At 29.0% G+C, this 232131-nt stretch overlaps 4 protein-coding genes and 1 long non-coding RNA gene across 8 annotated transcripts; 3 read left to right on the plus strand and 2 right to left on the minus strand.

The window, feature by feature from the left end:
- The first annotated feature begins 18617 nt into the window (after positions 1 to 18617).
- On the plus strand, positions 18618 to 81606 carry LOC136988995 (NGFI-A-binding protein 1-like). Of its 3 annotated transcripts, none has more exons than XM_067287013.1 (11): positions 18618 to 18771; positions 28322 to 28423; positions 30730 to 30867; positions 32629 to 32867; positions 37066 to 37233; positions 43620 to 43739; positions 44018 to 44151; positions 46390 to 46501; positions 66630 to 66835; positions 67001 to 67074; positions 75769 to 81606. In XM_067287013.1, exons 2-11 carry the CDS (start codon positions 28327 to 28329, stop codon positions 76413 to 76415), a joined length of 1935 nt encoding a protein of 644 aa, XP_067143114.1. In that variant the 5' UTR covers positions 18618 to 18771; positions 28322 to 28326; the 3' UTR covers positions 76416 to 81606. The 3 variants fall into 3 exon arrangements, with proteins under 3 accessions (XP_067143114.1, XP_067143115.1, XP_067143113.1); XM_067287012.1 differs by lacking the exon at positions 18618 to 18771 and adding an exon at positions 19764 to 20819; XM_067287014.1 differs by lacking the exons at positions 18618 to 18771; positions 37066 to 37233 and adding an exon at positions 19761 to 20819.
- Positions 67765 to 70315, plus strand: LOC136989009 (uncharacterized). Its single transcript, XR_010882844.1, has 3 exons — positions 67765 to 68170; positions 68460 to 68711; positions 69810 to 70315. It is a non-coding gene; the product is annotated as an uncharacterized lncRNA (long non-coding RNA).
- Positions 81607 to 89381: 7775 nt separating the features above from the next.
- LOC136988989 (general transcription factor II-I repeat domain-containing protein 2A-like) lies at positions 89382 to 89864 on the minus strand. Its single transcript, XM_067287007.1, has one exon. The coding sequence runs from the start codon at positions 89862 to 89864 to the stop codon at positions 89382 to 89384; it is 483 nt and encodes a 160-aa protein (XP_067143108.1).
- Positions 89865 to 98995: 9131 nt separating this feature from the next.
- On the plus strand, positions 98996 to 192806 carry LOC136989033 (collagen alpha-1(II) chain-like). 2 transcript variants are annotated; one of them, XM_067287078.1, is made up of 49 exons: positions 98996 to 99198; positions 126493 to 126687; positions 130065 to 130102; positions 131177 to 131242; positions 131434 to 131478; positions 132795 to 132863; positions 133966 to 134061; positions 134170 to 134214; positions 136843 to 136896; positions 137469 to 137522; positions 139698 to 139751; positions 143321 to 143374; positions 143487 to 143540; positions 145816 to 145860; positions 148990 to 149043; positions 149988 to 150032; positions 150781 to 150834; positions 151353 to 151451; positions 151561 to 151605; positions 151685 to 151783; positions 153323 to 153430; positions 154231 to 154284; positions 156864 to 156971; positions 157086 to 157130; positions 160146 to 160199; positions 160308 to 160352; positions 160443 to 160496; positions 160931 to 161092; positions 163777 to 163974; positions 164061 to 164114; positions 167744 to 167905; positions 167986 to 168093; positions 168633 to 168686; positions 170011 to 170064; positions 170685 to 170738; positions 171013 to 171066; positions 171314 to 171367; positions 171615 to 171722; positions 172030 to 172137; positions 173485 to 173592; positions 176022 to 176129; positions 177663 to 177878; positions 177950 to 178003; positions 180897 to 181112; positions 183217 to 183418; positions 183570 to 183673; positions 185801 to 185872; positions 191814 to 192035; positions 192118 to 192806. In XM_067287078.1, the coding sequence occupies exons 1-49, from the start codon at positions 99111 to 99113 to the stop codon at positions 192262 to 192264; spliced, it is 4440 nt and encodes a 1479-aa protein (XP_067143179.1). In that variant the 5' UTR covers positions 98996 to 99110; the 3' UTR covers positions 192265 to 192806. The 2 variants fall into 2 exon arrangements, with proteins under 2 accessions (XP_067143179.1, XP_067143180.1); XM_067287079.1 differs by lacking the exons at positions 98996 to 99198; positions 126493 to 126687; positions 130065 to 130102; ... (5 more) ...; positions 136843 to 136896; positions 137469 to 137522 and having other exon boundaries at positions 139698 to 139755.
- A 2729-nt stretch (positions 192807 to 195535) lies between these two features.
- LOC136988990 (kinesin-like protein KIF28) lies at positions 195536 to 220395 on the minus strand. The gene is made up of 26 exons (XM_067287008.1): positions 220357 to 220395; positions 214617 to 214623; positions 214344 to 214558; positions 214138 to 214270; positions 213971 to 214050; positions 213769 to 213883; positions 213580 to 213691; positions 212702 to 212809; positions 212472 to 212605; positions 212324 to 212394; positions 212186 to 212246; positions 211015 to 211176; positions 210119 to 210249; positions 209877 to 210043; positions 209631 to 209765; positions 209412 to 209566; positions 208542 to 208690; positions 208332 to 208466; positions 207909 to 207992; positions 207182 to 207244; positions 204853 to 204999; positions 204499 to 204624; positions 204247 to 204417; positions 201742 to 201822; positions 197771 to 197903; positions 195536 to 195696 (listed from the first exon to the last, which is right to left on the minus strand). Exons 1-26 carry the CDS (start codon positions 220393 to 220395, stop codon positions 195611 to 195613), a joined length of 3000 nt encoding a protein of 999 aa, XP_067143109.1. The 3' UTR covers positions 195536 to 195610.
- Between the last annotated feature and the right edge of the window lie 11736 nt (positions 220396 to 232131).

The raw sequence follows: 232131 nt of genomic DNA on the forward strand, positions 1-232131 counted from the left end.
GTTGAGAGCCGCCATCTTGCCGGCTCGATAGCGTAAGAAAATATTTAATATCTGATCTCACACCCCCGATTTTCTTTCGCTACATTATCAGACAAATTCGCACTAATTAGTATTTGTTATTAACAACGTTTAAGTTTGAAATACCAGCTTTTGTCAGTAAAATTGCACTCAACTCGAATATATACCTGTACATATATAATAAATAAGCTGTAATTTTAAGGAATTGTTTAAAAATCCTATTTTATAAAAAGGTAACAGATGAAGTTTATTGCATTTTCTATTATATTTTATTCGCGAAATCAAAGGCAATATTCAATAATTGACGAATTTGTTCCAATCCCGATTTAGATCAAAGGAAAAACATCTCGAGTGATTATCATTTCTTTCTGGCTGAGTGAAGAAGAAAAGCGATTTTACTTGACAAATAGTCTTTTATTCGCTTGACTAAACGGTATTCCGTTATTTAGAATAATAGGTGATAAATAACCGGCAGTCAGAAATGTTTACAATGTTATTAAACTATTATAAAAACGTCAAATTTCTACAAGACGTCTAGTTAATGACTTTGACGTCAATACGAGAAATTTTAAATATGCCTAGAAGCATATGAAATATAAACAAATATTTTAAGTCTAGTGAGAATAAGGTTTTTAGTTTTTTTCTTATTGATATTAGTTGTAATTTTAAATCACTCACCCAACTATTTTCATCCGGAAAGAATAGGAAAGAAATAGATGAAAAAGAAAAAGAAAAAAAAACGAGAAAAAAATGAAAATTCGGAGAGGGGTTCTGCTCTGTAGACAATGATTTACGTCAAGGGAACGACATCTGACTGAACTTGGCAACGTCCTGCATAGAAATGATTTATAAATACAGAGATATATAAAAAAATGTTGGGAAATGAAGAAATTCCTTCAGTTGAATGAGTTCAAACTGAGGATGGATAAATTTCTACGTAATCGATAAAATTCAACCATCAATCATCACTTTTCTTTCAGTTTTCTGTGTTGAGAACGATCAACTATCTATGCATGGATGAGTGTTCATTTCGAAAGATTGTGGTTTGGACGTTTGATTCCATTCGAAGAGTGAATTATACTTTACCGGCGGACAGTTTTCTGCTTTACTAATTAATTTCAAAGCAGCAAAAAGTTAAGCGTTTCCTTTATCGATGCTTTAATTATGGTTTAAAAACATCGGATTGTATATTAAAAACTATTTTAATATTAAAATTAACAAGAGTAAAGGGATCAGCAAAATATAGCATGAGCAATTTAACAGAAGTAGCACGACTAATAAAACTAACATAACTTGCGCGGCCACTTTAAAGGCACTATATAAACATTATACACAAAATTAGCAGAAGAACCAACGAAACTTATACTAAATTAAGTTAGAAATTATAAAATTTTGAAGGAAAAAGTCGGCCATTGCGATTCCAAGAGTTAAATCAAAGGTGATGGCGTAAATTTAATAACAGTGGGAATGCCTTTTTAATCATTTAGGAATTTAAAATTTCTTGCGTTCGAACGGATAACGAGAGAAAATTAATCCAATTGTTATTTTTAAATAACAATTTATGTAAGTTAATTAAAGCAAAGCAAACATGAAAGAAATGCAATTAGTTCTAGTAAAACTAAGTTTAAAAATAAAGCCGGCAAGATCATCCTTTACTTCCAGTACAACTTTAAGCTGGAGAATGTTGAATTATATATTCGCAGAGAGAAAGATCATATTTTATAGCCGAACACGTGACTACCGATGAAATTTTTTCCTTCGCTATGAAAGTCCCCTCTTTTCTATCTTTGCCTAATATTTACAGGCGCAAGACGGGGACGTAATCAGATCACGGGATGGTCTAGCTCATTAGAGCGACATACTGATATTTTGGGGTCCGTTAATGCTTTACATTTTATGATGAAAGTAGACGTTTGGTTTGCTTTAAAAAAAGGAAAGCCGCCGTGTGCCGGGATAACTATTTATCTATGACTATACTTAATTCTCTTTCATAAATTATGATAAAGAAAGTAGTTTATTTTCTTCTCGAAAAACTTTTGCTTCCCCATAATACGTAGGCTAATGAAAAGACGAGGCAAGTGTTTAGGGGCATCTATAAAATATCAACATTTGCATGTCTAAAATAACGAATTTTTCAAATTTACAAAAGCTCATTTGAAGTTTTTATTTTAAAAACAAATTATGGCAACAAAATTCGAATCCAAAAATTAAGTTCGTGTTTAAGATAGTAAATTCATTTCAAAACATTACGTGCTAAATGCACAGTTCATTTTTGTAGATTGAGCGGGAGTTGGTCCATTTCCTGGTCCACCTGCTGATTTTCATTTGTTCCGACCATTCCCTCATTTCTTCCACGCACATTAACTTCCTGATAGAATGCATTTAATACTGTGCTAGACTTCGACTGACACGCTGCAAGACCCTACAGTCGACACGCCTTTACAAACCCGGATGCAACAGTTACGTGAATGGTGAATTATAAAATAAGAATTTGATGAGTTATTTAGGGGGAGGAGAAAAAACAAAAAGGAATTATTCGGGAAAAGTTACGGCAAAGAAAAAATTACGATAGAGTTAAGAGTACGAAACAGCATCCTCATTCCAAGTACTGTACATCATTGAGAGCATCAGACCATTAAGGATTGTTCTCCTTCTCCAGCTTCTCTCTCTCCCTCGTGCGTGATAAGCACTCGTGGCGTGACAAGTAAATACACAGTTTTGGAAGCAACAAGTGATTCCAATGACGGATAAAGCCAACTCCAACAAACTTCTTTGTGTCGGTAAACAAATAAAACACATTTAAAAATCAAGAAAGTAATCAAATTTCCCAAGTTAGAAATTGCTATATTTTCCATTAAGCGCAACATACCGAGCTTCCCCCTTTATTAACTCGTCTCATTAAATTATGATCAACGAAGAGGATGCGTGATATGGGCCTATAATTAATATTCAAGCGTTTAGTTCAGGATATAATAAAACTGCTCCAGTGATTCTGAAATTGCCCTTAGGCCAGCTGCCAGTAGCCCCACAAGTAAACGAATAATACTCTCTTTAGCAACCCAGAGATCACGATGACCTTTACTCTCTCTTATTCAATCCATTCTTGTAACCTGTAGGGGATTACAAACACCGAGGTTATTTATATACGTCATCTCGTAGACACACGAAAATAAAAAAAGTCCGAGAAGGCGATTGCCCCTTTGCAGGTGTGGGGTCAATTCACAGAGGAAGTGCCGCGAGTGATATTTATCTCGACGCGCGGGTGGGTTTGTAACATCCCAGGCGTACGAAAACGTTAAAGAAAACCGTGGGAGAGAATCATGACACGAAGCTCCCCCGACCGGTGTCGTCGACACGGAAAAACGACCGCCCGTCCCATGGTTACGATCTGCCCTTGGACGTCCATCTCGTTCGAGACGATCGAGGTTAGAAGCTCGAGACCGGTCAGACTAGGTTGTTTTGAGGAAATTGAATGAAGAAATGAGGAAACCAGTCATTTCTCGGCTCCAAACAAAAGAATACTTCCTTAAGTATTGTAGCGTAGTGTGCGTCCTGACTGCTTATCTTCCCAAGGGTGCGGGAGCAGCCTGAAAGGGTGGTGCTAGGGTCGTTCACCTTATGACGTGTCCCGCCGACTCCGCGCGATTCAAAATGATTTAATTGATTTTCGCTCAAAACTGCACTCTTTGAAAAACGTATATTCGCGCTATAAAATCACTAAGGTTAAGTCTCAATTAATAATCGTATATTTTCTGACCCTTCTGTTGTCTCCTTTTAATGCTCATCTATTTTACTAGCAGCACTGATGAATTTTTAACAACGCGTCATGTTGGGAGAGATGGATCGGATTGATCTCCATGCCAAAACCAGCTCACGGTTCCTTTTTTTCCCACCAGGATCTTCAAATTAATTCAATAACGTTCTTAAATCAAACCTGAGCTGAAATATCAGATGTAATTATAAAAGTAACCAGTAGAAGAAGTTTAAAAGGAGACGAATAAAAAGATTTCCAAAAGTTTAAAGATAAATGCAAGAAAGTCTAATAAAAGTGATTTTTTTTAATATAAAATGCACAAAATTCTAGTCGGGAAGACATTTTTGTGCTTAATTTTTTACAGCTTAAAATAAATCCGGATTTGTCTTACGACCGAATAAAAATGTCGACGATTTTTTCATCAGTCGGAACGAAAAGAAAGCTTTAAAATATTATAAAATCACGAAATATTCAGAAAATTTAAGTAGAATATTAAAACTTAAAAGACGATTTGTAAGCAGAAAAACAAATTATAAACTGTAATAAATGATAAATTTTGTAATAAATTAAAAAAAAAAAATAAATGTTTAACATCACTTAAAAGTGATGCTTCTGTCTTATCATCATTGTTTATTATTTTCTTCCAAGTTGTATTTTCTTATTTTTAATCACTTTATGGTAAAAAAAATGTTAAAAAAGAAAAAAGCCAGCCTATTACTAGAAAGTAACTAAGCACACTTTGAAAGAAAAACAATTAGCAATAACGAAAAAAGATACAGGCATTGACCATTACGGTCTTCACATACATATATATTTAATGCATGCAACAATTTATAAAAATGAGAAAGTTGATTACTCTAGTATAATTATCGTGCAATAATATTTCTTAGATGATTAAATTAAGAAGTAAATAGGAGAGTATAAAAAGTTCTTAGCAAGAAGGAGACAAAAAAGAATTATGATGGTCATTATCCTCGTACTCCACTTCCGGATAGATTTTTATTTACGAATTTCACACGACATCTCGACTGGGAACTAAGACGAACTGTTTCTTCCCCTGGGCACAAGGAGTTGAAAGACCACAGTTAGAAAGAAACCTCCTTTTTTTTTAATTCTCTCCTTCTCTCAGTTACCGAGCGAAGAAGAGAGAAAGACAACATGCTGGCCTCATTTTGAAGACCTCATAGCTCGGAGACGTGACTGAAATAATAACAGATAGAGCTAAGTGCAACACTACAGGTGATGAGATGATGGGGTGTAGGTGTGTCAGTTGAAAGTCCGTAGAATCCCAGCCCCGGGTTGACGCACTTGTTTCTTTCACATGAGCAGGAATCTATTGTCAGAAATGCAGCTCCACAAAGAAGCCTTTTATGTTATTTTTTGCTTATATTTCTTTTTTTTGGATGATTCTGACCAATTCGCTGTTGTATAAGATCGTATTATTTTTCAAAAAATACAAAAAACAAAAAATTAAAATAATCGATATAATTTCATTCTCTGAGTTATTTCTATCATTAAACAAAAGTAATACAACCCATAAAAGTTAAATTTCGCTTTTATATTTTAGTAAAAAAATAAAATTTAACATTAGAGTATAAATATCATTAGGATTTTATTATAACGTGATAATTTTGTTGTATTAAAAATGAAAAGAGTCTCAAATTTAAATTTTTTTGCTTGATTATTTAGTTATTTCAACAAAGTGAAAATATATAAAGAATAGCGACAATAGTCTTATTGTCATTACGTAGCCAATCATTTTCTTCTAAATTGCAGTTCATAGCCCACTTTGAATAGTTTACTTGAAGGCGTAGAATAGTTTAGAATGACTCGCTAGCCCAAACACTAATTTTAAACTGTTACATTCGAAGTACGGCTAAGAATAGCCGGCCGCATACGCAGTTACCTCAATTTCTTTGGCTTCCTCCTATACTGGCCGATCATCATTAAAAATATTTCATATATATATAATATTCGCCGATTACGTCGCTATTTTTCGGTCAGCGGGTCGTTTTGACGTTGACGAATTAACCTTTGGCCTTTTCGTGCTCGCCTTCGTCCAAAAAAGAACTCAATTACTGTGAGAAATTCAACTTTTTATGCCGTGCTAATTATACAAATATAAGTATAAATATACTCTCCTGTTTTAATACTACCGAAATAGGCCTATCCTCTTGGGAACTTCCATAAAAAACATGTATATATATATATATATTACTTCCTCGTTTCAAACGTAATATTCCGTCATTTGAAAAATTTTTTACTCGCAAAAATACATCTATTTATACATTTAATGGTTTTGTCAGAGATAAGACAAGTGTTTTGAAGGTCTTTTGTTTTTGAGATGTGTTCGCATTTTAGTCTCGCGTGCGTTACAAGGTCGCACACGTAACCCATTCCTCCTCCCGTTTGTGAAAACTGAAACGAATGAATTGAAGGACCCGTCCGGACATCTGCTTCCATCAAATAAAAGTTTGATACAGTAAAAAAAAATTCCGCCTTTCTTCAAATTTCTATCAACTAAGAATATTTTTTTCCGCACTGAAAATTATTAAAATTAAAAGTTTTATTGCAAAAAGTACAGAATTATTTTTCTTTTAAATTATAGTTAATAAGTTTAGAATCCATATAAAAATATTTAAAATTTATTTTTTATGCCCATTCAAATAATGCTATTATTAGAAATTTAATGTAGTTTTTTTCTTTTAATTAAGTTTTTATTAACACTAGGAAAATAGGTTGCGGTGATCGGATAGAAATCTAATTTGTGAAAAAATAAAAATACTTATCAGAAGAGGCTTTATTTAAACAAACTACCCATTTAACATCATATTAGCTAATGACCAATTTTTAGCTTTAAATATCTTTAACTTGCAATAGTAAAATTCGGAAAATTGCTTCATAAACTTTATTGTATATTATTACAACAATTCTGTGAAACTACTCTCTTTTTAAAAACAATCAACATCTTAAGAGCGCAGCGCATTCACCCAACGTTTCTACAATTGATACTTTTTTCGACGGCATTTCTTCTTTAGCACCTGAATGACGTCATTACCGAATGTCTGTTTCGTTCCCACTAATTATGCCATATTAGCATAAGTCACTTTTCATTAAAATTGTTTTTTTTTAGTTAAGTAGAAACTTCTCAGATCAAGCTGTCACTATGTAGGCTATGCCCTCCCAAAAATAAACTTGCTCCTATTATTATAATAATGATTACACTAATATAATTCTGGTATTGTGTAAACAGGAAAATAAAGTGATATAAATGAAAAAATCGCTGGTTGTAACCGGATAATAATGCATTCGAAAATTAGAAACGTCAGCTATAATTCTAAAAATCTCTGTAAAAGTTCACTTTAAGCCATTAATTCGTATAATCTCGGAATTTTTATCCATTTCTATTTGTTGCCATTAAAAAAAAGTCATTAAAACCTATTAACGTAAAGAACGTATGCAGTTTTGGGCTCTTCCACAAGATTTAGAAAGTCTGTACGGATTTACTTCGTCTATATTGACTCGATATTAGTTACTAATAATTGAGGAGATAATTAATCTAGTCATGGGTGGAGACATAATGGCACAAAGTGTCGTACATCACATTGCGGGCAGTCTCTGTCGACCGCATGTGGACTTGCCTAGGGTTTAGATTCTGAAAACATCAATAATATTCATCGACTGCGTATTTTAAGCCAGTCGTCAGTTCTTTAAACAGAGAATCACGTTATACAATCGAAAATACCAGCGCAGACTTTCACGAAGAAGGATTCCAATATTTACATATGAAGTTAGCATCTACTGGAATAACTCTATTAACTGATTATTTGTAGCTATGGCTTGTATTCGTGCGTTCCGAACAAATTCGTGCTGAGCAATTCAAACGTTTTTTAGGCCGGCCCGGCACGCAGTCAGACTTGTCAGTGACAGATATTGCACAGCTTTTTTTTGCTCTTCTATCCTTTTTCGAGACAGTTCATGTGATTAGGTTCATTTTTTCCCTTTGACAGAGGGTACTTAACGGAGTCCTTGCGTGTCTATCAGCCATGAGTTACTCACAACATTCGACCGATTTCTGTCATGTAAATCCTGCGTAGACCTGTTTATTTATTGCATTTTTTCATTAAAAATATATTCTCGTTCTTAGTCCAGTCCATATTTTGTTAATTCCCGAAAGACCAGGGAAAAAAAATTAGTTATTATAACAGGGTATGAATATTTTTTAAAGTCGGGTAACTCGAGAATACATCTGTTATCTTACGATTAAATTCAATTGAATCCTTGAAGTCAAGGACGTCGAATTTTAAGACTTACTACAATCGACTATTGTCGGATTAATAGGCCTATCTTATTTCTTACCATATCTTTGATGTAAAATACTTTTATTTAGTCTCGAAAGAAGGTCCTTTGAATAAACTTTTTAAAAATAGATGCGACCAAGACCGAATCTACTTTTGGATAAGCGCATCCAAAAAACTCAGGGTCCCTGGGTGCTAAATTTTAACAGAATTTACATAGGTAACGCCATGAAAAGATCACATTTCTTACGCGTGTAAAAAAATCTAATTAAAATATAAATTGTTTTAATATATATATACATACATACATATGCACAATACATATTTAAATAATACGTCGAAAATTATATAAGTTATTCATAAAGCTGACTAGCGACAATTATCCAACGAAAAATATTCATGATTATCGTTTTAGTAAATCATGCTTATATTGTATTAAAGTCCCTCCGGGTATCTTTTTTATATCATATTCTTTGCACATTGCTAAAATACTTTCAAGAAAAATTCATTCAAACACATAATATTAAAAACTGTAGTTTGGTAGACGATTCACGTCGCAGCTAATCTTTTCCAGATCAGGCGTACATCCGAACCTGTTATAATACTCAATTTATAAAGACTTAAAGCGACAGTTAAATACCAGGATACGTGAAAGGAAAGTCATCTGTTGCAAAATGACAGTCGATATTTACTATCACCTTTGAACTCTTATCAGAAATTAGAAGTAATTTCGAATAAGTTAGTATTTCGAGATTTCTGTCGATAGGTAAAAAATACTAATAGAAATTTATTTTTTAATTTTATCAATTACTTAAGTTACATTAATGTAACACTAATCACTAAAAAATTTTTAAAAAATTACATAAAATGTTATTTTTAAAAAATGGCGTCGGTTAACGTTCTTCATCGATATCATTTTTAATCTAGAAAAGTACAGCAATCTTGCTTCTACGTTAAACCAAATAAACTTTTTCTTTTCTTTTTTGTTAAGGTTATATTTAGGATTTCTACTTCTACATGACATAAATTCGGATATAAGTAAAGATCAACTTCATTTCAGCAAAAATAAGGAATAAGCGACTAGTAAAATATTTACATTACAAGAAAAAAAGCTGATTAATGTTAATTAAAACTCTATTTATTACGAGACGAATTACAATGAAAGAGACTGATTACGAATAATTCGAATGGGACCCAAATACTAATTATCTGGAGGCTATCAAATGATGGAAAACATCGAACGTGGCTGATAATGGGCAGGAAGAAAACCCACTCTTTCCACCGATGTAACCCTTTTGAGCTGGAATCCCTTGGGCAACCCTGGCGTGAGACAATGGGTTCTATCATGATAAAAACTGATATAAAACAGGGATTTCTAACGAAGAATAACCGCATACGATCCATAAATTTTAACTGTTTGTAATAGGAATAGGTGGATTCAACCCTTTGGTATAGATGATTCTCCTCCACGTTGGTTCGGATGAATGGATTAATTGCTATACACGTATAAAAAAAAAGGCTTCGTTAGCCACAGAATTTGATTGTCCCACATCCATCATCCATTAATGAGTTCGTAATAGGAAATAAAGGCCCCATGTACAGTACCAAACACTTAACCATTATAATTTTTATCAAATATTAATGCAGACATGATAAATGAAAGACAAAACAGCAGTTGCAGTAATTTTAGGATCTTAATGCATCTTCACAGACCAGTTAATTAAGTTATAACAGGATATAAGCCTATAATTACGTACTTATCTAAGTATTGGATTTTTAATTTGCTATTTCAATATTTAGCGCTTTTTAAGTTTGAGATTGTAATTAGGTCTACTACTTAAAAGTTTAATAATAGATTAATTATTCTTGAAATTTAGTCTCATATATAAACATTAAATTTAAATATGATAAACATATTTAGATTCATATCTCGGAATTATCAAAATCACTATTAAACTGAAATAACTAAAACAAAAAAATAAATATAATTTTAAGCATTTCTATCCTTTTTATTTTGTAATTATATAGATATATAATTTATTACTATTATATAAGATACATCTAGCTCTATATAAATATGTAATGAAGAATTACAAATAATACATACAAAAAATGTAATTACTTTAAAACTTTAACTGAAAAAATAGGTTATTGAATTAATAAAAAAATGATAATTCATATATTATAAGTAAAATAGTTTTAAATAAGGAATAATTCATTATAATAATAAAAACTACAAGCACAAATAAAAATAATTCATTTTAAAATTATAAATTGTATTAAGACCTGTATGAGTTTTCATAAAGATAGAATAATTTGTTAAATAAAAAATTTATAATTAATATTATAGAAAAAATTATGTATTTCATTAAAGATGTATATAAAAGAATTAAAGACTAATATGCTTAATATTTATAGATGTAACTGTAAATTAAATTTTATTTTCGACACACAACTAGAATATTGTATAAAAAATAATGTAAATTAAAGCATAACAAATTTTACAGACTATTTAATTATATTCAATATAATTTTTTTTAATCCAAATGTAACTTGCATTCGTAACCAGTAGTGTAACTAGAACCGATATTAGGAGGGAGACCGAATTAGAACGTGCAAACCTACATTTACCCCTGGATGTAGCCACTAGCGCTGTGGATGATAAATAAACTCAGATATTGTATGTACAGTATAGTACATACAAGTGTGTTTATCACATTTAAATCTTTTTCTTGTACTTATTTTACTTTTTACTTAATTTATTTACAAAGGTAAGGTGGCCCACCGCCTCTGGATCATTCACTGGTTACGCTAGTGTCGTGACAAAAAACTTTTAAAGATACGTTTCCGAATAATATATATAAAAACTTGTAATGATAACATAATTTTATTTATTTTTAAGAAGAAAAAGTCGAAAATAAACAATTTAGGACAAATTGTGAAAATTATCTTATTACAATAAACTAGTATGAAATGTGGAGTGATAAAATACTATTAAAATAAAGAGAATCACATTGTACTGTACATAAAACAATGTCCAAGTCTTTGGAAGAGGAATGCATCCTCTGCCTTCTTGATTAGTAGATAACTAAATGCTTCTATGAATAAGAAAGATTTCGTTTGATTGATTTATCATATTATATTGTGGATAAGCATATATGAACCTTTTTGGCCAATAAAAATGTAAATTTTATTTGTTAATGTCTTAAAAATAATAGTTATTCATATCCACACTTAACCTATTTTAAATGAAAAAATTTCACAACAAATTTCAGTAAAAGTTTAAAAAAATAAAAGAAAATAAGTTTGAAAATTTGTAACAAAAACTAGAATTTAATTTAAACAAAAAGAAAGTTATAAAATATTTCAAAATTAATTTATAATCAACATAAGTAGGACGTAAGAAAAAAAAAATCTACGTAAAACGTTATAGAGAGTTAATTATAATTTTTATCGTTTATTTTAACACTTCTCGTTTTCAATTACATTAAAATCCATTACTTTGTTACAAGTCAATTGAATTTTAATTTATCATGCTAAATATAGTTAAAAATTTAGAAAATATTATAAAATTTGTTCTACATATAGGTGTAGGTTTAATAAGTCTTATGCAAATTATTGAAAAATAGTGATGGTAAATTACATATACAGATGCATATATGGTATTAGGAATATGTTACCAACTAAATTTTCATTCATTCTATTCAGTGATAGATTAAGACCTTCCGGGGTCCCTGGGCACAGAAGTTTGGGACTCACATACATAATTTTACATCATAAATTCATGCTTACTTGTATCAATAGCTACGAATTATCTATAAACTACGATACACAATTGTAACGGTAAAATTACCTTATTTTTTGGACTCCCCGAGACCCAGGGTCCTAGACGTGTGCCTCACGTGCCCAGTGAGCAATCTGGCACTGATGATAATAGACGAATAGTAAGACTACAATTTAATAATATATTTCAATAATCGTTACAATAAAAAAAATATTATTCTAGTTAAATAGATATTAGCTATACTAATAAAGTGATACTTACTTTTTTAGATGCAATTAATCCAAATTTTAACTGATTGAAGAAACTCGAAGTTAGAAAGCATTGAAGCCATACACAAAAGCGGTAATGTTCAATCCAACGATCTTTTAAGAAATAATGTGATTGAAAAGAAGGCAATAAATAGTTTGCAGAATCACAGATCAGTTACATACCTTTACTGTCAAGAACATTGATTCCAATTCAATATTAGAAACTCATTCCTTATTGGAGTACTTCGCAAAATTGGAAACTAAGAATGCAATTTGTAAAGTATCTGTTATTTCTTTTCATTGATATTTTCATTACAAGATCAGCCTGTCTTAATGGCTATATAAAATATTAGAAAAAAATAAAACATATATAGGTCTATGTATTATTTTAAAATCGGGTAGATTACACAGCTATCTAAATAATTTCAAAAGTACCTGTCCATTGCATTATTACTTATAATGTCTGGTTTTATATAAATATTCCTACATAGTGTTTTAATAAAAAAATTGAATATATTTATAAAATTCTTAGTTGAAATATAGGCGTGTATTAAATGAAATATATGTCTAATATTTTTCATGTCTAGTATTAAGACTTAAAAATAGTCGTGAGGGAATACTACGATTATTGCAACTTCCTTGACTATTTGATTAATTAGAAAAATTCATAATTTACGCTATGAAACTAAAGACTCTTTCTAACAATAAGAGACTAAACTAAATCAAACCAAATAACAGCGCTCGGATTTATAAATGGGTTCGCTGGGTGCAAAATTCGGGGGCGTAGAATTTTGGAATTAATGCCTTATTTTCTTTTTATTACAGTACGTATTTATAACAGATTAGTAACTAAATAACTAAACATTTCATTGAAATCAACGAATTACTTTTTCAAATACGTTGAAAAAGTAATTCGTTATAATAAAGTAATATAAGGCGATGTCCGATGTACTGTACAGTATACGGAACTTAAGAAGAAAAACCAAAGCCTACTGGAATCATCCTAAATTTGCCAGTTACTGTTTATTATTCTACAATTCTGTGATATCTTTAATTACAGTAAAACATTATAACAGCTTTATATTCATTATTATGCCATATTATTCTTATAGAATAGCATTATTAAACCTATCTATTAATATAATATTAAAAGTAAGTAGAACTAACGTATAATCTAAATAAATTTCTTACAACTATAAAGTTCACAGTATACAAAATGTGGGTTAACTAATTGTGTAATTACAAATATAACAGATTTTATACATAATATCTTAAATTTTTCTTTTTTATAATGAAAATTATAATCCTTTGAAGAAGCTAATATAAAAAAAGTACACAAAGTTTAATAATAAAAATTGTGGGACTCAAAACTCTAATTATATTTATTTTATATATAATTAACTAAAAGCCATTTCTCGTATTAAAAAAAAGATTTGTCAGTATTTTTTTACAGAAGATTAAGTTAAAATATCCAAAAATCTTGTCTAAATATTTGCATTATGTTCTTTCTGTTTCGAAATCTTTTATTTAATATTTGATATGTTTGCTTAGGTAAAAATTCTACTAATTACAAGATAATGTAACATATTTTCTTAAAAAGTTCCTATTGCTCCTTGAAAATTCCTTCTTTATATTTTAAAATATATATATCAAAAATGAACCTCAGAAACGACGACGGTTATAAAATTTAAATAAGATTAAAAAAAATCAATTTGCTTAGGAAAAAAAAGGGAATACTTTACGGACATTTAAAGACTTTTTCTATTGTTTAAACTATAAATATTTTATTAGAAAATATCATAATAAGCTATCAAATAGCTTGCTGTTTCAATATAAGATTTATTCATAACGTAGTTTCTTAATAAATCATGGGAATAATTTTAAATTTAAGTAGACAATTTATTCCAATCGTCTATTTTGTCGGTGGCTAAAAAAAGAGTGTGAAAACAAGATAAAAACTAAACTGTATGATTTTATAAAAGTAGAGAGTACAAAAGAATCGAACATTATACGCTAATTTATATGCAAATAATTCAAATTATGATAAATAAATAAAAAAGGCTAATTAATTTAATTTTATGTTCAAATTTTTTATATAAAATTTGTCTAATTTTTCAAATTATAAATCAACAATATTGCATTCTTTACAATATGTTTTAAAAAGTAGTACAAAGATTTCAAAAGTTATAAAAAAATCTGGTAAATAAACCTTTCCCCCTTTTTTGATTAAATACAATAATTCAAAACTAAGCTCAATGTTTGTTCTTAATTATAAAATCATCATCTTAGAAAATTGAATAAAGAGTATACAGTTTTATTTCATCCAATAAAACTTTATCTGAATAAATTACAATAATCTTATATCATGAATTTAACTTAGTTATTTTTCTTGATTTGAAATTTGCAAATGAAATGCTTCAACAATTAAAAAAAAATTAGAAAAATATACAAATTATAACAATTTAATATTTGTTTATTTATTTTAATTTGCATTTATTTATCAACTCTTTATAGTTCAATAAATATATATATATATTTTATTTTCCATTAGCTAATCTACTATGTAATTTCGTTCTATTGAAAGTAAATTTACAGGTCAGTTTTTAAAATAAAAAATAATATATTTAAAAATAAAAATAAATAATAATTATTTGCACTTTTATTAAATAAAATGATTTATTTTAATTAAATCATTTTCTAATCTATTATACAAAACATTATTATATTTATATTTATATATTTATATTTACTTATATAAATGAATAAAAACTAAAAAAGAAAAAAAAATATAAATTAAAATAAAATATAATTTATTTAGAGGTTTATTATATTTTTAAGTTATAAGAGAAAGTTTTCAAAGCTTTTAATGCAGTGTATTACGCCTTGAGCTAATACAAACTGGACAACCTACTCTAAAAAATGGTCACTGGTCTAAGTAAAAATGATTAGTAATGATGTAAGTAAAGAAATCTATCCTGTCTCTAATTTACTTTTAGAAATAAATAGAAATGTAGGTTTATAAATGTTACGTAAGCTTATATACAGTACATAAACAATTTATTACTTTTGATATTTCAAAAAACATATTAAAAGATTAATTAATATTATTCGTTTATATATAAAAAAGATTGCATTAGGCTCTTCGCTACTGTACTTTTGTCATTATTTTTTATATTTATTATTAACGTGTAATTCTAATTTCTAGGTGAAAAACTTTCGAAAAGGTTTACCATAACATTACATAGATTTTTATTTTTGTTCACAAGTTATAAATATAAATGAAATATAAAATTTATTTATAAATTATAAAGATAAGGTGAGATAGTTATGATAAGATGTTACTCTTTACTAATTTGTTCTGAACATTGATTCTATGATATTAAATAGGCTGATATATAGGAAATAGGAAGAGAGAAATGATTGCATAATAATAATCATAATAAATCAAGTAGCCTCAGCAATATAACTCACATTTTAAAGGGCATCACAATTTCTTAAGAAGCCTTATTGAAATAAATTAATTTATCTCTTTAAGATGGACATGTTTTAAGAAATTGGACATTGGTTTCCTTGTAGTAACAAATTTCTTCCTACCCTTTTTAGATAGTATTTAGTAATGGGTACGCCTCTTTCTTGTAAAAAATGAAGGTTTTTCAGTGTCAGCAACGTTTCTTTTACTTATTTTAAAATTCATCATACATTCGGTGACATAAAAACTAATAATTTATGTATTTAGTCTGATATATAAATAGTAAAAGAAACAGCATGAGGTGATGGTTGTAGAGGTATCGCCGTTAATTATTCTTTTATAAAATAAAATAGGGTCTATAAAATTTATTAAATGTAATATAGCAGTAAATAAGTAGTTTCAGACTATGTTTAGAACTTATTAATTGTGACGAAATAAAATTTAGGACCTATGTAAATAACAAACGGAAAACTGCAAACCTATGTTTCCTTGTTAAAGAGTTAATGCCGAAATAATTCATAACTTAAGATTATTTATTTAAATATATTTTTAAAAATTCTAGATGAATAAAACAGAATTAAAATGACAATTTAAAATATAGCGGCAGTAAATAAATAACTATAAACATTTAAAATTACTGTTAATAAGGAAAATGTGCGTTATCACTTATAAACAGACAAAAAAAAATATTAAAATCTATATTTTAAATTTAGACTTTTAATAGAAGAATCTCCAAGGTATATTTAAGTTTATTACAAACGATTTTTCGATACAACCGAAACGATTTACTGTCGATTACACAAGATAAAAAGTGAAATAGTTCCACACGTATTTGGAAGCAACTTCCATCGACATTTATACAACAAAATTGATTTATTTTCCCATCTAAATCCTCTGAATCTAATGATAAATATATTCAACAGTCGATAATTTTAATTCGGAATGGAGGATCAGTTGTTAATTCGATAATCATGCCAAATGTTAAAATATAATAATTTAATAAAATCTAATTATAGAAACTAATGTAATATAAATCATTCAGCTTCATGGATTACGTTATCCTATTATAATATAGTTTGTTAACAATACTCTTTAGGGAGATTATAAAGTATATAATCGAACAAAATTTAAATTCGTTAAGGGTTATCGATACTCTTCACACAAAAATAATCGAATATTTTTTTCTTTTTCTTCCTTTTTTTTGCATTTCTCGACGTTTCAAGATCCAAAAATTTAAAAATTTTGGGGGTAAATTTTTTACCGATCGCCATACTTTCCTTCTGTTATATAAAACCCCGAGAAAGTAAAAATTATGCATTTGTCTTCGACAAATGAAATCACAATTTGTTAACGAAATAACCAATCTGCGGAATTCAATTTCGTTTTAAAATAATAGAAAATATTTTGAAAATTCTTAGAAATTCTCAGTTTTCAATTATAAGAAATTAGAGAATTTTTCTAAAAAAAAAGAAAAGAAATCGACTATTAAGTTGTTGTAATAAGCTATTTCCCATTCCTTACATTAAATAATATCGGATGGTTGTTTTCACACAATACAAGCCGTCAAAATAATTTTGACACTCGAAGTTACTGGGATTCGTATGACAGACAAGTAATCTTGAAACCTCGATTCGCATTACGTCTGACCAACAGCCAGACTAGTCTGTTACCCATCTTTATAAACATCCTGATTTACTGTTTATCGTTTCCAAATTAATAGATCCGTCAACTAATGGAAAATTTCGGTTGGACGTGATTATTTTTTCCCCTTTTAAAATATTAAATATAACTGGGGTAATGAGTGGGGGCAATCAAGAAAGGTTATTCGATGCCGAATTATTTCTAAGAAAAATAATTGTTTTTTTTTTTTTTAGCTTAATTCTGAGTATTGGATTTAATAATTTATGTAAAGAAGCGACTGTTTTATTGTTTAAAAACATCTCATTGCAGGTGTAGAGAACGTTGTAGGGAGGAAATGTAACGATACGCATCTGGTATCTGTCCGACGCACACCTGCAAAACGGTCGCTAAAATCGTGGACATTTTTTTGTTTTTTGTTTTGTTACTTCGGGGTTGCTCTCTGGTCGAAGTAGACATTTGCGTTCTCCAGCGGCAAAAACAAACGGAGAGACTGCGTCGACGACGGCGTTGCCATAGAAACGCCAGTCGAGACCGAAGGGTTTAAAAGGAGTTTGTTTTTCCTCCGTCAAAAGCAGCCATTTCCTAGAATCCTCTTTTAAAACCAGCCAAAAATACGAGGGGAAAAATTGAAAAAGGAAATTATTACCGGTTCTTAATTCTCTTTTAATAATTTACGGGGTCTGTGTTTGTATCAGGCGGGTTAAAATCCCCGAGCAGTCGCTTTTTTTATGTGGGTTGACTAGTCGCCGTCGCACTGTCTGGCTGCAGTGAAAGGGTTGATACGAGCAGAAAGGGTTAAGACAGCGGTGGGAACAGTCAAGATGAAAAGAGAAAAAAGAGAAGAGAAAAAAAGGGGTGAGCGGGAGGGGAGATCCGGTTCTAGCTGTGCAGAGGGCGACGAGTTGGCCGAGTGGTAAGTTCGGTAATTAAGGAGAAACGAACGCCTATCGTAAGAATGAGAACTCTCACGAACATAAAAAACTTAAACGATTGAAGTCCAGACGTAGGGAAAAAAACAAGATGCACTTGGCCTCGGTCATCCTGTTTGAATCGAAATAATTTCTGCTACCGGCCAGGCCTGTTTGCATTTTTTTGCCGCCGCTCATCGCATTCGGCGGGCCAAATTCCCCTCAAATCCTTCCAACCATCCTAATAATTCAGCAGGATAGAGTCTGTCGAGCAGCGCCAGCCGGCAAAATGGAATTTTTTGTCGAACGGCGAGTTTTTTTGTTAGTTCAGTCAGCCGCAGTGCGCCTTGGCCGCTACCCCTGACGACGCAGCCGCTCATCCCCCACTGGTCCATTCCCCTCCCTCCTCCGGGGCGCGTTACGTCATCGGTTTCGCTGCCTCTACCCACGAGTACCACCCAGCACGTGGGGTGAGGCAGCCAATCAGGGGCTGGGAGACGAACCGTCGCTTGCCACTTATATGGGTAGTGGCACGACAACAATCAGTACCCCCCACCCTTTCGTCTCCCTAGCCTGGGGACGGGTTGTCCGGAGAAACCTCAGATATCCCCGCCGTAGACAGCCGTATGTTGGTTCTTCAGCGATCGTAAGGTAGGCTATCCAACATTACTCTATGTCTGTAATGTCGTCCTTATTCCTAGTCTTATTCATCCGGGCTTTTTCTTCACGTGCTTTTTCTCCGACGACGACGATGGCGTCAAAGGGTTGCCGAGCCACTACGAAAGGCTGTGACATGGTAGTGGCTCTACGCGCCGGCAATTAGTTCCACGGCCGACTCGTGGCCAATCTGTCTTGCGTTCCAAAACACCGGACCCAGGTCAGGTGATTTTGACCCCGAAATAACGCGTTGATACGGATAGAATAGCCAGCAAACGATGGCATTCGTTGTCGCTTCACCTTTCTCCAAGTATGGGTAGTGGAGTGGACTAGAAGAGGAAGTAATCGATTCCGCTTCTCGAAATCGATAGCGATAGCACCGAGATTCCTTCAAATTACACTTTCTTATTAGTTAGAAGAGGGACGATTAATCTATGTATACTTTAGTCATTGTTAACACATCATTGCGGTAAAAAAAGTTTTTTACGTCTGCCATGATTCTTACTTCACACCGCATTATTTACGAATGTAATTAGACTAACATCGGTACGATCTCGATGGAACCGCTCGCAAAATGAAAAAAACTCCACATTTATTTTAGAAAATCCCTACTCTACCCTACCCAACCCACCTATAATATTTTTTCGCATTTTCTAGTCGGCGAAATCCGTGAATTCGATACATTTACTATTAACTTATACGTGCTTTTTATAACTGTACTTAACCGTAGCACTTAAGTCGAAATTTCTATTTTTAAAAATAAAAACCAAGAACGTATTTATTTAATATATTATATTTTTATTATTAGTTATATAAGATGTTTGTGACGAGCGAAACTAAAAATGTTGGCTCTACCTATCGGTTTGGCCATATTTGAATTTTTTTTTGTTTTTTGGTCCATAAATATTTATATTAATTGCTAACAGATGGCGCCATGATAACACGGATCTCGAAAGGACTTTTTTATTTCCGGGAAATGTTCAATTTGTACACATTTCGTTAAATACAAAACTAAATCACCGTCTCTGTCCGTAGAAAGATTAGTGATCGCTCTTTATAAATTTAAATTGTGACACGTGACGTATAGGGGGATCGTATAGTTCTGTCAGCGGCTAAACAAAAGCAATGTACTCGTGGCGGAAAAAGGAGAAGGAAATCAGCAAGCCATCCACGTGTCGTGGGGTGGATTTCGGACGACAGACGTGGGATAATTAGAATCCACTAACGACGAGAAGTTTCGAGCCGTGGTACGAGAGACTTCCTGTCCCCGTTTCTTTGGCTGGCCGACTCTTCTTTGTAGATAAAACCACCTGTCGACCCATCCCCGGTTCCGGCCACACCGTAACGACTAGTACGAATCAATTTTAGCCCTTAACATCGAAAGTACCCTGCAATATCACTCTCCTGCAACTAGAAGAGAAGAAAAAGGCTGCCACCCGTCCCGTACCGATCACCATCTTTCGAATGTATCCTGGTAGTATTTTTTTTTACCTGACACAACTTGCAGACGTCGATGTTTGGTGAACTGCGAAGTAGGGGTGAGGAGAGGGGTATAAACAAGGCCACCCAGTGACGTGAACGTTCCGTCCACGCATGTACATCCGCCGCTCTCCGGCACCTGTGACTGACTGATTCAACAACGGCTGGCTGTGCGGACCATCCCTCTCCCCGGATATCTCTCGCGAACTGTGATATCCCGCTGTGTCCTACGGACGAACCACACCGGGGTAATGGTGGGCCAGTACTGCACGGATACAGACGCGGTGACGTGTCGGAGTCTGCATTCTCGAACCATCTATGTGCACCCGGTGTTGTTAACACTAACACCGTCCAACTGGTGCAGTATGCCGGAGCCTTTACGGTACGGTCGGGGATAGTTGATCGTTCCCTCGTCCGTCCGACATCGTGCGTTATGGATCAGCAAGTTCGTGATTTTCTGACCCACTGTTCGGCTGCAGATACTCCTACTCCTTCTGGACACCCCCAACCGTCGACCAGCTGTCTCGGCAACCGAATCCTGTCCAGGAATGCCAATGGCACAAGTAAGTAACACCTGAGACGTTTGCTATCTCGTCAAATCGCACCCCCGTTCCTTTTTTTCTTCCTGCGTATTTCCCATTATAAAGACGAGTTATCAATCTTCTGTTAACCCTTGCTAATCGCGTCGTATCGCCAATTGCCACTTTCGGTACTGTTAGCCTTGACTTCTACGTCTGTTTATTTAGTTGTTTATACTAGTATTATAAATGTGCTGTCGGCGCTTCCCTCGAAACACTCCCAAACTAATCGCAACTTTACGCTTTAAACACCTCTACCAATTGATATCTATACTATTAAATTTAATGAAATTAACCGGGCTTATGTAAATTTTCAATTGTTCTTCTTCTATTCAATTTATTAAATTTATAGTAGATTAAGTTATTTCCAGATTAAAGCCAGACTTGTGTATAATAGAAACAACCTCGTCTCTATTCCCAATTAATCCTAAACATAGAATAAAAAAAAAAAAAGAAATTAAGAAAGGGAAACTTTTTCTAAACTTTTATGAAGGTTTCTATCGAAAGCCAACACCTGTAACATTAACATAATTGCATTTTCTGTAAGTCGTCCTAAAAAATAAACCAATTTATTAACCGACACGGAACAGAGAGCAAAAAAAATTCTCTCTTTCATGCACTGACATTACTATTTCTCGACTTTATAAAAAAGTGACCACTCGATTTATTGGATAGTTTATTGAGCTGTGTGACTGTGTCCCATAAACCTGTAAGAAACATACAGGCAATGTTCTTTTATAGCCAGTACATGATTAAATAGTTTTTTCTTACTTAAAGTTTTTATGAGAGAAAAATTTTTAAACTCAATTCTGCCAACTCTTTTGACCCACTTACTGATGTGACAGTACCGAGTTGGTCGTAGAAAAATTAATCATAAAAATATAGCCGATCTTTATCAAGAGATAAGAAAATTGTTTAACGGAACCGTTCGTGTGATGCATTATTATAATTTTTACAAAAATCCTAACAACTTTCTCTTCTACAGAAGAAATTAGATTGATAGTGTCTCCCAGGCAGCTATTTTGCATACAGAGAGACTCAGAATTGCCTTTTCTTTCTCGTGTTATTAGTTAAAGACAAATGATACTATAACACTTCCGATCACACACACTGATTTTTAAAGAAAACATTACTAGTAACCATCCAGTATGAAGAGTACACTAACCAATTAATATTAAATATAATCAGATTTTTAAGGATAGGAAAGAGAAAACGTTTCTTTTTTTTAAAAAAAGGATGTATACCCTCATTCTTTGCCCATTGGAAGAGTCATAATTGAATACACATATAGATCTTAATGGAGTGTTAGATGTCATTAGTGTTCCAATTACAAAATGTGAATACGGGAAGAGCAGCGACTGGCCTCAGCAATTGTTTAGTTATGTCAACAGTGCACCGCACAATTACAGACGTCAATAGAGACGAAGTTAATGACATTTACTCTGTCTACAGCTTATAAGATACCGCTACAGTCTATGTTAAATAGGGACAATACTGTTTTGGCATTTTTTTCGTCAAGTATTATTGGAATTCGAGTTTTTTAAATCGTTTTAAAAAATTTATAATAAAAGATCAAATTCTGAAGTTTGTCTCCCTCCCCCTCTATCTAATCAATATTATTAAACACTTATCATTTTACTTCTAAGTTTCAGTGTGACACCAATATACGATTATCGTGTCTTAATTCGGTTAATCGCTAGAGTTATTTAAAAAAAATTTAATTCATTATTTTAGTAGTAATTGTCTTTTAATGTTATTGAACGACGATTAGGCTAGCTGATTTAACGACTATAATCATGCGGTTTTTGCATAATATATATATATATATATATATATATATATTATCAATTCGAAGCTAATTTTTTTAAAAAAGATTTGTTTATTTATTTTATAATCTTTTATTATTCCGAAATAACTTGCTGGATATTTAAAGACTTCACGCAATTTTGAGCTGTCGAACTCTCTCATGTGTAACATTTCCATAAAAATGTATACAGAAAAAAGTTCTGTATAATTTTATTTTAGCAGTATTATGACGTCACTATACAAATTTACTTTCTTGATATTTTTTTTATAACAAAATAAACTTTTAACGCTTTATAATTCTGTGGATTTTAACTTTTACCAGACTTGTAAAGTTTCAGTTTTAGGACTAGTCGAGAATATTTTCTTAAATAATCCCGAATTAAAAGTCTATTTTGATTTATGTTTCGTCGTTCGGAATAAGGATAGATAATGCAAAATAGAATTTACGAAAATATATTGCCGTTTAAAAATAATCAAGTAATTCAAATCAATAAGGAAATCCAAACTCAGCCAAGGTACTTTAAAAAAAGTTTTTTTGGCTCGAACGAGGTATGTTTTTGAAAAGGGGGATAAAAACGAGGAAAGTATTAAAACGCAATAAAGAATTTAATGAAGAAAAGTACTATTTCAGGTTGTTCTCTTGTAGATATTGGGGTTTTTTTTTATACCCGTTTCTCATTAACTACCTTAGTTTGAATATGTTTGTTTTTCGAGGTGGATGTCACGGGTTCGGTTAAAATTGAGTAGGGGGTTTTTTGGACAAATAATTACTCTAAATAAGCGTAGTAACATCCATAATTAAAATACCGTCCCCCGTCTCGGTGATTTGAAAACAGCATCCCGCTGTTTGAAAACATTTCCAAAATGAAAAGTAGTTGATTATTAAAGCATAACTTATGCATATATTTATGTGCGACTATTATCGTTCTCTACATAATGAAAATATTCTGGTTTCTTTGTAAAGAATCTCTGCGTGAGAAATGCCACAGTGTGTAATTTTCTTAAGAGGCAATCATTAGTCTAACATCTTCACATCTGACTTGATGACAGACATTGACTTCTAGACGACAACCATAGAATTAACTTAAAAACCGCCACGCTGGCTTCCTATAACTTCCTCGCGATAATTTCCAAGTAGAGAGGGAAAAAATCAATTTGCAGCCTTCCATTAATCATTATTTTATGTATAATTAAAAATTTATTTAAAGTACAGTTACTTAAAGTCAAGGTTTACAATGCCAAGCGAATGCGGAACTGCGTAACAGAAAACGACGTTTCGTCTGTCGTGCAATGTTATTTTGCTGCTAGAATTTTGATTTCCTGTACTTAAAACTCACATATATTCATGCAATAATCAGGCATTAAACGACGCCAGAAAAATCCACGCCCAAAAATATACCAACCGAAAATTGACGTCAACATGACTGGCGTTAAATGACAAAAGTTGTGTTCCACCAGACATGAAAAAAGGGAAAGAAGTTTGCCAGCTTTACATGTACGTGGTAAAAAGAAAAAGATAGCTTTTATACTTGGAATGTATTTGGTCACGTGATCCCTGGCCTTCGGGCGAAGGGTCACGTGACAGCAGGTTGTGTCGGTTTAATTGACTCTGAGGTTCGTATGTCTACGAGGAAATACACTAACGATAAGTAAATGCGGTTGATTATTTCCGAAGGGTGATAGATGGGAAATTTCTGACGTATTAATTATTTTGTTTTTAAATAATGAATGTTAATACCAATTCGAATTGTAGTATTATTGCGGGCTTTTTTTTCAAGCGTCAAATTTTACTAAGAATTTAATTTTCTTTTTTAACAAGTCGGAGCTTTAGAAATAGGGGACGGAGCAATTGTTCTGTTCTCGAATGCAATGTCTCATTTAAAGTTCTACGTATTGATCGTACCGAAGACAAGTCGGACGCCTCGTACTCACCTCGCGAAGTCTCTAAGTCTCTTCCTACTGATGAGAATTAATGAAGTGAAAGCGAGAGCAACAGATTGATCGCATTGGTTTAAAGTACTTTTTCTCTATCGAAATTCGCCACGGTTGTTAAAACCGCATTTAGACGTTAGTGATTTCATTTGATTATTAACATTCTCTCGTTAAAAAATATATTTTTGTTTTGGCCAATCGCTCACTGACGGGGGGAAAAGTAATAAAATAAATATGAACCTACAGACTGGTGACGTCAACAACCCAGACATACAGGATAAAAATCAATACAGTAGATTTGTCTGCTTACGCTGTTTAGTCTTTTCCAGTAGAAAAGACAAGAAAAATGATAGGATTACGAAATAAAATTGTGTTATTTTCGTAATGGTGGTAATTAAAGAAGTACATGCCAAGCCACCGTTTGGGCATTGACGGGTGGCACTTTTATCTATTTTATCACAGAATAGTAGCAATTATGAATTACCAAACAATACGCAATTGAGACTCTTTTATAAGAGGTCTTAAGCATCCGTTGTATATGTTTATGTCTTTGATTAGACGGAAATTAGACAGGCAAAAGATAGATTAAACTGTTAAATAGAACTCGAGCAGTAAGAATAACTCTTTTATCATTCTCTCCTGATTACTAACTCCCGCATTTGCTCTACTTTCCATATTTTACTGTTGGACGACGATTGAGTAAACGTCGATAACTTATCAAAATCAATCATTTTTTTCAGGGATAATTTTTTTTAAATTTTAATGTATAATATATATAGAAAAATATATCAAATAGTAATAGTCTTGGTTATTTTAAATGTAATTTTAGTATATACGCCAACAATAATTATTAGTCTAGTAGTAAAATAAGGTTATAGATTTTTTTATTAGATTTTATTATTTCTTTGAACGTCCAAGTGTCTATCCGTCTCTGGGTAAGTAGACACGTGACGCATTAAGAAAAAAGGAACGAAGAACATTTTATTCCCAAACCTGATTTATTATACTAAATTATTCATTATTAACATTGTCACTTTCAAGTATTTGTGGGTGAAAGCGATTTGTGAATGGAAAAATAGGTTTTCGTCGTTACTACCTGTGCACGTTCAACAGTCTACCTTGGTCGGTTCCTCCCATACGTTGCAGAAGGTGGGTGTCGTAGATGGACGGATGAGAAAAAATCGCGTGTTGTTCTCCCCCAGCTCCCCCCTTCCCGACCGACACAATTCTACTCACACTGCATGTACGCTGTATTTTTAGCTGTCATTGGGCTGGGATCAAGCAGTTGAGATCCGGGGCTCTCGAAGCTGTATTTCTACTTCCGATAAATCCTGTAAACTTTTTATGTGCTCATTATATACACATACAGGTTGTTATCTCGATAAGAGACATTTCAAACGAGGAATGGTAATGATTTACTTCGATACGATCCCTCATTAAATTAGTTTGTATTTCTGTTAACGCTTTCGGTAATTAATAATACGTATAAAATTATATACAAGTAATATTAATATACTTGATTTAAAATGCGATTAAACGTTAGAGACTGTAGTCAGAAAAATATACGTTTCGAACTAGTCCCTTATAAGTCAAAGAAAGATTAACAGATGGCTACATATTCATAAAAGGTCAAATGAATAAAAGAGTTTAAAAAATACTAAGGAGACTCTGTTTAAAAAAAGTCAAATAAAATAAAAATAAGGATGAAGAAAGTCGCTCGGAGTTAATAACTCATTTATTAGCTAAATTGTTAGTAGGAGTAAAGAAAAGAATATAATCCTAAAATTTGGTTAATGAAAGTTTTGGATAATTTACACTTTAATGAATCTTCGCAGCCAAGAAAATTTTATTATTTAAATAGCAATTTCTACTAGAAACAAGGAACAATTTTTTTATGCCGAGAAAAAACTTTACATTATTTTATTTCCGTTTGTTATATTAACCTATTATCGATATTAATAAGTCAATAAACATTTAAAATCTTTTATAAAACGAATTTATTTCAAAAAGTAACGTTAATAGATTTAATTATAGTCACAGTACAGTCATAGCTAGAAATTAATAAATTAATCACATTTTTATTTTTATGAGTTTGAAGTAAATAACTATTTTAATTCGGTTCTGTGAATATTAATGCCATAACATATATATGTGATTTCGTACGGAGAAAATTAATTGTAAACTAAATTAAAGGATAAATGTGTTTAGTAAACACAGACAGAGACCTAATCGATAAACAAACATATTGATCCTTATAGTTTATCGCAGGAGAATGATAAACAGTAATATGGGACTACTAACTATTCATAATCTTTTCAAAAGACATGTCCGAGTCATTAAGTGTAGATCATTATCTATCATTAAAAGATTTTGCATTTTTAAAGCGCACTATACGCCGATACGGAGTCAGGCCATGTTCTGTTGAATAAATCAAGTTGGCTCGAGTACTTTAAAAGTAACCACTTAACAGAAACCGAAAGAAAGTAGCTTTTGCTAGCAGCTTTTGGAGAGTTTCGTTATATAGGAATAAAACTTTAATTAGAATGAAGTGTTTAGAAAATTATGATTACCATAACTTCCACGTCATTATAATTGACTATCAGTCAAGATATCTGGCTATGGCATTATTAATATACGAATTGAGTGACACTTTATTGCTAGTGTATTTATTAGTCGCGATGTCAACTCGTACGTATCTTCGATCTGTCAATTTTTCTCGGACGGGGGGTTGTTCGTTCGTCTGCACTCTCATCGGGTGACATTCTTTTCGGTGCGCCACGCTGTTCGGTTATCACTTATTTATTAAATTAACTTCCCTGTTGAAATTATCGTCTTCGTTATTAAAACTTAATTTTCGCAGGATTTCTTTTTAATAGTCGGAGAAAGTAGTGATGCTGTAAATTCTGGATTTCACTAACTACTTTGTTAAAATTTTACGTCTTCGTATATATGAAATGTTGGTAAATTGTAGAAATAATAAATAAATATATTAATAATCTATAGACTATGATCTCTTTCTTTATTATAAATTCAAAATAAATTATCTTCAATAACATTTTTTGATAATTTATCGAGTAGCGTAACTGATAAGCGTTGTGATCCTCCTGGATTTTCAAAAAATCTGACATAAAGTTGTGTAGTGTGTTTATAATTAGTATTTTTTTTCTAATTTATTATTTCCTTTTCGCGAGTTTTAATGTATTGAGATATCCGGAATTTCTCATAATCACAATAAAATTAACAGATTTATCAGATAATATCCATATGTAAAATATATGATTTAAGATAGTTGAAAATCTATTCTTTATACATAAAGTACTTAGCTTAAAATCGTCAAAAACGTTTTTTGGCAAAAAGAAAAAGAAAAAAAAAAAAAAACACGGCGGCACCAGGAATCGATGAATGGTTACGAAATTTTTGTTATGTATATAGTCTGTATTGGGAATGAGTGGGCGAAGCCCGTGGGGCCAGCATGCGAAGTTAGCGGGGGTGGCGAACTCCCATATTCTACTATAATGTAATTAGCAAAATAGTAGGTATTTTTATTTAAATCTTGATTGGAAAATAAAACTGTATTCGAATAGTAGAATTCAAATAAAACTGTGTTCGAATAGTAGAATTCAAATAAAACTTACGTTTTATTTGAATTCTACTATTCGAATTATAATTTTAAGTTCGAAGTTTAAATTTTGTTTTGTTATATATGCTATTTAAATAGTTTAATTTATATATATGTATTTTTTTAACAGTAGCCATGACATCTCAGCCTACCAACGAATCCGAGTTGCAACTTTATAGAGTACTTCAGAGAGCGAATCTTCTTTCCTATTATGATACTTTTATCTGTCAAGGTAAGTCAATGAAAATTTTTAAGGTGCAAATTAATCACTTATCGAAGCGTCGTGCTTTTTTTTTACAAGCTGTTTTTACCTGGAAGCCTTGTTTCGCCGCCCATTGCGACAGCTGATGTTTTCTATTTATCGGGTCTCTTTCGTCTCTCAGGCAGAAAGCCACTAATCTAATCTTTAAATTAGCGCTCTATTACTCCGTTCTTCAGTGGAAGCAATGTCGGCTCATTCTCTTCATTTAATCATTGCCCCGACTGCCATGCTGCACATCCTACAAACAATGGAAAACGTGATGAATAAGATACCCCCTTACCTAATATGCGAGTGTGGTAAACTATTTCGCACTTTAAGTGCTTCTCCTGTTATTTTGGAAGGGAATTTTTTTGTTATTTTTTTAAGATAAAATTTTCTTAAATTTGTTTAAAGAAAAAAACTAATCGTGAAGGTAAAAAAGGAAGCCAAAATGGCCAATATTTCGCCGAAGTTTCTCGAGTCAGGTTAATTATGAATGATGTATACCGAGATTAAGACAGTCATTTATTAAGCTCTGGCAGAGGTATAGTTCTCCTTTGATGAACTTGGAATCCTGATGAACATTGGCGTTAATTAACCGCCATAGTAATTATTGAATTTAAAAGGAAGAAGAATATGAGCCATTGGTGTTTGAAAAAGTGACGAAAGAAGATAAAGGTTTTTAGTCTATCCACTAAAAACTGTCGTCTTCGATAGTCAAACTCGCGTTATTAATTTTCCCATCGACTCACGAGTTTCAAGGAACAGTTGACCTCATCAACATTTTTTTCCCCCTCGTAACAATCTCAATCGCTATTCTCACTTTTTCTTAAGTTCTTAGGTGATTGTTTGCCAGGTTTCCTATAGATCTTACAAAGTAGCCTCCCTTGGTTCTTTTGTATTTTAAACTACTCATTTCTTGCTAACAACTAATTGACCCTGTCATAAAAAAAAAATTGAAAAAAAGTGTAAAGTACGATAAATCAACATTCCACATGAAATATATTTACTAAATATTTATGCCGTTTCCATAAATGAACGAGTTCTTTCTCTAATCTATCGAGAATTTTAACGTAGAACCTGAGTTCTACGTTAAAATACGTTTTTATACCATTTTTTTTCTTATGGGAATATTACAGAAATTCTTATTAAAAGTTTAATATTTAATAGTTAACTGAGAAAAATTATTAGATTGTAATTATATTAATTAATTTTATAAGTAATTTTAATTATAAATTATAATAGTTAAATAGCATTTGGTTAAGATTTATTAACAAATTCAGTATAAAATTTCAAATTGTTTTACACCATATTTTAAGATTTTTAAAACAAACAACGTCTGTCTTTACTTAAGAATTCATTGCGTAGGGTTTTAAAATTATTTAAAATTATATTTTATTAGATAATGGAAGTAATAAAATGTCTGAATAGAGTCATCCAGAAGCTTATCTAAAAATCTACAAAACTTTGGAAACCTCTAAAACGGCGATTTTGAAAACAAAGCTTTAGCTACTACAGGGATAATTAATTATCTTTGTAGTGTGTTAGCTATTGTTTAAACCGTCCGCATTTTCAGTGTTACTGTTTAGTGACTGGTATTTTTGCTCTAGAATAAAATTTTCACATTTTGAAATTATTTAAAGGATAATTTTTCTAATTATTATTTATGTAAAATAAAGCTGTTTAAATTAAATAAGTGTTTATAAACGATCACAGGAAAACGGTTGTTGGTCTCGTAACCAGCAAAGCGTTCAATACTCACTAAACTCTTGAGCCGAGGTAAAATTATGATGTCGGTGTAATAGGTTTTCCGTCGTCTCTGAATTATCGGGCATTACTGATAGTGCTACATAATTCAATAGACAGTTATATTAAAGAGCTGTAAGTAGCGATAACTTTAACCTGTTGTATCTACACTATTTTCTTTTTGGTCTATGGATTACCGCAAGAATAGAATTCACTCCGTCATTTTGTTTCGAAATTATTTACAAGTTTACTTTTATTTCCATCAATGAAAGAATTTCATATTATTCCCAATCAATTTATATCAGCACGCTACTGTCTAGACGCTTTAGTCTTTTTTTACTTTTATAACAGATGCAATAATTCGTCCTAATCGTTATTGTACGCAGCTGCTAGACAACTGGTTTAAAAGCAAATGATATAAGCTATTTGTGATTTCACAATATAAACAAGTAGAATTGTCTGATATTAATTATGCAATTAAATTTAACTGTATATTTATTTATTTGCTACAAATCTCATTTTTTTTACACAAAAAATTAAATAAATAAAAGGTGGTGACGATGTTCAGCAACTTTGTGAAGCTGGGGAAGAGGAATTTCTGGAAATCATGGCACTTGTCGGAATGGCCAGTAAACCTCTGCACGTTCGTCGGTTGCAGAAAGCCTTACAGGAATGGGTCAATAACCCAGGTAGGTAGCTTAATTTTTTAAGAGGAATTTAACAAACAAAAGTGTTTCTTTGATTGTGTTTTTTTGTTCCTACGCGAATATAAACAGACTACTCGAGTTATTTTTCACTGTCTGCGTTGTTATCATATAGAGAAATTTCATCTTCCAACAAACTGGTGATTGAGGAGATTAATTTACGTTCCGTACATTGGACGTCTGGTGTTCCGTCCTATCAAAACACAGTCGTTGTTAAGTGAGGACAAAGTTAAGTGAGTTCATTTGCAACAGTAAATAATGACACGAAACAACAAAAGGAAAAATATTTGCATCACTAGCAAATTCTTCGGCTATAGGAATATTTTTGCACGTAACTCCTCTACAAATGTCACAATTACTAATACTAATATTGATTGTTATTTCTAACATTAATAAATCTTTAGATTTGTACTGAAAGGTTCCAAAGTATTTATTCATTTTTTGCTTTGAAAAATATAATCCTAGCGACCTACTTTGTAATTCTATACTTAGTAAATTTACACCTTTAGTCGGTCTATCATTTGTGATAATTAATTACTGAAATCATAATCGATTTAGCAACTCAAATGAGGTCCAGATGTGCTGTTGTTTTTTCTAATTCTAACTGCTTAATTCATATATTTGTTACTGCCAATAAAAATAAATTTATTTTAATCATAAACATATTTAGTCGATGATAGATTGAAACTGAAGGGAGAAAGTGAAGGAAAACGAATTAAAGAAAGCATTGTCAAAAGTAAATAGCTCAAAAGTTGAGCCATCGAAGTTTTAGGTGATCGAAGAAATTTATGTTCGATAGTGTATTCGAGTGGTATATTATTCATATTACAGTTGATAAAGTGGAGAAGGCGGTTTATCTTTTGAAAAATACAACGAATATAATTAGTTTATTATCAATTCTTTTTTTTTCAATTCAGACTTGCCTACTTATTACAAGTTAAAGAATTATTTAATGACGAAAATGTCGTAAATGAAAGCTTATATTTCTTATTTATAAGAGATAGGAACGTGAGTTGCAAAGAAAAAAGTCAAGTGGTTTTTGTCGATGATTCTAATAACACTCCCAACACACAGTTAGATAATTGGCTATCTTTACTATGAAATTAAACAGTGGATATTTTAGTAAATAGCTAAAAGTCACGTTCCTTTAGCCGGAAAGATATTGAAGGAGAAATTATATGATTGCCTGTCAGTGTTCTATGATTGATACTAAGACGGAACGGGCGAATTCCTGATAGGAGCAGATGATCGAGACAGAAGATCTGAGACTACTTAACTCTGTAAAAAAGCAAAATTCGAAAACACACCGTGTCTTGTTTTTCAATTCTCTTCACACGAGACTTGATTGATTGCAATCTATTTGTTCCCAGCTCTCACTTTGGAGAATCACCAGCGAGTCAGTCAACAGAAAATTTAATTCAGATTATAGTTTTTGTCTTCCTTAATTTTTACCGTTCTTTTTCTTACAATATGCCAACTTGTCAGTAGATCTAATTGCTTACAGAAATAGAAAAAGTTAGATGAAACTTTTTGTATATTTTCTGCGCAGTTATAGAAAGATGATGAATTTCATTTTAAATTTTTGTTAGTTACGTTATTTATTAATTTAAAAATTTAAATTAATCCTACTACTTTATTCATTTATATCCATGCAATTTTAATGCCTTTATTTTGTACATTTTTCAATATAACACTACGATATCATTATTCTGTTTTATTCCAACGTTTACGTTCCTTTATCTGTAGCAATGTTTCAAACGCCGCTGGTCCCAGCCGTACCTCCAACACATCCGAACTATCCCGTTAACCATATGTCCAGCAGGCCCAGTTCGGTGACCCAATCTCCTTTATCCATGAGGCCAAGTCCACCCATGCCTATGGTATCCAACAATAGCCAATCATCTCCATCGCCCGGTTCTAAAGATGTGCCATCCCCATCTCAAATTCATCAACAACGCGAACACCAACTTCCCCACTTACAACAGGTGAGTAGTTTTTGACAATGATGACGTTTCAGTATTGTCGTTTTTTTTTTTAAAAAAAAAACCTTCTAGGAAAATGTTAATTAGGAAGAAAGGTATTTTACAACATCGAACATCAATCTTAGCTACTCTGTTATTAATTGCCTCTTAACTCAGACACCTTACTGTAACAAATTGTCTCTGATAGACAGAGTAGCTGTTTCATTTTCTTTCATTCAGCTGTACTGAATCGATTCTATGCCAATGTGTTTTGTTAAATGGTTTTGAGTAGAAACAAGCTGTTAGAAAGCATCTAATCTATTTATATATATGTATATATTTTAGAATTAGATAATAAAAATGATCTTTGTGTAGGGTAGTTTGATAGTTTTTTGTTATAGAGAAAGTCATTAAAAATAGTTAGTTGTCCGAATCCTTGACATCTCTTCCTGTCAGCACTCAGCACGCGACTGAGATTCTCGCTTGAGCAATAGAACGCGTCGACCCGTGGTCAAGTAGCTGATGGTTGAAGTCCAATGTAGGCCTATCAGACAGCAGGCAGACAGCTCAGAAAAAGTAAATAAACAAACAAAAAATATTCTAGACAATAGCGTTGTATGAGTTGTGATATGTGAAAGCTTTTAAATTGACAGAACAAGTGACGAGCAGACAATGAGCACGTTACATTTTGGATATTCATCTGTTGTACGGATGGATTAGTTCGTTAGTTTATCACTTGACGAATATGGGGTCTACAGCTATAGAATGAATGCGGGTCTATAGATAGAGACAAAAATATTTAAATAAGAGCGTAGCGTATAAAAGGCTACATTCGGGTTTTAATTTGATTGCAATATGATAAACGAATGCGCTGAATTTCAAAATAAATGACGATCGAGTGAAAGGATGCGAGCCAAAAACCTAAACACTTTCTTAGATTAGATTATCTGATTTTCATTGTCTCTGTGAAGAGTTATGTGTGGCTATGATTGGATTTTTGTGATGGTAAGGACTCGAAAGGATCCTTTGCGTGATCTTCTTTGTAACGTGAAATGAGAGGTGTGAGTTATTCAATGCAATAATTATTAATGTGTACAGGGTGCGGCCTTGCAGGAAGAAAATTTCAGAAGACGGAACAATAGTAGTTTTTCAGAGAATGATTAGGATGAGTTCTTTTTATGGCTGATCGAAACCACATTACTACTCACTCATCTCCACCTGAAATGGTTACATCGCTGTAATTAGCATATTTAAGCATGCTAATGAGATGTGCCATATGGGCTAGGCTCACGACTTTTATAAAAGTCTTACCCTATAATTTTGCCTTTTCACGTGATTTATCGTTCAATTTTGATTCGTCCAAGATCAAACTCCATCTAGTGATCATTATCGATACTATTGTTTCGCATCATACTTTTTTCTTTCGAAAATCTTATTACATAGTGGAAAAATGAGAGAAAATTAGTTTGAATAACGTATCTTGTCGGTAAGCTTTACATTATTATTAGCCTAAGTCAATGATTTTATATTATTTATAATAGATATACCAGTTTACAGTCTGTCGCTTACTTTTCATATTCTCGAGTTTGCGCAGAATTTATAGGCTAACGCATGGTTTGTATAACACAGCATAATTTTCAGCAATTAAAGATATACACAAAACCAGTAGACTAACTTAATTATCTCCATTTCGATATGAAAATATTTTTAGTATCTTCTTTAAGCATTAGAAGATTTGACCAAAAAAAAAAAAAAAAGGAAGGAAAAAGGGAATTTCATAAGAGCAAAATATTCCATATCATAGAATTAAAAACTGCCATTTCTTCAATTCTTAACTTTCTCTCGGGATGCGAGATTATATATAAATGGATTGCTTTTATTTTTATAATTCCTTTTGGGAATTTTTTCACTCGCCAAAATATTCGCAAAAATAAAAGTGCATTAAAGAAAAATTTTAAATGGTATTGAAGCTACAGTAAATAAACGTAATTATGGTCTTTACAGTCTGTATATTTATTTACAGGCCTATCAATAATTATAAGTAGAGTAGCCTTCTACAGTATATTTATCATTGAAATGGAATAAACTCATTTTTTATCGTAAACTTTTTAATGGTTATGTGTAGTAATATTTTGAATTTTTACAAATATAGTTATACAGTATATTGTATTCTATATTTTTATATTCGTTTATGCATTATAAACTTCCCAGCATATGAAATATACCTATTTATTAATAGGTTCTGTAATTAATTGTATGAATCGAAAATGTTAAGAATGTATTTTTTTTCATATAACAAGGATAAAATATAAAATAGTGCATTTATTTTCTCATAAAATAAAATGGTTTAAATGCTTTATTGACAGTTGAAAATATTAAACTTGATTTAAAAAGCATAATAAGCAATAATTCGAATAATATAATAAATTTTAATTTTGTAAAGTTTTCAACACATTTTTATATATAATTAAAATAGTTTTTTTATGAACTGTATTAAATCCTTATCTGTAATTATGTTGGGTCACTTTATCACGTTCTTATCAATCTTGAAGGTTGTTAGAGATTCGGGAGTGTTCTTTGGACTTTCATGTTTAATTGGACATCTCCTTACTGAAACGTAATCATATTAAAATAATAATTAAGCAGTTACGATAAATAATATAGGCAACGTTTCGTTAGTTGTTTCGAAGAATAATGGATCCTTAGTTGTTTCGTTAAAACAACTAAGGATCCATTATTCTTCTGGCTTTTAGCTCAAGCTTGCTTTTTTTAAAATCTTAATATCTTGTATGGAAATTATTATAATAATAGACGACCCTTTCTGCGATCATTTAGTAGTGATTTTTGATGACGAAAGATTGCAAATGATCAGTATTTGCTATGTTTGAAAGTAAAAATATAGATTCGAAAAAGGTTGAAAGCCGGAAAATTTTGTCAGCAACATCTCATTATGCAGATATAAGAGAAGATTGTTTAGTTTTTTTCATTAGAAAAAACAAAACAATAGCTAAATTTCTTTCTTATTTCTGAAGCTCAACATATACCTGTCCGTGCAACCGTGCTTTTAATGTCAATTTGATAACACGCTTAATATTAAAATATATTATATATTGATAGTGATTACTAAGTCTATCCCGTAGTTATTCATCGAAGCACATGACAGAAGACAGAAAATAGATAATTTGCGAGATTATTTACAATAAAATCATTCCGTTATAGCTCCTCTGTACTTGTAATAATCACGAAACTCATAGATTTGATCAATTTCTTATGAGATGGCTATTTGACTTTAATACCAATGACAGTTATGCCACGTGAAATTGGATTTGTATTGCTTACCTGTTCCGTTCACAAACGAATCTTCCTAGAACATCACTCATAGATGCATAACAGGTAAATTCCTGGTAAATAAACCATAGTTAGGTCAGTGACATCCGTGCAGGTTTTGTTGCATCGAGACGATCAATCGGTACGTAGGGCCTGTAACTGGTAAATCTTAAATTGAATCTTTTAATATGTCTATGCGGCACATATATTGAAAATACGCAAATAAATAATTTTTAACAGGGTCTGGAAAACAATCGGTTTTTGATTCGATCTCAATTGACCGAATCACTTAATCCAAGGCCGTCTAACTGACTCGCATCCGACCCACGAAAGAATTTTTGTGACTCGCAAACATCTTTTAACAAATTATTCAAAGTATTTCATATTTATTAGTGAACTTATGGCTCAATAAATTCGATCACAATTCTGGCCGGCTAAAACTTTAGAGAAATAAAGTTGATTCGCACTAATATACAAGTTGGACAGTCCTGATTAATCAATACTTTAAAAAGTATAATAATAATAATAATAATAACTTTTAATGAGAACTAATTTAAGTGTTAAGTAATTTCTTAAGTTAATAAAATAGTGAAAATTTAATATAAAATATTTTTATATAATAACAATTGGGCATTAATACACGAAGGGTCATTCTACCTGATGCTCTTTAATCTGGAGCCAGTCACAACTTTTTATTTCTTTTTTTTTTCCTAAGTTGAAAATACTCTTATGAACCATTTCCAGCATTCTTAATAATCATAGAGAACTCGCAACACGCCCGAAGAGCTAATGACCCTTTGTGCAACTAATCTATAAACATAGAAATAGATGTTTAGGTCATCAACACTGGGTCAAGAAATCAGCAGTAAGTGAGATTTTTTCTTTTTATTCAAAGGGCGGAGGAGAGTATGGTCAGCCGAGTTCCCCCCTTTCCCTCACACCGGTTCTTGTAGAAAGTCAGATCCAACGACTGTCAGAGGCAGCTGAATTCCTGGTGCAGAGTTTGCCATCGTTCGAACCAAAGCCTCAAAATAACAAGAAGAAGATTTGTAAAGACTTAGAGGTAGGCGCATGCTTTCAAGAAAACAGAAAATGTTTTTTGTTAAAATTTTTTTTCCTTCGAATATTGTGAGACGGGGGAACAAGGCATGTTGTACCCTGTTCATTTATTCAGTAAAATAAACAGGTATGTAATATTTCTTGGGCTATTATCCTATTCGAAGTGGCAATAGCAGCAAGTTAAACGGTAAGTCCGTTAATAATAAAAGAGTAATGGCTTAAATAAGGAATTGTGATGAAGGTAGAATGAGATATGCGCGTTAATATCTATCATCAGACTTCACTTAAATATATTTTTATAAATTATAGACAAATATATAAGTCTAGGAGGCGCCATGTCTTATTATCTAATTACTTTATTTGTGAATTGAGTCGGAAATTTTCTGAAAATAATTAAGAGTAGAATATTCATTACAGAATTTGATTTCTATTCATTGTGATGAATTTTTACTCGCACTCAACGTACTCTACGTGGTTCATGATCTCGTTTTGTTAACTGAATTTATTATTAATTCGATATTCTTAACAACGTTAATTATAAAATGAAATCTTTTAGGTGTAAATTTATTTAATTGGAAAATTCTTTCAACCTCAAATTTTCTTTAAAATAGATTATATAAATAAACTTTACAAGGATTTCTTAAAAGCGTAATTAAGTCTCACAGGTTACTTTAGTACTCAATTTAATTGTCCACAAAAATAAAATAAGCTTATCTAATAGACTATAGGAAACAGTATTCCCTCGTTAAACCATTTCTATTCAATTTTGCATCATTGTTGTGAGTACCAACCAATACAACATCATTAAACGAGTCTCGTTACATTAGTTAATTTGTCGTATTATTCCAAACATACTTTTTTTGCTGGATAGAAAACGATCAAAAACAATTTTCCACATATGATTTACGATAGTCTGGAAGCTGGATAAACTGAAAACCGATCTGGCAGCAAAATAATCGATATCAGAAAGTTGCCAAAATAAAATGAAATACATCCACCCACCCACACACACACACACACACATATATTTTCTATATTATATTATACGTATATTATATATTATAGTTTTACTATTAGTCGTTTATTTATATAGATAATACAGGAATATACAATAAATTTAAATTATTGTATTAAATTATTCAAATGTATGAATTAGTTATAGAATGATTATTACAATTAAAATTTTAAAAAAATTTCTGTTTTATATATCGTTAAATGGCAATAGTTTATACCAGCAAAACATTAATTTGAGAAAAGAGGTTTTTGACAATAGCAATTTACTACATGCGGGTTTCTAATTTTTTCCCCGTTTTTATTTTTAACGAGAGACAAATCTTTCGTGTTTCGAAACAAACTCTTTTTACTGTTTCATTTCCTGGTATTGTATTGATTGATAATGAATTTTTATTTTATTCAAATGGAATATTTTATGTTTATTTCAATTTAAAAAAATATATTTAACCGGTTGAAAGTCGAATTAACCGGTTTGCCGTAAATTTTGATTATTAAAGAGAAATGGAATAATTTATTTGTTTATCTTATTAAAGAATTGCCTAGCATAACTTTAAATATGCAAATTTACCAGTTTTTAATATTATTTTGCGTCTCGTTTACAAATTTTTTTTTTTTTTTTCAAATTTTGATATTCGATTAATTGTTTTTATTTGTTTTTGATATTCGATTAATTGTTTTTATTTGTTTTTGATATTCGATTTGTATTATTTAACTGATATTATTTAAGCAAATGATAAATATCGAACGGAGTTGTATTTATATGCATTTACTTTTATGAACGAATCCGAAGTTTTTGTTCCTAAATCGATGCGAGGCACGTGAAGCGAACACAGCCGATTTCCGTTCGTAATTTGTGTCGGAAAAGGTCCACCAACGGTTTTGACGGGTCAAGGAAACTTTAGAAGAGTCGTGACTTTTCTACGGAATGACGTCAGTCACAGGGAGCCGAAAGGTAAAGTCGACTCCCAGGAAGGAAACATTAACGCTTGGCACAAGAGGGCGTTGTCGTACTTCGGTCCACCTGGGACAGAAGATAGAAGCTCTGGCCTCTTGCCAACTTCTATCCCCCGGTATGGAGTGGAGACGATGGACTTTGGCTACTTTCGACAGACGTATTGGACGAACAGTCTTCAACTGACCTACTTTCTTTTCCTTCAGTAGTTTTTCTTTCCATACTCGATTGTTGAACCGTATGGATTTTTTGAGTGCGATAAATAAAAACGACAATAGCGACTTATCCTATTTTTAACGGTACTTCGAATTACGTTTAATAATAATACGAATTTAATATCGATAGATAAATCTTATTTCTGACGCTCTCCAATGGATCAATATTTCTCGTGTTCTTTTTTTATGCGCCCTTTCCGGTTAAAGCGTTAAATTCGGCAATTGTCCGAAACGAACTTGTGGTAAAATTTTGTTGGAAAACATTAAATAACATAAAAAAGATTTAGTACTAATGGTAGAGAAGTATAACCACTCCCAAGCCAAATTAAATAGTGCGGAGGAAAGATGGATTTGAAACGAAGAGCAGGTCACGCAGCCAGCCAGCGATGGATCGATCTTCAGTCCCGGTTACCAAAGGGTTGACGACGTCTGTAGAGCTCACACACGCACATATGACAAAAAACTTCCTACTCTCTCCCCGGGTAGAAACTCTGCGCAGTGGCGCCCGAACTTCCTTGTATTGTGCGCACATCTGCCTACTTGTCTTGCGAGCTGTTTGTGACATGAAGAATTACACCGAATCGAATAGGATATTCTCAGTAAAACAGTTCCATTCTTTGAAATGTCACTATGCGTTGTTTACATAGTTGTGACGGGAGAGTGGCTCGAAGTACCACTCTCCTCTCTTATGACCTTCTATTTTAATCACGAAAATTTTTTGCTACTTTATCGGGTTATATTTAGAAGTACAGGCATATTTCTTAGATTTTGACAACACAAGACTCGTTGTGGCTTCTCTCCGAGAAGCCAGTAACCTTACAGACAAACTAATCTCAGTTTATCTTACCAAAATTCGAAAACGAAATTCGTAAGAGTAAAATAATGTGTTTTTCTTTTTGCTTTTACTTTCCCCCCTCTATAAAGATTGCGGTGTTGTATTTACATTGAGTTGGCGAGGTCTCGCAGTACACCGGTTAGCTTCCAATCATTTCGGACGAATGTTTTCTAACTAAATCGCCCATCATTTCAACTCGTCCAGACAGTCATTACTGCTGTTGCGAAAGTTTTCTTCTGCAACTCACGTTTGCGTGCCAATATAAGAAAGAAAGAAGACTTTTGAAGCGGAACAGGAAATAAGATCCTCCTTGTGTATCGGCTGTTTTTCACCAAGACGTCATTTCTTCAGACACACAGACGCTGATCGAAACCTCTTCGTAGTTTTTTCCCCTTCTTTTCTTACCAGATCTGCTGCTGGGCGGTTGCTTATCAGCCGGAATTTTGCATGGACTTCAGCTGCGCCGCATCGGAATGGTGTACATAAAAACTATTTCTTTTGTAATAAATGGCAGGAGCCGTCATTTGCATATCGATTCACATTACACAAAACGCGGGGTTGTATGACGATGCAGAGGACGGCTCATCCTCGGGGAACGATCACATTGTGTCGAGTGTGGGGGAGCGAACGAGGTCCACTTTATGACGGTTCTGCCGAAGGGAATGTCGAACGAGGGAAACAGTTTTTTTCTTCTTACCCCTTCTATTACTTTTCTCTTTTCGTTCGTTGATAGCTGCGAGGCGTAAGATTTAACTTACCTCTCTCTGCTTGGAAATGCTTTTAACTGTTGGTTGGCATAGATGGGGTGGCCGCTTCCAAGTAAAATGCCGATTAAAGAAAAGCAGAAAATTCTTTTGTAACGTAGTAAATTTTTGGAAAGATGAATCTAGAATAAAAAAACGAGGTCGATATTATTTTCAACGCTGTACATTACGCTATAATACCCTGAAGTAAAATTAGTTTACTCTAGATTTGAATCTGATAAAGATAAGAAAGCCAACCATTTCGTCTGACTTTAGCGTGCTTGACAATGATCGTGCACTGCATGCTTACGATAAATGCCAGATATTAAAATACAATAATCTGACAGTAGAGACATACTGCAGTAATGTGCTCAAAGGTATCTTGGATGCATTAAAAACATAATTTAGTAAATTCAGAATTTTTGTGGAAAATTCAAGTAATAGATAAGACAATTTTATTAATTTTTTGACGATGTTCTCGATCAATTTGCGATTTTTTTTTATTAGTTTACCGGACTGTAAGCATTACTATTTCGAATTTAGTTTGTGTGATTAGGGAGAAAGGAAAACGTATAAATACAGAAACAAACTGAGCTAGTAAGAAGTGCTGGTACCACAAAATTGCAGAGCTCCATAGCGGGTGGTGATAGATTTACGAATCTATTGTACCGACTTTAGAAACGTAATCAAGTTAAAAGAGGCCGAGAGTGAATGATGGTACGAAGTTAGGTCCATTTTCTGTAAGAACTGGATGGATGAAAGTTTAGCAGACGGATGCAGAAACGGATTCATCATCATCATCAGTAAAAGTGATAAAAGTTTGGATCGTGCTTGCTCGTGATTTTTTTCTTTTTTTTTACGTTTTACTCCTCTTTTCCTTTCTATCGCAATGAATGGCGGAAACACCAGTTTGCATACATTTGCATACTAACTACCAATCTAGTGTCAGTTTTGATTTTCTATGCAAGACCAGCGCTGAAATAAGGTGGAGAGAATTGGATAGAACCAAGTGTAGTAAGGGCGTGGCCTTATGGATCTATCAATCTAAATCAGAAAGAAAAGATGTATTCAAAATTCTCTGTTGTTAGTGGAAGCCAAGGGGGAATAAAGATATCGAAACGAATCTTCTTTTCTCGATCAATTATTCAAACTTTTAAGCTTGAATTTATAATTCTGTATAAAATATAATGCGTCGCACCCATATTACTTCAAATTTGGTTTATTTTCATGCCGTTTAGTTGGTACGAAGGCGTCAGTCTCTGGATACTCATTGAAATGGAAGATAGCACGTAACTTTGATATTCTTTTTATGCACATAGAGCAATTTTTACTTAAACAATTAATAATATAACGATTTCATTTTTGGTCGACAAAATACCAATTTTTTTCTTTTTTTAACCAATTAAAACTAAATTTATCTTTATGAAATTAATTCTTTTGTTGAACAAATACTTATAATTTTTATTAAGTAAAATGATACACATAACAAGATAAAAGTCTTTTTTAATTCCTGAAAAAATTTATAAAAATAATTAAATAGGTTTTGAAAATGTAATTTAAAACTATTCTAACAAAATAACTTATTTAATAAACTTTTTGTTATATATAAAGGTATAAAATACATTACAAAAATAAAACAAGCTATATTGAATTTCCTGCAAAATAAAGTTTAAAAAAAGAGAAATACTTTAATTAATTAATTAACCAATATGTCATTAAATATAAAAATTTTGGGCGCATTTATAAAGAAATATAATTGAAAAGCAAATAAAATAATTTGTGGGGATATAAAAACCGTAATAGATGATTATGCTTATATTCATTACAGTTGAATAAAGCTAATTTATCGCTTTTTGAATATTCATAAGAGCTATATTTATTTCGAGAATTTAAGTGAGCACGATAAATTATATTGATTTGAACAAATTAGCCAAAATGAGAAATAGGATCAATTAGCGTTAGTTATTCATTATTAATTGGTTTATACTTAATTAAATAGCAACTATCAGGTGCGGAACCCGATTTGCCAATAGCTGTACTTATAGTAGATCTGCCAGATTGACTGTACTTGACCCCTATAATCGTCTTTTACGTATCTACAGTCATCTTACAATCATTTGTCAAACATAATCGGCGTTTTGAAAAATATTTTTATCGTAATAGAAAGATAGAAATACATTAACTCGACTGGCCTTTATTATATTTGTATTAATTTCTTATTTATTTATGTTATTTATATTATCTCGACTGTTATTTATAGAAGATATATCTACTTTATTTAAATGAATCTGGATGCTGATAGTTTTCTTTTCTAATAGTTGAGAGCGCAGCTTGTGAAAATCCCAGGTTCGAACTGCCTACACTCCGTCTTTATTAATGTCTCTCGGCTCTTTTTATAGAATCTGAATGCGTTTCCATGCCATTTTCTTCAGAAAACAGAAGAAAGCAAAACTTTTTAGAAAATTAACTTCTTACTTCAAAATATTTTTTTAACTAATATATATTTTTTTTTTTATATATAACTCGGTGGAAATCTATTTTCTTTTAAAGTTTTATTGGAAAGTTTTTCGGATGCAAAAACTTAAGAAGGAAAATTTTTTGTTGAAGATGATAACGTTTTATTGATTGCAGTATGTGATGAACATGGCAGACGATGACCCGAGAAGAATGGACGAAATTAGAAAATATGCTGCGATATATGGTCGTTTCGATTGTAAAAGAAAACCGGAAAAACCACTAACGTTACATGAGGTATTTTTTATTTTTTTTATTTTAATCTTTTAAAAGCCTAAGGAGAAAGTACATATACTGTATAAATAAATTCATTAATTTGCCACCAGAGGGTGTTATGCATGCTGTTTTTGCCATGTGCTTTCAGTGTTATTTTATTTTATTATTAATCTGCGCGTAAATAATGAGAAAACTTAATCTATTTGTAATTTTCATTATAAAATGTTTCATAATTTAATAGATGAATCGCTGGAAAATGATAATACATCCTATGTTAACTGTGTTTTTTTACTCGATAGGTATCTGTAAACGAAGCAGCTGCACAAATTTGTAAACACATTCCAGCATTGCTTACAAGAAGGGACGAATTATTTCCGTTAGCCAGGCAGGTTGTACGAGACAGTGGTTATCAATATTCTAAAGGACATTCTAGGTATATCTCATTTCCTAACGGTACTAAGGGTCAATATGTGTTACATGTTTTCTTTTTATATTATCTTCCTTATCAATGTTTATAATTTGTCATTCCACTTTTGAAACTTTAATCGAACACTTGTGTAAATAAATTTCACTTAATGATAACTGATCTTATTTGACAACAAATTACCAAACTTGACCTGGTGTTTCTAAAAAAAACAGTTTGGAATTTTATTATTATTATTATCATCGTCATCTATCATTTAGGTTCTGTAATGTTTGGAAAAGTCCTATTACACAAATAAGTTACAAAAAGAATCAGTGGCACAGCCAACAGGACACAAGGAAGCAATGCATCTCCTGCTACTAATATCCAATTTTTTGAACAATTGAAATTTGTTTATATGTGAGTGTAAAAAAGTAAAATAATGCCAATCATTGCATAAATATAAATTTAAACATTAGAACCTGTAGTTTTTGCATATTCAATAACAATGAAATATGTTTTACCCCTTTCACATTCATATGAAACTAATCACTCAAATCTGTGTATGTGATTTGTTTAGTGGTTTTATGTGATTATTATTTATATAATAGATTTACTTGCTATAAATCAATCATATACAATGTCATAACAACACTAATTTGCATATTTTTGTATTGCAGTTTTATTTAAACAATGTTCGATCTACTAAATTTTTTTAGTTGCACTCCTTGCAAAATTTTTGGCTGTGCTACTGAAAGGAATAGTGCTTCTTTGAATATTATATAAGAGACAATTTAATATTTTAAAATAATATAAGATTCAGATGAATCAAACAAAACATTTAAAAAAATATTTTGCTTAATTCATCTGAATCTTGTAATATTTTGTGATAAACTCTAATAAAATTTATTTTGAGATGAAACTGAAATCTTATATTAAATTTTAACATATTGTAAAATAATATTAAAAAAATAATAAATATTTTACATTGTACATTTTTTTGAAGCCTTTATAACTTAATGTAAATGAAATAGATTGTTAATTTTAGTGTTTGTGAAAGTTTACTTATAATAAAAAAATCATGTACAAAGAACATATCTAACTGATCTTCCACAATCATCAGCTATACAGTTGAATGGCTACTAACATCTGTTGATGTTTTCATAAATATCATAAATATAATTCTGCATTTGTTGATTTGATCTAAAAATTAACAAATTTATCACAAGCTTAAAAAGAAATCTGTATTAGTGGTAATGATAATACAAAATGCTCTTTTAATTTGGGAATTATTTCAGTCTTCTTAAGTAATTAAGTGTTTAACAAATAGTAAACAAAAATGTATAATGAATGAACAGTTCCTAGAAGTGGATCTTATTTGTAAATCAAATACTATCTGTATATTTGTATGCCTGAAATTTTATATATTTACATAAATATAGAATATAAGGTACAGAATTCATTAAGTATGTGCATAGTGTGTATATACATATGCATTCATGTATATATGTATGTATAATGTGTATATATCTATATATCTAAATTAATAGAGCCCTATAGCTGAAAGCAAAGACCATATGAACTGTATAGCCAAACTAATACTACATCTGCTTGGTAAGCAAAAATTGTGGATTAAAGACATGCTCTACATTGACCTATTCATTCAGAATTTTTCAAATTAATCCTAATTTTTAATCTTAGTACAAGACAATGGCATTACAGCCTACAGCCAGTCTAAGTCAGATTTTGTTTAAATTAGCTTAAAATGTATAAAAATCATTTGATGATTTAGATTTATGATATATTTACATGTTAAGAAATTATTTAATAATATTTATGATTGATTAAAAGTTAGAACAATAAGTCAAATTGTGATTATAGAGAATTTGTTGTTAAATTTTTCAAGTAACTTGAAACAAATAGTTCTCTACAAAAAGCTATTAGAGCAAAATAGAAAAGCCAAATTACATGTTGATTGTTAATCCTTTTAATGAGGAAATGTCACATTCTAATTAGATCTTTTGATTGTTTAATTAATGTGAAAAATTAACAAATTTGAAAATCAGATTAAACTAAATTTCATCAATTTTTTTACAATTACTTGTTAACATAATATTAATATAAATCTACAAGTATAACATTGTTACTCTTATAATACAGAAAATTCAGGATTAAAAGAAATTTGAATTTTGGTTTTATAAAATAGGCAAAAAGTAATATATTTAATATTCGGACATATAATTTAATGAAATGTTATTTTAATTTTAGATCTCAATGTTATACCAAAACTTGTGATGAAGAGCTATGCAAAAGAGCCCGTTTAGATCCAAATCTGGCACATGATAAGTCACATGTGGAAGAAGTTAAAAAAAGAAGACAGGTAACCTTCAATGAACAGTTAATACTAAAATATATAGTATATAAAATAAAGTATTTAGATTTTGTCATGTTATTAATGTTTATGTTGACTATTAAAAAGTATCTATTATATAAAAGCTATAATTATAGTCATTATTATATTATATAGTAATGATAATGATGACCACTATTATCAGTTTGTATCAAATTAAAATTATTTCTAGAATTTTATGCATCTATTTATTCAAAAGAAAAATCCATTAAAAACATCTAAATTTGATATTAATGTTTTGATTCTAATGATAATAAATATGCAAAAAATTTTATCTTTTTAGAAAGTAATTATATAACAACAATATCTATTTTGACATATGGTATTTAATTTTATTTCCTTTTATCATCAATTAAATTTCATCATTTCAAATTTAAAATTATAGTTTTTTTTTTTTTCAGTTCTAGAAACAGAATCTATTGTTTTTATCTTGAAAATGCTAAATTCAATAATTAAATGTAATATTTGAAAGATGGATATAATAAATTTATAAAGTTGCCATTTTTTGTGAATTAAACTTATTGAAAAGGATAAATTGTGAAATAAAAGAAATTTTTAATTATGGTTCAATATAATATATATAAAGTCATTTTAAGTAAAATTTTTCAACTAATTTATATTTTATAGTATAAAAGTTTACTAAATTTTGAAACTGCATTGATTCTTGCTTTAATGGAAGGAATCAAGGAATCTTTTTGGCCAAGTTTTTAACTATTCTCAGCTTACAATTACTTAATCAACAGATTACAATGATGTATTTAAATAAGATTTTTAATTTCATACATTCTACTTCATTCTAATCTGTTGATTGAATGATTGTAAGGTGGGGATAGTCAAATAAATACTTGTCAAAAAGATGTTATTACTTCTTGAACTGAACACATACTTTGGCTTATTTAGTAATTGTTTAATTTTATAAAGTATATAAGTTTTTCATCTATACAATTATAATATTAATATTAAAGTTATATTTTCATTATTCATTACTATATGAAATTTTTTATTCATTGCTAGATAATAGGTATCAATTGTATTCTCAAATATATTTAGCAAATGAATGACTTGAAAATAAAAATATTTATGATTTATAGTACGGTACATGCCTTTTTCTGATTTTTATTACTTTTATTTTATTTTGGCATTGGCTTGGATTTTGGCAAACTTTACAACCATTTATCCTTCTATTTTGTTTATTATTATTGAGCTGCAATATGAAAAAATTGTAGACCTATAAATTCCCACTGTTGTCCATATGTCTGTCCTTCCTTAATTAATCTCGAAAACTGAGTTAGATAGATGAAAGTCAAGACTAGATATGGAAAGTTTAGAGGCAAGAAGTCCTGATTAACTATATGTGAACTTCTGATGTAAAGGAACTGGAAGTCCTGTTATTTTAATTCAAAAATTTTCCCTGAAAGGAGTTAGATAGATAACTGGCATGACTCTATTGCTAGCAGGAAAGTATGATGTACAGGAGCAAGACACTACTAATTTGAGGTGGCAAGCATATATTTTAAATTAAATTAATTAAAAATATGATTAAAAATTACAGCCTGGCATTGTGACAATGTCACAATAAATAATTGCTTATTATTATTAATTTTCAGTAATTTTTTTCTGTTTTACCCCCCTCTAATATATTTAATCTATTTAATAGTTTTGCTTTTTGTTTATTATATCTATATTTTTAATTTTTCAATTTATTTTTTCATGTTATAAAATTTTTCTTTTGTATATTTGTTTTACTAAATACAATACTTTTTATATTAAGTATAATATAAATTTCATAAAATTTTAAAATAAAAATAAAGATTTATAGAAAAACGATCTATTTTATAAAATACAGGAAATCCTTATTAGTTTGAACTCAGATAGTTTGAAATTCCATTAGTTTGTAACTGTATTATTTGTTCCAGCCAGGGATATAGAGATTTACATGTTAAGGAATTTGATTAGTTTGAAATAGGGCTACTTCAAAATTTGAAGTGAAAATTCTGTTTGAATTGTGATAAGCTTATGTTAACTTGTTTGTTTAGATCAAAATGCCTCCATACTATAAGAATGATAGACCAAGAAAAAACTAATTTGCTCAATATGGCTTTGCTTTTACAGTAACATATTTTTGGGTGTGACCTTAACCATGAACTACCTTTTATTCTCTTATCTCATAAAATATGGCTGGGTTTTGAGATTGCAAGATTGGGCACAAGTAGCAGATTGAGATATTTGTAGGGCTCTGGGCTATACATTTGGGCAACTTACTACTTTTTGGGCCACTTTAAAAATAATTAGGCTACATTTCGAGGAATTCTGCTTTACTTTTTATAAAACTTATCTGGAAACCTGTAAGGTTCTCACCAGACATGTGCAGTTTATCTCCAGTTTATTTATATCAATATTATTAATTATTTATTAATGAAAATAGTATTTTGTATATGTATTCAGATTTCATTTGCTTAATAAATTGCACCAATTACATGGCATTTGGTATATTTTACAGAAATGTGTAAATCTTGGATAATTTGACACACAATAATTCAAAATCATAATTATTTTGTCCCTTGAATTTCGAACTAACAAGGATTTCCTGTTTATATATATATATTTATTTATTTATTTATTTATTTAATTTTTCATTGAAAAATATTTATTGCTATTCCCAAACCTAAAAATTGATGTATAATTTTATGTAATCAATGAAAAATATTTGATTTTTTTAAAAGTTATTTATATTAAAAAAATCTTAACTTTAGTTTTATTAAATAATATAGTTATATTTGTATCTTTTGAATATATAACTTTTTATTTCTGTATATTCTATTATTATATAGAAAGAAATTTTAACATATTTGATTATAAAATATTTTGTTTAGTAATTGGAAATTTGAATTATATGATGAACTATTTATAACTTAATAATTTAGCTTAATAACTTAATTATAATTTATTATCAAACAGTTATTTATTATTCCAACAGGATGATAGTTAAATTATATATGAGACTTTATGTTAGAAACTGTTAACTGTTTTATATGTATCCAATGTACTTATTAATGTTATCATATTTAGCAATTCTTTCTGTTTATTTACTCGTTTTTAAAAAATAAATTTTATATTACATTATACAATGAAACTTTAAATCATATAATTATCAGATATTTTGTATAAATTACCTGCTGCCAAATTACTTAGTAATTATTTAGCCTTAATAACCTGATAAAGAATCCATATGTTCATTTGATATTTTGTATAAATTACAATCATTACTAATGTAAGTTATTATTATTTCAACGTTTTATTAAAATTGTAAATAACTAAACTTTTACTGAAATTTTTTCTAAATATTTTCCAAATGCATATTTTATATTGAAAATAAGGTGCAGTAGAGCCTACATATTTTAATCATTTTAGAACTTTCCTGTACTGATAATAATTGGCCAACAACATGAAGCTAGGTAAATAAATAAGAATAATTCTGGTTTTATTGAGTCTGACATTAAAAGGAAATATTAAAACAATTAAAAAATACATAACTTGAAGATTTATTAATTATAGTTATTCTTAATTAATAGAAGTTTATCTTACATTGTTTACCCACTGCTTTTTTTGTATTACCATTTTTTTTTTTTTTTTTGTCAAACTGGATTATGGAGTTGTAACACATGAAATGTGCCAGCTCGAAGACCTGTTTGTGATGTGTTGATGTTCTGCATTTGGCTAATTGGAGATCACTCAGAGTGCAGAAGCATGGTTGTAACTTTATCAAGGGATGTTATATCCCTTGATAAAGTTACAACCATGCTTCTGCACGATGGATATTACCGTTTTTAACAAAGGCTAGCATATAATTGAAGTATTGTAATATCAGTGATTTAAGCTATTGTACTGCAAGTAAATAATGATTAAAATAATAAATGCTTGACATTTAAAGCATTGATAACAATTGAAAATTGTTAGCCCTTTGTTGATTAAGAAAACAGCTTAAAAATTTCAGTGTTTACCTGAAAATAATGATAACTATAATGCTGATAAACAAAGTCATACAAAGTGATTTTAAAGCCCATGCATTAATTTGAAGGGGTAGTAGAAGTGGAAAAATTAACTGTTTTTGTCAGACAACATAGGATCAGGATTATGTTGTTACCCAGTAGGCAATGTTAAAGATAGGAGTGCTGTGCTGCACACAATACATTGCCCACTGGAAGAGGTTACCTTGGCTGATGGCCTGGACAGTCCAACACATTTTGTATGCAATGTTTGTGAGAGTTTCTGGATATCTTTTCCCACTAGAGTTCAGCAAAGCTCAGCTACTTGGAAATAATGAACTGAGTTAAGGTCATGAAGGAGAGTTGTAAGCTGAACTGTGAATTTAGACCAGAAGTGGGGTGTAGTGCAGCAAAGCCCATTTTTGAAATGAATCTGTAATAATAATGGATACACAGTATGTTGGATATTTTTTATATATCTGTTATTAAGATGAGAGCATTCAAATAAAATTACTTGAGCATTAAGCAAAGGAACTGTAAATAATTTTTTTATTAAAAGTAATAAAGGGTAATGTTTTAAATTGATATAAATAACAACAATCATTTCTAGCAAAACAAGTCCTAACAGTAGAGTCCTAATAATTCAAAGTGAATGGGACTGAGACTATCTCAAATTACAAAAACTTGGAATATACAGAACAATAGAAAAATTGGAAGAGATGAAAAAATCACTACATATGTAAATTCAAAAACTGTACAATAAATCAGATGTAAATATTAAAATACATCCGATTAATATTAATCCAATTAAATGTACTTTAACATGTTGATTGCTCAATGTATTATTATTATTTTTTATCCCCATAGGTCAATACTCTCAAACAAAAAAAGAAAGGAAATAAAATGACATAGATGTTCAAAAACTTATGATCAACTATTATAATGTAGGGTCATACTGCAAAGTTAGTATATGTATGTGCCATTGACCACTGGCTTGTAATACAGCCAGTGATCAATGGCATACATACATATTACCTCATTGGGTTAATCTTATTTTACTTCCGTGTTGTGTGATCCAATGGTGGTCACATCTTTTTTCATTTCATAGTAATTATGTTATTTTTTATTTTCATATAAAATTTGTTTAGAAAAAAAAATAAATATACACATTGTAAATATGAGTAAGAGTTGTGTAAACAATCTGGAGCTGTTGCATCTATGGTAAAATCTTTTATTGATCTAAAGGAAATCCAAATGCTTTAATGGGAAGTTAATTCAACAATTTTTCTCTATTTTTAATAAAAAAAAGTTCATCTTTATTATTCTTTCCTTCATTCAAATCAAAAGATAACCTAAAATTTTTTGATGTTGGTAAAAATCAATGTTTCTGAGGTACCATGTATCTATCAATACAACATATACTATTTTGCTGATGAAAAAAATTGTAATTTAAACTAAATAGTAGTGTGTGAAGCATACAGCAGTACACATGGTAAATTATGAAAAGTTGAGAGCGACACACTGGGATGCCACATGGAACTCAATGTGTTAATGTGATAAATAAATAAATCACTGAAAATCACCAAAAAGACTCTTTTACCTTTTGAACTGAGGTTGAAGCAAGTTTTTATATTTTTTATTTTTATGTACAGTATATATTGAGTTTATTCATTTTGACATTGGATGGTATGGAAGCATTATACAGTGGTGACACTGTGTTATAGCAGTATCAGAAGCAAAAGCAGCAATTGAAATAAAATGTCACAGACTGCAAAACATAAGTTGAATAAATCGGCCATGAGCTGAGCTGGACTGGGCTGACCATCAAAATTCTGTGTTGTAGCTTAGCTCAACTAATTTGGTAGAACTCTATTCTCCACAGATGGATTGGCAATAGTGAACCTATTGCTTAGCTCACCAGCCTGAACTTCTTGTGGGACACTTGGATACATAGTGTGAATGATGAGGAGAACCTGAGAAACAGAATTTTGGATGCAGTGAAGAAAATTTGTGATATTCCTGGAATTTTTGAGAGTTTGACAGTCAAGGTTTTCCACTGAGCTCTGTTTATAGGTCAACAGTGGTCACTTTGAGACTTTCCTGTAACTTTGCACAGGATTGGTAGGCAATAACTGTAATTAGCAGGGTGATGTGTTGTGTATGGCATAATGTCCTAACTTTAAAGTCTCTGACTGGAATAACAGTATGCACTGGCCTTACCTAATGGAACATCCTCAGAAGGAGTTAGAAAATGTTTGTGCAGAGATCACTTTTGGTTTTCTACAGACCAGTAATTGGTTCTGTGTTCATTATTACATATTTTCCAGTGTGCTGTATTGTAATGAATTGTTTTCAGGTAATGTTGAGGATCTTAAAGTTTTCATAGCTTATCTATTTGGAACATTTAATATGAATTTAAGAAATAAGGATATATAATAATTTACATATTATTCTTTGTGATATTCAGAAAAATTAATATTTATTAGTGAATCAAATAGTAATATGAAATATTTCATATATCTTTTTATTATTTTCAATACAAGGAATTTAGTATTGTTGTTATTTGTTTCACTAATATTAAAGTAGATCAAAAAATATTTTATTGTAAATTCAATAAAAAAAATTAACTTTGTTCTCAGAAAAGATCATGAAAAGTAATAATTAAATAATTGTCCTAATCTCATTGCACAAATTAGATATTGGCAGATTTTAAAATTCTATGTTATTATTATTGGAAGATTTGTTATTATGCTGTTCTATCATAATTCAAATAAAATTAAAGAAAGTTTTTTCATTTCTTTTATAACTAACATACAGTTAATATGGTGACTGAAGTCTGAGTCATACAATTAATAATGTACAAAATAAATTATAATGAACACAGCTAAATGTTGTTGTAAATGAAAGACTAATAGTTTAAATTGATATTACATTCAGATTTAATTAAAAATATTATCTGCTTCTGTGGATGTTTTATTTGAAGCTTGTGCCAAAATTTTGGTTTTTTTTGATGTTACCTTGTGTACATAAAGTAATAAAGTATTAACTATGATTGAAATTCAGTCAATCCCAAGTATAAAATAAAAATAATAGTTATAACATAAGTGACCTAATAGTTAATGATTCAGTTTTGCGTTTACTCTTTGTCTTGTATTGATGGTCTTAAGCAATGATCTAACATGAAATTCAATTTTATTTTTATATCAGATAAAAATATGTAATAATTTTCAAATTTAAATTTTAAAATTTATAATGTTAAAAATTCAAGTTCCAGTTCTTTCTAGGAATAAGTAAGAGTCTTTTGTATTTCTCATTGTTTATTTTTTCTATCATGCTATTAAAAATGTACAAAATACTGAAGATTTATTACATTTAGAATTTCATAAATGTAAAGAAATTTGTAGAAAAACTATGTCATTTTATCAGGAAAAATAGGTGTGGTTACTTTTGTCTTTTCACTCAAGGTCTTGCATTTGACCATTTCTCCATAATAAACTTTGCTTGCTACCTATCCCTTGAAGATCTTTACTCACATTATTCTCTCTTCCTCACTTTTACTTGATCTAAAAAGACTTTTAAGGATATTGTGTGATATTATTATTGTGTTTTATTTTATTTTTATTCTTACTATTTGTTTTTTACTTTATTTTTATTTTATTACTATTGCAATTGTGTTAATCCTTTATTTTACAAACTTGATGAGTTTACATTTTAAAAACTATTGCTTTTACACTGAGATTATTAAATTAGATGAAAGATCTGGTTCTATTTTTAAAAACTGTTTGCACATTTGAATTTCTGATTCGGAATGTTTTGGATGTGATGATGGGAAGAATAAGTTTCAAAAAATGTTTTATCTAATAAAGAAGCATTAACTCCTATAATCTTTATAGTATATGTTGATCTCTTGATGTTATATGGAGTCAGCATACTCTGAAACTTGTCGTTTTATATAATTATTTTATGTAATTTTATCATACCTTTTATTTTTTATATATTTTCAATTTATCATTTTTCTATTCTATTCTTTTATTTTATCATAATTTATTGTTACTTTAAATTTTTAGTGGGTTCTATTATAATTGTCATAAATGAGGGTTTTCTTGTCTTATGGCATTTTCTTTATTAGTGATGCCTTAAACATATAAAAACTGGATATAATTCTAAACACTACGTGAAAATACACCTTGTGAATCCAGAAAACTATTTTTAATAACTTTAAAAAAAACCTTTTATTGTGTAAATAAATGGATAATGGAAATTAAAATCTTATAAAAATTATTCCTATTATTTATTTCTTAATAATATACAAATAATGACATAAAAAACTAGCTTTAACTGTAATTTTAATTTCTGACCAAAACTAGCAAAAGTTTGTGGAAAAATTTGTGACTTTTTCACATTTTATGTTCTATCAGAAGTGACTTTTTCACAAATTGTATGATTTTGGGATCATCTTCATATTGATGATTTGAACAAATTTAATATGCTTTTGCTGGCTATAAAAGTCAAGAGAGAGAATTGACATACAGTAGAGCATCGTTTATCCAAATCAATTGGAGACTGGGATTGTTCGGATAACCGATTATGTACGAAAAAATATATTAACCTATCCCATGTTGAAATTTTTCTCTGTTGCGTGTCATTACGCATTGAATTTTTGTCGATGTTAAGCCTAACGTAAATTTAAAAAAATAATAATTGTGGTTATTGTATCGTTAAAAATTATTTCTTTATTTTGTACAAACAAAATAAATATATTGAAGAATATAAAAACATGAAAATTATACTTTAGAAGTAAATCTAGTATCAAAAACGTTTGATTCAGCATGATACAGTCTGACTGGAACGCTTTCAGTTAACCGACATTTCGGTTGATCGGCTTTCAGATAAACGACGCTCTACTGTATAGATTTTGAATGTAACTCATTTGATTGCCTCCAACAATCAACCATCAATAATTTGTTTAAACAATTCTGAATATTCAATAATCTGTTTTGTCAAGAAATTATTTGCTACTTATAAGCAAATTTAATAATAATGTAATGCCAGTGTAATTTGATTATGATTGCCACTTGGTTAGCATTGGGCTGACTTGACTGGCAATTTTAAATCAAGGCTGGTGGTTGGCAAAACAGTTTAAAATGTAAACAAAATTATATTTTAATTGAAAAAATTATTATACAAAATTATTTTTAATATTCAGTAAGTTTACTTATAATGATGAAATGACTTTCTCATTATAATTATGAAAGTTTTTGTTATGATTCACAGATGATGCTGTAATACATTAAATTTTCAAATGCAATTTGTGCTGATTCTAAGTAAAAGTACTTGTTTATGCTAAATCAACTGCTGTTTTGAGTTTTAAAAATTTATTTTTCAAGATGAATCAGTCTGGCATTTGCCTGATTCTTTTCCTTAAAAGAAAAGTCCACACAATTGTACATTTAGGAAAACCTGTTTCAAATGAATGAATTCAAAAATTGATTAACTTGTGATGATGATACTTGTACAGCTCATTGCATCATTTGCTGAACATTGTTTAGTGTTAAATATGATGGATTTAAAGCACTTATAAGGCATGCCAATTGCAATAAGCACAAAAAAAGAAATCTTTTCTTATCTACCTTTCCCCCTATCCTGGTCATCAGATCAGCCAGTGAAGCCAGTTTCCAAATGTGGCAACTTTAATTTTAATTAAAATAAAAATCCATTAAAAATTCTATCTGCTAAGCAGTAAGTTTACATTTATCTTCAAATTAGATATTGCATAAGAAATTTCAAAATAAAACACTAATATTGTATTTTGAAATAATCAAAACACAATATATTGTTGAACCATGATAACATGAGATTATATAAATCCTTATTCACCAGTGACTAGCTAAAATTAATTTTTAAATGATTCTACATCTATTATACTCTTTAGCTTTTTTTCTACCAGACTTTCATCTTTATCAAAAATTGAAAATAAAACTGAAAGGAAACAATTTTAATCCATTGAGATAAATCTAAAAACTGCAAATTGAATTAATTAGCATTATAAGAAACATTCAACAATTAGAAAAAGAAAAGCAATAATATGTAATTATAAACAAGAATTACTTTAAAACAACATCTCACTCAATACACCAGCAAAGACATCATATTATTTATTTGTGGGGATGTAACAATATTTTTATCACTTCAGTAGCATGTACGGCAAAAATTAGTTTCCAATTTTTAAATAATTTGGAATTTAAAATAATTTTAAACACGTTATTCGAATTCCAGTTTCAAATTTTATACTGGTCAATAGCCTGACAAAGACCAAGTTTTTGGTCAAAAACGTTAGTTTTTATCTAAAGCTGTTTGTACTGGGATATAAAAAAGGTTTTTAGTGTGTTGAAGAATTACTTTATATACACACTCCATGCCAGGATGTATGTAACAACAGACAGAACCAACTTCCAGTGTGTATAATATAAAAAATAAACACTGCACAAATGTTTTTCTCTGTTTTATATAACAGCCAGGAGAGTAACTTTAAAAAATATTTTGAATCAATTGGCTAGTTTATAAACTTAGTATGATAGGTGGCTATGTAATGTTAATTAATTTAGTTTATTCATTAATTTTTAATTTCTATATAAAATATAGTTTCTATGAAAGATTTTGATTTTGGAAGCATTAGTATATTCTTTTTGAATCTGTTTATATTTTTAAAAGTCTGTAATGCATATTATTGATAGATGGATTATATTGTTGTTCTGTATGGCCTGAAAAATTCTACATATTTACATTTCATAAACATTTATTTTATCACAACAATTTTTTTACCTGTTATTGGAATTATAAATCTAAGGAAAGTATTCATTGATTTTCATTGATATTATTGTCAATGAAGATTATATTATTATTTTAATTATCAAAACTTTGTATTAATTTCAAATTTATTTTTTTTGGATTTATGGCATTATTATGGTAAATTGTAGTAATATTTCTTTTTCAGTTATTTCTAAAACTTATTAATTGTACAGTCATAGATAAAATTTAATCAAAATGTTTGTGAATCGAATAACAAAAAAAGAAATATTAATGAACACTTATTCAACAATATTTTGTACAAGGTAATTCTTGTTTACAATTACATATTGCTCTTCCTTTTCTAATTGTTGAATGTTTCTTATAATGCTAATTAATTCAATTTGCAGTTTTTAGATTTATCTCAATGGATTAAAATTGTTTCCTTTCGGTTTTATTTTCAGTTTTTGATAAAGATGAAAATCTGGTAGAAAAAAGCTAAAGAGTATAATAGATGTAGAATCATATAAAGATTAATTTTAGCTAGTCACTGGTGAATAAGGATTTATATAATCTCATGTTACCATGATTCAACAATATATTGTGTTTTGCTTAGCCAAATAGAATTTTTAATGGGATTTTATTATTTCCATCAAAATACATTGACATTACATTATTATTTAATTTGCTTATGAGTAGCAAATAGTTTCTTGACAAAACAGATTATTAAATATTCAGAATTGTTTAAACAAATTATTGATGGTTGATTGTTGGAGACAATCAAATAAGTTATATTCAAAATCTGTATGTTAATTGTCTCTCTTGACTTTTGTTAGCCACTAAAAGCATATTAAATTTGTTCAAATCTATGCAAATGCATCTCATTTCAATCATCTCAGTATGAAGATGACCCCAAAATCATATAATTTGTGAAAAAGTCACTTCTAATAGAACATAAAATGTGCCAAAGTCACAAATTTTCCTATAAACTTTTGCAAGAGTTTTTGGTCAGAAATTTCAACAGAGAAATTTGTAACATTGTTAGTTTAATAAAAAAATGGAAAATACAGATTCTAAAAATTGTTTAATATATGTGCCATCATAAATTTCATTAAAGGATAAAGTTGTATAGATAATTTTTGGACACCCTGTATGCATAGTTTTTTACATATGATGAACCTTTTCAGATTTGTAATGGACAGTACACTTAATAGTAGTATGTAAGTAATAATTTAAAATTAGATAATTAGGTAGATAGGTGAACTTCAAGTCTTGAAGCCTATTTATTTTTAATTTACATATGAAAAATTTCATAATTTATTATTTTATTGAATCCTATGATTTAATAAATGAATGTAGAAACAAAAATATAGTAGGACCCTGCCACATGCAATTTCAGGTTTACACTATCGACAATCTGAAAAAAATTAGCAAGGATTCTTGTAAAACTTTCCTTGCACTCAAACAGGAAATTAAGAACAAGAAAAAATTATTTACCTATGTTTTGGCAACACAACCAAAAAGTATGGGTCACAGTAATTCTTTTTCAGAATGATTCCATCAATGCTTCATTCTAGAGGTAAAAATGTTTAAAAAAAGAAAGGCTATCATTCAGAGTCCTTTTAATTATTGTTAGTGCACCTGGTGATACAGAACCTATTGCTTTTGAGGATGAAAATGTCCAGGTCTTATTCTTACTGTCAAATACAATGTCACTGCCTTCAGCTGTTAGATCAGGGCAGGGCAACAGTCATTGTATCAAGGCTAAATGTACAGTATAGTACAGTCATACCTTTGTTTTGATCAGATTCACTCATATGTTGACACAGACCCTAATGTTCAGTTAATGCTATGCTGGACGTCCTTCGCTGTTGCAGATGTAATAATCTTCATCAAGGCTGTAATGACTGAACTAAAGCCCAACCAAAACAGTTAATGCTTGCTAGAAAACCTTATGGAGTTGCATTTCAAATGATTTAAATGGTTCCCTAGCATTGATGGTGACATCAGAAAACTTGTAGAATCAGTGAGACAACTTCATGGAGATGACTTGGAACATATGCTGCTTGTAGAAGTGAAAATTTACACAGAAGAGCATCATGATGAATTTATACCTGAAGAGTTAGAAGAATTTATCAAGTTATTGATAAAAGAAGAAAAAAATAGAAGAAAGTAATCTATATCCACAAGTTTGGACATTAAAGAAATGTACTGAAGTGTTCAGAATGTCACAGCAGTTGAAAGATATGTTAATGGATTATAATCCTCAGATGGAATAAGTCATTAAAGCTATCACTGCAATATTTGAAGATAAGCAGCCTCTCTAGCAAATCTTTGACAAATTGAAGAAAAAAGAAAACAGACTACCAATTACAAGGTTCTTCAAAAGGTTAGCAAAATCATTAACTTTAGGGGATCTTCCATACCCACTACTCCTGATGTCTAGCCATTGCCCTCATCTCTTGTGAAATCATCATCTTCAAGATGGTCATCCAATGAGCCTGGTTTATATGAAGCTATAATTAAATTGTCAGTTTTAAAGAAATTATAGTCATAATTTCTTCTTTTAAAATGGGTTTAAAAATTATAGTTTTCATATTGACTATAAACATTGGAAATTTTGTTTTAATTTAGAATTTAAAATACTTAATGATAAACCATAGCTTTCTTTGGAAAAGGATATAAATTTATATATAGGACTAGGCATACACCTGTACCATAACAAAACAGGCATTGAAAAATGAAAGTAAAGGACAAATTTGCCCTTTCCTGTTTTAATAAAGGATCAGAACAGTTTAGCTAAAATATAGGATTGTCTTTTGAAATAAAGGATATCTGGCCCACTGCATAAATTTAAAAATATGTAATACAGTATTCAATGAAAAATAGAAATGGTAATATGAGAATTTTTATGTAAAATTGTCTGTAGCAAATTTGTTTATTGCCAATTAAATGCAATATTTGATAGATTAGTTTTAGTATTTTCTAGTTTAGTCAAAATGGCCATGCCAATTTCACGACTACTGGTACTGTATGTAATTACATATTAAACAAAATTTGTTTTTCACATCAAATTTAATAAAGATTTGAATTTAATGGTATTAATACTAGATTACTAATTACTTTATAGATGTGTTAGAAAAAACAGTTAATATACCTAATTACCTAAGATTGCATTTATAGTTTTCTTAAGCACATTGTTCATTGTGTTGACCTAGTTACATTGATTGATTTAGAGAGCATCAAATGACATATTGACATGTGAAATACTCCATTTTATACTGCAGCAAGATGATCTGCATTTACAAGTTTCAAATAATAAACAGAACTTCATTATAGAAAAAATTTATTTAAAAAAATTTTTAAACATTTATGTGATTTGTAATTGCTAATTGAAAGCACTATCTTTTCAGGCTATTTTGTTGAACCATAGTGCCATTTATTTATCTGACGATGACTTTTGAAACTAATTTTTTACATAAAGTTTTCCTTAATTAGATTTGCAGTCTTAACAATTATATAAATACAATTTTATAAAAGTAATTTTTCTAGAAATTCCAGAATAGATAAATTTTAATTACACAATATTAAATATATTTTATGTGATGAATGAAATAAAAATATATCTTAAGTTTTTTTAAAAGTTTTTTTTAAAGTTTTTTCTGATTTATACTAAATGTATTTAGTTCTTTTATAATAAATATTACATAAGTAGTAGTGTAATTGAATCATATCAACAATTCAAATTGATATAAGTGTGCTATACGTATTAAATAATATTACTAGTTTTTGGAAGTTAATATTAATTAAATAGATAGTTATTAAAATTGATTTTTAATTTTGCTTTATGTTTTTTTTTTAAATTTCATAACAGTTTTATTTATAAAATAATTTATTTAACTTTTAAATGTAATCAAATTTAAAATTAAATACTTTAGTTTTAATTATAATTTTTTATTTTTGTATGTTTCATATAAATTACTTCGATTTATAATAAGATTTAATGTTTGGGTTGCTAATATATATGTTAATTAAATTATATTATAAAATTACCTATTTTATTTAGTATTTGATTTAGTATTTGTATAAAACATAGAGGAAGTTTCCTGAAAAATATTTATAGATAAAAACTCAGTAGCTTTAATCCATAAACATTTTCATAGATAGATATGTCTTTGGTTATTACATTATGAACAAACTTGCTTTGTAAAACATTAATTTGAAACACTTGATTTTTATAATTAGTTATGTCAGTAACACAATTAAAATTATTCAATATGGTATTAACATATTTACAAGTAGACTATAATAAAAATACAATATTTACTCACTAATCTGAATCTGTGCTAATCCAAACTTCTCTTAATTTAAATCAGTCTTGTTCATTTTTCTGCTAAATGTTTTAGCAAAAAAAAAAAGAAATCAAGGATTATTTTTAAAAAATATAAATAATTTGTAAAATTTATATGTATCAATCATTTTAAATATACATACCAAGTACAGTATAAAAAAATTTTAAAAATGAATGTAACAAATTAAGTGTAGTGTCAAACAACATGAATCATGTTTAGTAATGAGGTTCATACATGAGTTTGAGAGTTTAAAAGTCACATGACTTGATAATAAGGATATTGTTTGAAAAGCAAAATAAGTCATCTAGTAATTCAGAAGAGTTCAAATATCAAATGAACAACCAGATTCCTTTATTGAGCTATTAATTACTGACTTGTAAGCAATTTGGCAGGAGGCAGACTGCCAGGCTGCCATCTCTTGTTAAATGTAATACAGTAAGATCCTGCTTAATGCTGCCTCGATTAATGCTGATTTGATATAACGTGGTTTGCTCGAAACCTAAAAAAGCTCAAAATTTATGCCGATTCAAATTATCATAGCATTTTGTTGATTCGTTTATATTACGCTTATTCGTGAACACGAACCAATCAGAAAAAATTGCAATTCATCATAGCCTAAATCTATGTTGGCGCAATATTTGAAAAATATAACATCATGGATGTCATAAGCAATATCAACTTTGCTTGGCAAGAATTAACTGATAAATGCATGAAAGAAGTGTGGAAGAAGTTATGGCTGAAGGTATCCAAGAATTCTCAACGAGAAGAGTCTATTGCTGTATCATTAGGTTGACCAAGTTGTCAACCTAATCGATACAGCAGGACTAGGATATGTAGACAAGCAGGATATTGAGGAGTTACTGCAGGTTTCTGGTGAGAGCCTTACCAACGATGACCTACAAGAACTGGCAGAACAAGGAATTCATATCAAACTGGAAAATAGTGATTCTGAAAACGAAGAACCCAGAGAATTTCTCTACAGATTTCCTTAGTAAAAATTTAGTAACGATCACCGAAATCATTGATCAAATTGTAGCGAATGATCCAGATTTTAAAAGGAGTGCAAAAGCAAAATGAGGCATTTTGGATGCAATCTTCTGATACTGACATTTGCTTAAGGAAAAACGCAACAAATGAAACTACATGACTTTATCGCAAATAATAAGAATTTCAGAAGAACCAGGACTTTCATCACAAAAAAATGAACTTTATATTTCCGTGTGCATATATTTGTGTTATTTAACATATACCATTATGCAAATTAATATAATTTAAAATTAAAGTAAAATCTGTTTGACTTAACTTTTGTTGCAATAAATGTATAAGTTTGGAGACCAAGAACTAAAAGTACAGAAGGTGAGTTTGCTATGCCAACACTTTTGGCTACGCATTCGATTTTCTGTCATGAGGTTGACTCAAATGGAACGGGAAATCCAGGCTGTAGCAGGCTTCGTCAGCATCATATAAAACATTCCATTGGGTTTGTCGGGTCTGTGTTAAAATGACCTCATTTAACACTGATTAGTGCTTTGTAGTCTAGGAATGCATCCCCCACATTAAGTAGGGTCTTATTGTAATTATAAATTAATTGTAGAATATTCTGGAAGAAAAGATCTGCCTGGAATTTGGCAGGAGACAGGGCATCTGCCACCTGTCAAATTGCTTAATAATTATTTAGCCTTAATAGTCTGATAACAGAATATGGTTGTTTATTTGATATTTAAGGTAATTATTGGATTAATTGTGTTTATTTAACTGAAGGGTTCTCTATTTAGTATATATGAGAATGACATGTTCACAAATATTCATTGCTGTTTTATGAATGTTACACCATTTTATGAGGACACTATATCAAGTTTTGATTGTATTTGTCTGTAGTTCTTCAGGACTTTCCTTTCTTTATATATAATCCTACTAATTCAAACAACTTTAGATAATAATTAGTTCAAGTTTGCAAGCATGTACTGTAATTACATAAATAGTTAGATATAATTTTTAAAATTAAACAATTTATAATTGTAGATTATAATCAATTTCACATTTATGATCAAATTGACTCTCCAGTTAATTTATAAAATGTTATGTTGTTAATGGTATTTAGTAATAAAATTTATATATTAAAAAATACAAAACTAATTTTAGAAATGGAAGGACCTAACAAAATACAAATAAATATCATTATAAATGTTAATTGACTCAAAAGAAATATTTCCATAAAAAATAATTTGTAAGTTGTCATGTTATTTTGGAAAGGTTGGCATCTTAGCAAAAGGAGGTTTTTTAACAGATTAGACTGACTCAGACTTCTGAAAATAATCTGTTTGTGTAAGATATTGTTATAAATATTAAATGTAAAATAAAAATTTTATAGTAAATTTTACAATTAAAAATGTTTCAGTTTATTTTACTGCTTAAACATTTTTTTTTTTTTAAATTTCAAAGAAATTTATTTTGACTTACATCAAAATATGCTGTCATAAATATAAATTGAATATATAATTTCAGATTTATCTTGTAAAATTTGCAGTTATTAATTTAAAATATTTTACATCATTTACAATTGAAAATATATGGTATAGATTTAAAAATAATTCATAAATTTTTAAATTATAATTTAAGAAATTTTGAGTGAAAAAATATACTAGATAGAATTATTACATTCTGTTTGGATTCTAAAGATGGGACCAGTTGCTTGAAAAACATTTAAACCACATTATAAAAGTGAACTCCCTTAATATTGCCTAACATCCATACGTACAGAAAAAACCCCGAATTTTTTGCATTTCTTGATGTTTCAAGGTCCCCTGAGTCCAAAAATGTAAAAATCTGGAAAGTCATTTTTTGACAGATTGCCATACTTTTCATTTGTTATATATAACAGAGCCAGGAAAGTAATATTGTTCAGCTGAATGTAATGATTTGGGGAGTAATACACAAAATGCACATATCTCAGTGTTGTTTTTACCTGTTTACTCCGGTGTGTTGCCCAAATTTGTATTGCACCATTCTATCAAATTTTTGTACTTGTCTTGATAAAGTTTGAATAATGACATCTTAAATGTGAGTAATCATCTCAGTTATAAGAATCCACATAATTGATGGAAAAAGAAAGTGTGAAGCATTGAAATAAAGCAAGAAATATGGTAATGATGCTTGGAAAGATTATACAATTTTGAGTGATCTGATCCTAGCTCTGTTTTTCCATAAGCCTTATTTTTATTAAACAAAATTCTGTAAAACAGTGATTTTTAGGAATCATATAACATGTTATAGGAGAAATAACTAAACTATATAAATTATTTAAAAAAAATATTGAACTTTCTTCGTGCTTTTTCCAATGTTTATATGGAATTAGCATTTAAGAATATATAAGAAACTATATATTAAAGATGGGAATCAGCATTCCCATCTTTAATCTGTCTTCTCCATTTCTCTCTATCCAGGGTGTTCTCTCTTCTACATCCTCTCTTTTCCAAATCCTCTGCCATCTTGTCTCTCCATTTCAGTTTCAGTCTTCTCTGCATTCTCCTCCCCATCACTTTCAACTTTCCAATCCTCTTTCCAACATAATCAAAAAAAAAAAAAAATATTGAACTGAAATAATATATTATTATGGGTGAGTTTGCACTTTGTGAAATTTTAAAATGAGAATTACACATTATTTCCATTAAACTTTTGCATTTTTTAAACAACATTTATGACAGTGAATAGCTTGGAAACAAAATTTAGGTGTATATTTTATTAATTTTAAAGTAATAATAAACAAAAAAGATAGAAAATTATGATCTATATGTTAAATTTATATTTAAAATATGTGTATAACTTATGTCCTTTGGTCATGTGTAGGCTTCTAAATGTTTCATTGTGGTCCACTGCCTGATTTTTGGTAAAAATGTTTTTGTTAGTAGACCTACCCAAACATTCATAAGTACATTATTTAATTAAATCTATATAATATATTTGAGTTTAAAGCTGTTTAAAAACAATTTAATCTAGGATAGCTTATGGGAACATTTGAGTTATGATGAATCCTAGATCCAAAATAAGATACATAATAAAATTTAAAATGGAATTTTGAATGAGCAATTATTTATTGTGACATCATCATAATGCTGGGTTGCAATTTTTAATCATATTTTTAATTAATTAAATTTAAAATATATGCTTGCCACCTCAATTTAGTAGTGTCTTGCCCCTGTACATCATACTTTTCCTGCTAGCAATAGTTGTGCTGGTCATTTATCTACTGAATGGAGCTAACTCCATTCAGTGGAAAATTTTTGAATTGAAATAACAGGACTTCCAGTTTACATCAGAAGTTTGTATATAGTTAATTGGGGCCTCTTGCCCCTAAACTTTACATATCTTGTCTCATCTTTTATCTATCTAACTCCTTTCTCAAGATTAAGGAAGGACAAATAGACAGATGGACAACAGTGCAAATTTATAGGTCTACAATTTTTTCAAATTGCAGCCCAGTAATGAAATTATCATCATCTTATTATCTAATTTATTCCTTAACAAGCAGTTAATAATTTTGTAAATGGTTAAAAAGTTCTTAAGTCTCATTTTTATAAAGAGTTCATGTGTGATATATAAATTTTTGAAAACATTTTAGTGAAAAATAAAATATAGCTGATAAACTGCACATGTTTATTATGATTGAGATTATATATAATCTCATCTATTCATTTATTTAAATAAATGAAATAAAAGGTTTAATTTAATATGATATTATTATTTATTCAGAAAATAAGATTTTGTTGTTATTTAATTGTGAGTTTATTGATCTTTGTATAAGATATTCTATTTTTCTTTTAAAATGTTTTAAAATTCATATTAACTATGTTATATTGGTGTTACATTTGTTATTTATTGCAATATATAAATGTGTAATTAAATCTATATAATATATTTGAGTTTAAAGGAAAGATTTTGTTCTGTTTAATTAACTGCATAATTTTTTGTTTTTAGGAGCGAATAGAAGCTATTGGAGAACAACTAAAGTCCTTGGGAACACAGCAGGAAGAATTAAAGACATGTTTACAACAGGCTAGAGAAGTACAGAATTTTAATGCAGTTAATCAGATTCAAACACAATTGGAACAAGTAGCAACTCAACAAATGCAATTAATCAGTGAACAAAGTGAAATTAATAAACAGTTGAGAAGAATAGATAGGTTAGAAAATTGTTACTCTAAAACAACTTGTAAAAAAGTTTGATGATTATAAATATTTCACTTATATTTTTAATACATAGTATATACCATGTATATATACAGTATATATATAAATAACTGAAATATTATTTTTAAATCAACACTTATTTTAAATTAATATTTTAGGTATTTCTTGGGAAAAAATTATAATGTTCGTTCGTCTTGTTCAGAAGCTGAAAAAATTGATACTGATGATACAGGTTAGTTTAATTTTATTATATTTTGGAAATTAAACTTTAATTTTGAATCTCCAATTTAAATTTGAAAACCATTCATAGCAATGATTGTTTAAATAATAATAATAAATAAGTTTTATTTAAATAAAATAAATATATGTATTTTACTCTTATTTTCATCCTTTATATTTAAAAATTAAATGATATAAAATATGCATGTTGGATATTACTTTTTACTTTTTTGAATGAATATTAGTGATTACTTAATTTAATGCTATTGTTTTTATTTTGGATTATTGTTTTTACACGTCAACTTCTCAGTTAGGTCATAAATTATTGGTAGCTGTTAATAAGTTTGAACAAATATAAAAATATGTTTATATAAAATGATAACTTAATAGAATCTGAGAAGACAGTTTGTTACTTTTTTAAATACATTGTTGTATAAAACATTAAAAAGATAATTAATGCATAACGTCAATTTAAATCAAGAAATTTATTATATAACTTTCTACAGAATATATTCATATAAATAAACATATGGAATATTTTCTACAAAATATGATGTTTTTATCAATTAAATATAATATGCTGTAATATTTATACTCTATTTTTGTGAAGAGAATAATAGAATAAAAATAAATCAACCTTTCTCAACCTTTTTTTCTTTATATACCCTTTTTTATGAAAATTGAAAATTTCATAAATCTCCTAAATGTCCATAAATTGAAAATAGTTAAAGAATGTCGTGAAATGGTGGTTCTTGGACCAAATTAATAATTAAAAATCAAGAAGCAAACTTTCATTCCTTTAATTTTTAATTATTAATTTGAAATTTAAACTAAAGCTTATTTAATGTATTTATTTTATTAATATAGAAATAAAGTTAGTCAATAGAAAAAAATTAATTTAAAGTACTGTATTTTCATGTGTAAAATCCACACTAGCATATAACCCACAAGGATGTATACCCCACAGAAAATTCTAGAACAGAAATAAAGCCTTTGCATATTCTTCTCCACTAACTTCCTTGTGCTTTTGGGAGCAGCTATTACTCTATAGGTACAAGTTCGTGATTGCAATTTAAAATTTGTGTATAACCTATTGGTATATACCAGGGGTGGCCAACAAGTCGATCGCCAAGCTAATTTTGGTCGATCGCTAGCGATGTCTTGACTTAATGTATTATATTTGTAACCGAACGCAACTGTGTGCATGCAGTTATGACTCGACTCACAAGCAGTGAGTGCACTTCATACTGAAACAGTGTATAAACATAGTATGTATTTCACACTTCCCCCTCCCCACTTAGACTATGCCTATGACAACAAGTCGATCGCGACACATTTTTATGATAAAAAGTAGATCTTATGTGCACAAAAGTTGGCCACCCCTGGTATATACCATAGGTTACAATGGTATATCTTTTAATCCTTTAATCATAGATAACTTGAAGGTTATATGCATGAAAATATAGTAACTGAACTTTAAAAATATATAAACTTAGGATCACCAAGCATCCTCTTTATCTCAAATACATCCTTTTTTTTAATGTAAAACTTTCATCTTGGTTAATTCTTATAGATATATAAAAAGATAAAAATGAAACTTGTAAAGATTGAATATTTACATTATATTACTTTTTCCAAAACTTTCTTTGGGTGTCCTTTTTTTATGATCTGGTTATGGTAACCCTAATAAAATATTGTAAAATTAAAGGTAGCAGCTTTGTGGACTTGGGTCTAGAGAATTTTGAATCACCTAGGTATAAATTTATTTTAAATTGAAAACATGTTGATTTCAAATTACATTTGACAGCCATTATAAATATTTTTTCATTTACACCTTCAACACGTGCTGTTGAGAAACATTGATGTATACTGTATTTACTCGCATTCGCATATAAGACAGGGTTTTTATTCATTTTTCACTGTTTCAAAAACCTAGGTTGTCCTAAACGTGTGAGTGAATGATTCTTTTCATTTTTGTATAATTTTTGCAAACTGTGTATTCACATTTTTTATTGGATTCTCACTTCTGGTGTTCAGACAAAAGTATTTTATCTGGGTAGTTTGAATCGTTCATGTTTATTGTCAGGAGTAAAAATGAATAGCAATAGAAAAAGCAAAGCTTTTGAATTGAATTCCAAAATTACATAGGAGTCCAATGTAAGTTTTAATTCATTCCCACATGAAAATAGATGATTATTTGGAAATCAGAATTTGAAGAAACTTGTAAGTGTAATCAACGAAGAGTGAATTCCACTGTTAAGAATTGGAAAAAAGGTTTCCGATTGTCCAGCTTTATGTGAACAAATTATGTTGATTTTACAAGATTTTTCCTTAAAGTTTAAAATGACAGTAATTTTTGTGGGACAATGTGTGCATTTATGAGCATTTGATAATATTTTATTTGTGATGAAACGAAATAAAATTAGAATTGTATTAATAAATCTAAGTTTCTCAATTTTGATCTTTAAAGTCACACCTCGTCCTATATTTGAGATTGTCTTATATTTGAGTAAATACAGTATTTAATAATAATAAGCTTTTGTACCTGGTTCAAATCATGGTTATAGACATTAGAGATATTGACACACATTCTGAATTATAATTTTAAAAAATAGTCAGATCTTGATGTAATGTCATTATTTATTTGCTTCTGAAATTGGCACTAAATTGAGTGTGTCATTAAACTAAAAACCCTTAAATAATAAGAATAAAGATAATAATGAGTCTACATACAAGTTCAAGTTTGAGAATTTTAAAGTTAAGTGATTTGATGATTTGAACATATTAGTTTTGCATTGAAAATGATACAGTATTTAGTAATTCATAAATATTGAAAGATTTTCTATTTAATATTTATAAAGTAGTGGTGAAATATCTGGGGAAGATCGGTTCAAAATATTCATTAACACCCTTGTAAAATGCTAATATTCATTAGAATTTTACAAGGATGTTACTATGTAGGAAGACACTATCATGGTTTGACTATTATATAGATATCTTTTTATTATTTGCTTTAAAAGTTATATTGTTCCCTTATGCTGAGCAATATGTTATATATAAAATACCTATTTTATTATAACACTGTATAGATGATGTAAATATAAAATAATACCAGTATATATTTTACATATATGCAATGTATTGAGAAAATATTTTATAAATATCTCTGAAAATAATATCTTGAGAAAATATAAGAAAAATTTAAGTAATTATTATTGAAAAAAGCATATTTAGTTAAGTGAGATCACTGGATATACTGTTTTGCTTATAATTCATGTTTAAAGCAAAAATCACACATTTAATATTTGATTAATTTCAATAAATACACATCAATTTACTGCAGGAAATCACTTTTACAAATTCTGTATCAATCAATTTAATACAAGGGTTATTTTTTTCAACCTCCACCAACCCAGAATGAAAAAACAAGAATGAAGAACAAAACCATTTTATTTGTAAAAGGTAGTTACAGTCTTCACCTATTTTTCCACATAATTGCCTTGTCAATTCAGACAGACATCATATCGTGACATCAGCTTTTGTATACCCATGTTGAAGAATGTTGCTGCCAGGCCATTCAGCCAACCTTTAACACTGTCAGTCAGCAGTATACAGTGTGGACCTTGAAATTTGAGGAAACTCCTCACTGAGCTCAGAAGTTGTGAATCGAAACCTTTCTCTCACCAATTGATCCACTTTGTCCGCCAAATCGTCAGTCATCACACACTTTCTCTCTTGACCACCCTCATCATGAACGTTGTCACATCCTTGTTTGAATTTCCTGCACCATTTACACACATGTCCATAGCTCATGAGGTTCTCACCTTACACATTATACATCCTTCAATGAATTTCACCTCCATTCAGCTCTTCGGCCTGTAGATATCGAATTACTACTTGTACTTCACAGTTGGCGGGAGACCAGATTAGCGGCATGATGTTTACATGTTTACTGCAGAATAGCAAATGTCTAAAATAGCTTGGCACAATGCTAAATGGTGAGGGAATATACTACTCACTAGGTGTGCACCCTGTCCCTGTCTCACATGCTTCCATTTTTTTTTTCATGCATTATTGGAGGTTGAAAAAAAAAACCCTTGTAAATTACTTTGTTTCATCCATAAATTTTTATTTATGTTTTCTGCCTACATTTTTATAGATACATCTTGTCATTTATATTGTCATTGATTTTTATTATTGAGGTAATACCTCAATAATTAAAATTAGTTTATAGATGGAACATTCCTATATTAATAAAGGTTTTAAAAATATTCAGTTAATAAAGTATATTCTATTTTCTAAATAGATTTAATAAAATATTTTATAAAATAAAAGTTAAATTTAATAAAATATAATTCCATTTTATTGTATTGTTGTTGAAAAGATTTTATTATTTCTGCTTGAATATATTTTTATTAAAACACAATATTGGTTCAAAAATTTAAAACAACAAAAAATAATTGTTGTTATTAAGGTTTTTTCAAAAGAAGAATAAATAATAAATTATTTACAATAAAAATTACAATTTGAGATACTTGCTATTAGAATTTACAAATTTTTATAAAACTCTTCTCTGTCCTCAAAATTACTCTTTTTACTATTTTGTAATAATTAATAATATAAAAAGTTTTATTAATAAAATCTCATAACAGATGGTGCCACATAAATTTTAAATTTGTTTGCCAGGAAGTTATGCAACTCATTGCTTGATTTCAAAAAATTTCTCACAATAGTATCAAATTTTCTATTATAAGTCATGATATCGATTGATAAGTCATGATTGCTTAATAACTTATATTTAAGACAATTTCAAGAAAAGAAAACCTAGAAAATCTAATTTTGAAAATATAGACTATAGCTATCTTGTTAGTATTTTTGTTAATTTTGTTTATATTCTTCTTAGTATTTTTGCTTATACTTTTCTAAGATTCTTTCTCTATCTTCATTTAATTCTAGGGGAAAAAAATAGAATATGTAGACACTTGCATTAGATTCTTTAGGTTATTGAATAATTTAAGATTTTAGCATATCTATTTCTATTTTACAAGATATATAAAAATATTAAACTTAAGTAAAAATGGAAAATTTGCAATAAATCAATAATTTGTTTAATTTATAAGCAACTGTTAAATTTTGATATGTTTTATTATATTTGTATGGCTTCAAAATGATGAAACACAGTAAACCCTCATTATTTCGAAACTCAAGGGACCAAAACAAATGACTTCGAAGTATCCAAACTTTTTTCAAATTGATCATTTTATTTCAGAATTTAAAAAAAAAAAAAGATATTATCTTATATAATTTTACCCATTTGGTTACAAATGCATTAATATTACAAGTTATTAATTAGAAATTTAAGCTATTTTGGAAAAACTGTCAGTCAGTGTGTACTTAATGAAAACAAAACTACATTAAAAGGAAGACCTGAAAATAATGTACAAAAGAAGCTTAATTGCTTCAATAAAAACTACCCACAAATTTCTTCTAGAGGACCAATGGCTAATTCTATGAAGGATTAACTGTATTGAATTTGAGATAACAAAAATCATGTGACTAATGAAAACAAGCCTTATCAACGGCTAAAGCTAGGAGTACACATTCTATCGGGCATATGCAGACATGTATTTAATCGACTTTGGAATTATTGGAACAATAGATTTTGTTGAAAAATGTCCAAAATAATTAAATGCCAAACAGATTTCTTCCTTAAAAATAAAAAATAAAAAATTTTCTCTTCATTGGTAATGCTTTACAATGTTCAAATGACTTTGAACAGATGTGCAATAAATTAATAATGTAAATAATTGGTAAAACCAAATGCAAAAATGTCACTTTGGCATGGAAACTTTCCTTTAAGTATGTAACATGATGAGAGATTTTGAATTAAATGATACTTTTATGGTCACTGGACCAGATAATGACTTTGAATTTCATTTGTACTGTACATGTATTTCAAATGATCTGAACTAAAATGTATGCAAAATTCTATTTTTTTGGCTGGGGACTAGACTTGTCTTCAAATTAAGTGATACTTTGAATTATCCGATATTAAAATAACGAGGTTTTACTGTATGATTAAAATATAAAATTCTGTAAAGTAAACAGCTATATTATATGACTTCCATATAAAAAAATGATTATGGTAATAAGTTAGTAATAACATAAAATTGATATACACTAATATTATTTTGAATTACATTGTAGAGATATGATAGTTGCTATTTAATTTATATATTTTTAAATTTATTCTATGATTATTATTCTTTGTAAATATTTATTATTTCATCATTTATTATATTTTGTTTTGATATTACTGGCTTATAAGTTTACATTTTAGTAATTAATCCAATAAATTTTATTTATGTGCAATTTATCAGAACTTTTTCAATGTAATTAAATATTTTTTTACTACATTTTTATAAATTTTTTTCTGAAAAGACTATTTTATAGATAATTTGTAATGGAAGCAACTTAGGTATAGAATTTTATTTGATGTATGCTTTGTTGATTCGAAATACTAGTTATCTATGTAATAGATATACAGTTCCATATATATCAATAGGGAAAAAATATGTAAACTATTGTAGCAGTGATTGGCTTGATTGCATTGGCAATGATTATTATTATTAAATACAAATTTATATCAAAAAACTTAACATAAAAAGTAAAAATTTAAAAGCATTGTTGATTTTAAAAATATCAAGATCAAATTTTTAATATTAACTTAATAGAAAATGCTGAGGATCTTTGGTCAGAAGGGAAAAAGTTAAAACCAATGCAGCAGAAGAATTATTTGGAAACTTTGTGAACTGCAATATTATTAATAAAAATGCAGATAATGCAAAATGGATTAATAACTTCAACACTTTATAACTCCAGTAAGAAGTTCTTTACTGCTAATGCTTTCAATCATATTGAATGATTTTCCTCAGGCTACAACATATGATAAAATAGAATATTACAAAATACGAAAAGAGCATCTAATGAATACATCAAAAGAGTAACACATTTAAAAATACAAATGTATCAAACAAAGAATATAATAAACATTAAAATGGTACACTGCAACTTTTAAATGCATTTGAAGAATAGAAACTTACATTAAATAAAAAACTAATATAAGTACATGGCCGGCGTTATTCATATTTAATAAATATAAAAAATATAAATACGACTTTACAAAGATAAAACTTTGCATTTTGTCTTTCCTTTTCGCCTTTGTAAAGTTGTATTTATATTTTTTATATTTATTAAATAGAAACTTACATTTTTTAAAAATAAAGTAAAACTGAAATACAGATTTTAAATAAAAAAATCCAGCAATGAGTTGTGTAACTTTCCTGGATGTTAAAAAATATAACTTTTACAGAATATAATGTTTTTAATTATAATAAATAAAATTGTGTATGGTGTGTGGTGCCATCTGTTATGAGACTTTGTTATAAAAATCTTTTTATATTATTAATTCTTATAAAATGGCAAAAAGCTTAATTTTGTGGATAGAGATGTGTTTTACTGTATAAAAAATTGTAAATGCCAATGATGAATAAAATCTTCATTAAGTCAGGCTCCTCTTGAGATATGGTACATGACCCACCTCTACCTCCCACCTTCTTGATCTTTAACTACCAAACTTTAATAGCATCAATGCCCCTATATACAAGTTATATAGTTTGGGAATCAGTTTTTGACTTTTTTGGATTCAGAGGTGTCAAAACATCATGATTCCAAAAACCTGGAAGGTCAAATATGACATGATTACAATAGTATATTATAACAGCTGGAATTGTTGCATTAAAATGATCTGGAAAGTAACAAAAAAGTAAAAATTTGAGATGATTACAATACTTTCCCTTGTGATGATATAACAGCCAGGAAAGTAAAATGAAATAACAAAAAACAGCATGAGTGAATAAGGATCCAGAAAATATCATGCAAAATATCATTTCCAATTTGGTCAGAGGACCTCAAAGGGTGATTTCCAAGCATTAGAAATACAATTAGAATTCCTTTAATTAACACATTTATCTTTCCTAATAGACTTATAAATTTCTAAAAGCTCGAATCCCTTAAGTCAACATATCAGACACCAGTTCTGCTATCTTTCAATCCACTTGCAGGTCAGGAATGGAAGTAAAAGCTTTCAACATGGAAATGGGCATTGTCATTTTGATGGTCAAGTCATGTTCCTTTGATCTTGCATGTAGAGAACAAGACATGACACCAATGTACCCCAAACTAATCTCAAACCACTGATCCTCAAGGCAACTTTAAATTGGCAATATTTTACATGCCAATTCAAGTTAATCATCTCTTAAGTAATGATCATTTTTATAATTTATAAACTGTTTCTAAAATTGACAAATTATTTATAAAATAATAATAAATGTGATATATAATGTCATCAGATTGATAAAAAAGTTTATCATAATGTATATTCATGTCATTTTTGTAGTTAACAGAATAAAAACTCAAATCTAAATAAAATTGATAATTATACTCTTGTCGGTTTATGGTTTCAGAATATTTGTATTGAGAATTTTCTTTCTTTAGGCATTGTACTGAAAGATTTAAATGTTCAAAAAATAATAATTTATATATGTATTTATAATTATATATATATAATATAGACACACTAAATATTTTAAAATTATTATATATGACTCTTATTGTTTGTTTTAATAAGCTATTTATATATTTTCAGATTCACAATTTTCAATCTATAGTAATGCATCGTCTCCTACTTTAAGTCATGATGCTCATGATTCTCCTTCTAGAGATTCTAATCAGTCATCACAGGCTTCTGATATGTACAATACAATGAAAATGGTGTCAGGTAAGAAAGCCAATTCACAGATTACAAAGCAGTTAGTACAAGAAACTTTAATGGATGAAGGCCTTCGTGTAGTAAAAGAGCTGGCCAGTCAGATTAGAGAAGATACTGAAATACCCATCTCCATATCTAAACCAGAAGGTCGCCCTCGTGGTCGTCCACCGAGATTAGAACGGGATTATCTTGTTTCTACAGCAGGAGCAACTGGTGGAGTACCAATAACTTCTCTATCAACAGCTATTAGTCTAACATCTAGTACCAGTCCATTGGCATCTGCTCAAAATGGCCATTGTCTCATTACCATGAATGGTCCTTCAGATAATTACAGTGCCTCACGCCCGAATGGTATGATGTTAAATAACAGTGGCCTTCATAACAGCAATGATGCAAATGATAAAACTGATAGTTCGGAGATTGGGAAATCACCAGAAAACAGTTTAAATGCATTGCTTGCTCTTTCACAAAAAGGTGTAAAACAGGAACCACCTTCTCCAAATAGTACTGGAAAAATGGAATGATAAAAATTTATCAAACAATTGACTTGTGAATAAAAATGTGCTGTGGTGCTGTTATATTTAATACTGCTCATATAGTCAGCTGTTCTCATTTTTGACCACAAATTTAACATGTGTACAGACTATTTTCATGTGCCTATGCCAATTTTCACTTGGCATGTGCAACCAAACATTGCTGAACTAGATTGGTTATTCCAGAATCACAACTGTCCTTATTTTGAATTTTTGTGAAATACACATGAGGTATTATGTCAAACATAATCCCTCAACACTCATTGCATTGTGGTAAGTGTGCAATAATGGAGTTTGGTACAGCTCCTTCAGACTTGTGGTGAAACCACACCAATTGGCCTTGCCAAGTGTTTGAAACATAGTCATAATGCATTGAAATGGAATTGTCTGTGATTTGTCATCATTTCGGCTGTGATTTACTGTGATGGTTGTTACAACTACACAGTGGCCAGTAATGCAAAGATTGTAGTACTCTAAGAGAGTCATGCTTGTTCAGCACGTTCAGAATGTGCATTGTAAACAAAAGCTTAATGTAATCTTCATATGTGATCACTTCACATTGGGTAGTTCATCATCATCATATTTTAGAATAACTGGATGTCAAATGCAATGAACTGCTTTCTGTACAGTGGTTGATTGCCTCTTTCATCCAGTGTTCTTTTTCTAGCAGATAATGCTAGATTTTGTGGTGCTGTCCTAGAAAGGATGTAGTTTTAAGGTGATTTTTAGGAAAGCAATATTAATGGATTTTTGGTGTGTAAAGAACGTAAAATGAATGGTGTTCACATACATGATATTAAAAATGGTATTAATTACAATAATACAGAGTAAATTTTAAGAACATGAAGAATGAACTGTGGTATTTTGCATAAATGCTAATCAACTGCTAGTGTTTTTAGCAGTAGATGCAACTTTCATAAATGTTGCCAAATATTTTTCACATTTCAGAAAGGAATATAAAATAATGTTTTAGAATCAGGCAGATTTGATTAGGATATTGAGTGCAACAACTTCCAGCACACAGTGAAGCATTGTGTATGATTAATCTAATTTACCAATGCTATGATTGATGCAGAATTTATTATAAAATTTATATATGTAAAAATTGGAAATGCAGATATGGTTAAATGCTGAGTATTGATGACTGTGATGGATGTGGAGATGCCAGATATGTCAAAATGTATACCACAGTTAATCTGTTGGTTACTGAGAACAATCTGGTCAAACTCCAGATTATAGTGAAAATTTTAGCTCTTTGTGATTGGACCTTTTGTGATATATTGTTCTAATAGTGTATTGCCAGAGAAGGAGAACTTCAAATTGTGATGTGATGCAGTAGATAGTTAGGTACATACCTTCTGGACTGCCTTTTTTTGGTATTTTCTTGTCAATGTCAAAATATTGAAACAGTCTAGTATGTAAACAATTTATTTGGAAATACCATTGTAAATTTCATTTTGTAGACATGTAAAAAAACAAAAGTGCAAATCTAATATAAAAAGTATGCTAAAAATCAAAATGCCCAGCATATTTGCTGATGTTAATTTCAGCAGTGTTTGGCATAAATTAAAAATAAGGCATGTACAATTTATTTTTCCTAGGCCTCTCTGAATATGTATCAGATATATCTAATCTTAGTGTTAAAATTGGAGCTTGAAAGTGAAGTACAAATATTGATAAAGTACCCTCAATATAGTTTAATTTTTTGACCTGTGCTGGGAACAGGTTACTTTAATAATTCTGTAGAATTCATTTAAACATCTTTTTAAAGTTTGTTTTAATAGAAAAATAGTATAGATGCAGCACAAGATATAACAGAAAATAGTTACAGTTTCTTTTAAGGAAATATTAAAACATGCAGATTGAGAGGAAATGACCAAAGATTTTGTTTGCTATGATAGTTATACAGTATTGTCTTTTGATTAGTGTGAAATATTTTGATAGCAATGATTGTTAATTATTTTTTAATATTGTACAATATAAACTTTCAACAGTTTAAGGGGGCATAATATATGAGGCAAATCTTGTCTAAGGGTTATATTTATCATAATAAACTGCTTAATGTATTCTCTGCTGCTGACTGAACAGAAAAATCTATTAACTGAAATTCGGTTTTAAAGAATCTCATCTCTAATTGGAGAATATATTATATGTTAAATAATATATATAAACAAAGTATTTTCAAGATTAATCAATATTAAACTGCCAAAATAAAGTTGTTCTGATATATATTTATTTACTCATAGGAAGTAAAATAGTTTTGTACTTTTATGTATATTTAATTTGTTTTGTTTTATGTTTGCTATATTTTTTTTTAAAGTTTTTCATTTATGAATGTTATAAGATATCAAAACAATGAGTTTAATGCTAAAATTTTGAATTCTTAAATAATTTATGCTTTAAATGCAAAATTCTTTCTTTAAAATTTTAAATATTTGAAATATATATATATACACACATTTTTTTCAGTCAAAAATTCAAGTTACTTTAAATCATTTTTTGTATTAAGAAATTTATAAATTGAAAGTTTAAGTTTTCTGTGAATATAACAGAATACATTACATTTAGATTTACAGATACATAGGAATAGTATAAAATTTTAGATAAACAGTTAATTAATTTATACAAACCAGTTCAGGATTCAGTTCTTACTATTTTTATTAAACCATGATATAGTTTTTTTTTACAATACGATACACAAAATTAGGAATATTTACCACTGTTTGTGTTATTGTCTACCTTCAAGATTTAAAATCAATATAAAATGTTAATTTTTTAAATGTTGTTTGTTGAAAAAAATCTTCAGCATTCAGCTAATACTTTTATGCATTATAATCTGTTATTTATAAATGCACTTAACAAATATTTATATTTCTTTAAATATGCTTGAAAGTTATTATTTTCAGACATTATGCTTATTAATATTTATAAGTTTTTCCTTTAAATTTACTAGTATTATAGTAGTTCATCTGTTGTACTCAGCAGCAGAGTGTTCTGTTTATGCCTTTTGCCCTAGAATAAAGTTGTAGTTGTTCTTTGTTTAGTATATTTGTTTTTATGTTTGTGCATCAAATCAAGGATCAAGCCCAATTCTATACAAATAATAGTGGGCTTTATCATATTGTGATGTTTTTAAGACCAACCAAGCAGTCCTGAGGCCTTCCAGTTCTTGCCAAAATGACCATATTTGAATCTGTTGGTGCTGGTTGTTAGAATTAAAAAAAAAAAAGAAAAAAAAGAAAAAATAATTGTCATACCCAAAACAGCAGTAGTAAAATTTCTTAAATAGTAATAATTCTGTGTTTTTGCTGGTGTGAAATGTGTATAGCATCACAGTGAAATGTTTGAATTTTGCATATAGAAGAAAAATAGGTGATAGCAAGGAGAGGGAAAAAGACAGGAAGTAAATTATTCAAAATCAATATCTCATTTAATACCGTTATTACTTAAATGATCATTTTAAATTAAATTGTGCACAAAAATTTATTTAAATTGAAAATAATTGTCTTTTTCCCTCCATCTTATCTTGGATTACATTGTGATGTCAAAAGCAAATATAGGTTAGGAATAAATTAGAAAATTAGATTTCAATTATTTGATGTTGACACAAGAAAACTGTCAAAGATTGATAGATGTCTTAAATAGTGTGTATTCTCTCCCTTATGATTATGTACCTAGTCATATTCTTTCAACTGCATGTTATTTATCCGTCCTTAGAAGTTCTCTTTGCCTTTTGAAATTTATTCATGTGATATCATCTCGTGGCGAGATTTGATTTTTAGTAAGAGAATCACAGCAAAAAATTGCACCTGTGGTATTTCTGAAAGCAATGATTGTTCTTTCTTGTGTGCAATGGTGTAAAGGAAATTAGTGCTGGTAATTTGTGTACTTAGTTTTTATAGTTCCTGAATGTAGCGGTCTTGTTGGGTGTTTTTTGTGAAAAAATACCTTATGTACATTATTTAAAAATATGCCCATTGAATGTTATAAAACCACATTTACTGTAACAAGGCCAGTTTAGGTTGTTATTCTGAATTGATTAATTTTCCCTCATGCTACTTGTTATTATGGAAAAAAAATTGGGAAAAATCTTTCTACAGGTAATGCAAATGCTTAAAGGATTATTTCCAATTGTGAAATTGCAATGCTATTGGAATAACTGGACAAGTTTTAATGCAGATAGAATGTCTCATTATTTTAATTTAATGCCATTTAAATTAATGGCTGTGACCTGAGCACCCGAAGGGATCTGTATGTTTCTTTCCCAAGTGATAATAAACATTCCATAAATTGTTGGCCCAAGTATTCATGCGAATAAAAAAAAAAAAGAGGAATACAGTAAAGTCCAAAACTATAAACTTAGTTATACGTAAAGAAAAACATAAATACATGTTATGTATAATATATATATATATTTCCATTTGCATTTACTTCAATAAACAAAATTTCAATTCAAAATTGAATTATTTTCAGTTTTCCATTATGTAATGATATGCCAAATTTATTATTAAATAAATTTCTGTGATAATTTAATTCAATTGATTCATACATAGTAAGTTTAATTGGATATTTTACACAAAAAATTATGAATTATAATTTGTACATTTTATAAATTGGATTGTTATTTATGTCAGATGACAGTGTTTGACTTTTATCATTATCTTTTATTTGTAAAAAATGCTATATTTATATTATTATCATCTATATTTATCTATATTTCACTGAATTTACTGTGCCATGTTTCCGAATATTAAAATTCATAATTATAGATTTGAAAATAATTTGTGATCATAATAGAGAAATTAAATAATGTCTCACATAATTCAAAAATGTATGCATATAAAATATTTTTAATCAGATAAATGTTTGAAAAAATATATTATGGACAAGGTATCTTTTATGCTAAGATTTTTAAATATAAACTGCCAATTCTTGCACCATGTCTTCTGTGTAGAATATGAAACTGTGAAATTGTTAGAAAATAAATACACAATCAGGTATTAAGTGATAGTGTGAAATGATCTATATGCAAGCATGCATAGTTACATTAAATGAGAATGATAACTTAAGTCAAACACTGGATCAAATAATATGCTAGGCTACAAAATTTCTAATATGTGAATTGCTAAATATTGTATATTTCATAGATGGATTACAGTTAAAAAGAAAAAAAATACAAGTAGATATGTTTCATAAATTTTATAAGTCTCATAACATGACACAAACAGTCAATTAATTTATGAAAACATTTTTATAATATATGAGATGTAACTTTATCATAGAGCATTATTTTTGTAGATAATGAAAAATTCTATGTAAACTGAACATTGTTATTTTCAAAATCACATACTAGTAGTAATTTACTTGTTAATGTTAAATGAATGCAATTATTTAGGTAAAATTAAGATAATCTTAACAAATTAAAATTTGTTACATTAAAAAAATAATAATAATAATGCTTTTATATTAAACAAAAATATGCTCTATGGTAAATTTTTTACAATCTAAATGAAATTTTAGATAGTCATATTTATCTGAAATTTAAAATTTATAGCATTTGAATTCAAGTATTGTCATAAAAGTACTGAAATTTTAATACTTTATTTATGATTGAAAGTTTTTAAATTTAATTCCTTACTTTTTACATGACTTTTTACAAAAGTTAAATAATTTTTCAGTCAACAATTTTAAAAGAATAAATTGTCTTTTTTATTTATTGCGTCCTTTTGTTTACAAATTTACGAAAAAGAAATTTTAAAATGTATTATTGTGCAAAACAATAAGTTTTTAAAGAAATGTTTCATATATTTACGTTAAAATCTAATTAGATTACGTTGAATATTTTGGAATAGCCAATTTTTTTTGTTTATTATTTAATAATAATCGTTATATCACGAAAATGATATCTAAAGGGAATTTTTCAATTGCTCTGAAGTGAAATAAATCGTGTTGAGAATAGACAATTACGAAATTAGGAACAATACATTATTAAAAATTTCTTGCCTTATAGTCACTTAATTAAATTGACGGCTGAACGGCCGAGTGGTGAAGTTGGCAGCCTGCCGCTCTGGGAAATCTGAGATAAAATCTGGACGGGTTGAAAAAATCCCAAGAAATTTTTTGGACAATCCGTCCTGATATGTCTGGCTCTACACCTCACCACTCGGCCGCCCCGTTGTGGGCCTGGACGAACCCATAATAGGCTTTAAAAAAATGTTCTCTTAGTGGCCACAAGGCGGAGAGTAAAAAAGAAATCGTTTAAACTAATGTTATCAAATGAAGCAGTAAAAACTCCCAATTTATTCATTAAAATTGTTTTAGCAATAAAAATAAATTTATTTGACGACAATAAAATACAGAATTAAAGCGTTATAATGGTTAAGAAGTTTTTCATACTGAACTTTGCATTTTTCTTTCAAAACATGTAATTCCAATATTGACATCATTGTATTTTCACGCATCCTCTTTATGAATTCCGACGTATAACTCAAACCCAAGATTTTTAGCTCAAAATTCTAGTTTAGATCTGGCAACAAAACAATCAAGCTAAAAAATTACCGTTGGCCAAGCGGTCTTCGTTCCCTGAACACTGGGAGTTCGATCGTGGGTTCGCGCCTCGCTCGGAGTGGCTGGCCACATGGAGTTTTCCGGGTTTTCTCCACGTCTGTAACGCCTAAATAGAGGCCAGTTTCCCTTAAAAGACCTCCCGGAAGGCATCCCCCTGCCCCCTGCAAGTGTTGCGTTGCCATAACTTAACAAACAAACTAAAAAATTACTGATTTTAACGCGTGTTTAAAGTAACTATACGAAATATTCAAAATAAAGCGTCCAGTCCATGTTACACGTATGACATACAGTAAGACCCCACTTAACGCCAGGATGCGTTTTTAGACTAGAAAGCGCTAAACGAAACAGCGTTAAACGAGGTCATTTTAACACAGAGTAAATAGAGAAAGGGGAACACGCAGCCAAAAATAAACAAATTTTACTATAGTTTTAAGTTATTTTTATATTAATTTGCATAATAATAACACATGAACTTTACATTTCTGTGTGCGTGTGTTTATTTTTTGTGATGAAGATCCTGGCTTTTCTGAAATTCTTGTTCTTTGCAATAAAGTCGTGTAGTTTCATTTGTCGCTTTCTTTTTCTCTCCTTAAGCAAATGGCGTTAGCGAAGATCGCATCCAAAACTCCTCGTCTTGCTTTTGCACTCCTTTCAAAATCTGGATCATTCGCTACAATTTGATCAATGATTTCGGTGATCGTTACCAAATTTTTACTAAGGAAATCTGTAAAATTCTTTGGGGTTCTTCGTTTTCAGAATCACTATTTTCCAGTTGCATAGAATTCCTTGTTCTGCCAGTTCCTGAAGGTAGTCGTTGGTAAGGCTCTCACCAGAAACCTGCTGTAACTCCTCAATATCCTGCTCGTCTACATCTCTTTTATCGATTACGTTGACAATTTGGTCAACCTAACGATACAGCGATAGGCTCTTCTCGTTGAGAATTCTTGGATACCTTCAGCCATAACTTCTTCCACACTCCGTTCATGCATTTATCAGTTAATTCTTGCCAAGCGAAGTTGATATTGCCTATGGCATCCGTGAAGTTATATTTTTTCCAAAGTTGCACAAAACAAACATAGATTTAAGGGAAGTACAGCGCTACGACGAATTGCCACCTTTTGCTGATTGGTTCGTGTTTGGGAATAATCGTATTATATAGTCAATGAACTCGTAATTGAATCAGTTATTTTGGCGTTTTAGCGTCAGAAGCTTATTTGAATCAGCGTTAATCGAGGGAGCGTTAAGCGTGGTATTACTATATAATACAAATTAGTTATACAATTTATATATAGGCGCTATATATATATATATATATATATATATATATAAGTAGTCTGCGCTAATCATCATCACAAATTAATCGTTTACTGATCAAAGTTTAGTGTGTTTCGTACACCAAGAATTTAATATAGTGCATTAAGTGTATGTAAATTTTCTCGTACAATTACGTTATTAAAATACATTGAAAAAAATTTACACATACAGTATATAAAATTGTTTTGTGATAATCCTCTCAAGCGTATTATTAGATCAAGTTAAGAAAAAGCTCAAGAAATTAAATTTACTGAAAATAAAAATATAATGTGAAATTTATAAAGTTACTTCTTGATAATATAAGGATGACGCTTTTTTCATTTTTTTGCTCTTTGCTCTGTTGGCACTAAGAGGACTTTTATCCATATTCATCTTGGATTTCGGCGGGTGGGAAGGGATGGACCAGACATAGTGCCCATGAAATACTCCTGGGGTTTGGAATGCCCGGATTTGATTCCCGGAGAGTCGAACGATTAAGGTGGCAGCCTACTATTCTGGGAAGTGGCGTAACTAAGGGTGGGCGGAGGAGCTAGTCGCCCCGGGCGGCATTTTTGGCATTAAAAAACTTTTAAACACTTTTTTAATGATAAGAAGAGTAAAATTATTTCTTCTTAAACTTAATATTCAAATTGTGTTTAAATAGGTTTGCTCTGTGTTGTGTATTTCCCAAAGGAAGGACGGTAATGTACCGCACCAGGCGGCTCAAACTGTTGCTACGCCTGGAGATCTGGGATCGAATCTGGACGGGTCAAATAACCCAAAATTTTTTGGGGATGGTCCGTTCAGATATGTTGGCCCCATCTCTTATCACCCGGTCGCCCCTTTGCAGGCCTGGCCGAATCTATAATAGGCTTGCTAAAAATGCTCTCTTAGTGCCCACACGGCTCTATCCCCTGGACCTTTAACCACCAAAATTTAATAGCATCAATCTCCCTAATACACAAACAGTCCTGCAAAATTTCATAAATTTTCGACAAAAAAGCATAGGAGTTATTGAGCTTCAAAGAAGGTGAAAAAATCGTGCCCCCACTTTACACTAACATCCATACATACAGAAAAAAAAAAAAACCCGAATTCTTGAATTTCTCGATGTTTCAAGATACCCTCAGTCCAAAAATGTAAAAATCTTAGACATCTTTTTTTGACTGATCGCATACTTTCCCTCTGTTATATAAGATACTAGCAGATAGGCTCGGCGTTGCTCGGGCAAAAGTAATGATTGCGAAGATTAAGATTATTACGTTATAGTCACAGAAGAAAAAGAGTAATTTCATCAACAAACTAAATATTTTTAATAAAAGGTCGAATTTGAAAATCGAATATTGTAATATTGTTCGATTTTCACGACGTGTTCTGATTATATCGTTCGATTTTCATCGAATGTTCTCAAGAAGAAAAGTCGAGAAAAACCGAATTAATCTGTTTAAATTTGAAAATCGAATATGTTCTAACATATTACTTTTTTTTTTTTCCTCCAGCGCCCGTAAATCTTGCCCGTCGCCTTCTCTTGTTCTCCATTGTTACTTAACACTTCTATTGATACTTAACACTTCCATTGTTGATGGAAGTGTTAAGCCTTAATCCTGTCCCTCTCCCCGTGGGGAGAAATTTCGAAAAATCCCTTCTTAGTGTGCGTTTTTGTGACGTACCGTAACTATGTACCAAATTTCAACTTTTTACTCTTAACCGTTTGGGCTCTTAACATTTCCATTGTTACGTAACACTTCCATTGTTAACACTTCCATTGTTGACACTTCCATTATTACTTCATACTTCCATTGTTGCTTCACACTTCCATTGTTACTTAACACTTCCATTGTTGATGGAAGTGTTAAGACTTAATCCTGTCCCTCTCCCCCGTGGGGAGGAATTTAGAAAAATCCCTTCTTAGTGTGCGTTCTCGTGACGTACCCTAACTGCGTACCAAATTTCAACTTTCAACTCCTAACCGTTTAGGCACGTCTCGATAATGTATATAGAAGCTTTAATCCTGTCCCTCTCCCCCGTGGAGAAGAATTTCGAAAAATCCCTTCTTAGTGTGCGTTTTCGTGATGTACCCTAACTGTGTACCAAATTTCAACTTTCAACTCCTAACCGTTTGGGCTCTGCGCTGATTATTATTATTATTATTATTATTATTATCAACTCGTCTCGATTATTTATATAGATAACAGCCGGGAAAGTAAAAATCGTTCTTCATTAAAAGCTGAAACAATGTAAATTCAATTTATAATATAAGTAAATAAATATACTTTTCTATGGACTCAATCTATTTTTAAAATATGTATGATACACGAAACATTGTACAACGAACGAATTTATCTTACAAATAGTATAAAACAACTTAATTTAAGAATTATTCTGGAAATAGTCTAATGATAACGAGCAATTACTTATTGTGACATCGTCACAATTAGGGTTTCTCATTTCCCGGTCTTTTGCTTGTCTCGGGATTCCGGGATAAAAGTGAACTGTTTCCCGGGACAAAATTAATTATTTTTAAGATATACAAAATATCATGAAATCAAATGATATAATTATTTTTCATTTTTTAAAGTAATCTAATACGTTCTGTAACCTCCAAAATCATATTAATAATGCTGTGTAAGATATATATTAGAAATTACCTTTGAATTACGTAGAAATTTTCACAAATAGAAAAAAATTATTAAAGTTTGCTGGAAACTGCATACAACAACAACAAAGATGCCTTTGAATTGAGTTGAAAATTAAAAATAAATAAATAAAAAAAAACAGATCGAACTTCTAACTTAGAAGGTAATTTTTGTTTTTTTTTTTTTTTTAAATAAAATATAATACAAAATATTGTAAATTTTTATAAGATTTTAAAAAGCAAAGATATTCAATACTCCGATCACTCAATCTAATTCTTATTTTAGTAATGAAAAGTCTCGCTACCGAGAATGCCTTTTCCGATTCAATTGATGCGATTGGAATCGTGTTTAATGCATTTAAGAGAAGACAAATATGTTTTTTTCACCTGTATCCTGAAAGATTTCTACTTTGTTTTCGAGATTGTAATACTTCTTTTGGTCTCTAGTGTTCTTGATTTGTCTACCTCGACTGTTTTAATAGAAACATCATAGCCCAATAATTCGGCAGTTCGTTTGTCTTTAATAATCGGTTATGAAGAAAAACTTCATACTCGCAGACTTCGTACTCGTTTGTATCCTTGCCCAATTTGCACAACCTGGCGTTACGCAGTTATTGAAGCTACTGGGCATAGTTAAAAATTAAGACAACAATAAGCACAATTATTCCAGATATTACTGGTAAAGAATTTTGAGAGTCCTGCCACAAATAAGCTACGTATTGATTATTGATCATTTGTGACGTGCCATAACGAGGAAAAATTAAAAAAAAAAAACTAATAAGTAGGTTTAAAATTAATAAATACAAATGTATTCTGACAGTTTATGAGTTAATTATACTTTCTATTTGCAAAATTTCCTCAACCTTAACAAAAAATAAGAAAAAAGTGAATTTTTAAGAAATTTGCGGGATTTCCCGGGATAAGAAAAATTTTCCGGGATATTTCCCGGGTTAAAAAAACAACCGGGATCCCGGGATCCAGTTTGAGAAACCCTAGTCGCAATGCCGGGCTGAAATTTGAAAAAATTGTAGACAAATTCGCACTGTCACTGTCCGTCCGTTTGTTGTCTTTCCTTAATCTCGAGAATGGAGTTAGATAGATGAAAGACGAGATCAGATATGGAAATCTTAGAGGCAAGAGGTCCCGATTAACTGTAATATGAACTTCTGATGCAAACCTATAGTCAATCCATTTCAATTCAAAACTTTCCCTGAAAGTAGTTAATAGATGACCAGCACGACTCCATTGCTAACGTACAGTACAGTACATGGGCAAGACGCTATAGTACAATTTGAGATGGAGAGCATATACTTTAAATTAAATAAATTAAAAATATGATTAAAAATTGCAGCCGAGCATTGTGACAATGTCACAATAAATAATTGCTCGTTTTTAATTTATTTCATTAAAAATATATGCTCTCCACCTCAAATTGTACTTTAGTGTCTTGCCCTTGTCAGTACATCATACTTTTCCGTTGGCAATGGAGTCGTGCCGGTCATCTATCTAACTTTTCTCAGGGAAAATTTTTGAATCGAAATAATGTGATTTCCGGCTTTCATCGGAAGTTCGTATATAATTAATCGGGGCCTCCTACCCCTAAGCTTTCTATATCTAATCTTGACGCTCATTTATTTAACACCGTTCTCGAGATGAAGGAAGGATAGTGGAAATTTATAGGTCTATAATTTTTTTCAAATTGCAGTCCAACAATACATTTCAATAAGTTACTTATAAGTTCTTCATGAATATCCTCTACGAAGGAATACGAATCATCTTTGTACGGACAACTCCGCCAACATTACAATGTTACTTTTGTATTAATCGGCGTCTTAACCAATAAAAGTTGTTAAATAACCTGGTAAAAGTGCATGTTTTGTCATCTACACGTGGTAAAGGTTCAGACGCAAGCCAATCTATATACACTTCCACGAACAGGACGGCGCAGGAGGCGAGATAGAAGATTATGGCAGTCATGTGAGGTGACGTTCTTGCGTTCTTTATATTTTTACAACATAATGGGCTTGGATGCGCAAACGCCATCTAACGTTAAGTGTTTATAATTATAACTTTCCAACGACATATAACTACTAGACCCCGAATCGGATAAAAGTTAACGTACGAAACTAGTCCGCCATCTGAAGTAGAGATGGGAGATCCAGTTCCGCTTCTGGAACTGGAACTGTTGGAACTGATCCGAGTGCGGAACGATTTCTTCGGAACCGTTAAGCTAGATGGTTCCTAGGAACAATTAGGCTAGACGTTCTCGGAATCATTACGCAACGTCGGAATTGCTTATTCTGTTGGTCTAGACCAGTGATGGGCAAACTTTTTAAAGAAGGGGCCAAAGGAAAGAAAAAAACTTTAGGCGGGCCAATATAATTTATTAAAAAATAACAATGATACATTTTACAAAATTCTTGTATTTTTTGTGATACTAAGCCCTATTAATGACTGAAAGATTACGAAGGAGAATGTGATGAATGAAACTGTGACTGCATTTCTAAAAGTTTTTCATAATTTGGTTCGAACTGGGATGCACTTATTCTTAGAAGAGAAGTTAATTGCTCATCTGTCAGTCTGTTTCTAAGGCAACTCTTTCGAAGTTTCATTATAGAAAACACCTGTTCACATATATATGATGAAGCAAACATAGCAGTAACTTTCTGGGCATGAGATATCAGATTTGGGAAAGTGGATTTCGAGAAGGACTTGTAGAACTCTAATTTTGGAACATTAAGAAACAACTGTTTGAGTTGAGTGTTACATTGTAATTCAATCAATTCAAGTTGCAAGTCCGGTTTCACTGTGTCACAGTTCACATTAAAAGGCATACCGAAAATTTCAAAGTCTTTTTCAATGGCACTGAAGTCTTCAAATCTTCGTTCAAATTCACCATGGAGCCTTCTCAGACTATCTTCGTAACTCTTAAGCTTTTCCTTCATCACCGGGGCTATTGAATTCAACCTCGGGAAGTGAGGCAAGTCATTCTTAGCAAGCTGATTCGCGAATAGAACAAGTTGTAGTTTAAAACTTTTGATATAGCCCCAGGTATCATCGATAAATTGATTTTTGCCTTGCATCTTGACATTCAACTTGTTCATGTAGCAGAGAAGATCCGCGAAAAAATGTAAAATTCAAAAGCCATGCAGTATCTTCCAGGATTTTATACTCTACAGACCCCTGTTTCTCAAGGAAGAATGTCACTATTTCGTCTTTCAGCTGCCAAACTCGCTCGAAGACGCGTCCTGCGCTAAGCCATCTTACTTTCGAGTAGTACAATATATCAGAGTACTCAAATTGCATGGATTCTAGAAACTCCCGAAATTGTCTGCGAGCAAGCCCACGAGATCGAATAGCATTAACCAACTTCACAATAACGTCAAGCACAGGTTTCATATCCAAAGCAGATTTACACAGGGCGTCTTGATGTATGATGCAATGTAGAAATATAACATTGTTATCTGGATATTTTTCATTAAAGATCCCAACAAATCCAGATTTTTTCCGTCATATTTCTCGCTCCATCTGTTACTATATAGTACAGTATATAGTTTACAAAGTACCTATAAATTGCATATACTATATATGCAATTTATAGGCACTTTCAAAGTTGAAATTCCTTCCATAAATTCATGAAAAATATCTGACCCTGTTGTAGTTCCCTTCAACGACCTCATGCATGCTAGTTCCTCTGTAATCCTCTGTAATACAAAAGTTTTCGTCAACACCTCTTATAAATATTAGCAACTGTGCAGTATCATTTATATCAGAGCTTTCATCCATAGTCCAATTGAGTCTTTAAAAAACAAACAATTAAACAAAAATTAAACTGATTTAAAAAATGTACCCCGTGCGGAATATTGCAAACTCTAAAATCGTCTGACGAACTTTTTCTTTTACTATAATGTTATTTCCAATATAGACTTCATAACAAAAATTTGGTCACTATTCGTCGATTTTCGGTGCCACCAATTTTATTTGTTTATTTATTTTATTTTTTGCTCTTTTTCCGTGGTGGAAAGTGTCTTTACTATTTTAAGCCAAGTATTTTGTATAGATTCAGACTTAACGTTAAGTGTAATAAAATTTTTTGTAGCGTTTTTCTATTCTAGGAATAGGAAGAATGATCCATTTGAAAGAACGGAAGTTGTCATTTTAAAACGAAAATCTAATAGCACTCCTTTCTGATGGAACTTCCACGTCTATAAAATGGCAGCAATGGCATTCTATTGTAAAATTATTGTTTATTCTTTTGAAAATTGGATATAAAAATTCAGATGATCGTGTGATAGTTACGCTAATTCCATAGACAAATACATAAAACACTATTCTTTACCGCCCTTTGTAATTTTCAGTTGTAATTGACTTCTTAAAGATATAGTGAATATTAAATAACTTGACCATGAAAATACCTAATTTAAACAATTCTAATAAACTTATATCTGATCATTTGAAACGGTTCTTCTTCCAAAATCAGCTTAAGATGGAAATATAGGAAAATTTACGTGGAAAAATTTTGGAATAAACGTTCCTAATTTATCTATTATAAATTAGGAACGTTCTTAAATTAACAAATATCAATTATAACGTTCCATTTTCTCTTTAAACATATCGAGTTACAAAATAATCGAATTATGTAATTGTAATAAATGATATTAATTTAATAATAATGACAATTATTAGCATAAAAACTATATGAAAGAATAATTTATTTTTAATTTTAAATACGCTTCGGAATGAGTATTCTTCATAAAATATGATGTTTATATCAAGTTTATTTAAATTTCATAATTTAACTCAATTGGGCCTATGATTCAGTTGAACTTCGTTTTGTATATTTGATAACATTCAAATATGATCCTTACGAAATTTGTGACACGATTCCTTAAAATATTAAATAAGTATACATTTACCTCGTATAAAGAAAAAAAAGCTCAAATTTATAATTTTCCCCAGGGTCGAATGGCCGAGCGGTTAAGATGGCAGCCTACCATTTTGGGGACTCGAGATTGAATCTGGATGGATTGAAAAACCCCACGAATTTTTTGGAGGATGGCCTGTCCGGATATGTCTGGCCCCGATTCACCATCCGGCCGCCCTATAGTGGACCTGGCCGAAGCTATAGTGGGCTTGCTAAAAAAGAAAAGACCCCTTAGTGCCTACAGGGCAGAAAGAGTTTTAAAAACTTTTCCCCGTCTCACTGCGTTAAGTTCAACTTCCTATATGTTTAATTAATCTGGCAGTTCTAATCACGGTAGTCATTGAAACTGTTACCTATTTCCTCCAAATTAAATTCGGATAATTCTCCATTATGATGGAAATATTTTACGTTCAGTGGCACATCCAGGGAGTGCGCCAAGGGGTCCTGGCACCCCCAAAGTAAAAGGAAAAGAAACACTTGTGAATTTTCCAAAAATATTTTCCTAATTAAAATTAATTATTATTATTATTTTATATTGTGTCATGTGTTCTATTTCTATATTACTTATGAATCAGAGGTCACGTAAGGCGGGAATTTTATTGAGTTCTCATTAAAAAATTTTTATCCGTTCAACTCGGCTCCCCAAGATTAAATCTTGAGTGCGCCATACGTTTTGAGGGGAATAACATTTTGATGTGCCATGTTGAGCCATGGGTGTGCCGCAAGTAGAAAAAGGTTGCGGAACATTGGTCTAGACGGCCCCTCGTCGATTTTATACAAAATACAAAATGTTTATCTCTATTCTTTGTTTTTTGGTCGATCTGCTCCTAATTATTCTTGTTTAACTCGGAATCTGAGGAAAATATAGACTAACCACCTAGACACCTTACCCTTCCCCTGATTTCATACCCCCTTATTAACTCCTAAACTTTATGTCCGATCCGCACCAAATTTTTCATCATTATTCTCTGGGACTCTGGAGAAAATACAGATTTTCATGAAATCCGGATACCCCACTCTTCCCCTGATTTGATGACACTTCGCGATAAACTTAACAATTGTACGCTAAAATAACCAAATTTGTAATATGGTTTTCATGTTAACGTTTAGCCATTTTCGTGTTTGGACGGGCGATGCCGGTCATATCTGTTGGTTACTAATAAAACAAATAATTACGAACTCTAATAAAATTATAAATTTTGAACATCTTTTTTTAAATTTGAAATACTCTAAACTAATTTGATTGACAGTCGGATGGCCGAGAGGTCAAGATGTACCACTCTGGGGATGCGGGATCGTTCCGGACGGGTAAAAAAATCATCAGGAATTCGTCGGAGAGTGATCCGACCGGAGATGTCGGCCCCCGTCCTTCACCACCCTGCCGTTCCATTGTGGCCTGGCCAAACGCATAATGGGCTTGCTGAAAAAGGCCCTCATAGTGCCCACAGGGCGAAAAGAATTTTATTAATCGAATTTGATTATTCCTAAAAACCCATGGAACATTTTCATTAGTTCAAATCCAGATAAAGAATTCACCATTCCGTGGAAAACCGTATTCGTAAAAGTACAGAATGAAAAACACGTTAGTAATTCCAACCGAAACTGTCTCGACTCTGGGTGTGGAACTGTTCTTCGTAGTTCCGAGGCCGGAACGGTTCTGACCAGAACTACCCACATATAATTCAAAGCCAAAGAAAGTTTAAGCCAAAAAGTGTATATGCTGTTGGCAGATTGTTGTGTGCTGACTTACGGTAACTATTTCTGGCGTAATTGCTATTTATTTAGACTCGAGTGTGCAAGAATTGTCATAGAAGCATAACAGGAATGCCACTAAGTTGCCGTGCAGTACTACAAAGTATAAAAGAGGATCCGTATCACGTTTCACTGGTAAGTAAGATACAGGTCTAATTTCTCTGATGGCGATCAAAATCTCGTAACCCTTTTGAAGAAATTTTTCGGGAGTAACGTTAAATTTTCTTCAGAAGTCCGTTGTTGTTGTTACCCTATGTTGATTATTTTTATTTATGTATTGAACTAGGTTTAACTCTGGACCTACGAGAGTTTTACAGATCACGGGAAACGTGTTTCGTTGTTCACTAATGTTGTAATTCAAATTTGAGCGTATTGATCGCCGACCGATGATATGGTATTCTATTTTGTACGTAAAATGATCACACGATGGCTATTTTATTGATAGGTTTCCTAAAACAAGCAATATTTCGGTTGGTGGTTGACAGCGATACGTCGTGATAAACAGAAGCCGAGCAATAGTAGTGTTTTTTGTAGTCGGCACTTTGAACCTAACTGTTTATCCATCCAGAACGGATACACCTATTAGCATGAAACAACGGTTCCTACAAAATTTGATTTTCTTCAGCATCTACAGAGACAGCCAGTAGTGCCACGAAGACCACTAAAGCGAATATCTTTGGCTAACATACATGATGACAACCTATGATGAGCGAAGTGTACAGCAGCAAGGTGAAGCTCAAATGCCTGACCCACCACATCAAATAATCAAGCTCATCGTGGTATTTCTGTAAGACAAACGTACACTAAACTTAGTTAATTTTAATTTTAAAGGTCAATAAATTACTTTTATTGATGGGTTACTACATTTGAAAATATTCATATGGGGGCTGTCCATAAATTATGTCCGTATTTTTCTTGAAATTTTTACTCCCCTCCTTTCGTGTCCCAGTTTCCAGGACCCCCTCCGTAACACCCTCTTCGGACGTCCGACAAAATTCGATCCTCCTTAAACCTTTATCACTTTACGAATGATAGATACCACAAGTAGAAATGAAACTTACAAGAAATTTTGTTTGTTTGTTTAATTAAGTTATGACAGTGCAACACTTGGGCGATCTGCCTAGGGGGATGCCTTCCGGGAGGTCTTTTTAATGGTAACCGACCCCTATTCAGGCGTTACAGACGTGAAGAAAACCCGGAAAAATCCACGTGGCTAACCCGTCTTGGCGAGGCTCGAACTCAAGACCGAACTCCCAGTGTTCACCGCTTGGCCACTGGTGGGCGAAGAAATTTTGAAATAAATATAATAAAATGCATAAACTGTATAAATTTTAAAGAAATATACGGACGTCCACTGAAGCTCAACCCCTTTCCTATCCGTTGTCTGATTTTTGTCCGATTTGTCTTAACCTCCCCTCTCTCCCTTCCAGTGTGGATGTCATTTATGGACAGCCCCTATAAACGGTTATATATTATTCAGTGTAGGCGCTCCTCGATTTACAACAAAACTCCAGGAAGCAATCGTGTTCGTAAGTCGAGGAGCGCCTTATATATTTCTTGTATTTTGTATTCCTTAATTTGGCGAAATATTTAGCCGATATGAATAATAATTTAACTACTGGTATTAAAGATTAGTTTAACATTTTTCAGAGAATTTTGACTGTTTCATTTATTATTTATCATATCTGCAAATTACAGTCATGAAAATTATGTATTTATGTGATGAACAGTTATATCTGTATTAAATATTTCCTATGAACTTTACTCCAAGGTATTTCCTGCAGGTACGCAGCTTTCTGCCTTTAAGTGTCACGGCGGACGCACGTTCACTTCGCATCAAAGATGGCGGCCCAGTTCGGAAATACAGTATGTCGTTGTAACGTCCGGTAAATATAACGTAAAATACGTCGTGCGCAAATTCTATAATAAAAATATAAAATCACTTCCAGAAAATTATAGTTCATATTTATTTTCAAGGTATTACTTATATATTTGCTTATTTCTAACACAACTATAAACGAAACTGCAAATGAATATTCAGAAAATATATACAATAAGAAGTATTTTGACTAAGACTATTTAGGTTACATATGAAGTAAGATGCGCATCCTGTAATATTTGAAAAGTAATAACCCTTCTCGATGACACGTGATATTGTACGTATAGCCACTTGTATGCTTTTTTGTATACAGTAAGTAATCTGCGTACGTCTAAAAAGATAAGTAAATTTTTGGCTATTGAAGTTGATCGTTTCAGTTTACAGTATGTCTGTATTTTCTAAATCACGAAGCCTGTGTTTGTGTGTAAGTTTTGCTTGAAGCTTATCTTGTTGAAATCATTTGAGCTGATTCTTATTCTAAGGCGACTACGTTTTCCCACGTTTTGTACCAGTCAATATTTGATGCAGGATGCACATGGAAAGTTGAGGGAAGATGCAGCGTGTAAGAAGTATCGATAGGAATTAGCACTTGTTAACAGTATGTTTATTCTTTTACGCAGTGAATTGAAAAGTGTTTTTATTATATCGTGTGCTATACTAATACTATGTATTTTAAAACTGCAAAATCTTCGCGAATACAAATGGAAAATCAACAGAGGAAGTTGGAAGCATTACCATAAAATTGAGCGAATGCGGTGAAGGAAAGAGACATAACTGTCAGAGGCTAGCAAACAATATAGGGTGCTTGATGCGTAAATTGCTCCAAATATGAGGAACATGCACATTAAGCAAGGTTCCGGAAAATTTCATTTAGTTCATATATGTTTTCATTTCATGTAAAACTTGTGCATTGTGCAGTAAAAAAATCGTTTTGAGTACATGTAAGTTTTTGTTTATATGCTTATAAAATATGAAGCTACGCACGCGTAAACGTAATCATGCGCAAATATACGATGACGCAGAATTTACGCATTGAAAATGTACACGAATATTCACATCCTTCAGTAAAATATTTAATCAAAATTTAAAAAGTTTAGATATCATTTATTTATAATAAAAACATTTTTATAGTTTGGTGAGAAACACCAAAATCAAGAAAAGCAAATTAAATAAACGTTAAAAATCCTGCATTTAATGTGTAAAAAGCTTTAATTTGCACTTTTTATTTGCACTCTAACAAAAATTATTTTCTAAATTAAAATCACAATGAAATTTATTTAAATATTTCTTTTATTATATTTAATGTATATTGTAAATATTTTACAAAGGCATCGCTCAATTTTGTCGTATTGCGATAGAATTAAGTCGGAGCCAGAAAGAAGCGATCCTTGTACTTGTTAGGCACAGAAGAGGCGACCCTTGTACCTGACGGTCGTGGACAGGCGAACTTTGCATTTGCCGTCACAAAAGAGGCTATTCTTCTACCTAAGTTGTGTATGTGCTACCTAGAGCATTTGACGTCGGGGCAAATTTAAATATGGCGCTTTTTGGGTAAGCCTTTCATTAGTCTGTTACAAATTTTAAAATTATTAAATATACTCGTATGTGACAGTTTTCTAAGAATTTATTACTTCGTCTATGTAACAATTTTAGACTTTTGGTGCCCCATCTTCTTGGCTCTCTGGGCACGTACCCCCTATATTCCTGACTGTCCACGATCCTGCTTGTACCTGTCGTCCAGGGGAGAAGCGATCCTCGTAGGAGATGGATCCTTGTACTGGCCAGTTGCGGAGAAACGAATCTTGCACTTGCGGTAGATCAATGAACAAAACTATCGTCATCGACTGCTTTTGTTCTTGTGCTTTTTTCGTTTTAAACGTACGCAATGCTATTTTTTTTTTTTTTTTTTAATTTTTCTCTCCTAAATTCCGTTAGGCGCGCTCAATCGCGTCGGGAAGCACAGACATTATCACTTTGACTCCACTGTATATCGAAAACGAAGTCAAGGACCCTATTTTTTACATTTAAATTGACCTTCGTTGCATTTTTGGATTCCTCATAACAATTAACGGAAAATGGCAAAGTTTTATCAAAATCGATCGATCAATTTTGAGATCGAACGCAATATTGTAAACCATAGAAGAGGCTTCGCCTCAATAAATTGGTATTTAGTAACTTTCTTCTCTCTCTGAGAATAAAATATATAGCATTATATAGAGATAATGCATACAGTATGTAAAATTAAGTAATTTAAAGTTAATATAGTGCTTTTATGTTAATATATAAGTAATTTTATTTCCATGTCTTAATAGTTTGATGTTTGCTGAAGGAAGAAAACGATCAGTTATTAATTTAAAAAGCTAACATATAAAAATGGAATGTAACAGGATTCATTTTATAAAAGTTATCGCTAATTCTAATTTGTTTTAAATTTTTAATGAACTAAAATATTTGTTATTAAAAAAAGATTTAATGTATATAGCATAAAGTAGATAATATTCGAAATAATACTCACAATGCATGTATATATTTATACTGTATAAGTTATACGAGCGTATACATATATATATATTTATACTGTATATATTTAAGACTATATATATATATAGTCTTAAATATATAATTTTTCGATAATATAATAAATATATTCGGAATTTAATGCTAATTTATAAATATATTATAAATAAAATTTAATTTATTTTAATAATAATTTAGATATAACATACAAACATGCCTTTAAATTATTAGGCTGCATTTAATTAAATTTTGTTACTTCCTTATAATTATTTTTTAAAACTTATATTTAATTTTTAACGTCTTAACGGAGAAATACAAGTTAAGTTGTGTATATTCGTTACAGTGTGTTATATTAATTATAATTTTAAAAAAGTTTAAGTATCGATTAATTGTTTCGCGCATACATTAATTTGAATTAAAACAAAATTGCAGCACATATTTAACATTTATGTAGAATATTCAGTAAATTAAGCAATATTATTGTTCATTTCTGGCGAATTAACGCCATAAAAACATAAAATAAATAACTACTCTATGGAAGGACATTGTGCGAATTTCAGTTAGTTCCGGTCTAGTTGCGTTACATCTGCTAAGGTCTTCGCAGTAAAAAAAAGTTGCGTTATAAAAAGTGTATACATTTCAATGTTAATACGCTTATTAGATCGATAGCAACGATGATACAAAACATAAAAGTAGAATTTTTTCATATTCTGAAAATCCTTTGAATCTTAAAAAACTACAAATTCAAAAAAAAATTAAAAAAAAATACATTAAAAATTTTTTGCTTTTGATATTTTATAAAATTCATAAAATAAAGTAAGAATGTAGATTATGACGATTGATAGCAGACGGATAACTTAATTCACGAATTTAATTCCGCGGTCTGAGACATCTTGAAGTCATTTTCAATGGTTGTTCTCTTCAAGTAACTCTGGCGATACATCTCTCTCCGGGTCACCGCAATACAACTTGTATCAGATTACATGCTAAGTTAGCGTGGGATGCACCCTATAAGTTCATAAGTCTGCACTTGCAAGCACCAAACAAATTGTCAACGGGGTGCTATGTGGATCTGTAGGACGTAATATAAAGGCTGGTAGGTTCCAGCTGTCAATCAAGATGACCCTCTACCCGTCCTGGGTCATTATTTCTATTATTGTGCTTCTCACCTGTCAAGTTTTGGCACAATTTGACTCACAGTACGATGGTAAGTAATTGACTTTTTTCAACTCGTTCCGATAAAAGTGAAATATAATTATTAATTATTCGTAAGTAATTAAATTAATAAAAAATTTATAAATCAAATTTTAAATAATTTAAGACATGACAATTGCATTAGATAATTTTTGATCCAAAATATTTAGGAATATTTTAACATTAACAAATAATTAAACAAAAGCCGCTTGTCATTAACCCAATGATAAGCGGCTTTTCTACTTTTTATTTAAAAAATTAAATTAATAAAAATAGTATTTATAAGTTATTTCGGAAAAATAAAAATCTCTAAATCGATTATATTTGTGTGAATCATTCCTTTCTTTATTTTATAATTATTTTAATTTTCTATTGAAAAATAAAGAATATTTGCATCTTTCTAATTTAAGAATTGATAAAATTAGATAAATTACATTTATAAAAAATTTTTTTTTATGATTCTAATAACGTTTTGTTACCAGAAGTTTGTACACTAATGCATAGTTACACAAAAAAGTCAAATATTTTAAATATTTTAAAAACCTTTTTATCAAGTAAAAAGTTAATAAAATGATAAAAAATAAAATAAAATACTTCATTAATATAAAACCAGATTGTAAATTTAATCATGTATAGAATATCCACTTATTAGCTCGTCTTTATTAAAAGCACTTGAAGTCTGAAGAATGCAAAACGGTAAAAATTTCCAAGTGTGCAAGAAATCAGGAAGATGTGGGTGTATTTTCTTTCTTTAAAACGAATAACCTTCCATCTGGGAATGACATCAAACAGAGCTCTAGCATTTTCAGCGAATGCCAGATGTCAGTATTTAAGAGTTCAGATGTTTACCATCATTCAAATATTCTTTTATCAATTATAAGCATAATCATCGAAAAATTAAAAATTTTAACCTAAAAAATTTTCATTTTACTTAAAAAAAACCATCCGCATACGAGCTATGTTCTTTTAGTTTTCTTATTTTGTTCTGATGAAGCATAGTTATGACTAAATAATAATAAAAAAGAAAACTTAAAATTACAATTAAAAGCTTTAAAAGCTAATTAAGTCTGATTTTCAATAATCAGAGGAAGATTTACTTTTTATTTACTGTCTGATTATGTTCTTTCTTTTATTTTTTGAAACATTATAGGCCTGCTAGGGATAAAGTAGAAAAAAAATAAACAGCAAAATTCGGGTGTGATTTAGATAAAACGATTCAATGACCTCTTTCAAAGAGACTAATAAAGAAATAACAGAAATGAATTCGACATAACTCGGGCCATCCGTTTGCCATCATCAAACTGCCACCCTCGCTATATAATTTTAATGAGAGCTGTTGACACTATTCTTTAGATGAACGTTTCAAGGCCATTTGACCCATAAACTCATTTGTTTTTTCTCAATCTGTTTCCAAGACAGCTTCGTAGAGGAAGGGTTAAACCATTATAAAATATTTTAGCCTCTTTAATAATTAACAATAAACTTATTCACGCTATTAAAATGTTACTATTCGAATAACTTTCAGTGTCATTTCTGATAAAGTATCTGCACCTAGACCTTCACGCAATTGGAAATGAACTTGCATCTGCAGTTGCTGACATCAATCTACTTTAACTCGACTAGTTTATACAGTGTTACAGAAAAGTATTCATTGAGAAAAGCATTTGCTAAACGATGTCATCGAGGTCGTTTGCTTTTTCGCTCAGTCCTTAAGTTAATAAGTTGGAATGTCTGAAAGAAATATATCTTCTGCAGAGCAGACCTTGGCCGACATATCGCTTGCTGTTTAAAAATCAAATTTATAGCAATGTGTAGATTCAGTTTATAAATGATAAATGTTACTTTTAAAATAATCATTCCGGGTATCACCAATATCGAATTAATAAAATAGTTTACGGGATAACAATTTAATGACCTCTAAAGAAAATCGCTATTTAATAGAATAATTACAAAAAGAAATTAGAATTTAGTGCCATGTAATAAGAATCTTAAACCTTCGATTTGCTAATTAAATAGCGATCTGTGCTTAGTTTCAAAAGGAATAAATTGTCAATTCTAAAATTTATATTCGCATATAATACATTTATAAGCTATTTTAACAAAAATTATAATAAACTCTTGTTAAAAGTAACCGAGTGCACATGTAGCTTTAATTAAATATGAACTGCGGGAATGCTTCGATTTACTCGAATTTGGTTAACAGATTTTAAAATGAGATCATACTTTTAATATTAAATTTTTAAGTTATGAACCTTTTTATAAGCCATTTAATTCACAATAACTAAAGTTAAATTATTAGGCTAATTTTCAGTAGTGTGCACTATTTAATTTTGATAGCAAAACTAAATATGTAGCCTATATTAACATGTGAATAATAATTCATTAATGGAACTATTTCGGTATACAGAATATGCAATTATCTAAGAGAATCCTAATTTTACATATTAAAAAAATTATTTTATGGAATTTCAGATTATAATACAATGCCTTATATTTTTATTATGATTTACTAAATTCTGGTGAGAAAAAAATTTTTTGAAGTTATTCAAATTTCTAACACCACACTATTTATTTCATTACAGATATTATATTAAATAATTATTTGTATTCAAATTAAAACGAAGCTAGGAGCACGGTTCCTTTTCCTCATCTTTGGCCAGAGATTTAAATACCAGTCAGGCCTCCGTAATAAGTATAATGGAAGTCCGACGAATAGTCCTTAGAGTACTGAAGGCTGCACTAATAGACCAATTATTAAATAATCATATTAAATCAATATTTTATATATTTTTTTGAATATCTTTTATGATGTACAAGCAAATGGATAAATATTTTACGGTTTTAGGAATTTGAATATTGTAATTTAATAATATTAGCCATTTAATTTTCCAAAAATAAATGATAATAACTAGGAATTTTTCGGGAGTAGTCCGTCCTGATATATTGGGTCCCGTCCCTCACTGTGGGTCTGACCAAATTCATAATGGACTCGCTAAAAGGCCATCCTACTGCCCACAGGAGGGAAGTTTTAAAAAAATTATATATTTTTCTCTAATGATAAGCGGGATGCCGGATGTTTCGATCCCGCCTCTTAACGTCTAGTCGACCCTGGCACATTGGACTTTTCAGGCCTCAAGACTAGTTGACCTCACATACAATCCACAATAATAAGAAATAGAATCTTCAAGGAGAAATTTGCTTTGGAGGAGAATCGGACAAGCTGCAGCTGTCAAAATAATATTTATTGACTTCAACTTTTTCCGCACATGCATTAAGAAAGGTCCCGGAAAATTTCAAAGATTGTATCTGTCTTGAGCATGGTTCGAATCTAAATGTCGCTATTGTAAGATATTTTTGTTCTGCTATATTAATTACCTATAGCAAATCACAAGTAGCACATTACGAACAGATGGTTAAAAGTCAGTCGTAGGCGATAGATTATGAATTTATTATAGTTATGAGTAAAAATCGATTATAATGAAGAAAATACACACATAAATAGTATATCATTTGATTATGCTTTTTTAGAAATTAATTTACTATTACATTAATAAATTTCGTTTAAATTCTGTTTCACTAAAATAAAACGAAGTGATTCGGAGCGTCGTTTCACGAAAAATCATGAAAGCCTTAGAATATTAATCCAAACGCGGTGAGAGTCCTTTAAATCGTGACTATTCAAAAAGCAAACAAGTTTAAATGTATTTTAAAGTGTAGTAAATAAGATAATAATTTTTATTTCTTATCTTAAGATATAACTAAAATTTATTTATTTAATTTGTAATTTATAAAAATTAGTGTTTGTTTTCCATTTTTTGTCTCTCTGTTTTGCGAGCAGTAAGAGGGCCTTATTTTCAATACCCATTGTGGATTCGGTGAGACTCACCGGAAGCGACCGAGTAGTAAGAAACGATTATATTGGTATGTATTGTTCTAACTATGTGGTTTCGATTTTCTGGAAAAAAAATTACTTCAAAATTCAGCCGCTAGGTTAAAATTTTGCGCTGTTATCTTTTCAATATGCAAATTACATACGTTTCTAACAAATTCCGAGTATAAAAGGAGTTGCAAAACGCATTCTTCGACAGGTGAAACGTCATAATGTTTTACTTGATAGTATGTTACTTATCAAACTCTTCTATCAACGAAACAGTTAATGTCAGCTATGCACGTGAGGAATTTCGATGCTTAAAAGCTTTACGAAGATGGCTTCTAACTATTGAGAATCTTAGGAAAATGATTTTGCACTTTGAGTCAACTGAAACTTTTACGCTGAAACCAGGACGGGTGGCAAACCTATTGGTCATCTGAAAACGGAAGACGTAACTACTGGAATATCGGAGCACGAAATGGAATGTTTTCATGGCAATAATAGTGCACACTAATTAGACATGCCCTACAAGACAGTGTGGAAAGTTCTGCGAAAAATCTTGCATTTTCATCCATAGAAGTTATCCCTCAGTTAAGAATTGGCTTTTGCTGATAATGATAAGCGGATAACATTTTGCCATGACATTCCTAGCTTGAATAATGGACAATGAATAGCCCTGGCAAATTCAGTGAAGCGACGAAACTTATTTTCATTTGCATGGAGATATAAACACTTACAACTACCATATTTGGTCTGACGAAAATTCAAATTCCATTGCACTCATCAAAGATAACGTGGTTTCATAGCAACTTTTGTCATTGGTCTTTATTTTTTAAAAGAAACTCTGCGTTTGAATGGCATGTTCTGTTAATGCCAAAGATACGGGGGTATGCTACAAAACTTTGCCACTTCAGCATTGCAGCAGAGAAAATGTTTGAATACCACAATATTTATGCAAGATGGTGCATTCCTATATACCGGCTTAAATTTGCAAGCCTTACAGTAACATTTTTCTTACGAGAGAGTGATTAGCCGAGCATTTCCAACGTCCTTTCCGCCACAATCACGAGATCCAAATCCCTGTGAATTTTGATTATGAGGATAAAGAACTTCGTTTACTAAAGCAATGTTTCCAACTTAATTGTCTTAAAAAACAAAATTTTATAACGTGCGACAACTCCACACAGTCCAGTTGCGTTCCGTCATCAAGTGTATTGTGCAGCGAATGCAACTTTTAGAGCTTGGAGATGGAGGACACATAGAGCCTTATCTTTGATGTCATCGTCATTTCCACATTCATCATCTGTAATCACATCTTTAATTGAAATTTAATTATTGCACTTTGTTTCTTAACTCCCGAAAAACATTGGAAAATCTACGTGATACATATATTAAGCGGATAGCAGAGCTAAATTTCACCTTATCGGCTGAATTTTGAAGTAAAATGTGTTTCTAAAAATCGAAACCGCATACTCAAAACAGCATGTATACCAAATTTGGTTTTGATTTGCCAAATAGTTCTTTCTTTCAACAGAAAGCTTTAAACACCTACTGTTTAATTACGATCATCTAGTTTTATCATGGCCACTAGTTTCTAGTTTCTTCTAGTTTCTAGTTTGAACCAAATGTCAGGCTCGACCACTGTGGGAGGCTGATGCCTCCCACAGTGGTCGAGCCTGACATTTGGTTCAAACTACCAATGAAAATTTCTGAGGGACATGATTAATTGACCGTTATACCTGTTGATGATTTTTCTGTAATGCTCTTACGTGTCGCATGTTATCGTATCTTCTTGTGTCCATTGGCTACTGTCATATTTAAAGCTTCAGAGTTTTGGAAAATTCGACAGATTTTTCTGTCGTTTTCCATAGTCTGAAAAAAGTTAATGTGCCATAACAAGCACATAAACAGTGAAGAAGAAGCAGAATAAATTTGTGAGGATCCGATCTAGACCCGAATATGTTTCTCATAGAGGTAACGGTATCTTTATCGCTTCTCCATCCAGCCATTGCCGAATGAATATTCATTTTCCAAAATTTATAACTAGGCCCTATGTTAACAAAATTTCAATTGAAATATCTAATACAAATTAAGTAATGCTTAATGCAAAACAAACGTATATATATATATATTTAAATTTAATACTTAGAGTAGTAAAATTGCAATGTGATATATATTTAAACAATCGACAATGTAATTTTTTAAAACTTTTTCTGTCTTGTGTGCACTGGGTTTTTTCAGATCCATCACAGGTTTCGCTAGATCCACAATGAAATCGACATATCCGGGTCAATCGCCCATAAAAACTTCTAAGCCGAATGAAACTGGGACTCCTTTAAGCTCATGTCTTTAGCATCTTGGTCAAACAGCTGTCAATGCGAATAGTGGCGCATTCAAGATTTAATCTTGGGGAGCCGAGTTGAACGGATAAAAATTTTTTAATGAGAACTCAATAAAATTCCCGCCTTACGTGACCTCTGATTCATAAGTAATATAGAAATAGAACACATGACACAATATAAAATAATAATAATAATTAATTTTAATTAGGAAAATATTTTTGGAAAATTCACAAGTGTTTCTTTTCCTTTTACTTTGGGGGTGCCAGGACCCCTTGGCGCACTCCCTGGGTGTGCCACTGAACGTAAAATATTTCCATCATAATGGAGAATTATCCGAATTTAATTTGGAGGAAATAGGTAACAGTTTCAATGACTACCGTGATTAGAACTGCCAGATTAATTAAACATATAGGAAGTTGAACTTAACGCAGTGAGACGGGGAAAAGTTTTTAAAACTCTTTCTGCCCTGTAGGCACTAAGGGGTCTTTTCTTTTTTAGCAAGCCCACTATAGCTTCGGCCAGGTCCACTATAGGGCGGCCGGATGGTGAATCGGGGCCAGACATATCCGGACAGGCCATCCTCCAAAAAATTCGTGGGGTTTTTCAATCCATCCAGATTCAATCTCGAGTCCCCAAAATGGTAGGCTGCCATCTTAACCGCTCGGCCATTCGACCCTGGGGAAAATTATAAATTTGAGCTTTTTTTTCTTTATACGAGGTAAATGTATACTTATTTAATATTTTAAGGAATCGTGTCACAAATTTCGTAAGGATCATATTTGAATGTTATCAAATATACAAAACGAAGTTCAACTGAATCATAGGCCCAATTGAGTTAAATTATGAAATTTAAATAAACTTGATATAAACATCATATTTTATGAAGAATACTCATTCCGAAGCGTATTTAAAATTAAAAATAAATTATTCTTTCATATAGTTTTTATGCTAATAATTGTCATTATTATTAAATTAATATCATTTATTACAATTACATAATTCGATTATTTTGTAACTCGATATGTTTAAAGAGAAAATGGAACGTTATAATTGATATTTGTTAATTTAAGAACGTTCCTAATTTATAATAGATAAATTAGGAACGTTTATTCCAAAATTTTTCCACGTAAATTTTCCTATATTTCCATCTTAAGCTGATTTTGGAAGAAGAACCGTTTCAAATGATCAGATATAAGTTTATTAGAATTGTTTAAATTAGGTATTTTCATGGTCAAGTTATTTAATATTCACTATATCTTTAAGAAGTCAATTACAACTGAAAATTACAAAGGGCGGTAAAGAATAGTGTTTTATGTATTTGTCTATGGAATTAGCGTAACTATCACACGATCATCTGAATTTTTATATCCAATTTTCAAAAGAATAAACAATAATTTTACAATAGAATGCCATTGCTGCCATTTTATAGACGTGGAAGTTCCATCAGAAAGGAGTGCTATTAAATTTTCGTTTTAAAATGACAACTTCCGTTCTTTCAAATGGATCATTCTTCCTATTCCTAGAATAGAAAACGCTACAAAAAATTTTATTACACTTAACGTTAAGTCTGAATCTATACAAAATACATGGCTTAAAATAGTAAAGACACTTTCCACCACGGAAAAAGAGCAAAAAATAAAATAAATAAACAAATAAAATTGGTGGCACCGAAAATCGACGAATAGTGACCAAATTTTTGTTATGAAGTCTATATTGGAAATAACATTATAGTAAAAGAAAAAGTTCGTCAGACGATTTTAGAGTTTGCAATATTCCGCACGGGGTACATTTTTTAAATCAGTTTAATTTTTGTTTAATTGTTTGTTTTTTAAAGACTCAATTGGACTTGCAATTGTTAAGGCCGGATTTGGATAGGCACGGTATTTGCAAAAACATTTAATTACTAGAGTCTATAAAAAAAAATAAGTCTGCAAAAATTGTTCTCTGACATTGTTTCATTCTTATTTCTTTGAAAGTCATTTCCAATAAAAATTTTAATAAACAAATTTCGAATACGGTTTGATTATAAAAACTTTGTTTTCGCTTTTATTTTTGTGAGGCAAAAGAACTTTTAAGACAAAAAAAAAAAAAAAAAAAAACTATATTTTTCTGTTCTTTAACAATTTTAACTAAAGTGACCTGTAAAAATGCAACCCTTATAGAAAATGATTTTAATACAGTAGTTTTGTTACACGCGGGATTGATATACGCGTATTCGTGTTTTCTCACATGCGAATGGTTTGATTAATTAAAACTTGGATGAGCAGGAGTAATTGTGACTATTGATGCACACTGATTATTATTATAAAATTCAGTATACAAAGTAAAAATATAAATAAACACTTTTCTGTTAGCATAAACGTATGAAGAATTTCGTTTTACGCGGTAACGCTGACAGGCAACTTCCACATAAAACCCTGATATTTCTGCACTTTTATATTTATTTATTCCGATTCATAGAATTTTAGATATTATATTACGTGAAATAAAGATTATCCTAATAAATAAAACGATCGTTCATTATACTAGAGTTCTCAACCTGTAATTTTGAAAAAAATCTGTTTTGTTCTAAGTTATGGCAATACAACGCTTGGGCAATCTGCCCAGGGGAATGCCTTCTTCTTTTAAGCTAATTGGCCCCTATTCAGGCATTAACAAAAAATCCGGAAGACTCCATGTGGCTAGCCCGTCCTGGCAAGGTCGCGAACCCACGACCGAACTCCCAATGTCACTGGTCACTGGTAGAGGAGTTTCTAGCTCATATGTGCAGGGCCGGATTTACATAAGAGCATTTGGGGCCTGTGCCCAGGGCCCCCACAAAACTAAAAAAAATTATGTTTAAACATAATTTTTTTTTTCTATTACAGCGACAGCCTAGTGTGGCCTAATCATGAGGGCAACAGGCAGAGAAAACCAAACCCGGAAAAAAATTTCACATAGGTATTTTTCAGTTAAATTAAAATAATTAGTTTTACACAATAAAATATATGTATGTTTACAATAACCTTATTTTTAAATGAAATTTACAACTTCCTAGTTCAAATCTAATTGAAAGTACAGTATTTTGTGTAAATTTTCTAAATCATCAAATTTGCCTACTCTTAAAGGGGGACCCCCACCGAATTTCTGCCCAGGACCCTGGACTGGTAAATCCGGCCCTGCATATGTGGCTTTTTTTTTTTTTTTTTTTTTTTTTTAACTCTTTCCGCCCTGTGGGCACTAAGAGGGCCTCTTTTAGTAGGCCCATTATGGGTTCGGCCAGGCCCACAATGGGGCGACCGGGTGGTGAGGGACGGGGCCCGACATATCCGAACGGACCACCCCCGAAAAATTCCTGGGGATTATTCGACCTCGATTCGAATTTGTCTCCAAAGGGGTGGACCCCCACCGAACTGCCCAGGGCCCCTGGACTGTAAATCCGGCCTTGCATATGTGGCTTTATACTCCTTGAAGAAACAGGAAAATGATCGCTCGGCGATCGAAGAGTCGGCCTTATAGAAGACGGCCAGTCCGGAAAGACAGAGGAGAGGTCGCGACGCGACCAAAGCCGGCCTTATAGGAGACGGCCACTACGAGAAGGGGAGATAGAATGCCTTCCGGGAGTACTAGGGGGAAGCTAGCCCCTATTCAGGCGTCATTGGCAAGGAGGAAGTCCAAAAAGTCCTAAAGTTTTAATCAAAATGTGGTAGTTTTGATAATTTTGATGGGCAAAGCGTACCAAAATAATAAATGATAATCTTAGTTAACAAATTATTTTATCACATCCGTTTTGTAATTTTGATCGTTTTGCACTCTCTTTGTTAATACAGTAGCATAGAACAGCGATTCCTATGTCTAACAAAACAAACTTTTCAAAATATAGACAAAACTCGATTGACTGACAATCCCAATCAATAACAAAAAAAAAAGAAAAAAAAAGCTTTGTATGTGTTTATTAAAATTAACAATGTTAATGTAATATATGGAAAAAACAACAACAACAAAAAAAACCCAAATAAATATGTATTTCCATATAAGGAAGTTAATGGCGAGCATCTATCATTTTGTATAATTTGTAGAGAAACCTTTGCGATAATGTTTTAAAGACTTTTATGTTTGGAATAAGTTAAATGATGGTTTCTGTATGAAACTTTATCCAATTGTGTTTAATATGCAAGTATAAAAAAGTGGAACAAATTAGACCTTGACCAATATTCTTTAAATAAAATGCTTTAAAAAAGAATATAAAGAGTGGATGAAGTAATTACGCCAGTTAATTAATTTGAAAATAAAAATTTTATCATTGCCATTTAACTTCAATTCAAATTGCAAAGTAATGAGAGTGTAAAGTTCAAAATTCACAGATGTTTTACGTTAATTATATAGACCTTTATAAACTCATAATCAAAATTATATATATGTAATGAGTATGTTATATTCTATACATAATTTTACTTTTATAAAACTTCATAAAATTTATTAATAAAACGAGTAATTGCGGGGCTGCAATTTTTAATCATATTTTTAATTTATTTCATTTAAAATATATGCTCTCCACCTCAAATTAGTACTATAGTGTCTTGCCCCTGTACACCATACCTTTCCGTTGGCAATGGAGTTGCGCAGGTCGTCTATCTAACTCTTTTCAGGGGAAAATTTTTGAATTGAAATGACGTGAGTTCCGTTTGCATCGGACGTTCTTGTATAGTTAATCGGCGCCTCCTGCCCCTAAGCTTTCTATATCTAGTCTTGACTTTCATTTATCTAACGCCGTTCTCGAGATTAAGGAAAGACAGTGATAATTTATAGGTCTACAATTTTTTAAAATTGCAGTCCAATTATGGTGTAGAACAGAAACTATTTTTAAAAATCTGTTTTGTCGCGATCATTCAAGTTCAAATAATCTACTATATAAAGCTGAAAAAATGGGAAGTCTCTTTTTGTCACGGTATGCCAAAAACGGCCTCTAGGGGCGCCCCTAGCTATTATTTAAATTAATAATATAAATTATTTTATATTAATTTTATATTTTTACAGTATAATATTCAGTATATTATTATTTTTATTTGTAATTTAGTATGCCCCGATGCCTGCATCGGGCCTTTCGACTTGTACAATATAATTGTTGAAATCAGTTTTATTATTTTTAAATGAATTTATGTAATTTGAACGATGAAATATAATTCTACAGATGATCTATTTATAAATTATATTCACTACGCACTACAATTTGAATAGGCAAAATTATTTTTTAAATTACTTCATTATACAGACATTCATAAAAGTTTAATCGTTTTTTTATTTATCGAATCTAAAAATATATATATATATATATATCACATTACCTAATATTTAAAATAAGTTAAAAATGTAAACGTACCAAACAATTTTCTCAATAAAATCCTACACAATTATTTCTCACGAAAAGATATATTCGGTATCAATATCAAGTAATTCCGTTTTGTCTGTTAACTAGTATTAATATCGAAATTATTACTTATTAAATTAAATTAATATTAAGTTTACTCTCATGAGAGAATTTGGATTTTGTGCTAGTAACACTTCGGCATTAATAGCCAACCAATAGAAATCTTGAAGAGTAATGTATCACAAAACAAATGCAGTGTATCGCACGTGTTCAGCACGTGGCGAATAGTAAAATGGTATCTACGAGAGATCTTTGAATATTCGATAATTTGAAATATTATTGTCTGAATATGGAAACATCAGAAATTAATTTCGAGAAAATATATAGTTTTTAGTGAGAAATGGGTTAAATTTAAGTGTTAACCTTTTAAATTGATTAAACTTGTTACAGTTAAAACAAGTATTTAGCAAACAATAATTCGAAAAACGTATGTTTACGGGATTTTTACATTTTTCTTCTGTAAAGTGTATTTATTTAGGCCTAATACTTTGGAAAATCATAATATAAAATTTTTTGGGAAACATGTTTAATTAATTTCTTAAGCTAAACAATAAAGTTTAAAACAGTTAAAGATAAAATATTTTTGCCAGTGACTGTTAACGTCTTGCTAGAGTTGTATAGAGTGAGCACAAAGTCTTGTCAGCCCTACATAAAATTGTATATTCCATTTGTTTGTTTTAGAAAAAAACACAAATAATGGTTGATTTATGTACTGTACTATACCATTGAAAAAGGGGTATACCGAAAAATGTATAATTGCTAGTTGTTGGGCTCATGAAAGGGAAAGAACAGGAAAAGCTATGGAAGAGGTGTGTGCAGACTTCAAGCAGAGATTTGGACATCTTTGTTTGAAGTCTGCACCAAAAAGAACACTTTTCTGATGAAGCATAAGATTTTTACAACAGGTTGCACAAAAGATAATTGAAGAAGTAGCAGACCCTCCATCAGATGTGAAAAACGCAATGAAGTTGAGGAGTCAGTGCTGAGATTGCCCATGAAATCAACATGGAAATGTTCTGTGGAACTGGGTATACCCAAATGATAATGCATAAACTTATCCTTTGCACTACCTGTTGTAAAAATCTTATGCTCCCATCAGAAAAGTGTTCTTTTTTGGTGTAAGTTGTCATCCAAATTTCTGCTGGAAGTCTGTATGTCTTCCATTGTTTTTTTTTCTTTCCATTTTATAAATTCAACAATTAGCAATTACATGCTCTTCAATGGTACAATTATTTGGGTTTTTTTTTTATCTGAAACAAACAACAAATGGAACATACAATCAATTTTCTGTAGAAATGACATGATTTTGTGTTCACCTTGTCAACACATCAATTCTATGTTATTTCTATATTAGCAATAAAATAAAAAGAAGCAACTGGTTCTAGGAATGACATTTGGTTAGTAATTCTGCTCCAAAGTTTTCTTTACATCTTTTTTTCATTAAAACAAACACTCACTATTTGATGGAAGGAATCTTTTTAAAACATACATATAGTTATTAAACACTGTAGTTTAATTTTGCTTGAATGTACAGTACTATACAATGTTGACTATGTATCATAAGTATGTCGGGAAATAACTAAAATAAGGAATAATATGGAATTTTGATGTTAAAATTTAACAGTAAACAGAAACATATAACAGAAATCAACAAGAATTTATTGTATTTTTTATAAACAAAGTTATCTTGAGATGAATAGAACAGAATATTGCCATTTATCTGAGGAAGATAACTTATGAATTTTTGTGTATTTTTATTATATTTTTCTGTTTGCTTTTAAATTATAGTCTCAAAAGACAGTATAAATTCTTATTATATTTAAAGTTTTAGGGTGTGTTACCATTAAATGTATATTAGATAATAACTGTTAATAACATGTTTCTATTCATATAAGCATTTTAACTCTCTGTTATAAAAAAACAACACTAATTTACTCACCACAAGTCAGTATAAATACTATATTAGAACACTAAAACATTAGTATTCTAATGTAGTATTTATACCAACATAGTTATTTCTGGAAGCATGGATCTTTGGGTTTTTATTAATGGAGTTCAGGGTTATTCAGAGGTACTTATGGTGCTAGTAGCAGCATAAGTACCTCTGGATGTACTGTACCTTGGAGTTTATGTTAAAATTAATGAAAAAAGATCAATGCTTCTATTATATAGATTCCATCATTTGTTCCCTAGGTATTAGATTAAAAGAGCATATTTGTTCAATTGTTTCTATTCAGTATGGCATCAGCACTTCACTGGTACAATGGGTGTGCAACCAAGAAGTCAAGGTATTATGAGATATAATCTAACTGTGCAAGATGACATCTCTTTCCAAAGACATCATCATCCTACTAAAACTGTACACCATTTCTATCAATAGCATATTTAGGATTTTGAAAATATGGATGCTGCTCAAAGCAGATTCAAAAGATCAAGATTTTGCTCCTTGACATTTTTTGATGAATGTTACTCAATTACCTTAGAATTACTTTAGTTATCTAATCTTTCCTAATTGAAGTCATGTGATATGCATTATTATATTTTTATTTTGGTATTAGTTTTGTTACCTTAAAATAAAAATAATAATGTATATCACATGACTTCAATTAGGTAACTAAAGTAATTCTAAGGTAATTAAGTAACATTCTCCAAAAAATGACAAGGAGCATATGTTTTGGTCCCTTGAATCTGCCTTGAGCAGCAATCCATACTTTCAAAATCCTGAATATTCTATTGATGGAAATGCCCTACAGTTTTAGTAGAATCCTGTGTCTTTGGAAGAACATGATCTAGCATGGATTTTAAGGTTAATTTAATGAATGTGTGAATGTATGTAGTTTAATAAACCTTGTTTTTAAACAATAATAAATAGAAATACAATGTTTTTAATATTGTTTAATTTATTGTTATTTCGTTACAGTAAATTTCAAAAATAATATTCTTTTATACAGATATTTTAATGTTATTGTTAAATCTTTACTCTGAGATACTTATGTAATTTTATTTAAAGGTTTTTAATTGTATAATACATTTGTTTATAATCAGCATAATAACATTTAATTAATTTTCCAGACAAAATCAATTTTTTTGAAAACTTTGGGATTTTAGTTTAGCTTGTAAGTCAACACACAGTTTTCCTAATTTTTTACAAAGACAATAGAATTCTATAATTGAATTTTTGTGTCATCTTCCCTTCACTTATGAAAGACTTTTCTTTTTTACAAGCTTCACTTCCTTATTTTGTCATAGCTTTTTCAAGGAAAAAATTTGTTTCAAATTTGTTGTTTAGTGAAATTTCATTTTAATTAAATGGATTCTTAGAGATTATTAACAACAATATTCTTCAAAAAAAAAAAAAAAAAAATTATTTTTGCTCATGTCTAACATTTTCATTGATTTTTATAGTTTTAATGGTGCTGAATCGAATCTGGCAACAGAATTGGCCTAACACCCACAACTTTTGAGAGAAATGAGGTTTTTGAAGGAAAACATTTTCTGTTCAAAATCATAATACCTTAGTCTGTAGATCCCTCTTCTTCCTACAACTTTATTCACCAAAAATAAAAATAAGAATTTAGTATTTACACCTCCTGCCATATGATATTTAGGATTGGTCACATTAGGAATTATTTGCAGTTTCAAAAAATACAGGATAATTTTTCCTATCAAACCAGTTTCTGTGTGGAATTATCTGTAATGACAGGTAAATTTTCTGATCTAGAAAAATCAGGTGTCTGTATGATCCCTAAGATTTCAGTACAAGTTCAAAAATTTTTTATATAGGGGGTCATAACTATAAAGTTACTAAATTGTTCTGAAGAACAACAAAACAACATCTTAACTCCTTTATGTTTTTTTATCATATTTCTTTAACACTTTCTTTTTATATTTTATACATCATTTCCTATCCATGTCACATTGCTCACTTGTGTTTGAAAAAATAATTTATAAATTTTGTTTGAAAATCATCATGAAAGTGCAAATTTCATTTAAGAACTATTTAAAACTTCTTAACTTATCCATTTAAAATTTTGTTTTTATTCTAAATATATTCTATTTTATCTGAAGAAAATATTTGTAAAATGTTGAAAGTATTTGCATGCACTTGGATTTAACTAAATTAACACCAAAAGACAGTGTGTATTTATTAATTGCACTTATTTTGTGTTGAGTATGTTCATCAGTTTTAAAAACTGAATAGTCATTAATTTTATTTATGATATTACTACAAACTAAACTTTTTATTTAGCAAAATTGATGAGATAGAATAAATGTACCATAGATCTCCTTAATTGGAATGTTTTTGTTTTTAGAATTTTGATTCTTAACAATTTAGAATTTTGTAATAGTTTCACTTTGTTCTGCTTAATCTTCTTTGCATTATGAGTTCAAAATGGGGAAAAATTATAAAAACATTTTAATTTTGAATATTTAAATCTATATTATTTATTTATGTCAGATGCTTTTCTTACAAATATAATCATTAAATATTATGTCTAAACACTGATGTGGACAACTCGTGTGGATCAACACTTTAAAGGAACCTTTATAATTTTGTTGGATGTTCTCTTGTCTAAATATATATAATAATAGAGTTGAGCCAGGGCCGGATTATCGAATAGGCAAAGTAGACAAATGTCTAGGGCCCGTAATTCAGAGGGGCCCGGCTTCAGTGCAGAACATTTCTCTGTTTCGATTTTGAAACTTGAATTGAAATTCGATAGGACAGAAAAGGCTGTATTTAACAATTCTTACTAAGCTCCGCTCGACTAGCCATTATCTAAAAAAAAAAAAGGTCAACAGCCACCCGCACGTCAGAAGTAATGTACGCCATGAGATCTCTCGCGCCACCTAGAAATATTCCTAGGGTTGCGTCTCGTGGTAGTACTGATATATGGATGGTTATGATTTATTTTCTAAATCTACACTTATACGTCGCGACATCGCATATTCGATATAGCGCTCAAGTTGCTCGAGTGCAAAGATATTACAATTCAATAGTGTTTTATAAAAGAGTTTAAAAGTTATGGGTGACACCCATGCTAGCTACGCCAATGTCACATTATATAAGATTTGTTTAGATGCAACTTATTTAAATGGGGCCCCAATTTAAATTTTGTCTAGGGCCCGCTAGAGGCTTAATCCGGTGCTGAGTTGAGCATAGAAGCATACAGGCACTGTATGCTATCCAATGCAGATTTGCCCACAGATGTTGAAACTTCTGCTCCAGATTCTCTTTACATTTGCAGATGGCTGAAGCTGGCATCCCATCTGTCCTCAAATGCTTGATGCATTGGTCTGTTATGTCCAGATGTATATCTGGACATTGCCACACTTCATTGGTCTGTCATGTGACAGAGACATTCTTGGGAAATGATGAATGAGTGCCACTGAATCTTGCTGGAAAATGGCTGTTTATAGTCCTTGCCATGAAAGGCAATTTATGAGAATGTAGGATTTCCTGAACTTACTACTGTGCCATCAATGTTCCTTGCACTGCTACTAGAGGTAACTGAGATAACACCCCCAGACCAGCACAGCAGCAATGGGGAGACAGTTGCCATTAATCAGTAAGAAACTATCACTCAAAACTAGGTATAAAACTACTATAAAACCTAAAATCCAGCAATTTTTAATAAGTGCTAACATTTTTGTCATGTTGAACAGGCATTTTCAGGCAAACTAATCTCCAGCTGATGAAACAATGGGGGATTGGTGTGCACACGTGAAGAGGGGAGGTAATGTAAGAAGAGAGAAAGGGGAGGGGGAGGATAGTAAGATTTATATTTTGAAGAAAGACTTCCATGCTGTGGGGAAGAAATTAACATTGTGAAAATTAATAATGGTGTTATTGCAGGTGGCCTTATATATTTTCCACCTGCTCAAGATGTTTGAGAAAGGGTTGCCTGGAAGAGCTATGTAAGAGGCATGCACTGTCAAAGCCCACATTGATGTCTGTAAGGATGCCTGGGTAGGAGGTGAAGATAGCCAACTAAGTGTTGGTGAATCCTCCATGATGGAAGTGTGATGTTCCTTGAGGCGGGTGTTTAATGGGCATGTTGTAGCACCTATATATTCTAAGTGGTGACTGGATCTGTGGTTGGTGACAGGGAAAGTGTAGATGCCTGATTGTAGGTGCATGTCCAGACAGTCTACAGAAGTCTAAATTAAAGTTATTTTTCTTGGATATTTCCTTGTATAGGGAGGCTAGCTTCCTGTTGTAAGTGACAGTTCTATAAACTGTGTCCTGGATGTGATTTTTCAGTGAGACGGAAGTGGCGGAGGAAAGACGACATATAATGCTTTTAATAGTCTGTGGAGAGTAGCTGTACTAAGTTGTGTACCGGGTGATCGTTAGGAGCTCTATATCTCTTTCACGTGTGTCCAACGAATGGGTGAATTAAGGCTCTGAACCCAGCCATTTGAAGGTGAACAGATCATGGGAAGTTGCAGGGATGAAAGTCAGATGGTGTGTAGGCTTTCTGTAAACCTGAGTAGTGATGCATCCTTTGGATGAGGAACTGGAAGTCCAGGAAATGAACAGTTTGATTGTTGTCTTGTTCAAGGCAGAGCTAAAGGCCATAAGGGTTGTTGTTGATCTTTTGCAGAAATTCTTGGATATAGGATTTGTTCTGCCAGATTATGAGAATGTTGTTGACATACTGTGTATATAGGAGAATGTGGTTGGTGAAGGCAGGAAGGATGGCAGCCTCAAGCTGCCGAATAACTAGTTCACACAAAGTGTCTGACAGGGGGCTGCCCATAGGGACACCCCTACTTTGTAGAAACGTGTTGCCTTCAAAGGAAAAGAAAGAAGTATGGCAAAGTAGATCAGCCAGTAGTAAAGGTAGGATTAAAACTCTTCCCAGTGGGCTCTGCACACTAACACAATGGATGTTCATTCCTAAACAGAAACAAAATAAACAGAACTGCAATTTGCCACTAAAAATATGCTGCCAGTTCATAGCAGTCTACACCTCTCTATCATGGTATCATTGCAAGCAAATCTGATGATGTTGGGATTCTAATGGCAGGATGCATAGCACCATGCATGCAAATATGCCCCTGTTAATGCCAATGATATAAGGAGAGATAGGGTTCTGTAGCAAGGCTTGCACCTGTCTGTGAATAGTAGAGGAAGACATGCATCTGTTCATGCTTGCTTTACAATCAGATTATCATCTTTCTTGGTGGTCTGTCTGAGTCATCCAGAGCCTACCTGCCATGTATGTGTGCCCTGATTGATGTATTCACTGTTCCCAACATCAGATCACAATGGCCAGATGGTGGGCAATTTGGCAAAATGGTCCTTCTTCTTCCTTCATCCTGATGATGTGGCCTTTCTCAAACTCTGTCAGCTGTGCATAATGTCTATGACTGCATTGTAAAGGCGTGCCTAACATTCGAAGAACTTTGTAGTATACTGGTTTAGCAATTTTAACACACTTTTGTAGTATTATCTGGCAAGCAATCAGACCACAACTGTAATCATTTACATACCTGTCTAACACAGTTATATGCTGAGTTTTGTAGTAATTGGACAATTCTATCTATATGCATAATTTTTTTGTCAAAGAGTGTATTAGCATATACAAGACTAGTGTTAGCCGAGTATGAAATAACAAGACCCTGAGAGTCGCTCGGCTTTGATAAAATTAAAAAAAAGGTTTATTAATTCCAGTGAACACAAATCATTTACAAAGAAACGATTACACACACTTACTAACTACCAATACAAATACATTTGGGACTGCGCGTAACAATGTCATCAATTTGTCCCCGCGTGCCGACAAGACAAAGAACCTATTCTAACTTAAATCTAGCTTAACTAAGTACAGGGCCCTAGAGAAAGATGAGGTGGAAGAGAATTATACAGAAATTATAAGACGGAAAATTGGTTCGAAGGGGTGACTGGCAGTAATAAATAAAAAAAAAAAACCTCGGATCCGTTCCTTAATAATTTTCTTTGTTCCTGTTCGTCCCGCTTTTCTCTCTCTCCGAAAAATCTTCCTCCCTCTTGCTCCCATCCTCCTATCTCCTCTGACGTGACCCCTCGGTGTCACACCCTTTTTGTTTTTATTACCGTCCAGGCCACATGTGTCGACTAACTACCGCGTGGTTAAGTAAACAGAAAATGGAAGTAAAGTTGTTACTACAGGAAGATAGTATAAGGAAAGTAAAGAAAAGAAAATAAATAAGGTTTAATAAAGCCACACTAGTAATTAGTAGTCATAAGAAGATTGCAGAGATATATAATATAAATAGCAAAACATAGTTAATAAGATTCAGAAAATCATTTATTAGTATGTTAAATGTTTGACTACCTTATTATCTGTCTTGTTATTTACATAGAAAAATTAAATTGGTAGTTCTGAAAGATTTAATATAAATCACTCATATAAAATAAATTATGAGCCATTTATATAATATTTTTCTAAACAATTCTGTTTACAAACAAAATTTTGAACATTATATTTGCCCTGGTTGCTGAACTAGCTACTTGGCAAGAGTTGTCCACAGATTAAAGAGACAGACAGTCAACTCCATATACTTCCTGTATTAAAGAAAGTTGATAGTTCAACCAATCAATGATGGGACTACTGATTCAGAAGTTAGTGGCATCAAGATTGCCTCACATCATTAGATGTCATGACACAAACTATTGATGACATTATTCAAATTAGATTTCAATGCGCATGCAAATAAGATACTACTACTGTTTTTCAGTACATATTGCAATTGAATTTAAATCAAATTAATTAATAAAAACTGCATTAATTGACATTCGTGTAATATAAACAACATCCATAAATCTATGTTTAAAGCTGCTTAACTCAAATTAAATAAAAAAAATTTATTGATATAATATTATGTATTATAATATTAATAATTAATTTAATATTTATTAATACTAGATACCCAGTTACTTAAAACTAAAAATAATAAAATAATATTTGAAATTCTAGTTTTTACACTGAAACTGAAATTAAAACTAAAATAAAAATAAAATCAAAATTAATTAATTTAAATTAAAATGTAAATTAAAGTAATTGAAACATAATATTTTGAAAAGTGTGCTAAAGTCCATCTTGATTGATTTGGTTATATTTCATCCAAGCAGAGTTGAGTCTCTATTTATAGCACTTTTTTGTAAAGTGATGGTTTTGGTTTTAGTTGGCAGTGATGGAACATTTTGCTTTTAATATACAGGGTGGTTATAAATTATTGATTGCATTTCAGGAAGGAGTAAAAAAATAATATACAAACATAATGACCTCTGTTTTGTTTCAAATGATAGAGTAGCTGTAAAAGTTTGTGCTGACCTTGACTGAATGTAGGTGGCACTGTGATGGAAAATTAAGGAACCTTTTCCAAGCATATAGTGACTAATACTACATACCTTGATATGTTATAGGGCAGGGATGGCAAACCTTTTTGAGTCTGCGTGCCATATTGTAAGCATACTTAGCTTTAAAGATGTTAATGCGTGCCAACGTCTTAGACTTCTAATAATGATATTTAAAGAAATTAAACGAATACGCTTTAATTCGAATAAATGTAAGAAATCTGATTAAAAAAAAAGATGATCAGGTGATCAACAGAAAAAATGATTGAAAAAGACAGAAATCATATGATACATTATGTGCCAGATGATTTCTCTTACATGCCACAGGTTCGCCATCCTTGTTATAGGGTTATGCATGTGATATCACAAATTGAATACTGACAACTGAATGTTTATTTCAGTAAGATGTGGCACATCTACACTGGCATTTAATTGTTTGGACTACTTACAGGAAAAATTTCTTGAATGTTGGATTGGCTGTAGACATGGACGTAGCCAGGAAGGGGCATGGGTGGGCACGGCCCCCCAGTTAACCTGGTGCCCCTCCCCAGAAAATTACAGCCTCTACTAGGCCCCCCCATAACAAAACCCTGGCTACGCCAATGGCTGTAGAGGATGAATATTTATATTTCCTGGTTACCTCGATTCTCCAACATTACACTACTTGATTTCTTTCTTTGGGGGTTTGTCAAAGACAGGGTGTACATTCCAATGTTTGCAACATGGAAGAACTGAAAAGACAAATTGGTGAACTCAGTGGATGAATAACTGCTGAAATGCTATGTAACACATGGTGCAAAATTGAATGCCGCTTGGATATTTTGTGCTACATGTGGTCACACATGAAGCTCATGAAATTTATTTATAGTATAAAATAGTTTATTTAATGATCTATTAAGTAAAACAGCATACATGTGAATACTTCACTGTGTTCTTTTTTTATTCCTCCCTGAAATGTGCTTAATAATTTATAACTACCCTATATATATAAAATGGATATAGATAATAATATATATAATATTATATTGCATTTGTAGGCATTTTTATGCATGAAATACAGCTAAAAAGGAAAAAAAAGGACTTTGTTTTTGTGGTCAGGAATGGATTAATCCATTTTATATTGTTTCTTATTGAAAAATTTGTTTCGGTTTGAAAACAAATTAGTTTTCGAACAACTTTACTTTACCTGGGTAAAATAAAGTTGTTATGGTAAAATAAAATTTTAAAATAAAACTGTTGATTGGCTAGTAATTATGACATCTATAGTTGTGATAATTCCAAGAAAATTTTGACCAGTTATATATTGAGATTAAAGAATAGAAGCAAAGTATAAATTATAGATTATAAAAAACTAATGACTTTTAATTTTAGTCTTATTTTTTGTTTTGTTTATGTATGTATCAAATAATCAATTTTATAGAAATACAGTAGAGCGTCGAAAAGTGGAACCAATTGGGGACTGGGGTCCTTCCAGTTAATGATTTGTTCCAGTTTCCGACTTTGTACGAAAAAATACATTAACCTGTCCGATGTTCAAATTTTTCTCCGTTGCGTATCGCTTCCTGTTGAATTTTTCTCCGTTGCGTGTCGCTTCGTGTTGAATTTTCGTCGATTTTAAGCCTAACGAAAATTTTTATAATAATCATCGAGGCTATCGTATCGTTAAAAATTATTTCTGCATTTTGTACAAACTAAATAAATATATTAAAGAATATAAAAAACGTGCAAATTATACTTTAGAAGTAAATTTAGTATCAAAAACATTCGATTCAGCACGACACAGTCCGACTGAAAATCGTTCCACTTTCCGGCCATTCCACTTACCGACGTTCCACTTATCGACGCTCTACTGTATCAAAATAGAAGATATCTTTGTTTGAAAATATTTTTGCTTAAAGAATAATTTTATTAACTAATGTTTATAAAAATATTCATATTTACCAACGAGAAAAATATATTAGGTTATGTTTCTTGTTTTGAGGAAATCATTTACCAAAAGTTTAATATTATTGCATTAAACTGTATTTTAAGAACATTTAAAAGTATTTTTTATTTTATTTGCCTGTTTTTAGATAAATATATTCTGTAAACTTATATTTATAGTTTGTATTATTTAGTACAGTGGGTGATTGGTTAATGAACATAATCTGTTTCAAGATTTTGCTATCCGAATTGTTCCTTAACCGATTATTGATTTACCATAGGTTTTTATGGGAATTTGATTAATTCGTTCTGGAGACTCCAAAAAACAAAAAATATGTACTTTCTTACCAGCAGTGTAGCTACATATTCAGTGCCCTGGAGCAAGTAGAATTGGTGCGGCCCTTGTTCCTCGGAAGAGGTCTTGTGAAATTTATTTTGCACATTTAATTTATTAATTATTTTGATTTAAAACCTTACTTGATAACTATTTATTTGAGATTCGAGGCATTTCAACAATAAAATATTCAGTTTAATAAATATAAATATAATAATAAAACAAAATATAATTCTTTAAGTACAGAGTACCTAATATTATAATATTTACTACAGTGTATATAAACTGTATTGACAAAATGTATGCAAGTTTAGTTTCATAACAAATACATAATAATACATAAAAAACTTCAAAAACTTTTCTTGCTTTTTCGTTTGCAAATCAGTCAATCACTTTCTCCAAATGAAGTTGACAAGCTATTGTTTTTTTAATTGATATAGTTAGTCAGAGCTGAAACAGTATTGTCACATGCTGCTTCTTAAATACGTTTTGATTAATTTTAGTTTCGAAAAATGTTCTGCTGTCACTGTCATTGCCCGTAAATTTAAAAAAATGAGGCATGCTGTAATAATGTTGGAGAACATACTTGAGGCTGTGGTGTGAATTAAAAGTAGTTCAGCAACTTGCGCTTATAGAAGTAATTTCTTTTACCTGAGTATAAAAACACATATTAAATCGAAACAGTTGAGGTTAAAACTAGGAGAAATGTCAGAAGGATATGCCAATTGTAAAAACTCTGATCCTTCCAAAATATTTTTATCAGATGATGCAACAAGATATGCAGGTGATAAGCACTTAAAAGTGTACATAATTGTCGAACAAATTCAAATATAATAGTTAATTGATTAATTATTCAATCCAAACATTTTTTACAAATGTTTTTACAAGTTTTTATTTCACCCTTTCTAACTTGGCACCCTCATGATTTGTGCACCTGGAGCAGTTTGCTCCAACTGCTCCATGGTAGCTACACCTCTGTTTCTTACTATGTTTATTTATATGTAACAGTAAAAATACATATTTTTACTTTACTACTATATATATTTTACTTTACTTTATATATACATATATGTTACAGTCAAAACCTGTTTTTAGTTAGAACGCATTTTAACTAGTTGGAACTAGTTTTAACTCAAATTCATTTTTGACTAGCAGTAAATTCTAGTTATAACAAAGACATCCAGTGTAAACTAGTTTCAACTAGTTAAAACGTGTTCTAACTAAAAACGGGTTTTGACTGTAACATATATACACAACACAGTCTTGTGTTTTTATTAGTCATGTTTTTTTCATTTGTGGGGGTTAAAGAATCTGTCCAATGTTGATTGCTTTTCTCTCTTCTTTAGGATTTTTCGGAAGTAATTAATAGCATTGTAATTGTAGGGATCCCCAAGCCTATTAACCTTATTCTGGCTTGGATGGCATTTGGATGACCATTGTTCTGACATCCTCACACTTCTTCAAAAGATCTTCAATAGCAGATATCGGCATTGGTCATCTTTCGTGTTCTTCTTTTTCAAAAGAAAACACATCTTGCTGAGTTTCTTGGTGTTTTTCATTTAACTCTTGCTTGATTTCTATGGTCAGCACAGTTCTTGACACACCACACTTTTTAGGTTTCATAATATTACCAGTTTCTTTTTTAAATAAAAAGTTCAGAAAAGCACTTACAAAAATTTAGAGAACCAAAATCAACTAGCGCACGATAAACTATTTAAATGCAAGGCCCAGATGAAATTTGAAATTTGGTATTAAAATGTTAACGAATATCCAATGGGACAGTTAAACTCTCGTCTTTTGTAAATGCAAAAGACAAATGCAAAACTTAATGAGTACCTACCTGACAGTCTTGCAAAGACTATAAAAAACTATTTGTCAAAAAGGTAAACAAAAAGCTGGAATTACGAGGGAGAGTTTCAAAATTTGGAAGAATACTATTGGATCGGTATTGGGTCGAGCATCAATGTCAAAGCCTTCAGAGCTCTGAAAGGTTTCGAATTGTCACCTGGAGACAAAGGAAGACCAATTGGTATTCACTATTTTATGTTGCATCTTTTTCTGTTTGTTCTGTGAAGTGTTTGTCATCCGAATGTGTGTTCGTTGTCCGAACATAAAAATCTTTCACGAAAGTATTTGTTATCCAATTTGCTTGCTGTCTGCACTGTTCATTAACCGATCACTCACTGTATTAGTTTTGTAAATGTAAAAAAATACTTAGTTTCTTTAATGGAAATATTTAAATTTTACTGACTGAAAATGTTGTGTATTAAAATAATGCTAATTGACTATGGATTTAGCTTTCTGTTTGTAGTGACTTTGTTTCCAATAAATCAGAAAGTACTTATTCTAAGATAAATTCAGAAATTATTTCTAACAATTGGTACTATTAATTCAATAATAATGTTTATTTTGAGTATACTAAATATTACTTTATTACAGTGGTTATATATATATATATATATATATATATATATATATACATAAAATATGGTATATATATACCACATTTTAGTAGAATAACCCAGGCTAGGTAATATGCCACATATGCATTGACTACAAATTTTAACTCATATAAGATTCTCATATAACTTCAAAACAGAAGTAAAAATGTTGTAAGAAACTGTTTTTCTGTCTTTTCTTTTTTTTTTTCTATTAACAAGGAAAGAACATACCTTAATTCTGAAAAACTAAAACGAAAAAAAAGTTTTAGAGAATCTCAAGATATACAATTTAGACAGGCATACAAAAAATGCATTGCAAAATGTTGTCAGTGTATCACTAATAATTAAAATAATGGCTAACCTGACTTTGCTGTTCCAACTAGTTTGACAACACCCCTGGATGTTGCAATGCATAATTTGGAATGACTGCTTTACCATAAAACAAAAAATTGGGATGGAATTCGTTTCTACAAATTTAAATATTTCGTCGAAGTTGACCGTTGATTTAGAAAAAACTGCAACTGTATCAATTTTAAAAAGGAAGTCAACTTATCATCAGCTTGGGAAGCCTTTCTTAACAGATCCCTGAAGTAGCACTATACTCTCATCACGCAAGTCTAATATGACGACATCGGCTACACGCGACAGCATTCCAGAATGCAGTTTTTTCTAAATCAATGGTCAACTTCGACGGGATATTTAAATTTTGTAGAACAGAATTCCGTTATGCCTGAGGAAGAACCCAACGAGGTTTGAAAACGTTTGCGATTTACAGAGAGAGAGAGAAGAAGCACACCGGTCAAAGGCACTTCAGTTGTTCAATCTAATTAATCTATTGTTTAACTAAAAAAAAAAAAAAAAATTGGGACTTCAAATATCAATAAAATTTATTTTATAAGGAACATTTTTTATTAGAAATTGGTCATCAATGATTGATGGTTAACATTTTAATAATTTTTTATCAGAATTTGGATAAAATAATATATGATTTTGTTCAAAATATTATGAACACCTGTATTTGATTTTTGACTATTTATGAGTTGATGATGATCTCTGATTAAAAACATCATTTATAAAATAGGTATTATTGGTATATTCAAACAAATAATAATTGTATTTTAATGAAGATAAAGTAAAATTTTATAGCCTTTCATAAAACTAATTTAAAATTATATAAAAAAGAAAATAATAAAATTATCTTTCTTTTTATACTGGGTGCTGTTTTTTTTTTAAATAAAAGTATGCAACATTTTTTATTGCTGTCCTTGTCTACTAATTGTAGAATGCAGAAAACTGCTAAACTGCTCTTTCTTATCCTGTGTTCATCTTATTAAATAAAGAAAGAGAGGAAGTAGTTTGGAGTCAAGTAGAATAAATACAGATAATTCATGTTAACTGCTTGTAATCCTATAAAAATAATATAAAATTATTAAAATTATTAATATAGTACTTGTTTTGTTTTTAAATTGTTTTTAATTAATTAATAAATAAATGAGAAAAAATTAAAGTAAAATTAAGTGAAATAAAAGTAAAATTTAGTAAGTAAAAAGTAAAATTAAAATATTTTACTCTGTATTTTTAATAAATTATGTATATGTATATGTAATAAATTATGTAAATTATGTATATATTTTTTTATTTAGACGAAGATGAAGATATAACTGTTTGTTTGTATGACAATGTATCATATCAAGATGGAGAAGAATGGTATCCAGACCCTTGCACAACATGCAAATGCTTTTCTGGAAATCCAGTATGTGAAACAGAAAAATGTCAAGAAATTGAATGTAAAACTCATGAGTTCATTCCATTAGGAAAATGCTGTCCTATATGTGCAGGTATATGTTTTTGATTCAGTAGAGGAATTAGGTTTGATAGAGACTAACAAATAAACTTAAATTATAGTAATTTATAATGTATTGTACTGATACAAATGTCAAAGTAAAAATATTGCCAGTTTCAAAACAAAAATAGTTTGTATCAAAATTTAATTTAGATCAATATTTTAATTAATATTGATAAAATATGTACATTTAAATATATATATATATATACACTATTTTCACGGATTGTTTGGCATGTTGGTCTATCCAGGGGAACCATGAAATCAGATATTTTCGTATTGTAAAAACCAGCATGATGGTTTAAGTGAGGTTATACATCTCTCTCTAGAGGGCACATTACAAAAAACAAACAAGGTTTTACTCTGAAACTGTCAGCATTACATCAAAAACTATGATTATATGTTTAATTTCTTCATTTTGTTCTCTTTCTAATGATGTAAAATATCCATGGAATTCTGAAAATGTTTTTTTATGTTTATTTTATTGTAGTTGATTCAAAAATGCAAAAATAAACATATTAAATTTAAGAAACTTGCTGTAAATTATCTTAACTTACACCAATTAACATATCTGCTTTGTGTGAAATTTGAGAGGAAGGTGTTATTTTTAAGGTTGGGGTAGATGGTCAGTGTAGCCCACATTGACTAACTACTACTGCTATTAATGTCAATAAGTTGTTAATTGTTTTATTGTCTTGTAAAGAAAACTCTTCCTGATTTTAAGTCTGTTGAATTAGGATGATATTATTTTATTTATTCAGAAGAATGTTTTCTTTAATGTTTAATTAACATTAAATCTGATTAATTTTATATTTTAGTCACAGTTTAACTAGCATGCCAGTAATGCCAGGGTTTCTGGCATGCTGATCTCTCCCATTTATATGTGGTATGCTGGTCATTCTGTAAAAATACAGCATTAAATATATGCAGGGCTTTTTAAAATAATTTTTGAGATTTGATAGATTTATTATGGCTACAGTATAATTCATTAAACTATCATTTCTGTTCTAATTTATTCAGAAACTGTTCAGTTTCTATGTGATGCATTACAATATATAGTTTATTTACACCCATCAGGAAGCAGTATTTAGAATGAGGTAGGTCTTCAACTGTTATGACTTGAAGGAGGGCTATGTGATATGGCTTCATATGGAGTTGTTTCCTTAAAACACATCACACTGTTGCTTGTGGAATACCCAGTCCTGTTGAACCTGTAGGAATTGATTTTTTAAGGCTCTGCACATACAACTTTTATACATATTCTACATCCTCATTTGAAACCAAGAGTCAGTCACTGCTTTTCCCCTCATATAGATTTTCCATGTCCTGAAACAGAGCATATCATCATCAAATAGAATTAGCTGAAGGTGCCTGATGATAGCCTTATGATATTTTACATGAAAATGCCACTGAATCACTGTTAAGGACTTTGTTTCAAGAAATTCCAGAATACAAAATGTTTTTTCATTGCCACTAGCTACCATTTATGAAAATTGCCTCCTGAAAGATGTAAATGTAAATTACACATTGTAATGCGTCATGCAATAGAAATTGCACAGTTTCTGAACACATTAGAGCAGAAATGATAGCTTAGTGGATTACACAATAGCCATAATAAATTCATCAAACCCCAACAATCAATTTGAAAAGCTTTGTATATGTATAAAAATACTATATTTATTCTAATTAACAGTGTGCACTGTCTATAGCTTTTTGTCTTGTAGCTGCATTATTTATTATAGGATACTGTGTATTTGAATAAATACAGTATACAAGGTCTGTCTGGAAAGTTCACAAACTTTGCAAATAGAAGTTGTTTGCATTTACTTAGAAGCTAATCAGTTTTGTTACCTTTGAAGTAGTCCTAAATCCAGCATTTCTGACATGAAAAGAACACTTCCTGAAATGCTTCTTTTGGGATGATACACAGCTCCACTAGCAAATTTTCCATAAAGCATCAATAGATTTAAAACAGTGACTTTTGAGAATAGATTTTAATTTGAGAAACAAAAATAAGTCTGCTGGGGCTTAGTCTGCTGGATATGGAGGTTGGGAAACAAGTGGCATCAAGTTCTTGGCCAAAAATTCTGTTATCACCAATGATGTGTGAGTGGGTGCACTGTCATCATGCCATTCTTTCGAAATAGTCAGTCTGTTCTTCTTCACTGCTTTGCGAAGGCATTTCATCACCTTCAGATAGTGTTTATGGTGAATGACATTCTCAGAATTGAACAAAACAGTGATCAAGACCTTCACATTCAACTGAACTTGTGCCTTTTTGGATTGCAGTGAAGATTTTCCCATCCACTCTGATGATTGACATTTCATTTCCATGTTGTACCCATAGACCCATATCTTATCCTCAGTGATGATGCTATTCATGAAGTCTTCATTAGATCTAGCTCATTCTAGATGCTCTTCACTCACTTGCAGAATTGAAGGAAAATTTAAAACACAATCAACATGTGTTTACACAAATGAATGTAACACAACAAATGAAGATAGAACTAATTACTTTTGGCAGATAGTATATAAAACTTGCCATTAGAAAGCTGTGCAAGACGCATTCAGATTCAATTATCAGTTGGTGCATAATTTAAAAAGTTCACAAACTTTCTGGACAGATTTCATATATTTTTATTAAAATTATTATTATTTTTTTTTGGAGGAGGCTAGCCTCTGATGTTCTGGTTTCATACAATACTGAAATGAACTTTATAATACGTTGTCTAATGAACAGCTTAAACAGGTATTGAAATCCCAATAAATCAATAGTACACTTTATTTAAATAACTAGCAATTATATAATAAGCAAAACTTCTTGACCTGATGAAGACCTAATTAACAGGTTGAAAACATTTGCTTATTAAATTATTGCTGATTGTTTAAGGTGTACTATTGACTTATTAACTTTCTTTCCTATAAATTTTCAACTTTCTTCAATGCAAAGCAAAGAGTTGTATATATTTTTCTTTATTTTTAATTCATTTTACTATAGTTAGCTATCTGGATTAAATCTTTAAAAGGCTTTGCATACAAACATTTAGTAGAAAATGAAATTTATAAAATGCAATTTTTTAAAGATAATATTTTAAGTATTCTAAAATTTATATTATAAGTATTTTTATACAATTCTTTGCAAAACCTTTCTAATTATACCTTTTTTCTTTTTTTTCTTTCTTTTATAAATGTTCAAAAAGGAACAACATTTATAAAATATTTTCTAAATAAACTTTTTGTGTTAAACTCTCAATGACTGAATCTCTTCTTTTTTGATCAATAAATTGAAATAGAATGTAAAATGTGACTAGTTTTCTTATGAAGGATATTTATTACTTAAAAGCTATTAATATTTAATTATGAAAATTTCAGATGAAGAAGAAGGAACTGGAGGTACAACTGATATACCAGTAAGTTTCAATTTGTTTTTTAATTGATAATATGACTTTAATCTGTGACTGGTAACTTATCATTGAAAAGTTTTAAAAGTTTTTGTGATTAAAATAAAATGTTATTTTCTAAAACATTTACTTCTTCAAAAACTGGTTGTATGGAATGAAAACACACACAAATATACCCAAAACCAATAATAGGAGTAGAAATATTTATTGATATGAACATTTTATTCTTTTCTAATGAATATTATCTGGTATATCAAATTAAATAGTAAATGATTTTATTCCTTTTACTGATTTTGGGTATATTTGTGTTTGTTGTCATTTATTGTTATGTCATGTTATTGTTATGTATGAAGAAGAATGCCAATTGAAGAATGTAAAATTGAAGAATGCCAAAAACAATAATTTTACATATGTTCAATGCAATTTTGGATATTCTACAGTATTATAGAAAATGTATACAATACATATATGTAAGAGAGCTGAAGAAGTTTTACTTTCAGAAAATTAAAAATTAAAATTATTAGCAATAGTGTTGACTGACATGATGACTCAAAGATCGGAGTTAATTAATACAATTAAACTAAATCAACTTTGAAGAAGTGAAATCATAACATTGAAATTTTAATTAAAATTTTGCATTGTTTTGCACTCACAGATGAGGCAATTATTAAATTACATTTATCCAGTAAAAATGAGAATAATAGAATTAAGACTATTTATAGAAAGTAAGTTAGATGACTCTACTTATTAAAGGCCATTTTGGCTTAGCATTTTTATTTTAAAGAAAAATTAGAGATATTGTGCTAAGATTGTGGCTTTGATCTTTTATTTAGCAATGAAAAAAGAAAAGATTTATTAACTTTTCTGAAATTTTGATATATCCGAAGGCGAATAATCCATGTTAAGATTAACAAAAATTGTATGGGATTGTTTTTATATTATTATTTTTTATGTTTTAATTAAAATTTTTATTAAATTTTTTGTTTTGAAGAAAAAATTAATTGTGTAATTGAATGAAATATAATATTTATTTTAAGAAGCTTGAAATTATGATAAATAATACATTATAGATTTTTCTTCTAGAGGCCACCAGATCCAGGTCTTCCACGAGAACCTGTGATACCTGTTGTAGGGCTTCCTGGAGAAAGGGTAATTCAATCAACAACTTGAGAATTTATTTAATTTTAATATTTTAAATATTAAAAGCTGTATTTTAATTATAATTTTTAACTGCATATTTAAGTTTGATAATATCAAATGGAAATTTTGTATATATATATATATATTTTTTGTTATTTGGTTTTTATTTTAAAAATTAACTAAATATTTCATACTTTTAGGGAACTCCTGGAGAACAAGGATTTCCTGGAAGACCAGGTGAAAGGGTAAAAATTTTCAGTTTTGACTGATTTAAAATTTATTGACAACATTATTTTATTTTACAAATGGTCACAATTAAAAAAGTTTTGTTTGTTTTGCTTGTATATAAATACAATGGTATTTTGGTACTCAAACCACTCCAAACTCAAACAATTTGGTATTCAAACACATTCTTAGGGAAAAAATTGCTCTGTTTTCAACTGAACAATCATGACTTACTAGAACAAATTTTTGGTTAATAACAAATAATCTTATCTTAACTTTAATTTTGTCATCTGTAGAAAAGTTTTCTATGATAAAAATGAGTAACTAATTTAAAAATAAAATGAAACCTTACAACTACCTACTTTCATCAGACAAAATTATACTTGATCCAGTTTGTTTTTTTTCACTTAATGCATGTGGAACACAATCATTATGTTTTGCAATCATTCCAAGTTAATGAAGTATTTCAACAATACATGTCAGTGACACATTAAGATTTGTTGCAAGTTCACAAGTTGTCATTTGTTGATTTTTAACAATTTTTTCCTGAAATTTTTCTTTGTTAACACTTTTGAGCATCTTTCTATTGTGTATCCTTTAGTTCAAAATTTCCCAAAAGGAACTTTTAAAATCACATTTGATGTATTCAAAGTTTTTGGCGTATCTTTCTCTTACACATTATGGATATTTTTAGCATTATATCCTTTACAAAATTCAAAAAGCATAATATGCCTGTTATGCATTTTATCTGCAGACATTTTGACTTGATTTTATGCAAACAAAATGTGAAGTAAAATGTTTAAAATAAGCTTCTAAACAAAGAATACAATCTCTCATTAGCAATAATGTATTAAATTTCACAACTGTTATAATTAAATCACATATTTATGTTAAGTAATGACAGTTGTTAAAAATACACAAAAACTTTCTGTTCAATTCAATAAAATTAATAGGCATATGAACTATTGCATATGTCTATTAATTAACTCTGTATTGCATATGAACTATTTTTTGGTTTTTTTAATAATTTGTGCATGCTAGGCTTGTAAACTTCTTGTTAAATTTGTGTTAGATTCTAGTTAAAAATGCTTTTATAAATATACTATTGGGGGTCTGGAATGGATTAATTTAATTTACATTATTCCTTATGGAAAAAATTTGTTTAGTACTCAGACTTCTGGAACAAATTAAGTTTAAGTACTATACTGAGATACCACTGTATATTAATAATGAATCATTATTATATTCTGAAAATACTTAATGGCATTGAAAATCGAACTTCTGTGTAAAACTGCTTGTAACATTTAGATTTAGTACTTCTTATCTTTTAAATTAGGGCCAGCCTGGTGAATCAGGAGCTCATGGAATACCAGGAATGCCAGGTCCACCAGGACCTCCTGGAGATGTAAGTACTTTTAACATTTTGTTTGTTTGTTTTACAATGTGTTGACCATCAAATATTTTCTAGATTAATTAATATGTAAATTTCAGATTTATTGATTTTATTAATTTCTCATAAGAAAATCTAGAATCAATATTTTTATCATTTTCAAATTCTGTCATGCCAGGTAATTAAATTATTTATATAGACAAATGCCTTTTCATAAAAAGAAATTTAATATAATTTTGATTTGGCCAGAATATTTTGGACTTTCATTAGTAATAAGTTGGAAAAGATGATTATAACAAATTAAAAGAAGTGGACTGCTTTGTTATCTCAGAAAAGAAATTCAAATAACAGAAAAAAAAGAGGCTGTTTCTGTTGTTCCAACTCATTCTTTCTAATTTAATTTGCTTTCATGCTTTCATAGTATTATACATGCCTTATAGTAAAAAATTTCAATAGAAATATAAAAAAATAGGAAATAAACATTTTTATTGAAGATTAATATTTTTCTTGTTTTGATAGAATTTTTTTTATAGTAAATGGCAAAGCCAAATGAAAACCAAAATCACTGAAAAGATTTAGACTAGTAAATGATCTTAAAATTTTAATTGTAGATATAGAAATGCTTTGTTATTTGTAATAAATGACAACTTATAAGAATTACAGAAAATTCAATTTTTTGTTTTTTTCTATTTTTAAAGAGATATGTGAAAATATTAAGTGTAAGAAGAGAAAAGTATAAGTACTGATCAAGTTAGCTAGAAAAATTTCACTTTAAATATTATTGCATTGAATCTTTCTAAGTGTTTTGATTCTGATACAATTATTCAAAATTTATTTTACTTTATATCAGATATAATATTGAATAAAGTTAATTTTTTAATTTTGAATTTTTTTAAAATTATTTTTTTGATAAATATGATAAAACTATTTAAATAAATACAATGTATATTACAGAATAAAAATATACACTGTATGTCTATATTTGTTTTTGTCTTTTTATATTTTATAATTTTATATCTTTTATTAAAGAATAAATTAAACATATTAGTTCTATTTTAATTAATTTCATTAAATATTTTTCAAATTCTTTAACCTATAAGTTCATATATATTTCTAGTTATCGAGTTGGTTCCATCAGTTATCTTTACAACAAGGTATTGGAGGTGACAAAGGACCCCCACCTGATGCATTCCAGTTTATGCAAGCTCAAGTAGTAAGTTAATAGTTCTCATTAACTATACTTTTAAAAAACTATTAATATGTATAGTAATTAGAATAATCAATTAATATATAGAATTATTGAAAAATAATTTAATTTTAGGGACCAGTAGGCCCACGTGGTTCACCAGGCCCTCCTGGACCTTCGGTAAGAATATAATTTTTTCATTTTCAATAACTAACAATAAAAATATATTAAGTTTATGTAATATGGAAATAAACATCATCATATAAAATAATGATTTTGTAATAATTTCTTTAAAGAAATTAGCTTAGTTCTAAACAATAATATATGGGAAGTAATTTTTATTTAAAAAACAATTATTTGAAAATACTTCTCAAATATGCTTCTGTACAGGAATATTGAAAATGAAGTTATATTTAAATAGTTACTGTATAAAAAATTTTATTCATTCTCAAAATTTGATTCATCGATTTTGATTAAACTTTATATTGGATTCCTCATTATAATTTTCCATTAATTGTGATGAGGAGTCCAAAAATGTAAAAAAAAGGGGGTTGACAACTTTGTTTTCAAGACACAAAGTTGCTAGCAAGAGTGCCTGTAACAAAATGACATTATGCGATATCCCATGGTCACTAGCATATCTTTGTCTTATAGCAGGAGTGGCCAACTTTTGTGTACATAAGATCTACTCTTTATCTTAAAAATGTGTCACGATTGACTTGTCATATGCATAGTCTAAATGGAGAGGGGGAGGTGTGAAATACATACTATGTTTATACACTGTGTTTCAGTATGAGATGCACTCCCGTGAGCTATGTGTAGATAAGCAAAATATATATTCAAAACTACTTTTTTATTTTTTAAATCACTTATTAAGTTTTCAAGATATAAGGCTCATAAAAAAAATAAATTTCCAGACCCAACTTTTGATATTTGCAGCTATGAGTTCATTCCGTACAGGTGGTACCTAAAAAAAATCTTTCAAGATAGATTTTTAGTAACTTAAAATATAATTTAATTTTTTATCAATTGCAATGTATAAGTTGTGGTACTATGTGTTCGTACATATGAAAAAGTTGTTATAAAAATGCACAGTATGGCTCATAATTTGATTTTAAGATTTCTTTCACAATTTTTTTGTGAGCCAGGAAAATTTATCATGGGAAGAATGATATAAGATTTTTAGACTTATTCTTTGTTAATCAATCAATCGCAGGAGTGCACGTCATACTGAAACACCCTGCATATCTACCTACAAAAAAACAACATAATTATTTAATGGGCAAAAAACTCACATTCAGGGGAATTCAAACAACATGAGTAATTATTAACAATATTTATTAATTCAAATTAGCTACAGATAAAGACAGATTTTGAATTTATTTTATTACCTTAATAATATTGGGAGAAATAGTAATAATATTGTTAATACCTGTACTAAAGAAAAGAAGCTATCGTATGACAGTACCAAATATTCAAGCTAAATAGCTGTTTTTCTATGAGTTGAGTCAACTGCATGCATACTGTTGCATTTGTGTGTTACGTTCAGGTGTTGCGTTCGGTTACAAGTGTAACACATAAAGTAAAGACATCACAAGCGATTGACCAAAATTGGCTTTGTGATCAACTGGGCGGCCACCCTGTCTTATAGAGTTAAGTTGGTTCTCAAAATTTGATGGGCTGATTTTAATAAAACTGTCACTTTCTATTAATTGCGCTGAGGAATCCAAAAATCTAATAAAAGATGTTAGCCCATGACTTTGTTTTTGAGATATAGTGGGGTCATAGTGACAATGTTCATGCTTCCTGGCATAATTGAGCATGCCTAACAAAATTTAGGGGGCAAAAATAAAAAAAGCATTGTGTATATGTAACATAGAATGGGCACAAAAAATGAACAAAGCACAAGAACAAAGCAATTGATGCCAATTGCTTTGTTCTTGGATTGTCTCTTCTAGATGGCAAGTACGGGATTGTTATAAGCAGTATATTATATATGTATGTGATGCGAAGACTTAGTATGAATACAAAAACTAAAAAGCTTGAGATGATGCAAGTGATTTGTATGTGATGCAATCTATGAAAAGATACATAAGTTGGAAAAATAAATTTCTCTATAGAGAAAAAAGAAACAATATGATCTAAGCATGGTTGAAATTGTTGATTTTTAAGTTTTAACAGCAAATGTTTCTAGAAATGTTTGGCAACATTGGGCTACAAATACCTTCATATAAAATTCCTATTAGTCTGCAGAATGAGATGCATTAAAAAAATGAAAATTGATTTTTCTGATTTAAGGTACTTTTTTACAAATTGCATTACACTCACACACTACAAAAGGATGTAATGTATGAAAAGTGTATATTAATTTATATAAACATTACATTTATTCCTGATATCTTATATCTGAATGTTTTATTTGAGCAACTACAAAAAGGTACAGGTTTGGTAGTTGCTCAGATATAAGGCATATCAATCATTTCAAGAAATTTCAGGTTCTGTATTCCATGCCAATTGTAAGTTATCTTTATTTTATTTGAAAAAGAAATAGAAAGTTACGCAAAGTGAACAATTAGCATAAATTGCTAGAAACATTGATCAGTTCTTTAAAAATTTATAATGCTAATTTTCAAAACAGAAACCTTAATTAATATTTATAAAGTTTTGAAAGGAACAAATATTTTGTAATATTCATAAATTAAACTTGGTTGATTTTTGAATATATTTAGATTTGAATAAATTTTATGAATGATGTTTTTGAAATAGTAGAATAATCAAATCGAATTAATTTCAATAATATATTTTTAGGGACCACAGGGATTTCAAGGAATACGAGGAGAACCAGGAGAACCTGGACCACCAGTAAGTAGAAATTATTATATTTTTACAAAATTATTTACAAAATCAGTTTCATTTTTATTTGATATCTAATCCATGAAAATGTGCATTAGTATAAACAATAGTTTTGTTCAATACATATATATATATATGTACTGTCCATCATGACAAATTAAAATTTTTTAATATGGTTCATTATATTGAAAAATTTATATATTAACTTACAAGCATATAAAGATACAATAATAACAATACAAAGATAAAAAAAAAAACAAACATATAGTTAAGACTAAGTTTATAATTGTCAATAGCTAACCTATATTTTACAAGATTTAAATCCAAATTAATTCTTTCTAGGAATATTTCAAATGCTATATTTTTTAATATAAATTTTAATTTAGACTAATCATATAGATATATATGCTTATTATTATCATTGATAATGGTAATAATATATAATAATAATAAAAATCTTAAACTATTTGCATTTGTAATGAAAATCTTGACATTAGAGTTATCTAAAATTGTTAATTTTAAATAATTTTGACTGCATTTTATGTTACAAAAACTGTTTTAAAATATTTATAATTTTATAGGGACCACCAGGTCAAATTGGTGAGAGAGGTTTACCTGGCTTACCTGGAAAAGATGTAAGTTGAATTAATTTTATTATCTAACAAAATATTTTTAAAGTTTTGTTTATTATGAAAACTTGTATGTGCTGTATACATCAATATGCAAAGATGGGTATAATACAAAATCTGTACTTTTGAACCTTTATAAAACAGAAAAATTGTAATTTTTAATATTATTATTTAAAGAGTTACTTTTTTAATTAGTTTTTCTCTTGTAATAATTTTTTATTAGTTTTTTAATGGAAAATTTTTCTGAGCTCTGAGTTTTTACTTATTCATGATTACATTTTTTTCTTATTAATGAATCTATTGTATTTATATATAATCTAGCCTATACATCCACAAGAGCCGAATTATCGGGCTAGAGTTGGCTATAATAAATAAATAATTAATAAGACAATTTGGCACTAGAGCTTGGCATTAGGCGCCATCTCTTACTAAACTTAATAATTATAATTAAATTAAATAAATAATTTTAATAATTTGGAACTGGAGGAAAAGAAATCGGCCCGAAGCGGGACTCGAACCCGCAACTTCTGCTATCCGTGCAGACACGTTACCAGTTACGCTACCCGGACCTTCAGTCCGATCGCCTCCTCCAGTATATATAAGCTAACACGACGACCATCGACGGTCATTACAATGCCGGCTGGGGACACATCAAGTGCCCACGTCCTCCCAAGGCACTCAATTGTAATGACCATCGATGGTCGTCGTGTTAGCTTATATATACTGGAGGAGGCGATCGGACTGAAGGTCCGGGTAGCGTAACTGGTAACATGTCTGCACGGATAGCAGAAGTTGCGGGTTCGAGTCCCGCTTCGGGCCGATTTCTTTTCCTCCAGTTCCAAATTATTAAAATTATTTATTTAATTTAATTATAATTATTAAGTTTAGTAAGAGATGGCGCCTAACGCCAAGCTCTAGTGCCAAATTGTCTTATTAATTATTTATTTATTATAGCCAACTCTAGCCCGATAATTCGGCTCTTGTGGATGTATAGCTTTGTAACGGGTTAGTCATTATTTATTTATATAATCTATCCATTATATATAATTGTTTTTTCCACAACTTCATGATCACTGAGAATTATAAAATTTTATTTCCATCCTTTATAAAACAATAATTATGTATTTATCTACAAAGTTAAATATGGTATAAAATATGTCAAACAAAATAAAACTTTTTAAAATTAATGAACAAATATTGTTAAGTCTCTAAATAGAAGAAGTAAAAGTTAAAGATTAGTACAATAGAGCATCGATTATCTGACCCCCGATCAACTGTCACATCAGTTAACCGACCACGTTCTAGTCAGCAAATTCAAATATCCGCTAGTGGTGTGGCACTACAATATTTGGCTATGTCTCGGCTACTTTAATATTATTTTTGTTAAATTTTTGCGTGTTTTAGCTGGCAACACTGGCTCGACCATGAATGGGAGGCCAGTATTTATTTTGTGCAAAATAAAGAAATAATTTGTAACGATAAAATAGCGATGATGATTATTTAAAAAAAATTTTGTTAGGCTTAACATCGATGAAAATTCAATGTGAAGTAGCAATATACAGTACTAATATATAAATTACATGGGATAAACTAATATACTATACTAATAATGTATTTTTTCATACTTTTCGGTTATCCGTTTTTTCAGTTATCCAACCAACCCCAGTCCCCAATTGAGTCGGATAATCGATGCTTTACTGTATAGTCATATTATTAGTTGCATAGGATATAAGATGCCCTCAAGTAAAACTAATCAGATATTTAGAAGAAAGTAATTATTCTTTAATCTGTTAAAAATTTTAAAAAGTTACATTTTGACTTAAAAATAAGAAACTGTACAAGAAATAAGAAACTCTTAAACAATAGTGTAATTACTACACTATTGTTTAAGAGATATTTAATTTTCCTACTCTATGCATCACCTCAAGCAGATATTGGAAAAGCAATACATTTATTCCAATCTATAATAATTTAATTAAATTCCATTTTTAAAAACATTTTTTGTATTGTTGTTTGATGTTACAAGCATAATATGAATACTGCCAAAATAGATTAAATAGTATAATCTTTTTCCGAACATCAGTTTAATTTAAAATAAAATTAATGACAAATACAAATTTATAAACTTATTATACTAAATAAAATTTAACTATAAAATAATATGAAATTTATTGTTTTTAGGGAGAACCTGGAGAAGATGGTAGAATGGGACCACTTGGACCTGCAGGACCTCCTGTAAGTAAGAAGTATTTTTTATGCTGTAAATTTTCTTTTTGTATTATTTTTGCTGACACTGAGTATATGTATATGCTATGTTTTATTAATTAAACAAACTAATATTAGTTTTTAAATGATCAACATTTTTGTAAAATGTTTCATTTATTATATATAAATGCAAATGTGGATTGAAAATTGAAAGTAAGCAAATTTTTATCAGATACTTTCACATTATATATTGAAATATTGTAGTGCAATTTTAGCCAAAGAATCATCAGATACAACACAATTCTTGTTATTGATTTTTTAATCATACAATTAATGATAAAATGTTGATGTAACAAAAATCACAAATTATAATAGTGATTCTATTTGTCTCATTTCACATCTTTCATTTTGTTTACTTTTGCTTGCAAATAAAAATATGCCAATACTTATCATAAGAATTTCACAAGACTAGTATAGTAGAAATAATGGAGGAATTTATACAAGTTTCAAACATGAATCAGTCTTACTAATATTTATTGTTAATATGTTTTTTGTAAACTACCAAAAAGTGATATTCTTATTTCAATAATTAATTTTATATTAAAATCAAACAACTGTTTTGTATCAAATTTTCAAAACAAACTCCATACCTGAAAGAAAAAATCCAGCAATGAGTTGCATAACTTTCCTGGAAAATAAAATAAAATTGTGTGTGGTGCTATCTGTTATGATATTTTTTAAAAACTTTTTTTTATTAATTATTATAAAATGGCTAAAAGCTTAGTTTTGAGGATAGAGATGAGTTTTATAAAAAAAAATTGTAAATGTTAATATTTATTTTTATTTATTTTATTTTAAATAAATAAATAAATAAATAAGTATGCATGGCAGATGATTTGTCAGAAAGAAACACTTGGATCATTATGCTTGTGAAGGAGATGTTTTCTTCTATTCAATTGTGGCAGGAGACGAGTCTTAGATGTACCATTAGGAACCAGAAAATAAGAGAATCATCAACAAAAAATTCAAGATACAGGCTTCTGCTGGGAAAGTCATGCTGATGATATTTTGGAATGTTAATGGTTCTAGATTGATGCACTTTCAGGAAAAAGAGTTAAAATGTGACTAGTGATCAATTCAGTGACATGCACGTAAACGAGTTGAAGCTTGTGATACAATTGAAACATCGGGGATGTCTCTCAAAAGGAGTTTTGCTGCTTCATGACAATGCCTAGCACTGTATGGTTATTCATATAGTGGATACACTAAGTGATCTCTAATTTGAAGTGGTGAAACATCCACCATACAATCCAGACTTGGTGTCATCAGATTTTCATTTGTCTGAACTTCTGAAAGAATATTTGCAAGATCAGAAGTTTTTGCTGATGACACCAAGGTAATAGAGGTGGTGCAAAGTTGGTTAAAGGCCATACCAAAAAGCTTAGGACTTAGGGACTTGTATTCTCCTTGGTCAGATCTGTAAGTGTATTCTTCTCTAACAATACTCTTTTTCTTTGAATTCTTTTCAGAATTATTCTTTTACATGTGGCAAGCTGAAAGTGAAATTGAGCTGGCTCCTTCATAAAGGCATCTTTTTCTCCTTTCCAATTGAGAACCTGACAGTCTTCACTGATTTTCATTACTTTTGAATGTTCCTTTATAATGTCTATGTACTCTGAAGGATGGTAAATGACTTCTTTCTACCTTATTGCTTTTTCTGGAATCCCAAACACCCTGTCTTGTAGGAGAAAGCTGTGCCCTGTGATAGGGGAAAAACCTCCATGTTTTTTTATGTTTCTAGGTGCATGTTTTGATAGCCAGAAACAAGCCATGGACAGAACAATTGAATTTTTTGTTCTCGTCATTACATCATCACATACTAAGCAAACTGTCTCCAAGGGCTCTTCCATTATTGTGATGTCATTAATGTGTTGAAAACAGATGAAGCAATCTCATTTGAGCCTTTTGAAAACTCATTTTCAGTCCAAATGTAAGCTGTCACATTATCAGGGTCAATTTACTTTTTGAATTTGAATACATTATTACAGCAGGCACAACATCAACAGAACTGGAGCAGACAGTCCCATGATGCTTTGTGTATGCCAGGGGCTCTCTGATTGGTTGAATTGAAGAGAGTGAATTTTGCTGCAAAACAGCTGTTGGATAATAGGATGTTAGCTTCAAAATGTGATTTTCAACAATTTTTTCAGCCTAATCATGTGAGTGTTGGTCAACAACACTATTACAGTCTTAATTGCCTTTACAAGATGAACATGGTAATATGAATAACTCAATACTGCCAAAAATTGGATAATGTGACTTGTGCATCTATACTCTTCACATAATAAATCTAAAAGCATGTTTGGAATACATATGGAAACATAATTAATTAAATTGGAAATAAACTATTAAAAGTGAATCATCATTGAATAAAGTTTTAATGTTTATTAATTTAAGTTTGTCTGCAGACCACCTGTCCCATCATTATCAACCATGAGTTGAGAAATTCTGACATAGAACATTTAGTTTGTTTTGAATATACACTGGTGTGCAAAACTTAAGCAATTATGTAATTTTTGAACAGACAGCCATGAAATTGTAGAAAAGGGTTTGTTGCGATCAGTACAATAAACACCCAACTCAGTAGAAAGGTGATTTGTATTCAGGAAGAAGACATCACAGGTGACGTGAGGGCACATAGAATGTGTGCAGTATGTTTAGTGCAAAATTACAATAAGAAGGAGGCTTTGATTCCATACTGTATATGTTCTATTCATTTTTGCACTAGTATGCTTTCTTCATCCTTTAAGTACAAAATACTGTCTCTGTATTCTGAATTTCATGTCTCCCAGATGATTTCTTGCAGAGTTATGGCAAAAAACAATTGTTGCTTAAGTTTTGCACACCAGTGTAATTAAATTAAATTAAATAATTAAAAAATATATCTATTTTTTATAAATTACATATATATTTTAAATATATATCTAATTTATAAAACTTGCATTAATGATAATTTAAATTACATATTATAGTTATGTCATAATAATTTATGGGAAATTAATTGATTATTTATTCATTTATTGTTTAAATAATATACATATTTTGAAATTATATCCCAAACATAACACACAAATTTTAACGCAATGTATTCTAATTATGTAGTCAATTTGAACATTTAAAAAACACATTGGATTTCTGTTAGCCATTTTGTTCTATATTGTTTGTATCTGATGATGCCTATTTCATATAGATGAAAATGTTAGTAAATTTTTCTTTTCATAGTGCTGGTGTTGGTTCTGTGTATGGTGTATTTTAAATATCTTTAATAGTAAATATTTTAAGGCTGTTTTCTGTTATTCTTATTAAATTTTTATACTACTATAAATTATGATGATTAAAAAAATATATGAAATATCAAATTAAACATTAAATTTAGTAATTCCAACTGTGATTAAAACAGATTTTGGTCATAAAAATTTTAATAATACAGAAATTTAAGCTTATTAATAATTATACAAGAGAAAAATTACAGTTATTCTGATATTAAAATTAAATAGATATTGTAATTTAACTTTTATGTTATTTTATATTTCTTTTAGGGACCAAGAGGTTTGCCTGGGATGCCTGGCCTTCCTGGAACCAAAGGACATAGGGTGATTACTTTTCATTTAAAAATAACAAAATTAAAATAATTGATATTAAATAGTTTATGTCATTATTTTAAATTATAATATTTAATATGAATTTTATTATAAACTTTTATAGGGATTTCCAGGTTTGGATGGTGCAAAAGGTGAACAGGGACCAACTGGAGAAAAGGTTTTAATTTAGTAAATTTAATATTATATTAATTTATTCTGTTAATTGATTGATTCTCTTTTAATTTATTTAAGTTATATTATAAGTAACATTTCTGTAAATTTTTTGAAAAATTGTTGTAGCAATTTTGATATGATACAGAAAGAGTTTCTATTTTATTTTAAATTATTTTTGAAAAAATTAGTTTTCCTTATAAGTTTGGAATACATACATCAATTAAACAAATTTTAGTAATTTTAACTGCATTAATATATTTACAATAACTATTATTTAATTGTTGTTCTTACTGAAAATCAATATTCTAGTTTAGAATTTTAGTCAAGAATGAAGATAGTTAAAAAAAAAATTGAAAGTTTTTAATTGATGATAAACTTTTTAAAAAATTCTTATAACAAATTAAATTTTGAATTGAAATTTTAACAAAACAGATTTTATATTAGATGCCCAAGAATTTCTTTTTATCAAACTTTTGTATTAATAAATAATAAAATATACTAGAGTCAGTATTTGGAAAAACTACAATACACTGCAAAACACTGGGATGTGTAAAAAACTGCAATCTTAGAACCTATAACTGGTGTGAAATAAAAACAAGGAATGCAGATCACAAAAGTTTTCAAACTGCTGGGTGTTCTTATTCAGGTGTGAGACTGAATTACTGATGGGACAGAGCGAACTGTTAAAGGAAATTCGAGAAACAATTATAAAGTGTTAGATGAGACGCGTGTGTGTTTGTCTAGTTGATCCTAACATGAACTTAAAGGTTGGAGTTCATCAATGTCTGCCATACTGTCGACAGAATCAACTCATCCTTAAAATTGATGCAGTTCTCATTGAGGGACGATTTGTAGATTTGAATGGCCTCAAGCCACTTAAGGTGTTTGTTGTGTGACGTAGTGTGTACAAGTTTCGCCTGGTGGAAGGCCGCCATCATGTCCGGGTTGGTGGTGTACTTGGTGAGGGCGGAAGTGCTTCTCTGATGACGTACGTCTGCTATATGTTCCTGGACTCTGACTTCCAAGGAGCGTTTTGTGGATCCGATATAAACGAGGTTCCCTGAGCAGTTTGAAAACATTTGTGGTGATCTGCATCCTTTGTTTTTATTTCACACCCTGGTTATAGGTTCTAAGAGTGCAGTTTTTTATTTGAAAAAATTTAAATAGACAGAATTATTAATATTTAATACAAAACTAATGCTATTTACTTGTTTGTTTTCTGTATTATTATTATGATTTTTTTTTGACTGTGAAATTACTAATTTAATTTGACATTGTTCAGCTATCAGTAATTATTTGTAATCCAATTTAAGGAAAATGTAGATTATCATGTCAACATATTAAAATTTTTATTTATTAATCTGTATAATTTTATTTATGTTTTCTTTATTAATTTTAATAATTTATGAATCCATTTGATCATAAATTATCTTTCTGCACTTCAGATTATGAAATAAATCAACAATTAAAATAAATAATGTTTTTAATTTCAAAAGAATTAAATTTTTGAAATTATCTTTGTTTCTTCTGTTTAGTATTAAATTATATTTTATAAAATTTATAATACATTCAGCATTGTCTGTAAATAAAATAAGATAAAACTGCATAATAATATTCAAACATTCCAAATTTCATGTATTTTTAAGATAATAGCAATGTTAAACTGTAACAGTATTTTATTCTATTACCTTATTAAACTTAGTATAATTTATTAAGTTTGTTTAAAATGAATTCTGAAATTATACAGTTTTAATAATGTTTTTAGTTTAAATATTAATTTAAAATTCATTTACAATTATTTACCTTAGTATTTAGTTTATGAATAATCTTTTGAGCTATTATGATGGAGCACATATTTGAAAAAATTCTGTTAAAAAGCTTAACATGTAGTTTTAAGAAAGTTGTTAAATTATCCAATAAGTTTCTTAACTTTTAAGAAATTTTAAAAAATTTGTAGTTAACATATTAAAATAATTTTTTCATATATTTTATATTTCTTTTTCTATAATTTTATTTATATTTTAGTAGACATTAAAAGACATGTTAATTTATTTTAAGCTTATTTCAATAAGCTCATATATTTATAATTCCATCATTAGAGCTTTTAAAAAAGCTATTTTTTAAATATCTTATCAAAATATTTTATTATATTGTTCTAAACTTTACTAGTATACATTTTTTTTATACTTAATTTGGGAAAGTTACAAATTTTATGATATAGTATATATCCATTAATAATAATAATAATAATAATAACAACAAATTCATTTTCATTTCAGGGATCTCAAGGACCACATGGTAAAATGGGGTTGGCTGGACCAATGGTAATTATCATTTTTAAATATTAAAATATATTAACATAAAATGTAAGATATATATAACTACACATTTTCAATGAATAAATATTTAAATTTTTTATATTTTACATTTCCTAATAAAATATGTTATTAAAGTATGCACTCTGTCAATATTTTTCTTTTAGTTTAGAGATCTCAAATTTGTTTCTTAAGAGTTTCAAATATGTATTTTTATTTTAGGGATCTGTGTGAATCTTGAGGTTTTAAAATAAACATATAATAAATAAATTATAGATTTTTGGAGAACTATCATAAACAACATTAACTTAGTCCTAAAAATTTGCTTTTAATATGAAAGATAATAAGCAGTTTTTCAAAATAATTATGAATCAGATTTAAAAACAAATTTAATTAATTACATTAAATTAAAATTCAAAATTATTCTATTTAATACATCGTTATTATACATTACAGTTATTCTACTAAAAATCTAGAGAAGACTGTCCATTTAATAAAGAAAAATATTCTATTTTATATTATTTAAAAAAAATTGGAGACATAAAGCATAATGCCAGATATTTGTCTTGAATTGACTGAGTAACATCTAATAGCATATAAGTTTATAATATTTGATTCAGTAATTATAAGTTTTAAAAGAATAATATCTTAATAATATATCATAATAGGCAACAACAATCCAACATAATATTTATGTTGGATTATAAAATAAATAGAAGTGTTTAGCCACTTTTGATATATTATAGAATACTAGTATTTGCAAATTAATCAATATTATGGACATTTTTAGAGATTTTAAAATAACTTTTATAATTTTTGAGAAAATGTATGATAAGAAATATATTTATAATTTAATAAATCTGTAAGAAGGATACTGAGAATTGACTATCAATGTCATAAGTAAAGATAAAAAGGATATGTGACAGTCATGGACTGAAAATAAAATAAATAACATTCATGTATTTTAAATACAATAATTATGTAAAATGAATCATTTTGTGAAAATATGATTACTTAAAAAAACACGATTAAAAATATTTGGTCTTACTCAGAGTTTAATTAGAAACTTTCTCTTACACATTGATTATCAGTACAAAATTGTTTTTTAATAAAACTTTAATAAAGTTAAAAATATTTAAGTAAAGGCACACACACACACATTTGGTATTTGCCAAATGCTGAGCAAACATTTGGCCAATACCAAGTAGTGTGGATGATTTACTTGTAACTTCACTCAACAAATATTTGGTGTTCTCCATTTTCCACTCCTTGTTGATATATTCTGCCAAATGAAAGTGAACGAATCTTGGACAAACATTCAAAATTTGTACAATGAACTGATGATTGGCAAATAATTGTGTGTGTACATATGTATTTGCCATATGACAAAAACTTCAGCAAATACTTCGGTGAAAGGCAATTATTCAGCAACCAGTGAATACCAAATGTGTGGAGTTGTCTTAATACATAAATAATAGTATAAATATAATTTTTATATTATTAGCACATCGAAATTTTTTTTAAAATGAATATGTGTGTTCATATAATAATCAATTATAAATATTTTATTAAAAAAGAAAAATTTAATATTTTCTTCATAAAACACATTTAATTAATCTGCAAGAAAAAATATTTCTATAAATTTACACAAATGTATATTAATACAATTAATAAATTACGTACAAATTACGTACAAATGTATATTAATAAATTTAAAAAATATAATCTAAAATTTTTTGTGAATAATCACTATTTCTCAGAACTGTTTACAGATATTTATATGAGAAATTATTGATGATATGGAATTTAAATAATTAATTTACATTACCAATAAAACATTTTCAACTTATTATGTGCTAATAAAAGATCATTTATTGTAATAGAATGTTTTTGAAATTTCTATTAAATTAGAACAAGAAACTTAAATGGAAACATATTTGGCTTGAAAATATATTCTTCAGTAAATAGTGTAACAGACTTTTGTATTAAAATCTAAAATTATAGTATAACATCCTAACAGCTGAATATCTAATGTTTTCCTAACAAAATATACAATAGATCCTATTAAGAAAATAATATAATAATAATTACTTTAATTTAGATTTAATAAAAATTTTATAATTATATTTATTTATATTATATTGTATTGTGACTGCAGGGTCGGTACCTCTTTGGTACCTTGTCAGACTGAAACCACTGTGTCTTTTTGAACAGACACAGAAACTGAGTTGGCCGCAAATTTCGTTGCGCGAACGGTCACGTTTGTAGGCTTCCGGATTCAGAATGGAGGTGGAAGGAGATGACTGGAGGAAGTACACTCCACAATACTTAACAAAAATACCCGTTTATTGATGGATATTATTTACAAATTCTATGACAACATTTCAGAAGCTTAGCACAATGGCTAAAAAATTTAATATAGATGCTTAGCACAATTGCTAAAAAGAGAGGGATAAACCTATCGCGACCCTGATTGAGAGAGAACTCACAGTAAGTTTGTGAAATGATAAATACCTTAAAAAACTCGTAAGTCCTAGATGTATCTATGCACAAATCAATGTAAGGTCACCAGCTTAGTTCGGAGGGTAATCCTTTTTTGTCTTCTTGGGCGGCGGCAAGTGACGACAGCTGGAACAGCAGGTCAGAACACACACACTTTAGGAAAAGGTTGATGACCACTACCCCAGATTGTCATCACCCCCTCTCTTTTATTAGGGGGGCTCCTCCTGGTTTTTCCATGACTTGGTTAAGATTTTTAGTATTTTAGGACCAATAGTCAAATGTTCACTCATTGGTTCCGGGTGACACATTCAATGTGTCACCTTCAATAGGGAAGTAAGTCCATGGGAACAGGTTTAATCATCTCTTGGATGATTTTTCTCTCAAAAAATTTGTTTGAATAAATTTTTTTGTCAGGCCCGGGCTTACAGTATTATTAATTAATTATATATAAAATTACATAAGTAAACTGGTATTTTATATATAATTATTTAAAATATCACTTTATTTTTCTATTTTTCACTTATTTACAAATATAAAAATGATTATAAATAAATATCATAGTTAATCTTATCACTATAATATTATATTGATATTATTTTCTTCTTGTTAAAATATATTATGTTTTATATATATTAGGGTCCACCTGGACCAAGAGGTGAACGTGGTAGAGAAGGACCACCAGGACCACCTGTAAGTAGAAAAAGCACCTGTAAAAAATTAACCTGATGTTTTTAAATATTGAAAAGAAAAATACAGAACAAAAATTATTCTCTTAGAAATTATAATTTTTCTTTTTAAATTTGACTGCTATTTTATTTGTAAGCTTCTTAACTTCACTCCAAATCTCTTTGGTCATCTGTAACCTTCTCAAATCTAATTTCTTAAAATCTGTCTAAAGAAACAAGATACTCTCTCTCTCAGAAATTCTTTTAAAATTTTTTATATGTTATGTCTCAAATACAATGTTTTAATTTTAATCTTGATAATTTATATATTATAGTTTATTAATTAAGAATTGTGAAATCAGGAACAGTCATAAAATTAACTTTTTTTATAGATTCTTATTCATGGTTTTGTCTATGTTTGACCTTCTGTGTTTAGTCGTCTTATATCTAATTTCATACACTTTCACATATTAATAAAATGCTTATAGTTTAACTTAAGTTTTGTTTGTGTTTGCTGATAATATTTTTATTTTTAAACTTTTTAAGATAATTTTTAAGAATATTTTAATTGAAAAGAGTGAATTGTATCAAATTAAATTAAATTAAATTTTATTTAATTTTTCAAATAAAATATAAACTATTGTATATATTCTAAAATAGTCATTCCAAGAAATTGTGCAAACATTTAATTATTCAGATTTTATGTCTGAATTTTATATATAAATTATTTAATATTTATTTGATACTATTTAAAACTATTATACAGAATGAATTGGTTTTCATATATATTTTTTTTATTTATACAAAATATATTTTATTATTGCTTAATTATTATATTGATTGTATTGCTTACTGCAATATATAAAAATAATTATAAATATTAAAAAAGTTAAATTACAGTTATATTTTTTATATTTATAGAAAATTACTTTTTAAAATATATTTAACACAATTATAAATTGTTTTTAGGGTTTAAGAGGAATTGATGGATTACCTGGACCACCAGGACCTCCAGTAAGTTATAAACAAAATAAATGTAAATTATTTTAACTTTTTGTTTTGAAAATGTGTAATATTTATACATATTTATTTAATTAAATGTTTATTATAATCTGTATTATAATTATCGTTGTAATGTAATTTATAAGATGTATATAAAAGGAATTTAATAATTTAAAATTATAAACTAGTTAACTACTTTTCTTTAGTTTTAATTCCTTATTTCAAGTAATTAAAATTAAAGTAATGAAAACTAGCAAACTAGTAAATTTAAAAATTAGTTTATAATTTTAAATTAAATTAATTTTTGAATTGAATTTAGTAATTTCTGTAAAGGTTAGGACCGTCTGGAATGGGGAAAATACATTAGTTAAAATTTTATTTAACATATTATAAAATGAAAATAACATAAGTAGAAATATCTTTTACAAAATAATTTCATACAAGATCATTTTTGTAAAGTTTTGTTGAGAAAAAAGTAAGTTTTTGGCACATGGCTTACTTTGCAAATGTTTACATTTACCTGAAGGCTGTAAATTGTTCTTTGGAGGCAGAATTCTGGCAGTCATTTCTATGTCTTGATTAAAGATGAATAATAAAATAACACCAAAAGTAACAAATATTAATACATAAGACAATGAGATTATTATTGTGTTATGACAATTAATATTCATAAGATTATTATGTATTTATATTAAAAATTATTTAACATATTTAAAAATATATAAAATTAAAAACAAATAATTAAATATTTCTTTTACAGGGACCAATTGGGAGACCAGGACCTCCAGGCTTTCCAGGATCTCCTGGCTCTAAGGCAAATATATTCTTTAAAAGATTTTTTTAAAAACTTTAATTACTATCATAATAGTGTGTTTAATTTTTAATAAGCTAGTTTAAGAAGTTCTCTCAATTTGAATACTTTAATTTATTTTAAAATATATAATTTTGATTATTTAAATTAATTTATCTATATTAATAAATATTTTTAAATAGTTTTAATAGTAATCTAAAAATTGACATTTTGTTTGGTTAAACAATAGCATCAGAATTATCAGTTTGAAATATTATTTGGTAACATCATTTTTCACATTTGATTTATTATAACAGATAGGATTTATAAATATTAAAATTTAAATATATTTTAAATGTGTTTAGTGAGAATTTAGTATTTAGTATTTTGTTAAAAATTTTAATAATTATATATAAGTATTATTAATTATCTTTTTAATTTGATAAATTTATAAGATAAATTTGATAACTAGGCACTACATATAAAAATTAATATTAATTTATATAATCTAAACTGATTGATTTTAACATGTCATTTTAAAGGGAGATGCTGGTGCAACAGGTCCAAAAGGTATTCAAGGACTTCAAGGGCCAAGAGGAGAACCAGGTAAACCAGGAATTCCTGGTGAGCCTGGTCCTATGGTTAGTATAGTTAACATATAATAAGTTTAACTTTAGTATATATATATATATTAAAGTTAAGCTTATAATATATATATTTATTTATTTACTGTGTTTCATTAATTATTAGGGACCACCAGGAAAAGACGGTGTTCCAGGAGAAAAAGGTTCACATGTAAGTATAATAATTCAATTAATACAAATATATTATTAAATTATTAATTAAATGTGGTTTTTTTTTGTCATTTTTATAGGGAGATGCAGGACCACCAGGTTCACCAGGTTTTCCAGGTGCAAGAGGTCCTCCTGGCTTATCTGGAAGCCCAGGTCTTCCTGGACCAAAAGGATCTCCTGTATGTTTTTATTGTTTTTATATTATTTATGACAGTTTATTAAATAAAATATATTTTTTACAATTAATATAAATAATAAATGGGAACAGCTGGACAAAAAAAAAATTGAAGGTATGGAACAAAATTTAAATGTTTTAAAATTGGGATGAAATTTAGATGAAAATTGAGATGATAGAAATACATCAAATTAAAACATATTATAAATAGATAAAATCAAAATAAATTTTATTTAAAACATCTTAGAAAATTTGTTGTTGTTGAAGATTATTCTACTAATTTTATATCCTTTATCTAAATAATTCTTTCTAAGATAATCTTAATATAACCTAAATCATTTTCTAAATATACTGTTTAAGTTAATTAAAAACTTTAATATTATAAAAACTTCAATAAATTGAGTTAAATATTAAATAATAATAATAATTAAGACTTAAAAATTTACATCAAAATTTTAAAATTTAAGAGAGAGTTTGAATTTAATAAATGTACATATTAATGAACTGTAATATTTTTAACAAAAGAATATGAAAATTGCATATGATTATGTAAGACGTTATAATTTGTAAAATTTATGTCAATTTGAAATAATTTGTCTAAAACAAACATTCACGTATTGACAAAACTCAATATGTTATAGAACTACAGTGGCCAAACTGCAGCTCTTCTAGGCTCTTATTGCAGCTCTGGTAAATTGGATCCATATCCCCTAATATATATATATACAATATACAGGTTATATATAAAATACCATTTCAATATAGGATTCAGCTCTCACCTATTTCTGATATTCAGTATATAGTGCCTATCGTGGCAAGGTTGTTTGGACAAGTTGCTGAATTTACATACATTAAAAGACAAAAAATTTTGGGATTTTTGTATCTTAAAGAATTATGAAATCTTTCAGTACTTTATTCAAAATTGAATATGAAGAACACACTTGGAGACTTTACGGTGATTTAAAGTTTTTATGTTGTTAAATCAATAAGCTGGTTACATTAAATTTTCATATCTTTTTGTGTAAAGATCATAATCTCAACACTGGATAAAAAAAATCAGACATGAATTTTAATAACTAGTTCCTAAAATATTGCACATTCAAATTTCCTTAATTGAATTAAATTCTTCTATGGGTCTTTACTTGGTCTTCCGTCATGTCAACAAACTATTTTATCATTAAAACATTATTCACTATTTAAATAAATAATTGAAAATTTTAATTTTAATTACACTAATTTTGTTTCCTATTAGTATTAAATTTTTATACATTAAAATGACAAAATCATTTTATTATCAACTTTTTCTTTCCTTAAATAAATGAATAAACTAAATTTAATGTTTAATATAGTCAAATTTTTGCAGTATCTAAGTAAGTCTTTAAAGTACTATAAAGTAGAAATTTATTTAATATTAAATTTTACTTACATTCATTTTACAGATTTATTAAGATTTATGATAAGTTTGTTTTTCTATTATAAAATATAGAATATGACAAAATTTTTAAAAAGCTTTAAAAAGTATGATTTAAATGCGTTTTTCTAGGGAATAAGAGGAGATTCAGGTGCAAAAGGTGAAACAGGAATAAAAGGTGAACAAGGTACTGCAGGACCAAGAGGATTGCCAGGAACTCCTGGATCAGCAGGAAAAAGAGTAAATAATTAAAATTTTAATATTTATATGATGATTAAGAATTTCTAAGTACTATTGATTTATAATTATTTTGTTTTAATTGATATTTTAGCAAAATTTTTCAATGATTAATTTCCTAGTTCTGCTTAATAACAATACTTCTTAGCATTATCTATTCTACAAGTATTTAATGATAAAATCATTTTTTTGCTTTATACATAAGTTTATTTTTATTTATAATTTTATATATTGCAAGAATGGAAAATTGTTCATACAAAAATTTATATGAATTGCACTATAAACCTATTGACTAGTGTCAGTAACACATATACATTGCACAAACGTTTTTGGGCTACTCCATTTTTTTTTGTCTCAAAAATTTATAGTTTTATCAAATTCTTGCAGAAATATAAATATTACAGAAATATAATGATTCTGTTATGTAATCATTATAATTGTAAAAGTAATAATTTGCAATATAAGTCATTATGTTTTTTGCATTCTGAACCAAAGACTATGCACATTATTTCTTGACTTATTGTTACGAATGTTTATTCTATTTGAATTTAATAAATTTCTTGTTAATGTAATAAATTTCGTAATATTTTAATTTAATTTTTATTTTATTAATATTATTGGTATGTAATTTGTGTACTATTTACTTTATTTTAATATAATTTGTATTTAATTATTTTCATCTCTTCATAATGCTATCCTAATTGTTTTTAATAAAATCAGTCAGATCATTATTCAGCAATTAGATTTAACATTTTTTTTATGTTGAAAATATTTATTTTAATCAATTTTTTTTTGTAATATAGGGTAAAATGGGATCACCTGGACCACCGGGTCCTCCTGGTTCAGCTGGTGAAAGAGTAAGTTTGACTTGAAATTATTATTAAAAGTTTTAGTATTGAATTCTTTTGATAACTTTCATTAAAATAAAATTTTAGGGAAGCATCAATGTTTTTTGACATTACTTAATATTGTGTCAATTACCCTTATTCAGCTCTCAAACTTTATATACTCTTTAAAGTTGCATTTTCTACTATTTAGGCCTACTATTTAAAAAGCATTTTAGTTTTCAATTGAAAAGTCTCTTGTATAAATTAATTTTAAAGCAATGTATAAAATTAAGTAATTAAGAAATTAAATAAATAAAAAAATTTTAATTTCTATATTTGATTTTGGAATGAAATGCATAAATTAAAAGTTTACTGAGTAAAATTGTTCTTATATTTCCTTATAATGTTTTTTTTTAAATCCATCATTAGCTTTCCTTCATAAAGAAATAATTTATAATTCTTTGTTTATGAAGGAAATCATTTATATTTCCATTACAGTGGGCGATCGGTTAACAAACAGTTTGGACAATGAACAAAACGGATAACGAACACTTTCACGAAAAGTTTTTATGTTTGGATAATGAACACTTCACAGAACAAACAGAAAAAAGAAGCGACATAAAATAGTGAATACCGATTGGTTTTTTCTTGTCTCCAGGTGACAATTCAAAACCTTTCGGAGCTCTGAAGACGTTGACATTGATTCTCAACCCGATAGTATTCCTCCAAATTTTGAAACTCTCTCTTGTAATTCCAGCTTTTTGTTTACCTTTCTGACAAATAATTTTTTTATAGTCTTTGCGAGACTGTCGGGCAGGTACTCATTAAGTGTTTCATTGGTTTTTATTTATGAAAGGTGAGAGTTTAATTGTTCCATCAGATATTCATTAACGTTTTAATACCAAATGTCAAATTTCATCTGGGCCTTGCATTTAAATAATTTTTTTGTGCACTAGTTGATTTATGTCCTCTGAATTTTTGTAAGTGCTTTTCTGAACTTTTTATTTAAAAAAGAAACTGATAATATTATGGAGCCTAAAAAGAATGGTGTCAAGAACTATGCTCACCATAGAAACCAAGCAAGAGATAATAGTTAAGGTAGGTAGAGAGTGGGCACAAGATGTCTGATGTTGCTAGGCAGTATGGCTTGAACAGGTCTACAGTAGACACAATCTTAGCTATGAAAGATATATCAAGAAGTCTCAAGCAGCTAAAGGAGTAATGAAAATCACATCTGAGAAATAAAGAGCATTGAAGAGCTCATAATGGAACCCGAAACTGATGTGATGACAAGAACTCCAAGAACTCTTAAATGAAGAACACCAAGAAACTCAGCAAGATGTGTTTTCTTTTGAAAGAGGACCAATGCCGACATCTGCTATTGAAGATCTTCTGAAGAAGTGGGAGGATGTCAGAACAATGGTCATCCAAATGCCATCCAAGCCAGAATGAGGTTAATAGGCTTGGGGATCCCTACAGTTACAATGCTATTAATTACTTACGAAAAATCATGAAGAAGAGAGAAAAGCAATCGACATTGGACAGATTCTTTAACCCCCACAAATGGAAAAAACATGATTAATAAAAATGCAAGACTGTGTATATATTTACTTTTACTATTACGTATATATTTTCTTACTATGTTTATTTATATTTTTATATTTTGGAGTCTTCAGAACAAATTAATCAAATTCCCATAAAAACCTATGATAAATCAATAATCAGTTAACAAACAATTCAGATAACGAACAAAGTCTTGGAATGGATTATGTTCATTAACCGATCACCCACTGTATATATTATGAAAAATTAATGTAATATATTAATGTAATATTAATGTAATGAAAACTAATATTAACTTTTTTCTATGTGATTATAATTGATAACAGTTACTTCATATATTCATGTCATCCGATGTCAAAATGGATATTTGATATTAGTGAACAAGTGATATTTAAAAAAGATATATGAAATTAAATCAAAGGCAAATCAATCTACAGTTTATATTCCATTTCATTTAAATTGTATATTTGACAATTGTTACGTCTTATTTGTGTGATGTACTTTTTGCTATTACATTTGTATTATATTGAAGATTTATTAAATAAAATCATATTGAAATTAATTTTGCAAAAAATATTTTTCTGATGATAATGTAAATTTAATTATAATTTTAAAATTAATTTTTTAACTTTATTTAAGAATTTTATTTTTTTTTTAAATTTTTAAAATCTTCATATTAACAAAGAATTAATTTATAAAATTAGAAATCTATAAAATGAATTAAATTAGTATTTTAGTTTTACATAATGCTAATTTTTAGTTTATTATAAAAAAATCAATATAAATGCAAAAGTTTCTAAATTATGCTATTAATTATAGTAACTGAATGAATAGTTATATAGCAATAATTTTATAAAAAATAAATAATAATTTATTATTTTATTAGAATCACCAATGTTTCAATATCAATATTTAATTCATATTATATATTGATTTTTCCATGCTTTACTGAATATTCCTATTTATATATATTTTATGTCGAATATAGATAAATCTAAATGATATAAAATGATATATGTATGTATTGACTATGGTTTTTGAATTAGGGTAGTCCTGGTCCACGAGGTCTTCCTGGATCTGATGGTCCTATTGGAATGAAGGGTACTCAAGGAGATCGTGGTCCTCATGGTCCTCAAGGTTCTAAAGGTTCTCAGGTAATTTGTTCTTAATATGTAAAAATAAATAATTATATTCACATTTTAGAATAATTAATATATTTTTTAACTTAAGAAATGAGTTTTTAAAATTATAAATTTTTATAATTAAAGGGAGAAATTGGAAGACCTGGACCACCTGGATTACAAGGACCCAGAGTATGTTTTTTAGACTATTTAAATATATGGTAATCTTTCTACTTTTACAAGAATTATTGGAAAATATTGAATTCAACAATAATGGATTCAATAATGGGGGAAAACAGTGTTTACTTCTAAGCAATAAGATCACTATACAATTGATTTTTGAATTTGCAAGATATTAAACCATGGAAAAGATTTAGTAACTAGATATAAATTGATTTGGTTAATGGCTTTTCATCTGCTTTTTTCTATATATATTTTGGTTAGAATGATTCATTTCAGACATTATATTGATATGTATATGGAGTACAGTTTAAATATAAATTGATAAAGTGTAATAAAAAAATTATATCATTGTACTGTAATTTAAGTTTGAAAACCAGAATACAAACCTAATTAACAAAATACTAGTAATTATATTTGTGGCTCTAGAAGTGAATGAAATGTAACCTAAAACTGTCATCATCTGCAATTAATCTGTATTGTAGTACAACAATTTTTAGCTTGCAGCTAATGTAGCTAGAAATCATTCTAGCTTAAAATAGATCATATTGTAATAATATAAATATCTCCTTATTGTAAAGGATCACCAGAATGCTGTATGTAAAAATATTGAATGAGAAATTTAATCTAACATAAGTATAAAAAATATAGGCTTTTGGATATAATGCCTATTGTGGATGTCAACAGCGGGCTATATAATGCTTTTTTAGGTGTCAACAGTAAAGACATTCACAAGTTTTATAAGAATTGAATAGAAAGCAACAGATTTTTTAAATATGACTATTTAAAAAAATGAAAAATTTTAATAATTTTTGAATAATCATGCATCTGTCAAGATCAGATTCTCTATTTAATTTTTTTTTGTTTAAAAAATATCTAATCTACAAATGTTCTTTTATTTGCATGTTTCCAAGCCTAAAATAAACAATTTTATGGGAACTGAAATGTTTTTCAACCCATAAAAATCAAAGGAAAGGTTTAATGAGTAGAAGGAGCATGTGGGGCTGGGCTATGTAGGTATCCATTATGATACCTACATAGTCCAGCCTTATATAATACATATTATGATTCTACATCAAAAACAAACAAACTTTTATCTAAAACATTTTTTTCAAATAATGCATTTATCAGATGTTATGAACATTTGATCTTTTATGCACCATAACACGTACAGTACTTCTATATATGTGTAATAGAAAAATGCTATAGAGTAAATTGAAAAAGGAAGAAAAATTGCTAAAAAAAAATAAATGCTAAAAAATCTAGATGGAGCAGGACCCCACTACATACAAATTGTAGTATTTGAAGACACTGTAATGGAAGGTGGATTGGACAACATTGACCAGTAATGACAGCCTGCCCAATCACTAGACTTGGCTTCACCTGACTTATTTGTGGGGATATTTCAAGAATATTGTCTGTGAACAGGAACCAATAACTAGAGAAGCTATGATTGTAAGAATTTGAACAGCTTGTACAGTACCTACAAACATACCATGAAATGTTTTATTAAAACCTGTGAAACATTTCCAACAGAAAATTGATGTATGCATTCAGCAAACTGCAGATATCTTTGAACGTCACTAGTCATTTGAGAAAACTGTGACAGGCATTCACATTAATTATGCATTCTGCTAAAATTTTAATTAAACTGAAAAATGTATAGAATAAATTTAATGTTATCTTGAGCTGTGGCACAAGTTTTTATATCAATTTATTATATGAAGAAAAATAATGATTCCACCAAATAATAATAGTTTTGTAATAATTTTATTGTTGTTCTTCCTTTTTTTTTTTTTTTTTGATGAATTCATGGATATCCACATATGCATGCACATGGCTTTTTTTACTTTTTTTTATTTTTATTAGATAAATTTAATTATTTCTTTTATTTTAAAGTGAAGAATATAAATTAAATAATCAGATAAAATAAAGCATCAATTATAACAACAATATATCAATGTAATTACCACTCTTCATATTTGAAAATATTAAATCATACCATCATTTCAACTATACATAACAAAATCAGTGAATAGCAACGTGAAAAGACTAGTAGTTCAACTGGGATTTAATAAATACTCATTATTTATCAGAAATGCATATAAACTTCTCAGGTGGTGAATATCATTAGTGTAAATCTAAGGACTTTTCAATGTTTCACTTGCTGTGGGAATATCAAGGACTTTTGGACATGTGTAATTTATGTAGCATCTTGCAAATGTTTCAATGTAGTACACCTTTTGATTTTAGAAATATTATAATCTTGAGAAAAATGGTTTGTATAAATTGTACAACTACTTTGTTAAAATTACAGTATCGCAAAGGTAATCTAAATGAAAAACTTGAAATATGTAATAAAAAACTATAATGTGGATAAGATTTAAAGGGGCTGTTTGAGAAGAATCTGTGAACTCTTGTTTTGTTGTAAGGTGATTAGCAGATTTATTGTAATAAAGATCTTCGAATAAGCTAAATAATTTGCAAGCAATAGAATAATGTTATTACAAATGAATAATCTGTAAATTTTTGTCCGATGGAGATTATATTGTTTTGATAAAATTGAAGACAAAGTCTGCCTAAAAGGGACCGCCATTTATTTTTTCTGTGTTTGAGACAATACACATTCTTAGTGACTGACCTTTCTTCATAGGCTACTTGTTGCCAGAAGTTAAAAAAGTCCTTAAAAGTAATTTTAATTGGATATATTTTGTTTTTTTTAAGGACTTTTTTAACTTCTGGCGACAAGTAGCCTATAAAGAAAGGTCAGTCACCAAGAATGTGTATTGTCTCAAACACAGAAAAAATAAATGGTGGTCCCTTTTGGGCAGACTTTGTCTTCAATTTTATTAAAACAAATGAATAAATTTAAAAGTTTTGTACTTCTAGATATATGTAATTTTCCCCTGCAATAGGGATAATTTTCCTTTTTTGCTAATAAAGATTGATTGATTGATAACAACATCTGAATAATTTTTAAATTAAGAAAAATAATTGAAAATATTTACGTAATTTAATTTATTTAAGGGCTTGCCAGGTCGTCCTGGAATTCCTGGAAAAGATGGAGCACCTGGAGATAGAGTAAGTTATTTACTATATATATAGTAAATAATTATATAATTATTGTACATATATAATAATTAATTAAATAATTTATTTTGTGATTTTTTTCAAATAATCAAATTACAGGGTCCTCCAGGAGCAGATGGTAAACCTGGTGAACAAGGTCCACAGGTAATGAATGTTATATATTTGATTTTTTTTTTTTTTTTTGAAAGTTTTGATAATTCAATACATAAGCTAATTATTACAATTTGTGTGTAGGGAATTCAAGGTGTACCTGGAATGATAGGATTACCAGGAGGAAAAGGAGATCAAGTAAATAATTTATTTAATATTAATATGTTAATGTTATGTATTCATATATTTCTTAATATTATGTAATATATTAATAAACATATTCTTCATAATCTTTAATTTTTTGTATCTGCATTCCATTTTGTTCTGTTGTTTTTTTTAAATTTTTAGTATTTTACACTTATTGTATTTTATTTATTTTATCTTTCTTTTATATTTGTTTGTTATGGGTTTCTTTGTTAATGTAGTGGAAGATATCTGTTATCTTTTCACAGTTTCTATTGTAAATATAGTAAATAAATAAACTAATAAAATAAATGCTTAATAATAATTGAATTTTCAGAAACTATTTTAAGTAAAAATAAATATAAATGTTTTCATTAAAATTTTAATATTTTCAATTTATTACATATTTGTTAGCTTTTAATATTTAATAATTATTGGCATGTTAACAGGGTGAAGCAGGACAAGATGGTTTACCAGGACAGCCTGGTCCACCAGGACCAAGAGGAGATTCAGGAAAAGAAGGATCTCCTGGTCCAGCAGGGCCATCTGGGCCTACTGGAGAACCAGGAGAGAGGGGTCCTCCTGGTCCTCAGGGAGCAAGAGGATTTCAAGTAAGACATTATATTATATTTAATTATTTTTATTAAGTAATTAATTAATTACAAAAATCTGTATACAAGAATGTATGTATAAAAGTGAAACAAATGATTGGATTTCTTTTATCAAAAAACATATTTGTGTTAAACATTCACAAACATTTAAAGAATATCTACACTATAACGACATGATTTCAACACACACTCAGTTATAAGTTAAACAGTTATTGTGTCAGAATCATGAAAAATTAATTTGTATAGGTTTCATATTTTGACCAGTAATGTCATTGATATTTGCATTATAAATGATGATGCTAATGTGCCAATGATTTCATCTGCAAATATTATTGCATTATAAATTTGTCAGTAATTTTTCTGTAAATAAAAGAACTGTCAATAAAATTGTTATGAATAAAAAAAACCATTCAAAAAAAAAGAACTATTATTTCTAATTTAGTCAGCTAATTAGAATATCACTTATTTAATACTGACTATATTAATCAGGTATCCATTTTGGTTTCTATTTTCTTTGCTATTTTCTAATAAGTATGGATATAGGTCCAGCGGACACTTATAAATAACAATGCATCATTATGTATGTGTACTGGAACTGCACCTTTACTTTCTAGAAAACAGCAATGGAAATAGGAACTGAATTGGATACCTGATTAATACAGTCAGTATTAAATTGGTGAAAATCATTGTGATGTGATATATTGAAAAATGTACAAAACAAATTTGTTCTGTAGAATACAAAAATCAAAGAAACACAGTCTACTTGGAACTGCTCCTGAAAACATTTCTGAAATAAATAAATAAATTTTTTCATTTGCCTTAAGGAAACAATATATTCATAGGTGCAAATTCTGTTAAACATAATACCAAACATCTTTGGTATTGAGTTTAATAGAATTTGTAGAGTTTTCAATACCAAATAAAATCAAAATTAACTAAATCTATCTATGTATATAAAGTACTTAGCTTAAAATTGTTATGATACCTTTCTATCACAAAAAAAAAAAGAAAAAGTAAGAACACAGCATCACATATCAATTAATCATCACAAAATTTTTGTTATGAATAGTCTATATTGGGAATAACAGAGCAAACAAGTGTGTTGAGGTTAGGTTGACTATGACAGCCAGGAAAAAATTAGAAATGGTCACACTAGGAATTGATGAATCATAATGAAATTATTGAACAAAAAATAAGGATTTATAATCTTATATGTGATGATTGTAAATCTCATTTTATTAATAAAAAGTATAGCATCAAGTTAGAACAAATCATAACAAATGAGAAAAATTGACAGAAATTAAATTTTTAATGTAATGCTTGTATTTTGTAGATTTTATATGTGAAATACTACAAATTTCAACTAGAAAACTTTAATACAGTCAAACCTGTTTTTATGCGGTGGATAGGGACCGCATAAAAAAACGCATTAAAAAAAATCACACGAAACTTCACGAGTGGCTATAAAAAATAGTTTTCGCAACACAATTAAAAAAATATTTTTTATGCGGTCAATTGGGACCGCATAAAAAAGTCTCACATAGAAAATAACTCAAAACTGTATGAAATAGAATTTATTGACAACAGATGTCAGCACTTGACTGCATCGTCTTGTCTATTGTCTGTTTTACATATTTTTGTCCAGGTGGTGTTTTTTTGACTTAAAAAATAAATTATTTCAGTTTTTGCATATTCATGCAATAATATTACTATAATAAGTTCATTTATGCTATAATAAGTTTATTTAGCTATAATAAGTCAACGTGAGACATGACGAATCGCACGAGACTAGTCGTCAACTATACCGCACAAATAAAAAATCGCACAAAAAAAAGACCGCATAAAAACAGGTTTGACTGTATACATGATATTTATAATGCTCAATAATTGGCAAATTTAACATTTTCTGCAAATAGTATTATTAATTAAAATTTTATAATTATGGATACTATTTGAATGTCATATCATTAAAATAAACAGTCAATTGTGTTGTTATTAATATTTTAATAGTATTTTAAATAAAATAATACTAGATGTTTCTTGTAATATTCTTGTTTTTTAAAATAATTTATTTCAAAGTATTACAAATCACCAAACTCATTATTGTGTTGTGAAAATTTACAAATTTTTAAAAGAGTTTGAAATTTAAATTCTTTAATTTTTATTCTGTTTTTTTTTTTATAGCCAAAAAATTAATTGTTGAAAGCATTTGTGTGTTAATAAATAGTTATTACATAAACTTCTTGGATTTTTATTAGTTTTTATTTAATAAATAAAGGAAAATAAAAATGTAATGGAATTTAAGAGAGGAGCAAAAATTGATTTTCTGAAACGAGATAATTTACTTGGTCAAAGTTTTTACTCTTTTTTGCCTGGAATACAAGGTGACCAAAAAAATTACTAAAATTTTTGGCTTTTATATTATCATCAAATAATGCATAATGGCTTACTTTTTCTATAAAAATGTATGTTTTAATGTTCTGTGTTATAATTAATGTTTATAAGGTAATTAATAATCAATAATTACAATTGATTATTAATTAAACATTTATATTGTGTAATAAATATCAGTAAGTATAAATTAATAATTAATTAATTGTGCAAAAACACTTAAAACTATTATATACATTCACTTAAATATATATTAATATTTACATATTTTAATAAATTTATCTGTTTACCAGGGTTTACCAGGCATACCTGGAAATCCTGGTCAAGCAGGAAAAGATGGAGAACCCGGATTGCCTGGTCCACCTGGTCCAGCTGGAATAAATGGAGAAAGAGGTGAAAGAGGATTTCCTGGGGAAAGAGGAAGACCAGGTGCACCAGGACCACCTGGAGCCCAGGGTGAACAAGGACCTACTGGTCAAGATGGAATAAAAGTAATTTTTCATTTTATAATAAATATAAGAAGATACTGTATATCAATGTTATGTTATATTTTAAATGATTAAATTATTTTTAATAGGGTCCACCTGGAGAAAAAGGAGCTAAAGGTCATTCTGGTCCTATTGGTTTACAAGTAAGTGAATTAATATAAGAATCTAAATCATTAGATTATTATTTTTAGGCATTAATTTAAGAATCATATAAAAATCAATAAAATAATTATACAGTAGAGTGTCGTTTATCTGAATCACTGGGGACTGGGGTTGTTCAGATAACTTATTTTTCGGATAACCGATTATGTACGAAAAAGTATATTAACCTATCCCATGTTGAAATTTTTCTCCATTGCATGTCGCTTCGTGTTGAATTTTCGTCGATTTTAAGCCTAACGAAAATTTTTATAATAATAATCATTGCTATTGTACTGTTAAAAATTATTTCTTTATTTTGTACAAACAAAATAAATATATTGTAAAATATAAAAACAAAAAAAATTATACTTTAGAAGTGAATCTAGTATCAAAAACATTCGATTTAGCATGACACAGTCCAACTGGAAAGTTTTCGGTTAACTGACGTTTCGGTTGATTAGCTTTCGGATAAACAACACTCTACTGTACAATTAAATGTATTTATATACATATATTTAATTATGAAATAATTTTATGTATTTATGATTAATTATGTATATAATGCTCATCCTTTGAAGATCAGGGATTTTGACATGAACAGCTAATTGCATTAATGCCAAAAAGCTGGTATTAATCATTTATACAGTTGAGATTAGTTTAGTTATATATTTGTAAAAATTGAAAATAAGAGATATGAAACGATTATATGACAACAGATCGAAAAGTAAATTTACACTCTCCTTAATAAAATGCCAAAAGAGGTAGACAAAGTTTATTTTATTGTAAATAAACATCCCACAATAGATCATTTTTGATATAGCCACCAATATAATTCAGACACTTTTCTCTTGTATCACCAGTTTTTTTATTTCTTCTTTTAAAACTCCTGTCCAATTTCCCATAGTCTTTTTGCGATGCTTCCATCTTAATTTGTAAAGCATTGATGGTCTCCTAAGAGTTTTATGAACAGATGAAAGAGATGGAGAAAGTCATAGGGAAAAAATCAAAGCTATACAGAGGATGGAACCATATTTTTCATTTAAAGTTTCAAAGACATTCTTACAAGTCTTTGCTGAGAGAGTTAGCATTGTTAAGAAGTATAACAACTCTTTCACACAATTTTTGTGACCTCCAGTCTTTATTGGATGTTTTTACTATTTTAGTGCCTTACAATATCCTACTGTGTTGATTTGATTGTTGCACTTCATGACATGAACTCCCTGTACATTTGCTTGTAACATCAGTTCTTTCATTTTCAAACATCTGGCACAGTTTCATGACCATTGATTGTTGCAAAGCATTTGGCCCATGCATTTCTACAATTTGTCAATGAATTTAGAATGTAGTTAAGAATTTTTGCTTGCAAAAAACACACATCTTTACACATGTTAATTTTGGATGACACTTCTAAGTGATATGACATATTTGAGCTCTAAGTGTACAAAATTAGCCATATGTTTAAAACATATTCAAAGGAGAACTAACACTATTACCAGTGCTTCCATCAACAGAGAATTTTTTTAATCCATTATTGAACAATAATTATAGTAGAGAGTAACTTATTTTTTGATTATTCTTATAACAATGCTTTCTAGGCTATTTATAAAATTCTTAATGAAAACTCATTTGTTTATACTAATTCTAATTTATTATTACTAAATACATTTATAAATTGCATTTTCATATACACTTATTAAATATTCAACAGACTCAATTTCACAAAGTGATTCATTTCTGTACATACCTGCATTGTTTTACTGTCTGTTAATTACTATCTCTACCAGTATTATTATATTACGTCATCATCAAAGACCGAAAAGAATGAATGTTCACTTCTATTTTACTAATTTCTTTCCTATAATTAAATTAAACTCTACTGTATTTCTTTGATTCTAATAAGTCCTTTTTTTAAAAATTCATTTTTACCTCTCCAAAATAGTTCACTTCTATTGTTAAAGCAAAGTTTAACAGTTAAAAATTTGCTATCTAAAGAATTTGTAATTAAAAATTATGATTTAGGTAATCAATTATAACCAATCTAATTAATTTTTGAAATTATTCTGTTACATCTAATATATTATTTTTAAGTTTCTTGTTATTAATTTTATTTTTAAAGTAACTAAAACTTTTTATTTAACTGTGTTATTCATATGTGTCCAAAACTTAAGGACAAACACAATTACTAGCAGTGATAACTAGAAAAAGTCACTTGGTGGTGCCACAATATTCTGAGTGCTGTATCACAGTTTGAGATGGACATATTCCATACTGACAGGTCTCTGCCTGGGTATTGGTAAGCACTTGCCATCCATTCTCCATCTATATCCAACTGCTTATATGTACCTTTTTCAACAAAGAATGCTATGATTATTGCTTTGATTTGTAAAATCATACAAGTTTTGTATTATCCTGTGTTGTATGTCAAGTAATACAGTTCTTGCCATATTTGTCTTCATTCATCTACAGTTCTCTCTGTTCATATACAAATGTTATCCATTCTTAATTTTTGGATATGTGTATACAATAATAATAATAAAGCCATAGATATAATCAAGTAGCAAATATTATGTACCAAGAACTTGCAAACAAACACAAATTATTATTAGACATCCACGAACCATACTACAAATACATTCCACAGACAGTATTGGACATGCACAAAATGTACTACGACAGCCATAATCACAGATAAAACAATTTACCACAACAGACCAGACTTCACACTCATTGACAAACACAATAAAATCACATACATTATAGACATATCCACTCCAAACACTCACAATGTACAAAACACATGCACTGAAAAAAATCAGCAAATACGCAGAGTTTGCCCAGGAAATAAGGCATCTGTGGAGAATGAATATGGTGCTTATTGTGCCTGTTATTCTCTCCTTTACAGGTGTCATACCACACAAAAGCCTGGGAACATTACAATTGAATAGAAACACATACATCATACTACAGAAGGCCACTATATTGAATACATGTCATATTGTTAGGAAATTCCTGAATACAGACACATGCACTGACACACTTATTTAATTTTTATCTTCTTTTGGTTGCTATGCCTTGACCCTGGTCTGGCATAGTACATGCAGTACACACAGTGGTTTAGTGAGTTATACTCACTAAACCACTGTGTGTACTGCATGGAATCTGCATACTGCATGGTGTACTGAAAATTTAATGGACCTATATAACATACGTGGTTACGAGAGAGTTTACGAGATTTGCATGGAGATAAATACCTGTAGTAAACCACTACACCAGCTGCTGGTGTCAACTGTGTATAACTCACTAAACCCAATATAATAATTGAATGATAGACCAGGGTGGGACATGGCCTTCTTTAGAATTGTCCAGGTCACCCTAATGTCAGTAATTATCCTCCAAGTTTTTACTTTCATTATATTAAAATCTTTATCAATGCAGTCTATCCATGGTAATTTTGTTTCCCTGTTGATTTTGAGGCAAAAACATTTTTTGTGATTATTATTATCCATCTATTAGCTATGTCCAGCCCATTTCATTCTGTTGATTTTAATTTGTTTGATGATATCAGATTCTTTGTATAATCTATATTTTTAACTGATATTAATTTTTAAATATATATATATATTTTTTTTAGGGTGCTCAAGGTGCAAGAGGAGAACCAGGACCACCTGGACATAAAGGTGATAGAGGAGATCATGGATCACCAGGTCCAGAAGGTCCTGTTGGGAGACCTGGAGAACAAGGACCTCAAGGCATTGTAGGACCTGCAGGACCACCAGGGGAAGCAGGAGAAAAAGTCAGTACTTTAAAACTCAAATTTGAAGTTCTTGTTTTTTATCTTTCATTTTACTAAAATATTATTAATGTTATATTCAGGGTGAAACAGGACCTCCTGGTCCAGATGGTCCTCCTGGTGGACCTGGAATACAAGGTGACAGGGGTCCACCTGGTCCTCTTGGTCAGCAAGGATTTCCTGGACCACAGGTAAGTTTATACTGTTTATTCACAATGCAACAATATGTTTCACTTTTACATATGGATTTAATTTAATAAATATCAATTTTAAATGTTTGTTGTTGAGTAAATAAAAATATTTTAGTTTTTAAATGCTCTTGTTTTCCAAAAAAAATTCCTAACTCATATGTTTTAAAGTTTAATGTAAAAATCTTTTAAATAATTTGTATTTTGCTTTAATAATTATCAAATGTAAATTAAATTTAAACTGCTACAAATTGAATTATTGCCACAATTCCTATATGTTCTTGTACCTAGGATATTATCAGAATATTCTACAATATGGAAAAATGGTTTATATTCATATGTTGATATCACAGTCAAACCAAATTCAATAGAAAACAAGAGTTGGTATTTCATATTAGGCAAATTTAAATATATATTTACAGTGAAATGTGTTATTTATTAATTTTTTTAAAATTTTTTAAGTCGTTTTTTCTGAATATTCTAATTTATTTACATTGTTTAATACAAAAAATAATAAATTTGAATTTTTATTACATTAAAAGGGTCTTCCTGGTGCTTCTGGTCCTAAAGGTGCTCGAGGTTTGCCAGGTCCAAAGGTATGGTAATTTTTTAGATATACTATATTTTGCTGTTTTTAAATAAGAACATTTAATTATGTTTATGTTTATTTTAAAGACTTCATAATTTTAATTATAATGTGATAATGTGCAAAGCACCATTTGACAGAAGGATCGACATTGCTTCAGCGATGACTATACCAGGATAGAAGGCACTGCACAGCAACTAGGGCTGTTTTTATTTAGTGTTCTAATGTCCATATTGTTGTTGCGAGGTCACACGAGCAGTTGTGTGCACAGGCAATCAGATTTGGGATGGAGGAGATCTGAGAGATGCTGAGTCACATGGAGGAGGTTGGAGAGACAGCATTCCAGAAGTGAATCACTTGGTTAACAGCTAATAACTGTTTAATTTCAAAGCAAAAGAGTACATGATACAATTTACAATTTAGTAAGACATTAAATTTAATGGACCTACATAACATACGTGGTTGCGAGAGAGAGTTCACGAGATTTGCATGGAGATAAATACCTGTAGTTTGAAGGATCCATTTGTAGACCTGATGCAGGAGAGGATTCAGTCTGTCCCTTAGAGAGGTTGAATAGATGAGGAGGTTGGCATGATTTGCAAGAGTTCTAGATAATGTTTCGTGTTAGAGTCAACTGTATATCAGTTTTGGAGGCACATAGTTAACAGTATTGGTTGAAGTGACTTCTGTTATAGGACTGGTAGGTGACTTGTTGCATCAGGGAGGAATGGGCAATGACTGCATCATTGGGCCATCAGTTCTGATATTAAAATGGTAGCGCATGACCAGGGAGTCAAAGAATCACAGGAAAGCGTTGCTTTTGCCACCAAGAACATGCAAACAGAGACGTTCTCAGGTCATAGTTGACAATATAAATATAATCAAAATATAGATGATGAAATCGTGCTAAATTTTTTTTTGTCAAAGTCTGGGTTCTCACATAACATTGCCATATTATAACAAATCAAAATTCTTATTTTAAAGTTTGCATTGCTAATCTGAATGTTTGAATTTCTTTTTGTTTATACAGTTACAATGTAAACAGGATATAAATCATATATGAAAGTAATTTGATCCATAAAATTATATGTTTATGTATTATCATTATTATTAATTAAATGTTTATTATTTGAATAGCAATTAAAAAATGATTAAAAAGTAATAAGCTTATAAATATATTTTGTTTCATTATTTATATTCTGTAAGTAGATAAATATTAATTATACAACAAACAAATAGATCTGTATTAAAGAAATTATAACATGAAATTATATAAAGTATATTTGCTCAATGAACAATATTGCTTTACATATTAACTGATCTTTGTATTTCAGGGTGATCAAGGTAATGTTGGAATTCCTGGGCCTCCTGGAGAAACTGGACCTCAAGTAATTTTCAATTTTTTAATATAGTAATTTAGATTTATAATTTTAATTTTTAAGATTTTTTGAAATGCTTATATTAACACTGTTAAATTTAAATTATGTTTTAATAAAATATGGTATTTAAAATGTTCTCTGGTTATGTGTTTTAAAGAAAAATTTTTGTGTCATATTTTGAATTATTTTAAAGTGATTCTTCACTGAACACTATCATATTTTGTACTGTACATGTATTATCACTATTATTTATTTTCTTTAAGTACATTTCTCATTTAGATAATATACCGAAATAGCTTAAAATTAGCAAAGAGCCATTAAATTTAAGGGTTTCATTATGTTCAATCTGAACAAAAACTTTTTCCAATTTTATAGTGTTTACTATTTTTGGAGTAATCTGTGTAATATACATAAAATCCAGAGAAACATTTTTGTACTGTCTTGAAATAAAAAGTAAAAATAAATCCTCTAGTAGACATATTGTATATTGGAATTATTTAACATTGTTTTGGTTAAGGATTTATTTTAGTTAGAATATTTAAAATATTATGTTTAAATTTAGATGATGAAAAATATGCTAAAGCTAAAAAGTTGATAATATAATGAAACTATTTACATGTATTTGTTAGGGTCTTCCTGGACTTAGAGGACCAAAAGGACCAAGAGGAGAAGAGGGGAAAAAAGTAATATATATTTTTTTTATATCTGAAGGAATTTATTATTATTCATTGTCATTTTATCTAGATTATCTTTAATATTTTAATTAAGTTTTAATTGATTTAATAGAATATTTTTATATTATTTTAAATGAATAAATTACTTATTATTAATTACTGCTAAAATTTCTTTAAATTACATAAATAAATAAACTTTTAATTTACAAAAAAAATTAGTGTGTATAATTATCTTAAGTGAATTACTTTAAATATTCATTGTACTGATAATTTTCATTTCTAGGGTGATGCTGGTTTTCCAGGGGCACCTGGTCGCCCAGGAGAACCAGGATTGGCTGTAAGTTCAAAAATATTTTGTTTAAACATAAGTATAGATGAAATATTTATAAATTATCTAAAACTAATTCAATAAATCTAAATCTATATTTATAAAACTAAATGATATTATTTATAATAATAATAATATTAATTATAAATAATGTTTATTGAAGTTATAAATATTTTTATTATTTACTACTTTGCTAAGCAATATTTCTCTATTATATTTTTTACTTTATATTTACAAATTTATTTTTATTTAAAAGGGTGTACCTGGAAACCCTGGGCCTGCTGGACCAGCTGGAATTGCAGGAATAAAGGTAATCATAAGTTCTGCATATTTAGTTAAAGTTTAATGTATAATCTAAAAATTCATGAGCTGTTAATAAAATTCTTCTCTGCTAAAAGAATATTTAAAAGAAAAAAAATTATAATTAATAGAGGGGAAAAATTTATAATAATATAAGTAAAATACATATATACTTACTATAAAATTTTTTATATAATTTAAACATTATAGTTACTAATATACAGTTATTTTTAATTAAAACTAAATATATTTTAAAGGGTGCTCCAGGAGATGTTGGAAAAATTGGTGCAGCAGGTCCTTCTGGAAATCCTGGTCTTCCAGGATTCCCTGGGCCAAAAGGAGAAGCTGGAGCAGAAGGATCACCTGTAAGAAATGCTTTTATTTAAAGTATTTATTGTAAAACATTTAAATTTTACTTAAGTTTAAAATAAATCTGAGAACAATAAGTTATTTAAATTTACAATTATTATAGAGTTACTTTTATAAGTTTAAAATAACTTGCATAAAGTTAATTGTATCTAATTATAAATGTAATATTTACTTGTAATTAATATTTCATTAATCATAAATTTATTATCAATATTTAAATATGCATTTCTTAATTAGAACATTAAAATTTTTAAGATATATTAAAATCTCATTAGTTAAGAGACTTTAACATCCAACAAATAGGGTTTACAAGGGCCTCCAGGTCCATCTGGTCCACCTGGAGAGCGTGGATTACCTGGAGTTCCTGGAGTACAAGGACGTGTTGGCCCTCCTGGTCCCAGAGGACAACAGGTAGGAAATTTAACTTTGTTGGTTTTTTAATATACATACAATAATTATTACATACTATGTATATATACATAATAAATTCATACTTAGGATTTCCCAATAAAAAACTTAATGGAGTGGTTTCTGTTTAATCTATGTTTACTCTATTGTTAAACTAAAGTATTTGGAACAAGTAATAAGTTATTCAATTTAATAATTTTCTTTATGCTTTTAAACAAACTTGTTTACTATTTTTTGTGCTTCACTACTGTACCCATTTGAGAATTGATATTTTGGTAATTTTTAGAGAATATACATCAATTAAGTGTATAATAAATTGTTTATATAAAAGTACATCATAAATAGCTATAGTTTTCTAGCTACACTTTTTAATATTGCCTAAGTGAATTTTTTTATGGATTTTGGTCATACTCAGTTTCATTGAAATGTAAAAAGTAATACTGTATCTGTATTTAACATCTTATGTGAAAAAATACTTTTATATAATGTTTGGTTTATTTTATATATAATTGTTGTTAAATAATGTACAGTGAAACTGGATTAAATGAATAAAGCTTTTGTTACTGGCATAGTAATAGCACTTTATTAATGTATTTTTATCTTTATTAAGAAGATATTGCCTTCTCTGGCAATAGACAAAAATTTCCTAGTCTTCCTATTCTACAAAATCTCTGTTAAGCAATCAATAGATCACATGTTTTCCATGACTATCATTTGAAAAAACCATGCTTATCTTTGGTGTTATCAATTTATAGAATTTTTTGTCCTTAAACTTGGCAAATAATTTTTCTTATTTCCATTTTTAAATGCTACACTGACACTGCCTCAAACATTGGTGGATTGACACTGGAATTTCTCCCTTGTATAATAGAAGGGAGTCATTAAGAAACTTGAAGAAGTTTGAGGAAAGAAAGAATAACAGAAGTAGAATGAATCAAATGAGTCATAAGATGGGGAAATTGGCAAATATCTTGCTTTGAAAAGTCTAGAGAACATAATCTATAACATTACCTTACCTAGCTTTGCAGTAGTAGTTCCAAGCTAGATCTTTTTAGATATCTTTTAAATTAATTAGTTATTAATTTCTAATTGTTAAATTTAGTGTAAAATGGCACTTAACTCTTCTAGTGCCAAATTATATTATGTAATTATCAGGAAAACTTGATTTTTAATTTCAGAAATTTGTTGGCTATTTCTTATCATACATTTTTTCTCAAAAAATTTGTATCTGTAATTAAAATATTGTTTATTTGCTAATTACATTATATGAAATTTAATTAAATGAACAGATAAATTATAATAAAAGTTATATAATTGATTTAGTTTATTTAAATATTTATTAAAAAATAGGGAGAAAGAGGTCCAGAAGGAAAAAGTGGTTCAGATGGACCACCAGGACCAGTAGGCCCTCAAGGACCTCCTGGTCCTCCAGGTCCTCCAGGAGAAACAGGGCCACAAGTAAGTGTAATGTTATTAATATTTGTAGATATTTAATTTATATTTTTGTAATTTTTAAATAATTATTATTACTTTTTTAATCATTTTGATTAAGTCAAATCACTGGAATAATGACAGTATTTGTTTTCATTGAAAAGAAATGCAAGACCTATTTTTAATGCAATTCTTTCTGAATATTTTTCTAATGTATATCATAAAGAATTTCATTCTCTTTATATTAATATTATATAGATGCATTTTATTTTAATAATTTAATGTAAAATTAAAATTTTAGAAAGTGGAATTTAAATTATTTAATTTTCTTTCATAATAGATGGATTACTAACTATTAAATAATTAATTTATAGGCCATCATTTATTATTGGGCTGCAATTTTTAAAAATTGTAGAACTATAAATTCCCACTGGCATCCATCTGTCTGCTGGCTGTCTGTCCTTTCTTAATCTTGAGAATGGAGTTACATAGATGAAAGTTGGGACCAGATATAGAAAGCTTAGGGGCAGGAGACTCCAATTAACTGTATACAAACTTCAGTTTGTGCCAGAAGTCATGTTATTTCAAATCAGAAATTTTCTTCTCAGCAGAGTTAGCTAGATAACTGGCATGACTGTATTGTTAACAGAAAAAGTATGATATACAGGGGCAAGATACTACTAAAATTGAGAGCAGTGTGACGAAAAATTGCTGCCCAACATTATGATGATGTCACAATAAATAATTGCTCATAAAATAATATGAAAATCTATTAGAAAGAAATTATTATCATCTCCTTTTTATTCATAAAATTAATTGGATTTTAATAAAACAGTTTTTAATTTATAGATATCATTGATATATAAAAACAAAAAGAAAAGAATTGTATTTTTGACCTTAGAAAAATCAATGTTAACTTTTAACTTTTATATATTAAAATACTGTAATTATTTACCACATTTATCCAAATATAAAGTACACTTTTTCTTACTAATTTTGTCACTAAAAATGCCAAGTTTCTTACATTAGAGAATTTTTTTTGCAACTTTTTTGGGAGATGCAGTGCCATTCATAGGCTCTTCTGTCTTCTGTCAATTTGAATATTCTACTGCCAGCTTTCAGGGTAGAATTTTCAAGCCATTACAACTTAATTACCATAATTTAACAGAATATACCATCAAACAATTTTTAATTGACATTATGAAGTGCACTGAGTACTATAAATCATTAGTTAAAAAATCAATTTTGTCACAAGTCAGATATTACAGCCATACTTACACAAATAAATATTAGGTGATGACACAACATTGAGTCGTTTACCCTGCACCAAGCCTTTGATCAATTTTAGCTTAGACTTTGGCGTTGGCAATACAACATGAAATTGAAGAAGGTACCAGAAGTTCATTCTTTACAAGCAAATCAGATTTCATCCAATGCTTGGAATAGTTATGGCACTAAATTTAAACTTTTCATTGTAAAATATGCCATTTCAAAATTTTTTGTTCTGAAAATTGGTTAAAAAAGAGGTGTATGTTATATTTTAGGAAATATTTTTTTCCCGAAAATGGATTCCAATAATAGCTGTATGCCTTACATTTGGGTGCACCTTTTATTCACATAAATGCAGTATTAATAAATCTATCAGACTCTTCATAAGAGAACCATTATTCTTAAAGTTTTTTATTTTCTATGTGTATATTTATATAAACATTCAACTGTATTAAAACAACATACATAAATAAATTTAAAGAGTTTGAGATTAACGGTTTTCAAATGGTAAAATTTTAAATCTTTTTAAGTGCAGTTATCTAAAAATTTATTTAAAACTTTTTTAGTGAAGTTTATTGTGTAATTTTTGAAATATCTTCTAATACTGAGAACTACAATTATGAAAACAGTTCTACAATTATGATTACAATTCTTTAATAAATCTTAAAGAAATTAAGATTTATTAAATTATCATCATTGTTCTTGTATAAAGTTTACAAGGATAATTGAATAAAAGAAAAATAGGTTAATGTTACCTATGGTAGTGAACGTGGCAGCACATCTCTGAAACAGTGGAGACGCACGTTCTAACCTATTCTAATAAATTACCATAATTATTGCCAACTAAATTATTAGAATAGGGATAATTTCTTAGAATAGGTTAGGTTAGGTTAGAATGCGCATCCCCACTGTTTCAGAGACAAGCCGCCATGTTCACTACCATAGGTAACATTAACCGAAAAATATATGCTTATTTGAATGATTATAGATAATAGTTTATTATAAATTTTATGTAAAGAAGTGGAGTTTTACATTGGTTTTGTCAAATTTAGGATGACTTTATTGTTATAATTAGAAAATATTTTTGTTTTTTATTTTAACTTTTCTTAAATTATATAACAAAAATAGAAATATATATATATGAAATGTTTTTAAATGTAATATCATTTAAATTTTTTTAAAATAAGGGTCATTCCGGAAAAGAAGGACAGCCAGGAATTAGTGGACGCCCAGGAGATAAAGGACCACCAGGACCTCCAGGCTTACCAGGTGCTGCTGGTATTCAAGGTTTACAGGTAATATAAACATTCCTAAATTGTTCACAGTAAACTTATTTAAAATCGATCTATCCTAATTAATTTTGCTAATTTAAATATACACATATTTATTTAAATGTAATTAAATTAGCACGATTATATAGATTATATTCTACAGCAGCATTTTCCAAACTTTTCCTACAACAGAACACTTTAGAAATCTTGAAATTTTAACAGAACACCTTGGTTATTTTGTAGGATATATTAGGTAGATATATAAAATAAATAAAATAAATGAGTAAATCTAAGCTGCCTAGCTTCTATGGCTTTAAATCCTATTGATGCATTCACTGTCTTTTTCATACAATCTCTATCCTTCAAGATTGTCAAAACAGTCAAATCGCTCAGGTTCAATTCATATGTTATCACTTTAAGTTTTTTACTAGCTTCACAGTTGTTCATAATAAGCATTTTCATCTTAAGGTCAATAGCTTTTCTTTGGTCCTTGGTACTTCCTCCAGGTGAAATCATGCTCTTCTTTTTTACTGGCATGTTGTACTATGGTGTACACAATAAAGTACAAATTTATAAACAAAATATGTAGTCTTGGAGACAAGGCAGTGGCTTGAGCATTTGGCACCTTTTGGATAAGCCATTCATTAGTCTGTTACAAATTTAAAAATCATAAAAAGCACTTTTTATTAATATAGTGCAAAATAGTGAAAAAAAGATTGGAACACACAAAAGTAAATGTGAATTGTGATGTAAGAAAATTACTAAACTATGTAAATAATGTAAAAACAATTGTAATAAGAATAATTTGATAAAATGCTTAGTAACAAATAAATCAGATATGTCATTGCAATAAAATATAAACTCAAAAATAAAAGTTGAAAGTATTAATGCCAAAATAAATACTAAATAGGGAATAATTATAATAAGAAAAAATGTTCCAGGTTCATATTAATTTTGATAATTTTTCACGGAACACTTATTCACTTTCTGTAGAACACAGTTTCAGAAACACTGCCCTACAGATACAGAATATCTCTCTGGGCAATGTTTTCCTAATAAAATTCTTTTTGTTTTTATATCCAAACTTCACAAATGTATGTAACTTTCATTACAACATTTTTCAGCCAATGTTTCTATAGGAAAAGTTTAAGTCCAAAAACTCAATTCAGTTCATTTTTTTATATGTAGGAAAAATCTTGAGTTACATTTCAAATACAAATAGTAGAATGTCAGCATCACATGTACCTACAAAGGAATGTGTATCTTGGATGTTGCTGATGCTAGGAAAGTCATTAGAATGTCATCCTAATATCTCTTATAATAGAAGTCTGAACACACTTTTATGATGTCATATTATTTTTTTATTGTAAATTTTTGTCTGCATTTTTTTTCTAACAGATTTCTTTATTGCTATATATTATTTGCTGTGCTCTATTCTAATGTTTATAGTATGGCTTGAAGACTATTACTGTAAAACTGTTGTTATTATCTATTCTTTATGTTATATTATTTTTGAAATACATCATATATTGTATTAAGATATTAAAAACTTTTTAGGGACCAGTTGGACCTACAGGACCTTCAGGATTACCAGGAGAACGTGGTGATCGAGGTGAAACAGGTCCAAGAGGTGTACCAGGACCTCAGGGTCCTAGAGGTCCTTCTGGACCCACTGGAAATGCTGGTATGAAAGGAGATAGAGGTTTCCAAGGTGAGCAAGGTCCTAAAGGTCATCGAGGACTAATAGGTCTACAAGGATTACCTGGACCACCAGTAAGTAATAATAAAATGAATGTCATTTGCAAATTTTAAGTGTCAAGTGTTTCATTACTATTTTATTCTAGGGTATCCCTGGTGATAAAGGAAATGTTGGACCACCTGGTCAAATTGGCATGGAGGTAAGTGGAATTTAATACATATACATTATTTATTGCAATATTTATTATTTAAAGATTGATAAATTCTATAATTAAATTCTTGTTTGACTTTCAATATACATGTTTTCTATTTAAATAAAAAGTACATATACAGTGGAACCTCGATATACGACCTTAATTCATTCCTGATGTTTGGACTTATACCGAATAGGACGTATACCAAACCAACCTTTCCCATAAGAAGTAATGTAAAAATGATTAATCCATTCTCATGTAAAAAGACCCCTTTTGATATGATATATTAATGGGATTGTAAAATAATTTAAACACTGTTTGAGCACATTAATAAAAAAATAAATTTTATTATAGATTTTTAAAGTTATTACAGTATATTGTATTATATTATTTAAATCATGAAATCAAAATCAAATCAAATCAAACTCTCCTTAATACTAATAATCTGTTTAGAAATTTATTTAACCCCTTTCGCAATGTTAGCAGATTTAATAATGTCTTCATTTTTCACAATTGTTGATATCGTCGTTCTCGGAATACGGTATGCAACAGTTAAATCTCGAACGTGCATGCCACCTTCATATTTCTTAACAATCTCTTTTTTCAGTTCCATTGTGATTCTAGTCATTTTTTTAGTTTTCTGTTGCTTTTCATTTGCCTTTTTGCAATTCATGATTAATAAAAACAATAAAATTTTACTTACAAATTAAAATCAGAAAAAATTTAACAAAGTTATAAACCGTGGCATCGCAAACATCTAGTCTGGTCTAGTACACCGATAGTGCTACTTGTTCATAGATGGCGCATATAATTGAATTAAGTCGTATATTGAACAAAAGTCGTATACCGAGCAAAATTTGTTTTGTCCAAACAGGACGTATTCCGAATTGGACGTATTCTAAAGCAGACGTATACCAAAGTGCCACTGTATTTGTAAATAAAGCAATTGTTTTACTTTGTCTTTGTCCTTGGTCTTTGTTTTCTGATTATTTTCTGTCTAATTAAATAAAATTACTATAACCATAATTATTCTGTTTATAATTTTTTCTTTATTGACAGTAATAGAGAAAAATTTTACTAGATTTAAAATATATAAAAAAAGAAGTGATTTTGCAAATCAATCATTTATATAATTTTTGCCAAAATATTCTCAGCCTAATTCTGTTTGTGCTATTATGGAGAAAACCAATAATTGCCAAATACATCCTTTTATAAATATCAAGTTGTAAAGGTGAAATTTTTTAGAAATGACTGGAAAAAATGTTCTAGAAGATTCAATATGAGTATAAAAGTAGAGTAACCAAAGGACATTTAATAATGTATTTTGTTAGAAATAGGCACATCAGCAATGTCTGACAATATGAAAACTTTTGAAACAACATATTCATGTACAGTACTGTTGCTTTATTGTTTCAAAAGTGGCCACAATGTAACAATGTGAGGTGTTAGGTGTCATCTCTTAACTAAATTAGTAATTATAATTTTTTAATAAATTAATGAATAATTTTAGAACATTCTGGAATAAAAAAACTGGCCCATGGCGGGGCTTAAACCCGCAACCTCTGCTTGCCATACAGTGCACTTGCCAGTAATTAATTAATTTAATTAGCCAAATTATAGCCCAATTTTTAAGGCAATCGTTGGTAATTCATTATATACTCATCAGGCTTAGTGATGTTTATTATGTATCCTGGATATTTTCTTTTTGTATAAATGGAAATTTTACACAAGAAAACTAGGAAATTTTTCATGGGTGGCCTATTGCAGATATATTGGGCCCTGTTCTTTACCATCTTGCTGCCCCATTTTAGGCCTCACTGAACCCATAATGGGTTTGAAAATGTCCTCTTAGTGCCTACAGAGTGGAAAGAGTTAAAATATATATATATATATATATACAGTAGTGAAATCTGGTTAACTTGAATCAGGATAACTCAAAGTCATTTTCTTTCCCTGATCATCTAGTATAGGGACTTAACATGTATAGGGATACATGTTAAATCAAACTGTTAACTCAAATGGGGTTTTGGTACAGTGTTTTCATAAATTCTTCAGAATTTTAATTTTAAATTAAATAAAATAATTAATGTCCAAGTCTGGACTAATAATAAACTAATCAAAAACTTTCTATAAAGTGTGGGAACAATGTACAACTAAAAGTAAACATCATGTCATATGATGGTGTGTGGGTGGAAGTAGCTTCCAGACAACATGTGTGACCTAGATACTTAACTGCAATTTGAACCTGCTTTTTTTCAAACATTTTTTTTTTGTTATATTTTATTGCTGATGCAATTCTCTGATTAGCTGACATAATAAATAAATGGATTTTTGATAAATTAATTTTAAAAAATGATTATAATCCAATTCTATGTAAAAATTTTAACTTTTGAAGCAAAATTTTAAAAATATAATAATTGTAAAAAGTGTGATTAAAAATTAAAAAACAGATTGATTCTAGGCATTAAATATTACAATTAAAAAAAAATCCTTACTAAACACTTAGGAATGAATGGATCAACCATTTGGGAAAGCATTTCTCAATAGCTTATTTAATTAAGCATTTTAGAGTTTCTGGACAACACTGAGAGATTTACATTGATACAATGATTCTACATAATAAGACCCATAGAAATATCATATGGATAGTTTATTATGGGTCACTAATAAACTGATGCACAAAATCTTGATTTTTAGCCAAACTTCCATGACTCAAAACTTTTTAACTCCAAAGTCCAAATTTTATTTTTCCTGACTAATTTGAGTTAACCAGGTTTCACTGTATGTTTTTTAAATTTAAAATACGTGAATTCAAGTTTGTTTGTTGTTTCCTACTTGATGAAAGATCATCAATGTCACAATAAAACTCAATTAAAAATTAAAATTAAGTATTCTTTAGGGTTCTCCAGGCATGAAAGGACCACAAGGTAGAGATGGAAGTCCTGGTCCTCCAGGCATTCCAGGACCACCTGGACCACGTGGACCAAGTGGAGATTCTGGTAAACAAGGCCCACCAGGATCACCAGGCCCTGCTGGTCCACCAGGACCACCAGGTGAACCTTTTGGTTATGATGCAAATGCAATAGCAGCATTATTAGGTCAAGGACAAGTAAAGGTAATCAATTTTTTCAGTTTTTCATATGCATATTAATTATGTAAGATATAGACATAATCGACAGTCACACAAATTCCTGCTTTATTGGAGCACCAAAAACATTTTTCAATAGTCTAAAAAAACTTTCATTTATATTAATGTAATGGTTTGTAGCATTTAACACTAGATACAAATCTTACTAGCTTGAAAGTACTATAGATTATTAAATAATATTTTTTGTGTTCCAGTAAGCAAGAATTGTGTGATTATTGTTTATCAAGAATTGGAAGTTAATATTGGATATAGAAATAATGTTTTATGGAAATCAAGAAATGACACAGTAAAATAACAAATTGACTATATTGTCCCGTACAAATCTACAGTCATTATTAGTTTTTTATTAATAAAGAAATTTATTGAATTTCCTATTTAGATTTGAGAAGCAAAGAAATTAAATTTGATCTTCATTTTTATCTTGCTTACATCTTACAAACTATTATCAGAATTGTTTTAACTTAAACATATATGTACTGTACAGTACATACATATTAATTTTTTATTAACAATACTATTGTATATTAACCATGACCTTCATTAACATAAATAACACAATAAAAATGCAAATGCTTGCATTAATTAGTTGAGATTCCATTATTTCTCATCCAAGATTACTTTTTGCCATCCTTTTCCTCTTTCAAACTTGTTTCTGGCAAACTGTAATCAAAGTTATTTGTGTTTCTCCTTGAACTAGTTATCAGTCTTCATTTTGACAAAAGAAACATTGCTTGTTGATTTGCTACAGCTCAGCTTTAGTTCATTTTTGATTTTTCAAACAGATGCCTTTCCTTTCAGTGCACATTGAACAATTGCATGTCATCCTCTTGGTGTTGTTAAACTCTTGTGCCCACTATTTCATTTGCCCATCCATTGATCTCTATTATTGAAATACTTTGAGATTGTTGAATGAGATCTGCCCAAGTTTATAGCACTCCAAGTCACTTCTCTCCCTTCATTGTGAAATACATCAATCTTGATGTTCTCCTCTTCAATTAGGTTCTTTCCGTGCCCAGTTTTAATAGTAATGTACTACGTGATCTTCTAAACACCAGAGAAGGCAACGGGGAACCACTCTGGTTGTAACTTCCCCCAGGATACACCTTGGTGCATTACTAACCTCTTATTAACCTGCACCAGATGCCTGTCGACATCAGGATTTCTGATATGGCACACAGAGAGAGAGAGAGAGATCTTCTAAATCTTTCTTTTTACTTGTTGAATGTATTTATGTGCAAATTTAATGACTTAATCATTACTATATTTATAATTAATTCCAATCAGTACATATTCTATTACTGTTGGACACCCTATTTTCTGATGATAATATCTAGCTCTTTTGTTTATGAATCATTTTTCTCCAAATTTGTGCAATAATAGTTGGTATTTTGCTATAAAATGTATTAAAAATTTTCATCAAAGATACATGAAAATAATAAAAAGGTTTTAGGCAATCACTATATGTTCTATTATTGTTGGACAGACTGTATATCTGACAAGTCTCTTTAGTAACTTGTTTACTAGTGGCTACATTATATTTAATCACCAATTCTGTAAGGGATGCTCATCAGGTTTCTCTGATAATTTTGCATGAGAATTTAAGATCAGAAGCTGCTATAAATTTTGATTGTCCTGCAACGTTATAAATTTTTAATGTTCCAGAACAAACTGTCAGTTTAAAGTAAGAATCATTCAATTTTTATTCCTGACGAAGGCCTTTAAAAAAAACCGAAAACATTTGAAATTTGAATTAAAAGGCTGCATTATAAAGGCCTCATTTAATGCTGTTTCGTTTAGTGCTTTGTCGTCTAGGAATGCATCCCCACGTTAAGCGGGGTCTTATTGTATTCAATATTTTAAAAATATTTTATGTATTAAAAAAACTGTAAACCAGAATATATTTAAAAATTAGTTGTATTTCATTGATTTTTAGTTTTTTAGAAAATAATCTTGACTTACCAATTGTTGATATTCATAAAAAAATTAATTAAATATAAGCAAGATATTATTTCTAATTAGAAAAGTCCTGAATTTATATTATAGGAAGTTTTTGAATATATTTTATTTTCAGGGACCAGATCCTCTGTTAGGCGATGAACCAGCAAAACTATTTTCACCTGAAACACCTCTTGAAGAAAAAAAGAAACTCGTATTTGAATATTATGATAAATTGGTTCAAGAATATGAAGAATTCCGAAAACCATCTGGAAATAAGGACACACCTGCTACAACATGTCGTGATCTTGCTGTCGCAAGACCAGAATTGCCTAGTGGTAACATTTTTTAAAATAAAAAAAATAATAATAATTGAGTTATGTAACATGTCATGATTTTACAATACAGAAAAAATAATAATCGATATTGTCATTTAATGTTCTTCAAAAATAAAAGTAAATTTTTTATACATTTAGTATTATCCAACAGGTATGTATTATGTGGATCCTAATCAAGGCGATAATATTGATGCAATTGAAGTCTATTGTGACATGGAAAAGAGGGCAACTTGTATTAAAGCCAAACCTGAACAAGTAATATATGAGATTAATATTTTTTCTTTATATTCTTAAATTAAATTGAATTTATGTAATACATGCGAAATTTTAAATCATTACTTTAATATTTATTAAATAGATGTTTTAGAAATTTTTTTTTAGGTACTTAAGCAGTCATCTTTAAATAATCATTATATACAGAAATAAGTAGTGAAAATATAACAGCATTAAAAATCATTAATTTATTTAATGATTTATATTTACTTGTAGTATCTATACAGTAACTATGAAATAGTATAAATAAAGAAAAACAATACATTTTTGTTTTTTGCTCTTATTGAAAATTCAGTGGAAGAATGACTCAATCAAATTCTGTGCTATAAAATATCATATCAAATATGATTTACATAAATTGATCTAAATTATATGAAAGTTATCAATATAAAGATTGCAAAAATTACTTCAAAATCTTAGGTAAAGAATAACTTCTCTCTCATGTATACAGTACTTCTTTCATATTTTTATTTTATCTTTTAATATTTATATTTTTCATTTTATTTAATGTGTAATACATACACACGTATATTGTTTAACTTCTCTTCCAGCATAAATCAGATGGATTAATCTAGGATACAAATAAGTCTTAAATGTTGATGTTAGTTTTAAAAAAGTTGAAAAGTAACTATTTATATTATTAATTTGAAATGAGTTTGTATCCCCACACTTCTATATATAAATATATACTTTTATTTATTTCTTACAGTTTCTACAAAGAACTGTTTATTTAAGCAGCCAAAAACATTTGTTACTAAAAAAATAAATTCATGGGACTTAACTAATTCAGTGAATAAAATATAACAAATAAGAATCTCTTTTTACCATTTTTGCATCAAATAAATTGTTTTTTTAGTTTGTAATAAACTTTATTTTTTTGCAGAATGTAATACTTGGAACAGCATCTAAAATTTTTAAACTTCTTTCGCTCTAAAATAATTTGACATTTTAAGAATCTAAATAACTGTGTACATAAATTTTTTAAGTTAAAACAAATAAAAAAGTCATTAAGTGACATACAAGTAAGCACTGTATGTCACTTAATGATTAAAAATTGGTATTGTATTTCAAATTTCAGGCATTTTAAAGTTGGTAGTTTAAAAGTAATTAAAAGTTTTTTTTGTACTTAAGTAATAGTAATATTAATTTCAATGCTAGTTTGATATATTAACATATTTAGTACTTCATTTAAGTTCTTTCAGAAAAGTTTTAGATAAAATTTCTATACTTTTAAAATAGCTAATATTTGAAAAGGATTAAAATAACTTGCACAAGTAATTTCTTAGGTAATAGTAATGTTTAAAATGCATAAGAGTTACTAAGAAATGACTGAAATTTTTATATTTTTTCTAGGTATTTTGATGTTTAAAACTGCTTTTATTTATTTTGGTTTCAATTTGGGAATAACTTGAACTGTTGTTCTCAAATGAGATGAAATTTTTATAGATAATAGTTATCAAAAAATGTGGTGAATGTTTTCAGATCTTTTAAAAATAGTTTTTCTTTGTATTGACATCAAATACATATTTTGACAATTATCATTATTAATATATTCCATTTACAAGTATTTTGACCTTAGATATATGAGATAAGTCTCTTGTACATTTTTTTTATTCTCTAGGCTAAAATAAATTTTTATGTTTACTGACAATCGGTTTAGCCAAGAGAATTTCTAATGTCATTTGTTAAGCTTTTGCTACAAGCACAAGATACAAGTTCTGAGTCTTTTGAAGGCTCGTGATAGATATTTGCTTGACTTTGTGAAATAAAGCAAATAATATATGGGAATAAAACCATTAAAAAAGTGTCTATGCAATATTAACTTATTGCACAGAATTTTTTGATGATTTTATCCCTGTATTTTTTTTCATTTCAGTATTTTTCATGTTTTCATTGCATTTTTTTTTTTATTTTGTCATTTGAAGCAAAGTTTAATGTTGTTTGTTCCATTTAGTATATTATAAGAAAAATAACTTGATCTTACTTGATAATGAAAGATTTGATGAATTTTTTAAATGTCAGACAAAATTAATATGGCCAATAATTGTTAAATATATTTAATTAAATTACTTTGAATAATTGCTAATATCTTTTTAAACTTTATTCTAGACATCGAAGAAAAGTTATTATAGAGGAAAGAGCCAATATACTTGGTTCAGTGAGATGGAATCTGGATTTATGGTAAGAAAACATTATAGTCAATAACAGAAATTTATAATTAATTAATTTTTGCAGAAATGTTTAAAATTATTCACAATTATCAAAATTATAAGAATATAATATATTACATATGCTGTATTTTAATTATTATGTGCAATTTGGCCACCACTGACATTGATAAGTCATAGGTAGGTGGGCCACAAATATTCTGTACCAATATATTCTATGTATTTCTATTTATATCTTTTATAAGTGATTCATCAAACATGTTTGTGGTCAGAGACCATTGCTTGGACACTACTGATCTATACCATAGTATCCATGAAATAGGCTAATGTGAAATAATAAATATTGCATAAACTATTTCTTATGAAATCTAAATAAGTTTAAAGTATGTTTAGTATTCAATTTTGTTTTTAAAATGAACTAAAAGTGCTTTACAAATTATATCAAGAAAAAAATTTTAACATGTTGCAAAGTGCAATTGTAAAAAAAAAATTGTTTTAGATAAAAAGTTGCTTTAAATATTGTAGTAAATATATTTAATAGATTTTTTAATATATTTAAAAATTTATCTATTTTAATATTTATTTATTTACTACATGTATTTTAGAACATTATACTTTAAAATTTAAATCCCATCTTTAGAGGAAGGTAATAATTTTTAAAAGCATTAAAGCAACTTCATTAGTAAATTCATATGTAATTTAGAATAATTATTGTTTATATTTCTTAAAATACAACTAGAAGTTTTAAACTGATTTTAACTATAAAGAACAAAAGAGAATTTGATTAATTTATGTATTTTTATTACTTTAAATTCTGGAGATAGATTTATTAATCTCAGCAGTAGGTAATTTGCACAATCAAAATGAATGATAAATAGAAACTACATTCATCAAACTAGCAAAATGTAAATCAGGCTATAAATGAAAATTTATAATAAAATGTTTATGAATTCATTAATAATAGAAAAAATTTATAAAAAATTTCAGAATAATTTCAGATAATTATGATATCAGACATAACTATAATTGTAATTCTGCTTAATTATACTGATTATATTTGAATTTGGTTGCTGATTTTTGGCCTTATTGTAATCCAAAATAATCATTTCTTCAAATAGAATAAAGAAGACAAATAATAAAGTTGCCTTATATTTACAGGGTGGCTAATAAATATTTTAAATTCGTTTACATATATTTGTAATATATATATATATATATATATGTGTGTGTGTGTGTAAACTAATTTAAAATAATCATTTCTTCCATAATATTGGTTTGATTAAAGAAAGTCTTTGGTTATATTTAATACTAATTATTTAACAAATTAGTATTAAATTTAAACTAAATTATAGAATAAATTACTAATAATTGCATAGGAAATTTATTATTGGCAAGTGATCAGTTAATAAACTATTTTCTTCCTATTATGTTAAAAATTTCCATGTTTAAACCTTGTAGAAGTCTTGGTTTTCCTGAAAAATTTTCAATTACATAATAAACATGTATATATTTACAAAAAACTATGTGATGTATACTTATAATGAAGAATGTAATGAAATATTGGGATTATTAGATGTTAAGCCAAATACTAAAAAGAGTTTAGTTTGGTGGAATATTTCAGTATTTCCCTTATTTGATACCTAATATTTGTCTTTGAGTGTGTAACATAAAATTTCTTTGTTATATTCATTAACTTACTGGCAATTTTGGAGCGAAATTTAAAAAATTCTATCACTGTTCCTAGATAATATTTGTACTTTAAGTTTTGCATTATTAAACCTCCAATCTAACATGCGCTATACCAGGGGTGGCCAACAAGTCGATCGCTAGTGATGTCTTGACTTAATGTATTATATTTGTAACTGAACGCAACTGTATGTATGCAGTTATGACTCGATTCATAAGCAGTGAGTGCACTTCGTACTGAAACACAGTGTATAAACATAGTATGTACACTATGTCATGTACACTTCCCCCTCCCCACTTAGACTATGCCTATGACAACAAGTCGATCGCAACACATTTTTATGATAAAAAGTAGATCTTATGTGCACAAAAGTTGGCCACCCCTGCACTATACAATAGTGTACTTATTGTACATATGAAGAACCAATGTTTGCAGTCTGAAGTTAGTTTACAGTCAAACCATATTAGTAAATAAGTTGATAAGATCACATTAATTACACTTATCATTATTTATGGAAAATCATAGTGGTTTTAGTAATTTATGATTATCTGAAGTTGGTTGTAAGACCAAATGAAATATCATCAGACAATAGAAACTATATTTTATGACTGCTTGTTTTTAAAACAAAAAAAAAACTTTTTCTAGAAATCAAAATGTCTTTACAAAGTGTTATATCTGAATTATAGGAGGATATTTCAGTAATAAAAAAAACCAAAAGAATAACTATTCTTTTGGTTTTTTAGTTACAAATAAAGAATATTTTTGTTTCTTTTAAATTGAAACCATGCACAAATGAATTTCCAGTATTTGTTATAGCATTTAATCCAAATTTTTGTTCTATCATCAGCTAGATCTATGCAATAAGCAGGGGTGAATTCTCCAGACTTGCGTAGCATGCGGCACATGCTTAAGATAAAGTTTTGACTGTCAATATATTTTTTATATGAGAACAAATATGCCAATAATAATTTATTCTAACGTGTAAACTCTTTTATCATTTGTGTTTCCTTTTACATTGACAGCTAGCAGCTAACTGTTTTAAGTCAGTGCTATGCTTGCGGGAACTTAATTGCTAGCTCATGTGGAGGTTTGCTACAGCAAACAAGTGCGCATGCATGATGTCTTTCGAAGCATTTAACACAACCAGATTGTATTGAAATGCGGTACCCAGTCAGCATACATGTATTGTATACAGGGGCTGATTCAAATTTCTTAGAAATTATTAGTAGTTTATGAATGTTAATCTGTTAAACAACCATAGTAATAATTACAAAACAATAAAACAATATAGTTTAGTCAATATGAAGAAATAAACATTTATACAATCTTCACCACTCTCCACTCAGTTCTGATACTATTCATGCAAAATTAATTGAATTTATTATACACCAGTAAACAGTTCAAACACTATATGGAGAGCACTCAAGGCTGTGACATTCGATCTGTAATTTGATTAGAACCTTTATTCAATGATTAAAAACTGTTAAGTATCAAATTCAATAGGAATTTGATAGCACGTATACTGAAATTTATCAAACAGAAATTAACAATTTTTTTTTTCCTATCAAATCCTTGCTAAAAGGAGATCCTCACTTAATGTCATTGACAGTTTCTTGGAAACTTTGACATTTAGTGAAAATGATGTATAACAAAACTAACTTTATCACAGACTAACTGATATACACAAGACAATTTGATTAATATTACTCTAATTAGATTGTGTTTGCAACCTATAATCAATCTTACTGTTTATGAAGAAAATCTTCAGACACTAAACCTCTTCAGTTTCCAGCAAAACACCAAAACATGTAAAATGTAGCAGCAATTCACAAACATTTTTGGAATCTGCCTGATTCCAGCTTCAGGTGGTTTCTGAAAATGTTTGTGAATTGCTAAATTTTACATGTTTTGTTGGAATCAGAAGTTTAGTACATAGAGATTAATAGCGCTTAAGCTCTGGACCCCAGTGTCAAGGGCCTGCAAAATATGAATTATCATCATAAATTTAATAATAAGCGCAGAGCACAAATGATTAGGAGTTGAAATTTGGTACACAGTTAGGGTATGTCACGAGAATGTACATTAAGAAGGAATTTTTCAAAATTCCCCTCCGTGAGGGAGAGGATTAAGGTTTACCCTGAAGAACTCTGCTTCTACTGTACTAGTTTAGATGCAGTTTTTTGCATTTTTGACTGCGTTTCACTAGGGTACGTCATGAGAATGCAGAATGCACACTGAAAAGGGATTTTTCAAAATTCCATCCCTCCCACGGGGAAGAGGGAGAGAGTTAAGGATTACTCTGAAGAACTTGGCTTCTACTGAACTATTTTAAATGCAGTTTATTGTGCTTTTGGTGGAAATAGAAAATTTTTAGATGAGTCTAAAAATATGTTTGAATTAACCTCAGAAGAGGGGGACCTAATTCTTGCATCCGGTGAAAACAGATGATGATAATAAAGGCAGAGACAACCAGTTAGGAGTTGAAAATTGAAATTTGGTACACAGTTAGGATACACCATGAGGATGCAGACTAGGAAGGAATTTTTGGAAATTCCACCCCCCTCCCTGGGGAAAGAGGAGGAGGGAGAGAGTTTTAGTCAGTATAAAGTGTAAATAATAAAGGAAAATAAATAGTGGCACACATAGTGTACATTTTGGTAATTAATAGATATTTTAATCATTTCTACCTTTTGGTTAACCCAAAAACAATAAATCCAAAATAAACTAATTCGAACGAATATTTGAATTTGTTCCAAATTTGAAAATTCAAAATATAATGTTCGAAACAAGTTTTTTAGATTTTAGAATTTAAAATTAATCATTTTATTCAAGTAAGGTTATCATCAAGTAATTTCAATTATTCAAATAAGGTAAATTTACACAAAATATCATCAAGTAAGTTAATTCCCCATTATAATGAAAAATTTTCTGACTTTTTTAAAATTTTATAGGTTATTTAAATAAAAAATATTTTTAAATACTAAAGATTTATTCAGTTAAAATTCAATAATGATTTTAATCATTTGTTTGCGTTTTTGACTGCATTATAGTAAGGCACGCCATGAGAATGTACACTAAGAAGGGATTTTTGGAAATTCCCCATGGGGAAGAGAGAGAGGTTTAATTAAGGATTACCCATCTAAAATAGAACAGTAGAAGCTGACTTAGCTTCTACTATTCTATTTTAGATGCAGTGCTTTGCATTTTCGCAGGTTCGAACATATTTTTGACCCATCTAAAGATTCTTTAATTAGCCTCCGAAGAGGGTGATCTAATTCTTGCACTTGGTGAAAACGGGTAAGATCGGCTATAATCTAATAATCTCAATCTTTGCTATCGTTACTTTTTCCCTGTGCAACGCTGGGGTCATCTGCTAGTTGTAAGAGATAAATAAGAAACTCGCGCCAAAATTGTATAAACTTCTGATAATTATCACCGAGTTCAGCATTAACACAAAACTTTCCTTTATATCGCAAGTACTTTCAACAAAATTAAGCTCGTCCTCTTCAGGTGACAAAAGAACAACAAATTCGTGAACTCAATGATAATTATCAGAAGTCTATATTTCATATATTACATGTGTAGATATAATGGGCTTTATAATAATCCATACTTTTTTATTCACACCAAATAACGTTTCTGCCTATTGTTTAGTGCTAGAGATATAATAAGAATAATAGGCCTAACTTTCAGCATGCCCAAAAACTTTGGTCAGGATTTGCTCCTGGCAATAAGTCCTTTAGATCAGTGATTCGCAAGTGTTACCACCACCTGTTGAAATATATAAGCCACACTGGTTTGCTTATTTTTTATTAACAGATATGAACTACTTATAACTGCAAAAGCAGTGGCACAAATTATTGTTTGAAAATTTTGTCTAAAATCTAGAAAATGGACACAGTCATCATTCCTGCAACAAACCAATACTCTCCAGATAATCATTTGTGTGTACATGTGTGCTTGCCATGTGAAAAACAATTTAGCAAACACTGGCAAAAGTCAATTATTTGGCATTCAGTGAATACTGAATATGTGGAGCCACTCTTACATCCAGTAAAATATGATATAAAGATATTTTCTGGCATTTTTTCAAGTATTATAGTTATTAATTTTATTAACACTCCTTTTGACTGTTATTTGTGTTTACTCGTAAAATATTAAAAGAAACTAATGTGAGATATATTTATTCTATTTATTTTAATTAGATAAATGCATATTTTAAGAGCAATTAAAAAATAAACATATGCTATATATTTATCTTTTACAGTTTACATATGCAGCTGATAGAGTACAAATGACTTTTCTGCAATTGCATAGTAAACAAGCCGAACAGAATATTACATATCACTGCCGTAATTCTGTTGGGTATTATGATGAAGCGAGGAGATCATTAAAGAGAGCAGTTAAGTTAATGTCCTACAATGATTTAGAATTGATAGCAGAAGGCAATGCCATGTTTACTTATGCTTCTCTAGAAGACAGCTGTCAGGTAAGTGAAAATGCATTTTTCTATTACAAATAATATACATTAGGAAAATAATTTTGTGTATTTTTAATATTTTACTATGCAGCATCGTTCAAACAAATGGGCCAAGACTGTGTTACAATACAAAACTGACAAGCCACAACGTTTGCCAATAGTAGATATTGCACCCCGTGATATTGGTGCTAGAAATCAAGAATTTGGTATAGAATTAGGACCAGTCTGCTTCTCCTAGTAAAAGATGAAAAATTAAATGACTTTTTATTTTAATCTTATATGTGTTTTGTGTTGAGAAACATTTATGTTTCATTTCTGCTGCATAAAATGTCATTTTTGAAAAGATTGCATTTTGTTTGTTGATGTAGTACACTGTACTTGTTTTAGTGGTACTTCAAAATGTAAGAGACCAGATGAATCACTGCCAATGTAAATGATGTTTGATTTCTCAGGCATAAATTTGATCTATTATCAGTCCTACTACTGCTCAGTGGGAAAAAGACACTGCCATTTCTTTGCTCTACTTTCACGTATTTTTTTAATTCTCTTTTCAAAATTAATGTAAACTAGTCATTATATTGAAATTATTGAAAACACTTTAGCACTAAATGCCTGTCTTTTGGAAAATAAAAAAATAAATTAATTTAATAGTATCAAAATTGAGTCATTAATAATATTTCAAACTTTGTTATTTATATATATTTTGTTAATAACTGTTTCTTTAAATAAATATTTAAAATTGTATGCTATGGATGAATATGTTTATATTAAAATTGGTTCCAAATTGCAAGTGATATTTATTATAATATCACTAATATTATGAAAATTAATATACACAGAATTTTTTTAAGAAATATTTTATTTTTCATTTAAATAATTCTGAAAAAATTAAATTTCTGTATAATATAAACACAGTATTTTTTACGCATTGTGATAGTTGTATACAAGTAATAAAGACAATTCTTATATCATTAAGAAAGATTTAAATAAAACTGTTGAGTAACTATCTTTTTAATACCCAAAGTAATATTAAAGAAATAATAAATGTCAAGGCACGCCACTGCATAATATAATGACAGGGAAGCTGTGTTTCTGTAAGAAGCCGACTTCCAGAAGCAATCAGTTAATTGCACGTCAGTGATGGTCTAGGGCAGGGATGGGCAACCTGCGGTCCTCAGGCATAAAATGTGAATAAATATATCAATTTTCCAGCTTAAGACAGTTCTCGATGAACAAAACCAGCTGCCACGATGCTTGCAAGTATGATGAAATATACGATAAGCACGAAGATCTTTAACAAGTTAGCAATACTGAAATACGAGCGAGATTTGTGCGCAGATAATTTCTTACCACACTAAATTTAACAGAAAAATTCATTACAAAATGATTATTGATGCTAATGTGTGAAATTCCATTTAATCGATGCAAGATGTGTGATTACCAGAGCCCCTTCGGCCGCCAATCTAAAGTATTTTAATCTTTAAAATTGGCGTTTCCACTTTCCGGGACGAGGACCCAGGGGTTGGATTTGTGAGAAGCGAGTGTTTGGGTTGTTTTATTGTGTCGAATTACATACACAGAATGAGGCGCTTGACGTGTAAGTGCGTGAGTGCGAGAATTCAAGTAAAGGTTGAACGGTGTATATCTTCGTGTAAAATGATGTTATGTTCGTGCGCGTGTATGTGTATGATTGAAGAACATCTTCGGCATGTCTAAAAACAGAAAAACAGTAAATTACGATACAAGAATAAGATGTGTTGAAAATGAAATGAAAGAGTTCTTACTATTGGAGACTTCGGAAAATATTCACTTGTACGATAAATGGCCACTTCGTCCTCTTCGTGATAAAGTTGGGAAGGGAGAAGTATCTCCCTCCCAAATGTTCCTACAAAACACAAAGACAGTGAGAAAAGAAGAAGTTCATTCATTTATTATCTAAGGTCAACATTATTACCTTTATCAGCTAGTCTTTCTTCCCGAACAGTGTCATGAGAAGAGCGAAGGACCTGACCTGACCTAACCTAACCGGAAGCTCAATCCTCGTAACAGCTGTTTGGGAAGAAAGGTTGGCCAAATGTCTGGTCTGGTGAGTAAATGTGTCACGTCTGGGTGGTCACAATCGGGAGTCAAATCCATTGTCGTCTATCGAGTGTCACGTTTGGGAGACAAGTCTGTGGGTCACGGTCCGGGTAGGAGACAGTCACATCTGGGAAAAGGTGTCAAATTTCTAGGCTTACGGGAAGGCGGCGCCAAACGTCTGACATACACGTTTTTGTGTTGAAAATGTTGGCTGCAACCTCTCTAATACTAAATGCTGGATAACTGAAAAATCAACTTTTACAAGCATACAAGTAATAACATTTACATATGTTAATTTTATTTAGTTTTAAGTTTCTATTTACTTTATACAAAACATCATTCATAATGATTAATGTCAAATTCATAAAAGAATAGCAGCAATCTCTCAGCACTATAAAGCTTAATTCTTTCAATTCTCTTGTCTCAGTCTTGGGAATTATATATTTAACATAAAAATAATGTCTGTACTGTACTGTACGTTTAATACTTGTGTGTATCAAAACACATTATTTCAGTGATAAAAAAACTTGTTTGAAATTCTTTTTGTAGATTTATTTTGGAATATTCTGTATTCTTGATACAAATAAACAATACATTTCATCATTACTAATTTTATTTTAATAAAATGATTTTTATATCATTATGAAATTCAAATGAGGATTCAACTTAATGCCTTCTTGATTTTAGTTCAATAAATAACTTTCAAAAGAATTTAGCAACTTTAGATAGAATTATTATATGCATTGAACACCAATTTTCTTAAGAAACTACTTCATCGAAAATTATTATTTTGTAATAATTTCAGTTTTAAGGAAGACTTTTTAGATTAATATAGGAAATGAAAAAACTCCTAGTTATAACTACCCGTATGAACCATTTATAACTTGGATGTTGTTAATAAAAATAATAATAATATATACATTTAAAAAATATAAAATTTGCATTTATAAAATGTTTAATATATATGTATAATAGAAAGTTATTCTGAATAGAACTTCCATTCAAAAATCTTTTACACTCAGTTATAGCTATTTAGCTCAAATTGGTTGATATAATTTTTTAAAATAAAGTTTAAATTTTAAATTATTATAATAATTATATATTCTAAAAAAATTTATTCAAAAACTTTGGAATTATTATTGAAATTGCCTTTAACTGTTAATAATGCATTGTTTCAAAGAAATTAAAGGTTGAACAATTCTTATACTTTCATTATATGTAATGGAATAATTTAAAATAAAATAACATGAAATCATTAAAAATTAAACTTTCTAATTAAAATTGTGTAAATTATCAAATAAGTTTTTCACAATATTTCTATGATGATTGAAGTAATAACAAAATATTTCTGTTTTATTTGATAATAATACTATTTTAAATGGAATAAATAATCATTATACTGTTTTAAAAATTACCATAAACTTTAATTATTACAGCAATTATATATATATATATATATACAGTATGTTTTTGATAGATAAAAAATAATTAAATTGTGTTTTGATTTACATTATAAGACACGTCGAGGAGCCACGAACTTTCTTCCTGTCATCATCACTATCGTAATCGTCGTCTTCATCACTATCATCAACTGCAATATTTAAATTAATAATAATGTACAAAATTGTTCCTGTCTTAGGAAGTTTAGTATGAAATACTCAATAAACAATTTTTGATATTATACTACTTCAGCAGTTATTGATTTCTTTGTTTTTCTCTCTCCTTATCTATTTGCTCTAGAAAAATCCCATGAATAAAAATACTATGAAAAACTAATGGATACAAATAATTCATTTTTTTAAAGAAACAGACAATAATCATCATCAATTAATGAAAATTCAATAGATGTTTGTAGTTATCATAGTTGATTGTTTATTTATCAATTAATACTGTATTAAGCTCAATATAAATTGGTTATTATATATTACATTTATAAAATTTTATTTATATTTTAAATCATTATATAATGATATGGAAAAACTCTACATTAAGATTTCATACAAGGAATATATACAAAATTAATTAATAAAACTTATGATTCATTCACTATCATTGTGTCAGCATTTGAAATTTAAGCAATTAACATTCATACTTTATACAAATAAAAAAAGAAATGAATTATTTGTATCCATCAGTTTTTCATGGTATTTTTCTTGAGCAAAAAGATAAGGAGAGAGAGAAACAAAGAAATACATAGTAAATAATTTTAATGAAGGGTTATCATTGAAACAATTGAAACCATTATTGCCTTATATGCAACCTAAAATGCATTTTGGCCCCTGGTGTTAAATGATCCTCATCAGTTAGGTGATCATATAATATACATAAGGCAGCAAATATTTAACAGTGTTGTTACAAGACTCGCACAAACAGCTATAAACTTCATAATATCATTAAAATAACAATAAAATGATAAAAACCAATAACATATAAGATATTTAAATTGTACAGTACATTTATTTTAGAAAGTACATTTTATTGAGTATAAATGGATTAAAGGATAATTAAATTTAGTTAACATAATTGATATGAATAAGATTTTGCATTTTTCTCAAAATAATTTAATTTTCATTTTTTATTTGATGATCAAGGAAAACTTTGATGATAATGTCATATTTTTCATAAGCTTTTAAAAAACATTAATGGGTTTGGAAGAGAATAATTCTAGAGTATGATTCAGTTTTAGGCAGCTATTTAACTTTAAAGTTTAATAAATTTTGTCTTCAAAGACATTATTAATAGTGTTTCAGAAAGACTCTGAAAAATAAACAAGTGAAATAAATAGAAATAGTTGAATACTCTAGTGGCTGAATTAAATTACTACAAGTGTCTGCAGAGAGCAACTATTACACAGTTACACTTGGACAAAGAAACAATAAATTGACTGACTCTCCATTATCCAAATTTGTATTCTGCAACTTTTTTTTTGTTCCAAGAGTAAGAGGATTCTAAGGACAATGACTGTAATAAAATTCTGTCTTAAATTACAACAAATAGATGAGTATGTTTAACATCCTGCCTTAAAATCAATATTTTAAAGATGGATTGCTTGAATCAAAAAATTTTATTAGATAGAAATTATATTGAAAAATAGCAAAGTTTTGTTTTACATACAATACAATATCATACAATTCAATTCATCATAATTAATAAAAATATGATTCATAGTTACTCTTTAATGACTTTCTTCAATTAATGAATTTAAGACATAGGACTATATTTTAATCAATATTACATTCTTTGCTTAAATATTAGAATTTTTTGCATCCATCAGTTTTTCATGATAAAATTTAGAAACTTTTGCATCAAAATTATATTAAAAATCAAAATAGTAACTTTAATATGGATTAATTTTCAACTGCTTTAAATATTTCATATCCATTATGAGAAATAAATGCATATGCATTTGATAATACATACCAATATAATAAGATTATTTTTTATTACAGTATATAATACTGTAGTGTTTATAGAATTTTTTATTTAAATTTCGTATATGCTTTATTTTTAATTATGAAAATTAAAATTATAAAAAATATAATTCAAAAACTTCATATTTTCATATTGTCAGAAGGCAAATTTGTTTCCTTTTTTTATGGAATAAAAGGTAGTCATGTTAGAAACTGCTCCAGCAATCATATTAATGAAAAATACATACCAATTACCTTCAGGGACTTTAGATATGATTTGGTCTGCAACTTCTGCAGAGTTTGTAGCTATCAATTCTTTCAATAAATTTATAGGAACTTTACGCTTTTTATATTTTTCAGCAACATCAATCAATTTCTTCATATATTCCTATAATTTATCAAATTATACACTACAATTCATTAAAAAATTAATTTTTAAATATGCATATTATTTAAATATAGTCTATAACTGAAAAAATAAATGTTACGTTTCATTTAAATTTTGTAAAATTGATGAAGTAAACTTTCGATTTTTATAGTCATATTTATATTACATTATCGTAATTTCGTGCAGATAACTCACTCGCTTATCCGTGTTGAAAAAGACAATTTTAAAGGGTGCCAGTTAAAGCCTATGTAGATTTTAAATTGCATTTACGAAATCGTCAAACTTTTCCTTTGTCTAAAATCTTCAAGAACGGCTTTAGAAAACGTGAAAAATCCCTTTTCAGACATTTGGCATCAGAACTTTTCTGGAAACTATCAGACATCTGTATGTAGGCTGATGCTTCATTTCCGACATTTCCGTCATTTTCCCTATGTTCAACCCATGGTTTAATTGATATCATTAAGCACTTCTATTTGAATTTGTATCTAGAAAGCTGATAATTTTTTCGTTAATTATTCCCTACGTATAGGCCTATAATGAAGACACTTCATAAAAGTTATGGTTAAAACACGTGACTCGATAGTGTCAACCTAATAAACTCATTACTGTATTTTCAAGATATAAAGTGATGACAAAATAATTAGGCTATATACATTTAAAACTGTAACCCTAGCTTGAATATGCAAAGTTTAAACACAACAGCCTTGCTTTCAACAGTTTTTCTAATGAAGTCGAAACTAAAGCTGTTTATTTTGCTTCACTTTTAAAACTATATACTGTGAAAACGTGTTTTATAGCCTATTAATTAAAGCGACATTCATGTATAATTTATATTATTATTTAATAACTTTTAAGTTAGAACACAACAGTAAAACAAATCTTCGTGTAACGTTTCTCTAAACAATAATTCGACAAACGAAACAGAACGTCAGCATTCTATTGGATAGTCTAGCCTAGACATCGAAATGACTGAGTGATGTGATTGGTCTATTTTACACGAGGTGGAGCCAAGACCACTCCTCGAGTCAAGTGCTTGTTAATGATCCGTTTTCAATCGACTCCGACTAATTTTCTATCCGCAAAATATACCTTATCGACCATTCTTGGGATCCCTGGTTTAGACCAAACTTTTATATAACTTTAAGTTTGTTTTATAATTTAAATTAAGCTTTCATATTCTAAGTTCAACTTACTTTATCAACTTTAATATAATCTTAAAAGAAATTTACCACTAAAAATATTTAAATTTAACAAGTTAACTCGAATGAAAACATAAGCACGTGCCCAATAGACACCATCCCGTACTACTAGACCAATCAAATTTTGAACCAATGAGTTGGTGCGAAAGGACAAAACTTTTTTATCATCACATCAATTCATTTGTCTTATTTATCAAATAATAATAGTATTAATAAATGTCAAAATACATTCGAAAAATTTAGGTACAGAATGTCTTAAGCCACAGACACAGAGAGCGAACGAATGTCATTCATTCGTTCGCTCTGTGTCTGTCTGTGACTGCATGAGAGCGAAAATTGTCTGTAGTAACGTTCTTTCTGACGAATTTTCTATATTGGACGATTGCATTTTAACGTGCTGACTTCTCTGTTAGCAGAAAAACATTCGCAACGATTCCAAGCAACGAATTTCTGGAGATGTAGGAAATTTAAACGCAACATCTACGAAGAATATACTTACTAATTATATTCTTACAATTATAATTTTGAAATGTTCTTTTCGATAAATAAGTGGATGGAACAAGCATAAAAACAATTTGCTGTTATCAACCACCATATTATTTTAACGATGTTTGACGTAGTTCGAGTGACATTCTTAGGAAATGTTCATAAACCATGTAGTTCAATATTTTGCAAATTTTGATCCCATCTCCGTTCCAGTGATTGTGGCCAGACAAGTGACCCTAAAAACCACGTAGACTAAGGACCTCCCAAATACACGGTCCATAAATTCTAAGACTGATTTCTTTTCACGGCCATACTAGGCACTATCTAGTCATTTCCATCTGAACTATGTTTTCGTAACTGTTGTCAAAGTGTACTGCATCTTTGGCTCAAAAACAAGTCGTAGCATTAGTTACCCACTCAAGTCATTTGACTTGTCACCCGAAAACTTTATTTTTTATTATTTTTTTTCCAAAATAAAAATTGCAGTTGTAAGGTCAAAGATTCGACATTTCAAAATTGAAACTGATGTAACTAACCGGAGACCATTACAAAAGAAAAGTTTTTAATGGTGATGTAACAATAGGAAAAGAGCTCAACAGTGTATCAACTATAATGGAGCTTATTTTAATTATTCTAGTAAATTATTCTGTACAAATCTCGTCTCAAAACATAGACCGCACTGTGTACTTTTATTTTATTTTTAAATTTAAATACCAGGTGAGAGAGTAACGAAAGCATTTTTGCAACTCTCCTGAACACGCATGAAATACACAATAAAACAAAGACAATATAGATCAGTTATAAATAGCAAATACAGATTGTTGCGAAATATTACAATGCACTCAATTACAAAATTTTGAAACTTCTGCTAATACAGTGATGGCAGGTCGATTATAATAAAGCTGTTATAAAACTATTTTACTGGAGATTCTTTCCATACGTTCTGAACTGCTGTATAAAGAGGTTCCGAATGTATATGGCATGGTACAGTATCTTCCACTGTATCAGATGATAGCTCAAACTATCAATATCAATAATTTTTTTGTTTTCCCGTTTGTCTCCGTTTCTAAAGCTCATTTTTTAATAATAATGAATTAAATAATTATAACTGTGTAATTACATAGACTCGTGCTGCTACCGCTCACCGGTTCTCGGTCGATATTGCTGATTTATTATCTCTTCTGCTCAACTTTGCTTCTGCTAATAGTTTCCCTGATACTGTGCCACACGGGCCAAATTGCGTATGAGCCTGTATAGTAATATAGGATCATGACGCAGTTTGGCCGGGTGGCCCTTGTACCAGGAAAAAAAAAAAAAAAAAAAAAAAAAAAAAAAAACACTCCCCGATATGTTGATCCTTCATGACTTTTTCATTCGTGTCATTGGATTAAAAATATTTTATATTTAGGCCTAACTTTTTTTGAGTTCATTGTAAAATTTATTATGTTATTATTTGATTAATAAAACAAATGAAACGATATACTACAAATAATTTGTCGTTTGATAAGTGTTGTATCTTCCACTCAAGTTTAGAAGTTTTCCTCTTGCTGTTTCGGTTTTTCATTTCACTTGTTTTATAATTAAATCTAAATGAAATAAAATAGAACATCGTATAAATGTTTGAGATAATACTTTCTAAACTGTATACGAGTAAGTGTCGTGCTTTCAACTGCTGCGTTGGAGGTGCTGTACAACGGAGCCGATTATGCAAAGATGATTTGTTTCCGTTCTAGAAATTTTCTGTAGAGTATACACCACTGCGGGTTATCCGCACGAAATTAAGTATTACTATTTTCCTATACAGTATTTTACGTAGCAATTTAAAATTTTTATTGGCTGATATATTCTTTATAAATTGCATTGTATTGTATTATGCAATTAGCTTTATCCAGAGAAATTTTTATTTTTTTCTAGATTATAATTTCCGTTTCTATTTTAGACATCAGATGCAAACGATTATTCTCTCTAGTATTTTAATAGAAGACATAAATAAAAAATTTTTAATGCATTTTTAACTATCGTGAAAAGTAAAATTAAATCATTAGTACAAAAAAAAAACCAATACAATTGATATTAAAAGTAATTATATTTTAACTAAAATAATGCAAATAAGTTGAAAATGATCATTATGTATTCATAATAGTTTATCTTACCATTCTAAATTGATGCCTTGCTTGTTGTTTCTTCATTAATAAGAGTTCAACCAACATACTGTGTTTATTTGGATCTACATTCTGTAATAATAATTATTATTATTGTAATAAAAATAATAAATTTACTTATATAAATAAAAGTTTACATGATAAAAGTATTCTTCGTTTATTTTTCAAGATTTTTGTTATGAATTTTACAGATACGAGTTAAATAATAATCAAAATATATTTATTGTTTCAAAAAAAAAATTAAAATAAATATAATTCTTAAGATGATGGTAAAAAGTGTTTTTTCTTTTTTCTAATTTTTCATGCCTCTAAATGGTAGTTTTTTTTTTTACCCGTGTAAGGGTTATAATAAGGTAGTTACTGCTTACACATAATACTTGTTGAATTTTAAGTCGCTAACCTCACTAAAGATATAAAAATATCAAGACTTTGATAAATTATATTTATGAAAGAGCTATCAAGTTAAATTTGAAAACAAACTTACTCATTGAATAATCAAGTGCATACAGGACATAAAGTCCGTGTGCAATTTAAAATTTATAACTTTATTAGTATTTGTGATAGAAAAAACGTCTGTAAAAAGTATTAAAAAGCTTAATGTACTTAGTTTTAAGTAAAATTATTTAGTAACAAACAGGGCTGTGGAGTCGGAGTCCGAGTCGGGAGGAATTTCTGGTCAGAGGAGTCGGAGTCGGAAAAAAATGCGTCGACTCCGACTCCCGCATTTTTAATTTACTTTAGTTTTTTTATTTAAATAAAAGAAAATTTATTATATATTTATTAATTTTTAAAAATCTTTTTATATTTTGTTATAATTCATTTATTTTAAATACAAAATGCATCAATTTAATTTATTAAATATGTAGTGTTCTTTGTAGTGTTTGTGTTTAGTAGTTAAATTATTTTGACCCGATTGAATTTAAATATTTTTGACTCATTCCTTTATTATCCCTGCTCTAAATAAGTACTTAGCTGAATGAACTAATTACGATCTTCAAAACAACATTGTTAAGGCCATCTCAATTCACTGGCGGCAACGTTCTATGACAAGGGGATGGAAAAGCTCGTCCACAGATATGACAAATGCCTCAATCCTCACAGTGATTATGTCAAAAAGTAACCATGATTGTACCTAACTTTTGGGAATAAATTCATTTTGTTATTTACACTTGTCTTTGTTTTATGGACCATCGGAGCTTGAAAAAAATTGCCCTCGTAGTTAGTATTTTTAATATTTAACTTACATTAATATTTATTTGTATAAAAAAATTAATTTTTAACAAATATTTAATAAGAGGAGTAAGGGTGCGATAAAATTCAACATCTGCATATATTCGACAACATTTGCACTTCAATTTTACCCTTCCAGAAAAGTTAGTCCAACTAAACTGTGTGCGATCTAGCTACTTCAGCCCCTTGTTCAGAAAAGAAAAATATGAACTCTGATCAATTACTCTAGCTCATTCAAAAAAATAGACTACTTATTTAGAGCATGGATAATAAAGGAATGATTCAAAAATATTTCAATTCAATCGGGTCAAAATAATTTAACTACTAAACACAAACACTACAAAGAACACTACATATTTAATAATTAAATTGATGTATTTTGTATTTAAAATAAATGAATTATAACAAAATATAAAATGACTTTTTAAAAATTAATAAATACATAATAAATTTTCTTTCATTTAAATAAAAAAAAAAAAAAAAACTAAAGTAAATTTGAAATGCGGGAATCGGAGTCCACACATTTTTTCCGACTCTGACTCCTCTGACCAGAAATTCCTCCCGACTCCGACTCCACAGCCCTGATTAATAACGAGCAATTATTTATTGTGACATTGTCACAATGACGGGCTGCAATTTTTAATCATATTTTTAATTTATTTAACTTAAAATATATGCTCTCCGCCTCAAATTAGTAGTGTCTTGTCTCTGTACATCATACTTTTCCTGTTACAATAGAGTCGTGCCAGTCATCTATCCAACTCCTTTGGGGGGAATTTTTGAATTGAATTCACGTGACTTCTGGCTTAGACAAGAAGTTTATATATAGTTAATTGGGACCTCCTGCTCCTTAGCTTTTTATATTTGTCTTGAATTTCATTTATGTAACGCTTTTCTCGAGATTAAGGAAAGGCAGACAGACAGACAGACGAACGGACCAGCGTTGGAATTTATAGGTCTACAATGTTTTCAAATTGCAGCCCTTTAGTAAATATATGTTGAATGCTTTTTTCTAATACCTTTTGTAACATAATATATCGTAATAAACTATATTTTTTATAATTTTTTTTATGAACTATACTTGATAAAAGTAAAACAATTAAAATGCATATTTTTTTTTTCATAAAACTTGCTATGAAATTTTAATATTTCAAAACACTATTATTAAAAGTGAATTGTCATGACAAAACCCTTACGTGAAATTATTCATGAATATAAAATGAAAATAGGCTATATATTTCTAAATAAGTGATTAAGTCTACTCACTCTTCCATTTATCCTAAATCCATTCATCAACGTATTTGTTTGCTGCATTATGTCTGCCTGAAACATCTCTTTTGTATTTTTTCCTTTAGCTCTAGCAACTGCAGATTTTCTTACAGCTTGTGTTCCCCATACTTGTATCATGATAAAACCTTCTACTAAATATTCCGAAAACTAAAAATATCATTACGTTATGAATATACAAAATATTAAATACTTGCTTTCTAGAAAAAATATAATTTCACATTTACTTACTTGTCTAGAAACAGATTTAAATGAATACATTTTTCTGTGATTAAATTCCGGATTAGTAGTACCAGAAATTGTTGCAGTTACTGTATCGTCTTCATCTAAATATAATCTATATCTACAGTTGATATCCTATAATTTAATATTTGAATAAGATTTTTACAAAGTATTAAGCATGTAAATATACAGTGCGATCATAAAGTCGCTCAGCAGTGGGCCACGCTCACGTAGTTTGTGACTTCATTACTTTGTTCCCCGAAGCTCTTCCCATTTCTCGCCTACGGTGGAGCGACTTTACGATCGCGCTGTATAAATATAAATCAGATTTATTCAAATAATTAATAATTTAAGCTAACTAACAAAAAATCTAGCAGGCAATCCATTGCAACTTAAGATTTTCACTACAAAATGGAATTCTTTTCCTATCAAATCCTTTGGATCGTCAATAAACATATCATCACTTTCTGTATATTCTTTTCCAGTAGAAGAACAAGGCACAATTTCGATCTGTAAATAGTAAAACGAAGCATCTCTTAAATTATTCAAATTGTTGTTGTCAAAATATTGCTCAAAATAAATCATTTTGAATAATAATATAAACTTTAAATTTTAATAAAAATGTAACTTTTAAACGTAATTTAAGATATAAGCGACATTGTTGTGAAAATTAATGTGAACAAAACACTTTATACCATGGAAATAATTCATTTATCTCAAACGTATACAACACTTAATAAAATTATTTACCGTTTAATGTATTTTAGCTTTAATCAATATGTTTATTCGATTAGTTATTGACTGAAACAAGATTTTATATTTTTATTAAATATCTTTGTCACAATGCCGCATCTTATAATCGAGGAAATGTTTTACTTTGGTTATGTACTTTTTAATGGCTCAAAGATTCTCAATTGGATTTACAGTATGTGACTGTATGTCTGATAAATTTTCGAACCATTCAATAAGTAAATTTTTGAATTTGACAAATGTCATAAAATTTCTTTTAAACATAGCTTTAAGAATATTGTAATTCTATCATCGTAGCTCTGGTAGTGTTTCTTATTCCATGATGCTTATCTAAATATAGGCTATAACACTGCTCATCATATCTTCACAACGAACGATGGAGTCAACATCTTTATATGAAATTAGTAATTTAGTAAATGTCAATGCTGCTAAACTATAATGTTATCAATTCCGTACATTGCCCATTGTAAAAGAATATCCGTTTTGTTGGCCCAAAACGAATATTCTTTTACAGTTGCAATATTTCATAGTTGTTTTCTTATAGAGAGGGAGAAAAAGGTAAGTCTTTCGAGAGACAAAAGAATGGAGCGGATTTCGAATCCAGATTCTCATTCCTTTATATGATAGTAAAATATTAATATAATAACCAAAGTTTGTTTGTTTGTGGCTTCCCTGGTTGACTTTCTTTTTTCACAGATGGCGCTATATATTTCATAACACAGTGTATTACAGTAGAGACTCGTTAATCGGAACCCCGGTAATCGGAATCGCCAGTAATCGGAACGATTTTCAGTCGGACTGTGTCGTGCTGAATCGAAAGTTTTTGATACTAAATTTACTTCTAAAGTATAATTTTCATGTTTTCGTATTCTTCAATATATTTATTTTGTTTGTACAAAATGCAGAAATAATTTTTAACAATGCGACAGCCTCGATTATTATTATAAAAATTTTCGTTAGGCTTAAAATCGACGAAAATTTAACACGAAGCGACACGCAACGGAGAAAAATTCAACACGAAGCGACACGTAACGGAGAAAAATTTGAACATCGGACAGGTTAATATATTTATTCGTACATAATCGGTAATCGGAACAAATCACTAATCTGAACAACCCCAGTCCCCAATTGATTCTGATTTTCGGTTCTCTACTGTATTTATTATGATTATTTTTATTTTGATTGTTACGTTGTTATTATAAATATCAATAGTAATATTCTTAGATTATTTTTAAGTTTTATGGTTTCAGCTCAGTGACGTCATTTGCCTTAAGTTGCATTTTAAAATATTTTGGCAAATGGTGTAACTTTAAATTTATTTTATTAAATTTAAAATTTAAGCGTTAGATTTATAATAGCCGCATCGTGTCGCTTTTACAATAAATTTGTTTAGAAACGTTTCGTAGTGACTACATGATGTTCTATTACAGTTGCAATATTTCATAGTTGTTTTCTTATAGAGAGGGAGAAAAAGGTATTATCCAATCGGAAGTAACGATCTAGCGAGCCTGTTATTTACATTGTATTATCGCGGACCAGTTATGTTTTGACGGATAGTATAGGCTATTTAATTTGTAGAAATATTAGCTACTCTTCTTGAATTTCTTGAAATCTCTACACTTTTCAATTCTTCAGTTTCTACTTTTTCACAGAAAGTAGTCCATCATGCTTGATGGGAAAATTTCTAGTTAAAAAATAACGAGCAATAATACACTCGATATAACAACAAATTAATATAATAATTTAAGAAATGAAGCGAAAACGTACTAAACACTTTTTATAGCACATCTAAATACAGTAAAACCTCGTTATTTCGATATCGGAAAATTCGAAGTCGTGCTTTTTGGTTCCTTGAGTTCCGAAATAATGGGGTTTTACTGTAAATATTTTCCGCATTTTAAAACGTAATATTAAGTTAATATGAAATATATAATGCATTTACATTCATAATTCCAACTTCTGCTCCTCTATATTCAATTATTTCCAGTTGCTCTTTTATTTCTACCTAAATAAAACAATAAACAAAAATTATTGAATAGGCTTTAAAAATGCGTTAAAATAAAATGATCATTCAATCATCGTTATGAATTATTTAAAAATACAACTTATTTTCAATAGTCCTATACAGACCTATACAGTCAAACCTGTTTTTATGCGGGGGATAGGGACCGCATTAAAAAACGCATAAAAAAAATCTCACGAAACTTCACGAATGGCTGTAAATAATAGTTTTCGCAACACAATTAAAAAATATTTTTTTTATGCGGTCAACAGGGACCGCATAAAAAAAGTCTCACATAGAAAATAACTCAAAACCGTACGAAATAGAATTTATTGACAACAGATGTCAGCACTTGACTGCATCGTCTGGTCTATCGTCTGTTTTACATATTTTTTGTTCAGGTGGTGTTTTGTTGACTTAAAAAGTAAATTATTTCATTTTTCGCATATTCATGCAATAATATTACTATAATAAGTGCATTTATGCTATAATAAGTTTATTTAGCTATAATAAGTCAACGTGAGACATGACGAATCGCACGAGACTAGTCGCCAACTATAACCGCACAAATTAAAAATTCGCATTAAAAAAATCGCACAAATAAAAATCGCACATAAAAAGAGCGCATAAAAACAGGTTTGACTGTATTTTATTTTTTATTAATTACCCTGTAAGCTAATGGTTGAAGAAACACTTGAACGCATCCAATCATGACTTCCACTTCACTATCTTCTGTAAATGGATCTTGCTCCTGAAAATTTCATACAATTTAAAATAAGTCCAAAATTAAAAAAAAAAAAAAAAAAAAATGGTTATCTCAATGTCTTTAGTAATATACTTATTTATCCATAAAACGTTACTAAACTAGAGACAATTCCCCTAAAATTAAGTGTATCATATAAATTTATGTATTAATCTTGTATGTATTATTTTGTAAATTTTTTAATTTTGGGCGATATAAAATATTAATAATCATTATAAATATTAAATGATTACTGAGAAGAATAATAAACGCGTTTTCTTCTTTAAAGCAAGATATACTATTACAAAATAATATAAATTAGATTTAATTTGTTAAATTCTAACTCACATCGGGCAAATCCCACTCTTCTCCTGCTTCATAGTTTTGGAACATTTCTTTCATTAAAAATAACCTATTTATAAACTTCTCCTTTGGCCAGTCATATTCCTGTCCCGTAACCAAATTTCTCATCTTCACATAAACCTAAATATTTTTGAAAACAGATTTAAGTAAATTTATTACGAGAATCGCATTACTGGACATCGAAAGTCACTATACCTCCGTACGTCCGGATAATTTACCCAACATCTGAGGGGCAACTAAGAGAATTTCAAATTTAATGTGCTTATCTAATTCTTCACTAATAGCATTAGCTTCTTCGACTCCAGGAAGAACTTCCAAAATATCTTTGTTTAATAACGCAGTCTCTGTAAAGTATTTCAATATTATCATATAAATTTCTCATCCTTACTTTATTCTGTTTATATTTATACAAACTAGAATTTTAGTAAGAGGAAAATAAAGTTAAAAATACATATAATACACATATTACAACTACAGTAAAATATAAAACTGTAGTAATTCATAGAAACTTTAGCTAACAACTGTAATCAGTTACTCATTTTAACTAAACATTTTTCTAAAATCTATATATCAAATAGCCAGTTTTTCAGTAAATGAATAAATGGATACAAAAATATCTAATAGACCAATCTATAAATAATGCTAAGATATCATAGATAATAGTATATAGACACATGAAAATGAGAAATTTATCATAAATATACATTACATAATATGAAGATTAAATATAAACATTATCGATAGTTTCTGATATTTTTGAAACTACGAACATGCCAATTATCTGTTTCAGATATAATCAAGTTTAGTTCTTTAGAATCAAAAGATGAAGCTAAACTATATATTATTAGTTTGCATACCATTAGCATACATTATTTTAGTACCTAGTGCACTATTAGTTATGGAGTATGTTGGTACTCAACATGCTTAAATCCTGCAATACTGTAACAAAATAGTATGCGATTGCATTCTGAAAAAATTGCTCACCACTATTTTAAATATTAAGTCAAATAAATATTTATTAAATACTAGAAAAGCATTAGTTTTAATAAATAACCTATTTCATACCCCTAGAATAATCTTCCGTATCCATAGTGAGACCTGCCTTAGCAGCAATTTCTTCTCTGGCCATCTCGTAAGTAATTTCTGGATAAGTCTGTTTCTGCTCGCGCATTTGTTGAGGATTCTTAAAAACATACAGCTGTGTAGTCCCAAACATCACCCTATGTTATAAAGAATTTAGCATTGATGCAAATTAAAGGAACAAAATCAGAAACAAAACTGTACCTGTCGTTATGTGAAAGAAGAACTCTCGCACTGACGGGTTCTCCGTTCAATAATATACGGGCATCGCTATTACATTTTTCCATTGTAACTCCTCCATGAGAATGATATGTAACTAAAGCATGTTTTTCTAAAATACTAAATGTTTAAAACACATCATTAAGTTTGCCATTAAATACGTTAAATATCAAATCCTTCGGAATTTCTTAAATTTCAAAATGTATGAAAATATTCACACGAAAACCTTACCATGGTCCAAATAAGATAACCGAAGCATTGTCTGCTTTTCCTATGAGATTTTCTCCTCTTTTTAATATGTGAACGAGTTTTCCGGAAAGCAACAAATCAAAATTTAAATTGGAGAAATGTGGAAATTCTTTTTGTTTTAGTTTATCTGCTTCAGAAATTTTGGCATCCTAAAAAATAATTTTGTTCAGATAAATCAATATCACAAAATAACTAATAATCACAGTTGAATAATTGTTACTAACAGCTTTTTGTTCTAATTGGGCTTGTTTCAGTTTCTCTTCATACGATTGTCTAATCTGCAGTAATTCTCTGTCGTTCTCTTTCATGGCTGCCTTCATTTCTTCTTCCCATTTCTGGCGTTGTTTTCTTATTTCTAAAATAAGAAAGAGCGGCAAAATTATAGATTGTAGTTTTATTTGCTTGATGGAAATGTGTAATAATATAAATAAAAATATATTTATCGAAGTTAACTTAAAATATACTATTTGTTATTGTCTGTTAAAAACGTACTCTTCATTAGATGAAGAAAAGGATTTAAATTTTTAAGCAATAGAATGATTAAATAAAATTTTTAAAACCATAAAAAAAGTCATTTTTTGATTTGTTGACACGAGGAAAAATGGGATATGACTGGCTGAGTATAGAATCAATTAATATGTAAGAGGAATGGAGTCTGAATTTCAATATACAGCGTTAGTAAAAATTTTATGGTTGTAGCCATTTGGTAGATACTTTGTGTTTTCTTTAGAATTTAATTGTTAATCAGTTTCTATAAAGTACATAAAACTTATTTTTTATTTTAAATAAAATCTGTAATAGAGAAAAGTTGAATAACATTAAAAAATATATATATATATATATATATATATATATATATATATATAATATATAGTAGATTGATACCAGCGTCAATAATGTCAAAAACTTTATCTTCACACTTTTGTCGCTAAACATAATCCTTAGAGTATTTTTATAATATTTTAAGGAAATATCAATGATCGTAGACAAGTATATTTTTATTTTAATACGATGCTATATTTTTAATTAAAAAGAAGGGATAACGTTAAATTAACTAGAAAAATGCCCGTAATCCGTGCTAAACGAATATATCATAAATGACAATTTACTACGGTTTTACCTGCATCCGACATTCCTGCAGTAACACCAATGGGAACACTTGGCTGTCCCTGTTCAAGCATCTTTTTTAATTTTTCGTTTTCAATGCGAAGTTCTCTAATAAGTTTTTCAGTAGGATCCTCATTAACCGTAGCACAAGTTTTAATTTCCTTTGCTCGATCAGCTAAATATTGAATAATTATATAATTATAAAACTTATTATAATTATTACTAAATTTACTTATAATGATATAACTCAAACTGGCATTGATATTGAAATCGAAGGAGAAAAATATACTGAAAACGAGCAATTATTTATTGTGACATCTTCGCAATGCCGGGCTGCAATTTTTAATCATATTTTTAATTTATTCAATATATGTTCTCTATCTCAAATTTGTAGTGTCTTGCCCCTGTACATCCTACTTTTCCTGACAACAACGGAGTCTTGCCGGTCATCTACGTAACTCCATTCAGGGTGAAATATTTGAATTGAATTCGCTTGACTTCCTGTCGAGACCGGAAGTTTGTATATAGTTAATCGAGGCCTTCTGTTCCTAAGCTTTTCATTTTTGGTCTCAACTTTAATTATCTAACACCGTTCTCGAGATTAAGGAATGACAAACAGATGACAGTGGGAATTTATAGGTCTAGAATTTTTCCCAATAATATTAAATCGACTATAGAATTTTTTCTTATTAATAAAACAACGAATAATTTATTTTTATAATTTTATAATATTTGATACATTGATAGATTTAACTTTTATACATTTTAATAGTAAGTTAGATTTAAAATGTAAGCTGATGACACTGATTGAATTTGATTATTAATAATAAATATTCACAAACTGAAAAGTGAAGAAATGAATTGTTCACTATACTGATTAATTTTTATTGCAGTGCAATTTATTAATTATTCTATTATTTCTAATGATAATTCTTTCTAGTTAGTCAGGCGGATAGCAGCGGTTAAAGGTATCAGTCTAGCGCTCTAGGGTTTCCGGGCCTCGAAAAACCCCAGGAGTTTTTAATAATTTTATAGATTAACATTATTAGAAGTAATTAGTTTGAATTTATTAAACCAAAAATATATGATTTATCATATATTGATCATCATATCATTATCATATATTTAAAATAATATGTAATTTATCATATATTTTTTCAAAAACAAAATTTATTGATGCATACCATATCTAAGTGTCGAAAGAGTCTCATCATAATTTATATCTGCTGGACTAATAGCAGCTATCTAAATAATAAAGAATATTTATATTCCTTATTTATATAATATAAAAATTATTATTAATTAATATAAAATATAAATACCATAATTGTTTTACTGTTCCCTCCAAGCGCATTCATTAAAAGTCGTGTTAACATCGATTCCCTATATGGAACTGAAATAATTGGAATATTTGTATTTATTTATTTTTATATGCTATTATCATAATTCACATTTTTGAAAGTATTTTACCTCTAACAGACTTTGTGCCTTTTGCTTTTTCAGCTAAGGCATGAATACAATTTCCTAAACATGATAAAGATTGGTTAATGGCTGCTCCTTCTTTTAAACGATCTCCTTTAGCACCCGTGCTAGAAACTCTCTCACTAAAAATCAAAAAATTAAAAAAAATATAATAATAACTCATTGTAAATACGTAAAACAAACTAAATTTCAAGATATATTGATAAAATTTAACATACCTTCCGGCTAAATCTACCAAATTAACACATGATATTTTCGATGTTTCTTGTCCTCCAGCCTTTCTTGATTTTTGTATTAAAGTTATACCGACTATCGTATGAGCTCGACTGCAATGTATTCACTTACATTGTTTATTCTTATTCAAAACTTAAATTTACGACTTAACTGAATAATTAAATGTTTTGAAAATTTATTATTATTATTAAAATTTATAAATCACTCTTCTTATTATATTATTAAATACTAAAAAATTATTAAAGCCAAAAGAGAAACGAATCCAGAATAAATTAAGTTTTATAGTTTTTTCAATAGACTATGAAGTAAATGTCGGCGAGTAACGTTTTTCAACAGAGTATGAAGTAAATTTGCCGAGGTTCGTTTACTTAATACTAAGCACCAGTAGGGCTACATTAAAACTATATCCACAATTTATGCCCTTCGGTGGTCCTGACCAATAATTGGGATATATTACATGGATTAAGTATAGTGAATTATACAATGGCCTATACTACTCGTGATATCCCTTATCAGATTCGGATCAAATTCGATCCGAGTCCTCTTAGGATGTCTCCCGGAAGAACTTTCTAATGAGAAATTGACCTCTGTTTAGAAGTTAGACACGTGAAGAAAATCCAGGGAACTTCAAGCAATCAGGCGCGAACTCAGTACCACTGATTAGTGGTTTATCCACTCGAACGCTGGGGGACCCTTACTTTAGGAACTACTCGATCATAAAATATTAATTGAGATAATTAATTAATTGTTACTAGTTGACTGACATTATAAAAGTTTTTATCGTCAAAAATTATCATTTCAGACAACGAATTTTGAATTATCTACTGTAATGTTAAGTAGAGAAGTTTTGTGCTTATATTACCTGCTAGTAACATTCATATTGGTGGATGCAATGGAGCGATTGGTAGTTCCGGTCTCGATTTTTGATTGAATACTTTCGTAATTTGCGACCAAAGATGACGTCAATCCTTCCGCTGTAGAGGATTTAAAAAACAAAATAAAATTTTCTATATTTTTTTACAGTTCAAATATTTTTATTTTTTATTCTTACCGTAAAACCCTTTTTTGGGATGTTCTCTTACTTTCAATCCTTTCTGCCTATTCGCAGATGGATTCAGCAAATCTCTTACAATTTCATTATATATTTCTAACATGCTGAATCTCACCTAAAAACATATAATTTATTTCTTGTCATTGTTTGTATACAAAATGTTTGAATCTAAAAGCAAGCTTGTAATATTTGAAACACACACTTCAAATTCAATTTTCTCTTCGGAATTCTTTTTTGATTCGATTCCTTGAAACATCTCTTCACAAAATCTCGGAACAATACCTAGAAAGAATATGAATTTAATGCATTTAAAAATTTATATTTATTTATAAATAATATAAAAGCTCGTGTTTGTAAATAAATAATTACCCGTATTTGTTCCATAACCAATAACAGACCAAGATTTTCCAGAACCAGTTTGGCCATAAGCAAATAGGGCAGTATTGTATCCATCCCATGCATTTTTTAATACTCCTCTTCCTAAATCACTATATACTTTATCCTGTCGTTAAAAATAGAAGCGTTAAAGTTAAGGAGATTTATGTTTTATCAATTAGTGAATCATTGCGACCTACTTGATCACTAAATTTATGTCCATTCGGATGATCCAGATCGGGTGTTAGATAACCATTCTTTAATTCCTTAAATCCATCGTGTGACCAATAGCTAAAATCGTATGTGAAGTTTTTAGGTTTTTCATTAGGTGCATCGGGATTACTTAAAAATGTTGTGTTTCCTTCAATAGCAATAATTGTTTTTGCTCTTCTCTGTTGCTCTCGACTATTGTAACCTTGTTAAGGAACTAATATCGGTATGTTTAAAATGATAGTTTCTATAACACAATTAACATAACATCTATAATAAAAATGATTATTTTTCATATATCTCTAGCATAAGTAACGCCGGACATTAGGACTAATATTAAAATTAAAACCATATTAAACGTTTGGGTTTTTTAAGGCCAACTCAAATCAACGTTATTCCGGGCGGAGCTTTCAAATGTAAAAGACCCTATATTCTTTGAAATCATTACTAAGAATATGGTTCAGGGACTGTGTGGCGCCATCATTAATTATTATGCAATGCTTACTTATATAATAATGCAATAAACTTAAATCATAACAAAATTTCAAGGGGATGAAATCAGGTAAAGGAATGAAGGAATGGGATGTCCAAGTTGATAGCCTATATTTCTCGCAGGATCCTGGAGTTTAACTCTGAAAAATTCGGTTCAGATCGATCAAAGTGTTTAGAACTATATAGGGAATAGATAGGAAGTCATTATATCATATTATGTATAGCCTACTGTATACAGATAATCATTAAGCAAAATAATATAAATCCCTTTTTACTTTCCCATCTGTTATATATAACAGAGGAAAAGTAAAAATCTGTCAAAAAATCACCCCGGGATTTTTATATCTTTGGACTCAGGGGACCTTGAAATATTGAGAAATGCAAAAAAATTCGGGTTTTTTATCTCTGTCTGTATGGATGTTAGTGTGGGAGGGACAATTTTGTTCACCCTGTTTGAAGCTTAAAAACTCCTATGCATTTTCTCGAAAATTTATGAAATTTTGCAGGGAGGTTTATTTATTAGGGGAATTGATGCTGTTAAATTTTGGTGATTAATGGCCGAAAGAGTGGAGAGATAAAGGGGTCGTGTGTATCTCCAGTCGGGTCGGACTTAATGACAATTTTACTCGTTATTGGCATTTACAATTTTTTATAAAACTCATTCCTACGCTCAAAATTAAGCTTTTTGTCATTTTAGAATAGTTAAAAGTATAAAAAGTTTTTAATAATAAAATTTCATAACAGATGGCACCACCAAATGTTTCTGGGAAGTTAAGTAACCCGTTGTTGGATTTTTTCTGGAAATATTTCATTATCTCATTTTCGTACCATCAGAATATATATATAAATACTTATATGTGCATTGATATTTTAAAATGGGCCTAATTAAAGTTCTGATAGTGCCTGATATGCGTGAAGATATTTTGAAATTGTCACGAAGAGAACGATTCGAATGAAACAATAGAAGTGAAAAGTGATAGTTTTTTAAAACGTGACTAGTCTTGGAAACAATACTGAAATAAGGACAAACATAGCAACTGTAAACGTTATCGTGTTGATTTGATAACACCTGTTCGTTCCACATGAATCCGTTTCCATATCAATAACATACATTTTGATCGGAATTATAATTAATGAAACGATCAAAATAAAAATTACATTATCAACAACTGTTAAACTAAAATCTTGCGATATAATTAAATGAATTACAGATATTCATTGTTATCATCGTTATATAAGGCTTTCTGTTATATACAAGGAGAAGGATTATATTTATATATACCTCGTACATAGTATATTGGAGTAGTATTGTATATTCAGTGCCTGCTTTGGGTACCATCAAGCACTGAGCATATTTATATAGTCTATATATTTATATTCGATACGTTTATCGTCAAGTAATAAGCTCTGTCTTGTGGGAAACTTAAAAATCGGAAGAATTTTATCAAAGTTTTGAATTTAATTTTAACTTAATTTTTAAATATAGAAAGTTATGAATTTTTTCTACAAATAATTCAATTTAATTATACTTATATCGGTATATAATGCGAACTCATATATTTGGATTGATTATATATAACCAATTTATACCTTTGATAAAATGTAGTAACAAATTCAAATATTCAATGTAAAAATGCCATATTTTGAAAATTGTTTATTTTACATAAATAATTTATTTAAATTAAATAGATCTTTTTCAATGTAATATTCACTAATATATCAAATAAAAAATACAGATTTGATTATCATATAATATTCTAACTTATAATAATCTGTATTTTTTCATAGAATTATTAGAAAGTTACAATTAGATACAGAATTTAATTATTAATTTTTTTCCTAATTGTAACTAGTATTTATTGTTTACTTTCTTATGTGAAAGTCAATATTAGTAAAAAAATTTATAGAATCGTAACTAAGACTATCTTGCTGAATATAGTAAAGTAGATCAAGTAATTAGCTTACTCAAGGTTAATTAATGAAGCAATTTGATTACCAAACGTATAGAAAAATTAAAATTTTAAAATTTAAGCGCTCATCGTTCTAATGCCAATCATATTTGGTTTGTGAACATTGTGATTATATATATATATATATAATCTGTGTGTGTGTGTGTGTGTGTCAAGTTTTCTTATGTTCAATGAATAAATATTTATTAAACACAAGAAGCTAATTGAAATAAGCTAATCAGTTAAGTTAATTTTACACTGAATATATTGCGTACTAAGAAACTTCATTGAATACAAAGAAGCATATTGATATTTGAATACTCAAATCTTCCTAAAACGAAGAATACAATATTCATTGAACACACATGGAATGGAAAAAGTACCTTTAACATAAGTAGGCTCATAAATATTATTATTATTATTATTATTAGTTTAATTTTAGTTATTGAAGATACAGAAACATGTTTAGATGCTTTTTAACAGCAAAGAATGCTAATTTTTATTATTAATTATTTTCTATTTTAAAAGTTAGAATTATATTTTTAATTATAAAAATATTTATTACTAAATATGTAAAATAATTCTAATCATTGAATTAATATTTATCTATTTATTTAATGATAATTTCATCTAATTGCTGTGCACTCTAGAAAAATATATATAAAGTAAACTATGAAATATACAGTACAAAAGGCAAATGTATAACTGAATTAAGTTAATGTCATCTTACGTGTTTCACGAATTTAGCAGACTTTCTTAATAATCAATGTGGTTATAAATAAAATTGTCTGATATTGCAATAAAATATATATATATACCACATTATAAAAGCTTAAACAACGGAATTAAAGCAATATAAACTGAAAAATTTGTTTATACGAGAGTTGGACAAAATAATGTGAACACGTGTAAAAGTAGTCATGTGTAGTAATATCTTGGCATTCGCTGAGACTTATTGTGACATTCAAAGGAAAGCTCATGGCGCAACATTATGCTTAAAGTTTGAGCGATCAACTTCAAGTTTTGGAGAGGAGAGGCAGTGTTCCAAAACAATAACATGCTAATCCACACTGCCAAATGTGATTTGGCAACATCAGAATGAAGTTCAATACTTTCCTTAGCCTCCACAATTACCTGATCCAATAGCATCGAACCTTTGTGAGAAATCTTGGAGGCCAAGATGAACATCAAGTTTTATCCTTCACAGACACTTTTGGAACTTGTCCATTCTTCATGAAGATTTGGGACACATTTCTCTGTACACTGTTCACAATCTTTATTGTCTATTCTTCATCGGAAAACGCTGTACAACAAGCGAAAGGTGGTTCATTTCATATTAATAAACATTCAACTTGATTTCGCTGATGTTTACGTTATCTTGTCCAACCCCTGTACAGTACGATGTCCGTAGAATTAATTTGACATTAAATTATTAAATTAAACCAAAGTTGCTCTTGAAATTATGATTATGATTTTCAGAAAATTAATGCATTTAGTAAAAAAACAAAAATAGTACCCTAATAATTAATATTATTTCCATTAATTCCTATAAAAAACATTAAACTATAATTTAAACGGTTATAAGCAAGGGCACCTACAATTTTTTTTAACAAAAGCAAATATACGAGTTAGATCAACTAATCAATTAATTGGTTTGCCAAAACTATATTCCTTAAACAGGTTTGATTCTTTTTTTAATTTCTTCATTTACCTTCATAATAAACATGTATAAAAAACAAGCAGAAATCCTAATTGAATCTTGAATCAAGCAGAATCTTGAATTGTCTTCGCATTTTGAATAATCATTATATCTATTACATACATTGCATTTAATTAATGAAAGAAAGCTAAAACGATTGACAATTAAAATTCAAAATAGTGGGAAAAAGTTGTATTGTTTATAGAATAAATATTTCTTGTTTTAATGAAAACTTGTTCATTAAAATTGAAACATCAAAACTTCTAAATTTTTCGATATAAGATAATAAGTTTTGTTTCTAAATGTTAATGAATATAAATGTTATGACTTAGACCTACATTCTTAATAAAAAATATATTTACTATACTTTAGATACATATTATATGTATATGTATATGTATATTTAATTAATTTTGCCATTAATATTTAATGTCATTTGAATATAAATGAGCTTTTTTTTTACAAAAGTTTTAATTAGGAAACGAAAATATATAGAAGAATCTTCTAGTGTAAATTAGTATAAATATTTGATTAAAATATATAATAATTGATATGACTTCAATTTCGATTAAAGAACACTTCAATATGACAAAGTTCCTTTGCACGCTACATAAATTAACAACAGACCTAGTTTTAAAAATAAGGTTAATAGAAAATAATGTAAATTATTGCGATAAAATAAAAATATAATTTATTACAAAATTTCTATTGTTTTGATATTACTACCCTTTATACTTACCAAGATGATAAAATATTATTTTGTTTGCTTGCAGTCTATCTTTTTTAGTTTTTATAACGAAAACTTAGAAGAAAAATTTATTCTAAAATATGTTTTTAACTGATTTATTCTCCATTTAAGTTATATTTATCTAACTTATTAAGCATTATTAACTTATATAACAATCGATAATGCCTACAAAATTCCATTGCTGGATTTCGTCTAACATTTATCTTGAACAAAAGTATGTGCATTACAAGAGTTTTAATTTATGTAAATAATAAACAATGCCATATTGATACGTTCTAAACAAGTAAACTTTATGTATTTATATTGAAACAAAACGAAATAGAAAATCAAATATGAGGCAACATAAATTGATAATGAATAAATGATTAATGAATAAATAATACAAAATTATAAATAAATATTAACAATTAAGAAGAAAAATAAGAAAACATAATCGAATTAAACATATTTGTCTTATATTTTCGATTGAAGTAAGAAATTTCGGATAACTTGTAGTTAGGGCCGAATTTAGACTTAAGGCCCTAAACTATAGCTTATTTTTATGCGTTCTAGTTTAGGTCCTATACTAAATAATAATAAATTTAAAATTTCAGCCATAAGTTTGTTACATAACATGAGATCCTAAGCTATAGATTATTTAGTTTATGACTGCTTGTAGCAGTATGTATTTTATAACCAATGTTACAATAGTAACAATTTTCTGTTATCATAGGATTAAAGAATGAGTTTCTGATGTTATAAGCAAGAAGCACTGATTAACATAAATATAATTCTCTAAAGTAAACATTACGCTCTATTATAGAATTAAATGCTCATCGTTCATCAAAAGAGTAGTAATAATATCTCAGATTTAATTATTTATTTGCTTAAAATCGATGTCAAAATTATTTTAATTTCAAATACTAATTAATTCAAACGAAATTTAGACTTAAAATACTTAAAATAAGTTAGAATTTGTTTAAATACGGAAACTTCTGTTCTTATTTGGAGATTTCCAAAAGTTTTAACATTAAAAAGAATTGACAAACTTAATATTAAAATTGTTTTTATAATTTAATTTAATAGTTTTTCTTGGGGAAAAAGTATAATTAAAAAAAGGATATGAAAGGTCTTACTCTTACGGCCACTTTAACATTTTCCACATCGGGTGGCATGATTTCTGCCCTTGACACAAGCCACCAAATAACTACCTACAGCGAGGGCAAATGTCTGAACATTTGTTTCATTTGTGCAGTTGTTTAATCACCCTGGAGACGCGTTTACTATTTATGAGTTCAAAAAAATTATAAATAAGAGAGAGACAACCATTCGTGTTATAAAACACCAATTCAATAGACGCTTATTTAAATTTAAACGTAAACTAATTTTGTTATAATTTTATTATCGTGTAGGAAAATTGACAAATCTTCACAATTATTTATCATTAAGATGAAAATATATTCATTAAAAGTTGTTTAGTATTTAATTAAGTTTTCATTCGTTACAATGAAAAATTGTCTGTCTGTCTAAATAATTGAAAGACTATACACTTTGATTAAGAAAATAGAAAGGAAACGAACAAATATTTGTTGTGACATCGTCACAATGCCGGGCTGCAATTTTCAATCATATTTTTAATTAATTAAATTTAAAATATATGCTCTCCACTTCAAATTAGTAGTGTCTTGTCCCTGTACATCATACTTTTCCTGTTAGAATACAGTCACACAAGTCATCTATCTAACTCCTTTCGAGGGATAATTGTTGAATTGAAATAACAGAACTTCCAGTTAGCATCAGAAGTTCATATATAGTTAATTGGGGCCTCCTGCCCCTAAGCTTTACATATCTTGTCTCATCTTTTATCTATCTAACTCCTTTCTCAAGATTAAGGAAGGACAAACAGGCAAATGGACAACAGTATGAATTTATAGCAACAATATTTTCAAATAGCAGCCCTAAAATTAAAATAGTTAAAATCAAAAGGGATTAAATCATCATGATTCAATTATCTTCGTGAGTCGGAAGCCATAACTTTTTTACTAAATTATATTATATCACACTACACACTGTATTATAATATATTTTACTGTACACAAAAGTTATATTATTAAAATGCATGGAACTTTTTAAATTCAGTTTAATACTATTTTTCTGAATTATTAAAAATATTGTAAAAAATTGAATTATTAAAAATATTATGTCTTTTACTTTATAATTATAAACAACAAAGCTATTTTTAATATATAAAATCTGTATATATTATTGTCTTATAAGTAACAGCTTTTAATTTTAAATACACAATGAAAGTGAACTTCACAATTAGTTAATATTTACTAATTTGAATTTTATATAATACAAATCGAAAATAACGTATCCACTTACTCTTAACCTGCTGCTTCGAAATATTAAATTAGTCATTTAAGTCATTAACGATCTCCTTAACGCAAAAATAGGTTAACTAAATTAGATGTTTCCACTCGGGTTTCGTTTAAATTTTTAAACAAAAAGGATCGAATAACAAGTAAATGAAAACTAAAATTAAACATTAGTGCGTTAAATTATCTGTTATTCTGTATTAGTGAAGTTTCTAATTAGCCAAAGACAGTAAAAATTATTCAATGTATCTGATTCTTTGACTCAAACACTATCAGAAAGTCGTTATTTAACATATTACTATGTTAAAATCACGATAAAATTACTTTTATCGTGATTTTAACAAACGATCTCTAATTGTAAAACTTGTCCATATTTCAGAAAAAAAAATTTTCCATTCAAAAGTTTATTTATTTCGTTTGTAATTTTCAATTATTTCTCAAAGTAATTATCATTATAGAATCGATGACTTCATTTATTTTAAGGTAATATATATTATTTATTTATTATAGATATGTTTGATGTATGAGCATTGAATAATTTAGTGAACGAGTGAAGTTTGCAAGCGTAACCGTGCCAAAGCTATAAATACGATGGTTAATTGATAAATAAAGTTTTCTTTTTTATAAAATTAATTTGGGAAAAGATAGGATAATGTGTAACCAGTTTTAAACAGTAATAAAAATAATTCATTTTAATAATACTTATTCATTTTCGATATAATCTAAAAGGTTCAATTCATTTTCGTAGAGTAGCTTGAACTGCAACATCTTATGAAAAGCTTATTGTGAGACCTTGTTCAAGAAATATATTCGTCTATATAATAAAACTAGAAAAGAAAACAGTATTTTTCTCGAATCGTGAAACTGCAATAAGGAAACGGCTAAGAACTGAAATAACAGGTTATTCCACACTCTCCTAATACTCTAGACCTGGCACCATCAGACTTCTAATTGTTCTTAAAATTAAAGGCAATGATAAAAGGTCAACGCCTTTTCATAAAATGCCAATATTCAAGGTGATGTGGGAATAGATTAAGGATAAACCAGGAAGTTTCTCATGCGTGGAATGCAAAAATAGATTAAACGATTAGAAAAATGCTATTCTGAATGGCGAATATTAAAAAATGAATAAGTGTAATCAAAATAAATGATTTTTATCACTTTTTAAAATATAGCCAAATTAATTTTATAAAATGAAGACTATCAATTAATCCTCGTAATTTCTGCATTATTCCATCACGATGATAATCACTTAATTGATTGATTGTACAAAATATCAGCTTTTCATATTAATTTTAGAAAACAAAATGATAAAATAAAAATAAAATATAAAAAAGTAACTTTATTTAACTATATTAAAACGAATAATTTATGCAAAACACATGTTACACACAATTGAAATTAATTTGCTTTTATGAATTTTATATCTTATTAAAATGCAAATTACGGATAACATTTTTCCGTTTTAATAAATTAAAATAAATTAAAAAATGTAGACATTTTTGCAAGAAACAATTTAATATAATGTTAATTGTTAAATAGAGATTAACTATATTTTATATGACAAATAAATAATGAGATATTTTTAATGAATTTTATCAGTTTGGAGTGGTAGGTCTATTTCCAAAACATCTGCATCCTCCGGTAAAGGGACCATAGCAGTAACCCCAAAGGAATCCACTATTCCAGCATTTTTCATAGCAATTTATTCTTTTCGTAAATCTGACGCAGGATCTATTTATAATTTCACCTAATTGCCCCAAGGGTCCACCACCTTGTTGAGCTTCTACAACTGACCATTCTACTGCTGACCATTCTACAGAAATATAAAAACAAAATCAATTTTAGTTGGCTTAATATTAAATTAACAATACTATAAAATTACTTCTAAAATTCTATTATTTCTATAACATTTTTCCTAAATAAAATATTTATTAATTACGATTTAATTGAATAAAGTACTTATAAAAGTAATTCAAGTAAATATAGTATAGAAAATATATATTGCATGAAATATTGATATTAATAAATTTAAATTGTTAGTGTTTGCTCGGATTTAGGGTTTTTTTTAATAAAAAAAACACCTAATTTGTCGAAGGACATCAATAAACATAAATTTTATTTGATATTTTCATAGGTGATTATTCATTGCGAAACGGAACTTCATTTATATATTAGTATTAAAACAAGCAATAAAGTTTTATTAGAATTTCATGCGGTTTGATCGTCACACGGCAAATTAGAATTGCATAAAATGCGACTTCACTTAGCTTGCATTAATATTAACGACAATGGTTACTGAATTATTACAATAAAAAATAATTATTAAATAACATTTTTTTTATTATTCAATTCTTTTTTGAATATTGCAATGCCTAAAATAACTGGTACAAAATTTTTCGAGGAAACAACACTATAGTTGTTGAGAATATTTTTTTTACTAATCAATTTTTATACAACATTAATTCTGTTTTGAAGTTTCATTTTTAAGTACTTCTGTTAATTTTTTAATGTTCTTTTTTTTCAACAATAATAAAAATTTTAATGAAAATACGATAAGGATACTTTCTCTCATCGTTAGTTAAGTCCTACTATAATTAGAAATATATATTATGCTGTATAACATATAAAAGAATATGATCAAATATTTTCCTTCGTTAATTTTGCATTTCAAACTTCAGTTTTCTGTCAATCGAATTCAAGAGAAAGCCAAAATGATCAACTTTAATTTCATTCTTCTTGATTTAACTGAAATTTTCTTTAATAAATTTTTAAAAATCAATAAAAAGACGCCAGAAAATAAAATAAAGCTTGTCTTATTTATATGAAAACAGCACGCAAGCATAATTGCATGACATTTTGATTCAGATTCAATGCAAACGTAATATAATAATTTCATCGTTAGTATTCTAATAATACTAACGGCGTTACTCCAATAATATTTTTCTCTTTCTACGTTTTTCATATTTTAACATTTAATAATTTATGTAATAAGCAATACTGCAATTATTACTAACATGTAGGTTAGCTGTAAACAGTATATTATCAAATTTCAATATGTAACCGGTTCAGACAGTGTTGTTTTCTAGGAATTATAACATCTACAGACATGATAATGCACTATGATTTACCACAGAAGGATAAAATCATAGTATATTATTATTTAGATATTTGTAAATTATCTTAATTAATTACAGTTATGCAGTTTTAATACAAATTTGATAACATTCAGAATGTTTTCAAAATTTGTCATTTTTTTTCATAATTCTTTTTTTAATGTTATATGAATTGTAATTTTTCTTTTTGTATATACATTAAATGGAACAAATCATATTATTTCTAATTCGTGTTAATTTTGTCTTTATTTAATTAAATAAAATTTTTGATTATAAATTTACAACAATCCTTTCTTCTTATATTTAACAATTCTATGCTAAATTAATGATCAAGGTGCAAATTCTCTCAATAATAAATCAGACTGGCAGCCGGATCAATCAAATATGATATTATTTAATTCAAATTTCCAAGAAAATAGCTTTTTTGAATATTTAAGAACAATAAACAAGCATTTAAATCATGCAATTTAAGTATTGAACAGAAATAAAATGATTTAATTCTGTTTTATTAGCTTTATTAATACCAATATTGAATCTAGCATTAATGAAAGTTCTTTGCACAGCAAATTAAATAAATTTTCATTTTAAATAGTTATAAATAAAATAAGCCTTTTAATAAAATTTAATTAACAAATTAATATTCTGTTTTTCATTAATTAAAAAATATTTTAATATGAACTTTGTTAAATTATACATAAATATGTGCAATTAAATTTAAACTAATAAGTTTTAAAATTTAATGTATTTATAAATATATATATCTGTTTAGAAAAGATATAAATAAATAGGAAACCTTACGGATATTTATTATTATTATTATTAATTTTTAATATTTTTAATTTTAAAAGTATTTTAATACATATACTCTATATATTTAATTTATGAACTAGTCAAGTTAATTAGCTATAATTAATTTGCATTTATTAATTTTAAATTTTAATAAAATTTTTGCCTTAATTATATTGTTAAAATGTTTTTACTTGGAAACAAAAGTAACTTACTGAAGATATTTAAGAAAAGAAGAAATATAATCGAAACTATGAATATCGTCTTCATCGGTTTCACGAGAAATCCTGAAATATTAATTATAGAATAATAACTAAAAGTTAATTTTAGCGTTTGTATTCATTTTACAAAATTTATAAATACTTACAGCTTAATAGAAATTCCTATATGATGCTGACGCGTCCGAAGGAAATCGATAACTAAGAAATAATTGAAGAAAAAAGAAATGTAAACTCCAACCTGTGTTACAGGTTATTCACTTTTGGCCTTGGCCTTATACTTTTATGTGGACTTGTAACCTTGTTGTATTGCTTGCTCTTGGCACATAAAACGTTTTACGAGAAGAAAAATATCAGATAATTCTTCGAAATTATTTCATCTCTTCCAAGAATCATCTTGTAATATTCCAAATTTTAAGGGTGTTTTTATTTAAATTTTTTTCCGTTCTAATTTGTATGAATTTTTAAAAAGTTATTCATTTATTTCTAATTTACAAAAAGGATTAAAGATTTTATTTCCTGTATTATTATTAATTTGCAATTAGACTAAAATTAAAAATAATAATTAATTTTCCTTAATATTTATAATAATATTTTTGTTTAGTCAAAACAAATATAAAAAAACCGAGAAAATTATAAAATATGCACAAGTATTTTGTTATTAGCATTACTTACCACAAATATAAAAAACTTTATTATTCTATAAAGAATTTTAACATAAAACTAGTTTCCCCCTATTATAGAATACAGTACGTTTCATTCATTTTCCAAAATATCAATATGAAGTTCAATGTCTTGTTAATAAAAATATTTATATTTCTAAAACTTCCGCTTACTTTTATTTATTTATGTATTTATTTTTAGTAGACAGGATCTATAAAACTACTTTTTATTGTTCGAGTCTATATAAGTATTATTATTATGTGAGAGAAAGTTTTAATGTTAGAAAATGGACTAATTCCTTAAATATTTTCTAAACGATTTAACTAATGAAAAAATTCATTAATAAATAAGAAAATCAATAAAAAAAAAAAAAAAAAAAAAAAAAAAAAAAAAAAAAAACAGAACAGCTCTTCGCAACCAGGAACTCATTACGTGGAAGTGGTTGTTTAAGTTCCATCCAGAATTGGATTAGTCATAAATGTACACGTAAACAAAATCGCATGGAGTTACACCTTTCCTAATTCACACATTAATGTTATTGATTACAGAAATTTAAATTCAAACTACAGTAAACAGAAACCCTCATATTGTAAATTACATATATAATCTTATAATTCCAACAAGACTGCAATAAATGAGTAATTAGTGATTTTTTCATTTTCATTTTTATTATTTATGTATTTATTTCGTGGGGAATTTAATTCGTTGCATTTCATAATTTCACCCAAGACATCTAGATATAATGTAGAGATTCAAATATATCCTTCCGTTTCTACGAGTATACGAAGGGTATGATCGAAGAGAAAATTCTTATTGCCTAGAATAGTGTTTCTGGAAATATTTGGGTACCAAAGCATCCTAAATCTGGTTTAAGAATTTCACATCTCCTTACATTTATATTTACTATTACTTTACCTGAATGTAAAAATATAGCCTATAGCAAAGTACAGTGGTACTCCATTTTTCGAACGATTCTAACTTCGAATGATGCAGAATTCGAACGCTAAATTCGAGAGAAATTCGATCCGAGGTTCGGACGATGCTTCTACGTACGAACTCCTCGCGCAGTGAGAAAATGCTCTCGCTGCGTAAATGCCATCAGTTGTACGTCGAATCGTCTCTCGCTCTCGCTGTGAAAGCATCTCTCGCCTTAGGGTGCGACTATGCAGACGCGAATTTAGTAGCGAGTGAGACGTTGCGATAAATATGTGCGAGCCAACCCTGTAAATAAACCCTGTCAGATATATGCGAGAACCAGAAATTCGCTCTCGCCAGCTATATTTTTCGCTTCTCGCTCTCGTTTATTACAACCACACAGACGAGAGCGAGAAACAGAGAGCGTGAAATGTCATCACCTCTTCTCGCTCGCTTCTGTATAGTCGCACCCTTACGTTCGAGCGTTTTAGGTGGTTTCTTCGCTTTATTTAATATGTTTGGTTATATATGTATAGTAAAAAGTATGGATAAATTATTACTTGTCGCGTACCTAGAGTGCAAAAAGCAAAAGCTAACAGCGAAGAGCACAGCGATGATTTTCATGGTCTTCGTTTTTCAGAATAACAATTCGAAGAAACAAATTCCGTAGAATAATTTTTTTGTTAATTATTGAACAAAATTACTTTACGTTAATTAAAGTATATTCACGGCTAAGTTAGTAACTAATCTCAAAATACTAACACAAATAAAATTGCTGTCAGAAAAAATACTAATGGATATAAAAATACAAAATAAATGCAAACCACATTGTTGTTATAACGCTAAATTTATTTATTTTCTTATTACTAATTTTAAAGTTAGATATATTTTTATTTTAAGTATTTGAAATATAAATAATGAAATTAACGCGAGGTAAGCGAAAATTATCTTCAAAATGGAAAATATTTAAAGTACACGTTCTATATAAATTACGGTTTAAAATATACAAATTAATGGAAAAATATCAGGTCTAAATTTCTCACTAATAAATGTTTGGATTGGCTAATTTTTTTTTCTGTTAATTTTATAAATATTATATAAAAATAATAAATTGTTTTTATTTCAAAATATTGGAGTATTTTATTGTATCTTTGAGTCATTCGTTTGAAAGGAAAAAAAAAAAAAAAAAAAAACAAATGATTTAAGTAAAAATTCAACTGGCTGTTTTCGTTGTGAAACTGACTGCGTTTTTGTTTCAACTTAGTTGAGGAAACTCATTTATTGAAAATTACATGTAATAAATAGATACTTTTATCATAAAACTAATCTTTAAAAAAACAATTAAAAACGCAGTTCCTTTTAGAATGAACAATGAAGAGCAGGTTTTCTACTTGTACAAAATGAAGTTAAATTTGAAGTCTTTTTTAAAAATAATACCATGACTTATACTATGGTATTATTACGCCATTTAAAGTACATTATTAAAATAGAAAGCCCGTCCTACACCAACTTAAAATACTTGTTTTTCCTTGCAATAATGTGCATATGACTTATTTATTATTCTCAGTCAATAACTCCACTCGCCGGAAGAAGCGTTAGGCAGCAATAGATGAACGAACTCTCATCAATTTTGATGGGCGACGAAAATCAAAGTAAATAAAAAAATCTTCAATAAATCTTCTGGCAATAGGTCCAAAAAGATTGGGAACGTCTGGTTTACATTATGTTATATCTAACATACTAGATTACTAAAAAAGTTATCCTTATTCAAATGGAATTTTTGAAGGAAAAAAAATTATATCAAATACAGTAATACGTCGTTAAGTCAAAGTTTAACGGGTAAAAAATACCCGACTTCTAATTAATGTGTTTAAAATACCCGATTTTCTCAAATTTTTCGTTATCAAGCCGTGTCAAGAATCTATTCACAGAATGATTACAATATTGTTTACAGCTTATGGCACTTTTCAGTGCGTTGTCGAGGCGAGGTTACAATGACATTGTGTTGTGTTCGGCTCCATGCCAAACACAACAGACAGGTTTTACCATACACTTAGGAATTTGGGTAAATATTTTACTTTAACAAAACCGAAAGAAAGAAATACAGAATCAGACAATTACTACTGCACAAATATGGGATTTTCATTGCACAATTTAAAATTCCCATTGCACAGTTTGTGCCAAGTTGCATGTTAGAATATGCTCTGCTACAAAAATTAATTTTAAAAAACCACATAATACTCTGGATTTATGAAATCGTTTTTATAGGATGTCGCGCTTTAAGGAAAAGTGAATATATTTCGAAATGTACTTTCGTTATAAGCAATATTTACTGCAATAAAATTTTCTAAAAGCTTTTCCATTTCACAATAATTATTGATATTAATTTCATTAAATCTCTCGAACAAATATGTCAGATGGGCAATGTTTGTTTTGGAGGTAATTAAATCAGCTCTTAATATTGAATCTTTAGTTTCAAGAAATTGCAAAACAGAATCTTAGAGACCGTAGAAATTTTTAAGTAAGTACCATTGGATAGCCAGCGAACCTCTGTATATAGTAATAAATTGTCGTAGTGTTTATATTAATAATTTTCTTCGCACAGATTGGTAAATAACTTGTTATTAAGCGGATTAAACTTAATTTAATAAACTGATGTAATAACGTATTGTAGACTTTGTTGAAATTTCTCGCTGAGATTTTTTGTTACTAAATGCTGTCGATGGATCACGCAATATACGGCTATTCCTTATATCGCCTGTACTTTATTTAACATTATGTTTAAAAAATTAAATCACAATTTTATTATTTTTTATGCTGTCCGAACTAATTAATTACTTCTTTTTATATTTATTTATTTATCATAGAAAGTACTGTAAAACTCGTAATGTGGGAGTTATGTAAATTCAACACCATAAAATATAATACCATACAACAGTAATATAATAATATACTCATTTATTAAGTAAACTACGGGCAATGTCTTATAGGACAAAGAACAATAATTTAATTATAATATATGAAACAAAAAAAACACACACACACATCTTACAAGAAAACTCGTTTGCTACACTTGAGTAAAGACTTACATAAACATAATAGAACACTCAAAAATTAGCCGGTATTGTGTCACTCCACGTGCAATTTTTGCTCGCTGTTCACCCGCAGTTTTGGCGGCAAAAACTGGTACTGTGTGCCTCCTACCGTACGGCCCAAACATGAAATCTATCTCCAAGGCATTCTTCAAAGAGACAAACAGCTGATAATCGCTTGGTGACAGGTCCGGGTGATTCAGAATTTCTCAATCAAATCCGTCGATCGTCTCCACCGTGTGCAGGACCCTGCTTGTTGCCAAAATGAAGAAATGTCTGCGTGTGTAGGGGTGTCTACATAAATAAACAAAAACGAATACCATATGAACCACGTAGTTCTATCGCCGTTACTGATATCTTAAACAGAAGCTGAACTGCCCTCGTAATATTTTTATTGGGCTGCAATTTGAAAAAATTGTAGACCTATAAATGGTTACTGTCATCTGTCTTTCCTTAATTTTGAGAACGAAGCTAGTTAGATGAAAGACTAGACCAGATATGGAAACCTTAGGGGCAGAAGGCTTTGATTAACTATATATGAACTTCCGACGCATACCAGAAATTTCGTTATTTCAATTCAAATATCTTTTCTCCTTAAAACAGTTAATAGATGGCCGACACGACTCTATTGTTAAAGGAAGAATATGATGTACAGGAACAAGCCATTAGTAATTTAAAGCGGAGAGCATATATTTTAAATTAAATAATTTTAAAATATGATTAAAAATTGCAGCCCGGCATTGTGACGATATCACTAAATATTTGCTCGCTATATTATTATATTTATATTATTTTTATTCGTCCTATGAGGCCTGTAGTTCACTTACTAAAATAAATAATTATATTATTGTTGTGGGTATTATATTTTATGGTATTGAATTTTATGTAATTCTATATGTAATTCCAGCATCGTGGGTTGTACTTTCGATGGTAATAAGTAAGATTTTAAAATAAATCATGAAATATATTTAAAAACACATAATTTTATGATTGATTTACTTATAACAAGACAATAAAATAAAATTTAAAAACCCAAATAAATCTTATTTAGAAAGTTAGTTGTCAACGTAATAAAAAACTAATTATGAAAAATAAATAATAATGCTGTAAATAATTGCATTTCCAGATATTTTTTTGTTTGTTTTTAAAGACATTATCTTTAAATTACACAATTACGTTTTAATCATGTTACAAAACATTTTTATTTGTACACCATATCTCTAAGATAACACAAAAATTCTTGTTTCCTGTTTATTGTTTTTCGAATTAGAGGAGACCACCTTAATATTTTTGGCCGTAACTAATGTAAGTCTCGAGAAAAACTAATTGTACAACAGTAATATGATATCTCGAATAGTGCTTCATAAAGTACAGGATAATATTTTGCTAAAATTTTGCCTAAAGTACTAATTATTTCTAAAATTACAAAAGTTACGAATTCGGGCAGTGCAAATATTGTCGTCTATTTCTGAACAGCTACTATTTTAAAGAGTATTAAGGATCTTAACGATAATATAAATTGTTTTTAGTTGTTTTATTTAAGCAAATAAAAGTACAAAATTTTTTGACAATAGTGGAATAGTGTACTATAGTACTATACAACCAATAATAACAACATTTATTCAAAAAAGTGAATACTAGGATAACATAGAAACAGATCTTTGAAAGTTTTCAATGAACTTCACTGCTTACAATTGTCACAAATAAAATACAAAATATTTTCTTGGTCGGCACATTTGATAT

This window comes from Centruroides vittatus, unplaced genomic scaffold (assembly GCF_030686945.1).
Source record: "Centruroides vittatus isolate TY-2023 unplaced genomic scaffold, ASM3068694v2 scaffold_435, whole genome shotgun sequence".
Lineage (NCBI taxonomy): Eukaryota > Metazoa > Arthropoda > Arachnida > Scorpiones > Buthidae > Centruroides > Centruroides vittatus.

What these genes read in the sequence shown, in the direction of transcription:
- LOC136988990 (XM_067287008.1), bottom strand. Translation starts at nt 220,395, where the DNA reads ATGCCACCCGATGTGGAAAATGTTAAAGTGGCCGTAAGA. An exon ending in TGGTTATGGAACAAATACGG is followed by an intron (nt 214,051 to 214,137) that starts GTAATTATTTAT and finishes TATTCTTTCTAG; the next exon opens with GTATTGTTCCGAGATTTTGT. An exon ending in TTAAATCTGTTTCTAGACAA is followed by an intron (nt 204,418 to 204,498) that starts GTAAGTAAATGT and finishes TGATATTTTTAG; the next exon opens with TTTTCGGAATATTTAGTAGA.
- LOC136988989 (XM_067287007.1), bottom strand. Translation starts at nt 89,864, where the DNA reads ATGAAGGAAAAGCTTAAGAGTTACGAAGATAGTCTGAGAAGGCTCCAT.
- LOC136989033 (XM_067287078.1), top strand. Translation starts at nt 99,111, where the DNA reads ATGACCCTCTACCCGTCCTGGGTCATTATTTCTATTATTGTGCTTCTC. An exon ending in GAGGTTTGCCAGGTCCAAAG is followed by an intron (nt 168,687 to 170,010) that starts GTATGGTAATTT and finishes TTTGTATTTCAG; the next exon opens with GGTGATCAAGGTAATGTTGG. An exon ending in CTGGAATTGCAGGAATAAAG is followed by an intron (nt 171,368 to 171,614) that starts GTAATCATAAGT and finishes TATATTTTAAAG; the next exon opens with GGTGCTCCAGGAGATGTTGG.
- LOC136988995 (XM_067287012.1), top strand. Translation starts at nt 20,690, where the DNA reads ATGGATCAGCAAGTTCGTGATTTTCTGACCCACTGTTCGGCTGCAGAT. An exon ending in TATTCTAAAGGACATTCTAG is followed by an intron (nt 44,152 to 46,389) that starts GTATATCTCATT and finishes TTTTAATTTTAG; the next exon opens with ATCTCAATGTTATACCAAAA. An exon ending in AAGTTAAAAAAAGAAGACAG is followed by an intron (nt 46,502 to 66,629) that starts GTAACCTTCAAT and finishes TTTTGTTTTTAG; the next exon opens with GAGCGAATAGAAGCTATTGG.